Source organism: Taudactylus pleione, unplaced genomic scaffold, assembly GCF_031769625.1.
Source record: "Taudactylus pleione unplaced genomic scaffold, aTauple2 ptg000212l, whole genome shotgun sequence".
NCBI classification, from domain to species: domain Eukaryota; kingdom Metazoa; phylum Chordata; class Amphibia; order Anura; family Myobatrachidae; genus Taudactylus; species Taudactylus pleione.
Window position 1 is genome coordinate 1,949,349 of NW_028284614.1, and position 288,358 is coordinate 2,237,706.

A 288,358-nucleotide genomic window follows, 5' to 3' on the forward strand; every position below is an offset into this window, starting at 1 on the left:
CCTACTCGGCCACTAGTTAAGCCATGCCCCTAAAACTTTTTTTTTTTAAATGTCATTCCCAGGGGTGCAGGCTATTTTTTTTAAGCCTGCATCCCTAAACCCCAATTCTGCACTTTTTTTCGACACCTATTCAATGGTGAAAAGTTATCCCTGTTTTTTATCAAAGACTTATCGCAGTTTTGAAAAGTCTTTGAAATTGAATACGGTGTAAAAGTCAAACCTGCGATAATGACGTCAAAAGTGCGATATTAACGCAAAACGATGTTTTCGCTCCCATATTGAATACCCCTGTATGTCTGTGAACAATGCCATTCACAGACATATCTGTTCATTGGCAAGTGTGTACTGGCGATCAGCCGATTGCCTGTAAACAGGGGCGCTGGTTGTGTGTGTGTGTGTGTATATATATATATATATTTATATATATATATATATGTGACAGTGTGTTACAGTCACATAAATTTACACACCCATACACTTATACATGCATAGTCACACACTAATTCAGACATATATATATTATATTAGTCACATATACACACACTCGCACATAAATACAGTCATACACATACAGTCACTATACAGGCACACATACATAAATACATGGTTGGACCCCCCCCTTCCTCTCTATCACCTTACAGAAGAGGGTACAGTACACTCACGGTCTGTTCTCTGTAATCTATAGCACAGTACTGCCTCCGTTCACTCCTCTCTTTCATGGTTGCTGGCCTGGCTGTAGGGATAGCCATCAATGATTCATAATCATTGATGGTTTATGGCCGATGTTGAATGTTTTTCCCAATGATGGGGTAGAACCAGATGGTTTCCCTCCATTGATGGGAAAGCATAACCAAATAGGTTTTCTTCTTCGCCCCCGGTTCTGATTGGAACATGGGCCAGTCAGCCATAGAAAAGGGATAACAATCGCTTGGTGAAGCCTTCAATGGTCATCCTTGCATAGTTGGTTACCATCTATGGCAACTTGCTATTTTGCCATTGATGGTTACCATACCGATGGCCATCCCTACCCGCCACTGACTGAGGTGGTGTGTAAACTTGTCCCAACTCTGCCTCCCTTGAACTGCTGCAGTGCACTAAGTAACTGCAGCAGCTGTAATCATCAATGGCTGGTGGCATCTGGGGTGATATACCCCCTTTACCCCCCTCCCTCCTTCCTTCTTAATCCGGCTCTGTAAAAGGACATCCTTCATGGGTTTTTTTTCTAGACCCAGCGCCGTCCTCTAGTGGCTGGCTCTCTAGGCAGCTGCCTAATGGTAGCGCGAGCCATGAATGTAAAAAGATACAGTTAAAACCTCAGAAAATGTCCATGTTCTGAGGTTTACGGCAATACATATGGCTTGCTATAACTATTAAAAAGGGTCTTTAATAGTTATCAGAAATATCTGCTGCAGACCTCCGGCACAGCGGTCCTCATAGAATTGTATGGGGCTGTCATATGCCGGTATGCAGTAAGCTCTGTAGATGACGTTGCCTGTAAAAGCCTATGAGTTTCAAAAAGTCCCAGGAAAATACTTCCCCAAACTCTCTAGTTAACTTCACTGAGATCTAATGATCGTTCCATGTTCTTCTGCACCAATATGTATCCCCTGGGCGCACACACAAAACATCTTTTGTTGTATATCACCTTTCCTGTATTTTGGTGGTGGCTTTTCTTCTTAACTGTGTACCCCATATTTTTCTCAGCCAATCCAACATATTTTCCTACTCACTGGACTTCCTTTGTCTTCTTTTGCTGCCTTTGTACACACAAATGTATCTTATGTCATGTTGCACTGCATTATGCTTCAATAAAAATATTTATGGAAAAAACACAACAGGAGAGGGATCCCAGGCATCCCTCTCCCCCACCCCCACCCCCCTTGCGGATTGTGTATGAGTAGTCTGATGGCCACACATGCAAATAGGACTCTGGGGGGGTCATAATGCTGGCAGTGTTATCTTCGCTAAATATAAAAGTATACCAGTGATCACAGATGCCGGATTACAGACAATGAATGGGACATATCGCAAATATTTATGTGAAAATTGATCCATCCTGCACTAAATCCTTTCACTAGTTCTACAACAATATTATTGTCCAGTACACAGAATGCCGGAGACACTGGTTTAGCCTGCTCCCTTTTAGCTGTGTCACACAGGAGACGCTGGTTTAGCCTGCTCCCTTTTAGCTGTGTCACACAGGAGACGCTGGTTTACTTGGCTCCCTTTTAGCTGTGTCACACAGGAGACGCTGGTTTACTTGGCTTCCTTTTAGCTGTGTCACACAGGAGACGCTGGTTTACTTGGCTCCCTTTTAGCTGTGTCACACAGGAGACGCTGGTTTAGCCTGCTCCCTTTTAGCTGTGTCACACAGGAGACGCTGGTTTAGCCTGCTCCCTTTTAGCTGTGTCACACAGGAGGCACTGGTTTAGCCTGCTCCCTTTTAGCTGTGTCACACAGGAGACACTGGTTTAGCCTGCTCCCTTTTAGCTGTGTCACACAGGAGACGCTGGTTTAGCCTGCTCCCTTTTAGCTGTGTCACACAGGAGACGCTGGTTTAGTCTGCTCCCTTTTAGCTGTGTCACACAGGAGACGCTGGTTTACTTGGCTTCCTTTTAGCTGTGTCACACAGGAGACGCTGGTTTACTTGGCTTCCTTTTAGCTGAAAAAGTTGTTGACTTTAATATGTGTCACACCGAATATTTTAGTAATCGGTAAAACTGACATTCTGCTCACCCTACATAACCAGGGCCAGTATATCTACAAGAACAGTTAGGACTTGGTGGGACCTAAGATGCCCGTCTGTTACTGTTGCATGCCATTCCCATTACTAAACTCTTCCTGTACTCGGGTGCCACAGCAATGGGGGTGCTGCAAGGGCTAATGCTGGCACGGATGTCTCTCTCCCTCTCTCTCTCCCCAGACACTTTGCCAGAGTCTCCTGAGCATGTGCCATATCTCCGGCATTATCTCCTGAGATATGGGGCTCTCCATTATGTTAATTATTGGGAGTCCGATCTCGGCCAGTCACCCCGATAATTAACATTTCAACTCGCAGCGAGCGACGGAGCCATTCATCATAGCTCCAGCCTAGAGACGGGATGCAGTCAGGAAGCTGACAGTCGAAATGCCGACCGCCGCCTTCCCGGCCGTCAAATCCCGGCAGGGGACTAATGACAGGCGTCAAAATCTCGACACCTGTCATTATACCTACATAGGGAGCTCGACGCCCAGCATACCGAATGAAGGTAAGCCGGGCAGCGGGCGTGGACAGCTGGAGGGGTTGAGGTTTAGGTTAATGGCTCCTGGGAGGGACTTAGGGTTAGGCACCCCCCCTCCTGGGAAGCGGGGGTTTAGGTCTAGGCTGCGGGAATGGGTGGGTTAAGTTTAGGCACTTATGGGGGGTTTCGGCACTAGGGGGGTAGGTTAGGGTTAGGCACCCCTAAGGGAGGGTTAGGGGGGGGATAGGGTTAATGTTACTTACCTTAATCTCCGGTCGGGATCTTCACTGCTGCCAGTCTTCCGGCGTCGGGATATTTCATACCGATCCAAATATCAGCTGGCCCCCTCTCGGAGCAGTGAAACTAGTGCACCTTCATGAACTGGAGTTCACACAGGCACACAAAAGCCCCGGTGGCCAGTGGAAGGAGCCGAACAGGGGAGGGGTTTGGCCGCTTACCGAATATGCACCAAGCTCCGGAATGCGATATACTCTGTAGCTTGGATGCGGTGAGAAGCGCCAGCTTTAGATGGCATTGCCCAATGGGCTTCTATTCACAATTCCCCCTGAGCGGGATCCACAACATGAGGCTTATGGACATATACGGTTTTCACTAGGGGTGTGCACCGGCCACTTTTCGTGTTTTGGATCTGGATCTTTCTCCGTGTTTTGGATCTGGATTGGTTTTGCCAAAACCACCCTTCCGTGTTTTGGGTTCTGGGTTTTGTGTTTTGGATCTGTATTTTTTTTTTAAAAAGCATAAAAACAGCTAAAATCACAGAATTTGTGGGTTTTTCTGCTCCTATGCTATTATTAACCTCAATAACCTTAATTTCCACTCATTTCCAGTCTATTCTGAACACCTAACACCTCACAATTGTGTTTTTATGTCCAAAAGGTTGCACCGAGGTAGCTGGATGACTATGCTAAGCGATACGAGTGGGCGGCACAAACACGTGGCACTGCAGTGGCAGACAGGATGGCAGTTTGAAAAACTAGGCCCCAAACTGTACATAATGCAAAGAAAAAAAAGAGGTGCAAGATGGAATTGTCCTTGGGCCCTCCCACCCACCCTTATGTTGTATAAACAGGACACACTTTAACAAACCAATCATTTCAGCGCCAGGGTCTGCCACATGACTGTGGCTGAAATGATTGGTTCGTTTGGGCCCCCACAAAACGAGCTGGCAATTAATCTGTCCCTCCACAAACTGGCTCTACGGAGGCAAGATGTCGTCCTCATCCTCCTCATCCACCGATTCCTCACCCTCTTCAGTGTTGTGTACATCCTCATCCTCACAGAGTATTAACTCATCCCCGCTGGAATCCACCACCACAGGTCTCTCTGTACGTTCTGGAGGCTGGTCTCCCTGGAAGAGTTGATAATTCATTTTTATGAACATCACCTTCTCCACATTTTATGGAAGCAACCTCCTACGCCTTTCGCTGACAAGGTTCCCGGCTGCACTAAACACTCTTTCGGAGTACACACTGGAGGGGGGGCAACTCAGGTAAAATAGAGCCAGTTTGTACAGGGGCCTCCAAATTGCCTCTTTTTCCTGCCAGTACAGGTACGGACTGTCTGACATGCCTACTTGGATGCTGTCACCGATGTAATCCTCCACCATTCTGTCAATGGTGACAGTATCATATGCAGTGACAGTAGACATGTCAGAAATTGTTGCCAGGTCCTTCAGTCCGGACCAGATGTCCAAACTTGGTCCTGCCTGCCCTGCATCACCGCCAGCGGGTTGCTTAGGATACCTAAGTTTTTTCCTGGCAGCCCCAGTTGCGGGAGAAAATGAAGAAGGAGCTGTTGACGTGTCACGTTCCGCTTCAGCTGACAGTGTTTTCACCAGCAGGTCTTTGCACCTCTGCAGGCTTGTGTCGGCTGGAAAGAGAGACACCACATAGGCTTTAAACCTAGGATCGAGCACAGTGGCCAAAATGTAGTGGTCTGATTTCAACAGATTGACCACCCTGGAGTCCCACATGCCGAGCGGAATCGCTCCGTCTTAGCTCCTCCTTCACTTTCTCCAGCTGCTTCTGCAAAAGCCTGATGAGGGGAATGACCTGACTCAAGCTGGCAGTCTCTGAACTTACTTCACGTGTGGCAAGTTCGAAGGGCTGGAGAACCTTGCACAACACGAAAATCATTCTCCACTGCGCTTGAGTCAGGTGCATACCCCCTTCTTTGCCTATGTCATAGGTGGATGTATAGGCTTGAATGGCCTTTTGCTGCTCCTCCATCCTCTGAAGCATATAGAGGGTTGAGTTCCACCGCGTCACAACCTCTTGCTTCAGGTGATGGCGGGGCAGGTTCAAGATTTTTTGCTGGCGCTCCAGTCTTCGACACGCAGTCGCTGAATGGCGAAAGTGGCCAGAAATTTTTCGGGCCACCTAAAGCGTCTTCTGCACGCCCCTGTCGCTTTTTAGAAAATTCTGCACCACCAAGTTTATTGTGTGAGCAAAACATGGGACGTGCTGGAATTTGCCCAGATGTAATGCCCGCACAATAATGGTGGCGTTGTCAGATATCACAAATCCCCAGGAGAGTCTAAGTGGGGTAAGCAACTGGGCGATGATTTCCCTCAGTTTCTCTAAGAGGTTGTCAGCGGTGTGCCTCTTACTGAAACCGGTGATACACAGCATAGCCTGCCGTGGAATGAGCTGGCGTTTCTGAGATGCTGCTACTGGTGACGCTGCTGCTGTTGCTGCGTAAGGTGATATATCTACCCAGTGGGCTGTCACAGTCATATAGTCCTTATTCTGCCCTGTTCCACTTGTCCACATGGCCGTGGTTAAGTGGACATTGGGTACAATGGCATTTTTCAGGACACTGAGGACACTTTTTCTGACGTTTCTGTACAGTCTCGGTATCGCCTGCCTAGTGAAGTGGAATCTAGACGGGATTTGGAACTGGGGACACACTACCTCCACCAATTGTCTAAATCCCACTGCACTAATGGCGGATACCGGAAGCACGTCTAACACCAAGGCCTCAGTTATACGTTTTGCTTCAGGATGACTGCAGTCGTACTTCATCCTCCTCGCTAAGGACTGTAGGAGGGTCAATTGTTTAGTAAAAGTAGTGGTGTTCCTACTTCCTCTCTGGGATGATGAGCGACTCCCAGCAGCAGCAACAGCAGCAACAGGAGGCGTAGCAATGCAGGATCCTCCGGAGGAATCCCGGATAGGAGAGTCAGTCATGCCATTGACATGGCCTGCAGGACTACTTCCTATCCTGACTAAGGAGGAAATTGACGAGGAGGGAGTTGACGGTGTGGTTTGCAGGCACTTGGATACAACAGGACAACGGGATTTAGGTGTCCCTGGACTGCTTACGGTCTTAGCCAAAGTTTTGAACTTGACAGTAACTTTTTATGAACGCGCTGCAGGTGCCGTATAAGGGAGGATGTTCCTAGGTGGTAACGTCCCTACCCCTACTTATTTCACCTTTACATATGGTACATATGGCAAGACAGTTGTTGTCTGGATTTGGATAGAAATATTGCCAGATCAAAGAGGTGGAATGTTTGGTCTTCTGCCCAGGCATGACCGTGATGGGCTTTTTCATCCCACAGACAACAACTGTCTCCCCCGGAGCCTGATTTAAACAAACCACATCACCATCAGAATCCTCCTCGCCAACTTCCTCCTCAGCGCCAGCTACACCAGTATCCTCATCCTGTTGTACTTCAACAGTGACATCTTCAATTTGCATATCAGCAAGTGGACTGTGGGTGCTCCTTTCAGCACTTGCAGGGGGCGTGCAAATGGTGGAAAGAGCCACCTCTTCCCGTCCAGTGCTGGGAAGGTCGGGCATTGCAACCACCACCACACTTGGACTCTCCTTGGGGATTTGTGATATCTTCTTAGAACGCACTTTTGCCAGCTTAACTCGTTTGATTTTTTTAGTGGGAGGAGGGCTTCCATCGTCATGTGAAGCTGAACCACTAGTCATGAACATAGGGAAAGACCTTAGCCATTCCTTGCCACTCCGTGTCGTAAATGGCATATTGGCAAGTTTACGTTTCTCTTCAGATGATTTAAATGTTTTTTTCAAGGTCATTTTCCTGAACTTTGTCATTTGGGATTGTATGAGCCCTCTACTATGACATTGGGCATCGGCCTTGGCAGACGACGTTGATGGCATGTTATCGTCTATATCATGACTAGTGGCAGCAGCTTCAGCACTAGGAGGAAGTGGTTCTTGATCTTTCCCTATTTTATTTTTATCGGAGAAAGTTTGGTCCTCCATTTATGTTATATTGATATATACGTGCGGCTTAGGCGCACACAAACACAGAAAATAATTCTTTATTTTTGTTGGAGACTAGTGCACTTTGTGGGTTACACCACCCTTTAAGAAATGAGCCAGCCGGCCCTTTACTTATGGGACACAGGCGCATGCTTGGCGCTGCTCCTTTGTTGATGCACGTGCAGCTACAGCCCACACAATTCACAAACACAGAAAATATTTTTTTATTTTGTTTGGAGTGCCCTTTGGGGGTTACAGCACCCTTTAACAGACAAGCCAGTCGGCGTTTTACTTATGGGACACAGGCGCACGCTTGGTGCTGCTCCTTTGTTGATGCACGTGCAGCCACAGTGCCCACAATTCACAAACACAGAAAACATTTTTTTATTTTGTTTGGAGTGCCCTTTGGGGGTTACAGCACCCTTTAGCGGTCAGTCCAGCCGGCCCTTTATTTATGGGACACAGGCGCACGCTTGGCACTACTTTGTTGATGCACGTGCGGCTACTGCGCACACAATTCACAAACACAAAAAATATATTTTTTTATTTTGTTTGGAGTGCCCTTTGGGGGTTACAGCACCCTTTAGCGGTCAATCCAGCCGGCCCTTTATTTATGGGACACAGGCGCACGCTTGGCACTACTTTGTTGATGCACGTGCGGCTACTGCGCGCACAATTCACAAACACAAAAAAATATATATTTTTTTTGCACTTGGGGGGAGCACCCCTGATGGACAGAGCACCCCCTGGACAACACTACAGCACCCCTTTAGGACAGCCCCTATGGAGTTTGAAGGAGTGGACACAGCCCCTATGGACAACAGCAGCACAGTGCAGCACTGCACTACACTACACAGCCCAGCCAGCCCTAACTCCCACCCTCCCTCTTCACTGTCCACAGCCGAGTGAGAAAATGGCGCCGACGCGGGTACCTTATATAGGATCCAAAACCCGCGAGACCCGGAAGGCGGGATGATGACGTTTTGCCTCGATTTCAGATCCGAGTCAGGTGACAAAAGTCGAGCCTGACTCGGATCGGCCTCGGATCGGGGGGGCTCGGGGGGGTACGGATTTCAGAAATCCGAACCCGCTCACCCCTAGTTTTCACCAGTGTCATATACTGAGTCAGGATGCTACTCCAAAAGGTACAGTAAGAACACTTCAGCAGGACACTGAACGGTTCAGCTTGTATGTCGGCTAGGGACAAAATAAGACACACACCATGTCGTATAGTGCATGACCCAAGTCTGTTTTATAGTGTGAGATATGGGGACTCATATGGCAATAAGTATTTATTAGAATGCCATGGTGCCTCATGGGATACTGCGCAATATGACCCAGAATAATGGTCCCAAGTCTGCAGCTGCGGCTCCCTCCCCGTCCCCTCCCTGGGTCTGATACAGCTGGAGTATGACTAGTGACGTTTTTCATCTGTAGGAATTGTAAATGCTAAAATTCTCAGTACACAATAGAAAAACACATTACAGTCGATAATAAGTGACTTGGAGCATCTGAAATGTGAAGAGAAGCAGATAAGGATTTTTTTAATAAATATTTTTAATGACAACACTTATATATACGCAATCTTCCCCTTCCTCAAGTGAGTATGAAGCATTCTTTATTAGCATAATATGAGTGTTCACTGCAGTGTAAAATTCTGTTGCAGAAGTTCTAGTGATTTTGTATAAATCTGTCTTTTCAATGAGACACATTCATCATCATTAGATCAGTGATTCTCAAACTCGGACCTCAGGACCCCATGCAGTTCACATTTTCCAGGTCACCCAGCAGGTGCACAGGTGTATTCATTACTTATGCTGGGCACATACTATACAATTATCTACAAGATATCTGTCCAATCTAGCTGGTTGGAATGAAAATCTGGTAATGTATGGGAGCAAATGAGAATCGAACATTTGTTCACAAACATTGGAAAACAGACAAAAATGGACGTTCAGCCAAATTGATTAAATAAAACAAATTTAACCAAAAAGGGGGCGTGGTCCATGAAAAGGGGCGTGTCTTTATGACATCCCCATTTCATCACTTTTTGGGGCGTGTCCGGCACTTACGGACCCAAGCGCCACGGTCACTGTGAATGGATGCCAAGCGCATGCGCCCGGCGTCCATTCACCGGCGGCGAACGATGTTCTGCCGTTTTCCCCACCTGAGGGACACTGCGGCCCGCGGTTGGAGGACAGAACCCGCAGGCTGTTTCAGCGGGGCGCCTTCAGAAATAGGGCAGGGCGCGGTGCCCCGCTGAAACAGCCTAGTGGGAATGCTATGTTAGTGCTCCCTGAGGAATGAGTTTGGGAAACACTGCCCTAGTGTAATGATGGTGAATGTGTCTTATTGATCACACTCATTGATAAGGGCATAATTGTCTTTCATTTGGCTTACCGTTCTGGGAGAGGGTAGCTAGGTCAGCACTGCGATTGGTGCGGCGGAGGTGGGCGGGTCTGGAGGAGTGATGATGCAATATCATTATTGTAGCTCCATCCCCTCTATACAATGCCACGATTACAGGCATTGTGAAGTGGGGGCAAAGCCATGATGATGCAATTTAATGCATATTGCGTCAATGTCCGTTTACACCTCCCACTTCACTTGATAAGTGGGCGCTGCGGCCAGGTGGCTCCTGCCTCCGGGAGACTTGCTCAATCAATGGGGCGTATGGAAGTGCCACCTCTGGGGACCCTCCTGATCGTTCCGGTAGAGTAGGTACCAGGGTTTAAGCACCTCTCCAGGCAACTGTTTGTGATTTTTCAATGGGCATTTTAGCCTAAATTCATGACTACACACCCACACCAGACTTTCACTGTACTTTGTCTGTGTCTGCAGTTGCACACCCACTTCAAGCTTTTACTGTACTTTGACCATGTCTGCACACCCACTCCCTGCGACTGCATGCTTATTCCAGCCCGGCTTCCTAGTCGTACATAGTCGCACATCTGATGTACAACTGAAAAAAGATACACATTGCAAAACGACATGCCTGCGCTGTAAAGAGATGTGATTTACATATTATTTTTCATCAAGTTGGACGTTTACCTCTCATTCTGAATAAGGCCCTTTGTTTCACTGTGTCATTTGACACCAAAAATCATGGCCTGTATCTCATAGTGACACAATAGCCATAACTTACTTTGTGTACAGCCTTGCTGTGTAATAACCGAGCGCACTATATAAAAATGTATGAATAAAATAATTCTGCTTTGTGACTCCCCTGTGTGCAAAACATAAAATGTAAAACTTTTTTTTTGGTTGCACCAACTTTGTACACAGTAATAATACAAAACATGGGTTTATATTATAATAGTTGGAAAGATAATGAATGGTAAGTTATGGTGAATACTATAGTGGGGTAATGTGCTTATTCCCCACCTGAGTGCCCTTATGACACACACCTGGGGTCACATTAGCACCTGTCTGATCACACAGCAGCCGCCACCCCCTCATCATGGTATAAATGACTGGCCTGTGATCACCTGCAGTATTGGGAGCTGCAGGCAGGATGGGGATCACCTGGGGCTGGTTGGGATGTGTAGTGTTGCTGTGGATCTGTAGCTCAGTGTCTGGTACTGAGGGGCTGTTAGAAGATGTCTCTGATCTGCATTGTGGCCCCAGTAAGATGCGTCTGTCTCTTCCCTCTGTGCCCCTAGATTTTGCTTCTGCCTTCACAGTATTAGGTGAGTATCTCTGACTTCTATTTGCTAACTGAGGGGACATGGCTTCTATAATGGGAGCTCTGCATTTTGAATTAACCTTTATTAATTGATGAGGTCTATAAGTAGTTATCCCAATACAAACCTAGTGTTTTAATGCTGTTTCTAAACTACTTGTAAGCTGATGGTTTTTGTTTTAAAATGTATGAAAAGTGAGTTATTTGGGTATTACAATCCCTTCACAAAATTTCTCTTAACCATAAGACAAGTCTATAATTTTATTTTTTTTAATAATAAATATACAAGAACCTTGATACAACCCTGTAGCTGTGGGGGATGCTGTGTGGGGTAGGGGACGTTAATAAGCTGTAGGTTACAGCAGTCTATAGTAACTCAGTTGTATGTACAGAACTTAATTACTGGAAGATTATCATACATTGTTTAGTTTATCTGCATGGGTATATTTGGGGGTATATAAGCTAGCTCTCTCAAACATCATGTAATGGAGGGTAAGTGGTGGTGTTGCCCTTAGCAACTAGATATTAACTATTGCTTAACTAAGCTATATTATAAAGTAGTAACAAGAGTAGTTGCCCATAGCAACCAGATACTAGCTCTCAAGTCTGAAATTTTCTCCCTAGCACTGTGGGTGGGGCACAGATATTGCTATCATGTCTTTGTCTTCCTGGAACGAGGCAAAATTTGGAGGATAAAATAGGGAAAGATCAAGAACCACTTCCTCCTAGTGCTGAAGCTAGTCATGACATAGATGATGAAATGCCATCAATGTTGCCTGCCAAGGCTGATGCCCAATGTCATAGTAGAGGTCAAAGCCAAAGTTCAGTAAAATGACCCAAAAAAAAAAAATGACATTGTCTGAGGAGAAACGTAAACTTGCCAATATGCCATTTACAATACTGAGTGGCAAGGATCGGCTAAGGTTCTGGCCTATGTTCATGACTAGTGGTTCAGCTTCACATGATGATGGAAGCATTCCTCCTCCCGCTAGAAAAATTAAGAGATCTAGTGGCAAAAGCACAGCGAAGAACTGTGCATTCTAAGAAGATCTCACAAATTCCCAAGGAGAGTCCAAGTGTGGCGGCAGTTGCGATGCCTGACCTATCCAACACTGGACGGGAAGAGGTGGCTCCTTCCACCATTTGCACGCCCTCTGCAAGTGCTGGATGGAGCAACCACAGTCCAGTTGCTGATATTCAAATTGAAGTTGTTGAAGTACAACAGGATGAGGATATTGGTGTAGCTGGCCCTGAGGAGGAAGTTAACTCAGAGGATTCTGATGGTGAGGTGGTTTGTTTGAATTGGGCACCGGGGGAGGCAGTTGTTGTCCATGGGATGAAAAAACCCATCACGGTCATGACTGGGCAGAATACCAAAAAATCCACCTTTGGTCTGGAAACATTTCTATCCAAATCAAGACAACTGTCTTGCCATATGTAGCTTATGTAAAGGTGTAATAAGTAGGGGTAAGGACCTTAACCACCTAGGAACATCCTCCCTTATGTCACCTGCAGCACATTCAGAAAAAGTTACTGTCAAGTTCAGAAACTGTGGCTAAGACTGTAAGCAGGCCAGGGACACCTAACTCCCTTTGTCCTGTTGTATCCATGCACCTGCAAACAACACCATCAATTTCCTCAATCAGGATCGGAAGTAGTCCTGCAGGCCATGTCACTGGCATGACTTACTCTTCTCCTATCCAGGATTCCTCCAAAGGATCCTGCATTGCTACGCCTACTGCTGTCGTTGCTGCTGGGAGTCGTTCATCATCCCAGAGAGTAATGGGGCCCATCCATCAGCGATAGATTGCTGCGATGCGGCAACCCGGCATCATGTGATCGCAGAAATCCAACATATTGGATTTTGACAATCGCGATCAAAAAATGATCGCGATTGTCAAATCGCCGACATTTAACATGGAAAATGTCTGCAATCCAGCGATGGATTGCAGAACATTGGTGGTGGGAGGTCGGCATTACCTCCCGGAATCGCCGACACTTCCCATCGCATCGTCGGATCGCAAAATCCGTTCTGATGTATGGCCACCTTATGTTGGAACACCACTACTTCTTTTACTAAGCAATTGACCGTCCAACAGTCCTTTGCGAGGAGGATTAAGTACGACAGCAGTCACCCTGTTGCAAAGTGGATAACTGAGGCCTTGACAGCTATGTTGGTGTTAGACGTGCATCCGGTATCCGCCATTAGTGCAGTGGGATTTAGACAATTCATGGAGGTAGTGTGTTCCTGGTACCAAATCCTGTCTAGATTCCACTTCACTAGGCAGGCGATACCGAGAATGTACAGAGATGGGGGGGAGAAAGTGTCCTAAAATATGCAGTTGTAACCATTGTCCACTTAACTGTGGACATGTGGAACAGGGCGGACCAAGGACTGACAGCCCACTGGATAGATGTATCGCCTTATGCACCAGTAGCAGCATCTCAGAAACTCCAGCTCGTTCCAAGGCAGGCTACGCTGTGTATCACCGATTTCAGTAAAAGGCACACAAACGACGATCTCAAAGAAACTGAGAGAAATTGTCCAATGGCTTACGCTACTTAAACTCTATTGGGGATTTGTAATATGTGACGATGCCACCAATTTTGTGCGAGCATTACATCTTGGCAAATTCCAGCACGTCCCATGTTTTGCTCACAATAAATCTGGTGGTGCAGAATTTTTTGAGCGTGCAGGAGACGCTTTGGGTGGCCTGAAATTTTGGGCCACTTTCACCATTAAGTGACTGCGTGCCAAAGACTGGAGTGCCAGCAAACACTCTTGAACCTGCCCTGCCATCACCTGAAGCAAGAGATTGTAACTCTGTGAAACTACACCCTCAATTTGCTTCAGAGGATGGAGGAGCAGCAAAAGGCTGTGCAAGCCTATACATTCACCTATGACATAGGCACCTGACTAAAGCGCAGTGGAGGATGATTTCCGTATTGTGCAAGGTTCTCCAGCCCTTCGAACTTGCCACATGTGAAGTCAGTTCAGAGACTGCCAGCTTGTCAGGTCATTCCCCTCATCAGGCTTTTGCAGAAGCAGCTCCTCTCTCTTTCTCCAGCTAAGACCGAGCGATTCCGCTCGGTATGTGGGACTTGTGGATGAAGCCCTTCATTCGCTTTGCCAGGACTTGAGGGTGGTCAATCTGTTGAAATCAGGCCACTACATTTTGGCGCCCGTGCTCTATCCTAGGTTTAAAGCCTACGTGGTGTCTCTTTCCAGTGGACACAAGCTTGTAGAGGTGCATAGACCTACTGGTGAAAACAGTCAGCTGAAGCAGATCGTGACACTGCAACAGGTCTTCCATCACTTTCTCCCACAACTGGGGCTGCCAGGAAACAAGTTGAATATCCTAACCAAGCCACTGGTGGTGGTGCAGGTCAGACAGGACCAAGTTTGGACATCTGGTCCAGACTGAAGGACCAGCCAACAATTTCTGACATGTCTACTGTCACTACATATGATGATGTCACCACTGAAAGAATGGTGGAGGATTACATTGGTGACAGCATCCAAGTAGGCATGTCAGACAGTCCATACCTTTATTGGCAGGAAAGAGGCAATTTGGAGGCCCGTGTACAAACTGGCTCTATTTTACCTAAGTTGCCCCCCCTCCAGTGTGTACTCTGAAAGAGTTTTTAGTGCAGCCGAGAACCTTGTCAGCAAAAGGCGTAGGAGGTTGCATCCACAAAATATGAAGATTGTTAATCAAAATGAATGATCAATTCTTCTGGGAAGACCAGCCTCCAGAACATAGAGGGACCTGTGGTGGTGGTGGATTCAGCAGGGTGAATTAGTACTCAATGAGGATGTACACAACACTGAAGAGGGTGAGGAATCGGTGGATGAAGACAACATCTTGCTGCTGTAGAGCCAGTTTGTGCAGGGACAGATTAATTGCCAGCTTATTTTGTGGGGGTCCAAACAAACCAATAATTTCAGCCTCAGTTGTGGGGTAGACCCTGGCACTGAAATGATTGGTTTGTTAAAGTGTGCATGTCCTGTTTATACAACATGTGGCTGGGAGGGCCTGTGGACAATTCCATCTTGCACCTCCTTTTTTTTTTTTCTTTGCAGTATGTACTCTTTGGGGCCTAGTCTTACAAATTGCCATCCTGTCTGCCACTGCAGTGCCACATCTAGATGGGCCATGTTTGTGCCACCCACTTGTGTAGCTTTGCATAGTCATCCAGCTACATTGGTACAACCTTTTGGCCTAAAAACAATATTGTGAGGTGTTCAGAATAGCCTGGAAATGAATGTTATTGAGGTTAATAGCATAGGAGCAGAAAAACCCACATTCTGTGATTTTTTTTTTTTTTTTTTTTTTTAGCTGTTTTTATAGAGGTTAATAGCATAGGAACAAAAAAAAATCTATATTTTTTTAAGATGGTTATTATGCTTTTTTTCCAAAAAATCCAGATCCAAAAACCCGCAAGAGTGGTCTTTGCAAAACCAATCCAGATCCAAAAACACAGTGGCTGGTGCACACCCCTAAAAAAAATATATATTTTTTTTTCTGAATTGGGCCCTATAATGTCTGTATAGCTGCTGGAGGATTGGCTGTGTTGGCTATTAGGAATGCACATGTAACTTCTGTTTGGTGTCTCTCCCTTCCAGATAATGCCAGGAAGCCTCACAGGCTCCATAATGACTCTACTTGTGGACTCTGGATAGGACAGAAACCAGATGGCACAATGATCATTGGTGCTGCCTATGATGGATGCTATGTAGGGGAGGAGGTAAGGCAAACTACTAACACTATAAATCATACCATTGAATGACTGTAATACGATTCCTATATGTGGGAGGGGCATATTGAGGCACCAATAAGGTCCAGGCCCTCTGCGATCTGATGCATTCCAACTAGAGATCTTCGGTTCTCCATAAATCCGAATCCATATGAAGTTTGTAAACCTGGATAAATCAGAGTTGCAGTTCTGATCTTTTCGGGGTTTGGATTTTTAAATCTGATTTTTGGGGTTTTGAATTGCATAAAGGACATTATTTTAGTGTTTGGGGTCTTTTTTTTTTTTTTTTTTTTTTTTTTTTTATATAGAGCTTTAATTTTTTATTTTCTCTTAAAATTCCAAAACCTGTGGCTCAGTGCACCTCCAAATCCAACTCAATACTGTAATCTACTTTTTATTAGATGTGCAGACACCTATGTTTTGGTTCTAAATCAGTGTTTTGGCAATGCCTCCATTAAATGCATTGGTTTGGATTTCTGTAAAAATCTATAAACTGCAAAAATCACTTGAACGTGTTTATTCATTTTAGTATTGGCAGTGATTTCTGGTCAATTTTGACCACCTCACAGCACCTGAAATCATGAGGGTGGGATGTAACAAAAAAAACTGATCTCTTCTGGATTTGTTAAACCAAGCTCTTAAAAAGACCTGAATCAAGACATTCACTTGAAACCCCAAAGTGATTCCAAAATAAAACTCTGGTCCTGATTCAGAGCTGGACGCTCTTTCAGAGCGCTCGCTCTGAATCAGGGATTTTTTTTATTTTTTTTAAATGGAGCCGGCCTTCTGCTAAGCTGTGGGTGACCACACACAGCTTTTGCGAGCGGCCAGGTGATGGTTGTGACCATCAGGGCTTGTGACGAGACCCTTGTGGTAGGGTCTCGTTCCTGCAAGCCCCAGTTAGCTTCCTGCTCTAAATAGAGCAGAAAGCTCACTGCTGATGTCAGTGGTGCCTCCGTTTATGTAGCAACCACCCCTGCCCGCCTTTAACAGGACAAGCTGTCAATCACCAACAGCTGCACAGTTTTGGTGCAAGACCCGTAGTGCTGGCCAGGTCTTGCACACACCGGAGGCGGCGCAGGGCGCAAACATCAACCCGCTTGCTAGCAGGTGTTTGTATTTCATTAAACAGAATTGTATTGAGCATGCCTAATATTGCTCTCATGTCACAGAATGGAGACCACGTGATGACTCTGATTGCGGAGCAAATTGCTGCTGGTCAAGTGGAATATCATAAAAGAGACATCCGGTGCCCGTTCCTGCCAGGTAACTCTCTGTTCTCTACATGTGATGTCCTGTGTGTGTGAGAGTAACTGGGGAGCTGGAAACTGAAGTACAAGAAAAATAACTGTAATCCACAGAATTGCTAATCTGTTACCTACTTGTGTCTTCAGTAATTTGGGACACTAAAGCAAATGTGTTTGCTACACATTTCTATGGAAAGTTATGTTATACCTGCTGCTGTTAGAGGGGATTTTAAATGATTAGTCGGGGTGTTTTTTTTTTTTTTTTTTTTTTTCTGTCGAACGTTACTAAAACCTTGTGCTCATGTAGGTGTGAGGTATACCTTACCTCACTGATATACTGTTGGATGCTTCTGGAGATGCTGATGACTTGGCACAAAAGTTCTCTTTTTAGCGCTAAATTCTTGGCTATATTGGTCAGTAAATATCTCCCCTGGGCAGCCCATTAGTCAGTAATTCTTTGTAAGGGATGTTTCTTATTGATGAACACAACTTGACCAGTAAATGTAGGAAAGAATCTGAGCCTGCAGAAAACTTGCTACACTAGCCCACTGTATCTCTAGTCGGGACTACACTAAAGACTGTCTCTCCCTCAGCTATGGATGCTCCGAGCCCCAGTGACTGTGCTGCTGTGCAGAGTGGTGACCGCTTGCCTTGTGCCAATGCCTCTGTGACCAGGGCTGTCTGTGAAGGACTAGACTGCTGCTTCTCTCCCAGTGACTCCTCCCATCCCTGTTACTATGGAAACAAAGGTAAGACTATCCAATGTTTTGGATATTCCTAACCTGGACCAGTGAGCTAAAAGATGCTCTAAAGTGGAGAACTTGCCCATAGCAACCAATTGGCTTCTATCCCTCTAGCACATTCTACAATATACAGTAGGTAGAAGTCAACTGGTTACTATGGCAACTTGTCCTCTAGAGATGAGCTGCCCTGGTATCTTATACCTCAGAACCAGACATTGTGCCTGTTCTGTCTTTCCCATGTCTCCAAGGAATCTGCCCTCCCTTGTTCCATCTTGTCTTGTTGTGACTGCTGGTGTACTGGAGCAGCTCAGTTAGTAGATGTGAGATGCCAGCAGTTACATGAGGGTTTAGTTTTCATTCCAAACAGGACAGTTGTGCCAATGAGGGAGAGGGTGGGAACAGCCATAAACCTGCATTACATACGGGCATCTGTTGCGCTATGAATAAATAATGCCATGTTACTGACCGGAGCAAAACAATTACTGCTGCACCTCCTGGTTACCTGGGCTGGGCATCCTGTGTCAAGGTTGTAGAACGTTGACTTTGAGCTGGAAACTTTTTTAAAGGCATTTAAGATGATGCACTAAAGATTCTCATATGTACTAACTGCTCTGAAAAAAATCCTAGAGATACTTGTAGTTTACCGAGCGTGAGATTAAGGATTTAATTTGGAAAACTGCTTCCATTGTGTTATTGCTCCCACCAGTGACTGCCCAGTGTACAGATGACAGCCAGGTCCTGATCGCTATCTCTAAGGATGTGACTACACCATCCCTGCTCTTGGGCTCAGTCGGTGTCCTCAATGTGGATGCTACCTCGTGCCCCATGCTGACTGTTTTGAAGACTTCAGCTTTCATACTGTTCCAGTTTCCACTCTCTTGTGGTGGAGCCAGTCAGGTAAGTCTGCTGTGGAAGTGAGCAGTAAAACTGGTGCTTGCCCTGTGGTCCACCTCGAACTGTCTTTTTAATTACTAGTTTGCAACTCTTGTGTCTTTGTCCGGTAAGAGCCCTTGGCTATACATGATATGGTGGGAACGATGCATTTGCATTTGAGGATTCCACATTATACAGCCACTGAAGTAATGGAGCATTCATGGAACTCTGGTACTAAAGGAAGACACGGGGCCCTAGTTCTGAAAAATGGGGCAATGTTTAATCTTTAATTTACTAACTGAATTTATCTGCACCTGCTGCAACAGTTTAATCCAGGCTCCAATCCCAAACATGGCTTTTGACATAGGGTTTTTATTGTGTTTAATATCTGGCCTGCTAAAGGATAGAAGGGCCAGCGACCAGCCCTAAAGGTACCTCTTGGTATTATTGGGTGTTGTGTATTGGCATTTAACCAATTGGCTTCTAACAATTTTATAAAATTTACTTTAAATGCCTCCTCCAAAGCTTGATTGGATGCTTTGGGTAGCTCCTCCACTCTTCAATGCGATGCATTAACCCCAGTCACTTGACCATCTAGCAAGTGAAGTGCATGTGTTATGTATTGTATTCCTCCCATCTTCCATAACTCTGATCTTCCTTTGCCAGGCATCTGATAATACTATAGTGTATGAGAATACAGTTTATGCCACCAAAGACATAAGGACATGGCAAGGGTCATCTATCACAAGAGACAGCACATTTAGGTAAGCTATACACTGGTGTATGTGTCTGGGGGAGCTGTACACTGAGCAAAACGAATACTGTATTATTGCCCTAGGCTGACTGTCCGCTGCATCTACTCTCGGACTGGTGTTCTCCCGCTGCACGTTGAGGTGCTCACCCTGCCCCCACCCCTTCCTGTGTCCACCTCAGGCCCTCTGCTCCTGGAGATGAGGATATCACTAGGTAATGACTGGTGTATTTAGTTCCTAAGCAGCAGTACACTGGGGAAACTGGGATTGACTATATAAACTGTATAATTCAGGTAAGGGAGGTGGGCTTGTCTACAACATAGTGGCTACCTTGACATTGGCCCCTAATAAGAATGGGTACTTCTAATCTACACTGCAGTTGTGTGCATCTAATGCTGTCTGCATTGGAGCCCAGGGGGCTGTTGGTAATGCAGAGGTTAAGTGTATGAGCTGATGCAGAGGCCCACAGAAAAGATGTAATGAAACAGAAGCAAGAACCCATAACAGTATCTCTGATGCAGGACAGTGTTCTAGAACTGGGCAGTGGTGGTAGCAGACATCTGGCAATCTAAAGGATAAAGTGATCTGGCAGGCAGTTCCCTATGATGACTATGCCAGTGGGTGACTGGGTAGGTTTTGGTGGCAAGTGTGGTAGCAATGTAGACCTGTGTATCTCTGCAGAAACAGATGGTGAATCAATGACTGCAGGTGTACCTTTATGTAATGAGAAGACTACTTGCTGGATAGGTGATTGGCTCAGGTGTGAATGCTGAAATGGTAATAAGGCTTCTCCTCTGGCAGACATGCAGTATGCTTCATACTACTTGGATAGAGATTACCCTGTGGTCAAAGTGCTCAGGGACCCAGTCTTTTTGGAGGTCCGAATACTACAAAGAACAGATCCAAACCTGGTCCTGATCTTAAATGACTGCTGGGCCACTCTCTCTCCTGACCCCACCCAACAAGTCCAATGGCCCATCCTTGTGGATCGGTAAGGCTGGCATTCCATCTCACCCCCTTTCTCTGTATGAGACAACTGGGTGTACTACTACTTTACACACAACTAATCCTTCTCATTCCAGGTGCCCTTTTGTTGGGGACAACTACTTGACTCAGCTGGTCCCAGTTGGCACACCCACACAGAGCATGCCATTCCCCACCCACTACCAGCGCTTCATTGTCAGCACCTTCACCTTTGTGGATCAGAGTTCCCAGCTTGCTCTTGAAGGACTGGTAAACCTACTTCTATATGCATCCTGTTCTAGTCATTGCATGAAGTGTTGAGTCTAGAAGTTCATTGCACAATGGTGTCATGTTTAGTGGTCATTGAGCTGTGACAGAATTTAACATTTAATCAGCCTTTCTTGCATATATTTATAATTAACATTCACTTTGATTTGCCTTCAACATCTTGACTTCTGATGCATGTAATATGACCCTGAAGACATGATTGGTACAAATATACAGCATGTATCTCAAGCCGCTACTTGTCTTTTAATGTTCCCCTCCCCAGGTCTACTTCCACTGCAGCGCTTCTGTGTGCGTCCCATCTGCTGCTGATTCCTGCACCAGGTCATGTGGCCAGAGGACAAGTAAGGGCCCTGTGTGTACAAGCGCGCTCTGCTTACTGGGAGAACAACCTCTAGTATTTGGTATCCTATATTTGCAGGACGAGCTGCTGAGGAACTGGCGCAGGAGATCACAGTAAGCAAAGGCCCGGTTGACTTCATTGATGGTGAGATCCCATCAGATAGGAGGCTTGCCACTTCTGTTCAAGGTAACTTAATATCTACAGTAGGTGGCTTATTACCACTGTTGGCAATATTGAGCTAATTTGTTATAACTCTAATTCAAGCAAATGGATCCAGCCAGAGTGGAGTATGCAATGTATTGAATGTCTGTTCATATAGGCCTTGGTAAACTTGTAGCTGTGCGAATATGGGCTTTATAGAAACTGTTCCTCCGTAAGGAGAAATTTAGAACAAAGTGGCTTATGTAGTATTGCAGCACTGCCATGATTAACAATCCATTTTAAGGTGGATATCTGTATCCCAGCTGTGTACTAAATCTGCATGAACAGCAGTAGTGATGACCACAGTCCCTGCAAGTTACTTTCCTGGTATTTTGGACAAGTCTTTAACATCTGTAAAATACTCCTATGGGGGAATCTAACACCAAGTGGAGGCTGTGGGAGAGACCAGAAGTTTTCTCCTGCAAGGAAAGCTGCCTTAGGCTTAAAGTGGTTTACACCACAGGTTCTCAAACTCTGTCCTCAGGACCCCAAACAGTGCATGTTTTCCAGGTCTCCTCACAGAATCACAAATGAAATAATTAGCTCTACCTGTGAATCTTTTAAAATGTGTCAGTGAGTAATGAACACATTTTCCAGGAGACCTGGAAAATGTGAACTGTGTGGGGTCCTGAGGACCGAGATTGAGAACCACTGGTTTACACCATATTAAGATGGTGTTACAACTAAACTGTCTAAAATCAGACTATTTGCTTTTTGAGGTTTGGTACATAGGGCTCAGACTGTAGTCCCCACTACTAATAAATGGAACTGGGGTCTGCAGCACAAATTGGCTTTCTGCAAAAGATTTTTGTGAAACTCCTGCATTAGGCTAACGGTACATAGCAACAATTCATAAAAATTGAGAAAATGCTTAATGGGCCTCTAAGTATTCTACAGATAATGTCTGGGCTCCTACAGGATGAACCATCTGAATTGGGTTTCATTGGTGCTGGGAAGGAAGGTAACTTGATACTACGTGCCATCATGTTGCTGACTTGCTAGAATTTGTATTGTCCTAAATAGACATAGACTTGATACCCGATCCACTATTTATGTGGTAGAGTAGGATGTTGGTGGAACCTTGGTCTCCTGTAGCTTGCAGAATATCCCTATTTAGAAGCCTAGCGGAGACTTGTCAAGCTGCCCAAAGCAACCAATCTGCAGCATGCTAGCATTTCTAAAACTATTAAATGGGCAACTTTTCCACTTTCATATCAGCAGGGCCAAAACCTAGGATATTTGGCACCCCCAGGGGCACGGGGGGGGGGGGGGGTGGAATGGGTACAGAGGGGCCTGGGTTCGGCGCTGCCACCCCCTCACACCCTACCCAGCAGCTGTGTGCTGGGCTGCAGTGGGAGATTGCTTGCGGCAGCCGCAAGCAATCTCCTATGCCTGAAGGGAGCGATCACACTGATTGGCTGAGGGGCTCAAATTTCTTATTTATTTTTTTTTTCTTCAAGCGGGTGTGGCCGCACCTCCCGCAATTGAGCCCGGCGTGGCTCTCTACATCCCTGGGCACCCCCCAAAAAATACAGGCTAGAGGACAAAGGGGGTGTGGTTCTCATGACCCCTTATTCGGCCACTTTTACATTAAGCCACAGTAGGGGCCCCATCTCCCTTACCTGCAATGGGTGAGCTCTGGGTGGTGCAAGATGGAGCTGGGAAGCTCTGTACTGCCATTGTAATGTGGCGCCGCTCGCAGAACAATTGGAGATCACAGACCGGCAGTCTCTACTGATTGGCTGCCAGTCCGTGCACTGATTGGCACCACATTAGATTAACTCTCTGCCTCTCACAGCTGGGATTCAGCTCCAAACCCACAAGAGCAGCAACCTAGCCTCCCGGTAGCCTCTTCCTGATACCCCCTCAGGTCCGGCACCCGGGTCACATACCCCCTTAGTTGCAGCCCTGATCTCAGTCATTCTAAATAGTGGGTGTCTCCCCTAACATCCCAATTTTTTGGTTTCTGTTCGCTGTAGCCTGTTCCTCCAAGCAAGCTAAAATCATGTAATACCCTGATTTGGCAGACAACCTAGAAGGTGTTTATTGCCTGCTTATCTAGTGACAAGCCTGGAGCCTTGCCCTCCATCCAGTCTCTGCCATCATACTAATGTGTGATAAAACCTGCTGTGGTGGCAGAGAAGCTACGTAACGGCAATAGTTTTGTTAGGTCTTGACTTTATTTTCCCGTTCTCAGGTACCTCTGACCTTAACTCCTCTACTATGCCGTGGCTGAGGGGAGCAGCTGCTGTTGGAGGAATCTTGGTGTTGACTGTCACAGTACTAGGTGTCTGGTGGCATCGCAGGAGTCAGAGCCTCACCATGCCCACCATAAAAATATGAATAAAGTGCCATTTCCCAACTGACTTGTTCCTGTGTCATTTATCAGTCTTGGCTAATGTCCAGTATACATGCCTGTGCTCTCAATATAGTGAGTCTGTAGTGTTGTCCAGGGGGTGATCTGTCCATCAGGGGTGCTCCCCCAAAGTGCACTCCAAAAAAAAAATTTTAATTTTTTTTTTCTGTTTGTTGATGCACGTGCAGCTACTGCGCACACAATTCAAAGTAGCGCCAAGCGTGCGTCTGTCATAAATCAAGGGCCAGCTGGCTTGTCTGGGGGGTTGCAGCACCCTTTAACAAAGTGCACTTGAAGAAGAAAGAAAAAAAAAAAAATTTCTGTGTATGTAAATTGTGTGCACTGTGGCTGCACGTGCATCAACAAAGGAGCAGCGCCAAGCGTGCGTCTGTGTCCCATAAGTCAAGGCCAGGCTGGCTCATCTCTTAAAGGGTGGTGTAACCCCCAAAGTACACTCCACAAAAAATACTTTTTTTTTCTGTTTGTGTGCGAAATGTATGCGCAGTAGCCGCATGTGCATCAACAAAGGAGCAGCACCAAGCATGTGCCTGTGTCCCATAAGTCTGTTAAAGGGTGGTATAACCCCAAAGTGCTCCAAAAAATAAACTATTTTTTTCTGTATTTGTCACATGTGTACGCTGTAGCCGCACGTGCATCAACACAGTAGCAGCGCTAAGTGTGTGCCTGTGTCATAAGTCAAGGGCCGGTTTGGACATCTGGTCTGAAGGACGTTCCAACAATTTCTGATATGTCTACTGTCACTGCATATGATACTGTCACCACTGACAGAATGGTGGAGGATTACATTGGTGACAGCATCCAAGTAGGGATGTCAGACAGTCCGTACCTGTACTGGCAGGAAAAAGAGGCAATTTGGAGGCCCCTGTACAAACTGGCTCTATTTTACCTGAGTTGCCCCCCTCCAGTGTGCACTCCGAAAGAGTGTTTAGTGCAGCTGGGAACCTTGTCAGCAAAAGGCGTAGGAGGTTGCTTCCACAAAATGTGGAGAAGATGATGTTCATAAAAATGAATTATCAACTCTTCCAGGGAGACCAGCCTCCAAAATGTATAGAGGTACCTGTGGTTGAGTCCAGCGAATAGAACATGGAGGTCATCTTGTATGACTGGAGTGTCATAAACCTCTGGTCAGTCACGTGACACACTCTGTTACACAGAAAAACGAGCAGTGGGGCTTGGGTCTGTTCTTATTGGTCAGTAACATATCAGTTGGGTTAGGGGTGGAGCCTGTTGAAGGGGTATTGTGGGAAATTATAGTTGTTCCCTCTCTTCTGGAGATTGACGGTGCAGTACTGTTTCCATATTGCTTCTAATTTTCAGTATAATGTTATTTGTATTCATTGTGTGATTTATCTTATAAAACCTATCTGTCCTTTGCTAGCCTTCTACCTCTTTATTTCTGAATCTGATCTAAACAATTCTCTTTCATTTTCATTTCCTATCCTTCCTTTCCCCTTATTTTCTTAACTGTCTATCCATGGATCGCCCTCGCCGTTCTGTCGGCATCCCCGCCCGTTACCTGGCTAACGCTGTGGCTGCGGGAGCGGGGTCACCGAGACAGCTACGCGGCAGGTCAGCAGCCCGCAACCTAGCGGCTGGACGCCACATGGCTGGCCCTGGAGCGGGGAGGGGGCAAGACTTCGCGCTGGGGCTCGCGGCCGGGTGGCTATTAGAGGGCTTTCTAGCTCTCTCATCCCGGTCGCTATGCCTGCGCGGCAGGCTCGTCGTGCTCCCGGACCAAGTCCGGGGACACTAGATCCTGCAGCAGGGGGGAGAGGTAGCCTCCTCTCCTGTGCATAAGACGCGGAGAACCGTTGCTCAGCGGGAAAAGGCCATGGCGCCTGCTTCCCCATCTGCGGGCGTAAACTGACATGAGGGGGTTGTTCCCGACTTCCCTCTGCCGCAACATGGGGTTATTATTCCCCCGAGGGCACGCGCGTCCACACGTTCAGCGGGTGCAAGGGAGCATAGGAACGCTCGGCCCCTCGGGGCAGGGGGGATAGCAGCCCCCTCCCTGCATTCGTTGCAGTGGCCCACACCCCATCAAGGATTGCGCGAAAGGGCCAGGGGGTGCGACCGGGGGAAAAAGCGCTAATCTTGTCCGTGGTCCCATGGATCCATCCCACAAGTAGTACTCAGATACTGGATAGGGCCCCCACACCTGTCAAGGTTGAAGCCATGGCTTCATGGTTGGCTGAGTATCCTTTGCAGGGCATCGCACGGTTTTTGCAGGAGGGTTTCGCAACGGGTTTTCAAATTCCCGTAGTCGGCGTAGTGCATGGGGGTTCAGGCCGAAACCTTCGCTCGGCCAGAGAGATGCCGACGGTGTTAAGAGCGAACGTTAAGAAGGAAGTGGAGCTGGGTCGGATTGCGGGCCCCTTTACCGAACCACCCATCCCAGGCCTGGTGCTCTCACCGGTTGGGGTGGTTCCCAAAAAGGTACCAGGGAAGTTTTGTTTTATTCAGCACCTTTCGTACCCGGAGGGTCGCTCAGTGAACGATGCTATACCAGACTAGTTATGTCGAGTGCTATATCAGTCTTTTGACAGTGCACTTGACTTGATTCGTTCCTTCGGGTATGGGGCCATGATGTGCAAGGTCGATATAGAATCGGCCTTCAGGTTGCTTCCCCTCCACCCTCGCTTCTTTCAATTCATGGGGTTTCGGATCTGCGACGAATTCTACTTTGATAAATGTTTGCCTATGGGTTGCGCGATCTCGTGTGCATATTTTGAACGGTTTAGCTCCTTCTTACATTGGTGTCTAGCCAAGGGATCCCAGGAGGCGAGAATAGCTCATTATCTCGACGACTTTTTGTTAGTCGGCCCACGCAATTCACTCAGGTGTGAGTCTTTGTTGCATTTCGCTAGTAAGCTTTTTGCAACCTTTGGGGTTCCCATAGCAGCAGAAAAGACGGAGGGCCCTACCACTAGACTTTTGTTTTTAGGCATTGAAATTGACACGGTCGGGGGGTTGTGTCGCCTGCCGGATGACAAAGTGCGTCGGCTGCAGGATGAAATTGTGCTGGCCCTTTCCGTTGGTAAATTAACTTTGAGGCAGGCGCAGTCGCTGCTGGGCTTGTTCAATTTTGCCTGCAGGGTGATCCCCGTCGGGAGGGTTTTTTGCAGAAAGTTAGAAAGATTGACGGCTAAAGCACACAGACCCAATCATTTTCTGCGACTCTCGGGGGAGATTCGGTGGGACCTGGGTATTTGGAATTCCTTTTTGATTAATTTCAATGGGGTTCGCATTTGGCCAGCGCAACCAGTATCGAACATCATGTTACAGCTTTTTACGGACGCGGCGGGATCAGTAGGGTTCGGTGCTTTGCTAGGAAGGCGTTGGTGTGCTCCATCCTGGCCACTTAGCTGGGGGAGTGAGGGCCTCATCAGGAACATGCTGTTATTAGAACTTTTCCCAATCATGGTTGCGCTGGAGCTGTGGGGGGGCTTGTTGCAAGATAGAGCGATCATATTTTGGTGTGATAATTTGGGGGTAGTGCAGGGGCTGAATCGTCAGAAAGCAGCCGGGTTGCACGCCATTCGAGTGATTGCACAAATTATATAGCGCTGCTTGCAATTTAATATTGAGTTTAGCGCTAGGCACGTTCCAGGAACCAGTAATGAGGTTGCTGATGTGCTCTCGCGCGGCGAGTGGGCAAGGTTTCACAGACTTGCCCCCTGGGCGAATGTGGTCGGTGACTTGTGTCCCAATTATGTGTGGCAGGTGGTTCGTCCAGCATGGAGGTTTGTAGCACACTGGCCCCTGGGACCTACAGGGTGTATCTGGCATTGTGGGAGCCCTGGAGTGGATTCCTCCTCAGGGAAGGATTGAGAGGTAAGATCTCTGTGATTCTTACTCTGGAACAAGGCCGGGGCCGCTAGGCTTGGCCGGCGTTCTTTTGTTATAAAGGGAAGGGTAGAGTGGGAGCCTGGTTTCCGTCGGAGGCCAGGCACATCCCGCCTTGCCCCCCCCCCCCCCTTTTTTCCGTTAGGACGCGGTGGGCAGGTGCAATGCAGCAATGCCCCCCCACCCCCCTTTTTCTCATTATTTTGCCCGGGGCAGGGTTGCTTGGGTTCTGCCCGAGGGAGGTCGAAGGCAAGCTTTGACGACCTCTCAAAGGTGGTCCTTTGCATTCTCTCTTTGGCCCTGGGTGGGGGGGCTTTGAGGGGTTGCACCTGCTTGGTGGGTCGTCGCCTGTTATGGTCGGCCCGTCTGGTCAGGCATGGGTTCACACAAACCAGTGTTATGACAAAGGGACATGGTCGACGGCAGGCGCTGCGGGGGTTCGGAGTCGGGTGTTACCTTAGGTGACGCCCGGCTTCGGGCCTTTGCTTATCCCAACTTGGGGACTAGCTACTCGCCCTAGGTGGGGGTCTTGAGGAATTTTTGTTTAACCACTAGTTTTAACCTTGGCTTCTGCCAGCTGGTGGATTGTTTGTGTTTTTGCCTCAAGTCAAGTTGGGATCCTCCCTTGCCCAAAACATCCCTCATGTCAGGTGTTAGAGATAGGTGCAAATAGGCCTAGCTTTACTGTAATACATGTCCCCTATTAGACACCAAAATTTAAAATAAACTAACAATTGTCATATCACCCTAACATTTTATTATGTGGTTTCAGAACCTATGGTTTATAAATCATATTAATCTATTTTCCAACAATTTTTCCCTGCCAGGATGTCGTCTGGATAGTGCCTTCATATGGATTGTGGGGCATTCATTTGTATACTGGCTGTCTAGGTCAGAAGTAGTCATGTCAGCTAGATAGATCCTGGAGTTGGTGCATGTCCGGTGGATTGGTCACCGTGGCATGCGTTGGGCTCAATTAGATGCAGTCCTTCGGGATGCCGTGGCCAGGTTTGGGTTCCCCCGTTTCCTGGTCATTCACTTAGGGGGCAATGACCTGACAGAGGACATGCCTGGATCTGCGCATGTCAATGAGGAGGGAGTCATTGGCGCTGGTCCGGAGTTGGCCTTTCTGCCGGGTCTTGTGGTCTGAGATTGTGGCAAGGTTATGCTGGAGAGGGGCGGTGCGCCCAGGAGCTATCGAGCTCTCCAGAAGGCGAATTAATTCGGTAGTGGGTAGAGCCATGGTGAGTGAGGGTGCTGCAGTTGTGCGCCATGGTAACATTTCTGTGGTGGATAGGCAGAATTACAGGCCCGATGGGGTACACTTATCTAGGGGCGGCATGGAGATCTTTGCCAGAAATTTGTTTGGTGCCCTCAGGAGTTTGGATGTAGTGAGGTAGTGGATGTTGTGTTTGGAGTTATGGTGGCGGCGGTGGACTTGGTCCTTGTTGGCAGGTCTTGAATGACCCTTGTTGTTAAGTGTAGCAGGGTGGATCTTTTTCTTTGATTTCTGTGAAGTTGCCCATGCGGATGGGGTGGACTTGAGGGCGCAGTCAGCACCACCGGTCCAGGTGGCTGCGGTCCCCCTAGGGTGCGCGGGGGCTCCACATGTTGTGATTCCCGCATGGTAGGGCAGGAGGCCTAGGCACCATGCGAGTTGTAAGGGGCAGTTGGTCCCGAAGTCCCCCTTTTCCTGCTGGGCTGTTCAGGCCCACAGTGGTTTGTTATTTTTCTTACTTTGTATGATAAATTATGTTATTTTGTTTAGGCCATTTAAGCCCCCGCCACCATTTTTGCCTTAGTATTTAGTGAGGAAATGCATGATAATTAGTTAGGTGCTTCATGATTTAGATATCACTAAATAGGTTTTAGTTTCTTGAAGTTTAATGAAAAGCTGACCCAAGTTTCAACCAATGCTATGTCTCTGCTTCGTTATTTTAGATAAGTTGGGGTGCGAGTGGTGTGGCATGAGTGTGTTGAGTGATCTGACCATAGAGCGTTTATAATACTCTGAGAGGATGAGGATGTACATAACACTGAAGAGGGTGAGGAATCGGTGGATGAGGAGGATGAGGACGACATCTTTCCTCCGTATAGCCAGTTTGTGAAGAGACAGATTAATTGCCAGCTTGTTTTGTGGGGGCCCAAACGAACCAATCATTTCTGCCACAGTCATGGGGCAGACCCTGGCATTGAAATGATTGGTTTGTTAAAGTGTGCATGTCCTGTTTATACAACATAAGGGTGGGTGGATGGGCCCAAGGACAATTCCATCATGCACCTCTTTTTTTTTTCTTTGCATTATGTACTGTTTGGGGCCTAGTTGTTCAAACTGCCATCCTGTCTGCCACTGCAGTGTCACTCCTAGATGGGCCACGTGTTTGTGCCACCAACTCGTGTCGCTTAGCATAGTTATCCAGCTACCTCGGTGCTACCTTTTGGACTAAAAACAATATTGTGAGGTGTTCAGAATAGACTGGAAATGAGTGGAAATTAATGTTATTGAGGTTAATAATAGCATAGGAGCAGAAAAATCCACAACTCCTGTGATTTTTTTTTTGCTGTTTTTATGCTTTTAAAAATAAAATAAAAAATACAGATCCAAAACCCAAAACAGGGAAGGGTGGTTTTGCCAAAACCAATCCAGATCCAAAACACGAAGAAAGATCCAAAACACGAAAAGTGGCTGGTGCACACCCCTAATCTATTCGTCCCTCGTCGGGATTAAATTGTCTGGAGGACGGCATTCCTCTCCGCCGGCTTCCTAAACGTATACCCTTTCTAGTCCTGCATTCACATGGGAACACGGAGGCAATGTCCTCCACAACTTCACAAGCACTACTTGTTTTAGAATTTACCCTATAACAGTCACAAAGATTAAAACAAGTTGCCCTGAAGCCACACCAATATTTTGGGTCACTGTGGTCCATCCAGGCCTATTGTTGTCAACAGATGCACAAGCCCAACAGTACTCGTGCTATATATATATATATATATATATATATATATAACCCCAAAGCTATTCTATTGCTATATATATACATATATATATATATATATGTATATATAGCAATTGAATTTTGCAAATAATAAAATAGAGGTTTTGGTTTAATTATGGTTATGGGCCTACCCACTGCGCCCAGGTAACCACTGAGGATCAGTCCCTAACATAATGAGGTTGAAATCCAGAGCGCAGGACCCCCCCAAGACAGGCCTAGCTGAGCTGCCCCTGGGCATCACTCTAACAAGGAAAGGTGAAGTGTAAGATAGATAAGAGCAGCTACTTCTGCATATTGCAAGGTGAAAAATCCCAGGTTCCCGGAGGCAGATAGATGTAGGCGCGCCTCCCCCCCCCTTGTCCTATGATGACTCTTAATGGCACACCCTTGATTGCCCTTTAAAAATGAGTTGTATTATTTGACGTAATACTCCCAATTCAGTTACAGCCCATTTCCCGCTAACCTGTTACAGCTCACTTCAGCCATTGATGCAGATCCATGCGATTTTGGACTGCTAATATGACACATGCGCAGAGCGTTAGCTCAGAAAATGACACAGTAATGTAAAAAACGCTCATTCCTTTTGCAAGACTATACGGAGAGCAATTTAGTGTTTCTAGGCAATACTCAGAGCATTTTTAAGGCATACAATACAATACTGATAGCAATTTAGTGACTGCAATAGACCATTGAAAGCATTTTTGTGACTGCCAGACAATATGGAGAGCATTATAGCGACCACCATGTAATGCAGAGAACATCACAGCAACCACCATATAATGCAGAGGACGTTACAGTGGCTACCATATATTGCAGAAAGCATCAGTGACTGCCATGTAATGTAGAGAGCGTCAGTGCCCACCATATACAGAGAGCATTGCAGCGCCCACCATATGCAGAGAGCGTTGCAGTGCCCACCATATAATTTAGAAAGCGTTGCAGTGCCATATAATGCAGAGTGTTGTAGTGTCCGGCGGATCATGGAGTGATTTGCGGTGCCTTCCATGTTAAGAAGGGAGTGTCGCAGTGACCCTGTATAATGCAGAGTATGTCACAGTGACACCAATATAATGCAGTGTTGCAGTGCCTGCCATGTAATGTAGAGTGTGTCTCAGTGCCCGCCATATAATGCAGTGTCACAGTGCCTGCCATGTAATGCAAAGGGTCGCAGTGCTCACCATATAATGCAGAGTGTTGTGCCATATAATGCAGAGTGGCGCAGTGCCTGCCATGTAATGTAGAAAGCGTTACAGTGCCCACCATATAATGCAGTGTTGCAGTGCCCGCCATGTAATATAGAGAGTGTCGCTAAATTCAAACAAATTCAAACAAAACAAAAGTATGCTACACCTCTCGGAGCTTCTCAGTTGGACCGGGTGATATATAGACACTAGGTGCAAGATATATATATATATAGATTAGATTAAATGAAATATTACATTTTCCCACCATCCAAATGTAAAACTCTGCAAAACTACTTTGGAGAATTGTAAATGTGAATGCACTTTCCATAAGTTATATAAACCTAATTCCAGCAAATGGCATAGAATAGACAGACATAAACTTGTAAAATACAGTATATAAAATAAACATAACTATTAGTGAGCTGCAAAATAAGCCTTTATTGAGCTAAACATTTGTTGTTTTTTATACAAAGACAAATTGTCATTAAAAAAATAAGTTGCCTTTTGTTCACAGTTATTATCTTTCTGGGTATTGATACTTTGGTGGACATAGATGAGCCGCAGATGAAGCTCTAAGGAACAGAAACATGTGTGACCAAACCTGGTACCATGAAGTAAGTAGTTGGTCCACTGGAACGTATCATCACCTTAAACCTAATGTTTCCGTGTGATCCCATCAGCATTACGATTATTCTATGTGAATTTCTGGCGGTTTTCGCATCTTTTCTTTAGGTGCCAAAATTCTGCGGCTTCTTCATTATAGGATTATTTTGTTCAATATACCCAATAATAGATAGCAAATACTGCCAGATCTACAACCCCAGTGGTAACAATTCATCTGCCATGAGGATTTATGTCTCAATCTGCAGAGATGTCCTCACAATGGCAATGCATTGTTCTGATTACTGTAACTATGTATAAAACAGGAGCTGTAAACAAAATAATTCATCATTGCTGTAGCGTACAATGGAGTTACTAACATGGCATAATATAAAATGATTACAAGGTAGCGAAACGCGTAGGTCAATGTTTTCTCAGGTATATGGCAGCATGCAGGGGAGAAAATGGATGATTTCCTAAATGGCAATAAAAGGTGAGACAGTGCAGCCCACTAGATTACCAAAAATATATTCTAGCTTCAGCCCCCTATTAGCAAATCCAAATATTTTTGACTTGTATTATGACTATAGATAGCATTAGACCAGGGCTCTTCAACCTTGGCCCTCCAGCTGCTGTGTAACTACACATCCCAGCATTCACTACCACTTTTTTGATATAACAGCATGCTAAAACTATGGCAGTGCATGCTGGGATGTGTAGTTCCACAGCAGCTGGAGGGCCAAGGTTGAAGACTCCTGCATTAGACTAACAAAGCAACGCAAAGCAATGAGGCGTAAGCCTGTTCTCCTAGTTCGGGAACTCCTTACGTGGATGTTATAAGATATGCCATATTTATACCACAAAGCAGCCTACAAGTCTACCGATTCTGGCACATATCTCATTGCCCATCCCCGTGGTGCCCTGTTGAAGCTTGGTCTTTGGCACATGAGTTCCAGTCCACTGGTGGATTCCTCGATTTGAGCTTGTATTTCCTCAAACATTGTGGGAGCTGTGCCATTATCAACCATAGAAAAACTTCCAAAGGGGATAGGAGTTCTTAATAAGAAAATAAAATAGGTTGTATTAATAATCAAATTTTTCGGGAAATATTTAGTAAAACATGGAAATGAGCGGCAGAGATCATTTATTTTCATATTTGTATTAAATATAGTTGTCTACTTTTAAGTACTGTCCTCCAGTATGGCCCCTTTACTGGGGAAGTGGGAGAGATCCGTGAGGCTGTTCCACTCTCCCGGGAATGTGGGATTACTCCCTGGAATTAGGGAGAGAGTAGACAAGTATGCTGTTGCATGCACAGGTGTTTATAATGTGAGCTTGCATATAGTTTAGCATTATAAGATTATACAATTGTGCGTATTGCACCAGTCACCTACACACAGAGAAGGTCATTTGCGAAGTGCAAAATATCACTCTGCAGTCTTGGACCTGTGGATTGCGGAGGTGTAGCAGTTTGCGCAGGAAGTGAATCTGGGTGGAGTTGAAAGTCGTATATATGTCTTCCAAATGAAGTATAGACCAGAGGTTCCCAACCACGGTCCTCAAGGGGCCCCAACAGTACTGGTTTTAGAGATATCCATGGTTGCGAACAGGTGGATAAATCAAATTGACTGAGGTACTAAGTCACCTGTGGTCAAGCATGGATATCTCTAAAACCTGAACTGTGCCTTGAGGACCAAGTTTGGGAACCTCTAGTATCTGTTGAGCTTATTAGCTTAGGGCTGGAGCTCCCAGAGGAAGTCAGTGAAGACCATGGCCCTGATTCAGACCCACTCGCAAGCGGCTGTCTACTCGCAAGTGGGTCGAAAGTCTGCACTGAGCATGCGCACGACGGAGGGAGCTCCGTCGTGCACATGCGCCAGACGTGACGAGCGAAGGAAAGTCCTTCACTCGTTGTGTCTGATCAAAGGGTGCGTGCTGTCGATGTTGATTGACAGCACGCCCCCTTTGGTGGGCGTGCCGGGGGCGTGCCTCCCTGACGGGGGCGTTCCCAAGGGAACGCCTACCGCCAGAAGCCGGCCCACTGACATCACTAGTGATGTCAGTGGGAGTGATTTTGGCTCTGATAGAGCCAAAATCACTCCGGGCCTTGCTGTTGAAAACCTCAACCGCAGGCTCCGGCTCGCAGTTTCGATGGTCACGACCATCGCGGCCATCAAACTGCACGCTCGTATAGGCTGTGGGTGGTGACCCACAGCTATACGAGCGTCCAGGAGGACGCTCCATTTTTATGGAGGGCGGCCCTCATTCAGAGCGTGCACTCTGCTCAGAGCGTACCGCTCTGAATGAGGGCCCATGTTCCCTCATTCTAGAGTCTGTCAGGTCTGAGTATTCCGTGGGGCTTTTATTCAATTGGGGTGTTCCTTTTTTTTCTCTGTACCCTTATGGGCCAACAGACAGCGCTCTTGCCTACTTTATATATCTCCCATCCGGTAGCCAGTGCCAGTGGGTTAGCCCATGCAAATCACGCCATAATTGCCCTGCTTCCCACTGTGCAATGTAGCCAATCAAGGCATGAGTCCTAGATAGCAGGACCATGACGATTCAATTGGCGGCTCAGGCCATCACCCCCCCTCCGCCTCCTCCTATGGCTTGCCTATTTCACTAGGAAGTGAGCGGGATGTGAGAGGGTGACCTGCTATTCCACAAGAAGCACATTTCTTGGTGGACTCCAGGCAGTATAATAAAAAGCTACACACACAATAGCCAAGCATGTCATAAAAACAGTTCTGGTCTCTCCTGATTCATTTAAGTCATATAGGGGAATTCAATATGGAGTGAAAACTCCGTTTTTGCGTTAATATCGCACTTATGACGTCATTATCGCAGGTTTTAGTTTTACACCGTATTCAATTTCAAAGACTTTTCGCAGGTTCGAAAAGTCTTTGAAAAAAAACGGGGATAACTTTTCACCACTGAATAGGTGGCGAAAAAAAGTGCAGAATTGGGGTTTAGGGGTGCAGGCTTAAAAAAAATAGCCTGCACCCCTGGGAATGACATTTTAAAAAGAACTGTGTCAAAAAAAAAATAGGGACACCCCAAAAAATTAATTAAAAAATTGGGGTGAAAAAAAAAAATGGAATAAAGTGTTTAAAAATAAGGAAATAGGTTCAGGGCTATTCTGCAAGTATGCGGCAGGTGTATTCTAGAATAGGCTATTGGCGGCAGGTGCATAGTTGCAGAATTTTTAAAAACTTATTTTAGGGACATAAAAATATGCTAGTACCCATTTTCATGTACCCCAAATTTGATGGGACCACTTAAAAAAATGAAAAAAATAACCTAAGTGCTCTTCTGCATCACTTCTTCAATGTCGGGAAAAAAACACCTGCGGCTATTTAAATCCCCAACTTTAATTTGCAGGCTAAAACGGGGGTACCCATAGTGATCCCCCATGTTTTTACAACTTTAGTGGGGGTCCTACAATTTTTTCCAGGAAAATTTCGTAGTTTATCGCAAATCCCACTTCGCCAGGTCTCGTTTTCGTAGATTTTATATTGAATACGGGGAAAAAGCGGGCGCCCGCCCGATACTTTATCCCTGAAAAAACTCAGATGTGGAGTGAAAAGTCCAGCACGGACTTTTCGCTCCCATATTGAATACCCCTCATCGATGAGGTTAAAGCGCACAGTATTTTAGGAGACCAATGAGAGCCTTTAATGTGTCGCTTCTAAAGCAGTATGAATGACAGCTGGACTGTAGCCCGGCAGTTCAAATCCCGACAGCTGCAACCCGATGACTGGAAATCCGACACCTCAGGTACAGTAAGTCTACTATCCCTACCCCTCTCCCCCCCTAACCCTAACCCTCCCTTAGGGGTGCCTAACCCTAACCCCCTAGTGCCTAACCCTAACATACCAATACTAATGATAATGCCGCCTATCCAAGAAAGTAACTAGACAGGTGGACCTTAAGGGTGTGATTCAGAGATGGAGGCCAAAGCGCACATAGCAGCATCTATCAGTGGTTGGCCAATTTATGCAAATGCCCCTAAAAACTTCTTCCCTGGTGCACATCCGTGAAACCGCATGCACAAGGACTGAGACGCCCACTGTCAGCGTCTGTACACGCAGTAATACCGATTGGTATATGGCACACTAGCGCACGCAGGAGGGTTTCTGAGTAACCAGAAACCCCCGTGACCAACAACATTTTTTCTTCAGAGCTGGAGACAGCCTTGTCTCCATCTCTCCACCATCCGTGGGCCACCTATGATCGGAGCTGCCCGGCCGCTGCCTGTTCAACTGTCAGCGCTTCTGCGTCAGGTGCTTTCATTTCACCTGATGCGGAAGCGCTGACAGCTGAACCAGCAGTGGCCGGGCAGCGCACTACGATCATAGCCCTGACGCAGGCTACAGATATATGATGTATGCACGCAGGCAGCTCTGCAATTGCGATCCTAGAGTGTCAATGGTTAGAGGGCTCCTAAAACAGTGGATGTATGGCGTAATGTTGTTTTATTGCCCCTGGTGCTCCCCAACACGGAGCGCTGACAGCTGACATGTAGGAGAAGAAGCCATTTTTGAAGTTGCCCCCTGTTGGTTCTCCATAAGAATGTAACACTGGGAGTGCAGACCCCCCAACAAGACCCCTTCCAACAGGTACTTCCCACTTCATTTAGGATTGCAGTCACCTGTGTTGATCTAATTACAGACGAGAATTGCGTTTCAACACAGGTGACTGCAATCATAAATTAAGTGAGAAGTCCAGGAGCAGAAAATGTTGTACCTGGTGGAAGGTGTCATGTCGGAGGGTTTGGGAAGGTGGCACTTGGCTATGATGTCACCGCAATCCCAGTATGAGGAGTTGGGGATGCTGCCGCCACTTCCTGTCTGTTAGTGATGTGCAAACACCTAAGGGCAGGCCGAACAACTCCATCTTGAGTGCCCCCCCCAGGGTTAGCATCAATCCCGGTTATCGTTCAAATACAAACCTGTTGTAGCTGCCATATTGGACATTGAGGGGTGTTTCAGGGGGCGGTGGCAGTGGTTCATTCACATGTATGACTTGCTCATCTGTGTGTCTCATGGTCCAGGGCGATTGGTAAGATTTAGGGATGGCTGTAACGTTGAACCTCTCATAAGGGATCTCCTTTAGGGGCCCAGAATAACCTTAATTCAGAAAGATAGAAGGTTAGTGCACAGGACTTTACTCACAGTGCACACAGATATACAGTAATGGTTCACTCTGCTGCAGTCCAAGAAAAAAGAAAAAAAATAGAGGTGCCAATCATTCTGTTTCCTAGTAACTGTCTACAATCATTTTCTGTTTCCTAGTAACTGTCTACAATCATTCTATGTTTCCTAGTAACTGTCGCCAATCATTCTGTTTCCTAGTAACTGTTTCCGATCATTCACTGTTTCCTAATAACTGTCTCCAATCATTATGTTTCCTAATAACTGTCTCCAATCATTTTCTGTTTCCTAGTAACTGTCTACAGTCATTCTCTGTATCCTAGTAACTGTCTCCAATCATTCTCTGTTTCCTAGTAACTGTCTACAATCATTATGTTTCCTAATAACTGTCTCCAATCATTTTCTGTTTCCTAGTAACTGTCTACAGTCATTCTCTGTTTCCTAGTAACTGTCTCCAATCATTCTCTGTTTCCTAGTAACTGTCTACAATTATTTTCTGTTTCCTAGTAATTATCTCCAATCATTCTCTGTTTCCTAGTAACTGTATCCTATCATTCTGTTTCCTAGTAATTATCTCCAATCATTCTCTGTTTCCTAATAACTGTCTCCAATCATTATCTGCTTCCTAATAACTGTCTCCAATCATTTTCTGTTTCCTAGTAACTGTCTCCAGTCATTTTCTGTTTCCTAGTAACTGTCTCCAGTCATTCTCTGTTTCCTAGTAACTGTCTCCAGTCATTCTCTGTTTCCTAGTAACTGTCTCCAATCATTCTCTGTTTCCTAATAACTGTCTCTGATCATTCTCTCTTTCTTAGTAACTGTCTCCAAACATGCTCTGTTTCCTAGTTACTGTCTCCAACATTCTCTGTTTCCTAGTAACTGTCTCCAATAATTATGTTTCCCCGTAACTGCATTCAATCATTCTCTATTTCTTAGTAACTATTTACGATCATTCTGGTTCCTAGTAACTGTCTCCAGTCATTATCTGGTTCCTAGTAACTATCTCCAGTCATTCTGTTTCCTAGTTACTGTCTCCGATCATTCTCTGTTTCCTAGTAACTATCTCCAGTCATTCTGTTTCCTAGTTACTGTCTCCGATCATTCTCTGTTTCCTAGTTACTGTCTCCGATCATTCTCTGTTTCCTAGTAACTATCTCCAGTCATTCTGTTTCCTAGTTACTGTCTCCGATCATTCTCTGTTTCCTAGTAACTGTCTCCGTTCATTCTCTGTTTCCTAGTAACTGTCTCTGATCACTCTTTGTTTCCTAGTAACTGTTTCCAGTCATTCTCTGTTTCCTAGTAACTGTCTCTGATCACTCTTTGTTTCCTAGTAACTGTTTCCAGTCATTCTCTGTTTCCTAGTAACTGTCTCTGATCACTCTTTGTTTCCTAGTAACTGTTTCCAGTCATTCTCTGTTTCCTAGTAACTGTCTCTGATCACTCTTTGTTTCCTAGTAACTGTTTCCAGTCATTCTCTGTTTCCTAGTAACTGTCTCTGATCATTCTCTACTTCCTAGTAACTTTCTCCTGTCATTCTCTGTTTCCTAGTAACTGTTTCCAATCATTCTCTGGGCCTGATTCAGAGCCGGACGCTCTGACCAGAGCACTCGCTCTGAATCAGGGCCGTCCTAGTTAAATTTGGAGCGGCCTTTTGGATGCTCGCATAGCTGTGGGTCACCACCCACAGCTTATGCGAGCGTCCATGATGATGGTCGCGATGGTCAAGACCATCGTGACCATCGGGCTTGCGACGAGACCCTGCCAGAGGGTCTCGCTGCCGCAAGCCCTGGAGTGATTTTGGCTCTATCAGAGCCAAAATCACTCCCACTGACATCACTAGTGATGTCAGTGGGGCCGGACCCAGACGGTAGGCGTTCCCATGGGAACGCCTCCGTCTGGGCAGCCACGCCCCGGCACGCCCACCGAAGGGGGCGTGCTGTCACTCATCGACAGCACGCCCCCTTTGTAGCGAGACCCCGCAGCCTCCGTCGTGCGCATGCGCATTTGGGTAACATCGACCCGCTTGCGAGCGTCCTGCGCTCGCGAGAGGGGCTGAATGAGACCCTCTGTTTCCTAGTAACTGTCTCCGATCATTCTCTTTCCTATAACTGTCTCCGATCATTCTTTGTTTCCTAGCAACTGTTTCCAGTCATTATCTGTTTCCTAGTAACTGTGGCCCTGATTCAGAGCCAGACGCTCTGACAGAGCGCTCGCTCTGAATCAGCGCCGTCCTTCTGAATTTTTAGAGTGGCCTCCTGGCCACCCACAGCTATAGCGAGCGGCCAGGAAGATGGTCGCGATGGTCAAGACCATCACGACCATCGGGCTTGCGACGAGACCCTTGTGGTAGCTGAAAGCCCTGGAGTGCTTTCGCCTCTATCAGCCGAAAGCACTCGATCAGACCATAGCGACGGCTTGCTCGTCGCTATCTGGGTCTCGCGCATGCGCGCGACGGAGCCGCCTCCGTCGTTCGCATGCACACTGGGCCAACATTCACCCGCTTGCGAGCGCTCTTGAGCGGGTCTGAATTAGGCCCTGTCTCCGATCATTCTCTGTTTCCTAGTAACTGTCGCCGATCATTCTCTGTTTCCTAGTAACTGTCTCCAATCGTTCTGTTTTCTAATAACTATCAAATCATTCATTGTTTCTTGGTAACTGTCTCTGATCATTCTCTGTTTCCTAGTAACTGTTTCCAATCATTCACTATTTCCTGGTAACTGTCTCTGATCATTCTGTGTTTCCTAGTAACTGTTTCTGATAATTTACTGTTTTCTAGTAACTGTCACATACTCCCTCATGCAAAGTATATTCTCTCAGGCTGGTAATTGGTGGAACCCAATGCACAAGTTGTACAACATGGATTCTGAATGAATGTTAAGGGACAAAGCTGAAGCTATATTCAATTAATTTATTTAAAGCAATTAGAGCTCTGGCTCTATAGGCGGGATGGTGAAGCGTGAAGGGGCAGGGCAGCGCCCCATTGTGAGCATCGGATGACCACCAGCAAAGCTGAAGGGAACATTGTGAACTATGGGGAGTGGCTGCAGCTCTGACAGGCTGCAGCCCCCTCAGTACCCCTGGATATAACATACTTGCTGACAATCTGGCTGTCGTCTCCCCCCCCCCCCCCCCACCAGGAAAAGGCAGCAGGGGTCCTGGTGTGGGGTGTGACGTGATTGGGGCGGTGCCTGAAGCCTGACTGTGCGGTCTTTTGAATAAATACAATTACCTGGAGCTATATCTCCTGGGTGCAGAGACATCTGCATCTGTAGGACCTTGGCAGATTTCTTGGGGACGTGAGGCGGGGTCCTGCTGTCTCCCGGGACTATGTTTATTTCAGAGCGAAAGTTCTCCTTCCCATTCACCCTTGAAGTGCCAGTTGAGTCATTGGCAGCTGTCCACTCTGTGTTAGAGGCATTCACATTGCCACCCACCTGTTACATGGACAGAAAGGTAGAATACAAGTATTAATGTGTAGTCACTTGGGGGCAGCCAGTTTGTGTGTTGCACCAAAATTTGTGAAGAGGCAGCTTTCTATGGGTTATGTATCAAGCCGTGGCGTGCTGGTCCATAGCAGCCAATCAGCTACCAACTGTCATTCAACGAGTACAGACTGGGAAATGACAGTTAGAATCTGATTGGTTGCTTTGGGTAATTACTTTACTTTATCTCTATTGAAGGCTTGGCCCCAATTCATTAAGAACCAGTGATACCAATGAGATGCTTTTATGTATTTAGTGTATCTCACGAAAATGACATCATATGTATTATTCCTAATTTATTAAATATGTGCACATTGTTCATGGGCTCAGGTAGTTAGTGGGCCAGAAATAACTAGGGATGTGCGCCGGACCAGTTTTGCTGGATTTGGATTTGGCCCTGATTCGTCGTCCGGCTTTGGATTTGAATTTGGCTCTGATTCGTCGTCTGGCTTTGGATTTGAATTTGGCTCCGATTCATCAACTGGCTTTGGATTTGGATTTGCCAAACCTGCGGTGACTGGATTTGGATTAGATTTTTTACAAAAATTGCCAAAAAAGCTAAAATCACATAATTTGGGCTTTTGTTTTTTGTTCCTAGAGTCATATTAACCTCAATAACATTAATTCTAGGCTTGTACAGTCAATTTAGTCCACCTCACAGCTCACAATATTGTTTTCACCATTATTGGGCAAAGGCTGTAGTGAGCTGGCTGGTTACTAAGCGACAGAGCAGCGGCACAGACACCGCAGTATAAAGCACATCTATGAAACATTGCCACACACTACTGAGTCACAGTAGTGTGTTATGGACACACAGAGGGCTAAGACCCAAGGATTCACAGTGCTTGTATACAAAGAGGGCTATGGCCCAACTAGCCACAGTGCTTGTATACACAGAGGGCTACGGCCCAAGGAGTCACAGTGCTTGTATACAAAGAGGGCTATGGCCCAAGGAGTCACAGTGCTTGTATACACAGAGGGCTACGGCCTAAGGAGTCACAGTGCTTGTATACACATAAGGTACAGCCCAAGGAGTCTGAAATGGAGATGTATTACGCTTTGGAAAGAGATAAAGTGGACGGAGATAACATACCAACCAATCAGCTCCTATCTGCCAAGTCACAGGCTGTTTGAAAAATGGCAGTTAGTCGCTGATTGGTTGGTACTTTATCTCTCTTCACTTTATCTTTCTCCAAGGCTTAGCACATAGACCCATTAGCATGAAATGCATTAATCCCTATATTTCTGCATGAGTCTTCCTTCTAGCAGTAACATTGAGAAATCACATGATTACCAAATATATAACTTTATAATGTTCCTTAGTAGGTACTCACATTTATACGATTTGATGGATACTCGAATGTGTACCTTTGTACACGCTTCTGCCGTTCCAAATACATACAAGAGCCACGGTTGTGCTGCAAGGAGAGTTCTTCCATCATTAAATCCTGCGGGATGCTGACTTTCTTACCCAGGTCCAATAGAGGGGCTGGCCGAGAAATCAATATATATGTTGTGTTATACAGAGCAACACACTCAGGGCCTGATTCAACAAGAATCACAGTTGCTAATGCGCACAGTCCAGGTTTCAAGCATGGACATCCTTAAAAACTGGACTGTTGAGATGCCTCAAGGACCAAGTTTGGGAAACGCGGAATTACCACAATCCCTCCACTAGATGTCACTGTGTAGCTTTCTAAGAAACGTGAACCCAGAGCAGTCCACACTGAACAGTCTGTGACCTTTCTAACTATGGTACCAGACACAGCTATAAATCCCCAACTGCACTGACTTTAGCAGCAGTTTCTTTAATTTGTAAGGAACATCTTAAATTTAGTGGCTTCCTAATGAAGACAAGTATACTTGAATGTCAATAGTTACGCATGGTTTGCCTTGCCGGCTGTGTTACTGAATTGGACATGGTACAGTATCTTATAAAACGGTGTTTTTGGCAACAATGCTGAGATTACCAGCATTGTGCAGCCAGGGGCGGGGCCATGATGATGCGATTCAGGATTAATCGCGTTAACGTCTCCCCTGGACCGCCCACTTACAAGGGGGGGAGGAAGCAGAAAACGGTGGAGGGTTGTGGGTGGGTGGCGCTGGCTGGGAGACTGGGGGGGATGCGAAGGGGGTACTGGGAGGGATCCAATTAGATCCCTCTCAGTGCAGAATGCAAAAAGAGGCCGAAGACTTCTATTGGGCAATGCCATCTTAAGAGGGCCTTGCCCACCAGCTCCAAGCTACAGAAAGCTTTGCTAACCGAAGCTTGGTGCATACAAGAAATGCAGAAATTTTTCGGGGTTTTGACCACATAATAGAGAACAGTGCATTTTGCTCAGGGACAGTATGTAGGAAAACCTTCTTGCTGGGACAGTTCTCCCATTATAGAGCTGTTATGGGGTGCATAGATTTCCGGGTTAACATGCACATGCGCTGCAAGCAGTGGAGGCTCCAGAGGTGGGGCTGCAGTACAGTCCAAAATTCAAATAGGGGAGTCACACCAACTGCCAGTGAGTCCTGACCAGCAATGTTTGGCAGCGTTTGTATGTAAGGACAGTTGGTGTGACTCCCCTATTTGAATTTTGGAATGTGCTGCAGCCCCGCCTCTGGAACTGCCACTGGCTGTAAGCCACAAGTAACAGATCCTTCAAATCCCTCCCTGGGGAATGTTCCACAAAGAAGCCCATAAGCTTCTATAGCTGATTCCACCTAATGATGGCACTAGCTAGCGGGCACAAGCTCTGGGTAGTTACACTTAACGAAGCTTGCTAGAGCTAGGCTGCGGGTTGGGAGGGTTAAGGTTAGGCTGCAGGGTTTAGGGTGAGGCTGCAGGAGGGGAGGGTTAGGGTGAGGCTGCAGGGTGGGAAGGTTAGGGTGAGGCTGAAGGGTGGGAAGGTTAGGGTGAGGCTGCTGGATGGGAAGGTTAGGGTGAGGCTGCAGGAGAGGAGGGTTAGGGTGAGGCTGCAGGAGGGGAGGGTTAGAGTTAGGTTGCGGGGCTTAGGGTGAGGCTGCAGGAGGGGAGGGTTAGGCTGCGGGGGGAGGGAGGTTAGGGTGAGGCTGCAGGAGGGGATGGTTAGGGTGAGGCTGCAGGAGGGGAGGGTTAGGTTGCGGGGTTTAGGGTGAGGCTGCAGGAGGGGAGGGTTAGGCTGCGGGGGGAGGGAGGTTAGGGTGAGGCTGCAGGAGGGGAGGGTTAGAGTTAGGTTGCGGGGCTTAGGGTGAGGCTGCAGGAGGGGAGGGTTAGGCTGCGGGGGGAGGGAGGTTAGGGTGAGGCTGCAGGAGGGGAGGGTTAGGCTGCGGGGGGAGGGAGGTTAGGGTGAGGCTGCAGGTGGGGAGGGTTAGGTTGCGGGGTTTAGGGTGAGGCTGCTGGAGGGGAGGGTTAGGCTGCGGGGGAGGGAGGTTAGGGTGAGGCTGCAGGAAGGGAGGGTTAGAGTTAGGTTGCGGGTCTTAGGGTGAGGCTGCAGGAGGGGAGGGTTAGGCTGCGGGGGGAGGGAGGTTAGGGTGAGGCTGCAGGAGGGGAGGGTTAGGCTGCGGGGGGAGGGAGGTTAGGGTGAGGCTGCAGGGGAGGGTTAGGGTTAGGCTGTGGGGCTTAGGGTGAGGCTGCAGGAGGGGAGGGTTAGGGTTAGGCTGCGGGAAGGGTGGGGTAGGTGAAGGGTTAGGATACTTACCTGCATGCATCAGGATTACGCTGCCAGGATTCTGACCGCCAGCATTGTATTTGTATGAGCCGGGATCGCGAACCCAACCCATCACCGTTTCCTCCTCACAAGCGTGCCCTGGTCACCGTGTGCCTGGTCATTTGGAACGATTGCCCGGTATATTACAATGGATAAGGGTCTGTAATTTCTATTTGCGTGCGCTCGCTCTGAGTCAGGGCGTCCCTATTTTTTTTTTAAATTCCAGCCTCCAGGCCACTCGCACAGCTGTGGGTGACCACCCACAGCTTGTGCGAGCGGCCTGACGATGGGCGCGACTATCGCTACCATCGGCATTGTGATGAGACCTTGTGGTAGGGTCTCTGCACTCGCAATGCCAAGTGGACTTCCAGCTCTAATAGAGCCGGAAGTCCACTACTGACATCACGAGTGATGTCAGTAGGGCTGCCCACAAACGGCAGGCGTTCCTTCGGGTACTCCTCCGTTCGTTCAGCCACCCCCCCTACCCGCCTACAAAACAGGGCGAGCTGTCGATCAACATCTTGCTGCGAGCTACGGAGCAAGTGAAGGTCTCACTTGCTCCGGGGCTCGCGCACGCACTGGGCCACCATCGACCCGCTTGCAAGTACTATGCGCTTGCGAGCAGATCTGAATCAGGCCCTTGGTCTTATTTTTTGTTTTTATCTTATTGTTTTACATTTTGGTGTAGGTGCGTTGCTAGTTCTGTGACACCTCACTTACCTTCCCCTCTTATTTCTCTGACTATGGCTGACGCCAGGCCTTTCCTCTCCTTCACCAGATCTGCGTGCGTGGGAAACATTATTCTGGCTGGGAAGAAAGAATAAGAACAATTATAGCACAAGATGACTTCATTTAATCCTTTTATTGCTACAAGATTTAATATCTCTTCTTGCGCACATATAAAAGAGTTATGAAACGGGAAAGTGAAGATTACTAGATGAACAGAGATTGTTTTTGGCTAAACAGTCGGTCAGGGGATTAAACGGCTTTTCCGCTTGTAGTCTGGGAATAAATGGAGACGAGCATATTACAGATGAAAGTTGGAGTAGCAGACAGTTAATTATGAGGTGCGATTATTTTGTTATGATCGTAGATGATGCGGTACTGTTTCTTTGCATGTGCTTTGCCCTCTATTAGCAAAATGGCAGCGGCTGTATAGACTTGTCCACGCGTTCGTAGAATTATGTGGCTGCTTTCACTGTCTGAAATCTACTGCACAAACATGAACAGCGACTGATTCCATACTTGCCTACTAATACCCCTTTTCCACTGGCCAAAATACCCAGGTTATTGCCATGTCAACCCAGTTTGAGGCTCAGTGGAAAAGGCACCTAGGAGAAAATCCCGGGTCGATTTACCCGGCATTTCTTCCCAGGTCTCAAGCAGGGTTTTACGCGGGTAAAACCATGGTCAGGCTCAGTGGAAATGGGTAACCGGGATCTTTGGACCCAAGATGTCTTTTACCGCAAGGTGATTGGCTGGTATGAGGAGGCTGTCTGTGACAGCTGTCACCGGGGGGGGGAGAGATTACAGCCTCCCCGTATGGTCCAGACTGTTCCGGTTTTTTACCCCATCCCCAGGGGAGATCTGGAGTTTCCGGCGCTTGGTGATGACATCATCTCCAAGTGCCGGCACTGCTCCGGTTCGGCGCCACAGTGGAAAAGGGGTAAATCCCGGGTTTGACCTGGTTTAGAACTGTGTTCCAAATCCCAGGTCAGACCACGTATTTTGATGGGAAAGGCGTATTAGTCTAACTCCTGTCTAGGAGGAGTCTTAGGGGGTGGGGCCTCGCACTTTATATCATAAAGCCCCACCCCCATTGCAGTATAATCCTGCAAATACGTGTCTAAAATAAGGAGGTGGAGCTTAAATGCCTTGATTCTGTCATATTGGCCCCGCACCCTGCCTACGGACTGTGGTTCAAGGTATTGCTCTCCCCATTCTTCTCACTTTGCCCACTTCACTATGAAGTGGGATATATGCGGGAGATCTACTCGCTCTTCCTGGTGTGCGTGGAACTACCAGAAAATCAAGAGTCAGTGTCTACGACGTATTTCACTGTTTACAATGAAGATACAGGAAAACATATAATAATTGAAGTATTATTAATATTATCATCTTTTTTCCTTAGGTGCCACAAGGTGCACATAGCACCATACAAGGTTTCACTTAAAAAGACAAAAAAATGACATAGCAGAAAAAAAAATGCACAACAGTGAACAGTAAAAAGCATATAGGGGAGATGTACTAAGCATCGCTTCCGCGATGCAGTACATCCCCCTGACTTTGCGTACATACCGTGGTTCATTACCGCGGTATGTACTAAGGATTTCGAAAAGGACAGCTCTCCTAATAAGAGCTGTCCTTTGCGATGCTGCCGGTCAGAGGGACTTCCGGGTTGAACACCCAGAAGTCCTTCTGTGCATGAGCAGAAGGCAGAGGGCCGCGGGGGCTCATGGGAGGGATCCGATCGGATCCCTCCCAGCCAGGAGCATCGCGATAAGAAGCCCATAGGCTTCTATTGGGTAACGCCACTTGAAAGTGGCGTTACCTAGCGACGCAAAGCAGCAGAATACATAGTACATATGGGGAATACGGTAAAACCCCCAAAAACTGCATTTTCGGGGGTTTTAGCGCATTTTCCCCGTTAGTACATCTCCCCCAGTATCTCTAAATATATCAAATAAAAGTCCAGTTTCAGAGTCTGCCTATTCGTTTGGTCTAATCTTTTGAACCACTAGATGGATTTCAATGGGGTGTGAACTATTCTATACAGCATTGATCGAGGAAGGTTTTGGTGTATGACCCATTCATTATGTGACAAAAGGGAGCCGAGCAGTGACCATTTTAGTGAAGCAAAATCACAGAAAAAGATCTTGCACCAAGCTATTGTATAGGAGCTGGCCAGGGTGCTGAAACAGCAAGACAGCATCTGAAACTGAGACTGGGGGGTATATTTACTAAAGTGAGAGTTTTTAGAAGTGGAGCTGTTGCCCATAGCAACCAAACAGATTCTACTTATATTTAACTAGCACCTTCTAGAAGATAATAGCATAATAGCTAGAATCTGATTGCTTGCTCCACTTCTACAAACTCTCAATGTAGTAAATTTACCCCTTGGAATGAAAAAACTTGTGCTGTGTGAGTGACTGACTGCTGCAGCTGCAGGACTAAGGGCTGCGCTCTGATTGGCACTCTGAGACAGGGAGAGCCAATCAGCGATAACAATGGCCCTGATTCAGAGCTGGACGCTCTGACCAGAGCGCTCGCTCTGAATCAGGGCCCACCTCCATTAATATGGAGCGTCCTCCTGGACGCTCGTATAGCTGTGGGTCACCACCCACAGCATATACGAGCGTGCAGAATGATGGTCGCGATGGTCTTGACCATCGCGACCATCGGAACTGCGAGTAAAAGCCTGCGGTTGGGTTTTTCAACCGCAAGGCCAGGAGTGATTTTGGCTCTATCACAGCCAAAATCACTCCCACTGACATCACTAGTGATGTCAGTGGGGCAGGCTTCAGACGGTAGGGGTTCCCTTGGGAACGCCTCTGTCTGCCAGGCACGCCCCCGGCACGCCCACCAAAGGGGGCATGCTGCCAGTCACCATCGACAGCACGCCCCCTTTGATGAGACACTCCGAGCGAAGGAAAGTCCTTCGCTCATCGGGTCTCGCTCATGCGCACGACGGAGCTCCCTCCGTCGTGCGCATGCGCAGTGGGGACCATCGACCCACTTGCGAGCGGACAGCCACTCGCGAGTGGGTCTGAATGACCCCCAATATTCCCTGTCGCTTAGCAGCAGTCTAGAAAGGAGAGGGAGTCAGGGACAGAGCAGGGTCACATCTGAGGCAGACAGAGAGTGAGAGAAAGCCTCCAACGAACCCATGAAGATGCCCTGATGGAGACACAGGAGCCAGGGGAGGCATAGTTATCAGGAATTAAAAAACAAAACAACCATCGGACACCATCAAATAATTTCTATTCAATTGTGGCAAACATCGGACCACCACCATCAAATGGTAAAAACACTACCACTGGAACAAAAACATCGATGTTTAGTAATCATGGGATTCCATCCCTACGCTGAACCTGCAGGCACACTCTGGTCACCATTCCTCCACCGTGAAGTGCTCCTTCTCCAGCATGATGTTCCCGCTCAGCTACACAACCTCGGTAAACAGGAGGCACCTCCCATGGAAGTCAGCGCTGTTTTCAGACAGGGGCACTATGGCGTTGAAGCTCAACAGGAAGCCCTGGAAATACAGGGTACATTGTGCAAAGAGGACATTGCTCATCGCTATGTTCGGCAGCCGGAGAGTGGTACGCATGGAGGTTGCGGAAATATGCACAGGTGCCCCAGCCCTGGGGACATGCTGCTGAAAATGCTTATGGTAGCTACACTACCAATCTCTCATCCTTGATACTCCTGTCCTTCTCAACACATTCAAGCAGCAGGGCCCCAGCCAGCTGCAGGGGCAGCAGGAGGGGAGTTGTGGTGACACTGGTAAGATGCAGTGGGGGCAGGGGTGAGAAGCAGAGGGTTGTGGTGTGATGCAGGAGGCTGTGATAAGAAGCAGGAGTGAAAAGCAAGGGCCTGTGGTGAGATATAGGATGCTGTGGTGAGATGCAGGGGGCAGTAGTGAGAAGCAGGAGGCTGTTGTGAGATGCAGGGGGCAGTAGAGGGAAGCAGGAGGTTGTTGTGAGATGATGGGGCAGTAGTGGGAAACAGGAGGCTGTGGTGAGATGCAGGGAGTAGTAGTGGGAAGCAGGAGGCTGTTGTGAGATGCAGGGGGCAGGAGTAAGAAGCAGGAGGCTGTGGTGAGATGCAGGGGGCAATAGTGGGAAGCAGGAGGCTTTGGTGAGATGCAGGGGGCAGTATTGGGAAGTAGGAGGCTGTGGTGAGATGCAGGGGCCGTAGTGGGAAGCAGGAGGCTGTTGTACGATGCAGGTGGCAGTAGTGGGAAGCAGGAGGCTGTTGTGCGATGCTGGTGGCAGTAGTGGGAAGTAGGAGGCTGTTGTGCAATGCAGGGGGCAGTAGTGGGAAGCAGGAGGCTTTGGTGAGATGCAGGGGGCAGTAGTGAGAAGCAGGAGGTTGTTATGAGATGCAGGGGGCTGTGGCGAAATTAAATTGCTACCGTGTGAAGCCGAGTTGTATCGCTAGCAGGGCCGGATTATAGGCGGGGCAGGTGGGGCGGTCGTCCAGGGGCCCCCCATATTGGGGGCCCCCACACTGTCGCAAGCATTCCGGGCCACTCTGGAGTCTGGACTCTCTCTGGCCGGCTCCACCCGGCAGATGAGCACACTGACTCTGTCACTGTTGGATCGTGGCTGATGTTGGAAGCTCCGCCCCCTCATTGTCGCGATTTGTGGGTGAATGGATAGGAGGCGGAGCTTAATTTATGTGACCCACATCATTCAGAAGTGCTGCCTGCCTGTCTGATCGTGCAGCATGTACAGTGTGTGTGCACTCTGGCCCTCATTCAGACCCGCTCGCAAAAAGCGAGCGCTCGCTCTGAATGAGGGCGGCCGCTTTTGTTTTGAAAGCCGGCCTCCTGGCCGCTCGCTCAGCTGTGGGTTACCACCCACAGCTTTAGCGAGTGACCAGGTGATGGTCGCGATGGTCTCGACCATCGTGACTATCGGGGCTTGCGACAAGACCCTTGCGGTAGGGTCTCGTCTACCACAAGCCACAGGTAGCTTCCTGCTCTAACAGAGCAGGAAGCTCCCTACTGACATCACTGGTGATGTCAGTAGGGCCGACTACAAACGGCAGGTGTTCCTTCATGAACGCCTCCGTTTGTCCGGCCACCCCCCTCACCCCGCCTACAAAACAGAGCAAGCTGTCGATCAACATCGACAGCCGCCCCGTTTGTAGCGAGCCCCGGAGCGAGTGAATTTGTCACTCGCTCCAGGGCTTACACACGCGCACTGCGACTGCTGCGCGTGCGCAGGCCCTCGCCATTGACCCGCTTTCGAGCGCATAGTGCATGCGAGTGGGTCTGAATGAGGGCCTCTGTCCTTTCCTCACTCCCTCCCTCTGTGTCTCTCTATGTCCCATTCTCTCTTCTCTCCCACCCTCTCCCTCTCTCTGTCACTCATAACTTCTCTGTCTCTGGGGGGTATTCATTTAGCCATGATGTCTCTCTCTCTCTCTCTCTCACTCTCTCTCTTCCTCTATCTTGCTCTCCCCTCCACCCCCATAATGAACGCCCCGGCAGCACTCCGGGCATAAAGCAGGGATGGAGCCCCTGTCCCTGCGTGTGCCGTTTGATGCATTCTCCCGGTATGATCGCATCTTGCAGTGTGATGATGGGCGGTAATGTCATGCCGAGATCACATTGCAAATGCGCTCATTAATAAATTAGCCCCTACTGCACATGCGCGGCCACCATTGCCGGGGAGGGTTCGGGAGAACCCTTTCCCAGGTAATAATGCAATGTGTAGCGGCGGCTAATACCATCTTGAGGTGTCAGTAGCTGCGGGGGCCAATATCCGGAGTGCATCACATTCCGGAAGTTGGTGAATTTGGCGGCATCGCATCCCCCATAGACACCTATGGGAGATGCGGCTGCCAGCGGGAATGGAGGGATGGCAGCAGGTATCGGAGATATCTGCTGTGGTCCCTATGTTATACTTCTGGGGGGAACTTAATATTTGCGGTAACCCACCAAAATGGGTGTTTTCGGGGATTAAGCCGCAAATACATAATGATAAATGGGCCCCAATGTCCACTATGCTGCCCGGAGTCTGTTCCCAGCAGTGTTATGGACAGTAGTGTGATGCGACCTTGCCGGTTAGTGGAGAGTCTGGAGCCAAGGTGAAGGGCCATAGTAGTTGCTGCGTGGGGCCGTGGAAATTTTATCAATGGGGCCCCCACAATTGAGTTGCCCCGGGGCCCCCACAAGCCTTAGTCGCCAGTACTGTATAAATAAGAGAATAACACGACACAAGGAGTGACAAGTACAGGGGAAGGGTAGGGGAACTGGGAAGCAGACCAGGGGGGTAATTCTGAGTTGGGAGCAAAACATAAAAAGTTACTTTGCACCTGGACAAACGATGTTACGATGATAGGGGGAGAGTCACATTGTTTTTGCATGCAGGGTAAATACTGGCCGCTTTTGCATGTAGCCCACAAATGCTGGACAGCTTTATTCTTACACTGCAATTTAGATTTGAATTCAGACTCTCAAATCTGACTCTCTCTACTACACATTGATCTATCCACCCCCACCCCCACAGTGCAACATAGTCTCCTCCAGATGCAATGTTACTTTTTGCCCTTAACTTGGAATCAGGAGAAGGTAGTTGTATAAGAGAGCCGGAAGGATTAGTGATAAGATGTGTCTTCAGGCACATTTAAAGCTAGGGAGAGTGTAGAAAGTGGGACTGGTTAAGGGTGAGCACTCCAGTGGAGGGGGCACACCAGGAGAAATCTGGGTGGCAGACATGCTCACCACTATAAATGTCTAGACCTGCCTAGAAGACAGCTTTATGAAGACTTAGAGGCTTAAAGAAGCCTCAGATAGTAAAATGACCAGAGTAAGCTGTGAAAACTCAGAACTGAATAAATAGATATACTGGGCAACAAGTTCAATGCCCAGAGAGTTGTTGGCTCCCCCTTATTCCCAATGTAGAACTCATTTATTTAAGCTGACAGATTCATAATTTGGCTCAGTTACATTAAAGGGCTTCTAAGGATTTTTGCCTGATTACCATTACCTAGGTCAGAAGTTCCCAAACTCGGTCCTCAAGGTACCCTAACAGTCCAGGTCTTAAGGATATCCATGGCTGAGAACAGATGGTTAAATCAAATTGACTGAGGAACTAATTAGGTCACCTGTGCCCATGCATGGTTATCCTTAAAACCTGGACCGTTAGGGTGCCTTGACGGCCGAGTTTGGGAACCTCTGTCCTAGGTCATGACATAACGCAGAAACATTTGTACTAAGCTCTGGAAAGTGATAAAGTGGAGAGAGATAAGGTACTAACCAATCAGCTCCTAGCTGTCATGTCACAGGCTGTGTTTGAAAAAAATGACAGTTAGGAACTGATTAGTTGGTACTTTATCTCTCTCCGCTTTATCACTTTCCAGAGCTTAGTACATCTGCTCTATTCCTTTCTCTGGACAAGACTCAGGTCATGCTGGGAATTCTAAGGCCAACTGCAAAATCTCCTCTTCGTTTTCGTTTTCTTCTGGGTCAGACCAGCCATTGCCACTGTATTTCATGACACACCTGAAAGTGCCTGAACCTCTACTTTTCACCCTATAGGTTATTAGGTTATTACATAACATTATGTAGTAGCTCAGACTTCCAGTACATGCTATAGTAGCTGACTCCATGCTAGTTTATCCTTCTACTAATATTGTGTTAGGCTGCCCAGTTACAAAGTGGTATCACCTTCAATGTCTGCAATGTTCCTTAAAATGCCAAATAAACAAGGTTCACTAACTATGATGTCGTACTGCAATCTTCACCTCATATTGTTCATATCAAATGGTCTGTACAGTACTATGACATAGCGCCCCACCCCGGCCCGTTATGTCACAGCCACACCTCTGTGTCCCGATGCCGGTGGACTTTTCCATGCAGTCTCAGGGCCTGCAGGGAAAGGTCAGTGAAAAAAGACACCTGAGTGGGGTTCATGCGTGGGGAAAACCCATTCATTCTGCGTAAAGTGCGCGTGTTAACCCTTGGTTTACCACTTGGGGAAAATTGCTGTTTAATAGCATTTCCCCGTGTGGCGCTTGTAATTAGCCACGGGGTAAACCCCATAGCTACAGTAATTGAATCTCCTTCATAATGTGGAGTGGCCTGTCCTGATTTGCTCTCTGCCCACTCCTGGGCCCTGAGTATTTGTGAGACAGGGAAGCTGAAGAGGAAGAAGCATCTAGGAGAGAGTAATACTGTACAATGGAGTAATACTGTACAGTGGAGTAATACTGTGCAATGGGGTAATACTGTACAATGGAGTAATACTGTGCAATGGAGTAATACTGTACAATGGGGTAATACTGTACAATGGAGTAATACTGTGCAATGGAACAGAGGGTCTGATTCTAAATCGCATGCAACTCTGCCGAATAAGGAAGTCTGGTGCTATTATGTGCCCATATTCATATGGATCTCTGCAACTGCACCACCCCTTAGCCCTCAATACGCCAGAGCCGCCATCATCACTGTAATAAGCGCTTACACTTACTGTACCCCATAATAGGTGCAAAAGATACAACTGAAATCGGTGTCTTCTCGGCAGACGCATGCCCAAGAGATGTTTCTCTCACGTGCATACACCCATTTATCACCCGGTTATGCCCGTCTCACAATATGGTGTAACTCTGGCTACACACTCACAGCATGCCCAAGAGACGGTTCTCTCACGTACATACACCCATTTATCACCCGGTTATGCCTGTCTGATGGACGGAGAGAAGCAACTGAGATGTGTGCAAATCACAATTGACCGTATCTACTAGAGATGTGCGGTTCGGTTCTCCAGAAAAATCTGAATCCACCCGAATTTCCTAATTCCGGACAAATCAAATTCGCGGTTCTAATCTCCTGAGGAGATCGGGATAGATCCGAGTCGCGGTTCTGACATTCCCACGGTTCGGAATTCTGATTTTTAAATCCGAATTTCGGGTTTTGGATTGCAAGAATTACATGATTTCAGCTGTTTTTTTAAAAAACTTTTTTATCAATTTAAATAAATAAAAAATACAGATCCAAAACCAAAAACACAAAGATGTATCCAGATCCAAAACCAAAAAGGGGGGTCACCGCACATCTCTAATATATATACTTGAAGTGACGTGTGTTCGCTGTGATGTAAAAACTAACTAGATACTATACGGCCGCGTTCGGTCTCGCCTGTCACTCAGACCCAGGCACCAATATGTGCTGTGTTTCTATGTTCCCTCCCGGGCAATAGGCTGGTATTGAAACACTCATTTTTTTTACAATGACATTGTTAATACGACACTATATAAAACATTCCATATTTGTCCTCCATGTCCCACAAATTGAAGGTGCAGATGCCCAGGGCTAATGGGGAAAGCTCTGCGAGAGATGTGTAGAATGTGCTTAGCACTGCAGAGTGACGTCTGGTGATCTTCTACATTACAGCGGGACATGGGGGTCAGACAGATTATGACACGGCCTACATAACACGCGATGTACTCATCCCTATAAATAGCACGCAATCACGGTTGCCAAGATTTTATGTCTTTTTTGCTTGATTTAATGAAAGGAAATAATTTGTGTTGTTTTACATTAAGGACCTCATTCAGACCCGCTCGCTAGATGCAATCGCTCGCATCCAGCGTATGCAAATTTGTCAACGTGACGGCATGGGAAGCGATCGCTCGCCAAGGCATAAGCACACCCACTTTGGCTGTGCGAGCGATCACTCTGTGTATGCAGACACCCATTAGCGTATGTTGAGACGCCCACTAGCGCACGTCATCTCTAGGAAGTGTATTAAAACATTGGTACATCGAGCACCATCGGTAGCGATTGCAGCGCTTGTGGTTGCCTTACCCTTCCGCAAGCACTGCGAGGACTTCAGTGTAAAAAACAGGCAGGTGACGTGTACTATGACACTGCCTGTTAATTATGCACGCCTTGAAAACGGCGTTGAAACACCAAGGCACGTCTGCGTTCGCACCTCCACTCCCCCGTGTCCTGCCGCTGTTACCACCCACAAACGGCCTCTACTGTCACTCAATTCACTGGGCTGTCTTTGTTGGGTGAGCGAGCGGGCTGCGATCACACAGAGTAGTTCACGCACGCGCAGAATGAAGCGTGTGCATGCGCGTTCACAAACCATTGGGCCGCTTGCGAGCGCACAGCGCTAGCAAGTGGGTCTGAAAGAGGTCCTAAGTTCGATGACATTTGTCCAGCTTATAACATTGCACATAGAAGCCAGACTTATTATGGCTAGGGACAGAAAGACGGATAACATCAGTAAGAACGTTTCCTGATTTGACAGTGACCTTCCCAATGAGATCTTCATCAGCCGGGAGGGTGACGTTTAGGGATGAGAGGGAACATAATTATTTCAAATATCACTATAATGCATAAACTCTGCTTCAACCCAAACAATTGTCCTTGTTACGGTTACCATGACATGGCCTTTGCACTGGGTGATGATATCAGACTTGGGGTCTAGTTACTAAGCAGTGTTAGGAGACAGAGTGAAAAGTGATAAGGTGCCAGCCAATCAGCTCCCAACTGTCATTTCACAGGCTGTGTTTTAAAAATGACAGTTGGGAGCTGATTGGCTGGCACCTTATCACTTTTCACTCTGTCTCCTAACACTGCTTAGTAAATAGACCCCTTGGTTGACACCTAAACTATATTGTCGTGAAAAGGTTATCACTGGGCCTGATTCAGTACGCATCGCAATTGCGATCGCAGCTGCGAATTCGCACAGAATGCTGCTGCGAAAATATGCATTGCTCACACGGCATAACGACGCCCACTGCTGCATTCTCATATACGTCCAATGTCGCTCCTCTGCGTAAACATCGGTACCATCGACGCACATAGGCCACTCATGCAGCATTTACAGCAGGACCGACCAGCCGCAGACACCGCAAGTCTCCTTGCTCGCAGTGAGCTCTCATGCTGTGTATGCAATGGCAGTGGCTAATTTATGCACGCCCAGGAGACGGCATTCAAATGCACAGACACGTCTGCGTTCTTCCGACCACTCCCCCGTCACCACCCCAAACGTTGACTGCCTGTCGCTCACTCTGTAATGGATTCCGCTGGGCATCCGTAGTCGCGGTGTGATCGCTGCGCACGCACATTGCGGCTTATATGCATGCGCGATGATAAACAATCGGACGATATGCGTCCATAATCGCACTTGCGTACACTTCTAAATCACTACCTATTGTCTCCATAAATGGACAACTATTGATCACATTTATATGTATGTTGAGCTATCTATGGGGGATATTCGTTAGCGGCAATGGCCGCGAAATGCTGGTGTTCAGACTGTCCAACTGTTTCTACCACCAACATTGCAGAGTTTCCTCGCTGCCTGTAGAAGTGCAGAAAGAAATCTGTGATGTTGCTGTACCGTAATTATCACCTGATTTAGTACTGATCGCTATTCTGCTTATACGCACGCGACACAGTTGCTAATATCAGCGGTGATATGTAAATGTCTGCATTCGCATTGCGATCGCAGCCTAACAAAAGGACGCCCACTTCCCCTTACTCACATCCGTATACTTTGGCAACGTAGCAAAATAATCGGTAACATCAAGTAACATCGGACCCATACGCACAGTTAGGGGCAGGTCAGAGCTCACTCAGGAATAGCTAACTTCAGCGCACACTATGAGGCCTCAGGCTGCGTCTGGTATAGCAGCGGCTAATTTATGCTCGCCCATGCAATGCCGTTGAGATGCACTGGCACGACTGCGTTCGCCCGACCTCCCCCCGTCACACCCACAAACGGCACTTCCTGTCAATCACTCTCTGATGTGTCTGCACGGTCACTGCGATCGCAGTCCCGATCGCAGCGTCTGGTTTGGTTCACGCGCATTGAGATGCGTACGCATGCACAGTGCAAAATAATTGCACAATTGCCTGCGTATAAGCAACTGCGTTCCTAGCAGAATGAGCCCCTTAGTGACAGGCAGATGTACACATGTCACATTGAATCGGTCAGGGTAATCTAGCAATGTGGTTTTGTCGCTCCCAGTTATATTATTTATGTAAAAAAAAATGTATGCAATTCAGACGCACACATTGAGCGACAAAGACCCTCAGCATGGCGGCAATGCCCACAAAGTGCGCCGAGGGGTCTATTTGGCGCAACTGAAGCAGCGGTGTAAAAGGACACAACTGTAAGGTGCACATATATGTCAACTATGGATGACTACATGTAATTAGTAAAATGTATAATGTGGATAAGAGCCCACCTGTACTGTGCTGGTCAGCGTCCCGGGGTCACCTGCGCAATGAGCGTTTCTCTTTGGATCTTTTGATGTGTTTCGTTCAGTCTCCTTGTTGTTTATTGCTCGCTGTCACTCCCAATCCTTTCTCTCCTTTGGGAACGGAGCTCTGCCTGGTCTTCTTGTATTGCTCCTTGCACCTCTCTCTTTCACTTTACTATATGTTGCATCTGTTTCTGCCTATCTCTGTCCTTGCTGCCTCCTCCCTCAGTGATATTTCATTACTTTCCTCTTCTGTAGAACTCGCTGGCCCTTTGCCTCTCTCTCTCTGACTTTTTGCTTTCTGACAGCTAATTTCCTCCTTCTCCCTCTCCCTTCCTTCGCACCCCTACCTATGCCTCAGAATAACCTTGGTGGCTCTTCCACTGATGACATAATGACACTATTACAGTCCCAGGGTGGTAAAGTTAGCACAGACGACACTCCAGATGTGAAAACCATTCACTGCTCTCTTCAACCTCGTGTGACTTACAAGTTGTGTTTACAGTGTGTCATGCAGCGTTGCTAGGGATGAGTGCCTTGTGTAGACCGAACATCAGTCCAAAACCAGGCGACAATAAGCCAAATGCATATTTTAGTTGATTAATTTTTTTAGAATAACAAATGTCACACAATAGATTTTTATTTGTGCAAAACACTTTGTTTAATTTTAATCATCCCCCAAAAAATGAGAATATCCCAGTACAGGTTTCCCCTCTTTACAGAGTTTGTTTTGAAAATATAACATCGAGCTCATTCGCTCCGACACGGGTCACTTGCTGTATCTAGTGCAGTAGGGGCGCCCTACAATTCATGTTATGTGTGTTCACAGTCAGTGACCAGAGCGGAGCTTTGCATGATCAAACTATTATTTCTGGCTTGCTCAGAGCACCTACCAGTGTGTGCATGCTCTGACCCAGCGATAGGCAACATTTTTCTCTTTGGGAGCCGGGTGTACAACATTATAACATTGCCCAGAGAGCCAGTTTACTCAGGTTAGCTTGATAATTTGTAACCATATAGTGGAGCGGGACCCTGGCGGCTGCTGGGCACCAGATGGTGGACTTGGTTCCAAGGGGATCCAGCCTCCATCTGGCCTGGCAGCAGAGAACGGCGGCGGGACCCAGGACCGCCAGCAGGCGTGAAAGGGGGACTGGATCTGGGGGGAAAGTAGCGTTGGACACAGGGACAGCAGCGGTGGCCCCCTTCCACCACTGCCCCACTTGAAAAATGGAGGCGGGCCTGCATCCACAGGGATTCAGGCCCCGCCAAACCCGATACAGTGTGCCCAGTCTGGCGCTGGCCGCGAGCCTGTCCTGGCTGGTGTCCTGGCAGGCCATCCAAGAAGGAGGAGCTGATGCCCACCAGGTGTGGGGTCAGCAAAGAGGCCTGAAGTCCACCAGGAGTCGGGCACAAGGCCTGTAGGCATCAGCAGGCACTTGGCCAGGGGCCACGCAGTCGGGCACTAGGCCCGGGGAGACATAAGGGGACATTAGGCCCCAAAGTGCTGCTGAAACATTTGGTTGGACTGACAAAAGCCAGATGGTAACCAAGGCCGATAGGCCCCATGACATGTGGAGGCCCTTGCCAGTGGCATCTATGCTCGGGCACTAGGCACAAGGTTCTGAAGGTCCCTTGGCCCAAAGTAGGTGGGCCCTAGGCCTGTAATAGAAGGGCATTCGGCCCACATAGAAGGGCACTAGGCCTGAGACTCAAGAGGCGTTAGGCCCTAGGTAGGGGGGCACGAGGCCCAGCCAAAGAAAGGCGTTAGGCCCAGGAAACTAAGAGGGGCATTTTGCCCAGTCAAATAAAGGGGTGGTAGTCCCCTGCACAGGTGTACATAGTGATATACTGTTTGCTGTGCTACATATATATTAGGGGTGAGCGGGTTCGGATTTCTGAAATCCGAACCTCCCCGAGCCCCCCCGATCCGAGTCCGATCCGAGTCAGGCTCGACTTTTCCCGCCTGACTCGGATCTGAAATCGAGGCAAAACGTCATCATCCCGCCTTCCGAGTCTCGCGGGTTTTGGATCCTATATAAGGTACCCGCGTCGGCACCATTTTCTCACTCGGCTGTGGACAGTGAAGAGGGAGGGTGGGAGTTAGGGCTGTGTAGTGTAGTGTAGTGTAGTGCTGCTGTTGTCTACTACTTCAAAGTCCATAGGGGCTGGCTGTGTTGTGCTGTGCTGCTGTTGTTAATAGGGGCTGTGTCCACTACTTCAAAGTCCATTGGGGCTGGCTGGACTGTGTTGTGCAGTCAGTTCTCCATAGGGGCCACTCCAAAGTCCTGTGCAGTGTCCCAGTCCTAAAGGGGTGCTGTAGTGTTGTCCAGGGGGTGCTCTGTCCATCAGGGGTGCTCCCCCCAAGTGCTAAAAAAATAATATATTTTCTGTGTTTGTGAATTGTGTGCGCAGTAGCCGCACGTGCATCAACAAAGTAGTGCCAAGCATGCGCCTATGTCATAAGTAAAGGGCCGGCTGGCTTGACCGTTAAAGGGTGCTGTAACCCCCAAAGTACACTCCAGTCCAAACCAAAAAAAAAATTATTTTCTGTGTTTGTGAATTGTGTGCGCAGTAGCCGCACGTGCATCAACAAAGTAGTGCCAAGCGTGCGCCTGTGTCATAAGTAAAGGGCCGGCTGGCTTGACCGTTAAAGGGTGCTGTAACCCCCGAAAGTACACTCCAGTCCAAACCAAAAAAAAATTATTTTCTGTGTTTGTGAATTGTGTGCGCAGTAGCCGCACGTGCATCAACAAAGTAGTGCCAAGCGTGCGCCTGTGTCATAAGTAAAGGGCCGGCTGGCTTGACCGTTAAGGGTGCTGTAACCCCCTAAAGTACACTCCAGTCCAAACCAAAAAAAAAAATATTTTCTGTGTTTGTGAATTGTGTGCGCAGTAGCCGCACGTGCATCAACAAAGTAGTGCCAAGCGTGCGCCTGTGTCATAAGTAAAGGGCTGGCTGGCTTGACCATTAAAGGGTGCTGTAACCCCCAAAGTACACTCCAGTCCAAACCAAAAAAAAAATTATTTTCTGTGTTTGTGAATTGTGTGCGCAGTAGCCGCACGTGCATCAACAAAGTAGTGCCAAGCGTGCGCCTGTGTCATAAGTAAAGGGCCGGCTGGCTTGACCGTTAAGGGTGCTGTAACCCCCGAAAGTACACTCCAGTCCAAACCAAAAAAAAAATTATTTTCTGTGTTTGTGAATTGTGTGCGCAGTAGCCGCACGTGCATCAACAAAGTAGTGCCAAGCGTGCGCCTATGTCATAAGTAAAGGGCCGGCTGGCTTGACCGTTAAAGGGTGCTGTAACCCCCAAAGTACACTCCAGTCCAAACCAAAAAAAAAATTATTTTCTGTGTTTGTGAATTGTGTGCGCAGTAGCCGCACGTGCATCAACAAAGTAGTGCCAAGCGTGCGCCTGTGTCATAAGTAAAGGGCCGGCTGGCTTGACCGTTAAAGGGTGCTGTAACCCCCGAAAGTACACTCCAGTCCAAACCAAAAAAAAATTATTTTCTGTGTTTGTGAATTGTGTGCGCAGTAGCCGCACGTGCATCAACAAAGTAGTGCCAAGCGTGCGCCTGTGTCATAAGTAAAGGGCCGGCTGGCTTGACCGTTAAGGGTGCTGTAACCCCCTAAAGTACACTCCAGTCCAAACCAAAAAAAAAAATATTTTCTGTGTTTGTGAATTGTGTGCGCAGTAGCCGCACGTGCATCAACAAAGTAGTGCCAAGCGTGCGCCTGTGTCATAAGTAAAGGGCCGGCTGGCTTGACCATTAAAGGGTGCTGTAACCCCCAAAGTACACTCCAGTCCAAACCAAAAAAAAAATTATTTTCTGTGTTTGTGAATTGTGTGCGCAGTAGCCGCACGTGCATCAACAAAGTAGTGCCAAGCGTGCGCCTGTGTCATAAGTAAAGGGCCGGCTGGCTTGACCGTTAAGGGTGCTGTAACCCCCGAAAGTACACTCCAGTCCAAACCAAAAAAAAAAATATTTTCTGTGTTTGTGAATTGTGTGCGCAGTAGCCGCACGTGCATCAACAAAGTAGTGCCAAGCGTGCGCCTATGTCATAAGTAAAGGGCCGGCTGGCTTGACCGGTAAAGGGTGCTGTAACCCCCAAAGTACACTCCAGTCCAAACCAAAAAAAAAATTATTTTCTGTGTTTGTGATTTGTGTGCGCAGTAGCCGCACGTGCATCAACAAAGTAGTGCCAAGCATGCGCCTGTGTCATAAGTAAAGGGCCGGCTGGCTTGACCGTTAAAGGGTGCTGTAACCCCCAAAGTACACTCCAGTCCAAACCAAAAAAAAAATTATTTTCTGTGTTTGTGAATTGTGTGCGCAGTAGCCGCACGTGCATCAACAAAGTAGTGCCAAGCGTGCGCCTGTGTCATAAGTAAAGGGCCGGATGGCTTGACCGTTAAGGGTGCTGTAACCCCCTAAAGTACACTCCAGTCCAAACCCCCCAAAAAATTATTTTCTGTGTTTGTGAATTGTGTGCGCAGTAGCCGCACGTGCATCAACAAAGTAGTGCCAAGCGTGCGCCTGTGTCATAAGTAAAGGGCCAGCTGGCTTGACCGTTAAAGGGTTCTGTAACCCCCAAAGTACACTCCAAAACAAAAAAATATATATTTTCTGTGTTTGTGACTTGTGTGCACTGTGGCTGCACGTGCATCAACAAAGGAGCAGCGCCAAGCGTGCGCCTGTGTCCCATAAGTAAAGAGCCGGCTGGCTCATTTCTTATAGGGTGGTGTAACCCACAAAGTGCACTACTCTCCAGCAAAAATAAAAAAATATTTTCTGTGTTTGTGTGCGCTTTAGCCGCACGTATATATCAATATAACATAAATGGAGGACCAAACTTTCTCCGATAAAAATAAAATAGGGAAAGATCAAGAACCACTTCCTCCTAGTGCTGTTGCTGCTGGGAGTTGTTCATCATCCCAGAGAGGAAGTAGGAACATCACTACTTTTACTAAACAATTGACCCTCCAACAGTCCCTAGCGATGAGGATGAAGTACGACAGCAGTCATCCTGAAGCAAAACGTATAACTGAGGCCTTGACTGCTATGTTGGTGTTAGACGTGCGTCCGGTATCCGCCATTAGTGCAGTGGGATTTAGACAATTGATGGAGGTAGTGTGTCCTCGGTTCCAAATCCCGTCTAGATTCCACCTGCATCCTCAAAGCAGCAGCGACAAGCGTGCGTCTGTCTGTTAAAGGGTGGTGACACCCTCAAAGTGTGCTACACAAACAATTAAAATATTGTTCTTTTTTTTCTGTCTTTGTGAATTGTGTGGGCTGTAGCCGCACTTGCATCCTCAAAGCAGCAGCGACAAGCGTGCGTCTGTCTGTTAAAGGGTGTTGTAACTCTCAAAGTGCTCCAAAAAATAAAAAAATTTTTTTAATGTGTTTGTGACTTGTGTGCGATGTAGCCGCACTTGCATCCTCAAAGCAGCAGCGACAAGCGTGCGTCTGTCTGTTAAAGGGTGGTGACACCCTCAAAGGGTGCTACACAAACAATAAAAATATTCTTCTTTTTTCTGTCTTTGTGAATTGTGTGGGCTGTAGCCGCACCTGCATCCTTAAAGCAGCAGCGACAAGCGTGCGTCTGTCTGTTAAAGGGTGGTGACACTCTCAAAGTGTGCTACACAAACAATTAAAATATTGTTCTTTTTTTTTCGGTCTTTGTGAAATGTGTGGGCTGTAGCCGCACCTGCATCCTTAAAGCAGCAGCAACAAGCATGCGTCTGTCTGTTAAAGGGTGGTGTAACTCTCAAAGTGCTCCAAAAAATAAAAAACTATTTTTTTAATGTGTTTGTGACTTGTGTGCGATGTAGCCGCACCTGCATCCTTAAAGCAGCAGCGACAAGCGTGCGTCTGTCTGTTAAAGGGTGGTGACACCCTCAAAGTGTGCTACACAAACAATAAAAATATTCTTCTTCTTTTTTCTGTCTTTGTGAATTGTGTGGGCTGTAGCCGCACTTGCATCCTCAAAGCAGCAGCGACAAGCGTGCGTCTGTCTGTTAAAGGGTGGTGTAACCCTCAAAGTGCGCTACACAAACAATAAAAATATTCTTTTTTTTTTTCTGTCTTTGTGAATTGTGTGGGCTGCGTGCGTCTGTCTGTTAAAGGATTACATCGGTGACAGCATCCAAGTAGGCATGTCAGACAGTCCGTACCTGTACTGGCAGGAAAAAGAAGCAATTTGGAGGTCCCTGTACAAACTGGCTCTATTTTACCTGAGTTGCCCCCCCTCCAGTGTGTACTCCGAAAGAGTGTTTAGTGCAGCCGGGAACCTTGTCAGCGAAAGGCGTAGGAGGTTGCTTCCACAAAATGTGGAGAAGATGATGTTCATAAAATGAATTATCAACTCTTCCAGGGAGACCAGCCTCCAGAACGTACAGAGGGACCTGTGGTTCCAGCAGGGACGAATTAATACTCTGTGAGGATGAGGATGTACACACTGAAGAGGGTGAGGAATCGGTGGATGAGGAGGATGAGGATGACATCTTGCCTCCGTAGAGCCAGTTTGTGCAGGGACAGATTAATTGCCAGCTTGTTTTGTGGGGGCCCAAACGAACCAATCATTTCAGCCACAGTTGTGTGGCAGACCCTGGCGCTGAAATGATTGGTTTGTTAAAGTGTGCATGTCCTGTTTATACAACATAAGGGTGGGTGGGAGGGCCCAAGGACAATTCCATCTTGCACCTCTTTTTTTTCTTTGCATTATGTACAGTTTGGGGCCTAGTTTTTCAAACTGCCATCCTGTCTGCCACTGCAGTTTCACGCCTAGATGGGTCACGTGTTTGTGCCGCCCACTCGTGTCGCTTAGCATAGTCATCCAGCTACCTCGGTGCAACCTTTTGGACATAAAAACACTATTGTGAGGTGTGAGGTGTTCAGAATAGACTGGAAATGAGTGGAAATTAAGGTTATTGAGGTTAATAATAGCATAGGAGCAGAAAAACGTACAAATTCTGTGATTTTAGCTGTTTTTATGCTTTTTTAAAAAAAAATACAGATTCAAAACACAAAACCCAGAACCCAAAACACGGAAGGGTGGTTTTGGCAAAACCAATCCAGATCCAAAACACGAAGAAAGATCCAGATCCAAAACCAAAACACAAAACACGAAAAGTGGCCGGTGCACACCCCTAATATATATATATATATTTATATACTGTACTGTTTATATACTGTACTGTATTCTTGATTTGTTGTGATATACATATATATATATATATACTCATTCGCTGTGTGCTGTGCCTTGTATATACATATTCCTGGTTTGCATTGCCACATACTGTACGTTGTGGGATATAGCGGACCAGGACCAGCCGCCCATCAAGGCTACAAGGGTGTCTCGGTGAGTGTAATTTGTGTTGTCTGTAGTCTGTGTTGTATGTTCTCCCTATCCCTCTCCCTTCAGGCGTTTCCATCCAAGTTGCATCCTTGTGCTTGGCACGTAGGTATAACTAGTCTGAGCCCAAAAGTGCCAATGATGACCAACCACTGATCTCAGTGGAGGTGATCCTGTTTTAGCTGTATATCCTACCGTAGGTCCGTCTTCACCGTTCTCACTCGACCCGGATCCCAGGACCGTCCACCAGGAGAGCGACGACGGCCTGAAGGAGCGAGCTAGCGGCAGAGGTGCCACCTGCACGGCAGCAGGCTTTCTGAACTACCCCCCTAGCCAACCCTCCACAACCTGGAGATGAGGGCATAATTCTGGACCTTGCATTGTTATTTAGCTGTGAGGAGGACTAGCTTAGGCAGAGCTCACTCACCAGAGGCACAGGCTTCGCTGGGTATGCAGGCCACACTTGGTTCATCAGTTTGGACAAGGTCTAGAGTGGCAAAAAGATCTGCTCTGTGAGGGAGGGAGTTGGAGTCTTTTTCCGTAGCGCGACTGCGTCTTTATGCTAATGCCGTAGGTGATGGGGTTTTGAACCGAGACACCGCCGTCCGCACATTGGTCGCACCATCGAACATTGCACCGGCCCTATGGAGGCTCAGAATGTCCATCTGAACATGACGCTGACCGCGACACGCCCACGCCTGGCTAGCCACCCCCCAGATTGCCATTCAGGAACACCCACTGAAATTTCCCCTCTCTTTCTTCCAAATTTGTTCTGCAGCTTTCGGCAGTTACCATCAGAAAGCATACACAGTGCGAATCGGACGCATGCGCAGACTAAAACATCGGACTTTGCATCCGACATGGATACTGTGTCCACCTTTGCATACAGCCCTGTGTGAACATGACAACATGACCATGTGATATGTGTTTTTGTAACACTATGGGACTGATTCTGATCAGACGCTTTTTTTTCAAAAAACTAAGATGCCCACTTGCAGCGTCTTTCTTGAGAGGGGACGGGCCCTGGTACTAGAGGGGGCGTGGCCAAGTACAGGAGGAGTGGCCAAGCCTACAGGGGGCATCACGAGCGATGCAGGGGGCGCCGTGCGGCATAGACATGGGTATTAGTGGGAGGGGCCATCCCCGGCGCTTCTTCTCTCTCCAGGGTCCCTGCTGGACCTGCCACTCACATGTCACATGGTCATCCCCGGCTCCCAATTGTGTATATAGGATTCCCAAATTTGTTATAAGAGTTTTAATATTGTATATAACTTTGGATGTCCTCAGCTCAAGTTGTTGCGATCTTTAAAGAATAATGTCCCCTTAGAAAGAGTTTAGCCTCTAATGCAGGGATGGCCATTGACCATCGATGGTTAGCAACGCTCCAGCGTCCGTGTGTGCTTTATTTGCTCTTATTGCTACTGCAACTTTATGAAAATCCTGCTACAAGCCCTTCCCTGGTGTTCACCCCTGTGCCTGCATGTGCCAGGACCGAGACGCCCACTTTGAGCTTATTTAGATTCTCAAATACACACCTACGACACGCCCATAACACGCCCATAAAACAATACCTCTCCGTGCATCGTCATCGCCACCTCCCAGTCACCACCCAGGAACGCAAAGTACATTTTCAAGACATTTCTGAGACCATGCATCTGAATTGCAACTGCGACTCCGTGCGCACAGGCCATGGACGCATGCTCGACAGAATAATACTGCCTCTGACATCGTCATTACATCTGACCCAGGATCAGGCCCTGTGGCACAAACCATCAATGTTTCACTGTCAATGGGTTCCACTTCCTACCATCATTGCTAAACACTGATGGCACCATCAATGGTGGGAATGCAGTCAGGAACCCGACGGTCGCAATGCCGACCGCCGGCTTTCCGACTGTCAAATCCTGGCAAGGTACTAATGACAGGCGTCAAAATCCCGACGCCTGACATTAGACCTAGGCCGGGAGCTCGATGCCTGGCAAACCGAACGAAGGTAAGCCGGGCGCAGACAGCCGCAGAGGGGGAGGGTTAGGTTTTTGGGCCCCCTAGGGCTCCCGGGAAGGATAGGTTTAGGCTAGGGGAAGGGGGGCTAGGGTTAGGCAACCCCGTGGGGAGGTAAGGGTTAGGCACCCCCCACTCCGGGAGACTTAGGTTTAGGCTGCGGGGACGGGGGGGTTAGGTTTAGGCACTTAGAGGGGGTTAAGGCACTAGGGGGAGGTTAGGGTTAGGCACCCCTAAGGGAGGGTTACTGTTTTAGCTGTCGGGATCTTCACCCCTGCTGGGCTTCCGCTGTCGGGATTTGAACCATGTGGCCGGCGCTTTTGCATACTGATTCCCAATGGTGGACCCTTCAATGATCATCCCTTCTCTAATGGACTTTAAAGTACTGTATATTAAATCCCAAAGTGCCCCTGTTGGAGGGGATGTCATCACCCCCCCCAGACACACCCACTTCCATCCTGTCATGCCCACTCCATCACACTGCATCCTGTGCTTAACACCCGAGTATTAGGGGGCCCACTTGTACCTACTGTATGCCACATCTGCCACCAGCCGCAGCAGTGAGAGAGTGAGAGTTGTGCCCTATACACCATGGCGGGCCAGAGTTTCCACTACCAGGGGTTTCACATTATACTGAGCCGAATTAATACTGAATTCATGTATTTGAAATAACGTAAAGATTACCAGCTGCGTTAGTGAGTAAACATAATATTACATTTATTGCAGCCATATATTTATTTTTAGAATTTAGTTACTATTTAATATCGGAAGAGGAAAGGCGATCTACAGCAGACGTCTCTGTAAATGTGTATGGTGGGGAAGGCAGACCGCATAGCTGTCTTACGGGGCAGCTGCTGCTGTCAGATTCTCCCTAGTTTTAAAATCCGACTCCAGCACTTCCTCGGAATTCTGCGGACAGGTAAAGCTACCTGCTGGGGGCAAAGTCTCATTTATATCTTTACTCCTGTTATTGACGTTAACTAATGACTAAATAAAAAAAATAACATTGTTGTAATAAATTATTTTGTTTCATGATTCCCTTTAGGACTTTATACAATTACGATCTGTTGCCCGCGTCTTCCGACATTTTATTTACTTGAGGTGTTGTAGTTGTATTGCTTTGCGTAGGGGTCCTGTCGCGGGAGTGGCCCACGTGTGACCAGCAGCGCTATACAGACAGGTGGCAGCAGCGCCGTCACCCACCACTCACACCAATGTCACTGTGTGCCCTGTGCACAGACTGCTATGTAACCTATCCTATTCACCCACCACTCACACCAATGTCGCTGTGTGTCCTGTGCACACACTGCTATGTAACCTCTCCTATTCACCCACCACTCACACCTATGTCACTGTGTGCCTTGTGCACAGACTGCTATGTAGCCTCTCCTATTCACCCACCACTCACACCAATGTCGCTGTGTGCCCTGTGCACACACTGCTATGTAACCTCTCCTATTCACCCACCACTCACACCAATGTCGCTGTGTGCCCTGTGCACACACTGCTATGTAACCTCTCCTATTCACCCACCTCTCACACCAATGTCACTGCTATGTAGCCTATCCTATTCAAGTGAACTTGGGAAACAAGCACGTCTCCCCCCACCCCTTACTGGCCGCACATATGGTGCCACACCTATCTCTTGCATTGGTGATGTCAATAAAATTTGTTTTTTGTTATTGCTCAACTTTAACTTGATGGATGGAGATGAAACAAAGTGCTGGTTATTTCTCGGAGTTTCCACTACAAAATGATGTAGTTTTTATGAATATCGGTTCAGTCGTTTTTACGCCTACTTGGAACAAACAGACAGACACAACGTTTTTATTATATTAGCATAAAGTAAAATAATTTAATCTCAAGAAAAAAGTCAGGAGCCTTCACTTGCACAAAGTGCACAAAAATAACTTTATGTAAACAACCAAGACAAACAATGAACATCTTTTAAAAGTGCGCTTTTTATATGCTACTAGCGACCCACCCCGGCTTCGCACGGGAGCTATTTCATCTTGCCAAAGCCCGCTGGATCTTATAACAACCTACGCCATGTCACCACAGTCTTGTGCATCTCGATACAACCCCCTGCTTCTCACTACTGCACCTCACCAGTGTCACCACAACCCCCACTACTGCTGCCCTGCAGCTGCCTGAATCCTGGCATCTGGGATGTTCTGGGAAGGGCAGGAATATCATGGATTAGAGATTTGTATTGTAGCTACCATAAGAATTATCAGCAGCATGTCCCCAGGGCTGGGGCACCTGTGCATATTTCCGCAAGCCTTCAAGTGCACCGCTCCCCAGCTGCCGAACATGGCGATGAGCATATCCTCTTTGATTAATGTACACAAGTTGCACAATGTTCCCCCCTCCCCCCACAGCCTAACCTAAACCCTCCCCCTATTCCCTAGCCCTAAACCTAACCTCCCCTTAACCCTAATACTTATCGTCAGGATGTCACCGGTTGGGTTGCCGGTACCGGGATGCCAACTACATCCCCTGTAGCCTATATTTCCTGGGCTGCCTATTGAGCTTCCTCACTGTGGTGCCCCTATCTGAGAACAGTGCTGACTTCCCTGGGAGGTTCACCGAGGGAGTTTGGCTGGCCCGGAATATTATACTGGAGAGGGAACACTTCACGGTGGAGGAGTGGTGGCCGGAGTCCGCCTACAGGTTCAGCGTAGGGATGGACATCAGAATTCGATGGTGACTAATTATCAATGTTTTTGTTTTTACCATTTGATGGTGGTGATCCGATGTTTGCAACCATCAAATGGAGATCATTCAGTGATATTCCGATGGTTGTTTTTTTTTTAATTCCTGATAGCTATGCCTCCCCTGGCTCCTTCCTGGCTACTGTGTCTGAATCAGGGCATCTTCATGAGTTTGTTGGAGGCTGTCTCTCACTCTCTGGGGCATATTCAATTAGCCGCGGAGTTTACCCCGCGCCTAATTATCGTGCTTGATGTAATTCAATTAGCGGGGATTGCACGCGCGGGTGTCCCCGAGACCCCGCGCGCGCGTCCCCGATGTCAGCCTTTACCTCGCACCTCATGTAGGTGCGAGGTAAAATATGCTTGTAGCCGTCCTAATCGGGCTCGCACTAGATGCTATAACACACTGTTTCCGCGTTGCTCGCGGAAACAGTGTGTTCCCGCGTGCGACATACTAGTTAACGGCACAGGGAAAAAGCTATTTTATTGAATAGCTTAACCCCGCGCTGCGGGACTATCAAGCCCCAATTACTCGCGGGAGAGGTCCCGCGAGTAATTGGATATGCCCCTCTGTCTGCCTCAGACATGACCCTACTCAGTCCCTGACTCCCTCCCCTCTCTAGGCTGCTGCTAAGCAACAGAGCACATTGCAGTCTCAGAGAGCCTATCAGAGCGCAGCCCTCTGCCCTGCAGCAGCAGTCAGACAATCACACAGGAGGCATGAATGAGCCAGCATTTGGAGGGTATGCTGGCTCTTGTAGTGCTATTTTTAGTTCCCAGGGGTGACTCCCAGGTAAGCTGGCTCTCAATTTGGATGTATTTCTGTATGTGCCTTTATCATGAGGCCTTACAACAGATTATTACATGACCCAAAGTGGGCACTATTATCATATAGTGTAGGAACTGCCAGTATCAGAGAAGCTGTGAAGTGGCCTGGCAGCTTACCATGTACTTATAAATGCAATATACCAATATATGTGGACTGGAAATAGTAAGCAACCAGTATTTATATAATTATATACAAGGTTTTATGCCTCTGTGATGTTTTCACACCATAATAATTAATATGAAGTTCTTAATTAGTCATTGGGTAAGTATTTCAATGCTATGATTCCGCTGTATAATACAAGTCATCCGTGAGTCATTGATAGGTCTTTTGATATTGTAATTGTACAGTTTCCAAGGTGCCAAACCTGGTATGATTGTAATAGATTTTGCTAGCAACAAGTTCTAGCCAAAGATATACACACTATCAAATCAATTATACAGCTGCCAGAGAGTTACTTTGGGCTCTATTTATTAACATTATTTTTACTGAAATAAAGTGAAAAAGGCTGTTTTCACACCCTTTTCACATTATTTTAGTATCACCTACAGTTACTGAAGGGCAATTGGAGTAGAATTCATAAAATTCTACTCCAAGCCCTAATTATCACTTATTTTTAGTAATCAGATCGCATTTCCCATAATTGTAATAGGAAATGTGATCTGGCCAAAGTTACTAAAAATAAATTGTGAAAAAAATACCGGGGAAAATCCTGTGATAATAACGCCACCAGGAGGTGCCGTTATCCAGGGTCTCCCCCGGTTACCGGACTCCTGCTCTACTCTGACGGGGAGAGCAGAGCCCGGAGCCGGCCCCAGTGATCAGCTGTGTGGTCTAAACAGACCACACACTGATACACTGAAAAAAAAGTAAAAAAAAAAAAATTAAAAAACCCCCAAACTAACATAACTCCAGGGACCGGAGTTCGGGGCTCCGGTGATGTCCTCTCTCCGGTCAGCTGGTCTCCCATGCTGCACTGCAGCCCGGTCATCACCTGACAGGGTCCAGTGCAGTATGGGATGTCAGCTGACCGGAGGACATGGAGGACATCACCAGAGCCCGGATCATGCAGGTAAGTGTAATTAAGGGAGAGGGAGGGTCGCGGGGCTGGTCGCGGGGGGCGGGGCTTAATGATGGGGCGCGGCTTAGCACCGGGGGGTAGCAGCGGTGGTTGGTGCATGCACGGGGCACTTGTCACGGTATTTTTTGTGAAAATACCGTGACTAGTGTGCGGAGGGATTCGCAGGGACAGAGCTTTCTCGCAAGCTCTGTCCCTGCAAGGGATTTGTAGTAAATCCCTGTGATATTGCACGGTAACACTACAAACTGCATTACCAATGCGGATTGTAGTAAAAATAGCCCTTTTTAACATAAAAAGCAATCTGGGCCTGATTCAGACCCGGTCGCAAGTGCTGATCGCTCGCAACCGGGTCGATGATGGCCCAGAGGGCAACCCTCGCTCCAGGTCTCGCACCAAAGGGGCGTGCTGTATATATATATATATTTTTTTTTTTTTAAACACCCAGTATATTACATTTAAAAGCAAATGTAATAAACTGTAATTTTAAGTGCAAATATAATATATATATACACACAAATATATATACACACACTTGCCTACATGCATATATATATATATATATATATATATATATACACACACACACACAATTACTTTCATGCACACACACACACTTACCTATATACACACACACACAACTACCTACATACATAAAATTACCTTCATACACACACACACTTACCTATATACACACACACAACTACCTACATACATAAAATTACCTTCATACACACACACACTTACCTATATACACACACACACACAATTATCTACATACATACACACACAATTACCTATATATACACACACACACAATTACCTATATACACACACACACACACACACACACAATTACCTATATACACACACACACACACACACACACACACACACACACACACACAATTACCTATATACACACACACACACAATTACCTATACACACACACACACACACACACAATTACCTATATACACACACACACACACAATTACCTATGTACACACACACACACACACACACGCACACACACACAATTACCTACATACATACACACATAATTACCTTTATATACACACACACACACACACAATTCCCTATATACACACACACACACACACACAGTTACCTACATACATACATACACAATTACCTACATACATACATACACACACACACACACACACAATTACCTATATACACACACACACACAATTACCTACATACATACACACACAATTACCTTTATATACACACACACACAATTCCCTATATACACACACACACACACAAACACAATTACCTACATACATACACAATTACCTACATACATACACAATTACCTACATACTACATACACACACACACAATTACCTACATACATACACACACACAATTACCTACATACATACACACACACACAATTACCTTTATATACACACACAATTACTTACTTGCACCCAGGCTCTCTCCTCTTCTGCTCCACGGCCGGGTGACAGGCAGAAGCAGAGTGTAATGGTGCGTACACACTGGGCGATAAAGTGGACGGCTGAACGATAACGATATCGTTATCGTTCAGTCGTCCACTTTATCGTCCATTCTTAAGCCCAAAAAGATGAACGATGACGACGACGCGCGTTCCCGCGGGTCGTTCGTCATCATCGTTCATCGGGCTGACATGCAGGCCAACCTGACGATCTCATCAGGTTGCTGCATGTCAGTGAATGGGGGAGAGAGCCCGGCGCTGAACGATATCGTTAATGATATCGTTCAGCGGCTGTGCTCAATGTCATAAGCGACATTGAGCACAGCCTGCCGGGGACACACTAGACGATATCGCTCAGGGAGCATATCGTCTAGTGTGTATGCACCTTAACACGACACCTTGGAGTCTGCTCTGCCTCACGCTGTCACGCTGCCTGGCTGCCGGGTTGCTGCTTGGGCAGCCACAGTCTCCTAATCTCAGGAGTGTGACTGTAATGAAGCTCCTCGGCGGCTGCTTAGAGAAAACAGCTGAGCTGCCGAGGAGTACTGCAGCGGAGACAGCAAAACGCTGTACTCCGGTTATCAGTAGATGTAGTGCCCGGAGGCAGGGGACAGTGTGTGGGGGCCCCCTATGTGTGGGGGCCCCAGGACGACCGCCCCTGTCGCCCTGCCTATAATCCGGCCCTGCAGCTCGCTATAGCTGTGGGTGGTCACCCACAGCTATGCGAGCAGCCAGGAGGCCGTTCTAAAAAAAAAAAAGATCGGCCCTGATTCAGAGCGAGCGCTCTGTCAGAGCATCCGGCTCTGAATCAGGGCCTCTGTTGCATATAGTTGTATAGGTAGAGAACTGGGCTTATATGAAAGCTCCGGCCGAATCGGTAGAGTAGGCAAGTATGTTTTTGGGTTACAAACCCGGAAGTCCTTCTATTGCAAAGGACACCTCTAGCTGGGAGAGCTGACCTTTGTTATTTTATTTATGCATACCGGCGCTACAGCAGTGACACTCTGCTAGCCAGATCCACCGTGGGGCAGCACCGGTGCCTCCTACAGAGCCCACGCTCTGTGCAATGGCACCGCTCACACACACTGAGCTATGGCCTGTCCTAAGGGTCTCCTGCAGAGCGCAGCCATAGAACATTTTAGAAAGAAGATATTTTAACAACAATATCTGATTTATATTCCCTAGTCTTTTACAAAGGCCCGGCGTCAGGGCGGGGACTACGGGTACACCTGTACCGGGACCCGAGGCCCAGGCGGGCACAAAGCGGGGCCGCGGACAGCAGACTTAGTGCTCCAGCTGCGGCCGTCGGTACCCATATATCCGCCGCCCAGCTCTTTTGTAGTCTGGCCTGGGCAGCGCTGGGCTTGACTTGCGTGTAGCTCAGACTTGTCCCGGGCCGGACATGACCTTTTTCAGTATGCAACGCAGCAGTGTGACCTATGACATCATGCCACTACGTTGCATACTGAAAAGGTCATGTTCGTCCTGAGACATCATCCCAGGGTTAGGTCTAGACTATACAAGGCTGATGGACCTGTGACGTCACACCCACGTGACCCGGCCTGAAAGGGGGAGGGGTGGGGATGCTAACGGGGGACCAAAACTGTCCCCTCGTGGACTCGCTACGCTCGCCACGCTTCGGGCACGGTGACTCGCTACGCTCGCCACAAATATTTATTCCCCCTCTGTGCCCTAGTGGATGGTAACGCAGGTGCGGTCCAGCCTCCTGCAGCGGTCCCGTGGTGGCAACATCACAGAGGTCCTTTAGCCACATAGGAAATAGCAGCAACCATCATCCCAGCTGTCAGGCACGGAAGTGGAGATCCCCTTCAGAGTGGACTGAGGCTGGATGTGGAGGAAGGGGCTAGGGGCAGCGGCTATGGAAGGTGCAGGGGTTTGGGGCTGGGTGCGGAGGAAGGGGCTGGGGGCAGTGGCTATGGAAGGTGCGGGGGTTTGGGGCTGGGTGCGGAGGAAGAGGCTGGGGGCAGCGGCTATGGAAGGTGCGGGGGTTTGGGGCTGGGTGCGGAGGAAGGGGCTGGGGGCAGCGGCTATGGAAGGTGCAGGGGTTTGGGGCTGGATGCGGAGGAAGGGGCTGGGCCCTGGGGGCAGTGGCTCTGGAAGGTGAGGGGGTTTGGGGCTGGGTGTGGAGAAAGGGGCTGGTGGAAGTAGCTATTGAAGGTGAGGGGGTTCGGGACTGAGGGCTGGGATGTGGGCTATGAGCTGAGAAAGTTGAAGGATACTGAGGGCTGGGGAAGGTGAAGGGGGCTGAGGGCTGGGGAAGGTGAAGGTGGTCTGAGGATGGTGATGAGGGTCTGAGGGTGAGGAAGTTGATAAGGGACTTTTGGGCTGAGCATGGTGATGAGGGTTTGAGGCTAAGGAAGGTGATGAGGGGCTGAGAACTAAGGATGGCTGGCTACAGACACATCTCTCCTACCCCGAGGCACCTACAGCACTGTGATGAAGACCTGCCTGCATCATCAGTGACAGTGTGGTAAGTGTATTTTTACTTTATTTAAAGGCTTGCATATCATTATCATTCTTCACATATCACACATGCAGGGGAGTTATGTGTGGGTGCGAGGTCGGGGCTGGTGGTGAGAAGGTGGGGCCCTCAGAGACATCAATGCAACGGGCCCCTGAGATTTCTGTTGCCGACCCTGCTTTTACGGTATAGGTTACAGGTAGGGGCCAGCACTGGGCTGCTGCTGCCAGGGAGAGGAAATGTACGGATGGCGATAGCACCTGCCTGACAGGACTTCCCCTTTAATTCACTACCAAAGTATTCATAAGGCTATGCGACAGAGGGAGTCACAGGCTGAAAACAAGCAGCGGACCTCAATACTGAGCTCAGCTCCATTCAGATGTAACATAAATACAGTATGTCTGCAATAAATAATAAATGCCGTGTTTAGACTTCTCTACCTCCTGCTTCTGCTCAGTAGACTAATGCTGCTGGTAACGCTGTGGCCTGTGATATAATCAGACCTGACAGCTCAGCCCAGCGGGTTAGTATTGTGTCACCCAGTCACTGCTGAAGTCATTGCTCTGAGAGGAATGAAAATTGCAGTGACAGATGCCGGAATAACTAGCAAACAACCTGTAATGGGTCCCTTATCTCTGTGACCTATCACAGGTTTCATTTGGCTTCCTAGCAGAGCGAACTTTGTGTTGTGGCTTTATACTGTAGTACTCTGTGCATTGGAGCTGTATTATTATTGTGGGGTTTTATGCTGTCATTATGGGGTTTTGTGGTGACATGATGAAGTAGCATAACGGGGACGAACAGTAGGGATGGCCATCGGCCATTGATGATTCGAAATGATTGATGGTTTATGGCCAATATTAATTATTTTAACCATCGATGGCTGAGAGCCAATGGTTCTTAGCCATCGATGAAAGAGTGGGAGCCGGTGTTTTTTTTTTTATTCTGACGGGACAGAGATTATCCCTGCCCCCGGCACCGCTAAGCTTCTCCCCTGTTTTATGATTGGCCCGCCATTCTCCCCCACAGTGGTGGCCATCGAAGAGTGCAAACCATCAATGGTTCACCATTAACAGGGCAGCATGGTCCAGATTTATAAACGAGTAATATTCTTGTTATCACTCGTTACTAATCTTAAATGGTGCTTCATCCAATCAGCTCCTGTCACTTTTCACACATGACAGTTAAGAGCTGATTGGTTGGAGCACTATTAAAGATTAGTAACGAGTCATAACAAGAATATCACTTGATGATAAATCTTGGCCCATGTCGGGCTATAAAGTGTAATATGAGGCCGTTATGCATGTATAATACACACTAAGAGGTAAATTTACTGTATTGAGAGTTTTTAGAAGTAGAGTTGTTGCCCATAGCAACCAATCAGATTCTAGGGGGTAAATGTACTTAGTTTTGAGTCTGATCGAGTTTTGTTCTTTTTTAAACTCAATTAGCATCACTGAAACTCGGGTGATTTGAGGCTCCTGAAACTCACAAATTTACTAAGAATTGAGTTTAGCTGAGAGTGAGTTGGCCGATGGTGAAGCAGATCGAGATTTCTCCCTCAAGTAGCAAGTTTGGATGAGATAACTCACCCGAGATTGCATTGGTTCCTAAAATTACAGGGGAAAAAATGAGTAGGGTTCCCCCGTAATTTAGGAACCAGCACCTGGCTGCAGGGCCAGTGCTGGTTTTAAATATATGGGGAAAAAATGCATAGGGATCCCACTATATTTAAAACCAGCAAGGGACCCAAACTGACCGGGGAGTAATGCCACAGCCAGGAGACCCTATCACCAGGTGTCCACGGCCAAATCCACACCCCAAGCCAGTCAGCCCAAGCCGGGGATCTCAGGGGAGGTGGGGACCCCCCCAAGAAGGGGTCTTCCCTCTCACAAAACCCCAGGCTTAGGATGAAGCCTGAGGCTCTTCCCCCACCCCTTACCACTACAAGTACCAGCAGGTGGCCGGCACCCGAACCCCCACTGTAAAATAAATAAATAACCACAGAATGCGTTGGCTGGGGAGACCCGGTGATAGGGTCTCCTGGCTGTGCCATTACATCCCGGTCGGTTTGGGTCCGCTGCTGGTTTTAAATATAGGGGGACCCATATGCATTTTTCCCCCTATATTTAAAACCAGGACTGGCCTTGCAGCCAGGTGCTGGTTCTTAAATTAAGGGGGAACCTTACTCATTTTTTTCACTGTAATTTTAGGAACCAGGACTGGCTGAGCAGCCCGGGGCTGGTTATGCTTTTGCGGGGGGGTCCCTACGTCATTTAAAAAAAATAATAATAATAACTAGATTAGGTATACAGGCAGAAACATACACAAATCACACTGATCTGTGTATGTTTCTGGCAAACTCGCAGCTCAGGAGGTGGAGTGTTTTAAACTTCAATTTAACAGCGAATTTGCTACAATCTCACCCGAGATTGTAATCTCGATTCTTGGTAAATTCCCGAGTTGCATCTTTTTCATGAAAAGTACTTCCGAGTCTGCCTGATGGTGAGTTGTTTCGAGTTTGCAGTGAGAAGAGAGAAATCTCTCCCAAACTCACTCGAGTTTATCTTTAGTAAATTTGCGAGTTGAAAAAAATGGCTAAATTCTCATCTCGCCATCTCGACCAAACTCGTATCTTAGTAAATTTACCCCTAGGCATTATTTTCTAGAAGGTGCTAGTTAAATGCTAAGTACATTCAGATTGGTTGCTATGGGCAACATCTCCACTTCTAAAATCTCTCACTTTAGTAATTATACCCCTAAGGCAGGGGTGGGGAACCTTTTTTCTGCTGAGGGCCATTTTGATATATATAATATTATTTGCGGGCCCGATGCAGGCCACGCCCCTGGGTGATGTCACACAGGGGCGGGGCCACAGTCACCGGTGATTACAGCAATGCCCGGAGCATCCTGAGGACTCTCCAGGTGGCACTGCTGCATAGATTCTGGCTGCAGGTCCCATTCTAGACACCCTGATAGCCAGATGAGGCTAGCAGAAAAAAAGCTCAGAGGGCCAGACCAAATTATTCCAGGGGCCTTATACGGCCCCCGGGCCTGAGGTTCCCCATCCCTGCCCTAAGGGAAAACATGCATTACTACTACACTTACATGTCTACGCTGTATTTTCTTGACTCGTGGTTCCATGCTCCTACTGTACTGGACTGAGCATCTCTTTTCGATGGCTCTCCAGGCTGCCATTCCAGGGTTCCCACAAGCCAAATACTTGTCCCTCGGCCTTGCCAGCTGGGCACTGCTCACACACCCCTAATTAGGACCCTGTCTGTTACTTATCTCTCCAAGAGCAAGTGCACTTATAGTTAACTCATAATATGGGCGTACGTTCTGCACATGCATAAAGTAACAAAGCTAATGCATAGTTGCCTACTTTCCTAGAACATATGGAAGACTCACAAATATTTGGGGAGTCCCACAGACCCCCAGAAGAGATGGTCAATGTCTTGTGTCATGCCTATTTCCTAGTGAAATTGACATAATTGGCAGTAAATTGTGTTTTCATAGCTGCAGCCCGGCCCCTCAGGAGCGTATCTATAATCGGTGCAGGGTGTGCAGGGCACACGGGCCCCTGGGTGCAGGGGGGCCCACACCGCACACCCTGCAGCAATAGGGGGCGGGCTCTTTATGATGCCTATTGCCTAGGTACCCCACAGTGGCCACCTGTAGGGTATTTCCCCTCTGGGAACTTTCCCAGAGGGGAAAGAAATGAAATCGGGTATGAGTTTATGCACAGATGTGTCCTCATTCCCCTAGTGTTTTTACAACATACTGGATGGTGCGAGAATCTTGGCGCGGCATAGATGTTCCGCTATGGGTAGCGATTCATACATTTTTTAGAATTTTGCATCCCCTTTACATCATAGCTGCATACAGATGTGATCAATGTGTACAGGCACACTACATTACTACTTTTATTGCTAAGGAATTGGTCTAAAGTCCCAGATTAGGCATTTTGATGCATGGTACGAGGCATAGCATGGTCGCTCGTATTGGAGCATATATACTAAGGGACTGATTTAGCTGTACGCAGATTCCCGATTATCAGGAATCTGTACATGTGCAGGACCCTACAATGCCTCTACCTCACAGGTTCTCAAACTCGGTCCTCAGGACTCCAAACAGTGCATGTTTTCCAGGTCTCCACACAGAATCACATGTGAAGTAATTAGCTCCACCTGTAGTTCTTTTAAAATGTGTCAGTGAGTAATGAATACACCTGTGCAACTGCTGGGTTACCTGGATAAAGTGAACTGTGTGGGGTCCTGAGGACTGAGGGCCTGATTCAGACCCGCTCGTGAGAGCTATGCGCTCACAAGTGGGTCAATGGTGGCCCAGTGCGAATGCGCACGACAGAGCCGGCTCCGTCGTGCGCATGTGCGAGACCCGGATAGCGATGGGCAAACCGTCGCTCCGGGTCTCGTACCAAAGGGGGCATGCTGTCGATGTTGAGTGACAGCACGCCCCCTTTGGTGGGTGGGCCGGGGGCGTGGCTGCCCAGAGGCGTTCCCATGGGAACACCTACCGTCTGGGGCAGGCCCCACTGACATCACAAGTGATGTCAGTGGGAGTGCTTTCGGCTCTGATAGAGCCGAAAGCACTCTAGGGCTTGCGGCCACAAGACCCTACCACAAGGGTCTCGTCGCAAGCCCGATGGTCGCGATGGTCTTGACCATCGCGACCATCATCATGGCCGCTCGCTATAGCTGTGGGTGACCCACAGCTATGCGAGCGGACAGGAGGCCGGTCTGCAAAACCAGATTGACTGGCAGAAGCATTTACGGGGAGGGGATGGTGATGGCTTGCCTTCCCAGAAATGGGGGCACTGCCTCCGTTTTCCGGGAGCGGCAAGGCCAGGATCTGTGTCCACGGACAGTTTCCTGGCCTCACAAGCCAGTCAGCTGAGGCTTACTCAGCTGGCCGGCGCAGTCCAACATCGAGACCGATGGTCGTGATGGTGATCCCAGCCTGCGACCTCGGTCACGGTGCTGGGATTGCATATACAGCAGGGGGTGTCATACAGGGGGTGTCATACAGGGGGTGTCATACTCCTCCTGCTGCATTTGCATATTAGCAAGGACGGAATTGCGAATCACCCCCAAAGCCTTGGAGAGAGATAAAGTAGATGGAGATTTAGGGGTCTATTTACTAAGCCTTGGAAGGATATAAAGTAAACGGGGATAAGGTACCACCCAATCAGCTCCTGTCATTTTTCAAACACAGCCTGTGACATGGCAGTTAGGAGCTGATTGGCTGGTACCTTATCACCGTTCACTATATCTCCATCCAAGGCTTAGTAAATAGACCACCAAAGTACAGGCTGTGGGGCAGACGTAAAGACGAAAGGTGAAATCAGATAAAGTACCAGCCAATCAGCTCCTAACTGCCATGTTACAGGCTGTTGGAAAAATGACAGGAGCTGATTGCTTGGTACTTTTATACCCCTCTGTCTTTTGCCTTTTTTTACCTAGATTGGCAACTGAGTCGCACACAGAGGCTACCTGAAATGCCAGTGACAGTGCCATGGTGCCCCCGCAGTTTACTTTTGTCTCATTAGTGATGCGAATAAGAAGCCTATTTTGAGAAAAAGTTTCTGGCAGGACAATTGGCGCAGCCTAATCCTAAAGGCTTTGGTGCAGCAAACGGGGTTATTTGGTTATTACGTCCAGACTGGGAGTCAGGCCAGAGCATCTATATCAGGGGGGTTCCCAACCACGGTCCTCGAGGCACACTAACAGTCCAGGTTTTAAGGATAGCCATACTTGAGCACAGGTGTCTTAATTAGAACTTCAGGTATTTTGATTTCACCATCTGTGCACAAGCATGGACATCACTTAAACCTGGACTGTTCGTGTGCCTTGAGGACTGAGGCAGGGAGATATTGGGCCTAATTCAGACCCGCTCGCAAGCACTATACGCTCGCAAGCGGGTCGATGGTGGGGCAAATTCTCTCGCTCTGGGGCTCACTACAAACGGGGCGGCTTTCGATGTTGATCGACAGCTCGCCCCATTTTGTAGGCGGGGTGGCTGGACAAATGGAGGCATTCCTGAAGGAACGCCTGCCGTTTGTGGGCGGCCCTACTGACATCATGAGTGATGTCAGTAGTGAGCTTCTGGCTCTATCATAGCCGGAAGCTCACTGGGGCTTGCGGCAGACGAGACCCTACCACAAGGGTCTCGTCGCAAGCCAGATGGTCGCGATGGTCGGGACCATCACCTGGCCGCTCGCTAAAGCTGTGGGTGGTCACCCACAGCTTAGCGAGCGGCCAGGAGGCCGGGTTTTTTAAAACAAAGCGGCCGCCCTGATTCAGAGCGAGCGCTCGCATTTTGCGAGCGGCTCTGAATCAGGTCCATTGTGTGTGCGCTGGACACTGTTCTGCATGTTAGACAGTTAGGCCGGATGTGCACATTACTGCCATATTGACCAAAGAATTATACTGAAAATGAGCGAAGTTGGCAGGTCTGCAAAGTGATTGTGTTCCTTTCATTCTGATTGATGGGCAGATATATTACCAGGATCTGTCTGCAGCCAATCCCTGGGCGAGCCGCATTCCCCGGCTTTAGTGGCGGATGCTGAATTAGAGAAATTGTGACCTCAACACAAATAGCAGGTGAAGCATGAAATAATGTAGTTTATTTTGCAGCTGGCTATACAAGGTAAAAACACAACAATGCAAGCACATACATCACATCTAGCTGCTAAATATACCAAGCAATTTCTATGGACATGTGGACAGGAAGCGGACGAGAGGCTGGGCCCAGAATGCACTGCAGGGCCATTCAGCACATTAATACATGGTTTAGTTTCCCCTTTCGCATACAGTTCTAAAAACAATGAACGGGTGTGCTCTCATGCGGCAGTTTATTGAACTTTGGCAGATTCTGCTTTTTCTAGTATCAACATGTTTAAATGATGCTCAACCTCACCGAAAAAAATAAAAACAAAACTCCTTCGCTTCCGGCAAGTTATTTAAAAATCACCTGAAAAAAAAAGAAACGACTGTATATTGTTTTATGTCTTGATGCTGGTGTTACAGCCACAGCTCTATATATTTTAGCCAGGACCCAAGTGTCAGTGTGCTGTTGTAGGATTGTGCCATTGTTCTATAATGCCAGAGAAAATGGTTCCCAATAGGATGTACAGTATACAGTATATGACAGGTAAGCCCCAAATACCAATTTAGGACCCCAGTTGAGGTCCAGCCCTACAGGTTGGACACTTTTATTAAATATAGTTCAGAGCTGTCTTATCGCCACAAGACTCACTTTGCTTAAAAAAGATAAAAATATAATTTATAATTTAACAACCAAAAGCTCCTACTTGTAAAAAAAAATAAAGCAATACTATCTTTCCCCAGCAGAGGGTGCTGTGCTTTCTTTTTTATCACAGACTATTTTCTCATCATCGTAACGTGCAGTGTTCTGTACTTACAAGTCCTGTACTGCAATGAGCTTAAAGGAAAGCAACTAGCAGTGAGCCCGTCGACTATTTTAATACTTTCCTTACAGCTCCAGGTTGCCATTCTTGCAGATTGAGCGCTTGAAACAGGGAACTCCCTGCTCTGTCTCACCAGACTCCCCCCAACCTCCAATATTTCAAGCACTCTTTCATAACCCATCCTAGATTACTCCCTATATACGGTCTAAAGTCCTTTCATGCCACATTGCTAAACTGTCTCTGCTTTCCTCCTCCCTAATAAGTGGCCCTCCAGCTGCTGTGGGACTACATATTCCAGCATGCCCTGCCGGCTGGATCTGTAGTTCAACAACAGCTGGAGGGCCACTTATTGCCCATCCATGCTATAGATTGTAAGCTCCTATGACAAGGCCCTCTTTAACCTGTGTCTTGTGTCTGTGCCTTCCTTGTCTACCTTGAATGTACATGTTATTACACCCCTCGAAATTTAGACACAAAATTAGGACAAAATAAACTGCACATACTGTAAACTCCATCCTTACCAGCCCAAACCCCATCATGATCCACCCTGAAAAGCCCAATTTTATCCGAAACACCCCGCCCCCAAAATTGGGAACGTTGGGAGGTTTGTGCTATGTTTTTATTTACCCTGTATCTGGGCAATTAATTTTTATGTCTAATTTGTACCTTGACTTGTACATTTGCCAGCTGCAATTGTACATGTGTGACTTGTACTAGTGATTAATACCCAAATGACCTGTTATTATGTTTAATTGTCATGTGTGTTATGTGTATGCCGGCTTTGTTAAGGCTGCAGAATTTCATCATCATCAATAATGAATGATGAAGGAACATACAAAGATAGGGGTAATCTTATATCACTTCACTTTGAAATAATCTCTTGCCAAAATGATCTGCCAACAACAACAATAAACAATATGCATACAGGATCACACACTGAGAGCCAGAGGTTAGAGCAAATAGTGGGCTGTCATTAATTCTGCACCTGTCCTTGAAATAAGACCCATTGGCGGCGGCAATTTTGTGGAGTAAACAAATATTCATGAGAATGCAGCCATCGGGCTCACCTAATCGTGGCATTGTGCGCAGGGTCATGTGACACAGGTCAGGGCGTGGCTGAATCATGTTGGGGTGCGATAATCTTTGGCTGGCCAGCTGTTGTCTCATTACAATCCCCATCATTACCATGCAGACAGGCGAGAGTCACAGCCAAGAACACAGACCCTCCAACATGATCCGTTCCATTAGGTACAAAATGCTCTGCTCCTGGACTTCCCTCTTAATTGATGTTTGCAGACACCTGTGATGAAACACCTGTCTCATCAATTACCTAGTTCAACACAGGTGACTGCAATCATACATTAGGTGGAAAGTCCAGGAACAGAGTGTTTTGTACCTAATGGAACGGGTCATGTTGGAGGGTAGGGAAATGGAGTGTCACCTCTTCCTACATCACAGCCATAACAAATGTACAACCGCAGAGTGTGTCTGCTCTAGCTAAGTGCTGACCTACATTGGGCGTCATTTATTCCAAGTGACCCCATTTCCTTTGTTTGAAAGTTGCAGCCTCAAGACCCAAATAGATGTTTTTCCAGATGCACGTTGTCCTAACATCTACAGCACGGGACGCTTTGCCTGTTCAGCTGTCACCCTTTAATGGTTACAGCGCTAAGAATAGAAGCAGAAATGTCATCAGCACTAAACTTCTGCACCTGTAAGAGTCCAGCAGCCAATGACCAGTCACAGCGCAGCTAGAGCCGTGTGTACATGCTGGGGAAGTACGGCACCTGCCAGAAAACATGGATAAACAAACCCTTTCCTGCCTGGCCTGTTAACTCTGCGCACACTTCCTCTCCTCATACGCTCCATGCTGTGACAACTGACTGTAATAACATTAACGTTACAAGAGACATCATAGCGACCAACGGCATTCTTACTGGCCGAATGTACTTCACTGGGCTGATGAAGGCCGCCTATCTCTGCATTACTCTACAGACTGCACAAGTCCATCATACCCAGTGCCAGGCTGATATGTGGCCATAAGCAATTTTGGGACTGCAGCACGATTTATATGAAATAGGGGCCTAAATCACATATATGGACAATACTACGTGTTTATGTTGTTAAATGAATGTGGGAGAGATGTATCAAACGAGAGGACAAGTGGAGACGTTGCTCATAGCAACCAATCAGATAATGGCTATTATTTATCTAGTGCATTCTAGAAAATTATAGCTTGAAGTTGAGGGGTGACTACGGGCAATTTCTTCCTTGTCCTTTTTAGAAGGTTTGATAAACCTCCACTTGTGTACTGTTTGTAAGGGCAGCTGAACACCCGTTTGTCCTGTGCTATGTGCGATTTCCAGTATATATCCATGCTATGTGCATATTCCATATCTCCCAAAATGTATAAAGCCAAAACCCTTGGGAAATAAGCCCCGCCCATGCCATCTCAAAACATAAGCACACCCACTTTTTGGTGAAACCCCGCCTGCTCCAGTGCAAGCTCCGCCTCTTTCGAGGACTGTTGGACTGCACATGATCTCTCGTCTTGATTTGAATCAAATCCTCAATATTTGTTTTGATTGTGGGATCTCCTGAAATGTGCTGAAGATTATTATTTAAAATACAATAGAGACCATCAAAGGTGCTCAGTAGGTCTTATGTACTTGTCCTGGCGTTCATTTAGACTAAAAGCCCCACAACTCTCATCAATCATTTGGACCTCCTGTAACCAGCCTAATCAGTGTATTGTATTTTATATAGCATTATATTATTTAAAAAAATTGATGTTGAGCATCATTTAATCTTGCTTTACGCACATTGGTTAGTCTGTGGCAGTATTACATACACATATACTGTACTTCACAATCTGCTCAAAACCCTTATTAACAAGCATGTGGCTTGTGATACAGCGTGGCGGAAACCGTGCGCAGTGCATTCAACTGCTTCTCATTACATCCATATAAGCATACAAGACGTCCATCTCACAGCCATTCTGCCTTCCTCTGTCGACATACCCAATCTCCATTTTGAAGACGGTTAAAGGACCGCAGAAACTAAAGTGCAAGTTGGCTGATGTGTACACAGCTGCTAGTAACATACTCAAATATATATATAGCAAAAATTTCACGAACGAGGGAACCTTTAACTGTGAAACCAGCCTTGCCATTGGTAAACCAACGAAATGCAATGCTAAAAAAAAACAACACAACTTTTTGGAGCCTAAAATGGCTGATAACAGAGAGCAACAGATTGTACGGCATAAATAGTTGGGAAAAATGTGCCCTAAGCTGGCCTGTACCCCTAGCTTGAGCCTAGGGATAAAAATGGAGCACCTCCCATAAACTGGGGGAGGTGTAATAGAAAGAGATTCTGATTGGTCCTCTGCTAACTCTCCACCCTCCTGCAACCTTTAACAGATAGACATTTTTACATATACAGAACATTTGCGGATATTGCAAGAGGCCTATTTATAATGGATCAATATATTTTTTAGATTTTGTGGTCCTTTAAACAGTGCTCTTCACTTCAGCTGTTTCTAAACTATATCCTTCACAAGCCTTACACAGCCAGGCAAAGAGATGGTCGGAGATAGTTGCCCAGTCCTAGAGTCAGTACCTTCACTTTCACAACACTCACTATTTTTCTTTGGCTTTTTGCTACTTACGTCACTCACTCTTTATTGACGTAGCATTACAACAAAACTTTTTCCCATCTGTATCCTGAGGACCTGTGCACTTTCCCTGCAGCTGAAAGTCAAAAGCATTTATAGTGCATTGATAAATGTGCAGTGTCGAAAGCATATGCGTAAAATACTGTGAGGTTCTTTTTTTTTTTTTTGTCAGTGCAAAGGCAGGATCCAGGACGAGCCCCCAATTTCTGGTCTATTACACCGTGCCCAGATAGTCCTGTTATCAGATTTCTTATGGAAGGTGCAAGAGGCCAGCAGTTATCATCCCTCATAGGCAAGTCTTCTGAACAGTTTCATAGGCATCACAGACAACTAAAGGCATCTGGTGTTGGTATTCGCACAGAATTGTGCATAGATGGTCTCGGGACGTATCCGGTTTATAAAAAAAATCAGCATTTGCTACTTTTCCTATAGCAATCATTTTCCTGTCGTTATTTTATTTTAATGTTCCAAACCTCACAGTGACAGCAATATTATACCATTTTTTATATACCATATTTTTTTTGCTTTCATTCATATATGTATGTAAAAATGCTACTGCTGGATTGAAGAAAATAATAAAAGAAAAACGAAATGGAGACTGATTTTGGATAAATTTCATAAAATTTACAACTTTTTTTTTTTTGTTTTACCAAAATTGTTTAAAATAGTCCACATTCTTTACAAGAAAATGATTTTACATATTGGGTAATTATTTCATTTTCAGTGGATTCCCAGACTTCCACAGAGCTTGGCTCTGCGAAGTGAGAAATGATCTGCTTTAATTTAGCATAACATTTTTACATTTACTTTTAAATATTTTGGCAGTATTGGGCATAGTGAGCTCGTTGGACCCAACATGGCAGACAGACATATTCATGGACTGTAAATGAAAGGTGAGCTGGAAGGTAGACTCTCTCTCTTCAGCCTCATGCTCCCATACCAGCCCCTGGGCGAGAACGGATAACTCCGGAATCCTGGAGATTTTGCCCCAGAATCTTCAGACTCTAGAGAAATGTCGGAACCTGTTGGAGACCTTCTGCCTCGTGGTGTTGCTGGCAAAGAGGATCCATTGCGAACAGTGGGACTCCATGGTGCGCTGATATGAATAGGGGACTGAGGACTTGTAACTCCCCACGGCGAGGTGCTCTTGCGCATTGCCGCATTGATGATGTTACGGGCAATTAGAGCTTTCATCTGGTTCCCGGCCTTCGATTCACTCTCCATTCTGAAAGATGATGGGGATTGGGACCTCTCACTCCATGCAGGAGACATGGCGCGTAGTGGTGGAGGGCTTTGTATAACTGAGCCTTCGTCATAACCCGGGGAGGATACTGAGGAGCCTCCCCACCCATCCACTGATCCTTGATGTTGAAGGGCTCTGTAGTTTGAGGTTCCCGGTACAAATTCCCTAGATTTCTGTTGACAAAAATATATATATATATATTGGTCAAATTACAGAAACACTGTGGTTACTTTAAAACAACCATAATATTAGATATATAATAAATAAATAAATGAGATTCTGCATTACCCTCATATAATACATTACCTACAGGTGATGGTGATTTAAAGGTTTTTTTTAATGATTCCCAGTGAATATTAAATATAAGTTTCCACAAATGTTTAATTATAATACTTTGTAACTATATATTATTATTATTATTATTACTATTATTCATTAGAATGACAGTCATTGTCTGGGACAAGTGATGTCATAATTTTTAACCAGTTTTCAATAATATTATTACAATGAGACACTCGCTCCTGCAGATGCCAAAATAATTAATGTATTTCCCACTGTGGTGATGTAAGCTCTGTGTTGTATCTGTTGGGTTATTACATAAATATATGAGCAAATAGAAGATATTATAGTCCATACAATACATATCTCTTTCCTTACAAGTTTGTATAGAAAACTTAAACTGTAACAAACTTTTTAAAATACATAAAGCCACTGTTATCCACACTCGGAATACATTACACTGATCAACACTGGTGTTATTGTCAGTTACAGCGATTTGCGGTTACAGTGATGCTGATTATGACATCGGTTTTGCTAGATTGACTCTAATTTTTTAGATACTCGGAGGAGATACAAGGAAAATACAATAGGCAACTGTCACCTGACTGCTGGTTGGGTGGCTGATCACTAACAGTATATACGGAGAGGGGATATTCTAGAATGTTTGTGGAGTGAAAACCTAGAATATTCGAATGTCTCGCCTTCTAGAATGTGCTGATAGATTCCCAAATGCATGCCTTAGGGCTAAAGGCCTAATTCATGTTTGTACGTAAACCCGATGCTTTATGTACAAATACGATGGGGGGTCTGCACAGACGCAAGACCTGAGCTGCGGCATGTCAATGATTGAAATGCTGCAGCGTTTGGTGGGCGGCACCCAACAAACACTCGGATCTCGCAATTGCTAACCGGAAGCATCTATCAACCTACAGACGTCTCCTGTTGCATTTGAAGTTTAATGACACAGAATTGCGCAGCTACATGTTTGTAACTGGCTATCGGTGAGTGACCAACTAGAACCTGGCACCACATATCTGGTGCCCAGTCTAATCTGAAGACCCTTATCTGGTGCCCAGTCTAATCTGAAGGGGAAGCAGTTGGGAAGCCGACGGACGGAATCCCGACCGCCAGCTTCCTGACTGTCTAATCCCGGCAAGGGTTAAATGATAGGCGTCGAAATCCCGTCTGGCTCTGAATCAGGCCAACAGAACGGTACCTTAGCTGCAGAGGGCCTCACAGGACAGAATGGAAACCAAGCAAATGATATTCAAGCCCAAGCTTGGGACGCTTTCTGCAGTCACGTATACGCCGCAGCTGCCGGAAAACCCTGGCCAGTCTCAATGACTATTGTTATAACTTATAAGGCCAGAGATTACCATAACTTTATCAAAAATATGGCAGAATGCAGTGAGCAACTTCTGAGACAGCAAGAAAAAAAAACACAGATATGCCACATCAATGACATGTTAAAACGTATTACAGGTTTCATATATATATATATATATATATATATATATATATATACATATATATATGTATATTTTATATCTTGTTGGCAGTGGGAAAGAGATGATGGTATAAGTGAGGGAAGGGAATCCATATGAGGGAAGAGGACCCTGGAGCGTGAGAGCTTGCAATCTAGAGTGCGTATCGTGCGCAGAGGAAGTATAATAGGCTTTTGGTCCATTTTGTAAATATCCGCCAAATCTAAATACGAAGGAACAAGTTTGCCATTATATAAAGCATAACTGCCTACTTGTCATACTTCCCCTTTGTTATCTTGGAGTTCAAGGGACAAGTGTGTATGGTGTAATAAAGTGACTCATGCATGACACACAGAGCCTTGCCCAGCTCTCCATGATTCCGCAAACTGCATCCTGACGCAGCAAAGGCAAGTCCTTATACTGTGTATCAGCTCATCAAGGTCATGCCCACTGTGCAAGAAACAGAAACAAGTGGTAGGGGTCTTGGACATTCTAGGACAGTAGGGAGTTATATAGGACAGAAGGGCAGTATAAGCATGATCCATTTGCTTAGTAACTATAGAACCAACATTACTTTATTACAGTTTTCAGTCCCTTTAATCTTCCCCGATCTGATGTGTATATATAGGTTAATCACCAGTGGTTTGATGTTGGATTACACATCACATTACACTGAATAAAATGCATGTTTTGCCCTGTGATGACAAGTTAGCGATGGTGACAGAAACACCTCCTGCAGGGGCATTGAAGTGGCAGAAAAGAAATTAACATCTAATATAGAAGCACTGTCTTTTTTTAAAGGGCTCCTGTAATTCTGTAATTAAGATCCAGGACACATGGGAGCAGTGGCAATTATAATAGGGGTCCAGAGCAATAAGGGGGTTCACAGCGATGGCACTGCTATGCCTGGTCAGCCCGGGTGCTGAAATATACAGGGGTCAATTCAATTACCCGTGAATTACTAGCAGCTGCAAATTATGGTGCCTCCTCCAGACTCGCAGACTGCCGCATTAAGCTGCTAGCAAAAAAATGTGCGAGTCCAGGTCGCAAGGGGCGCGAGTTGCGGTGCCGGCAACGGTGCAAAAATGCTGTTGCAATGATGACTTGCACCCTTTCGCAGGTAATTGAATCAACCTAACAGAGTGGGGTGGGGGGCTATCCAAGCGTGAGTTCCCCTTACCCCACTAGACTCCACTTCAGGTCATACCCTGCTGTTTCATGAGACAGTGACATCAGAGAGAGGGGGAGACATATCAAACCTTCTAAATGAGACCAGTTGCCCATGGCAACCAATCAGCTGCGGCCTATCATTTGATAGAATGTACATGATAAATGCTATTTACAAGCTGTTTCGTTGCTATGAGCAACCCCCACTTGTTTCCCAGAAGGTTTGATACATGTCCCCCAGAGTCACCAGCGCTGTTCTTTCAGACATGGACGGGGGGGGGGAGGGGGCAGTACTGTGAGTCTCTATAAGGAAAGCTGCCGCAGTGGTGGTGACATATGGCGCCATGGTGATGGTGAGAGATGGAGTAAGGGAAGGACCGCGTGTGGCATGGGGTAAGGTGGGCATATGTGTCAATGAGGAGATGGTTGGGTAGAATATGTGACATTAGGGTCATATCTTACAAAGGGAAAATATCGGAGGGTTCCCTTGGTGTAATTACAGCCCAGGGCTCCAGGTCATCTTACTGCAATCATTATGTACTGTAGAAGCCCTTCTCCCACTGCTTGTACAATGATGGGGTTCCCCTTCTGAAACTTGAGCTTTCTTTCTGGGGGGGGGGATATTTATTACTGCTTTGGAGAGAGATAAATTGGAGAAAGATAAAGGGGGAGATGTTAAAACCTTGGAGTGAGACATAACGTAGAGAGAGATAAAGTGCCAACCAATCAGCTCCTAACTGTCATTTTAAAGGCTCTGTTTGAAAAATGGCAGTTTGAAGCTGATTGGTTGGAGCACAAAGTACCAACCAATCAGCTCCTAACTTATTTTTCAAATACATGACAGAAGCCGATTGGTTGGAGCGCCATTTAAGGTTATTAACAAGTGATAACAAGAATATCACTCGTTGATAAAGTTGGGCCTTTGTATCCACTTTATCTTATTGATACATCTCTCCCTCTATCTCTCTCCACTTTATCTCTCTCCAACCTTTGATAAATGTCCCCATAGGACTGGTAACAGGTGATAGATCATTATTGCATGTACCATGTCTTCAGGTTTAGGGGGTCACCAGAATATGAGTTTGGTCAGTGAGAGGACCATGCATGGTGCATAACATTACATAGAAGATATTCTGGCAGCAATGCCCCCATGACTCTTAAAGGTGGGTGATCATTCCAAATACAGTGGGGGATATATCACAAAGGCTTTACTTATCAATTAATGTATATTATATCAATGCACTTTGGATGTAAATCTTATTGTGGCTACAACTGTTTATTTATGTGCTATGACTATTTTATCTTTGTGTTTATTCTGTATTTGCTACAGTTGCCAACTTCTCCTGGTTTAACATTTGTTTTTGCAAATGTACCTACATTAGTTTCCTTTCATCAACTGCTCACACCCACTTCTTATATTATACATACAGAGGCAGTTATTTTAGGCAACACTAAATTATATATTGATTTGCTTGGAAAGCATATTCCGAAGGCTGATGAAATAAAGAACCTTTATTTACAGAGCAGCCGCTGTTTCCTGGCGGGTTTCTCCTCAAAATTTAAGGCAAAACAAATATTAAGTGCACGGCCTGGCCTGTTTTGCACTTAATGTTAGTCCCGCTTTATAAGTGTTGAGGCTAAACCCGCCAAGTAACTGCGGCTTGCAAGTAATTCTGCTTTGTAAATATACCCATAACTCCCCAAACTGTGCGCCTAGGCACCCTGGGGTGCCTCGGGACACTTGCAGGGGTGCCTCAGGTTGTTGGTCCAGCACCAAGTCAAATTATTTATGGTCAATGTAATGTAATATGTGGACAAGCAGAAGCGCAAACCTGTCTACCACCACATAACTGAGCCTAAGTATGACAGGGGAGCACAAATTATTTCACTTTACTACTTCACTACACTTTTTTCTGAATTTCTCAATAACAAACTTTTGGGTTAGGGGTGCCGTGAAAACATTGCTGATACTCTAGGGTTCCGTGATTTAAGAAAGTTTGGGAGCCACTGCAATGGCATATAAAAGCTAATATCTATTCTGTAACCATTTTTTGATGACATGCAGTACCTTTTTATCATCTGCAGATGGCAGCAAGATAGCATTAGCTACAAGTATATTGTACATAATGGAATGAATATATAAATAGTCACTGTACATATAGTTTTTGTGCATCGGTTATACTTTAAAACTATGCCTACCCAGTATTTTTACTTACTGTTAATATAAAACTCAATGAAAGTGTTCACATTTACATATATAGATAGATAGTTAGATATACGAGGTCTGTCTAAAAAGTTAGGTGAATGGTCTGATATATCTGTATGCAACGCTTGCAACAAGGTCGCTCATGCACGCTGACATGCATGGACATGTCTGGACCTGCTCCCAGTCGGGATTTGCCCGAGGCCGCCACCACACTGCCAAATGCATTCATTTCCACAGAGTGTCCCGAGCAGTCTGTGTTTTAGACAGACCTCGCATATGTACATATATATATAACACAGACAATGACTATATTAATTAAACCTTATTTTGTATAGATGGACATCCCCTTCCCCTTGGATTCCATGTAAAGTGAACTAGTCACCCAGATCACGTCCACTTCCCCAGTAAGGTGAGTAGTCTGGAAATGAATGAAGCATTTCACAATGAATCATGTGATTGTGGCCCGCCACCCACTGGCCAATAACACAAACTGCAACATTGGGCACAATGATGTACATTTACCATACTCCCCACCCCCTCGCCTCACAAAGGACTCTTCCCTGATCTACCACAAGAAATAAATGACGTATCAGCATGTATGTTTATACTGCAGAGTTCCTCAGCAGCCACAGGGTCGGTCATGACTATAGTTAACCACACATGCCAAAATAAAAAACTGAGACAAACTAGTAAACGTCCAGCCGTACCCACATTGACTGTGGTCCAAAACCCTTTGCCCCATTTGACCGTGGTGCAAAACTTGGACTGTTGGAGGCTGCTGTCCGTTCCTGTAGCCGAGTGCACTTGCCTCTTGTGCCACAGTATAAGAACAAGGTCAGTGAAGGAGAGACAGCTATGAGCAGGGAATCAGTATGAATTACCGCCGGAGCCATGCCCGGTGGTTGGAATCCCGACAGCGGCATCCTGGCAGAGGAGGAAATCCCGATCAGCAAAGGTAAGAATATACTAACCTATTTCTACCCCCTAACCCTCCCTTATGGGTGCCTAACCCTAACCTTCCCCCCCAGTGCCTAGTCCTAATCCCCCCTCTAAGTGCCTAAACCTAACCCCCCCATTCCCCTAGCCTAAACCTAACCTCCCGGGGGGTGCCTAACCCTAAGTCCACCTCGGGAACCCTAAACCTAACCCTCCCCCCCCCTCCCCGTGCGGCTATCCGTGCTCGGCGCCCCGGCGTCCCTTCAATCGGGATGCCGGGCATCGGGCTCCCGGCGTATGTCTAATGACAGGCGTCAACATATCGACGCCTGTCTTTAGACCCTTGCCGGGATATGACAGTCGGGAAGCCGGCTGTCGGGATTAGGTCCAGCGGCTTCCCCACTGCATACCATGAGCAGGAGTTTGCAGATAATGCTGAAACATACAGCTGATACATTTAGACATAGCAAAATACCTTGACATCCCCAGGTTAGTCCGTCCCCAGACCTGAGCATCACTATAAACATAAATTCTGGTAAAGCAGTCATAATATTTGTTCAGCAATGTCATAGCCAGACTAAAAATACCTCTCACATTATTTCGGCCCTGGTATTCTGTTTCATGTCTGAGCTAAGGTGTGGGAACTGAAGCGATTGAACTGTTGACAAATGTATAATACTCTTATACCTCTAATTGCCTTTTGTGTTTTTCACATACAAGAGCAAGAATGTCGTTAGTCATGACTTCATCACAGAGGAATTGCGGTTTTTAAAACGCATTAAGGCCACAACAAAGGCAGATGCTATGCGATGCTATAGGATATCAACAGAAAAAAAAGTTTTCTGTGTCTGGGGTCTATGTACAGTACTAAGCCCTGGAGAGAGGTAAAGTGGAGAGAGATAATGTACCAACCAATCAGCTCCTAAATTTCATTTTTCAAACACAGCCTGTAAAGTGACAGTTAAGAGCTGATTGGTTGGTACTTTATCTCTGTCCACTTTATCTCTCTCCAAGGCTTAGTACATAGACCACTATCTCTGATTAATGGACCTGTATATATACATGCAAAATATAGTACAGTATACGGTATGCAATAGGTTATCATTATTTTGCTCTGTCGTATATAAAGTATAATGATCAGTAGTTTTACTACAAATAATAAAATATTCCATAATTCACCCATCAAAACAAATAAGGTTGTGGTAGTAAAATAAATGAGCCTAATAGTGTAGTAATTTCTGGCAACAAATAAATAAAACAGGCTTATCTGTTTATATGATGACAAGATCCGTGAATCGGGTCAGTGGCCCTGATTCAGAGCTGAACGCTCTGAGCAGAACGCTCGCTCTGAATCAGGGCCGTCCTATTTAAATGTGGAGCGGCCTTATGGACGCTCGCATAGCTGTGGGTTACCACCCAGAGCTATAGCGAGCGTCCATGATGATGGTCGCGATGGTCAAGACCACAAGACCATCGCGACCATCGGGCTTGCGACGAGACCCTGTGGTAGGGTCTCGCTGCCGCAAGCCCAGGAGTGATTTTGGCTCTATCAGAGCCAAAGTCACTCCCACTGACATCATTACTGATGTCAGTGGGGCCGGACTCAGATGGTAGGCGTTCCCATGGGAACGCCTCGGTCTGGCCGCCACGCCCCCGGCACGCCCACCAGTCACCATCGACAGCACGCCCCCTTTGGTGCGAGACCCCGAGCGACGTATTTCTCGTCGCTCGCCGGGTCTCTCGCATGCGCACAACGGAGCTCCCTCCGTTGTGCGCATGCGCATTCTCACAACATCGACCCGCTTGCGAGCGAACTTTGCTCGCGAGCGGGTCTGAATGACCCCCAGAGTACGGTCCTTTCTGTTTCCGGGCACTTTATATAACACTCACTTGAGCAGAGAGAGGTAGAGACAGTATAGTGTAGTACCGTTGAGGAATATGGAACTCAGTAGTAAGCAATTATATACTGCGTACCAAAATATGTATTGTCAATCGCATATCAACATAGTTATCCTGATGTATCCTCTGATAAACAGCAATGGAAATAACCTTAGTCACGTTTCACTTCATGTGGGAGAAAAAAAAAATTCCCCATCAGTTGTGTTTTTCCAACACAAGTTTTTAATCCATACAATACAGGATGAACATAAACAAAATAGATTAAAAAAGCTAACTGTATCTTGGTAAAGTTTGTAGGCCATAGGTGCAGGTGTCCACTTTCAAAAGAATTAGGAACATGGTGACAAACGTGTTTCATCCTTAAAACTTTCTTAAGGGCGAAATGCGTTGGTTATTGTATTGCATGGATTAAAAATTCGTTTTGGAAAAACTCCACAGTACTACACTACACTGTCTCTATCTCTCTGCTCAACTGAGCGTTATATAAGGTGCCCAGAAACAGAAAGGACCATAGACTGACCCGATTCCCGGATCTTCTCACCATATAAACAGATAAGCCTGTTTTATTAAATTTTTTGGTACGCACATATTTTACCTAAATATCCCAATATTTGTTACCAGAAATTACTACACTATTAGGTGCAAGTTTTTTTACTGCCCCTACCGAATTTCTCTATCTGATTGCCAGTCGAACTGCTTAAAGACTGCAACCACCTTATTCATTTAAGGGAGTGTATTTGGAACTTATACAACATCTGGATGGAGTTGTCTATGATGTTTATATGCTGACTTGAAGTGACACTAACATAATTGAAACTTGCTGCTAGATACTGTACAGTAACATCATTGGGATCTGAATGAGGGATCCCCTAATATTATTACTACTTCAAAACAATAAGTGCGAGATTCTGAGGCGCACACAGGGCCTGATTCAGACCCGCTCGCTAAGGCACGTTCGCTCGCTCTGAGCGATTTTCCCCCATCTGCGCATGCATATAATTCACAGTGCGCGTGCGCACGTCATTCGTTGCGATCTGCTTTTGGTAGCTCGTAAGCCACTATCAGGTCGCTGCTTGGAGTGACAGATAGCGCCATTTGTGGGTGGTAACAGGGGAAGGTGCATGTGAACGAGGGAGTGGTGTTGCGAACGCAGGCGTGTCTGCCCGCCAAAACGGCATTTAAAGGGCGTGTATAATTAGCAAAGTAGCGTCATTGGTCACGTCACTTGCATGTATTTCAGGCCGCAATGATCGCTGTGCTTGCGGCGGGTTAAGGCAACCTCAAGGGCTGCGAGCAGCTCCGATGGCTCTCGATGGTCCTGATTAATACTACATTTCCCGGAGATGACGTGTGTTGAGAGTGGCAAGGGGACGTCTTTATACACTTGCGAGCGCACTTTGCCGTAGCTCACTAACACACAGTGGGCGTCCTTACGCGAAGCAGTGCGAGCGCTTAATTTAAATATCCGGCCCCTTTCTGCAAGCGAGAGATCGCATCTTGCAAGCGGGTCTGAATCAGGCCCACAGCTCCATGGAATGGATTTTTAGAAAATTGCTCACATGCCACAGTAAACATACACTGTGCCCTCTGATATGGACAGATGGCGTCTATTTACCTCCATACCATACATACCTACTCACCCAGACCCATGGAAGAGTGGTGGGATCTCCCAAATACCCCACCACTTCCTAGTGAAGTGGGCAGGATTGGGAGATAATACTGAGAATTGCGGGTGCGTAGGGAGTGGGTGTGGCCAATATGACATATTTTGCTATGGCTTATCTTAGTAAAGTTTGTTGTCCATAGATTCAAAAGTCCATTTTCAAGAGAATTAGGAGCAGGGACCCAACGCATTTCGCCAGCAGACATTGCGTGTGACTCAGAATATGGCCCTTAACCTGTATGAATTTCTTGTAGATTGGCAGCTGGCGAGCAGGGCCCTCACTTTGTGCTACAAAGAATGCTATAAGCCCAAACGTCACTTCACTGTGCCACCACCACACATGCACAGAAGGGCATGCCTGGCCTGAAACACCTCTCTACTTGCCTACAGACCTTTCTTTGGCTCTGCTCAATTAGGGTTGAGCTACCATAGCTGAAGGAGATGCAGCTGCAACACCACAACCCAGCGGTTGGCCAGCAGATGCTTCATCTCCTGTGTCCAAGGTATTTTTTATACCCTTTCTTGCCTTATTAATGTGTTAATCCTAAATTTAAATTTGTGTACAGTTTGGTGGCTCCACAGTATATAGTAATAATATCTCTGGGATGGATAACCCCTTTAATAACACCACAGGAAGCACAGTTGCTGAGCTTGTGTGACTCTGGGAGGGGGAAGTCCCAGGGGCAACTGCAAGGAGTTTGTGGAAAAATAAATTAACTAATTGCCCACTTCACTGCAGCAGTGGATAGGGGTGGCTATCAAATGGTTAACCATCAATGGTCTCCGCCAATGGTGCCATCGGTTCTTATCATCATGAAACCATTGATGGACATCCCTGCTCTGTGACACTGTGGGCCAATCAGGGGTAGGGGCTGGGCTGAGTGGTGTGTTGCTTTATGATGGAACTAAACGCCGGGGAGAAAAAATTATTCTCTCTGTGCCAATGATGGCAGAGAACCATCTGATCAACGTCATAGATGGCTAAACCAACAGCCATCAGTGGCCAACCATCGATGGCTGGTAACCGTCGATAGTCAATGACCATCCCTAGAAGTGTACTAGGTGCAAAAGGGTTGTCTACAGGATTGTAGCAAGTACGCAGACAAGTGATTCGAAGCTTGCTTCAAGCTGGTGCCGAATTAATGACTGTGTTATTGCATTCAACGTCTACAGGAAAGTAAATTGCAATTAAAAGTCATATTTTCCTACCTAGAAATATGTAGGAAAGATTAGTAATGGACAAATGACAAAGATATTACAGTACTTCCCGAGTGACTAAAGTTGCACATTTTCCACTTCTGTTTTTGTTTATATTATTATTCTATTATTCACTAGAAATAATAGAATATTTCTAGCCTCAGAGAGGTAGCAGATCACGGGAGCATCAAGGCTAAGGGGTATATTTACTAAACAGTGTTTAGAAGTGGAGATGTTGCCCATAGCAACCAATAAGATTATTGCTATTATCTTCTAGAAGGAGCTAGATAAATGTTAAGTAGTATCTGATTGGTTGCTATGGGCAACATCTCCACTTCTATATACCCGCACTTTAGTAAATATAACGCTAAGATACAGGACTCCTGTTCCCCTAAGCCTTGGAGAGTGATAAAGTACCTACCAATCAGCTGCTGTCATTTTTCAAACACAGCCTGTAATATGACAGTTAGGAGCTGATTGGTCAGTACTTTATCTCTCCCCACGTATGTGCTACGGTCATTGCCTAGAGGGTTCCTTTTTGCGAGTTAGTAGTATCTGGAGAGGGCGTTATCCTGTCAGGGCCAATATCCAGAATGCTTTCTGGAGCTTGGTAAATCTGAGCTTATGGGGTCTGGGGAAATGGAGTCACCGCAAGGGATATCTGAGGAGTTCTTAATATATTTCTGAATAAATAGGACCCTAACAGAGATATATATGTAAAATGTATGTCTTCGGCAATGTCAGATACAGTGTATATTTTCACAGAGTGACTGTCTGCTGCGCTATTTTATCTCTATCTGTGACAATCCTTTATAAACGTGCCATAAGGCTTATTTGACCTCTGTTTTATTAGTAATTGATGCACACTCTCTAATTAGTGGAAAATAATTATATATTTTTTTTCAATAGAAATGTGTTTGGGCTTACATCCCTGGGATCCTGATTATTGCCTAGTTCCAGAAGACCAGGCATTCTGACTAGCTGGTAAATTAGCTGTACCCGACAATTTTATAGGATCAACAATGGCTACAAAAATCATCCATGCCCTCTGCGGCTTCCACTCTTCATCAGCCCAGACCACTCAGATATATACTGACTATCCGACCTCGCTAAATGCAGCATACCACTGTGTAGAGGGCGGGACTGTGATGTCTCGCGCTCCCCTGGTGAGTCCGCAGCCATTTGGATGAGGACTGCACAGTGCCAAGTGCCAACAAAGACAGGCTAGGCAGGGATGTGAGTGATGGGAAGATGCTGGAGGATCACAGTGGAATGGGCATGGAGGGTGAACATCTTCACCCCCCCCATCTCACCAGCAACGCACACGGCCTGTCAGCCAAATTTCATATGCTGCAAGTTTATCCCGTCTGTCATTGGTGGCAATGGGAACTGTGATGGGGCTTCGGTCCGCACTGCGCACTATAGAAAGCAGCAGGCAATTGAGTTTTGCATGAAAAGACCTAAAGATTGGCCATACATATACTGATCCATCCGCACACCCCAGGCACTAAGCAACACATGTGGGTAGCCAAATTGGGCACGATCCACCCATTCAGTGCTCAGGTCAAGGGGTTTCACTGGGGCCTTTGCAGTCAGTGGATGACCGTGCATACTTGCCGATAAAGGTCTCCTTCCGCAGGGTCGGCTGTAGGGGTGTTAGAGCAGTGCGGTCGACTCGAGGGCCGAAGTGTCCCGTGTGCGGTGGGGACACGCACCACCATAGCTCTGCTTTGCTTAGCGGAGAGCAGCGGTGCCGGTGCGTGCGGTATCCATTCGGTGCAGGGAGACGGCTGGGGGCCCTACTCCACCTGGAGCCGGCCCTGACCATCCGACTGCATTTTGCAACATGCACTAGAATAGTCTAGTTGAGGGGTCTTCAACCTTGGCCCTCCAGCTGCTGTGGGACTACACATCCCAGCATGCACTGCCACCTTTTTGATTTAACAGCATGCTAAAACTATGGCAGTGCATGCTGGGATGTGTAGTTACACAGCAGCTGGAGGGCCAAGGTTGAAGACCCCTGGTCTAGTTTTTGATAGTGTGATATACTGGGATAGGGGACCATGTGCCAGCTACTGTATCACCGGGGGGAGGGAAAGGGCATACAAACGCAGTCCTAGTAAAGTAAAGGCATGGGGTATACATGTAATGCAGGCATCGGTGATTTCCCGGTGAGTCTGCTAAATGATTGCCCCTTTAAAACATTGGGCAAGCTCGCCAGAATCTCACCGATGCCTTGCTGCTACACTGACCCTGTGATCTTATAGTTGTGAACTGACGCGTTTATACCTCTGTAGCAATATTACATATCGGTGCCTGAGGGCTGCTGCAGATACACAGTGATAATGAGCAGGGTCGTAACTAGCTGTGGGCGAGAGGAGCGGCTGCACAGAGCACAGCGCTCTGTGGGCGGCACCGCCGACCAATGACGGTCCAAGTATCTGGCAAGAAGGGGTGTCTGGAACGATAGCCCGCAGCCAGAATCGCAGAAGCAGTGTCGATGACTTCACCCATAACAGCCCCCTGGGCAGCGCTGTTGTTCCTGTCGTTGGCAGTTCTGGCCACCGTGGCATGACGCCATGTGCTGAGGGGGTGCTTGAAGTTACGGTGCTGATAATGAGGACTATGGCCCTCATTCAGAGGCGTTCGAAAGACGCGATCGCTCTCTCTGAATGAGGGCGGCCACTTCTTTTTTTTAGTGCGGCCTTCTGGTCGCTAGCTAAGCTGTGGGTTACCACCCACAGCTTAGCGACCGACCAGGGTGATGGTCGCAATGGTCAAGACCATCGCGACCATCGGGGCTTGCGACGAGACCCTAAGGTTGAGTTTCGGCAACCGCAAGCCCCAGGGAGCTTCCTGCTCTGATCGAGCAGGAAGCTCCCCACTGACATCACTGCTGATATCAATGCGGCCACCCACAAAACGGCAGACGTTCCGTCAGGAACGCCTCCATTTGTGTAGCCACCCCCCCGCCCCGCCTACAAAACGGGGCGAGCTGTCGATCAACATCGACAGCCGCCCCTTTTGTAGTGAGCTCCGGAGCGAGAGAGATTCGCGCGTGCACAGGACCAAAACATTAGAAATCATTTTTGCTACTTTCATTATACCTGATGTATTATAGAGGTTTTACAACATTTTCTTGTGCTTATGACCTAGTTCTAGTCTTAAGGTGCGTACACACTGGGCGATTAAAGTGGACGACTGAACGATAACGATATCGTTATCGTTCAGTCGTCCACTTTATCGTCCATTTTTAACAACAAAACGATGAACGATAACGACAATGCGCATTCCCGTGGGTCGTTCGTCATTATCGTTCATTGGGTAAACATGCAGGCCAACCTGACGATAGTCAGGTTGCTGCATGTCAGGGAATGGGGGAGAGAGCCCGGCGCTGAACGATATCGTTAATTACGTTCAGCGGGTGTGCTCAATGTCATGAACGACATTGAGCACAGCCTGCCGGGTACACGCTAGACGATATCGCTCAGGGAGCATATCGTCTAGTGTGTACGCTCCTTTAGACGCCGCGCCACGGATATCTACTGTGGTTACTGATTTGTGCACTTAAGCATCTATTTCGCACCGCATAGCGGCTGTTTGTATGTGGCACTGCATCTGCACAAAAATAGCATTGTATTGTATTGTACTGTACTGTTGGGCATAGAATTTGTATTTTTATCATAATTGTGGCAGTGATCATATTGACCCCCGCTTTCTTTCCCTTTTCCCTTTTCCCTGTCGCACTGCTATAGCACACAAATCCAATAGTGGTGCACAGTGGGTGGGTCTCCTGCATCCCGCTCACTTCCTGGTGATGTTGGCAGGATGGAGGGATAATGCCGGGAATCGCCAGTCTGTAGTGAAGGGGCAAAATTACGCAATATCTCACGATGAGGACGGGGCCTAATGACGTAATGAACCTGCCCCCAGAGTGATCAGCTGCATCTGCTCTCCGGGCTTTTCTCGGAGAGCAGATTTTATAAGTAGGCAAGTATGGTGTAAATGCGCTATTTTTACTCGCAGCTGTTTACAGTTTATTGCTTATAATACATGTGCGTCCAACTTGGCATAAGACCCCGAGGCTGATTCTGAGCACTCTGTGCACGGTCACAAACAGCGAGCTCTTGCATACAGCGCACGCCCGGGTGCCTTATTACGCATTTTTCCGCATGAGACATACGGAACTCGGATGGATCTGTCTTTCCATGAAATAGAGCGTTTCAGGGCATCAACAATGCGAGCGCAGGTACATTGCCTTGTGGGAGTATCATGATCATGTGACCAAAAACCTCATGTGATTCTGAGTAGAGCTTATGGACAAGTGGAGCCTGTTTCTCATTGGTCTCTTGCACCTAGCATGGGGCTGGCGTAAGTGCCAATACTAATGACGGCAGCGGGCGGCATGGGCTTCCACTTACAAACACACAAAACCCTACATTAGCCCGATGGATTCCCACATTAACATAAGGTACTAAGGGGTAGATGTACTAATCCTTGGAGAGAGATAAAGTACCAACCATCCAGCTCTTAACTGTCATTTTTCAAGCACAGCCTGTAAAGTGACAGTTAGGAGCTGACTGGTTGGTACTTTATTTCTCTCCACTTTATCCCTCTCCAAGGCTTAGTACATCTCCTCCTTGAATCAGGCTTCTGAGGCTGCCCGCAACTACACCCATTTTGCTTGCAAACTGAGGGCATGATTCAGAGATGGACGGATTAGCAGAGCCGCACACAAGCGGCTGTGCAAATTCGTTCATCTCCGATGCAAATGCATTTCCGATCCCAGCACTGCGACTGACGACGCAGGCTGGGATCACCATAGCAACCTTCGCTGGTCTCGATGGTTGCTCCATTGGTCAGGCTGCGGGAGCTGAAACCTCACCGGGTGCTGGTCACGTAAGAGGACAGGAATCTGCGTCTGCTGACGCAGACCCTGACCTCATCCCTCCTGGAAAACGGGGGCATCACGCACCCCATTTTCCCAGGAAGTGGCCAGCGACACCGCCCCCAAACGCTTGGGGGGGGTGTCTGTGAGCATAATCGTAGGACCCTGCGCAGGCGCGGACCCAGAAACATCGGAGATGTACATTCATCATCGGATGGACGTACAGTACAACTCTGAATCAGACCCTCACTATCATTCCCCTTATGTGTTACTTTTAAGCTTTGTGGAAGAGAATAAGATGGCACAAAGGAAGTAGTAGACAGAAACACATGCAGAAAAGACACAACAATACAGGAAGATTCTTTTTAACATACTCATAGCACATAGTAACACTGATCAATGAAGACATAGTAAAATTGATCAATAAAGGCAAAGCAAGACGACAGAGAGTTACAGCCAAATGAACTTCACCAGAAAATTGCATAGAAGATGTGAAAGATGAAGAAGGCAGGATGTAGCAGGAGAACTTTAGAAGTCCAAGCAGGTGCCAGAAGGTCGATAGTCTTTAGAGAAGTGTCTGTATCAGCAATCGGATCTGTCCTGCTTTTCCTGGTGAAAGTTACCTGGTTCTAGTGATTCACTTATCATTATTCTTTACAGAAAAACTAAGTCTTACTAGATAAATTATACAATTAGATTCTGTATGGATAAAGCATAATCTAACCTGGATTCATCACAGGTACCAAAGCCAAATTCCACCATTTTTCAGTAATCATAAAATTCACATAGTGGAAAAGAAAAACCAATATCGACATTATTATTTGTAATACGGAGAAGGTTTCCACACCTGTGACTCCAAGCCTGAATTCCTGGCAGAAAATGTTGGCCGAGGAGCTTGCACTACAGTTTTATTTCGTGGAGATGACTCCTTGGTATTTGAAAAGGGAACCGGAGACAGCGGTGAGAACTGGCTGGTCGGCGTCCTTCTTCCAAAGGTAGGAGGGGTGTTGGCGACTTGAGGTGGTGACATAGCAGACGAAGGTGATCGGACAGACGGTGAATAAGATGGAGAATATATTGTAGGTGAAGGAACTAAAGGAGAAGTTGGGCATGATGACTGTCTGGTAAGCCGGTATGATTCAAGCACCATGGGTTTGGGTGGAGGGGCAGCTTTTGGAAGTGTGCTTACAGGATCTCTGGCCGGGGAGAGGATGAACAGAGAAGACTGAAGTTGATATGGCTGCCGTCTAGATATCTCCAGCTCTTTTTGTTGCTGCATGTGCTCCGAGGCAACGTTATTCACGGGGGCAGTGTAAGGAGATTTAGGTGATCTCTGGTTTTTGTTGGGTTGGTGAATGAATGAAGATGGAGGTGTTTTAGCATTTGCAACAAACTTCCAAGAGGGTGGCAGAGACATTGTAGGAGAAGGAGACCGGCCAGAGTCGGATGGTGTAGGAGACTCAACCACATATCGTTCCATTCTCGACTGCCTCCTTGCAAACAACTGTGCACCTTTCCCTGTATCCTCTGACAGAGTTTGTATTGGCATAGAAGGTGGCTTTGCTGTTACCCCAGGGGACTTCAGGCTAGACGACCAGTCAAGAATCTTATGAGCTTGGACAGCATTGTTTGATGCATTGGGAGGCTTATTATTTTGGAAATTGGAAGCTTCTGCTCCAAGAGCAAATGGCTCATCTTCAGTTGATGTATCTCCATGTTCCTTCTGCTTCCTCTTCTCGTCTGCATTTTGCACCATGGACAAGAGTTCGGGATTAGGTGCCAACTTTGGCTTTTCAATAAAGGTGAACATTGATTTCTTAGGCCCCCGGCGTATTCCGGTTGAGTCTAAGATGCCAGTCTTTGGCTGCGGTGCAAGTCTTGCTTCTCCGTGGTTTATCACTGGGTGTAGAGGTGTAGTTGGTGTAGCAGGTGCTGACTCTGTGGGATACAGAGCAGAATATGTCGGAGGAGACTGAATACGTGTAATGGGTGGAGGACTCGATAATGTCTCTGCATAAGTAGGTGGAGGAGGTAGCTCAACGGCAGGACTATTTTCTGAATAAGAAACATTTCTTTTAGCAGGTAACTGACCTCCAAAGGGTTTTGCGGTTCTGTTGGACACGGATATTGGTTTGGATAGAGTAAGTTGTACTTCACAGTATTGTGTATTTTGTGTGCCGTTTTGTTCTTTCTTAACAGGTGGTTCTGTTTTTTGACTAGTTTGAATAACCAAACCGTTGGTGTTTGAATTTGTAACCATCAAAGTTTCCTTCAGATAGGCACTTAGAGGACCTTGGTGGTCTTCCTCCGAAGCACTTGGTGAAGGTGCTCGTTTATCTATTGGAGGGAAATCAGTGTCCTTGGCATCATCTGCCCACAAATCATCTCCTTCGCCAGCATTTCCAGGTCCAAGCGCCGTCTCGTCCATGCTGCGGAAACGTGAAGGTCTCCCAGGGCCAAACTGAAACTCTGTACTCGTAGACTTAGGAGGAGTCACACCATGTTGGACCTGCTTGTTCTGTGTCTCTTTTGTGTGCTGAGCCGCAGATAGTCTTGCGAGTTTCTGTTCTTCGAAGGCTTTGAGTTTTTGACGACGGCGGTGAAAGAGCTGAGCTCCCCGCGAACACCTTCCCGAAGGGCTTAGCTGGGCAGCATTGTCATCACTGAGTGCCTGTGCTTCCCTAAGCTCCTTCTCTGTGAGGCTGAGGCTTCTGGGGAAATCTATGGGGAAAAAAATAAGAGAAGATAGTTCATTCATTGAAAAATAATACTGGTCGTACATTTTATGGAGCAAAAAATATGGATTGTAAGTGGCGCAAAATGTTAATCAAGGCCAATCTGGAACAAAATTAATTCCTACTATTGCAGAGAAGATCCAAAGTAATTGCTGGCAAAATATATGACGAATGACATTGGAAACGCCTTTTGAAATTTCCCAGCTTATGTTTTTTTGTTTTTGTATATTTATTGAAATTACAAACTGAACCATGTTGGATGAACTTGAGATCCAGATAAAATAAGGTTAGGAACTCAGCACCGCAAATGGTGAATAATATTTTCATGTGTAGGATTTGTTATTATATTATATTATGAGGCCATTAAGCTGTGTGAAGACGTAATTGGCATCATCATTCCTTTGACCTAGTATAATTGCGCGGCATCGCGAGGCCATGAGGATGTGACTGAGAGCGAATCATGTCATTAAGCTCCCGCCAGCTTTACTAGGGAACTGGCCAAGATAGTGGAGGGCTCCCTGCTCTACTGGGAGACGCCTACAAATCCCTGAAATTCAGGAGTCTTGTGGACAATATGCTAGTAGGTAAGTATGAGTGATCTTATAAGCCTCTATGGGGTAATATACTGTATATTTGTAGTCTATGTAGCATGGGCCTGATTCAGCATGGATCGCAATTGCAACTGCGCACGCAGACCAGCCGATTGTTGCGTAAAGTGCATGCGTATGCACTGCATTGTGCGTGTGGTGGTGATCGCACTGCAATTACGCACGCAGACAGGAATCTATCGCAGAGTGAGTGACAGGCCGTGAGCGTTTGGGGGTGGTGACGGGGGAGTGGTCAGTTTGAACGCCATTGCACAGGCGTGCATAAATTAGCCACTGCGATTGCCTACGCAGCTTGAGTACTCAGGCCTGGTGTAATTGTGCGTGACGGGCCGATGTTCTCCGATGTTACCGATATATACGCAGGACTGCAAGGTATTACGGAAGTGAGAAAGCAGTAATTGGCGTCTCTATGCGTGCGATTACGCAATTGCGATCCATGCTGAATTAGGCCCCATGTGTCCACACATTTGTACTGTCAAAGTGACATATAACTAAGCCATAAATTGATGTCTTGTGTGCGTAGATTGGGTTATAATGTGCCGGGTGCGTGGAGTAATATAGGTGGTGGTTGGTGGACTTAGAAGGTCCCAGCTCTGATTCTAGAGAGACATCTTTAGCTACAGTACGTCACTGATTAAAAGTCAGTAAGAGAATGTTTAATATTTAACAATCTGGTCTGAACTTATATGTGACAGCAAAAATAACACAATCCACAACCGTGTTATAAAATATAATGCCTTTTACTGCTGATAAGGAATTAGCAACGGGGAAAAACATTTCCAAAACACTGTCTTCATCACTGGTCAAAGCAGGAGATGTAGACCAGGATGAGAGGAGCGACAGGTCAGGCTAAACATATATTATGTTACATATTCTATTTGTTTGCCTTTGAAACGCCCTAGCAGCTGATGTCAGCCTCTGCTCCAAATACATAATGAATAACTATCAGACCTAAACTCTATCTATCTATCTATCTATCTATCTATCTATCTATCTATCTATCTATCTATCTATCTATCTATCTATCTATCTATCTATCTCATATCTATCTATCTCATATCTATCTATCTCATATCTATCTATCTATCTATCTATCTATCTATCTCATATCTATCTATCTATGTATCTATCTATCTCATATCTATATATCTATCTTATCTATCTATCTATCTATCTATCTATCTATCTCATATCTATCTATCTATCTATCTATCTATCTATCTATCTATCTATCTATCTCATATCTATCTATATATCTATCTCATATCTATCTCATATCTATCTATCTATCTATCTCATATCTATCTATCTCATATCTATCTATCGATCTCATATCTATCTATCGATCTCATATCTATGTATCTCATATCTATCTATCTATCTATCTCATATCTATCTATCTATCTATCTCATATCTATCTATCGATCTCATATCTATCTATCTATCTATCTATCTATCTATCTATCTATCTATCTATCTATCTATCTATCTATATCTATCTCATATCTATCTATCTATCTCATATCTATCTATCTATCTCATATCTATCTATCTATCTATCTATCTCATATCTATCTATCTATCTATCTCATATCTATCTATCTATCTCATATCTATCTATCTCATATCTATCTATCGATCTCATATCTATCTATCTCATATCTATCTATCTATCTATCTATCTCATATCTATCTATCTATCTATCTATCTATCTCATATCTATCTATCTATCTATCTCATATCTATCTATCTATCTCATATCTATTTATATGTCTGTCTGTCTGTCTACCTACCTATCTGTCTGTCGTCTGTCTACCTACCTCTCTGTCTGTCTGTCTCCCTATCTATCTACAGGTATCTATCTATCTCATATCTATCTATCTATATATCTATCTATCTATCTTTTTGGATCCGGATTCATCTTTGTGTTTTGGTTTTGGATCTGTATTTAAAAAATACAAATAAATGAATAAAAAAAACATTTAGAATTACGTAATTTTGACCTGTTAGCATCCAATCCAAGTAAAGTTTTTAAAACTGAGTTCCGAATCGAGGGAAGATCTGAACTGGGACTGGGTTTGACTCAGTACCCCAAAGTAATTCCGAACTCGGACAGCAACCCCTAAATTCGGTTGTTGCTGAGAACCGGACCAGCACATCTCTTATCACAAATCACAGCAGCAAATAGTAGGACTTCCGGGTTTAGGGCCCAGGAGTTCTTCTGTGCATGCGTATATGGACGCATGTGCCTGAGGGGGGGGGGTGCGAATAGAAGCCCATAGGCTTTTATTGGGTAACAGTGGCGTTGCCCACCGCATACAAGCCCTGGAATTTACCGCATTCTGGAGCTTGGTGCATATGCAGCGAGCGACCAAACCACCAAAAGCTTCATTTTTGGAGGTTTGACTGCAAAAATTTTTTTATTTTATTGCATCCTGCATACAGTATAATGGTAGACTTAGTAAAAAAAAATTAAAAAGGAGAAGTGGAGGAGTTGCCCATAGCAACCAATCAGATTGTAGCTATCATTTATTTAGTACAGTCCAGAATATGAAAGCTAAAATTTTATTGGATTCTATGCCATTCTAAGAAGGTTTAGTCAATCTACCCTATGAACTTAATTATTCAGTAGGATTTTTTTTTTTATCTTTTGCACCACACAACACATCCTGCCAGTAAGGTCTTTACAGAATAATGCAGTGAGCCAGTGAGAGCCTTGCATGGCTGATATCAGGTAGCAACAGAGAGCTCTACTAGAAGGTTAATGTAAACTACTTCTGAGTGTTTAAGATGCAGAGCCGTAACTAGACTTTTTGGTGCCCTGTGCCAGAAAGAGCATTGGCGCCCCCCACATTTTTCAAAGGGACATAATGCACCCAAATAAGGGCCATGGCTTCATGGGGAAGGGCCAGGGAACAGAAAGGAGAGGCCAGGAGATGCTGGGGATGAAATAAGAGGAAGCTACAAGCAAGAATGATAATAAACAGAAATTTGACAGGCCCAAACAGCGCCCCCTGACCTGTGGTGCCCTGTGCGATGGCACCGGCAGCACTACCCTAGCTACGGCCATGTTAAGATGTCATCATAGATTTTAGTTTCGGCTTAGTGGCTCTTTTAAGAAGTCTTTTTGCGACCTTTGATCTCTGCTAGAGTGCAAATTCATAACAATGTCAAATACAATAAAACCGCCCACAGTTCCACTGGCGTTTATGGCACAATCAGGGTAATTATTGTTACGGATCCAGTGATCTCCTTCGTACAGCTATATCTGTCTCTTCCCTAATTACTTTCGCTTAGTAAAAACTTTGGGCTTTCAAACTATTTATTTTTATAGATGTTATAAAGTCAGCACACAGGTAAGTATCACTCGCTCAATTGCCGCTCAATAATAAAAGATAACAGAACGCGGCATAATGCATGACTAATATACGATCCTGTACAGTACAAAGAACATTATTTCATGGTTTTTATTCAAATGATCACTTAGTCATGTTTCAGAGAGCACACGTGGGCTGTGAGAAACTAACCAGAAACTGCTTTGAGTCTATACGAGTTCATGGAAGCTCAATTCTGACTTGTCACTGTAGATTAGAGCACACTGGTAACATTACACCATGTTATGAATATAGATCCTGATTCGGCTTCAGACGGAATAGCTAAGCTGCTCGCAAGCAGCAAGGCTATTCCGTCTGTGCTGATATGGTAATGAATCACACCCCCTGCTGCATTGCGTATCTGAGCTGAGTTGTCCAACGCAGCATCGGATACTCTGCGGACCATCGGCCGGCTAAGGTGCTGATTGCTCTGTGGTCGTCAAGGGAGAACCATCGAATCTATGCCTTCGATGGCAAAGACCATCGGCGGTTAAACAATGATGGCTGTTAAACATCAGTGGCCATCGCTACTTCAATCCATATAATCATAGGTGTTTTTAACAAGATTGTGTAGTTAGTTTCAATCAAAAATTAAAGTTGAAATATAATTAGAAATAAGAGTTATTATGTGTTATATTTCTGGACATGAGGCCTGATTTAAAGTTGTACGCAGCGCCGATGGTTTACGTACCACTCGGATTGTTGGAGATCTGCGCATGTGTAGGTCTCATTCCGCGATGCCCCTAAGCCACAGCTTGGCCGACATACTGCGGCGGTTTGGGGGCGGGGAATGGGCGGCGACGGCCAGCGTTCCCAAATATGGGGGCGATTTGTCCCCATTTTCTGGGAGTGCCGAGCCAGCGCCTGCATCTTCCAAAACAGATTTACTGGCCTCGGCCAATCTGAGTAACCTAAGGCTCACTCAGATGGCGAATGCCGCTACCAGTGATCGCAATGGTGATCCAAACTGCGTCTTCGGATGCAGTGCACTCAGATCTGCGATGCCATGAGGGGCCGTCTTTTGTCCTCAGGCGCCTCCTGGCCCATGTTCCATAAAATATATGGGCATCGGTTATTCTGTACAGTGAACCTTACTTCCACTTATCAGTATGACCTAAAGCCGCTTGCTTTATTAAAGCACAGTTACTGTAAATAATAGAACAGCGCCTCCTAGTGGCTTCACTGTCTACTAATAATATTTGCTTTCATAGGCCCTCATTCAGAGCCGTACGCTCTGAGCAGAGCGCACGCTCTGAATGAGGGCCGGCCTCCATGAAAATGGAGCGTCCTTCTGGACGCTCGTATAGCTGTGGGTCACCACCCACAGGCTATACGAGCGTGCATTTTGATGGCCGCGATGGTCGAGACCATCGCGACCTTCGAAATTGCGAGCCGGAGCCTGCGGTTGAGGTTTTCAACCGCAAGCTCCGGAGTGATTTTGGCTCTATCAGAGCCAAAATCACTCCCACTGACATCACTAGTGATGTCAGTGGGCCGGCTTTTGACGGGAGGCGTTCCCGTGGGAACGCCCCCGTCAGGGAGGCACGCCCCCGGCACGCCTACCAAAGGGGGCGTGCTGTCAATCAACATTGACAGCACGCCCCCTTTGATCGGACACAACGAGCGAAGGACTTTCCTTCGCTCGTCGCGTCTGGCGCATGCGCACGACGGAGCTCCCTCCGTTGTGCGCATGCTCAGTCCAGAACATCGACCCACTTGCGAGCGGACAGCCGCTCGCGAGTGGGTCTGAATCAGGCCCATAGTTACTAAGGCCTCCATTTATCACTCAAGCTTCTCCATGTCCGTACGAAGCACAAGTCTCTATGGCTCTGCAGCACTTATGCTTCCAATTATAATGCAGAGGACTGGATTTTTATTTGGTTTGGCTGGCAAGGGCCGGCGCACAATCTGTCTGGTGTTTATTCACTGGCAGCTTTTATCTGCTCTATATACATATACATGGGCTGGAGATAAGAAAATATAAACTTTATTCCCACTGGGTTTATTTTAGCCTTAAAATTCCGCACCAAAAAAAAGGAAGTTTTACTAATGTTAATTATATTTACTTTATGTTGTTTATACTGTATACAGCCTGTATGTGCGTAAGAGGTGTGTTATGCCTGGATTTATTCTAGCAGCCCTGTTTCGGCCTTTATAAACCCAAAAGATAAATGGCAGAATAATTCCTAACATAAAACAAGAAGCCATTCAGTTACTAATTCCACAATTCATCTATTTATACAGCGCACACAATATTCCACAGCGCTTTATGGAGAATATTTGGCCATTCACATGAGTACGTGCCCCAGTGGAGCTTACACAGGATGCAGTCAGGAAGCCGACGGTCGAAAGGGCGATCGCCGGCTTCGGCGACTGTTAAATCCCGGCAGGGTACTAATGACAGGCATCGAAATTCCGACGCCTGACATTATACCTACGCCAGGAGCCCAAGCTTGCCTACCCTCCCGATTTGGCCGGGAGCCTCCCGATTTTCGAGTGCCGCTCCCGCCCCCCCGGAAAAGCAGGCAAGCCTCCTTACCTCCCCCCTGAAAAAACTAAAAAAACCCGCAGCGGGGGGGGCGGTGACGCGATTCACGCTGAATCGCGTCATCGTGGCCCCACCCTCTGCTTCACAACGCCGAAAATAATGGCATTGTGAAGAGGGGGCGGAGCCATGATGACGCGATCATGTGGCCCCGCCCCCGGCTCCGCCCCGATGTGAACCAATATGACAGGCCCCGCCCCCAATGGTCGGCCCAGCCCCCCGCTGTTAGCCGACAATCAGCTCCCTCCCTGAAGGCTGGAGCTGATTGTTGGCAAGTATGCAGGAGCCCGATGCCCAGCATACCGAACGATGGTAAGCAGGGCGGCGGGCGCGGACAGCCACGGGGGGGAGGGGGAGGGTTAGGGGCTACCGGGGGGGACTTAGGGTTAGGCACCCCCACCGGGAGACTTAGAGTTAGGGTTAGGCTAGGGGTGGGTTAAGGTTAGGCACCCCCCTGGCAGACTTAGGTTTAGGGGACGGGGGGTTGTTAGGTTTAGGCACTTAGGGGGGATCAGGCTTAGGCACTAGGGGGGGAGGTTAGGGTTAGGCACTTAGGGGGGGTTAGGTTTAGGCACTTAGGGGGGATCAGGGTTAGGCACTAGGGGGAGAGGTTAGGGTTAGGCACCCCTAAGGGAGTGTTGGGGGGGGAGTAGGGTTAGTGATACTTACCTTAATCCCCTGTCGGGATCTTCACTCTTCCGGCGTCGGGATTTGAACCGCCTCCCCTATGGCTTACACTCTATGGGCCTGATACAAAGATGTACACATTTCCGATGGTGAGGGGCTGCGCATGCACATGACCCGTTCTGCAGATGTACCAAGCTCTCACCATTCCGGAGCTTGGACCCAGTGGGTAACGCCATCTTTAGGTGGCGTTACCTAATAGAAGCCTATGAGCTTCTCTTCACAACTCCCCCTAAGAGGGATCCAATTGGATCCGCACCCCCAGCGAATATGCATTTAAAGTGCGATTTAGCCGCATTCGAATTCATTCGATCTTAGTAAATTTACCCCTAAATGTTTAGCATAGTTCCAACATTTAGACATGCGACATTGGGACAAAATAAACTCTGCTCCAATTCACCCAAGCCCCACCGCTGATCCACACAAGCGACAGACCTGATCCAAATAGAAATGAACACTTTCAGTCAAAACTCCTCCCACTGCAATGTAAACCCCACCCCCTTTTAAGGCCCGCAAATTGGGAAAATTGTGAGTTATGGTTTACAGCAGGAACTACACCCAAATCTTCGAGTGCTCCAAATTCATAGCATACAATAATCTTTCAGAGTCTAAGGTAAATTTACTAAAGTGAGAGTTTTTAGAAGCGAGTTTTAGAAGAGATGTTGCCCAGAGCAACCAATCAGATTCTAGCTATTATCTTCTAGAAGGTGCTAGTTAAATGTTAAGTAGAATCTGAATGGTTGCTATGGGCAACATCTCTTTTAAAACTCACTTCTAAAAACTCTAACTATAGTAAACTTACCCTTAGGGGGTCAATTTATAGAGCACTGAAAAAGCCCTATTTAGCTGAAAACAGGGTTTTTCACTGTTTTCGGGAATTCATAGTGGGGGTTATTCCTTGTACATGTGAACCGAACAGAGCAGGGAAGCGGAATGCCTGCTCTCTGCCCGTCAACCGGTGCGGCCCCCTTTTGCCCAGCATCCTTTGCAGCATCTCTGACCTGACCTGCTGCTATCAGACGCCGGCACATGCTCAGTGAGAAACAGACATATCGGGCACCCGATATGTCTGTATCCTCACTGCGTCCAGGGATCGTGGTGGGGCCAGATACCGCACGAAGGTAAGCCTACACGAATGTCTACTAGACATCACTGTATATCGCATCGATGTAGACCCCTAAGAGAATGCAAAATATGGTCCCATGAACATAATGATGTATACGTGGCAATTAAAATATGGTGATAGGTTTAGTTCAACTTCAAATTCAACCTGGTATGTGAAAGTGCAGATGTCATGAAGGCAGCCATTTTGTAAGCTGAAAAAGTATTTATGAGAATGGGGCTTATCAGTGCGTTAGGAGCCAGTGGTGCCTCATGGATAACAATCTGAAAGTCCTCAGTGATCTCGCCGGTCCCCAGTGTATTTATAGACTGCTTCCACAGTGTTAGGTTACAGACAGCCCTGCGAAGAGGAACCTTGGACCCACTTACAGTACAAGTACCAGATAGCAATGTCTTTTTTATTGAGTGGGACATGGGACGTCACCCTTCGTATGCATGCCAGCGTTAGCAATGCCGGTATGAATGACGAACACCGCAAAGGACCGCTCTCTCAGTAAGAGCGGCCCTTTGCAATGGAGGAACTTCCAGGTCTATGACCCAGAAGCCCCTCTGGTGTCCTTCTGCCCATGCGCAGAAAGAAGCACGCGCTGCGGGGGGGGGGTGCTAGGAGGGATCCCTCTCACAGCACTCTCCCGATAGAAACCCATAGGATTCTATAGGGTAACGCCATCAGGAAGAGGGTGTTACCCAACGCAACTCTTGGTGCATATGAGAAATGCGCTCAAACCCGCATTTTCGGGGTTTCACCACATTCTCACTTTGCCACATCCTCGCCCATGGACTTACTGGGCCTGATTCAGGTGGGGGCAGATGCGGGTGAGTCTCTATGCTAACGCCACACCGATGATCTTCCCACTGAGATGCCCACTGGCAGTGGAGCGAATCCATCTCAGCGAGTCTGAGACGCACCATCGGTCGCACCATAGAAGCTTGCACCAGCGCAATTTCTCCACCTGAACATGACATGCTGTGTCTGCGCTAAAGCGCCCGACCACCACCCCTCCCCCGTTGCATCACCGGAACGCTCACTGAAATCAACGGCTCTTGCGTACAAGTTCGTTCTGCGTCTTCCGGCGGTAACTATTAGGACACAGACACACACGCTGTACTTCCAACATCGGCCATCTGCCTGGATGGCGGCATTGCCTGCACTTAGCGTGCACCTCTGTGCCAGGCCCAAAGTGACTTACCAATGGTAACCAAAGTTTTAATGATAGGTGTTATTGTTATTCTGCCACTTGTGCTGTAAGGATGCTTTTCATACCCATTTATTCCACTAACCACTTGTAGTGCCTGATATACCCCACTAATTCGCTCGCTGACAGACAGCAAGCATTGTCCTGACACACCAGATGAGACAGACACAACATGCAGCTAATGGCCTCGGTGTAAGACCCGCACGACATGGCATACCCCGGTCATTTTCACATAAGCTAATTCACTTTTGTTGACATAGCACTACCCGCATTCCATCCTAAATTGTTATCCATCAGGAAACATCAGCCCTACTGTGTCTAGGTACAAATAAGAGCTCTGCATAAGACCATTATCTACGCTCCGCTAGGCGTCTATACGTTTTGAATAGAAACAGAACCTTCATAATTATACAGGAAGCCGCAAACAGATTGTAAAAGTATGATAAAAAAAAAGTAACGATTTAAAGTGATGCTGAAAAAAACAAATCATTTAAAGTGATGCATGTAAAAACGTTCCTAATACATTACTTAACTGGTAGTAAATCATATATACTGTATAATTGAGGTTACCCTATTTTTGTTGCCAGGGGTACAAGTACTGCATACATTTTTATTAAAGATGTATACATTTTTAGCATATATAAATACAGAAGTTATTTATGAAACACGCTGCTTATCATTTTGCGCACATTGACCTACCGTGCGCATACATAGCTAAACGCCAACATTCCAGTTGTGACAATTTATTTTAATTTATCCTTGAATACAGCTTGGCTAAGCCTCGCTTATGTCTTAAATAATTATTAGGCACATTAGGGGGAGAATTCAATTAGCCCTGATAATATTTTGGGCAAAAAAAATTTAACTTTATTGTGTTTTTTTTTTTTTTTCGGTCAATCCAGTTAGATTTTTAGCCTGAAAAAATGATCTGTTTTTGGGAGAAAACACATGGAATCCATGATAAGTTTACGGACCTATGTGTTTTCGGTGCCGCAGTCGCAAAGACGCGCTAGTTATCGTGGATTTTTTTTCAGACCCTGCTGAGGTTCCAAAAAAAAAAAATCCACGATAATAGCTGCGGCTGCACTGGCTTCGGGGCTAGTTGGATAGCCCCGGGGGATCAATTAGCGCGCGGTAAATTACCCATAGACTGTCTTTATGACGTGTCACTGTTGTACATTTGAATTCTTTATTGCATCATAGAACCGCGTCTGCTTTTTGGGAGAAGACCTGGATGGGCCATATAGTATTACATTTAGGGGTAAATGTAATAAAGTGAGAGTTTTTAGCTGTGAGTTTTAGAAGAGATGTTGCCCATAGCAACCAATCAGATTCTACTTAACATTTAACTAGCACCTTCTAGAAGATAATAGCTAGAATCTGATTGGTTGCTATGGGCAACATCTCTTCTAAAACTCACGTCTAAAAACTCTCACTTTAGTAAATTTACCTCTGATAGTGTAAGCTGAGGCCCATTCTATGGTTCTCCGATATGTAAGAATCAAATCCATTTGCAGTGAAAAAAAAAGTATTTCTGAGCCCAATCGCTAAGCAAATAAGTCATCCGTAAAATACAGTACAGTTTTAAGAATTTGCTGTTAGGTAGGCTTTAAGACAGCTCCGTCCAAGGCCAGACTAACAATGGGGTGGACCGTGGATGGGACTACAGCTCCAGGCCTCCACATAAAACAGGCCCAACAGCAGGATGATTGATGACAAGTCACCCGGCTGTCCACACGGACATCCATCAAGTATTTTAAAATAGTATTTCTATTTTTAGCAGAACATTAGACAATTTTACTTCTTTTACATATTTAGGGGCCTATTTATCAAATAATGATTGCGGGATATCCCCCAACACACCTATTGTCAGGAGGTACCCGCAAATATTAAGGCATACATGGCTACTCTCCCGGGAAGGCCGGGAGTCTCCCGAAAATCGTGTGGCGCTCCCGGCCCCCCCGTAAAAGTAGGCAAATCTCCTGGCCGCCGTCACCCCCCCTGCAACCCCCCGCAGCACCCCGGACCCTCCCCCCCCCGCATTCCAATACATACACCCCCGCAGCGGGGGGAATGCCGTCATTTGCGCTGACTCGTGTCAATATGGCCCCACCCCCTGCTTCACAATGCAAATAAATCTCAGCATTGTGCCGCGCAACGCCCCCTTCTGCCACTCCACGACCCCCACACACAGTAGGAGTCTAGAAACAGACATTCTGCTCCCTACTGGTAAGTATGTATTAAGGATCTCCTGGATGTACCATGAAAGAGCATGTAGTCGGCATTCCGGCGCACACAATGCCAGCCAGGGGCGTATCTATAATGGGTGTAGGGTGTGCGGGGTCCTTGAGTCCAGGGGGGCCCTGCACCGCACACCCTGCACCCATAATATTACTTACCTCTCCAGAGTCAGAACCCCGGCTCCGGAATCCTAGCGGCTGCAATCCCTATGCTAAGTATTATGGTTATGGCTTAATGTTATGCACTAGTGGGAGGGTTAGGCTACGGGGGGAAGGGGTAAGCTGCCGGAAAGGTGGGTTAGGGGTAGTAGTAGAGTTAGGGGAAGGGCTACATTACTGACCTGCATTTGTCAGGATTTCCACCGTCGGGAATCTGGTTGCCAGGATTCTGACCGCCAGCATTGTGTGCGCCAGGATCGCGTACTCAGCCCTATAGAGAAACCACAGCAGATATCTCGGATATCTTCTGCTGCTCCTCCATTTAGGTTTCTATTGGGGCTGCCAAGATGTCGGATTTACCAGGCTTGGACCCGGCAGCTAACACCATCTTTAGTTGGTCTAAATTCGCAAACTTTTTCCCGCACGGCCATCGGTGAATGTACGGCAGCGCAGCAGGTGGCTCAAGTAGAAAGTAAAGTGATTGCTGATGCGTTCACTTTAATTCTGCTGCTCACCGGGACGGTCTCCAACGCTTTTCCAAAATTAACCAAAGCTAAATGTATACAGTAACACTTTTACGGCACTTTTTTTTTTTTTTATCCTTTGCTGACGTTTCTTCCAGCTGTCCATAAAGTTGTGTTTCTTAGAATATGCTGCTATTTTCAGGCCAGTTTATGTTGCTTATTTTTAATTGGCACCATGTGTGATCGCAGGGAATGCTGGGTAACGAGGACCACTGTACAAACCTGCAGCATTCATACTGTGCAGTGGAGTCTTATAGTGTAATGTTACCACTAAATAGAAATCCTGCATATCGATGCTATTAATGCTGTGTTATGGCTATATTTGCTGCTAGCGCATACCAATGGAGTCAATGATCCTGTTTACGGTCTCTCACGTGGTTTTTTTTGTTTTTTTTTACAGTTTTGTATTAGCTAGGATGGATCTATTTAAAGACTATGGGGTCTATTTACTAGTAAGCAGTGTTAGGAGACAGAGTGAAAAGTGATAAGGTGCCAGCCAATCAGCTCCCAACTGTCATTTTTCAAACACAGCCTGTGAGATGGCAGCTAGGAGCTGATTGGCTGGCACCTTATCTCATTTCACTCTGTCTCCTACACTGCTTAGTAAATAGACCTCATAGTTGCTGACATTTTAAAAGATACCAGGGGTGTGGGGGACATGGTGGGGTGAATCACCATGCTCCACTCGAATCCCAATATCAAGGGCGACCACTACTCTAGGGAAGTGAGCGGATCTGAAGGCTGGGTTACTCCCGGGAGAACTAACCGAAATTTTGGAGTCTTACGGACATTTTTGAAACATTACTAAAGGTTTTACTGGGCTTCACAGTTTTGCCTCTATAAATGGCTATTAATATAACCCTGAGAAATATATATGATCTCTCATGCCTTTCAGTAGTGCACGCAAGTGGGGTTTCCGAGTACCCAGAAATCCCCCTTGGCAGACCGGACAGCAGGCTTCAAGTTATTAAGCCCCGCCCCTCTGTTGGCGAAATGCAGCAATTCCAGGGTCAGTTGGTTGGAGGCGGAGCCAACATGAAGCATAGACAAGTGCTGTGTGGGTGTGACCAGTGTATTGTGGGCGTGTACACTCCCTACACTATGAGACCCAAATTGCCTTATTTTGTAAGATTTATGGCCGACCGTGTGGCCAGCTGGATGTCTGATCATCACCCTGCTGTCATGATGATGGGCCTATTTTTATGTGGATGCCTAGAGCTGTAGTCCCATCCGAGCCCTGAGAGAGACCATTGCTTTTTCTCTATATATATGCCACAGGCAGCGAATTGGCTGCAATGAAAAGTTTCTTGTATCCGTTGTATAAATAGGGTGAACTTTTATGTTCCTACATGTGTTATGCAAAACATATGGGCATAAATCAATTCTGTAGAGGGAGCCTCATCATTCTGCAATGAAAGCTGCCAGACTGCTTGCCTGGCCAAGGTTAGTATGAAATATTATACACAGACTGCAACGGAACAGCGCTCTCTAGTGGCCAAATGTGTTTTGGAGACTTGTACAATACATTCTTACAGCCCCTCCGACACTCGTTCCTTGATTGTACTAAGACAGTGAATGGAGAAATTGATACACTTCAATGGCCACAAATGTGGCTCGTGATTCATGACACACTGAGCTTCACCTGTGTGCCCCTAACTCTTATTCAGTAAGTGCACTGGTGCGTGTGCTGCTTCTGTATTTTTGTCACACATTTATCAACCTTGCAAATAGAATTTGGGGGGTTTCATGAATCTCTACTTCATATGAGATAATCAGAATTTGGGTTAACAAGGTACAAGGCTGTGTAGTATCACATAGCAGCCAATCACATTTCATGCTTTACTATTGTACTGTAGTCTGATTGACTATGCGTTACAGTATGCGTAAAGACAATTAAAGCAATCGCACATAGAAGGTTTTCTTTAAACAGCAATTTAAGTACCTTTTAAGCATGCACCTAACAGTCATTTTATCTGTTCTCCTACAACTCATTATCAAATTATCTCTGGAGTGCAGACAAGTATGGCTGTCAGCTACGTGGGCTCATACTTTAAGCATATAATGTGATGGCAGAGGGGGGTGAAGGAGAGCTGAGAGGGGCAATCCAAAGCTTCTCCTCTTCACTACATCATAGGAATGATTCCGAGGTGCATGCAGTGTCAATGCCGAACATGCCGTTGGCCGATGTTTTAAGTCTGCACATTCATCTGAGCAACACAACGCATGCGTCACGATTGCTAACGCACCGAGATGCAGAACATATTTTGACGCTAGAGCTGTCAATTTCACTGGGCGTATCTGGGAAGTTACATGGGGGGGTGGCTAAGCAGACGCGGGCATGTTGCGGGCGTCTTGCTGAAAGATGTTGCTTCCAAAGACGCACAGCCGCTCACATTTAAGGCCATGGTCAGACGGAGATAACGCACACACCATAGGGCTGGTGCATGTTCTGGTGGTGCACTGATGGTGCACGTAAAGACGCACTGAGACGGCAATGTAACGTCTTAGAGATGCTGCAAGTGGGCGTCTCCGTTTAGAAGAAATCAGCCGCGGCATTAGCATAAGAAGCCACTGTGGCAAAAGAAGTGGCCGTCTCTGCGCCCGAATCAGGCCTCATGCTCCCTGTGACTGTGGATGCCATAGTAGTCATAGCATTACGGAAACTACATGACAACAAGAAAATAAGTTATTAATAATAGCCTGAAAAAAAAACAGTCCAAGAAAAATCATAATCAAGATTCTTTGTATAGCCTGTCACGGTGGTTTAATTAATTAATTACATTGAAAAAAATATATATGTGTGCATTTGTATATACAATATGTGGGATAAGGACCAGACAAGCTAGTCTGTGCTTCCTGCGTGCATCAATGACCCTTGGGTGCCCATGACCCTGTTGCCAGTACACCGGTTGTTCTTCCTTTAACCAGTTTGGATTGGTATTAACCACTGCACACCGGGAACACCTGCCCAGACCTCACAGCTCACAGCGAGAATTTAATTGCAAAGTGATTGACATTCAAGGATCGTTTGGGGGCGGTGACGGGAGGTGGAGGTGAAAACGCAGGCGCGTCATGACCATTTTCAGGGGCGTTTCTGACTACATCTGCGTTTTCAACACGCACAAAACAAGTGGTGCCAGCATCTCAGTTCTCTCGGCCATTCTCCGTGACCATATCGTTACTCAGATAGTCTATAATTATCAAAGGATCTGCGCCCGCCGATACGTGTGTGTTCGCAGTTCCAAAGCCGTCGGTGGACCCTCCGCACATATACAGGCGGCTGCAGCATTAGCGTCCATCTGAATCAGTCCCCCAGTCGTCTGGCCATCACAATTTGACCCATGTCAAAGTCACTATCAGTACTAATTGAATTATAACTTTTACTTCCCAGATTTAAGCAGCAGAAACCATGTTGTGTAATGGTTACAATGAGCCTCCTCATATATCGCTGGGCAGAACGTCAGTTTAGTCTTTTTTTTGTATCTTTCCCTGCAGCCAAAACCTAAACTAAAGGGAATAACCTAAACTTCCCTTTTAACTTGACAACCCTGTGATTTAGCAAAACCAGGAGCTATGGGATATCAGGCGGCTTCGTGCTTCGCTAAATACATGCTGAAAATAAAACAATACCACAAACAATGTAAAATACTGTCGTTTTAGGTTTCTTTCAGAGACAAACAATTTTGACTTGAATTTTTTTTCCCCTTCCTTTCCGTCATGGCCAAAACCTCTGTTATTGCATTGGCTCCAGGTATACGTACTGAGAGCCAGTGCTACACAGTTGCAAAGCTCGGTTATTATAAGTACTGCCAGCCTCTTATAGACCAGATCCTGCAATTCTCTGGATCATAAAAGTCTGTTTGGAGACATTGATAATTACACTAACTTAAAATAATACATTGGATATTAGGGGCTTTGCAGCTGTCGTTTGTAATTACCGTATAGTGCATAAAGCATTAGTGTGTATAATGTATGTTACCTTTACTTGCTTATTTTGGGGACCTCCCCTTATGGAAGTTCAAGGACCGCCCCCTTCGCAGTTGTTATTCACATGACCTCGCAGTGGGTATGGCCCATGGTGATATGATATTCAGAATCTGGGCCAGATGTACTAAGCCTTGGAGAGTGATAAAGTGGACGCAGAAAAAGTACCAGCCAATCAGCTCCTAGCTTCCATTTTTCAAACAGCCTGTAAAGTGACAGTTAGGAGCTGATTGGCTGGTGCTTTGTCTCCATCCATTTTATCTCTCTCCAGGGCTCAGTACATCTCCCCCTCTGTGAGGGTCCCCCTCTCTCTTGGGACTACCCCCTGAATCTTTCGGACATTCAGGGACTATAGGTCAGTACCGTGTTACCTACGCTACAGCGGTGGCTGCCATTTTGTGGGCTGAACCAATACTAAGGAGTAATCATGATGTTCATTACTGGAGCACTAAGTGTCCCATACCTCAGTGATGTCACTAGATCCTAGTGATTTGATTGGCTGCATATTGGTTCTGACCACACACAATATGGCTGCCTCTGCTTATTGCAGGTAGCAGGTACAGTTTAAGGAAGTGAAGTTATGTAGCTAAAGCTACTGCGCCCTGTGCGGTGTTTGTTTTCTGACATGCAAACAGTCTTGCTTTTAAAGGAGAATCTAAGTTTGTTTTTCTCAACATAAAAAATCAGTCCTGGTATTCACCGAGTTACATTCCACACCCTGCTGCACGTTCCACACATTTATTGGTTTTCAGCATTTGTTTAAATTGCTATTACTGCAGGAAATGGGCTAAATACAGGTTTATTCAGGGGGTGACTAGTCAATTGCTCAGAGTCTTGGTCAAACAAGATTTATTTTTCTGTGGGAGGAAATGTGTAGAGTAGTGATGGCCAACCGGATTACACTTCAGGAGCTGCAATGGGTGGTAACCAGCGACCGTAACTAGGGTAGTGCGACCTGCCATGGCACAGGGCACCACAGGGCAGGTGTCGCTGTTCGGGACTAACAATTTTCTGTTTCTAAACATTCTCACTTGTAGCTTCCTATTCTTTTATCCCCGGCATCTCCTGGCCGCCCCTGTCTCCTCCCTGGCATCATCAATGCAGCCATTGGATTCACACTGTAATTGGCAGTGATACTTGGGTAACCGTGGTACAACAGGATCGGCAGCCCTTCACCGTAGTGCGAGGCAAATCAGATTTGTCATGGCCCTTACCCATGAGGCCACATCCCTTTTTTTGGGCCCGTATGTTATGTCCCTATTTGAAAAATAGCGAGGGGGGGGTGCAAGGGCTCTTTCCAGCACAGGGCACCAAAAAGTCTAGTTACGGCTAAACCTGGAAAAGTGATGCACTCTGCCCTTAATCTTAGTAATGAGTTAAAAGAATACATTTAAGCAATGAGACACCTAAAAACATACCAACTGGCATTTTAAACCAGCAATAAAAAAATCATAATTGCCTACTCTCAAGGAACTGATTAGTTGCTATGGGCAACGTCTCCATTTTATCTCTATTGAAGGTTTAATAAATCTGTCCTTTGGTCACTTAAGTCATACTTGCCTACTTTTAGTGAAGAGTGAAAAGTGATAAGGTACCAGCCAATCGGCTCCCGACTGTCATTTTTCAAACGCAGCCTGTGAGATGGCAGTTAGGAGCTGATTGGCTGGCACCTTATCACTTTTTTCACTCTTCACTTTTCACTTCTCCTAACACTGCTTAGTAAATAGACCACTTAAGGCTGTATTTATTGAACAGTGAAAAGACCCTATCGATCAAGGATTTAACGGCGGCAATAGCACTGAGAATGCATAGCATCACAACCATTTGGATCTCCTTCTGGAAAAAAGTAGACAAATGCGCTTTTACTAAGCGTGTGTGTAATATTAATACTCAATTTTCGAGAACTGCAAGAGGTATACATTTTAAAGCAAGAATTAAATCCAGCAAATCTAAAAATATAACAAAGAGGGGAAACGCTATGAGTCAATGCACCACAATATTTTACTTTGTATTTGTGTCAACATCAGCTGCAGGAATGGACTATTTCTTGTGCAATGATACGGTTGCACATTTCTGAAACTCCCAGAAGGGCTTGGCATTAGTTTCCCAGAACACCTGGGTAATCTATTCCCAAATCTTATATGATTGCCAGAAAATATGGCTGGTTTAATTTGTTCCTGGTGGAAAGGGGTTAACTGAACTTAAAAAACAGGAGTCTGCATCTTGACTCTCTCCCAAAGACGCGGCTTTCCGAAAATATGCGCCAAGTCTGGCTGTTCCTCTGCAAGCTGGCAGTCAAGCGGGGAAGAGACAGGCAAAGGCAGCGGCTCCCCAATTCAACTGCAATTCTATCTAAGGCAGTCATTTTCCATGTTGCAAAGACCTGTCAATAAATAATGCATCCATTCCTGCTACACCGTCTAAACCGCAGCCATGTCCATCATAGACGAGCCCAAGAGGGACGCATAAAAGTGGATACAAAAAACAACAACTTTTTCAAGCATTCAGAGACATGCACACACCTCAATAGCATTTCAGAGGCAATGTACCAAAAAGCAATCTCATGGGTCTATTTACTAAGATCCCTTCCAAAGAGAAGATTTTCTATCACTGCTCATCTCTGTGAATGGAAAGCTAATTTAACGCAATTTATCAAAAGCAAAGTCACAGGTGCAGCTGAGTGATGCTCAGCTCCCCGGCTACACTGGGTGGCACCGGTAAGAGCAATCTTACCGCTGGCAACAGAGCAGTGACTAGACTTATTGGTGCCCTGTGCCAGAAAGAGTATTGGCGCCCCCCTCATATTTCAAAGGGACATAATGCACCCAAAAAAGGGCCATGGCTTCATGGGGAAGGGCCAGGGAAGAGATAGGAGAGGCCAGGAGATGCTGGGGATGAAATAAGAGGAAGCTACAAGCAAGAATGATAATAAACAGAAATTTGACAGGCCCAAACGCGCCCCCTGCCCTGTGGTGCCCTGTGTGATGGCACCGGCCGCACTACCCTAGCTACGGCCCTGGCTGGCAAGGCCAGTTACATGTCAGAGTGCATGGCTCAATTCTAAAGTACAACAGAATATGGTGGAGCTATATGAGTAAATGTTGATAATAGTAATAAATGACCTGGCTTATTAGTCTCCTGCGCACTGTGACTAGAAGCCTGAACTTTGCATTGTTTACTAAAAAATTGTAAAAATAAAAAAACAAATAAAAAGCTTTATTTTAATAAGAAATGATTGTGCACTCACTACTAATTGCATCCTGAGATGGTAATAGCAATCAGGAACAGCGGCGATACTGTTGCCAATGATAAATAAGCTCCCTATGAATTTCATGGAGAAGCATCGTAGAATGCACCCGGAGAAGGCTATTGTTTGCGTTTCCGTTTTTGCAGGATTTAGGACTTTGAGCCTTTGATAAATAGACCCCTGAGTATACTATGAAATGAACATTAAAATTCACAGTATATAAAAGGCCATATGTTACTGAGCTGAATAAGATTCATGACATTTCTTAGCTATCATTTATTGCTGTAATTCATTAATAAAATCTCGCCGTGGCAGTTGAACAATACTCAGCTGCCTCAGGGACACTGGCTAGGAACAGCTTAACTGATTGATTTGCTAGGCCAGGCTCAGGATATACACTTGTCAGTTCACGCATGAGCAATGGAACTGGCAACAACATCATAAAATATTATAATAATATATACAAAAAAAAAGAAGCAAATGTGAAGTTATCTCTCTATTGCTCCTTTTCTGATGGAGATGTATCAAGCCTTGGGGGTCTATTTCATCGGGAAGCAGTCGGGAAGCCGACGGATGGAATCCCGACCGTCGGCTTCCCGACTGTCTAATCCCGGCAAGGGGTAAATGACAGGCGTCGAAAATCCTGACGCCTGTCATTTTACCTACGCCGGGAGCGGGGACTTAGGGCTAGGCACCCCCCCGGGAGTTTATGGTTAGGCTAGGGGAAGGGAGGGTTATGGTTAGGCTAGGGGAAGGGAGGGTTATGGTTAGGCACCCCCCCGGGGGACTTAGATTTAGGCGGTGGGGAAGGGGGGGTAGGTTTAGGCACTTAGAGAGGGGATTAGGGTTAGGCACTTGGGGGAGAGGTTAGGGTTAGGCACCACTAAGGGAGGGTTAGGGTTAGGGCTGAGAATAGGTTAGTCAATACTTACCTCTAGACAATCTGGATTTTCACTGCAAGCGGCCGGCGGTAAATCATACTGAATCCATTTCATCATCACTTAATTTCTATAAAAACAGGTGAGAATTAACATTATCACCTGCTTTTGTAGAAATTAAGTTTTCAGGCCATTCATCAAAATGGTAACGCAGGAGATATCACAGATATCTCCTACTTACCTTCCTCTCCCGGAATGGCCCGCTGCCCCCATACACTAGTATCACAGATATCTCCTACTTACCTTCTCCCGGAATGGCCCGCTGTCCCCATACACTAGTATCACAGATATCTCCTGCTTACCTTCCTCTCCCGGAATGGCCCGCTGTCCCCATACACTAGTATCACAGATATCTCCTACTTACCTTCCTCTCCCCGAATGGCCCGCTGCCCCCATACACTAGTATCACAGATATCTCCTACTTACCTTCCTCTGCCGGAATGGCCCGCTGCCCCCATACACTAGTATCACAGATATCTCCTACTTACCTTCCTCTCCCGGAATGGCCCGCTGCCCCCATATCCTAGTATCACAGATATCTCCTACTTACCTTCCTCTCCCGGAATGGCCCGCTGCCCCCATACCCTAGTATCACAGATATCTCCAACTTACCTTCCTCTCCCGGAATGGCCCGCTGTCCCCATACACTAATATCACAGATATCTCCTACTTACCTTCCTCTCCCGGAATGGCCGCTGTCCCCATACACTAGGATCACAGATATCTCCTGCTTACCTTCTTCTCCCGGAATGGCCCAGGACAGAAATCATCAAGCTCCGAAAATACAATATTTTCGGAGCTTGAATGCGGGAGCATTCGCTATCTTCAGATGGCAATTTCTCCCGCAACCCGCTATGGGAAGGAGTCCCGGGTTGCGAAGAGGGATCCTTTTGGATTCCTCCACCGCTGTCCGGCTCCTTCCGCCAGATGCCGGGGCTTTTGTACAGGTCACACATGCCTGCACACTCATGTCACTGCTCCAAAAGGAGCAGTGAAAAGATTCACTGCTCTGAAAGGAGCAGTGAAAGCGTTTCGGGGAGACAGCTGATTTTCTGATCAGCTGTCTCCGCGCTGGACCAATGATGAATTGCTTCGGCAGTCGCGTCAAAATGGAATGCTAATTATTAGGGGTCTGTTCGGAAGCCGATTGGTTGCTATGGGCAACTTCACTTGATCTCTCTCAAAGCTTTCATACATCTCCCCTTTGAATATGTCAAGCAATCCACTCTGTCAGCCGTGTACAGCACAACCACCTGAAAGGTCATTGTCAGTTTTGCAGAATCTGTTGCTGTACTGTCATGTGACCTGAGAGTTGTCACTACAAGTGTCATTTAAATGCTCGACAGTCCTAGTTCTAGAACTATTCCATGTGTATTGAACCTATTGGGAAATACAGCCATGTAACTGTCAGTATGGGGACATGGGCAGGGGCTTGCAGACTCACTGACGCTAAGCTGTCTGACCATAGACCTTTTATAAATGTGCCCATGCTGCATTGTGAGTGCCAGGTGGTGTCAGGAAGATCAGAGGGTGCCAACTCAGCAGAAAGCTAGCTGTCCCTCTCAGGCTCGCCCCCTCCATCCAAACTATACTCTCAGAGGTCAGCTGTGAGATGATGGGACAGTGACTGTAGGTAATATTACATTGCAATAGTCTTCGCAGCTTCTGTGTCTTACACTTATGTAACTGCATATAAGAGAAACACAGCTGACTTCAGGCCAAACACAGTGCTAAATGATCTGCACACTTAGGGGTATAGGGGCCTATTCATCATCAAAGGCCATATGGCCTCCAATGGAGTTTAGAACTCGCTGCGAGGGATACTTTAATATCCAACTTGCAGCGGGGGAAGCCTGACACTGGAGCGATTCATCATTGCTCCGGTGAGGGGAAAACTGCTCCGAAAAGAAGTTGTCCCCGTGGAAAGTACCGCAGCTACTTCTGTAGCTGCATTACTTACCTGCTCCCCGTCGGGAGGGAGTGTGGAGGCGGCGGAGGGATCTGCTCGGATCCCTCTTCGCATCCCCGGAACTCCTTCCCATAGGAAGCAACGTGGATCCGAGAACTAGCACTGTCTGAAGATGACGTTTGTTCTCGGCAGCAAACTCCGAAAACTTTCAGTTTGCGGAGTTTGCTGAATGACGGGGAGGGTCCTATTGGAACCCTAATGATGAATGGCCCGGTAACTTAAAAATGCGGAAACTAGTGTTTCCGCCTGGTTACCGGGCCATTTATCGGTTGATAAATAGGACCCATAGTTACTAAAGTATGGGTTTACAAAAAGTGGATATGTTGCCCATAGCAACCAATTAGATTCTACATTCTAGCTATCATTTTCTAGAAGGTGCTAGATAAATGATAAATAGAATCTGATCGGTTGCTATGGGCAACAACCCGCACTTTAGTACTAAATATACTCCTTAAGAGTGATTTACTAACAAAGTATATAAGTGCAGTTGACTGCTCCGCCTGCCAGAAACCCCGGGAGACAACCAAATTTCAGTAGTCCTCACGGGAAAGTAGAATTGCCTCCTGGATCCACAAATTGCACAGCAGGAGGCGGGGACATGGTCATGCAGTTTGTGTCCAGCCCCTCCCACTTCTACATCACCACTCCAGGAGGGGAGTACTGAAAGGTAAGCACGGATGAGTAACTCTAACTAACCAATAAGGTGTCAACTTTCATGAGCCACGTGTCTGAACTTTATCCGTCAACCTTGTATGTCCTTGTGCTGTTTCTATGGGGCATATTTATTAATGATTGCGACCTTCCCCCACAAAAATTGAAGATTCTTAATCACCGCAAGTCACGGGCAATAATGAATCTTTGTTCGGCTGAATGAATTATATCTGCCTTGGCGATCAGTAAGAAGCAAATAGATCACATTGGCGATTAATTTACTTCCAGGTTCCACCCCCTGTCGCACTACTGGGCATTTGCTGACGTCCGTCGGTGTATGTGTAAGCAGACAGCGCTGGGGAGAGCCCTCTCCTGGAAAAATCTGCATTATGTATCAGCTAGGCTACAATGGCGAACGCCAAGAGGACGTTAGCTGCAGGGGTCAAGCTCCGGAAGTCTTTGCATTCTGGAGCTTGCTACACATTTTAGCAGCCCCCAAAGAAAACTACGCGGGCTGCTATTCCAGAATGAAGATGAGGGAGATATTTGCTGCGTTCCCCCCCTGGATGAGGATCAGGGCCGGACTGGCCATCGGGCACTTCTGGCATTTGCCAGAAGGGCCGATGGCCTAAGGACCGGCTCGAGGAGGGGTGAAGGAAAAGACCTCCGCCCTCCACCCAACGGCTCCGAAATCATTAAGATTTCACGGAGCCGGAAGGGGTGGAGGCGTGTATGGGCCGGAAAGAGACAGGGGCGTTCCGCGAGGCCAGCCCCCGTGACTCGCAGCACGCCCCCTTACATTTGCCACGCCCTCCTCTACACGGAAGTGCAGGGCGGACTGCCAGGGCTGATATACAGCCCCAGTCCGTCCCTGATGAGGATGCTCAATTTATGCGGGTATCCCACAAAAGTGGCTGAATTCAGGGGCCCATATGCACTGCACACCCTGCACCCAATATAGATACGCCATTGGGTTATTGTCTCTTTGCACTGTATTAATAAATAACCCACTTGTACATCTGAACAAGGGGATCTCGGGTGCTTGGAGAGCCACATCCTGCTCCCATAAGGGGGGCATTATCTCATGATGCGCTGGGTATCAGCATGACGGATTAGTGATAATCTCAGGAGTCAGAGGTGCGGATGATATAGGTTGATCCCTAGTAAGGTAAATAACACATCACTTACCAGGGACCTCTCCCCTTCCCCAGCTGTCTTACACAGCATATATAATGTATGCAATCTCATGAGTCGCAGACATCCTTCTCCCAGCTCTTTACAATGTCCATATGGGGAACTGATAAGCAGAACAAAGACGGCACCACTGGAACCGCTTAGATGGAAAAGTATAAATGTATCTTCTCTCTTTTTTTTTTATTGACATTTCTTAAACATGAAAGCGATAGCAGCTTACATATCAGGCAGCACCTGCCTTACTCAGTGCCGTCATGGCAATAAAATAGACAACATAAGTTTCTCCAGCTACGCGGTTCCTGGGGTGCTGGCTTCCCCCTTGGTGTGAGCTGGTGAATGCAGTCACAAATGCACAAGAAAGTCCTGCTTGTGTTCCTGATTCTTCATCTAGGGCCTGATACAGAGCTGAACACAACTCAGATGTTCCCGTCTGGAGCAGATGGGAAACATGATGTGTCCATGGCTTTGTGCATCTCTGCGGCCAGACTCGATGCTATGAGTGCGCCGCGTTACATAGTCATCATTGTCACCATCATCAGGGTGCTCTTGCACACTCGTTGCAAAAGGGATGTAGTTAAGTTACCGGTGACGCCTATCTTTAGCCCGACAACGAAATCCCGACAGCCGGCATCCCGAATAAAGGTAAGCGGAGCTCTGTAAGCAGTTAGCCGCAAGGGGGGGAGGGTTAGTTGCCCCAGGGGAAGATTAGGGTTAGGCACCCCCCCCCCGGGGAGGGTTAGGGTTAGGCTACGGGGAGGGGGGTTAGGCTTAGGCACCCCCGGGGGGAGATTAGGGTTAGGCAGCCCCCCCAGGGGAGGGTTAGGGTTAGGCTACGGGGAGGGGGAGTTAGGCTTAGGCACCCCCGGGGGGAGATTAGGGTTAGGCACCCCCCTGGATGGGTTAGGTTTAGGGTGCGGGAAGGGGGGTTTAGGGTTAGGCACCCCCGGAGGGAGGTTAATGTTAGGCACCACCGGGGGGAGGTTAGGCACCACTAAGGGAGGGTTAGGGTTAGAGGGGGGAGTGGGGGAGGGTTAGCGTACTTAACACCCATGTCGACATCTTCATCCTTCGGGATTCCGCCGCCGGGACTTCATACCCATTCCGTTGCAAAAGACGTACCTGGAAACAGGTATATTTACTCTTGCACCCAACTCAGCGCAGTATGCAGTGCCATTGATGTGTCCTCACTGAGCACTTCCTACCCTGAGAGTGCCATGTTCCTGCCCAGTTATGTATGCCTACCCTATAGCAAGTGTGACTGTAATTCATAGTTGTATAAGTTTTGTTCCGGAGCATACAGGGTGCAAGCAAAAAAACGCAACAGGCGAACGTAAATGAAATCTGCCATGATGCTGGCAAATATTTACCATAGGGGTATGGTGAGAAAAATATCCGCAAAAAAGTAATTATCCCCTGGATTTGAAAGGGGAGGGGGGGGGGGTGTTGCAGATATCTCCCTTTAATAAATAGACCCATTACCAGCATCACAGTCCCAGATTTCCACTCTCACTCTGTCATACTGCAGGAAGCCATTCTGCCCTTTATTTGTAAGTTTGGATTTTGCAGGATTTATATGTAAATGATCATTTATGCCAAGCCTGGAAAGGACGGCTACACCTGGAGAGCCATATGTTGTCCCGGACTTAAATGCAACCATACTATAAATTGTGATTTTGCTGCTGCTGATTCTGGAAGTTCTGACAGTTGATATCTACATATGGTAAAGCATTGCAGGATGGGATTGTTTCAAAAGATCCAAGACACCATTTCTTTATCTCATTCGCACTCGTCTTGTTGCTGCAGTGTGCTAGGAACGCCTTCTGACTGCCCAACTCCTCCCCAGTGAATTTTAAAAGTGATGTTGCCCATAGTAACCAATCAGATTCTACCTCACATTTAACTAGCACCTTCTAGAAGATAATAGCTAGAATCTGATTGGTTGCTATGGGCAACATCACTTTTAAAACTCACTTCTAAAAACTCTCACTTTAGTAAATGTACCCCTAAGTAGGCCAAGCGGTCAGTGTAGCTTGTCCACACTTACGGGTGATGAAATATGATCAAAATGGCTCTGGCTGGGTGGTATGCAGTTGGGAAGCCGGCGGATGTAATCCCGATGGCGGGCTTCCCGACTGCTCCATCCCGGCGAGGGTTAAATGACAGGCGTCTAAATCTAGATGCCTGTAATTATACCGACGCCTGGCAGACCGGCGCCCAGAATCCCGGACAGCCGCGGGGACATAGGGTTAGGCACCCCCCGGGGAACTTAGGTTTAGGCACTTAGAGGGGGATTAGGGTTAGGTACTTGGGGGGAAGGATAGGGTTAGGCACCCCGAAGGAGGGTTAGGGGGGGGGGGTTAGGTTAGTAAATACTTACCTGGGGACGATCGGGATTTTCACCCATGTCGGGCAGCCGCTGTCGGGATTTGAACCTCTGGCGGTAATTCATACCGATTCCGGCTGGGCACATGGGCCCAGTTATAGCATCGCCGGCCAAGGAGGGCACTTACCGGCAGGTCACAGTCACTGGCAGACTGGATTTTCAGGCAGTTCTAATTGGTATTTGGTAGATTTCATTCAGACGTTGTTATCTGGGTGACTGTTTCAGGGTTTATTGTCTATTGTATTATAAAATAATGATATTGGCCTCTGAGTATATGGGTGACATAATTATACAGAATAAAATGGGACAGCAATATGAAAAAAAGAAATAGCCTTAAACGGGATCTATAGTATTGATAAATAGGCTTCACTGTTATTACATAAAGCAGGAAGGTAATGTAATCCAGGAAGGTGTACGGAACGTCCATGAGATTGCAGAAATTTGGGGAGTTCTTTTGCACTCCCAGGACAGTATTATTGTATTCACTTTTCTATATATAGTTCTAGCAAATTCCGTTACACTTTAAAGAACACTTTCCCGGATGCTTGACGGCAGCATGAATTGCCGCATTGCCCATCGCCATGCCCCTAGCAATTCCACGCTCTTTGTATGCAACTTGTGTGTGTGTACGCCACCTCCAAGAAGCCATAAAAGTCCCAGAACGGACACTGGGCTTAATTCAGCATGTAACACACAGGAGAGACCGCACGCACTTGGCCGATGTTTTCACATTGTGCATGCGTATGCATCGCAATACGCGTGCGTGAACTAGCCAGCGCGATGGGGTTAGGGTACGCAGACTACACACAGTGTGTACGCAGACCTTTCCTAAATTGATTGATTGACAGGAAGTGCCGTTTGTGGGTGGTGATGGGGGCTGATCAGGCGAACGCAGGCGTGCCTGTGCGTTGGGACGCCGTTATAGGGGCGTGCATAATTAAGGCCGTGCGGTGGCATACGCAGCCATACCGTAAGCTGTACACAGGAAGCGGCTAAAATACTACGGCAGCTCAGGTCAACCACTAATGTGCTAATGGTGTCTGATGGTTCTCGATGTTACCGATGTTTAGGCTCTTGCGTACTGATCAGGCTTTGAGTAAAGGGAAATGGGCGGCTGAATATGCCCCTGGGCGCCCACATCTTGTGCTGCAGTCTCCGTGCGTATACATTGATTAGCATATTAGTGTTCCCTCTAGCTCCGGCGGCAGGCAGGGCGCCAGAGCTAGAGAGGGCAATCTTGTGCGCGCGCCTAAGGCGCGCGCCTGAAAAGGGGGCGTGGTTATGAAAAGAGGGCGTGTCTATAAGACGCGTCCCCTTTTCGTCATACTTGGGGGCGTGCCCGGCGCTTACGGACATGCCGGGCAGCCCCCAAACGCTGCAGAAAGGGAGAATAGATGCCGGGCGCATGCGCCCGGCGTCTATTCTCCGGCGGTGCCCGGGTCACCGCATGTTTGTCCACCCGTGGGACACTGCGTCCCGCGGGTGAGAACGGCTCCCGCAGGCTGTTAGGGCAGGGCGCTTTTTGCCTACCTCCTGGAGGGCAGGGTGCTTTTTGCCCTCCAGAAGGAGGGCAGGGCGCCGTGCCCCGCTAAAACAGCCTAGCGGGAACGCTACATATTCTCGCAGCAGACTGGTGCGTGCGTTCTCTCCTGTGCGTTCCTTGCTGATTCAGGCCCACAGCTCTCTGTGCTCACAGTCATATGCACATACATGGTTGAAGCCCCCAATGTGCACAAAACTGCCACTGAGCATGCGTCACCCCAAATTTACAGATGAAGCACCTTTTATTGATATAAGAGGCACGTTCGGGAACCTGTCGTACGCTGCACCGGTTACGCTGCCTGTCTTAAGCAACTCCATAAACACCCTTATCTGAATGAGAAGAGTGACTTCGGCGCCGTCCAGTACATTTACTTATCCGCGATGCGTGCCAGGTCACGTCTACTCGTCTACAAGATAGGCCACTCAATCCGTAGTGTCCGTTCATATGCTTTATTCTAGCCTGTCCAGAACGACACATGTGCTACATTTGGAATTTAGCGAAGGGAAAATACACTGAAAGTACATTTTATCCTTGCAATAAAATCCAGCCTGTGAAAACAGATGTTTAGTCTGTCTAACGAGCTGAAGCATCGGCAAAAGGAAGATCGGGTAACACACAGAGTACTAATTACTAATAGTACTAAGACTGCCCTCCCACCTCTATAAATACATAGCATCATTAAAGGGTAAATTCTCTAAAGAGTTTGTTCTGAGACTCTAATCTACAGCAAACAGCTGAGAGCAATGAGTAAGAGGAACGAATTGGTTTGCATCATAGAAAGCCCTGGGACTGGCACCCTTGCCACATTTGCCCACGCCTCCTGGAGATTCTGGGGCTCCCAACAGTACAATCACAGCAGCTGCTATTTCTTCTAAGCCGTGCCCGATTTCCAGTGCCTGGGACACATACAAGTCCATGCAAATGCTGGTATCATCTTACCAAAGGCACAAACAGGCACAAAAAAATCATTCTTGTCAACATTAGCAAAGTAAGAACACATGGAAAAACAGATGCACACATCCCAAAACTTGAATAAAGCCCAACACTGAGATAAGCTCTCCCGAGGAGCACCCCAAAGACTTGGGAAGATATAAAGGGCCTGATTCAGAGCCACTCGTAAGTGGCAGCTCGTTCGCTCCGAGCGATGTTTGCCCAACTGTGCATGCGTACGGATCGTTATACGCATGCGCGAACCAGTCAGTGCGGCCGAAATTCATGTGCTCGCAAAATAGCGAATGCCTGCTAATTTGAGTGACAGGATGAGGCGTATGTGGGTGGTAACAGGGGAAGGTGCTTGAAAACGGGGAGTGGAGATCCGATCGCAGGCGTGCTTAAAGGTCAAAACGGGCGTTTTATGGGTGTGCATATTTAAAACAGCAGCGTCATTGACCACGTCACTGGGTTATTTTATAGCCAGAACTGCTCGCAAAATTGTGGTAGCAAAAACCAACCACAAGAATAGCGAGCAGCTCATACCCTGTTCGATGTACTCGATTAATCTAATAAATAGCGGACATGACGTAGGATGCGAGCGGACAGGGGGCGTAGTTTCCCAAAAAACGACCGCAAGTTTTGTTCGCTCGTTCAGACCTAGAGGCGTGAACAGACCGCAAACAGCGAACGGTTCATTTGAATAGCCACCCCTATTTTCTGGACGAGCGAGCGCAAATAGCGACCGGCTCTGAATCAGGCCCAAAGACCTTTCACACGTTCATCAAAAATGCTGATTTAGCCCAAATCCACGTTTAACATCACATGATTGAGTTGTCAAATGCACAGTCACCATTGCATTGGAATATTTACCTGTTGTAGCAAATGTGCCTGGTCAACAATACATATATTTAATAAATACAGATTTAAGCTGGTATGAAAAGGCTCACGGTTAGACACAATAATATAGAGACACAAGAGATAATAACGATCAGCCACGACATGACGTACTAAGTACAAAAAGCACAAACAGAAGGACACTTGTTAGCAAGTTCATGGAAAATACAGATAACACTAAATTGTTGACTATTTATCCCCACACATTGCTCTTCCTTATCTGTAATCAAGGTAAAGAGCTTTAAGATAGATTAAAATATTAGCAAGGGACAATATTAGACAGTGAAGAGGCGGAAGACAGATGCATCTCTCGGACATCATGCAAACGTTATTTATAATCAGATTAATATTACTAAAAGCCTATTATTAATAGAGATGTGAGGTTCAGTTCTCCAGAAATCCGAATCCACCCGAAGTTTGTGAATCCGAATAAATCCGAGTCGCGGTTCTGATCTTTTCGTGGTTCGGAAGTCAAATTTTAAATCTGAATTTTGGGGTTTTTAAAAACTTTTTCTTTTTTTTAAAAAAAAACCTAGACCCAAAACCAAAACACGAAGATAAATCCAGATCCAAAATCAAAACACGGGGGTCAGCGCACATCTCTAAATTTATTACGCACCAGTGTGTACTGAATGAAATGATACCGCCACCTTATATTGTTGTCTAGAGTGTGTCACTGTTACAATCAGACAAATGCAGTGTACAGATGCGCCCAGTTACATTGTGGCTGAATGCGCCACAAACGTGCGCACACATCGTGCCATATGATTTCCCGCGCCTGCATACGCTACGGTACGCTAAGGCGCGCACTGCGATCGCACCATGCATTCCTATGGAAGCGCGGTCACGTACGCAGTGCGCGTATACGCTCGCCGGCGTGCATCTCGTGCTGTGCGTGGTGCGATTTGTTGCGCCAGCGGCAAGGATATAACTGGGCATATCTGTAATAAGCACTCAAGATAGAGGAAATGTCAAAACTTCAAAACAGAAACTTCTATCACGCAAACTGGAAACATCTGTTGTGCATGTATGAGACGTATTCAACTGATAAACAATATTATAACAAATCAGCTGCACAAAAACTGCTATCTCTGATCACTTACACCATTAACTTAGACATACGTGTAAAAAAGACGTAGAACAATAACAGTATTTTCAGCACACAAAGCAAAAAGCATCTGGTACATTTTTGGAGGATGCTGGCAGGACCCCTGGCACTACTGCAGTTCCTGATGGCACAAATCCTGACTTTTCTGAGTTTTTATTTCTTTTTTATAAATAGTGACGAAGGGGAATAAAGTCAAATAAATGAAATAAAAAATGCAATACTTTCCCTTTACCCGTATATAGACAAGCGTTATATTTAGTTGTCATATGGTTTTTGTTATTAAAAGCCAAGCTTCCAGGATTATTTGTAACTTGTAATTGCGCATTTTGTGCTGACAAGTGATGTCGTTTTAGGTGGTAGGTTAAGAGGTTTAAACGAACATGTTAGACTTTGTCGGTGCCTGCTGGGAGTTGTTGTGCGTCCACGGAAGGAGGGTGGCAGACTGTCTAACCCCCAGCCACGAATGAATCTTTGGAGGCAAAAGTGGTTAAGTATTAACAGGTATCTCTCATTCCAGTCCCTACTCACCTCACCTGTTGCATCTGCACACAGTACCGCTCTCTCCTCCTGGAGCTGTCTCTGTGGTCTGACACTGTGTCTCCCTGTCAGCCTGTGCTAGCCAGCACTCCCCTCCTCTGCTAAGTGCAGACGGATTGGATGTCTCATAGCTGCTCTGCAACTGGCTGTGTCTGTCAAAATACCTCTTCTCACCACACTGACCAGAGGCTGCTGACACAGTCTTCCTGCTCTCTCTCTCTCTCTCTCTCTCTCTCTCTCTCTCTCTCTCTCTTTCTCTTTCTCGTTCTTTAAGAGTCTTCTACAAAACTGTTCTTAAAATTATATTTATATGAGTTTCTAATTTTTTTTTAAATCTTTCATTGTTGCATTTTCCTATCCACCTACCTAGGTAGCTTCCTTTGTGGTATAGTGGCTTGAAGTCTATAGAGGATGTACAGCTGTGTTAGTTCCTGATGTGCGTGTAATGGGTATTGTCTGTGTACTTTGCTGGCCGCCTGTCTCGTCCCATCTTCCCACCTGTGTTCTGCGGCTATGACACACCTAAGAACACCTCTGCTTCCTCTCCCTCATACACACACAAAAAGCCTCTCACATTCCAGGTAGAATGTTGCAAACATGAGATGGTTACATGTCACTGGCTGCCAAACTCAGCTTATTTGAGGTATAAGGGATTAAGTGATAAGGTGAATTTAAGGGCATTGTGTATGTACAGATTGGGAACTCCCTCAATGCCAATTTGCCACACAGTGAACCTCAGTGAGCTTATACAGTAGTGCCAGGTGGTAATACGGCGGTGCAGAACAAGTCTCTGGGCCTAATTCAGAGCCGAACGCTCTGACCAGAGCGCTCGCTCTGAATCAGGGCCCTCCTCCATGAAAATGGAGCGGCCTCCTGGCCGCTCGTATAGCTGTGGGTGACCACCCACAGCATATGCGAGCGGCCAAAAAGATGGTCGCGATGGTCTTGACCATCGCGACCATCGGACTTGCGACGGAGACCCTGCGGTAGGGTCTCCCTGCCGCAAGCCATGGAGTGATTTTGGCTCTATCAGAGCCAAAATCACTCCCACTGACATCACTAGTGATGTCAGTGGGGCCGGCTTCAGATGGTAGGCGTTCCTATGGGAACGTCTCTGTCTGGCAGGCATGCCCCCGGCATACCCACTAAAGGGGGCGTGCTGTCAATCAACATCGACAGCACGCCCCCTTTGGTGCGAGACCCGGAGCGATGGAAAGCCCGTCGCTCCCCGGGTCTCGCGCATGCGCACGACGGATCTCCCTCCGTCGTGCGCATGCGCAGTGGGGAACTTCGACCCACTTGCGAGCGTACTGCCGCTCGCGAGTGGGTCTGAATGACCCACTCTGTATGTTGCCTTTACTACAAAAAAAAAAAAAGATTGCAAGCTCTTCGGGATACTCGTTGTTTTCATAGTTGTGTAGGTGAAAAGTCAGTTGCAACATTTGTTTTTTGTCCAACTGGGGACCCCCCTTGGCTGTGCACACATCACCGACTTGTGCCAAGGCCGAGATATTGCCTTGCAGTGATAGGAAGCATAGTTTACATAATGTGATCCTTTATAATTAGCCGTGTTTTATCTCATCTGATTCACACTTTCATGTAGAGATGTGCGGGTCTGGATTTCTGAAATCCGAACACACCCGAATTTTGGGGTTCCGAGCAGACCCGGGTAAAGGTTCGGATTACTTTTGTGTCGAACAGAGGCCCTGATTCAGAGCCGGACGCTATTGCGAGCGGCCAGGATAATGGTCGCGATGGTCTAGACCATATCGACCATCGGGGCTTGCGACGAGATCCTAGTGGTTGGGTCTCGTGGCCGCAAGCCCTAGAGAGCTTCTGGCTCTAATAGAGCCGGAAGTTCTCCCACTGACATCACTGGTGGGAACGCCTCCGTTTGTGAAGCCACCCCCCCCCGGCCACGCTTACCAAACGGGGCGAGCTGTCGATCAACATCGACAGCCGCCCCTTTTGTAGTGAGCCACGCAGCAAGAGAATTTCTCTCTCACTCCAGGGCTTGCGCACGCATTTGCGAGCGGGTCTGAATCAGGCCCAGAGTCCCGATTTCGGATTTGTTGCCGGTTCAGAACACAGTTTAAATAAAACTCGTGTTTTGAATTCTGACATTTTAGCTGTCTTTATCGGTTTTTTATTTATTGATTTTTTTTATAGATTTTTATCCCAATCCAAAACCAAAACATAAAGATGAATCCAGATCCAAAACCAAAACATGGGGGTCTGCCTACATATCTATTATCAAGTTGACTGATGTTAATGAACAGAACAAACAGATGGATGGATAGATGAGAAGAGACCAATACCTATTGTTTGCTTTTGGCAAAACACCAATAAGGTTTCTCATCCTGGGGTACATGTACCCCATGACGGCATGTTGAATCGGGACAGGGGTCGTGGCCACATTACAATGAGAGCATGGCCTAAACACCAGGCACATCACTAGGCTGCTCATTACCCCTGTACCCTGCAACCACCCATTCACTGCTGTGTGCACCACTAGAAGGGGCACATGGTATGGATGAGACTATCGATGGTACCGATGATTTTTATGGATTGTTCAAAATACATTGATTGGGCTCAAACATTGATTAAAAACTAATCTTCCAGAGCAGCGGCAGAGCCAAGTTGGTAGAGCCCCTTGAAGTTTGGTATGGGCTTGGTGTTTGGGTGGTATGGGGGCAGCGGTGACCATGCTGAGGTCTGTGCCTGGACAGTGCAGGGCAGCTCAGAGAGGGGGGACTGTATTGTACCTTCTCAAGAGGACAAGTGGAACAGTTACCCAGAGCAACCAATCAGCTTCTAGCTAGCATTTATCAAGTGCATTCTATAAAATGATAGGGAGAAGCTGATTGGTTGCTATGGGTAACTTCTTCACTTGTCCTATTCTCCACTCATTAGAACGTTTGAAACATCTCCCCCATGGCGGGATGTACTAAAGGGAAAATGCGGCTAAAATTTGCAAAATCGCCATCGATGGTAAAAACATCGAGCATCAGAACCAACCCATCGATGGTTCCAATGTTTCATCATTCGGTCCCCATCCCTAGCACACAGCGCCCGGTCACCACTACTTTGATATGCAGCGCAGTACTGAATGGGACGGGAGGCAATCGGGAAGCCGACTGCCTATATACCGGCAGCCGGCTTTCCGACTGTCTTATCCCGGCAAGGGTGAAATGCGGGGCGTCTAGATGTAGACGCCCGCATTTCCCCGACGCCGTGAGACCGGCGCCCGGCATCACGATCGTAGTGATGCCGGGCGCCGCGAGCGGACAGCCGCGGGGGGGGAGGGTTAGGTTTAGGGCTCCCGGGGGGACTTAGGGTTAGGCACCCCCCCGGGAGGGTTAGGGTTAGGCTAGGGGGAGGGAGGGTTAGGGTTAGGCACCCCCGGGGGGGACTTAGGGTTAGGCACCCCCCCGGGAGACTTAGGTTTAGGCAGCGGGGAAGGGGGTGGTTAGGGTTAGGCACTTAGAGGGGGGATTAGGGTTAGGCACTTGGGGGGGAATTTAGGGTTAGGCACCCCTAAGGAGGGTTAGGGTTAGGGGGGTTAGGTTAGTAAATACTCACCTCTCCACGATCGGGATTTCCAGCGCTGTCGGGCTTCCGCTGCGTCGCACTCTGCTCCTGTCAGGCTGCCGCTGATGGGAATCGAACCGCCGGCCGCCTTCATACCAATCCCAATGGGACATAACTCCCAATTTTCCATTCGAGTTTGTGATGTTATTAGAAAGACTTTTAAAAAAATCATCACTGTCCTGTTAAATGTAAGTTGCTGTGTAAGTACAGAGTGTTACTTAGAGTGCCCACGTGTTTTAGCCACAGGAATCTGGCTTTCCACCCACCGTTTACCTGCACATATCATTCTGTGCAAGCACTGAGTCCGTGGCTCAGCTTTCCTGGGAAACTAATACAGATAGAGTAAGAGTCTACATACTGATACTGACACGTGTTATCTACCATCATCGGTCTGTTCACAGGCTCTCTCATCTTACACTTGGTCCATTCATGTCTTGTTCAGTTATTCTTCTGTTCATTTAAACCTGAGCATCTATTTAAATGATTCATGTTCCTGCAGTACAGCGCACTGCTGGGCCACCTGAGATCCGTGAGGTCGTTGCACTTAGACCCATGTCTGGCCTCTTGTCCTCCGCACATTACCTCACTCAGCCGCTGGGCAAAGTGCTAACGGATGCACAGAAAACAAGGACACAGAGGGAGACTTTGCTGTATCTTACTTACGTTGGTAAAATAAGGAACCAATGAGAGGTATCTTTATTTAGCACCTATGGGGGTAAGTTTACTGTGTCGGTTTGGGGTTATGCGGCGGACTCTCGTTGGTTTCGAGATCCGCTGATTTACTAAAGGCAAGACTGGCGGGTTTAGAACCCAATGCATGCCCGGGCATCAAGGGCCTCCTGGCACCTGTACGCTACCTGTAAAAATTTAAATATTGAAGGTACACACACAAAAAAGTATTTTATTCAATAATTACACCCTCGTTTTCCCATTTATTAATAACTCAATCCATAGCTAGAATTACTCATTAGTCAATGTACATCCTGGATACATGGCAAAAATTAAAAACTTATGGACGATTTAACTAGTCTCTTATGGATTGAGTGAGTAATAAATAGACAAACGAGTGGGGCGGGGGGAGTGATTATTTAATAAAATATTTTTTTTCTACTGTGTATGTGTGTACTATCATTATTATTTTTTTACAGATGTAATACAGGTGCCAGTGGGTCCTAGATGCCCAAGCATGCTGACACTTGTGGTTCTCCAAGTGCTATTATGCCCTGACAAGCTTGCTGGGAACTGTAGTCCACCTGTAAAGAACAATATTAATGAAAAATATTAATTACTATTATCTTTTTGCCCAGGGCTGGTTGTCTTTAGGGAGGGGGGACCTCATTTTTTTGTGGGGTCCCCACTTCTCTAGGGTTTTCCAGCCTTGGGCTGACCAATCTGGGCTGGTTGCCACTACGGCAGGGGGACCCCACACCATTCAATCATCCGCTTATGTGGGTTAAAGCAGGTAAGTTAGAAAACACGGCCAGGCAGAAATGTTTTGCCATTCAGTTAGCTGCACAAGTTAACTCACATTAACTCTACATAGGATTTAACGTAGAATTTTGTGCACAGCCACTGAGCAGGTTAAAATTTTGGGAAAAACCCTATTTTAAGGTAAAAATGTCGGGATGTGGGCCTGATTCAGACCCGCTCGCAAGCGGGACGATGTTGGCCCAGTGCGCTTGCGCACGAGGGAGCCGGCTCCGTCGTGCGCATGCGATGGGTCTCGCTACAAAGGGGGCGTGCTGTCGATGGTCAGTGATGGGAACGCCTACCGTCTGGGTAAGTGATGTCAGTGGGAGTCCTCTTGGCTCTGATAGAGCCGAAAGCACTCCAGGACTTGCGGCAACGAGACCCTACCACAAGGGTCTCATCGCAAGCCCAATGGTCGCGATGGTTTTGACCATTGCGACCATCTTTTTGGCCGCTCGCTATAGCTGTGGGTGGTCACCCACAGCTATGCGAGCGGCCAGGAGGCCGCTCCAAAAAAAAGAGGTACGGCCCTGATTCAGAGCGAGCGCTCTGTCAGAGCGTCCGGCTCTGAATCAGGGCCTTGGTTCAGATGCGCTGGGACACCCCCTATTGATTAATTAGGCATTTAGAAGTTTTTAATTGGCTTCATTTGGCTAATAATGACATGCCATTTTTTTGGAGTGATATTCTGTAAAATACAAAATTATGGGTTTAAAGATGTGAAGAAGGTATATAGGGTGCAGGGGCGTATCTATAATGCGCGCAGGGTGTGCGGGGAACACAGGCCCCTGGTGCCAGGGGGGCCCCGCACTCCCTGCACTCATAATATTACTTACCTCTCTGGAGTCCCACGTCGGCAAGGGGATCTGGCGCTGTAACACGACTGGTAAATGGTCGTGGCGGCCATTTTCCCATCGTTTGCGCATGCACAGTCCAGGGAAAATGGCCGCCGCGGCCATTTTCCCGGTGACCTGTGCATACACTATAGACTCTGGGCACACTCTAGTGCCCAGAGTCTATAACTCCGGCGCTGACCGTGCACAGCTCAGTGCGCTGCCGGCCCCCGGGCGCAGAGGAGGGGGCCCGCGTCGGAGACTGCACACGGGCCCCCTCCTCTCTAGAAACGCCCCTGATAGGGTGGCTGAATTGATGGGACAAGTGTTTTTAAGCTTGCAGGTGGGAGTTACAGGTGTTTTTTAACACATTTTTAAAAGTGTGCTTAAATGACACAAAATCATCTTACAGGCATTTTTTTGCACGGCCAAATATATCTTGAGCATGTAATTGACTGAAAAACGCATATAACATCCATATCACACCTTTTAAGAACCCCAAATACTTTGCTTTTGGCTGCTAACAGACTTCTGTACTGTCTGCACAGTATATTCAATATTAATTCGCACTTTTCTGAGGTACAGGCTGATTTCTCCATTTTCACCCACACTTAACGCAGGTACAGTATTACCAGCAAGAACTACCGCGCAAATGCGGGAATAAGCATTTTCCAATTGAATACAACGTTAAGCGGGAACGCGCTTAGGCGCAGTACCCAAAATGACTGCACATTATGGCCCACATTCAGTTAGTTTTGCACTTGCGATACTGTTCCGCCTGCCGCACTTTTCGCCTACATCGCGTGTTTTAGCTGCGGAAACGTATGGGGCGCACCCCAGCTATTCGCCTTATTCAATTCCAAAGGACGCGAAAACGCGTCCCGGCGATACTCAAAAAGGCGAAAAGTGCTGTCAAAAATGGTGAAATCAGCCTGACACCCCCCAAAAGATGCACTAACATTGGAGATTAATATAGATGTTCCCGAATAGCCCTACTGAAGCTATTTGGGGTACATAAGTACTGTCAATTGCCTCTAATTAGAGTCTTTGCACTAGTGGTGAAGAATAGCATTTAGCTGTATTTTTTCGAGAAAATAAGTAGTCCTGTCAAATTTGGGGTACATGAAAATGGGTGCAAGCATGGTTTAAAATCGTTACAGTGAAGTTTTAAGTGACTCCAAAAACGCACCTTCAGCAAGCACTTGCAATAAAAGAAAAACTCCCCCCTACTTGCAGACCCCCCCAAAAGTCTATTTCGCTACTTTTTATGTGTGTACCCCCACTTTGTAATTTTTCACCCCATTTTTAAAGTCATATTTTGGGATGTTCCTTATTTATTTTTAGGTATTTTTTGGCACAGTTATCCTTTGGGGGGCTGTTCCAAATGTGCAGAGTGGTTTCCGCACATTTATACCTCAAAACCCCAATTCTGCACTTTTTTCCGCCTGCTATTCATAGGCAAAACTTTTTCGCCTATTACATTGCATTGACTTTCCGCATACGCGAAAAGTCTTTGCAATTGAATACGGCGAAAAGTTTCCGCCTGGCGAAATGATGTCATCAGCGATACTATTTAGCGGATTCTGACTTTTCGCTCTAATTGAATACGGGCCTCTGTGCGTCAAGTCAAGCCAAGGTACACATAGATATTACGCAGGCTAATTGAATTCGGCCCTCTGTAGCTCCCTACCATAGTGTCATCAGCTCTGACTTCAGACTAGTGCTGGTTATTGAAAAATAGGGGGGGGGGGGCCATTACTTTTTTTTTTAATACTGACATTTTAACCTGTTAGCACAGCAAAGCCTGCACGGATCCTAATAAGGCAGGTCTGTTATTTGTGGCGCATAGTAAATACGGTCTGATATTCAATTGTGTTCTAAGATGAGATGTGTAGTTCATCTTCGTGAAATACGAACACACCCAAACTTGGGGTTCCGAATTGAATCGTGTCCCAGTTTGGAATCACTTTGGGCTTCCAGGTCGAACCGAGGACCTCATTCAGAGCCACTCGCAAGATGCGATCGCTCGCTTGCAAAAAGGGGCCAGGTATGCAAATCAAGCGATCGCTCTTTGCGCTGTAAGGACGCCCTCTATGTCTTAGTGAACGACGCATTTAGCGTACGCTGGACTATAAAACCTCCCACCTGTCACTCGCAGCACACGTCATCTCCGGGAAGAGTCTGATTAATCGTGAACATCGAGGGCCATCGGAGCTGCTTGCAGCGCTTGGGGTTGACCTAACCTACCCCAAGCACTGCGAGCAGTTCAGGCTAAAAAACAACCAAGTCACGTGTGCTATGACACTACTTTGCTAATTATGCGCACCCATTAAACGCCGTTCTGACGGGCAGACACGCCTACGTTCGCACAACCACTCCCCCGTTCACAAGCACCTTGCCCTGTTAACACCGACAAACGGCACTATCTGTCACTCAAAGCAGCGACCTGAAAAAGGCTTGCGAGCTACCATAATCAGATCGCAACGAATGACTTGCGCACGCGCACTGCGAATTATATGCATGCGCAGATGTGCGAATATCGCTCCCAGCGAGCGAGCGTGCCCTAGCGAGATACTCTGAATGAGATCCCGAGTTCTGGTTCGGTTCTGTAGTCAGGATCTGTTTCAGCGAAGTACGTTCATCTGAGGAAGAACGTCTATCTCTGATGTTTAGGGACATGCTGTGGTATTTGGGGGCGGGGGGGGAGCGGGGGGCGTACCTGGTTGCCGTCCCGGAAACCGAGGCGTGTCGTCTCTAGTTTTCTTTTTCCTTTGCGTGATCAGGCACCGGCCAGGCTGTAGGAAGCTTCAGCTCCCGCAGCCTGATCCCAGCCTGCTACGTCGGTCACAGTGCTGGGCTCGCAAATGCAGCAAGTTGGTGTCTGACGACTCCTTCCGCATTAGCATCAGAGATAGACGGATTTGCACAGCCTCTTGTGTGCCGCTCTGCAAATCCGTCCATCTCTGATCAGGCCCTCAGTACGGAACTCGGATTTAAAGATCAAGCTCAGGTTTTGGATTGCATGTAATCAGGTCCAAATGACCCTATTGGGGGTGATTTTGCCAAAACCAAAATACAATGATGAATTAGAACCAAAACCCCATGTGGATGATGATGCCGTATCAGCTTATCACTGCTAAACAGTATCGCAGTGATTATTTTATTTCTTGTTAAGTAGCCCCGAAAAAATAAAAAAGGTTTAAAAAAAATACAAATTAATTAAAACAAATACTACAAATAATATATACCTTTAGACATTTGAAAAGGAAATTATTCAAATAGCAAAGCATTTTTTTACGTGATCTGAGGGCCTGATTCAGACGCTATTTGCGGACGCTCGTTCAGAAAAAGGGGCTGGCTATTTAAATTGAGCGCTCACTCTTTGCGGTCTGTTGACGCCTCTATGTCTGAGCGAGCATCCGAAACATGCGCTCGCTATTTTGTACAGACGCTCCTTGGCCGCTCGCATCATACGTCATGTCTGCTATTTATTAGATTAATCGAGTACATCGAACGGCGTCTGAACTGCTCGCTATTCTTGTGGTTGGTTTTTCCTACCGCAATCATGCGAGCAGTTCAGGCTACAAGACAACCAAGTGACGTGGTCGATGACGCTGCTTTGTTAATTATGCACACCCTTAAAATGCCCGTTTTGACCATTTGGCACGCTTGCGTTTCGGATTTCCACTCCCCGTTTTCAAGCACTTTCCCCTGTTACCACCCACAAACGCCTCATCCTGTCACTCAAATTAGCAGGCACTCGCTATTTTGCGAGCAAACGATTTCCGACCGCACTGACTGGTTGGTGCATGCGCATTACAACCCATACGCATGCGCAGATGTGCGAACATCGCTCGGAGCGAACGAGCGGCCGCTTACGAGCGGCTCTGAATCAGGCCCTGAATCTGCTGTTACCATTTACAGCATTGCCAGGGGTTATTGCCGGCGATGGTTATATTTAACCCTTCGATGTACAGAGAAAAACGAATGAAAAAAAAAAAATTTTCTCCTCGGCAATAGGGCTGTTTGCCCCTTAAAGTAAAGTAACGGTATCAGAGAACCTTTGTCCTAAAATATATTATGAATAATAAAAAAAAAAATTATTTACATTTCAGTTTGTCCAGCAGAGGCGCTGTTGTGTTGAAGTCTATGATCGTCACTATAATAAATGCATTGTCCCAGAGGAAAAAAGGGGACACAAAGATTGTATCACCTCAGGCCTGTCTCACTGGGTGTTCATAGAAAGATCTACAGTATTGACATAGACATTCAATAGGTTGACACCAAATGATCGACATGCAATAGGTCAACTGGGTGAAGTGGTCAACAGGGTCAAAAAGTCGACCGTTAAATGGTTCGATATGGAATAAGTTCGAAATGGTGAAATGGTTGACATGGTCTAAATGTCTACATACAAATGGTCGACACAGAAAGCTTGACACCATTTTTTATTTTTTTTATTTTAACCCTAATTATCACCTTAACCCTAACCCTCCCCCTAGTGCCTAACCCTAACCCTCCCACTGGTGCCTAACTCTCCCCCTAGTGCCTAACCCTGGTGCCTTCCAACTGGTGCCTAATTAAGTGGTTAACCGTAACCCTCCCTCTGGTGCCTAACCCTAATCCTCCTCCTAGTGCCTAAGCCTAACCCTCCCACTGGTGCCTAACTCTCCCTCTAGTGGTTAACCCTAATCCTCCCTCTGGTGCCTAACCCTAATCCTCCTCCTAGTGTCTAAACCTAACCCTCCCCCTAGTGCTTAACCCTAACTGTGCACCGCACACACTGCACCCATTTTTTTTTTAAACTTACCTGTCTGTGGTCCCGTGTCTGGTATCACCGCTGCGCAGAACACCGGAAAATGGCCGCCGCGGCCATTGTCCCGGTGTTCTGCGCATGCGCAGTAGACTCCGGACACACTCTAGTGCCCGGAGTCTACTAAGGCTCCGGTGGCTGGCCAGCCGCGTCAGTCGGCTGCCAGCCACCAGAGAGAGAGGAGGGCCCCCTCGTCTCTTAAGACGCCCCTGCTCCCTCTGGTGCCTAACCCTCCCTCTGGTGCCTAACCCTAATCCTTCCTCTAGTGCTTAACCCTAACTGTCCTTTTCCGCAGCCTAGCCCTAACCTTCCACCAATTCTTAACCCTCAGCCTAATCCTCCATCTAGTGCCTAACCCTAACTCTCCTTCTGGTACCTAACCCTAACCCTTCCCTAAATGCTTAACCCTAACTGTCCTCTTCCGCAGCCTAGCCCTATCCTTCCGCCAAGTGCTTAACCCTAACCCTAAATATCATGACATGTCATGATCTTGACGACCATTTGCATGTCGACCATCTGGTGTCAACCTATTGACTGTCTATCTAAGCACTGTAGATCTTCCATCCCTGTACCTGTTTCACTGCAAAACTTAAATTGCATGAAATATCGCTCCTCTCTGATGAAACCATTTATTTACTGCAATAACCGGGACCCATGATAGATCCTTTGCTGTAATTCAAAAGACAAATTTTGGCCCTTGCACAGGATACACCAGACAAGTTGACCAATGGGCCTGTGGGCCCCGACCTCATTCAAAAACGTCTACTGTCTGAAGCTGGGACCTCAAAAGCAGTGAATAATCTTCACACCCGGAGGGGGCTGACATCTAGCTGCAAGTCTACGCTGGAGAGCAAATGTCTCCTTGAACTATTCCAGTGCTGGGGGCATGTGGAGCGCCTACACACCCCTTAGGCTATAAAATGGAAGAAAACTTCACCAAGGACCCTCGTGCCAAAACACTATAACCCTGCAGTCATGTATAAAAGACAATTCACTGTAACTGTGTAGAGTAATTACATAGATAATTACCAAGGAAATCCCCTTGATGTCTAGTTATGTGTATAACTGAAATAGTGTCAGACAATCAGAACAGAACAAAACACAGAGAAACAAGTAATAAACAGCAGGGCGGAGGAGTGTCCGCGCCTGGGACAGAGCGCAGGCCCAGCTGGGTCAGGGGTCACTTACTCTAAACAAATGTTCAGTTCTATAAACTTTGATTCATTGTATGGAAACGTTTATGCTTGAGCTGTAGCAATTTGCTCATGGTACATGTGACTCCCTGACAGGCCTGATAGTGCATACTGTACGCGAGGAGGGTAATTGTGCAGCACTAAAGATTCCCAATTCAAATAAAAATAAATAAATAAAAAAGAAAGTTAATATACTTGAAATATATTTAGTGAAATACAGCTGAATGCAGACATATTACATACAGTATTTACTTTACTATCAGATACAATCATTATATATTTACTTACTATCGGGGGGGGGGCAATCATTATATATTTACTTACTATCGGGTGCAATCATTATATATTTATTTACTATTGGGGGCATTCATTATATATTTACTTACTTTCAGGTGCAATAATTATATATTTACTTACTATCGGGTGCAATCATTATATATTTACTTACTATCGGGTGCAATCATTATATATTTATTTACTATCGGGGGCATTCATTATATATTTACTTACTATCAGGTGCAATCATTATATATTTACTTACTATCAGGGGCATTCATTATATATTTACTTACTATTGGAGGCATTCATTATATATTTGCTTACTATCGGGTGCAATTATTATATATTTACTTACTATCGGGTGCAATCATTATTTATTTATTTGTTATCGGGGACATTCATTATATATTTACTTACTATCAGGGACATTCATTATATATTTACTTACTATCGGGGGAATTCATTATATATTTACTTACTACCGAGGGCATTCATTATACATTGACTTACTATCAGGGGCATTCATTATATATTTACTTACTATCAGGTGCAATCATTATATATTTACTTACTATCGGGGGTATTCATTATATAAGAGCAATCATTATATATTTACTTACTATCGGGGGTATTCATTATATATTTACTTACTATCGGGTGCAATCATTATATATTTACTTACTATCCCCCCGATACTGTCGGGTCATTCATTATATAGTTACTTACTATCGGGGGAATTCATTATATGGTTACTTACTATCGGGGGCATTCATTATATATTTACTTCCTACTGGGGGCATTCATTATATATTTACTTACTACCGGGGGCATTCAATATATATTTACTTAATATCGGGGGCATTCATTATATATTGACTTACTATCAGGGGCATTCATTATATATTTACTTACTATCAGGTGCAATCATTATATATTTACTTACTATCGGGGCATTCATTATATATGTACTTACTATCGGGGGAATTCATTATATATTTACTTACTAACGGGGGAATTCATTATATATTTACTTACTATCGGGGGAATTCATTATATATTTACTTACTATCCGGGGCATTCATTATATATTTGCTGACTACCGGGGGCATTCATTATATATTTACTTACTACCGGGGGCATTCATTATATATTTACTTACTACCGGGGGCATTCATTATATATTTACTTACTACCAGGGGCATTCATTATATAGTTACTTACTATAGAGGGAATTCATTATATATTTACTTACTATGGGAGCCTTCATTATATATTTACTTACTATCGGTAGCATTTTTTATATATCTACTTACTATCGGGGGCATTCATTATATATATAATATAAGTAATGGACTAATATCTCATGAAAGTGATGCCAGGACGGATCTGATAGCAGACTGTCCTAAGATGACTGTTGCTCATTCAGAGTTCTTTCGCGTCCTACTTATGGCAGCAGTAAAAGGATGACGTAACAGGTTCTGGCCTGCTGTATTTAGTGCGCTAGACTATCGTACAGCATGAGCACAGTCCAGCCTGCCGGAAAGGGATTGAATAATGCTGTCCCCATATGTTAAGTCTGGCACAAGCTCGAACAGATAAGATTTTCAGAGCTTGATAAATTACGCCAGGTAACAGTCTGCATTCATTCAGTGATATCACAGGTTCACAGACTGTATACTCTTGACTATTTGCCATCAAAATAGCTTCAACTCCTATGTGGATTGTACATGGGGGACTTTAAACATTTTACTTAAAAATGACTTGTTACAAGGCCGTTATTTTTTTTATTTTTTTTGCTTTACTGCGTAATACCAGAGCTATTGTGCAGATATTGTCCATTTTGTGCAGCTTGCTAAGCCCTATGCTAAGCATGCTCCTCCATTACTACGGGCAGGATAGTTGTGAGGTAAACGGGAAGCGACAACAGTAGGAGCAACCATAGTACCCTATGAAAGTTCAACCCAGAAACTAATATTGTACAAACCCTCAACACCCCATTTGACATCATTTGTGAAAAATCTCAGATGGCTTGCACATATTAGTGTGACAATGACAGAACTTACAGGTCTTCCTTGGCTGTTGAATAGTAGGCGCCACCTTGGTGCTTCGCTCAATTTTCCATTCAAGGTTGTTTTTTTCTGTCTTGGTAGGAACAGGGTCCAGCTTCAATGTCTCCTCAGTTGGTCTGGGCCCCTCTTCAGTTGTGGCATCCCCATTGTTGGTGAAGCCATTGGTAGGCTCATCCGGTTCTTCCTCAACTATAGCCCAATGGGCTGTTCTTATCTCAATGATTTCATCATCGTCCTTCTCATTTGGGTTCTCATCGATGCTATTTTCCACCCTCATGTACTCATCTGAATTAGTATTCCAAGATGCATGTCCAACACCTGCATTCTGATCCATGAATCCATGGGGAAGCCCATGTGCCATCATGGTCCCACCTAGTGTACTCTGTGATAATGGACTGGACTTCAGCATCATGTCAAGAAAGTATTTCCTCACTTAAAACATTTACAAAACAGGAATCTTAAATTATCTCCTCCACGGGTCCGTAAAGTTGAGTTGGTGATGAGTTGAGTTGGTGATGATATAGACCAGCAAAATATGCAGTGAGGCCAATCCACTCTATATTTATGCATCCAAGAAAATGCTGCTCTCAAGAAAACCACTCAAGAAAACACTTTTCATGTCTTCCTTAGTAAAATAAAATTGCTGTGTATTATAACAAGGTTTCATAACGGATGAACTCTGGGAATTTTTGTGTCTCTGTATTTGTCACCTGATTTGGTTACTTAATTATTATTTTTTTCGTTGAAAATGAACAAGTTCTGTGGTTTTGTAATATCACAAATGTATTGTTCTAGAGAGTGGGCGGTTAGAATTAAATTTAATAGGCAGTCCTCCAAAGGAAACATTGGGCTAAAAAACTACAAGCACAAATACATGCAGGGTCTGTCACTAATGGACCATTGTTTCGTTATTTTCAATGCTGATTGGTCTCCTCGCTCCTTCCTCTTGGGCATTCACAGTTTTTCCTCTTCTGTCTCCTAAAATGAAACAAAAATTAATGGTTTGCAAAAAAAAAAAAAACACAAAAATAACAACCTAAATCCTGTTTTGAGAAATTTAGATTGTTTACATTTCACGAACAGAAATTTGTTAAATTCCAGGACAAAAGGGGGAAAACTAGGAGTAGTTCAGAAGTTATTTGAGGAAATATTATTTTACTGATACAGTAATAGATGTTTGGAAACCAAGCTCAATAGCAGTGGGAGGAAAGACCACAGTAATACATTTATCCTGAGATTACAGTTAAAGGGGATTTACAGATTGTTGTCGATCATTGTCGAAAGATCTTGACCAAAAGTTTTTGAATGCAGCCAGGCTCGAACTGGTTAGAAGGATTCATCATTAACTAAATGGTAAAATGTGTGATTGTAATAATCACTCAGTACCATTTCAATGAAGTGTCTCCATGGGGTATATTTACTAAAGTGTGTTTGTTTTTTTTTAGAAGTGCAACCATAGCAACCAATCAGATACTACTTATCATTTATCTAGCACCTCTTGGAAGATAATAGCTCAAATCTGATTGGTTGCTATGGGCAACATCTCCACTTCTATAAACCCGCACCATACCTCTATATCTTCAAATTTCTGTATCATACTGTATGTTTTATAAACAGTAATTTTTCCATATCATTTTCCTTTAAGATACTTCCACACCTCAACCTCTAGACTCGCTCTCTGGCGCCTATTAAATTACTGCGGTGAGAGTTACCACAGGGCAGCTTTGATGCTCAATAAATCCACCACCTACTGATTAAGTGTGTTTGAAAATCAGAATGTCCTTATGATGTTTAGAAGAGCAAGGATTTAATTTCAGAGAAGGAGTCTCCACGGAAAGGCATTCTCTGCATTCCCCTTAATGGTTGAAATGGAGGCAAGACAATATATACACAGTATTTCATTTGTTTGTTTGCTTTTTACCTTGTTAGGTGTCTAAGAGGGGGAAACAAAGGAGGAATTGAAAACTCCACACACAAAAACAGGTAAAAAAATATGCACTTAAGATCACACGGATAAGGACATTTTGTTAGGGTAGATTTTCAGTTGTGCTCAGTTATTTTTAAGCGTGCTTCATCATTTCAATATATGGTCCCAGGTACTTACAAGCCCCCTATGCTTCCAGAGGCCATTGCCCACCCCCACTCACAGCTGACAATCACTGCCAGGGCCATCAGGAGATTTTTCACCCTGGTAGTGGGTAAGTAAGCAAGTGTGTGTGGAGAGGCCAGGCCTCATTGTGAAAACCGAGTCCCTCCTTACATGATGCATTACTGCTTCAAAGGCGTGGCTGCCAGGCCTGTGCCCACAGACAGTCCTGGGTCCAGGAACCTGCCCGAGAACCCCTGGTCCTTGCAATCTCTGAACACGCCATGAGGCTCTACCCAACACCCAATATTAGTTATTACACTGCTCACTTATGGGGCTATTTATTATAGAGGGATACTGTTCCACCGGCAAAAACAGGCAATTTTCCATATACACCAAGTCGTCAGCATCGCCGACTGCCGATTCTTGCCGGCCAAAGTTCACCTCAACTACTGGAAGAAACATACCTCAGCAGATCTGGCCACTGTCTTTAGCTTTATCTATTTACACCCTTAAATCCAACTATTCATTAGCCCCTATATGACCCACATGGAGCTGTGGACCTGATTCAGACCCGCTCGCTAGATGCGTTTGCACGCAGCCAAAGTATGAAAATTCCGCGATCGCACAGCAAGGCATTAGCACGCCCACTATGTCTTGGCGTGCGATCGCGGTGTGTATGCAGACGCCCACTAGCCTGTCACAAGATGCCCACTAATGCACGTTTTATCCAGTAACATTGAGTACCATCGGATGCAAACGCAGCACTTGTGGTTGACTATACCCTACCGCAAGCACTGCGAGTAATTCAGTGTGAAATTCACCCAAGTGACGTATACTATGACGCTTCGTAATAATTATGCACGGCGTTAAGACCCTCTGACACGCCTGCATTCGCACCACCACTACCCCGTTTTAATCGACCAACCCCTGTTACCAACCACAAACGGCTTGTCCTGTCACTCAGTCTAGCGAGCCGTCTATGTTTAACGAGCGATCGCCTGGACTGGTTCGCGCACGCGCACTGCGATGTGTACACATGCGCACATTGCAAATATCGGCTGCCTGCGTGCGAACGCATCCTAGCGAGTGGGTCTGAATTGGGCCCTCTGTTCCCTACAATCTACGCAGTCAGTGATCTATGACATAGCGTGTGTCTAATAAGTTATTAGGCCACCAAAGTCAAATAAAGGTGTATTTTTGAGGATGGGGTCTTCCTGCCTCCCACACGCAGCTGTGTTAGCTAAAAAAAAATCAGTCAGAACTTCAATAACCTTTATGAACGACGATATCAAAAATCTGTCCCACATTATCCATATTTACTGACATTCTGGCTGCCTCCTCAAGGGGGCGGCCAAGTTGCCACAACGGGGGGGGGGGGTGACACGGCATATGGGGGCATGGCCCCACTAGCCGCTGTACAATGCTGAGATTACTGGCCTTGTGGTGCAGGGGACCGGGGCTATGATGACGCATTTCAGCGCAAATCGTGATATCCCTGCCCCCCAACCCATTGCGGCGGTGTGCGTGGGGAGGTCCAGGGGTATACAGGTGGGTGGTGGCCAGCCGGGAGACTTGCCCACTTTTCCGGGCAGCCAGGAGCGACACACGATTTCTCGGGAGACTCCCGGCCGTTCCAGGCGAGTATAACCTTATGTGATCATTGAAAGTTCTTTGTTCATACTACTGTCCACTTTCACATCATGGCAGCTTATCAGAGCCCTTGTCCCGGCGATTCAAATTGCTACATTTGAACAAGAGAAATAATCCTTATCGCCGCGATTTGCGCAGTGGCAGACGGCATATTTGTAATAAATATGCCCCTAAATGATACCAGATTAGAAATGCAGACAGTAAGGTAATTCCCCCCCTGTGAGGCTGACCTCCCATACACAATGCCCATGTGTTACTTATTCAGTGCTTGGGGCACCAGTGTGAATTCAGCAAAAAAAAAACCAATATATATATATTATAGACTTGAATGTTGTTTACAAAGTTTGCCATCTGGCTTCGGTTTATCGGAACACATGGAGCCAGGGGCAGGGTTTGGGAATGAGGTTGGCAGAAATGGTCCCTGTACAGGATAAAAGTTTATTTCAGCAAGGAATGGCTTCATGGCTTCTGTTCAACAAACCATGAAGTCATCTCTTCACATACATGGAAAAACGGTCTGCAGGCGATTTGTACAGTTCATTTACCCAGATTACAGAGAAAAATGTGCCCTGTTTATAAATAGGCTTTATTTTCATATAATTGTGCAGTAAAATCAGTGCAGTAACAACCGCAGGTCTGTAGCAAACGGGTGATGTCAGATGTCTGCTTTGAAACGCTGCATTTCCTATTGTTCCCCTGTCACAGAATGGGGGGAGTTGGAAGGCAATCGGGCATATGTAACTCAAAAAGAATCATGTATGGTAAAACAGTTTACTTTCCCCCATATGCAGGCTGTATGCACCTCGAGAAACACGTCTACTAACGGGCGTATAGCTCTTCATAGTCCGTATTTGTAGAGTGTGGCATAAGGTGGCGTGGTGGGGACATGACTGCACATTCACGTCATTGTGACCCCAAGATTACCGGCATCGTGAACCAGTGGGGTAGGACCACAAATGCGCAATTAAGCACAAAATGCATCACAGCCCTCTGCTGCGGGGGGGAGGCGGTGTGCAGGGGGATGCAGGGATATGCAGGTGGGTGGCGGGTGAGCCTCCCGACCGTTCTGGGAGAGTAGGAAAGTATGTTTTAAGACAATGGGAATCTCATAATGAAAAATCCTTATAACTGCACTGGCAGGGCCAGCTCCGGGGGTCGGAGCACCTTGTGCCGGCTCTCTGTAGTGCGCCTCTACATCGCGCGTGACTGACAATGGGGGCATGGCCTTATTACCATAGGTCACGCCTCCTACGTGACGTAAATTGGAGGCGTGCCCGCATGGCACGCCTCCAAACAACGTCAGGCTGGGGGGGGGGGAGTCTCACTAGCTGGGCTTCCCCCAGCCCTCTCCCGTCACTGAATGGATGCTGCGTGCATGTGCGCAGCATCATTTCAGACTCCGGGGTCCGACACCGCCGTGGTGGGGGTCCCCAACCTCCCGATTTGACCACCTACGGGCCACTTCGGCCCACGTGTGGAACAGCAGGACAGTACTGTCCTGCTGAAATCGGCATCTTGGGGAGGGGTGCGCCCTCTATGGGTGGCGCCCCTGTTCGACCACACTAGTCGAACACCCCTAGAGGCGGCCCTCTGCACTGGAGTGGTCTCTCTGTGCTCAATTAATTAGAACAACATAGGGGGAGATTAATCAAACCTTTTAAAGGGGACAGCTAAAGTGGTGATGTCATTTGTGTCATAGCATCCCATGCCCCTACTGCTTCATGTCACGATTCATGCCCTTGCGCGGAAGGGGTTGGGGCTGCTGTGAAATGTGTGGAATCCAGGAAGGTGGCCATTCCGGGAGAATAGGCATATTTGTGTTACCACACCTTATAAAGTAAGGTTAGTTAGAATATAAGGCAGTTGAGCACAGCATACTTGACGAGCTTTTGCCCAGGTAAATACTAAAAAGGAATGCCCAAGTGGGAAGTGCGATTGGGGGCATTGTTTAGTTGTGTGCCAGCCCACGAAGACGCAATTCACATAGATTAGCACCATCGAACCTTTGAACCACACACTTTTTTGGTGTTGTGGATGGATCCGGGAGTTTAATCTACTCTCACCTAGCACCCTCAATTCGGGATTCTCCCAGGCATCGCGGGAGAGTGAGCAAGTATGGCGTCTGTCAAATTGGTACAGGAACCTCCTGGTGCTAAAAGCAATGCCAAGAATGACGATATATTGTAGTTTTATTTCTCATACACACAATATGGTCTTTGTATTCTTATAGTTTATCTGTGTTAAAAAGTAATAAACGTTAATTTAAGAAAAATGAATAATTTCATTTTCTATTATTTCCTGGGCACATATTCACCCAGAGGCGATCACAATCTTACGCAGAACCAAATTACCCTTTTCCTTTGATTTCTTGGATCACATGGGTGAGGAAAATAATATTTATCACATGACTGCAAACTTGGATTGGTTATTGGTAAAACCTTACAGAAACTTGTGTTGAATTTCTGGTTGGTTTAGATGTGAAATCAGTGTTAATATTGGAAAGTAAATGAATCTATTGAGTAAATGAATCTATTGAGTGGCCAAACTGATGTGAGTGGCCAAAGTATTCTCTATAAAGCACTGCGGAATATGTGTGCACTATATAAATAACTGGTAATAAATATATAATCTATTGAAAGCGTATGGTATGATTTGTCATCAGTGATCATCATGTCGACAGTCACCAGGTTGACATTAAAATGTCTTTATGGTCGAACTGTCAACATGCAGCATGTTGCGGCCGTGTCGACATTTATCATGTGTACCCAGATGATATATCAAGTTATCAACATCATCAATTGTCGACAAACTGCCCTGGTGGTCTAGTCGTGTCTTACCTTCTCCCAGCAGCTACAGTACGGCTCCCGGGTCCCAGCGGTCATGTTACCGTCGCTTCCGGGTCAGACCTCTGAGGGACCGGCATTTTTGTAAGTACGTATTTCCCCACTATCTCTAATTTCTACACCTAACCCTCCCCCTACTGCCTCACCCTAACCTCCCCCACCCACAGCCTAAACCTAACCCTCCCAGCGATGCCTAACCCTCACCGTCGGCATCCCCAGAATGTCGACATTTCACATAGAGTCATGGTAACTGTCGACCATATGACCATGTTGCCATTCTGATGATGTCAACATGGTGCTGTGGACAGATTAACCATGGCAACATTCTAATGTCGATACTGCGGTGTTGACATTCTGGATGTCGACATGGTTACTGTCAACCATGTGACCGGAAACCCTATTAAAATATATCCTCCACCTTTTCTACTCATGCCCTTAAAACCTGAATTAACTTTTGCATCTGTGTGAACTGGCTTTGTGGTGTTTTGTTAGCAGTCAATGTCCCCTTCAGTATGCATGCACTCTAGAAGTAAAGTGTAATAATAACATTATAAATAATAACAGTAATAATAATGTGCCAACCCCAAGCACAAACATCTCTAATGCATGAGAATTCTCTTTTAAAAAAAAAAAAAATATATATATATATATATATATATATGTGTGTGTTTTCTTTTCAATATTAGCCGTATAGTAATATAATGGAGGTTTGGGCTAGAGGGCACATAAACTTCTAGTCAGGGATAGAGGGGGTTAATAAAGTTAAAGATGTTTGTTTTTTTGTTTACAGTAAGTAGGCAGATGTGATAGGGCGATAGGTCAAGGGGCGTGTTAAGTGAGAGGGTGTGGTGATAGGATGAGAGGTTAGGGGGCGTGTTAAGTGAGAGGGTGTGGTGATAGGGCGATAGGTTAGGGGGCGAGTCATGTGAGAGGGTGTGGTGATAGGGCGATAGGTTAGGGGGCGTGTAATGTGAGAGGGTGTGGGGAATCTTATATGGTAAATCTGCCTCTTTGAATTTGATCTCCCCCCCTCCCTCCCCTATTGTGTCGGCTTTATTTCATAGCAGGGAAAGACCGGCAATATTGAAGCGTCCATCTTGCGGCAGTAATAGCGGTGCGCACCCCTTCAATGCACTGATTAGGCTGATTTCACCCTATTGGGGTCAGCGGCACCTCTCGACCAAGCAGGATGAATGGTGCATTGGCATGGGTGTTGGGGCCGCATCACTTGCTCTGAAAGGGATAGAGTTGGCCCTTGCAACTTTTAAGATCACCCTACCCTTGTCTGGGATAGTTGGCCCTCACAAGTTGTGATATACTTTTGGCCTAAGACAAGGGGACACTGGTTATTTGCCGTTCTTTCTCCTGCCACCATACCTACCATTGTAACTAAATAAAGCTGACCACTTAATTTAAACGGCATAACTTGGTCTCTTGTGTTTATTTTAGTTAAGTTTAGTTTAAGTTTATGGGTCACATCTATCATCTGACGATAGAAAGTTTATTACTCTAAGGAAAATGGGGCTATTGTCACAATTCCACTTTAATAATATAAATGTATACTATTAAACTGATACATGTGCATCGGACCATCTGTCTACTTGCTGTTGATTACATCCCCCCATTGTAGTCATTCACTTTTTTTTCTTGTCAAAGCATGTGCTGGTCCTGGCCTTAGGAAATGATAATTGGTGCAGGTCAGGATACTTGCACTGAATCACGAATACTCAACTTTATTTGCCTAACTTGAAAGAAAGCATTTCTGAATGCGTATATTTAAACAGATGGCAAACTGCGCTGATTAGACACATGGGATACCTCGGTCAGATTACATTTTTCTCTTCTAATTGTCCCCAAGGAATGTAAAATATGTCAGGTTTGTTTGCTCCTATTTTCTACTCAGAATATTTAGATTTCATTTCAGCCTCACCTCCCGGGTCACCAGATAGGACAAACTACGCAGTTAAGAGAATTTCCCACCTAGGTGATATTGGATCTTACATCATGCTACAGGAAAGTGATGTCAGGTCATAATATTGCCTCTTCCCTTGAGATCTTCTCTCCAACTATTCAAGTCAGTTCTAAACTCAATTACGAGCTCGGTTTCGCGCAACTGAATTTTTGGTCCAACAAATGTAACTTAAAATTTTTTTGTTAGAAAATCAGACCTTAATCTAAAGTAAAACAGACGCGACAACCTAATTGCGGCTCTGGTGCACATGCACGTGAAACCTAAAATGCGCGGCGCGAGTCCCAGCTCCCACTGCGTGAGCCGTGCCGGTTGGGTGTGTCGTGTAGGCACGCCACACCGACCGGAGAGAAGAGGACCGGGAATAGGGGTGGTAAGTATAATGAGCCAGGAGGGGGTGGGGATGGGAGGGAGGGGAGTGGGCGGAGAAGAGAGGGGACTGGTCAGGGGGAGCTGCTGAGGGGAAGGGGCGGCTAAGGTGACCCAGCAGATGCTTGATCCATTTATTTACTAATATATTATATATATATGTTAATGACAATTAGGAGCTGATTGGTTGGTACTTTATCTCTCCCACACTTTGGGGTCTATTTAATAAGCCTCGGATTGAGATAAAGTGGACGGAGATATCCAACCAGCTCCTGTCATTATTCAAACAGCCTGTGACATGAGAGCTGATTGGCTGGTAATTACCTCTGTCCACTTTAACTCCATCCAAGGCTTAGTAAATAGACCTCAAACGTTTAAATTGGGCAATTCAGGTAGCAGCGAAGGCCACAAGCCATCGGCTTTCCGACACCCAACAGCTACCAACATCAGTACGCAGGAAATTCTGTGATGATGATTACTGTAATTAGCATTGATGTATGCATGGACATCGCGACCCCTCATTGTCGCTAATTAAATTATCATAATGATAAAGCATTTCCCCATCTTCGAAGACAGAGGGGTACATTTACTAAAGTGAGAGTTTTTAGAAGTAGAGATGTTGCCCATAGCAACCAATCAGATTCTCGATATTATCTTCTAGAAGGTGCTAGTTAAAGGTTAAGTAGAATCCGATTGGTTGCTATGGGCAACATCTCCACTTCTAAAAACTCTCACTTTAGTAAATATAACCCAGAAGGTCTTGCAGGGCCTGATGATAAAATGTGCAACGTGAGTGATTAACAGTGTGTGAAAACAAGTAAAACTGAAAATGATATGTATAACTTCATTGCAAGTAAGATTAAGATGGCGGTAATGACAGGCGGGGCAAAATTTGTTTTTGGAGCTGGGCGATCAGTGAGTTTCTTGGTGTATGGGGACTACCTGCCACACTGTGAGTTAATTGCGTTCATATACAATACTGAGACTCTGGGATCTATTTACTAAGCAGTGTTAGGAGACAGAGAGAAAAGTGATAAGGTAACAGCCAATCAGCTCCCAACTGTCATTTTTCAAACACAGCCTGTGAGATGACAGTTGGGAGCTGCTTGGCTGGCACCTTATCACTTTCTTATCACTTTGCTAGGAGGGATCTGATTGGATCCCTCCCAGGGGGGAAGCCGTGTATAGAAGCCCATAGGCTTCTATTGGGCAATGCCCACCGCATCCAAGCCCCGGAATGTATTATTCCAGGGCTTGGTGCATAAGAGAAATGCAGTCAAAACCCCCGAAAAGCAATTTTCGGGGGTTTGGCCGCATTTCTGACTTTGCAGCATCTCTCCCCAGGCAGTACTTTGCATTGGATTGTATTCGCAACTTTCAAATGCTCTTTCCACCAGAAAGTGCGGTAAAAGGTGTAGAGTTTTGACAAATGCAATAAAAAAGCCCTTATGTATCCTGCCATCACAAATTTAGAACATACTGTGAGTGGGTCTAATGAGAAGAGTTTGGAGAAAAACTGAAAAGTTTAAGGGGGAGATTTATCAACCCTTCCAAAAAGGAAAAGTGGAGAAGTTAACCATAAGCAACCAATCAGATTTTAGCTATCATTTTATAGAATGTACTAGATAAATAATAACTAGAATCTGATTGGCTCATAAATCTCTCCCTCTAAATGATGCTTTTTTTTCTTTACTTTGCCACCAAATGAACTTTTCACCTCAGCTCCTGAGAAACCCGCCCCCCCAACACCGACAATGGCCACACAAATGACCCGCACGGGGCACGCTTCCCATTCACCATTGTACTGTTTGCCCACTGCAGCTACGAAAGGGTTAAACATCACTAACTAACGCTGCTGTTTTAAACAAGTCTTGCTGTCTTCCCCGTGATCCCTTTCCTGTTTCCCAATACTGGTGACTTAGCCTGAGGCAGGAATAAAATGGCTGAGTAAGAGTTCACAGATTCAAAGCATGCGTCAACTTGCATTTGGTGGATGCCCACTGGAAAGGAATGACACAGGCGATGTGCAGTGTCATCACACCCGTAGCTGTGTTTGTGTTTGGTAATCTATAGGGGGACATGAGCTTATAATCAGCGCGCTCCTTCTCTTTCCAAGTCACACGAACAGAGAGCTAGAGACCCTGTTACAGCAATTTATACAGCTGCATTCGTCTTTATTCGGTCTTATATAGCTCACCTTTGTGTCAAATTAATTATCAGTATCAATTTTTTTCTGCTGGGGACAGGGGCGTATCTATAATGGGTTCAGGGTGTGCGGTGCACATGGGCCCCTGGGTCCAGGGGGAGCCCGCACCGCACACCCTGCACCCATATTGTCTAATACTTACCTTCGAGGTACCGCGCTGGGTATCTAAGCCCTGCACAAAACGCCGGCTGGGGGGAAACCTTTTTTTTCTTTTTCCCTGTAGTTCAGAGTAAACCTCTCCCCTTACAAGCACCTATAAAATACCATTCAGTTGATATGAGCAACCACTATTTTTGTATTGCTGCTCTAAGAAGCATGGATGGGACCCGCATTGGGAGGGTGTGCTGGTTCCCGTATTGCTATTTGGAGGTTTCTGGGGTACCTCCTAGGTGAGTTGGCTCTCAGCCTATATATATTTATGTATGTGCCGTTATCATGTAGCACAACAGTATGCAATTATATGACCCAGAGTGGGTGCTATTATCATGTACCGATAGGGACGCCAGTATAGAGGAGCCTTGACGCTGGCCTGGCGCTTAACCATATATTTGCAAATGTATGCAACAAATACCTCTGAATTTCTATTATCATGTAGTATTCAAGATTTTTTCTGCTGTTTTTTGTACAGTGTGCTGTGGGGAAACCTTGTTTTCTTTTTCCCTGTAGTTCAGAATAAACCCTCTCCCCTTACCTGTAAATACCATTAAGTTGATATGAGCAACCACCATTTTGTATTGAGGTTTTGTATTGTGCTTCAATTTTGTGCTGTGATATTTTCCCTGCCACGCTGCATAAACCTCTTACCGGCTCCGTTTATGAAGCAGTGAAGAGCAGGAAAATAGAATTGCTTTGTGCTAATTATCAAAGGGTTAATGAAGGACCAATAGGAGATTTCTCTGGGCTGAACCCATTTACCGGCACTGCTGTCACCGTACACCTCAATGGCGACGGCGGAATCAGGCCCTTTATCTAGCGCTGAAAAGCTCATGATGGATCAACGAAGCCGAAGGGTTATATTTACTAAAGTGCGGGTTTTTAGAAGTGGAGATGTTGCCCATAACAACCAATCAGATTCTACTTAACATGTATCTAGCACCTTCCAGAAGATAATAGCTAAAATCTGATTGGTTGTCATGGCCAACATCTCCACTTCTAAAAACCCGCACTTTGGTAAATATATAGCCCGAAGAGTCTTTGCGGGATCACCAAACACTGAGTTATTCCTGTTCTTCCTATACTCACACTGGACTTGATTCACTACCGTACGCAACTACGTATACAATAGCGATTACGCACGCAGTTCATCTGCGATAGTATGCTAATACATTGCGATCGCAATGCCCTCGCAGTACTGCACAAGGACGCCCACTTTACTCAGCACACATCCGTAATGTTTAGCAGGACTTCGATACCATCGGTACAATCGAGTACCATCGCAGCCTCACGCACACTTGCACAAGCCCTGACCTTACTCAGGAATTGCTAACTTCCACGCACGCTATCAGGCCTCAGGCTGCGTAGGGCATCGCAGTGGATAATTTATGCACGCCCCTGCAACTGCGTTGAAACGCATTGGCACGTCTGCGTTCGCCCGCCCACCCCTCCCCCCATCACCTCCCACAAACGGCACTTCCTGTCAATCGCTCTGCGATGGGTCTGCGTAGCCACTGCGATCGCAGTCCCGATCGCAATAGCTAGTTCGCGCACTGCTATGCATACGGATGCGCAGAAAGCAACAATAGCTGTTGCGCACGGTAGTGAATGAGGCCCACTGTACGCAGCCTAGTATCCAGAGTCACATGTGACATCAGGGATGTGTTTTCCCAATAAACAGAAGGCAGACGAAAACACATCCCTTTGAACGCAATGTAATCTCAGTCAGGAAGTCATTCAGCTCTGGAGAACATCACATTTCCACTTACTTTAAAATGTCTGCTAGCCTTGACCTCGTTTCTCCTTTTCCAAATTGTGTCAGGATAGAGACTGAACTCCAGTGGCTAAACATCTAACACAGTGAAGGAAAACAAGCCGGCCCTTGGGCCTTGTGCAGCCCTGCAAGCCTTCACTATATTACTGATAGGTGTCTCTTCAATTGAGTAAGGACCTGATTCAGACCAGCTTGCTAGCAAGCCATCGCTCGTTGCTGGCGATGTTTGTAAATGTGCGCATGCGTATAGTTTGCAGTGCGCGTGCGCAAACTAATACGAGCGATCGGGATACGCTCGCTCGCCCTGCAAAGACAGCCCAGAGGAATGAGTGACAAGAGAGGCAGTTTGTACCGATGGATACAGGGGCAGGGCAGTAGTAACGGGGGAGTGGAGTTGCGGACGCAGGCGTGCCTGAGTGTTTAAACGCCGTTCCTGAGGCGTGCATAATTAACCAACAGCGTCATAGTACACGTCACCTGGTTGAATTATACACTGAAGTGCTCGCAGTGCTTGCGGTAGGGTACAGTCAACCGCAAGCGATGCGGTCAGATCCAATGGAACCCGATGTACCGATGGTTGTATATACTTCCTGGAGATGACGTACGCTAGTGGGCGGCTAAAGACAGGCTGGTGGGCGTCTGAAAACGCAAAGTGATCGTTCGCCAAGACATAGTGGGCGTGCTTATGCCTTGCTGTGTGAGCGCCTGCCTTGACGTCACTTAGCTGAATTTCCATACGCTGGGAGCGAGCGGCCGCATCTAGCAAGCGGGTCTGAATCAGGCCCTAAGTGTATTCATTTAACATGCTACTGATCTCACACCTCCATATCTTTTAAGAACGGGATGTATCAAGCATTACATTTTGAGTGCGATACATCTTGCCACTTGCCGCATGCATAGTAGCTTTTATTAATACCGCATGCACGTAGATTCGCAATTAAAACCGCAAAGTTCTTCCAATAACATACCTGTCTACGTTTCCTAACCCGCTTCCAGCAGATGTTACGAGGAGGTTTGTTGACGCGAGTGGCGTAATCCAGTGGGCGTGGTGGTCACATCATTAAGTCCCACCCACCGGTATAAACACTGAGTGGCCAGGATGTTCTGCCTCTCTGTGTGTAATGAGGTGGGCGGGGCTTGCTGATGAGATTTGCATCAAGTCCCCGTTCACGGAATGCGCTCTCCGGGACCGGCTCTCTCGCTCGTCCGGCCTAGTTACGGAGTTTTCTGCACACCCTGTTGGAGTGGGCAACCCCGTACTATTATTTTATCATTGTACTGTGTACAGGCCTGTGTCTAGGAAGCAACAACATTTTAATTCACCATACAGTTGACTTCACAAGCTGAGTTTTTCTTTTTTTTTTTTTTCTAGGAGAAAAGAAACACGCCTCGCAAATGTTTCCACCTCCACAAATATTTCCAGGACTTCCGCTGCCAATTTGGAAACTGGATACTCCAAATACTCCAGGCTTCTCTTAACCCCTGTCATGCCTGGGGAATTAAATGTATCTTTTCTTTTTTTTGTAATCAGAAGTAAATCTTTTCCGTATTCACAGCGGCCGCTAAATAAAAGTTATACATTTTGACATTATGGTCTGAAGCCCATGAGTAATATAAAAAAAGGAGTTTTTAACGTCGTAGAGTGGAAACAGTACCAGGAATTAACATTTCTAAGTGATATATAAAAAAGCTGCCTGTATGTATCAGTGTCAGCCATCTGATCCAGAAGCGTTTATAGCAATTATCCTACAGGATATTGGCCACCACATTAAGCTCCGCCTTCCTATGATAGGCCTCACCCAGGCTAATTTACTACCTTAGCAGGGGCACTTGTCCTGTTATGTATTGGTGGTACCAACTGGCCTATTTGGGGCTACTCTTGGCACTCCCATTCCGGCCAAATAAATGAACAATGCCATGAGTACACAGGGATGTAGCCAGCATCCCAAAGGTAAGTATCGGTTAGGGTTGGGTTAGGCACTAGGGGGAGGGTTAGGTTTAGGGTGTGAGGAGGGAGAGGTTAGGTTTAGGAACTAGGGGGGGAAGTTAGGTTCAGGCACTGGGGAGGAAGGGGTAGGGGTAAGGGTTAGTGTTAGGGAACTTACCTCTTAGTGTCGGTATAGTGATTGACGGGATCCCGCTGCCGGAATCCCATACCCAACCCGAGTAGACATGTTAGTATCACCAGCAACACAAATATTGGGAATATTCAAGCACCCACAGCATTCACAGAGCTGGCTCGTATGTCAGTTTGGGCGCCCAAATGGATGAGTCGCACATTTCTGCTTGCCAAATCAGGAGGTGCGAGCAGAAATATTGGGCATCCGCGGCACTCGCGCCCGATTGGAGCAACAATTGAATAGCTCCGTCGGCCGCCGGGCACGGAAAAATCAATTGAATGGGACCCTAATATTCTCTTTCGTATGCACATTTTTTGGAGCCATAAAAACACGCCTTGTGATGAAGGGCCTACAGATGCCCACCTACACCAAGATATATACAGAATAACACAGACATATGCCCAAAACAGTTGGTTTGCAAGCCTGGACCAGGGTAATTGAGGCATTGCTGGCCAGATTGGGCATTGTGTGGACAGGAGCTGTGTCCATTTTTGTATTGAGTTCTTCAGAAATATTGTGAAAGTGTTCAGATATATACTGGTTCCTATAACTGATATTCTATATATGACATGCAAAAGGATATAAAGGGTGGGTTTATGACTTCAGGAAACTTTTAATATGGTTGATGGTCAACCACTGACCTGTCGCAGACATACTTTGACAAAGACACCCAGACAAAATCTATCATAGGCACAAATACACACAGCCAATGTCTGACTGTCCCAGTGTGATAAGGAGGAAACACCTGGTGTGCCTTGTTGCCTAAGCAGAGCTCTGTTATTTAATGTATGTCCTGCTGACTGCTTGGAGGACACCCTCCACTGGCTGCCCATGCCTCTTCCTGGCTGCCCATGCCTCCTCTGGCTGCCCATGCCTCCACTGGCTGCCCATGCCTCTTCCTGGCTGCCCATGCCTCCTCTGGCTGCCCATGCCTCTTCCTGGCTGCCCATGCCTCCTCTGGCTGCCCATGCCTCCACAGGCTGTCCATGCCTCCTCTGGCTACATGCTATTATGTGGGCTCCTGCATTCCCTGGTGGAAAAGAACTTTGAGTATCAGATCACTGCTTAGTATGCCCGATATCAATTGTGGAACATGAGAAACAGACAGAGTGGAATGTGTACTCTCCAGTCAGGGGTTCCTTGCCCTTCCAAGAATCATAAAAGTGATGGCCTTTTAGAACATCTGCAGGTACCTTGGACTTCTGAACATCAGATCTATCTAAAAAAGATAAAGGGGTCTATTTACTAAGCCTTGGATGGAGATCAAGTGAAAGGAGATAAGGTAGCAGCCAGGGGCGTTTTAAGAGAGGAGGGGGCCCGTGTGCAGCCTCCGTTTCCTTCTGGCGCTGCGGAGCAGCACTTCGGGAATCGGCGGAGAGGTAAGTATAATTACCTATGGGAGCAGGGTGTGCGGAGTGGGCCCCCCTGGACCCGGGGGCTCGTGTACCCCGCACACCCTGCACCCATTATAGATACGCCCCTGGTACCAGACAATCAGCTCCTAACTGTCATGTTACAGACTGTGTTTAAAATGACAGTTAGGTGCTGGTTGGCTGGTACTTTATCTCCGTCCACTTTATCTCCATCCAAGGCTTAGTAAATAGACCCCAAAATGTTAAAAGGTAACGTGTACACGGAGGACTCCTTTATCCTAACAATGAGTACCGGAAGTCACTGGTATTGGTCAAAATCAATGAATTATATTGGAATAATATAGTGATTAATACAACCACAGTTTTAGCTGTTTTAGCTTTCTGATAAAGCACAAGGTACTGTATATGTAGCAGTAAGCCGTTCTCTGGTGAATATCCAGTCATCCAACAAAGCGGAAATTCTCAAAAATTCACAAATCAACACAACACACTGACGCATTTCGCCCCAGAATCAGGGCATTTTTACATATGCTAAAATGTTCTATCTCCGGGTATTTTAGGGCTGCGCTCTATACATTAAGGTACACCATGAGTGATAGCAGTACAGGTACGGGAACTAATAGGCAACAAACACATTGGTGCGATGTCCCTCTTCTAATTAGTCTATTAATAAAACATTATTTTCAATGGTCAATATTTTACAAAAATATTTTACATTTATTTTAAATATTTGTATCTCTTTTCTTTTATTTATTACAATTAATATTTTTTTCCCTGTAACTACACCATGTGTAACTGGAAGCCTAAGTTTGGGTGTTCAGTTTCGAGGTGAGTTCATATATACCTTCCAATGTTTGCACCCAGCGTTGCGACGTCTGATCGCACGATATATAGGGCGCTCGGCACACACTGCGCAATGCGGTGACCGCCCGCCCGATATGTCAGGCACTGGCTCCATCACTATGCCGGCGTCTGCATCTGGGTCGAGTCATCAGCTCTACATGCACACCAATGGAGTGACCCCGATGGACGAACCGCGGGAGTGCGCATGGAGCATTTTTTATAACTGGACCCCACAGTCTATTTAAAGTGTTGCAGGAAATAGGATTCTGTTAGCAGCCATAGATTTGACAGATATTTTTTAAAGTTTTGCTTTTTACCAACTGTGCAGCCCATATAGCACATGTTGTGGGGTATACTGCGATTGTGTCACTAGATGGCAGCAGTAAGAGCGTTTATAGTAATATGGTTTAGTAATCTGATACAAGAGATTATCCCAAGAGAAATTACATCACCTTCAGCCATTTTGAATCTTATCTAAACTTAAGCAGGCCACACCGGCACTGATATCAGCGGCGATTTCGGCAAACTTGCTGAATATCGGCAGATGTGTAGACAATAAATGGTCATGGCCAAATATGATTCAATCAAAACGAATCAGATTATTGTCGGATATGCCCCTAAATCTGGCCCACAGATGTGCACTGACGTGCTGCCATCCACATCTGTAGACAACTTGGTAAAATGAAATTTGACAATATTGGAAATAATACCGTACTGCACAAAACGGAATTATAGGCATCAGTGGTGCAGTAGCTGCGTTAACTACCTTCGTGTACTAAATGGGAGTTTTCTCCCTCTCATTACCAGCCTTATGCTGCCGGCAAAGGGTTACAGTGATATGTGCGTGTACAACATATGCATGCGTGTTGTTATTTGACTGTAGAACAAATCTTCTCCCACTTTGCCAGTCGCCATTGTCGATATAACTAACGGTATCCAGAGATGAAGTTAGAGAAGTTAGCTAGCGACGCGTGTTACATTGACTAAAGCTGTAGTCCCCATAAAGGTCTAATAAGGGGCACATAAATGGGTAACCTCTTCTTAATTGAAGGAAGCGGAGATAAGCCAAATCAGTCAAAAAATTCCTAAATAGGTCTTATCCCTGCTTCATAAATAGACCCCTTAGTCACTGACCACTTCTCTATAAAACTCCATCACCTGAACCACATTAACTTTCACTGAAGCAAATACACAAAGATTATGACTAATGTCAAATATCTACTGTTTAAACTAAATGATGTCCCATGGATAATATGACCGGAAATTTGGCCTATAACATAAGTACATCAAAAACTTTCCATGTTCAGTGCTAACCAGAAACCGTAGACTTGACATGTATTTATCTATCAGACAGATTTATGGTGGGACAGTCCTGATTTTTACTGGCATAAAAATTTAAATAATCCCGGCAAAATGGGTACAAAATAATCGTGGCATAGACCCCATAATTTGCTTCAGAATGGAAATAATGATGCATGTCCGACTCCTGCATTGGATATATCAGCAAATTAGTGAAGGTTATTTATGAACATTGTGCAAGGTGCAAACCTGCACTAAATGATAGCGGCCAATCAGATATTTGCTTACAGAATCAAACTTGCACTAGACAGATACAAGGTAACTTGTGGTAGTAATTGATGGTGTTGGTTCATTGCACATTTTGGCATTGTTGTACCGAGCACAGAGCAGCCATATTATATGATTTTGCCCAACTTCTTGAGCTTAAATAGCTCAGAAAATAAATGCTATTGTAAGTAAAGTCGGCTTCCAGCCACGGACAGAGTGGAAAGTCAGGACTTCAAAGGAAAAGCAATATGATCTGAGAGCATCAAGAATCAACACAGACATGGGCTTTAGATGGTGTAATGTGTAATTGTAACAATTAGTACTTTCATCTCACCTATTGCTTGCTTGATGTCACTCACGCAAAACCGGCATGATCTCATCTACAGACGTCTGCATGAAACACTTCATTCTTCTGATGTTACACTCTCACTATCCTTATTATTCCTCTCGTGGAAATGTTTATTTTCCTAGGTTACCTCTAAGAATGTAATCCTGCAGACAGGTTCAGATGAAAGCATCACTTGCACCATCCCAGACTCCAGACTGTGGGCCTTAATCAGCAAGTATCGCAAGTGCTAAGACGAACACAGTCAGACGATTTTCGCGATCTGCGCAAGCATCGCAGTGGGCATGCGCAAACTAGCCACTGGGATCGGGAATGAGAGCGCAGTGTGTACACAGACCCATGGCAGAGTGATTGACAGGAAGTGCCATTTGTGGGTGGTGATGGGGGGGGGTGTTTGGGCGAATCAGGCGTGCTAGTGCGTTGGAATAGCGTTGCAGAGGAGTGCATAAATTAGCCACTGCGATACCAGACGCAGCCTGAGGCCTCATAGCGTGCGCTGAAGTTAGCAATTCCTGAGTGAGGTCTGACCTGCATTAACTGTGGGTATAGGTCTGATGTTACTCAATGTTACCGATTGTTTCGCTATGTTGCCAAAGTGTACGGATGTGAGTAAGGGGAAGTGGGCGTCCTTATGTTAGGCTGAGATCGCATTGCGAATGCTATTATTTACATATCCCCGCTGATATTACCAACTGTGTTGCGTGCGTATAAGCAGAATAGCGATCCTGGCTGAATCAGGCCCTGTGGCAGTAGGGAAATTAATGAGATCTTTTAAAGTCCAGGCTTCTAGTGCAGCTAGCAAGCCGGATCACATTCATCATCTATTCATCATTACTTCATTTCTACAAAAGCAGGTGAAAATAAACATTTTCACCTGCTTTTGTAGAAATTAAGGGCGGGATGTACTAAGCATCGCTTCCGCAAAGCGGTACATCCCCCCTGACTTCGGGTACATAACGCGGTTCATTACCGCCGTATGTACCAAGAATTTTGCAAAGGACAGCTCTCTCGATGAGAGCTGTCCTTTGCGATGCTGCCGGGCAGTGGGACTTCCGGGGTTTAACACCCAGAAGTCCTTCTACGCATGAGCAGAAGGCTGCGGGCCGCGGGGGCTCATGGGAGGGATCCGACCGGATCCCTCCCTGCCAGGAGCGTCTACGATAAAAAAGCTCATAGGCTTCTATTGGGTAACGCCTCCTGAAGGTGGCGTTACCTAACTGGGCGAAGCGGTAAAACCCCACGAAAATAGCAATTTCGGGGGTATTACTGCATTTTTACCTTCAGTACATCCCGCCCTAAGTTTTGAGCCATTAATCAAAAAGGTAAAGCAGAAGATATCACAGATATCCCTGAGGAAAATCTTGATTATAAAGATTGAAACGTTGGATTTAGTGTCGTCGTTATGTGGATCTGCATACAAGGAGTGAGTTTCTTACCCGGGGAGGGAACCAAGACAAGTTTCTTGATATACTGTACTTAGAATGAGTGCCGGTCTGTCTCTCTCTCTCTCTCTCTCTCTCTCTCTCAACAATATAGTTTTCAAGTATTGTTGCAGGTACAATTTAGTGTGCTGGGGGATATATTTATATATATCTGCTGGGTCAGCCAAGATGGCACCAGCACAACTATCCAGAGGCGTCTTGCAGAGCCTACTGCGCATGACAGCCTCCGGCTGAGTGCACATGTGCAGTGGGCTAAAATAAACACTGCGAAAGGATCACCACAAGCACCGTATTTATTTTTATACATTCCACGTTCGGAAGACGGAGGTGCGGGAACATCGCGACGTAAGTGATACGATGTGACCGCGATCTGCGCCGCATTATTAATACATCCCGGCCTCAGAGTGATACAACTCTTTGCGTACGATGCATGGTGCTCCAGCCAATCAGCTCCCAACTGTCATCTGTTTGAAAAATGACAGTTGGGAGCTGATTGGCTGGAGCACCATTTATCATACGCAACAAGTTTTATCACTCATTGTGAATGATAAAACTCGTTGATAGATTAAGTGATGATGAATAGACCCCATAGGATTCCTCTACTGGCCTAGTGAGTGCTAAAAGTACTTTTTCCACTCTCAGCTAGGATTGTTGGGTAGCTGAGCATCATGTAGCTGCCCCAGTGATTTTCTATTGATAAGATGGCCCCAAAAATATTTTCTATAGGAAATCTGATATTTTTTTTTATTTTTTTTTGGGGGGGGGGGGGGGCACATGATGATAAATAGACCCTTCACTGCTATACAGTCTGTTATGTTTGTTTTTTTTAAATAAATTTAACAATCTGCGTCCTGTCCAGGAATCTTTTGTCTGTTTGCATTTATTAATATAAGTGGTGTATGCCATATAGGTGGCTTGGATAAAGTAAACTGAGATAAACTGAATAGAATTAAACAGAACAGTACCACCAAGTGGAGAAGTTATGAGCTATTACAGAATTAGTAAATTTTTATCAACTTGGTATGTAGAGCACAATACTGTATTGTCCTTTTTGAGGCTCATCAGCGTAGGATAAGGGTTTTCTGCCCTACAAACCACATACTGAAAATATCCTCTATCACCTCTGCTCCACTTAGGAGCAGCACTGAGATATAAGTGTAATTCCCAAAAAAACGGAGAACTAATTTAGTACATAGAACCCTATGTTTCTGTGAATATGTGTCAAATGAATTAATTGGAATTGAAGCTGCCATATAGCTTGTTCTAAAATAAAATACTCCAGTGAAACAGCGCCTCTGGTGGTCAGAATTATTGTACAAATTGGTCAAATCTGTAAAAACTCATGATTAAAACCATGATGGGATTAGATGGCTCCACCGCAATATGTATTAAAATAACTCATACAACATTTAGAATAAAAGGAATTAAGGGCCTGATTCAGAGCCACTCGTAAGCGGAAGCTCGTTCGCTCCGAGCGATGTTTGCCCAACTGCGCATGCGTACGGATCGTTATACGCATGCGCGAACCAGACAGTGCGGTCGAAATTCATGTGCTCGCAAAATAGCGAATGCCTGCTAATCTGAGTGACAGAATGAGGCGTATGTGGGTGGTAACAGGGGAAGGTGCTTGAAAACGGGGAGTGGAAATCCGATCGCAGGCGTGCTTAAAGGGCGTTTTAAGGGAGTGCATAATTAATCCAGCAGCGTCATTGACCACGTCACTTGTTTTTTTTTAACTCAGAACTGCTCGCAAAATAGTGGTTGAAAAAACCAACCACAAGAATAGCGAGCAGTTCATACGCTGGTCGATGTACTCGATTAATCTAATAAATAGCGGACATGACGTATGGTGCGAGCGGCCAGGGGGCGTATTTTTCAAATTTACGTTCGCATGTTTTGCTCACTCGTTCAGACTTAGAGGCGTGAACAGACCGCAAAGTGCGAACGGTTCATTTGAATAGCCACCCCTTTTTAGAAAACGAACGACCGCAAATAGCGAGCGGCTCTGAATGAGGGCCAAAATCCCTATAGTGCAAGATGGCGCTATATTAATATACGGTAATGTATTATTTCATGCATCTGTTAATGTACTGTAGATACCCTTTAAAAGGGTTATCCAGCTTCGGAAGACTTTTATATATTTGACTTATGTCTGCCCTTGTACGACTTTTACGAAATTAATTTATTTTCCTCTCTATCTTCCATGCACTTGTGTCAGGTCTTTATAGGAGCAGGGAAAGTTATTTTTGAGATCAGCTTTGTGCTGTACCACAGAGAGACAAAAATAACCAGATAGGCCTAATAATATCTGGAAAACCCCTGTAACTGTCTTGCACACGTTCGTGACAGGAAATTGGATGGAGAATACTGACGCATGGTTGCTTGGGTTCTCCCAGTAGCTAAACTTCCAGCCAGGGAAAGTGCTTAAGGAGAGGTCTCATTCCTGCAGGTCAGGTACTGGTTGCATTGTCAGACTACACCCAGCACTCTTCCTGCACCGTAGACAGATTCCCAGACGAGGGTGGCAGAGCTGACCTAGTAATAGGGGTATTGCACACAAATAAAACACACACAACCCTTTCACCTGTAAATGTACTAATGAGGCCATATAGCTGTGGCAGCTCCAGCAGCAATGCTCCTCGTACTGTGAGGATCTGGCCCAACCCAGTGTAATTCTATAACCAGACACTTCAGCCGAACACGGTTACACAACACATGGTTCTTTATACACAATGACGTAATTCTAATAACCAAGTTAAGATGAAATGCCGACCTGTTCTGCAGCAATAAATCACATGTTTAAACGAATTAAAATAGAAAGTTAATTAGTTTACTACATAATTATGTAGAGAGAATATTGTCAGCCCATAAATCATATTTTGGGTAACCACCAACGCTATATATGATTTGTTGTGTATAGAACTGTATTGGAATATAGTGTGGATAATAAAAAGTTACGTAGAACGGCTGTAGCACTAAATAACTAGTGGTCGGGCAGCACAGTGGTGCAATGATTAGCTTGCTGTCTCACAGCACTGAGGTCCTTAGTTCAATTACCAATAAGGACCTATTTGTCTGGAGTTTGTGTGTTCTCCCCATGTTTGTGTACGTTTCCTCCGGGTGCTCCAATTTCCTCCCACAATCCAAAAACGTACTGGTAGGTTACTTGGCTTCTGACAAAAAAATAAATACCCCTAGTATAGGGTATAGTATAGGAATCGGTATGTATGACCGCAGGACGTAAGGCCGGTGGTTGAAATCCCGAAGCCGGCAGCCCGATGGGTGAAGATCTCGACAGCGGAGGTAAGTAGGATATCTCTACCCCTTTGTCCCCCCTAACCCTCCATTAGGGGTGCCTAACCCTAACTTCCCCCCAGGGGTGCCTAAACCTAACCCCCCCCTCCCCGCACCCTAAACTATCCCTCCCGGGGGGGAGTGCCTAACCCTAACCTCCTCCCGGGGGTGCCTAACCCTAATCCCCCCTTCTCCCAGCCTAACTCTAACCCTCCCAGGAAAGTGCCTAACACTAACACCCCCCCTACCGTGGCTAAGAGGTTCCGACGCCCAGAGAAGTGGAGAAATTGCCCATAGCAACCAATCAATCTTCTACCTATCATTTTTTAGAATGTACTTGATAAATGCTACTTGATTGGTTGCTATGGGCAATTTCTTCATTGGTCCATTTTCTCCACACTTTTCACCGCTTGATAAGCTTGAGCTCGTTGGCTCCACTGGGGCAGTGGCCGATGTAAATGACTAAATATTCTCCATAAAGCGCTGTGAAATATATGCGCATTATATAAATATCTAGTAATAATACAGGTTGAGTCTCCCATATCCAAATATTCCGAAATACGGAATAATTTTGGCCTGACTGAGATGAAACCTTTGATTTTTGATAATTCAATGTACACAAACTTTGTCTAAGGCACAAATTATTCAAAATATTGTATAAAATTACCTTCAGGCTGTGTGTATAAGGTGTATATGAAACATAAATGAATTCTGTGTGTATATTGGGGCCCCATTCCCAAGATATCTCATTATGATATGCAAATATTCCAAAATACGGAATATTCCATTATCCAAAATGCCCCTGGTCCCAAGCATTTTGGATATGGGAGACTCAACCTGTAATAATAATTAGAATTTAGCAAGTCGACCTCTTCTTATTCCTTACAATATTTAGGGATGAGGTAGGTATGCAATTTGTGGCTCCCTGGCCAATAAAGGACTAATGTCTCAATATGCCTGTGGGTTTTTAGAAATGGAGATGTTGCCCATAGCAACCAATCAGATTCTACTTAACATTTATCTAGCACCTTCTAGAAGATAATAGCTAGAATTCTAAAACCCCTGCACTTTAGTAAATATACCCCCAAGTGTCTGTGAATATTCTGTGATGCCCTAAATGATCTTATAGAATCCTGTGATATTCTTCCCCGTAGGACATTTCCCTGTGATATTATGTTCCAGCCTAAAATCATATGCTGCACTCTGGTGTCTTGTGCCATTATATTGCTCCATTATACCTACACTGTGCTGTAATATGTACCAGTATATAGTTTTTTGTGATGCCTTTTATCGTACCCCCCAACTTTTCATCCTATCAAGGAGCGGCTGATATAAGGGGGCGTGGCTTATGCAAAATGAGGGGATACTACTGAAAACAGGGCGGAGCCTCGTGGCTTCCCCCGTTTTCGTCACTATGCGGGCGTGCCAGCATTGTCCGAGATGCTGGGCAGCCCCCAGGCAGTCCTAACACATGAAAACAGATGTTCTTCTCCTTCTTGGGGAGAGCAGTATGTGCTCTCCCCAACTCCCCCTCCACCGCGGGACACTGCCCGCTGGATTCGGAACAGTTGGGAGGTATGCCTTTTATTATTAAAATTATTATTATTATTATTAACATTTATTGATATAGCACCTGAATATTCCACTGTGCTTTATAACTGGGAACAAAACAGTAATAAAATTAGACAAAAGCAATTTAATAAATGAAATGCCACATACAGTATTGCATATTAGTCCAGGAAGACGGCAACGGTATAATAAAGTGCACTGGTCACTAAGTATCGCAACCTAGGCTCCTACCTAGGTCCCAGTGGGCACAATCGCATTTTTAAGTTTTGTTTGTTTTTTCCCTCCCAAACATACAGCCTAGGGCCCAATGTACAGGGTGTGAATTCGGCCCTGCTATTGCTATTGCCTGTAACCCCATTTTCTGATAGGTCACCATATCATCCTGGCAAGTTAGGAGCATACTTGCCAACTCTCCCTGATTGTCAGGGATACTCCCTGAAATAGTAGCAATCCGAGTCCTTAGCCATACTTACCTACTCCCGGCACCCCGCAAGAGTAGGCAAGTCCCCCAGAAAGGTCCCCCGGCCCCCTGCGACAGCACGTGCAACGTGAAAGTGGGCGGTTCGGGGGGACGATTTATAATTCCGGTAATATCGGTATAATAAAGCAGGGGGCGGGGCCGTGATGACGCAATTGCGCTGGCACGTCCCCCGCTTTGTCCACTGAAGCCGCCACCACCCTCCCTTCAGCACCGACCTGGAAGCCCCTTCCCAGAGGGGGGCTGCCAGAATGACGGTAAGTATGACCTTACCCCCATTATGACGCAGTTATATATATAAAAAAAACAGATATACATTCAAGTCATACTTGCCAACACTCCCTGATTGTCAGGGAGACTCCCTGAAATTGTAGTAATCTCCCTGTCTCCCTGAAGAGTCCAGCAATCTCCCTGATTACACCTTACCCCCAATCATGAAGCTGTTATATGTAAATAAAAACGGAGAAATGTACAATCAAACGGGATCATTAGTATAATTTCCCTGCGTTGGTTATAATAAGGCACAATGATCCCTATGGCTACATGTATTTTCTACAAAAGTATCAGTGTGTTTTCATCAACAAGTAGATCTTACTAACTGCTTTGGGGCTCATTTATATTTGGATGTAAATCAATTTATGATACTCCCCTCAGATGTAGAAGTACACGCCCACTTTAACGCCACGCTCATAGGTGCTGCTTTCACACTCTCCCTGAAATGCTTTTTCAAAAGTAGGCAAGTATGGCTAGGATCCACCCTGAGCCATGCCCTTATATAGCCGTGTCTATGCCCCCAACCAAGCAAACCATGCTCCCATTGCCCACCAAAAGACATGACTGTTCCAGGGTGCCATCTTTTGTGATATTCTATGTTGCCCTACCTTACCTAGTAACATTCCAGGGCAAACATGTGGTACACACAAGGCCACTACTCAAATCCACCACCCCATGCCCTCATTCGGCAAAACCACGCCCATAAACATGCAGATCCTGAAAACTGGGCAATACTGCTAAATTCGACAGGTATTCCCTGAGGGAAAAGGATAGACGGCACCAGGGCCGTAGCTAGGGTAGTGCGGACGGTGCCATCGCACAGGGCACCACAGGTCAGGGGGCGCTGTTTGGGCCTGTCAAATTTCTATTTATTATCATTCTCACTTGTAGCTTCCTCTTATTTCATCCCCAGCATCTCCTGGCAATTCCCCTTTTTTTGGTGCATTATGTCCCTTTGAAAAATGAGTGGGGCGCCAACGCATTTTCTGGCACAGGGCACCAAAAAGTCTAGTTACGGCTCTGGACGGCACAATTACATAATATACACTAGTAGTGCACCAAGCTACTGAACAAGCATGAGTTGGTCCAGAAGAAGGCAAAACAACCCCAGTTTACTAGCCGGCAATCTGCCCTCATGGTTTATACAAAAAAAATGTCCTTACTGACCCGATCAATTGTGTTTATAGTTAAGGATTAACTGACCTGCCCGGAAAAATTCCCAAAATTTACTTATGTATTTTACTGCTATAACATAGACGCATATTTACATTGTGTTGTATAGTGGTGTTTGTGTTGTTGCTAGGTTACCTTGGTTTCCGATTAAGTGCATAGGGGAGTAGTTGGGGAATTTTGCTTTTCTGCCTCCATTTATCTACAATATGGATGTACATTATGGCCCTGATTCAGAGCCGGACTCTCTGACCACAGCGGTCGCTCTGAATCAGGGCCCACCTCCATTAAAATGGAGCGTCCTCCTGGACGCTCGTATAGCTGTGGGTCACCACCCACAGCATATACGAGCGTGCAGGATGATGGTCGCGATGGTCTTGACCATCGCGACCATCGCCACTGCGAGCAACAGCCTGCGGTTGAGTTTTTCAACCGCAAGGCCAGGAGTGATTTTGGCTCTATCAGAGCCAAAATCACTCCCACTGACATCACTAGTGATGTCAGTGGGGCCGGCTTCTGACGGTAGGCGTTCCCTTGGGAACGCCTCCGTCTGGCAGGCACGCCCCCGGCATGCCCACCAAAGGGGGCGTGCTGTCAGTCAACATCGACAGCACGCCCCCTTTGATGAGACACTCCGAGCGAAGGAAAGTCCTTCGCTCGGCGCGTCTCGTGCATGAGCACGACGGAGCTCCCTCCGTCGTGCGCATGCGCAGTGCAGACCATCGACCCACTTGCGAGCGGACAGCTGCTCGCGAGTGGGTCTGAATGAGGGCCTATGTCAGCATTCACCTACTGTATACCACTGATAAAGGAACACGGAACACATGCAGCAGTAATATATATGTAAGGGCCTCATTTACTAACGAGTTTAATTACCAAAACGAGTGATAAATGTCACTGTGTATGATAAATGGTGCTCCAGCCAATCAGCCCCCAACTGTCAACTGTTAGAAAAATGAGAGTTACACATTGACATTTATCACTCGTTTTGGTGATAAAACTCGTTAATAAATGGGGGCCTTAGTCTTTTCTGCAAGAGAGGGGGCTTATTCATCGGAAGGATATGCGCAGCAGGTTAGCAGAGTATTTGGCTGCACAGTAGCTATCACAGCTTCTGAACCAATAGAGACAAAATGGATATAATGAGCCCAAGAATAGTGTACAAATGGGATAACACATACACATGCAGACAAAGGGGCTGGTCGGTAACTGGACCGTAGGTTTGGAGCAGTAACCCCCTATATCATGTTAGTATTAATATCGCCCCAGCATCAACACAAGCAATGATAGGATGTCTACAATGAGTGTAATCTATCTTTGTTGCCATGGTAATGTCCCACCATCTGGTCAACATGGCAGTGACTGTGCCACCTGTCTGAAATGTGAGATAAACACCATCCTTTCAACTCCACAAATAAATGGAGATCTCGAATTTCATTGGTCATTATCTCTAAAGCAACAGAAATCCCAGGGATGCGCGGTCTTTAGGTTAGAAAAACCAAGACAAGTGTTGTGGCATCAGAATTTGTACACAATGCAAATTCACGCTAGATATGCCTCCCAGCAGCGAGCCTGCATTGAATCCTGTATTAGGCCCTAAATACTCGGTCCATCCAATGTGTTCCCAAAAATAGCATGAAAAGCCATGGTGAGGTAATTCTGGCCTCCAACCAATAGACTTAGGCCCGTATTCAATTTGAGCCGAGCCGCGATACTTTTTCACGGCCCGGACTTTCCGCCTACTTCGCCTGTTCTGCAGGCGGAAAAGTATCGCGGCCGTCCCTGCTTTACCCCGTATTCAATATGGAAGTACACGAAAGCGGGTCCCGGCGAAAATTAAACAGGCGGAAAGTACTGTAATTTTTGGGGAAATCAGCCTGACACCCCCCAAAAGATGCTCTGACATGGGGGTTCCCTATGGTACCCCCCGATTTGGCTTGCTGAAGGTATTTGGTGTTTTTAAACGGGCTCAAAAGCTGTTAAATAGTGTTTTTCAATACGTGATGCAGAATAGTATTTAGGGGTATTTTTTCCAGAAAATAAGTTATGCCAGCAAATTTGGGGTACTTGAAAATGGGGGTCAGCATATTTAAAAGTTGCTAAAGTGAAGTTGAAATATTGTGAAAAATCCACCTGCCGAAAGCACCTGCAATCAAAAACACACATGGGGCATATTTGGGGCCCCCCCCAAAGTCAAGTTCGCTAGTTTTTAAGTTTGTACCCCAACTTTTTTTTTTTGCCCCCTTTTTCAAAGTCATTTTTTGGGGTTTCCTTAAGTATTTTTTTTTTTTTTTGTTGACACAGTTTACCTTTGGGGGACTGTCTGAAGGCTGCACGGGGGTTCCCACAACGTTGCACCCCAAAACCCCAATTCTGCACTTTTTTCCGCCTCCCATTCATAGGTGATACTTTTTCGCCTATTACATTGCATTTACTTTCCGCCTAAGACGGCGATTCTGTCCTCGGCGACGTGCGGTAGCGTAACATCACTCATTTCCTGTGCGCCCATGTGGATGTTCAAAGCAAGATGAGCAATGTGCCGCCATTATGGACATTCTGACGCCGTTCGATATATATATATATATATATATATATATATATATGACATGCATTGTTGTACATTCCCTGTATAATGCTCACACTCTCAAGGCGACTGATCTAATATGAAAATGTTTTTGTTTTTGTTGTTGCCTAGTTACCAGGTAAAATAATTATATTTCTGTGTCATACATGTAGAAATTACACATACGCCCTAAGTATGATTGGACTGACATTAAAAGCTAAAAATAAACCGTAAATAAAAAAACCCACAAATATATTTGTAACATGAAAGAAATGTGAAGTAGTTTGCTCCCAGGCTCTTACGCATAGGTCACATTCTCATATAAATTGAGCCCATACAATGTCTACTTTCAAACATAAACTATACAACTCAGTAGCTCCATAAAAGGCTGGGATATTACAGAATGAGATAAATATATATTTTTTTTATATTTATGCCCATCCTCCAACTTCAACTTACTTTCCACAGTAATAATGTAGGTGGGCATGTAGAAGCAATGGGCATGTGCCACATACAGGTCACAATTTGTCATTTGTAATGTAAGGTAAGGGATATTCTTTCACAATGTCTTCTACTGAAACGGTGACACAACTACTGTATATGGAGTGGACACTTGGGGATCTTTTACTAAGCCTTGGATGGAGATAAAGTGAATGGGATAAAGTCCCAACCAATTAGCTCCTAACTGTTATTGTTCAAACACAGCCTGTGACATGGCAGGTTCACGCTCTCTCCATCCAAAGCTTAGTAAATAGACCCCTGAGCCTATGTAAGAATGAAGGATATGAAAGTGTAATCCATCACAAAACCATTTCATACACCTTCATGTAATTGTTTGAGGTTTATTCTATCACTCCACTTCCAGAGCAGGGAGATAAGGAGAGTGGATAAGGACACAAATAGCATAGCACCTATACACACAAAGGTACCTATGTATATCAGTGATTGGATGCTGCATGAGAAAGTTTCATCAGAAGCTGTCATAGCGTGCCTTCGCTGTATATTACATGCCTTCGCTGTATATTACATGCCTTCACTGTATATTACATTACGTTTTCTTAAGATAACTCACTAGAGATAAACTCCTCATGAACCAGAACAGAACTGTATTTGCTGTATATCCATGTACAGGTATCTATCCCCATCAGCTGTTTTTACTGCATCATTTGCATGCATACATACATACATACATACATACTGTACATACGTTTACCTTTCTGTGCATTAACAATAGGTAGGTGACATTAAATTATAGCACACACATATACATATATATATAAATATATATACACACAAATATATATATATATATATATATATATATATATACACACACAGACATACATGTCAAATTTAACAATGGAAGAGTTGTCATATATATATTTATTATTATTACCAGTTATTTATATAGCGCACACACATATTCCGCAGCGCTTTACAGAGAATATTCAGCCATTCACATCCGTCCCTGCCCCAGTGGAGCTTACAATCTATATTCCCTACCACATGCGCACACACTAGGGGTAATTTTGTTGGGAGCCAATTAACCTACCAGTATATTTTTGGAGTGTGGGAGGAAACCGGAGCACTCGGGGAAACCCACGCAAGCACAGGGAGAATATACAAACTCCACACAGTTAGAGTATCGAACCAACTACCTCAGTGCTGTGAGGCAGTAATGCTACCATTACACCATCTGTGCTGCAAATATACTGGTAGGTTAATTGGCTCCCCTCAAAAATTTACCCTAGTGTGCTTGTTTGTGAGCATGTGGTAGGGAATATAGATTGGAAGCTCCACTGGGGCAGGGACAGATATGAATGGTAAGAAATTCTCTGTACAGCGCTGCAGAATATGTGTGCGCTATATAAGTAACTGGTAATAATAATAATAATATATATATATCCAATTTACAGTGCATTGAAGAATGAGAGTATATATATATATATATATATATATATATATATATATATATCTTAGTAATATCCCCATTGGATACATACATGTAATATCCCCATTGGATACATACATACTGTACAGTTACACAGCTCTGCACATTTGCAGTCACCCCGTATCCCTACTAAGCAATAAGGTCCCCCCAATACAAGCTACACCTGTACACCCCTCAGCCCATTCTGACTGCAGGATCACCGCACACAGACCAGCTGTGGTTGAATCTGGGAGATCATTGTAGAATCTGCATTGTCTCTAAATCATGAAGTTACTTCCCAACTCTTTCCCACAAAAACAATAAACAACAGTACTATCAGTGCAGATGAGGATTCAGAGAAATCCAGGATTCTTTTTTTAAAATATTTCTTTCCTAATTGAAATGTGTTACCATGTGAAAAAGCAGCATTTCATTATAATGGCTACACAAAATGACAGTGTTGCTCTATCCTGCACATCCCATGTATTCCACCAGTCTGTCATGTACTCCCCCAATCTACGCTGCCCCTCAGCAGTCAGCACCACCAGTCCCTGCATCACTGTGATGCATCACTCTCCCTCCCAGGATCTTACCTTCTGTGCTGAATCCTGCACAAGGCATCTACTGTCCCTGAACCTATCCACAGTGAGCTGGGTCCTGCTGCTGCTGCTGCTGCCTCCCAGCCCAGAGCACTCTCTCCCTCTGTCACTCAGCAGACCAGGCTCAGGAAGAAGGCAGGAAGAGGGTGCACTGAGGAGGAGAGAAGGAGGTGTGGAGAGGGGAGTTTATTAAACAGAGCACCTATTGTCTGCAAACCCCAGCATATGGTATATTTCATACATATTGAAGGAATTAGACTGCTATAGGTTTCCAGAAGTCAGTGGACTTGGATGCAGGAGTAGAATTTGGGGATCAGTGGGAAGAAAGTTCAGACTTTCTTATACTTAGAAGAATCCCCAATTCTCAGTATCAGTGTGCTCTTACTGTAATGTCTAATAATGGTGTAATATAGGGATATCATGATTCAATAGAGGGGATAGCGATTATTACAAATAAAAAGAAAGAAAACACTTTTACTTACAGATTGCAGCCCAAAAAGTGAAAGGATTTGCTCAGTGTAGAGCTTTACACACCCAATGTGCTAGCACTGACACTGCCAGGAGAACAACTGCAGCTGCTGCAGGGCAGGACTCTGATCTCATTGCTATGGGTTAGAGGCCAGCAGAGGCAGACACCACACAGATCCCCAAGATAATAAGGAGATAAGAGGGAAGGAGATGTACAGTTATACACCTATATCTATATCGCAGTTGGGTAAATTGCAAGTTCCAGGGAGCAAAATAAAAAAACCATGACCTTTGTGCTCACTGGGGATAGTAATACAAAGTGCGTATAACATGCAAATAACATGGGAGAAGGAGGAATAACATACAGTACAGGGGAAAGTACTGTGTAGCTTCCCACAGTGATGGGCTGGGGAGGGGGAGTGCAAAGCCCTTGGTAGAATGTACGAGTGTAGAATAGAAAATAGATATGTAAAGCAGAACACACAGCCAGGCACCCATGTACAAACACTCCTACGGTACGGATAATGTTCGCTGTCCGGGTTCAGGTACAAACAAAGGTGTAGCCTAATAAGTAGGTAGCAGTCACAGTCTGAGCTTGTGAAATCTGAGACTATTTATTGGATTGTCACTGATTTAGTTTACACGATATGAATAGTTCCTTCTAGAAGGAGGAAAGTGCTTTCTTTCTGATAGTACTCAGTGGCAGGGTTGGACTGGTCCAGAGGGGTACAGGAGATATTCCCGGTGGGCCACACTACCGGAGGACCCCACCCCCACCTCTAGGGGGGGGAGCAGGATCATGGATGAACTTGGGTGCTTGTTTTGCTTCTTTGGCAATTAGCCCTCCTGACAATTAACGTGGGTGGTCCTGACATACCCCGTCCCCCCCTTTTATAAAAAGGCCCCGTTCTTTGCTTGATTGGCAAAAGTTCCTCTGTTGTGGCTAGCCACACCCTCTTTGGTGGCTGGCCACACCCCTTAAGATTGGGCCCCTACCACTGCATTCCCTGGTGGTGCCCTTTATGCCCCAGTCCAACACTACTCAGCGGTACCTGCACCTTTTGCATATATAATCTATAATTCTTATAACTAGTTCGGGAGACAGGATGGAATCCGGAAATTCAGAAACAATATGTGTCGAGAGTATGAACGTTACTATAGCTCTCTTGTATCAACTTGCAATAGTACCATTTTCATAGAAAAATGTTCTCTTCCTCCCTATGTATGTATATAAATAATCCACAGCATTAAACACAGACATCAGCAACAGTGAAAGTAAGCATAGAAAAGTACCAGCACACTTTGTTTTGTTATAATCTATAACTGCTATTACAGTGTCTGTATATGGGGGATGTAATCAGGATCCCGACCGTCAGAATGTCGATGGTCACTATCCCGACAGATCTTGTTGGTAAGTATTAGGGTTAGGGATAGGCACTCGGGGGGGGAGGGATAGGGTTAGGCTGCGGGACGGAATGGTTAAGGTTAGGCTGCAGAAGGGGTGGGTTAAGGTTAGGCTGCTGGAGGGGTGGGTTAGGGGAAGGATTAGGGATAAAATACCTAACAAAATCTGTTGGGATTTTGACCATCAGGGTGCCACTGTCGGGATCCTGCATCCAACCCGTATATTGTGCTCTACAGCCATTGGGACCCTACCTCATTGCTGGAAAACGATAGGTTAAACCATCTAGGCGTCAGCCTCACAGATGGTCTCACATCCTCTGCATTACCCTATCTCCACTTAGGCCATGTCCAATGCGTTTCATCACGAGAATGATTTCATAAGGTCATTCGCATGACAAATGCCTTGATCTTGACCTAAACGGAGGCAGAGTAATGCACAGTACATGGGGCCACATGCTTTTGCCTACTGTATCTCATCACAACTAAACAATAATAATACACACCTGGTACTTGTAGTAACATAGATAAGTTGAGGTATAATAGTGTTCTTTCAATGGGAATCCTCAATGAAGACCACCAGAGCACGAGGCATGGAACAGAGGTGGTGGCTGAGAGTATCAAGGTGGGTAAAGGGAAAAAAAATCGAACACGTTTCATTGATCAAGTCAACTTCTTCCGAAGCAGAGTCAAGGCAGAAGCCACACTCTTACTTTGGTACAGCAGGCCATAGGCCTGTCATCTATTTCAGTTTGAAAACAGCTAGGCCCTTTTTCTGCTCTGTTTTATCATTGACTTTTGACATCAGTCTTGTTGCAGAGAATATGACTGAAACCCTGACTCACTGATGCAATGCCCCAGACTGCTCCATAATTTCTTTGACATGCTTGAGGTAATCTGGATTTTTATCATATCCTAACTCTACTCACAACATATGCCCAGTTATGCATTAATTATAGATGTTGGTTCCTTTTAACTTATTGCCTCACCACTTGTATATCTACCCTGGGTGCATGGTGTTCTAGGCACATTGGGCCTAAAACATCAAAGGGCCGGTGTTCTGTGGGCTTCCCGCATCCAGAGTGAGATGGGCAGTGGCAGATTTTAATATGAGCAGATGAGCCGACTGTATGGGACAGTAATGGAACAGTAATGGAGGCCCACTGCTCCGAGCTCCAGCCTTATTAGCCCCTACATGGTGAGGGCCTTCAGTGACTCCCAGCTGGAGATATGGGGTGGCCACCAGTATATAATACGAATGTTCCCACTTCAGGGCTCCCCTTCACCACTAGCTGAAGTGTGAGGAAACACTTGTGATTGGTTGCCGTGGAATGGGAGTAACGGGAGACAGCCTGATTTGATCACTCAGCAGCCTCCAGTGCAAAAATTCAGTTTTATCTTTTTTTTATGAGGATATTTATTTTTTGGATTATGACTAGTCAAGAAACAGGACAGATTTTAATTTTATATATAATACTGTAGGTCAGGGATGGGGAACCTCAGGCCCAGGGGCCGTATAAGACCCGTGGAATCATTTGGTCTGGCCCTTGGAGCTTTTTTCTGCAAGCCTTCATCTGGCTAGCAGGGTGCCTAGAATGGTACCCTGCAGCCAGAATCTATGCAGCAGTGCAGCCTGGAGCATTCTTAGGACACTTCAGACGGTCACGCCGCTGCCTTTACAGCTCCCCGGAGCATCCTCAGGATGCTCCGGCTATTCCTGTAATCACTGGCGATTGAGGCCCCACCCCTGTGTGATGTCACATGGAGGGGGCATGTCCTGAACTGGGCCCGCAAATAATGTTATATATATCAAAATGGCCCTCGGCAGAAAAATGGTTCCCCACCCTTGCTGTAGGTAAATAAGAATTTTTGGGGAAACTTTTATTCAATTACATTTATTTAAAACATATGTGTGTTTATTAATTTGTTACTTGTTTGGTTAAATTGGAGCAAGGATCTTAGGCTGGGTACACACTGGAGCAACGGCATTCATTCTGACATCAGAACGAATGCCCGCGAACAGTAATTGTGTGTCCACACCAGACGACTTTAATGAACGACTGAACGATCACCGTTACATAATTCATTTACAATAATATCGCTAGGTTTGATGTACAGCACATCAAACCTGGCGACCATCGCTAGCGACCGCTAGAGCGCACAATCATGTGTACACACTGAGCGATATAGGTGATATGTCGTTACGAAATGGCATATCGGCCTGACATCGCTCCAGCCTTAGGACCCTGTGTCCATTATAAAAGGGCCACTTGGGTGGAAATCCCAATGATTCCAAGTGTCCTAGTCCTGTTCATTATCCCAGCGTCTACAACCCATTTTGAACGGTAAAACCCCAGCTTTTTTTAACAAAAGGTTGGTAGACACACAGAGGTGACTTGTTTTGAACACCCCCTAAGCGGCACCAGTCCCGTTCTGATAAGCCTTGATCTAGCTTTCACTATGATGGGGTGACCCCACACTTTCTCTTGGGTTGGTTGGGGATTTTGCGGTAGGGTGAGCAGCAAAGTGTAATGAGAATGCAACAGATCATGAATCTGCCTCTTATTTCAGATGCAAAAATTGTATTCTAACTACTTTTGCAATCAATATGGCATCATGATATCACCATTGCGTGGCCTGCACTGCAAACTGAGAAGATGTGGGCATGTGGGACACTGACTGTAGAGGATGTGGCATATGGATGACAGACTGCTGAGAAAGGGACATGTGGGTTGCAGAATGGTGAGGAGGGACATGTGGGTTACAGATTGGTGAGTAGGGAGCATGTGGATGACAGACTGGTGAGGAGGGGGCATGTGGATGACAGACTGGTGAGGAGGGGGCATGTGGATGACAGACTGGTAAAGAGAGGGGGCATGTGGGTGACAGACTGGTGAGGAGGGAGCATGTGGATGACAGACTGGTGAGGAGGGGGCATGTGGATGACAGACTGGTGAGGAGGGGGCATGTGGATGACAGACTGGTGAGGAGGGAGCATGTGGGTGACAGATTGTTGATGAGGGAGCATGTGGGTGACAGACTGGTGAGGAGGGAGCATGTGGGTGACAGATTGGTGAGGAGGGAGCATGTGGATGACAGACTGGTGAGGAGGGAGCATGTGGATGACAGACTGGTGAGGAGGGGGCATGTGGATGACAGACTGGTGAGGAGGGGGCATGTGGATGACAGACTGGTGAGGAGGGAGCATGTGGATGACAGATTGTTGAGGACGGAGCATGTGGGTGACAGACTGGTGAGGAGGGAGCATGTGGGTGACAGATTGGTGAGGAGGGAGCATGTGGATGACAGACTGGTGAGGAGGGAGAATGTGGATGACATACTGGTGAGGAGGGAGAATGTGGATGACAGAATGGTGAGGAGGGAGAATGTGGATGACATACTGGTGAGGAGGGAGAATGTGGATGACAGAATGGTGAGGAGGGGGCATGTGGGTGACAGACTGGTGAGGAGGGGGCATGTGGGTGACAGACTGGTGAGGAGGGGGCATGTGGATGACAGATTGGTGAGGAGGGGGCATGTGGATGACAGACTGGTAAAGAGAGAGGGCATGTGGATCACAGACTGGTGAGGAGGGGGCATGTGGATGACAGATTGGTGAGGAGGGAGCATGTGGATGACATACTGGTGAGGAGGGGGCATGTGGATGACAGAATGGTAAGGAGGGGGCATGTGGATGACAGAATGGTGAGGAGGGGGCATGTGGATGACAGACTGGTGAGGAGGGGGCATGTGGATGACAGATTGGTGAGGAGGGGGCATGTGGATGACAGACTGGTAAAGAGATGGGGCATGTGGATCACAGACTGGTGAGGAGGGGGCATGTGGATGACAGATTGGTGAGGAGGGAGCATGTGGATGACATACTGGTGAGGAGGGAGCATGTGGATGACAAAATGGTAAGGAGGGGGCATGTGGATGACAGAATGGTGAGGAGGGGGCATGTGGATGACAGAATGGTGAGGAGAGAGTATGTGGATGACAGACTGGTACAGAGAGGGGGCATGTGGATGACAGAATAGTGAGGAGGAGACATGTGGATGACAGACTGGTGTGGAGGGAGCATGTGGATGACATATTGGTACAGAGAGGGGGCATGTGGATGACAGAATGGTGAGGAGGGAGCATGTGGATGGCAGACTGGTGAGGAGGGGGCATGTGGATGACAGAATGGTGAGGAGGGGGCATGTGGATGACAGACTGGTGAGGAGGGGGCATGTGGATGACAGACTGGTAAAGAGAGGGGGCATGTGGATGACAGAAAGGTGAGGAGGGAGCATGTAGATGACAGACTGGTGAGGAGGGGGCATGTCGATGACAGACTGGTGAGGAGGGAGCATGTGGATGATAGACTGGTACAGGGAGGGGGCATGTGGATGACAGAATGGTGAGGAAGGAGCATGTGGATGACAGACTGGTGAGGAGGGGGCATGTGGATGAGAGAATGGTGAGGAGGGGGCATGTGGATGACAGATGGGTGAGGAGGGGGCATGTGGATGACAGATTGGTGAGGAGGGGGCATGTGGATTACAGACTGGTGAAGATGGGGCAAGTGAATGACAGAATGGTGAGGAGGGGGCATGTGGATGACACACGGGTGAGGAGGAGGCATGTAGGTGACAGAATGGTGAGTGGGGGCATGTGGATGACAGAATGGTGAGGAGGGGTGGTATGTGGATGACACACTGGTGAGGAAGGAGCATGTGGATGACAGACTGGTGAGGAGGGGGCATGTGTATGACAGAATGGTGAGGAGGGGGCATGTGGATGACAGACTGGTGAGGAGGGGGCATGTGGATGACAGAATGGTGAGGAGGGGGCATTTGGATGACAGAATGGTGAGGAGGGGGCATGTGGGTGACAGAATGTAAGGAGGGGCATATAGATGGCAGACTGGTGTAGAGGGGGTATGTGAATGACAGACTAGTGAGAAGGGGGCATGTAGATGACAGACTAGTGAAGAGGGGAAACATGGATTACAGATTGGTAAGGAAGGGACATGTGCATGACAGACTGGTGAGGAGTAACATGTGCTTGAGGAGAGGGCATATGGGGCACACACTGATGAACTCCATTACTGTGTGCAGTCCCATTTTTGGGCTTTCATGACTACATCAGATGCAGAATCAGCGAGGTGTGAAAAGCTGACAATCAGAAAACGCAGCACACTATCAGAGGTATCCGCTCCCAGCAGGTCAAAGATGAAGCTACAAGGAAGTAAACACATAAATAGCAATAATAATATTATAATGTGATTTACAGTATAGCGGAATCAAAGGTTACTTTACAAAACCACACGATATAGTAAAACATCAGTATGGTAACAATTTAGCTGATTAGCTCAGTATGTAATGTAACAGTAATACGGTAACACGAGATGATGTCTATAGGAGAGATTATTTGTAGCAAGTTCCTCATACAGCGCTAGACAAATCAGTACATGAGCACTGTACCCGATAATACAGCAGCTTCTAACACCTTAGGTGCTGCTGTCTGGAGGTTATGGGCAGAGCCGTAACTAGACTTTTTGGTGACCTGTGCCAGAGAGAGCATTGGCGCCCCCCCCCCCTATTATTTAAATAGGGACATAAGATAGTGCACCTGAAAAAGGGCCAAGGCTTCATGGGGAAGGGCCAGGGAAGAGATAGGGCAGCCAGGAGATGCTGGGGATAAAAGCAGAGGAAGCTACAAGTGAACTGTAGAGGATGTGGCATATGGATGACAGACTGCTGAGAAAGGGACATGTGGGTTGCAGAATGGTGAGGAGGGACATGTGGATGACAGACTGGTGAGGAGGGACATGTGGGTTACAGATTGGTGAGTAGGGAGCATGTGGATGACAGACTGGTGAGGAGGGGGCATGTGAATGACAGACTGGTGAGGAGGGAGCATGTGGATGACAGACTGGTAAAGAGAGGGGGCATGTGGGTGACAGACTGGTGAGGAGGGAGCATGTGGATGACAGACTGGTGAGGAGGGGGCATGTAGATGACAGACTGGTGAGGAGGGGGCATGTGGATGACAGACTGGTGAGGAGGGAGCATGTGGATGACAGATTGTTGAGGACGGAGCATGTGGGTGACAGACTGGTGAGGAGGGAGCATGTGGATGACAGATTGGTGAGGAGGGAGCATGTGGATGACAGACTGGTGAGGAGGGAGAATGTGGATGACATACTGGTGAGGAGGGAGAATGTGGATGACAGAATGGTGAGGAGGGGGCATGTGGGTGACAGACTGGTGAGGAGGGGGCATGTGGGTGACAGACTGGTGAGGAGGGGGCATGTGGATGACAGATTGGTGAGGAGGGGGCATGTGGATGACAGACTGGTAAAGAGAGGGGGCATGTGGATCACAGACTGGTGAGGAGGGGGCATGTGGATGACAGATTGGTGAGGAGGGAGCATGTGGATGACATACTGGTGAGGAGGGGGCATGTGGATGACAGAATGGTGAGGAGGGGGCATGTGGATGACAGAATGGTAAGGAGGGGGCATGTGAATGACAGAATGGTGAGGAGGGGGCATGTGGATGACAGAATGGTGAGGAGGGAGTATGTGGATGACAGACTGGTACAGAGAGGGGACATGTGGATGACGGAATGGTGAGGAGGCATGTGGATGACAGACTGGTGTGGAGGGAGCATGTGGATGACAGACTGGTACAGAGAGGGGGCATGTGGATGACAGAATGGTGAGGAGGGAGCATGTGGATGGCAGACTGGTGAGGAGGGGGCATGTGGATGACAGACTGGTGAGGAGGGAGCATGTGGATGACAGACTGGTACAGAGAGGGGGCATGTGGATGACAGAATGGTGAGGAAGGAGCATGTGGATGACAGACTGGTGAGGAGGGGGCATGTGGATGAGAGAATGGTGAGGAGGGGGCATGTGGATGACAGACTGGTGAGGAGGGGGCATGTGGATGGCAGATTGGTGAGGAGGGGGCATGTGGATTTCAGACTGGTGAAGATGGGGCAAGTGGATGACAGAATGGTGAGGAGGGGGCATGTGGATGACACACGGGTGAGGAGGAGGCATGTAGGTGACAGAATGGTGAGTGGGGGCATGTGGATGACAGAATGGTGAGGAGGGGTGGCATGTGGATGACAGACTGGTTGAGGAAGGAGCATGTGGATGACAGACTGGTGCGGAGGGGGCATGTGTATGACAGAATGGTGATGAGGGGGCATGTGGATGACAGACTGGTGAGGAGGGGGCATGTGGATGACAGATTGGTGAGGAGGGGGCATTTGGATGACAGACTGGTGAGGAGGGGGCATTTTGATGACAGACTGGTGAGGAGGGGGCAAGTGGATGACAGAATGGTGAGGAGGGGGCATGTGGATGACAGACTGGTGAGGAGGAGGCATGTGGGTGACAGAATGGTGAGTAGAGGGCATGTGGATGACAGACTGATGAGGAGGGAGCATGTGGGTGACAGAATGGTGAGGAGGGGGCATGTGGGTGACAGAATGGTAAGGAGGGGCATATAGATGGCAGACTGGTGTAGAGGGGGTATGTAGATGACAGACTAGTGAAGAGGGGAAACATGGATTACAGATTGGTAAGGAAGGGACATGTGCATGACAGACTGGTGAGGAGTAACATGTGCATGAGGAGAGGGCATATGGGGCACACACTGATGAACTCCATTTTTGGGCTTTCATGACTACATCAGATGCAGAATCAGCGAGGTGTGAAAAGCTGACAATCAGAAAACGCAGCACACTATCAGAGGTATCCGCTCCCAGCAGGTCAAAGATGAAGCTACAAGGAAGTAAACACATAAATAGCAATAATAATATTATAATGTGATTTACAGTATAGCGGAATCAAAGGTTACTTTACAAAACCACATGATATAGTAAAACATCAGTATGGTAACAATTTAGCTGATTAGCTCAGTATGTAATGTAACAGTAATATGGTAACACGAGATGATGTCTATAGGAGAGATTATTTGTAGCAAGTTCCTCATACAGCGCTAGACAAATCAGTACATGAGCACTGTACCCGATACTACAGCGGCTTCTAACACCTTAAGTGCTGCTGTCTGGAAGTTATGGGCAGAGCCGTAACCAGACTTTTTGGTGACCTGTGCCAGAGAGAGCATTGGCGCCCCCCCCCCCCTATTATTTAAATAGGGACATAAGATAGTGCACCTGAAAAAGGGCTAAGGCTTCATGGGGAAGGGCCAGGGAAGAGATAGGGAAGGCCAGGAGATGCTGGGGATAAAAGCAGAGGAAGCTACAAGTGAGAATGATAATAAACAGGAAAACTGACAGGCTCAAACAGCGCCCCCTACCCTGCGGTGCCCTGTACCATGGCACCGGTCGCACTACCCTAGTTACGGCCCTGGTTATAGGTATATATCGGAGCAGATGTGTCAAACCTTCTAAAGAGGACAAGAGGAGAGGTTGCCCATAGCATTAGCTTATAGTTATTATTTTTAAGGTACATTCTATAAAATGATAGCAAGAGCCTGATTGGTTGCTATGGGTAAGTTCTGCACTTGTTCACATTGTGAATGTCAATATTCAGAACATGTCAACATTCTGTTGTCAGAATTCTGAATGTAAACACTATGAATATGGACAGTTTGCAAAACACCCAATAATAACGCAAACGTAATTGCCCTTCACATACAAAAACATCAACAGCGGACTCCATTTACAAAACATACTCAGGCCCCGTGTCAGTGATGCAGGCCAGTCAGCCACATCAGCCATAAATGGATGCGGATCTCCCCCTGTATTCTACCGCACCTCCCTGTTTGTGAAAGCGGCTGTCACCATTATCAGTGCACATTTGCACCAGCCTACACATCTAAACCACATCCTCAAAACACTAACAGCTTAGATGCTAAAGCCCAGCTGCCACCCATTAACACCCGTTTAGCCAGAAGTGGAGAGGTGGCTCAGACAAGTACAACACAAAATTGTAAGCAGTTGCGCAAAGTTGCGAATGCTCAGCTCGGACGTGAGCGCAGTGTGAAAAATTGCATGTTTCATCCACAAAAATGGGCTTGCCTGCAACTCTATGTCCTCGATTCCAGGTTTGTTCAAAATCAGCTCAGCAGTGAAAAGGTTAACAATAGGGGGCGGGTATTCTTTCTTTAAAAACCAACAGCAATTAAAATGCACAGCCCAAGTAAAGGTGCGTTTCCACTAAACGATTAAAATTAACAATTGAACGATAACGAAATCGTTCATTAATCGTGCAGTAATTATGCCGGCAACGACCAGCGATGCGCGTTCCGCTGGTCGTGGTCGGCATTTGTCATCTGAACACGCAGGCCAACCTGCCGATATCGACAGTTTGTGCATGTTCGGGGATGAGGGAGGGTGCCGGCACTGGGCAACATATCGTTCAGTGTGGGCACAATATCCACTGCACAGGATGAAGGACGATTGAATGATTACGATGTTGTAATCGTACAGTCGTTCTACACTTGTGTAGTGGATATGCAGCCTGGCTATCTTACTCAGGTTTTCTGTTCCTGCTTTAGCTGTCCTATTGTCCCAGGTGTCCATCTCAGTCACATTGGATCCATCCCAGTGTGGGAATCTGTGGGACGGTCCCTGGTTGCCTGCCCATTCCAGACTACCTTCAGGTGTCTTACTGTTATGGGTTTTTTATATAGCACCAATCATATTATGCAGCACAGTAAAGAGAGTATTTGTCAGTCACATCTGTCCCTGCCCCAGTCTAAATTGCCTACAACACGCACACTGTGGACTGTGGAAAGAACATGAATCACCAGATGGAAATCCAAACTTCACATATAGCGCTGTGAAACACCGATACTTACCACTGTCCCACCATGCTTAACCCATGGCAAGCCAGCACACATGGGGGGAGATGTATCAAACCTTCTTAAGAGAAAAAGTGGAGAAGTTGCCCATAGCAACCAATCAGCTTCTAGCTTTCAGGAGCTTTACGGAGAGCTCAGCAGTTACATTAAACCAATTCTGGCAGCAGTGCAGATGGCAGTGGTTGCCCTAGGCTGCAGCCTGATCAGGCTACTGGCTGGTCGGGCACTGCACTTACAAATGCCCAGTTATACCCCCTCAGCCACACATGGAGATGCTGCCGAGATGTGTATGACTGTACATAGTCATCTATACATATTGTTATCTACAGCACAGTGAGAAAAGTCGCAGGATTCCTCCGCAAAATGGAGTTGTGTGTACTCTGAATCAGGCCCAGGGTCTTGTACCTCAGAAAAACACTTTCATTTCTATCCTTCCTCAGAGGTGCTGGAGATTCATTGGTAAATGGGGTCCATTTTGTGTGAGGAGCAAAATAGACCAAGTGCTGATAGTAGACTGGACTTTTAGGTGACGTTTGTCCTTATGTCGGCGTGTGCACATCTCATACCACACCCCTGCCAATGGTCATGTAAAATATCTGTACAAAGGCACTTCCCGAATTTAGGTGTGCCCCTCAGTGATGGTGCCGCTGTCAAAATGATACATTGGTGATACAATTGCGTTGCGTGCCTGTGTTTTCCCAGTTCCTTAATGAAGGCTAATGCTTACTTCACTCCCCATATCTAATCACGCTGGAAACAAACATTAATCTTTCAAATCGTAAACCTAAACAACGCCAACTAGTACTTAATGTGCTTTGTCATTATGGTTCTGTTTTGTTAACGAGCTGTCTGTCTATTATTTCAGTCATCAACATGTCGCACAACAGTTTATTGATGCTAAACCGCTGAAGTGGAAAGTGCCTAGCAAAGTATTAGCAGCTTCATAGTCTGTTGAATAGAAGCACAGACAATGGAAAAAGAATAAAAGTATATAACAAACTAACACTTGTTCCCATTGCCCTGGCTAAGAAGGAACGCGGGGCTCAGAGAAATGGGCAGCTTAGTGTTATAAAATGGTTCCCACATCTAGGAAGGTGCGGCGGACTCAGATGCAATGGTTGCAATAAGGCTTCAGGGTGTACATACAACCCTGAACACAGTTTTTCATCTGATTCAATGAATCAACAGGTGGTTAAAGTTTCAAGTGCAATGTTGTGGAGACATTGGATGGGCCCAGTGTGACCACTGGTGGGGGGCGTAGCAGCACGTCTTGTTGGAGTGGACATTCCTGTGGTGCGTCATGGTAGGGATGGCCATGATTTGAAATCATCGATGGTTTATGACTGATGTTGACCTTTTTTTTTACCATCGATGGCTAAGAGCCAATGGTTTTTAGCCATCGATGAATGAATGTGAGCCAATGTTTTTTTTTCTTTCTGACGGAACGGAGCTTAGCACCGCCCCCCTGGTGCCATTAAGCCCCGCCCCTGTTTTTTTATTGGCCTGCAGCCCGCCATTCTTTCCTGCAGCGTTGGCCATCGAGGGGTGCAAACCATTGATGGTTCACCATAGATGGTTTGCGTGCCATCGATAGTAACCACCAATGGACCCATCGATGGACAACCCACCGATGGCCATTCCTACGTCATGGTGGCATCACGTGGTGGAGGGGGTTAAGCCTGGGGTGTGTGTGTTGGGTCTAGGGGGAGCGGCTATGCCTCCACTGCACTCCCAGGACCCCTCCTGGCGCTTCCTGGGCAAGTGCAGTGATCATACAGCTTGTTAACTTTGCACGTCACTTTTGAATACATTTTACTACATTGGTTGGATTACGGGTAAAGGGCAAAAATCATTGTCCCCGCGAGCGGCTTCACTGTTCCTTTTGGAGCAGTGAGACAAGTGCGCATGCGCGACCTACTGGGCCAAGGGCAGCACCCAACTTCATCAGAGGCATTTGTTGTTCTGCCTCAGATATGTGCTTCACCACCACGGACCTTCATTCACACTTCACACACCGGTTCTGGATTCATCATCTTCACTATTTCCCACCTCTATCACCAAGGATTTAATTTACATCTGTCACACAGAGCTGCGCTAACACAGGTACAGCACTATCATTTAGATACCTAGAGTACACCCGTATCCGGAGGCGTATCTATGATGGGTGCAGGGTGTGTGGTGCGCAAAGGCCTCTGGGTTGAGAGGGGCCCACAATGCATACCTTGTACCCATTATAGTCTCTATACTTACCTGTCCATTTTCTCCATAATGCTGCTCTGCAGCGCCGGGCCAGCACTGCAGAGCAGCAAAAATCACTGGGAAAATGGCGGCACACATACACAGTACTGCTGTCCCCGGGAAAATGGTGTGGGCGCCATTTTCCTGGAGACCTGTGCATGTGCAGTAGATTCAGGCACTTAACCTAGAATCTACTGCACCTGCGGCCGCCGTGGCACCGCTGGAGAGAGGAAGGGGCCCGCACTGAGTCTGCACATGGGACCCCTCCTCTCTTAAAACGCCCCTGCTCATATCCATCGCATTAAGATGCACTAAACAAGCCTTGTATTGCTATAGGAAGCTGGTAATATCCTTTCATTAATAAATTGGGACCTGGTTTTCTACATTTGAGACTCTCTGTAACGAAATATCTATAATGAGTAGCTTTAATGGAGATCTGATGTGGTTTTTTACATTACCCTATTACAAGAGGTTTTAACAAGATATTTGAAGGCCCCATAGCAAAAGTTTGTAAGGGCCCCTATGTACCACCCAATGGTGAAAAATGTATATATCACATGTAACTTTGACAAGGATGATGGCCCCCCTCATCTCTGGGTCCCATAGCAGCTGCACCCCTTGCACCTATGGTAGTTACGCCCATTCATACATGCCTACCCTCCCGGAATTCGCGAGAGGCTCATGATTTTTAGGGTAACCCCCCGGAAGGGTAGGCACTTCTCCTGCATTCTGCCCACTTCCTAGTGAAGTGGGCATAATGGGGAGAATTTCCTCGGCGATCGCGGGTCTCTGTGCAGGGGGCGGGGCTTAATGTTGTTGTGATTCTGCATGATTCGCGTCATTTGGCCCCGCCCCCTATTTAAATTTGATCCAATTGTGGGAATTTGCCATGAAGGGGCGGGACTTAATTATGTAAATCGTCAGGCCCCCCCCCCGTCTCCACCCTCCTGCTTGTCTTACCAGGGCATCTCCTGGGAACACAAATATAAAGGTAGGCAAGTATGCCATGTGCACACATGTACAATTGACTTATAATTTACACTTTTTAAACTATTATTCTGTCTAGGTTTTAATAAATATTCTTATATATGTCACACAGTGCTTACTGTGTTTCTCTGTATTATTGAAGTAATACATGTTGACACAGATTTTGGCCGATGGTTGCAGGGAGCGGCATGAATTTGCCAATGTAGCCTCAAATTTTAAAGCGCCAATTTTATTAAAAGACAAAACCAGGTTCTTGCAAAAAAAAAAGTAGCTTCAAATCTTGATGCTACGTTGCCGAAATCTCGCCGCTGGCCAGGCTATTTCGCAGACTATTACATTTGGGCCTTTAAATCAAGCTCAGACCCATAATTCTATAATTCCCAAAAATGATGGGTTTCTCGTAAGAGCCTTTAGGAAATCCTGGAAACAAAGACCAGATCGCAGCACTGTAAATATGTTATTGTAATCTGGCTACACAAAATTACGGTGCACAAAAAAAAACAAATTCTAATATACTAACATAGAGCCGAACCCATAAACGAGGCTATACTATTCCCTTGGCTAATTAGACCTATAAACAGAAGTCTCTCCCAGCTCTTAATCAAAACATTAAGTTACGTTTTAAGACTGTACAGAGCTCATCAAATTTATTCTTTTTCCAGTGGAAACAGAAATAACCAAGGTCTGCTGAAGAATATTTACTGCAAGTAAAACAAACACCGCACTGGATAAGGAAGTGATTGTGAAAGTATGGGGGTGTCATATTATATCCCTGCCATGTAAGAATAACTCAATCTTAAGGATTAAAATGGAAACTATGTTAAACTCCCACAAACTGGAGAGGGCCTATATCTGTTACACTACTTACAGCTGAGACATTGACATTGTTGTCTAATAAAATGGAATAGTTTGAACTTTTGACCAGTGCATTTATACTCTATAAGATCTACACAAATTCTTCGGACATGTACAGATCATACAGACCATTAAGACTTAGGCCCCCATTTATCAATGAAGCATAACCCCTTTAGCGCTTGAAGACAGGCAAACGACTGCACGATTACGACATTGTAATCGTGCAGTCGTTTGCCTGTCTTCAAGCGTTGTGATGTGCCTACACTGAACGAGCAGTCATTCAGTGTAGGGACAATCAATCATCTGCAAACATGCTGAACCTGACGTTATCGTCAGGTTGTCCAGCATGTTTGCCCGATGATAGATATCTAAACGACCAGCGGAAGCGCGCATCGCTGCTCGTTTTAGATATTTTTGCAAATGATTTATGAACGATTGAACGTTAACGATATTGTTATCGTTCATTCGCTCAACTTAATCGTCTAGTAGAGTGGTTCTCAAACTCAGTCCTCAAGACCCCACACAGTTCATGTTTTCCAGGTCACCCAGCAGGTGCACAGGTGTGTTCATTACTCACTGACACATTTTAAAAGATCCACAGGAGGAGCTCATTATTTCACTTCTGGTTCTGAGAGGAGACCTGGAAAACATGCACTGTTTGGGGTCCTGAGGACCGAGTTTGAGAACCTGTGGTCTAGTGGATGGGCTCCTTTACAGTACGTTTTATTTTAAAAAGAAATAAGGAAACAACAAAGTTAAACTTTTTTAAGAAATTAGTTTTCATTTATTTCCTCTGAAGAGAGCGGATTAGGGGCCTCATTCTGAGTCGGACGGATCTCTTAGCACAGACGCAAATGGTGAGTATTTGCATGCAGCGTATGTCCGTCCTATTCTTTGGCAGGTTTCCGCTTGCACTCGCACGAACACAGCATTATTTTAACGCACTCCTGCATTAGCGTAATGTAAGAAATCAGGCTTCCGTGGCCGCCCACAGCTACAGCCACTTGGGTGCAATTCAATTGTTTTCGCTGACAGCTGTCCCCCCCTCGCGTCTGATGGGGCTATTCTATTGTTGCTCCTGTCAGGCACAAACAGCTGCCTGCGCCGGCATTTCAGCTCACACCCCCCCAGGGGGTAGCGAGCTGAAATGCACAAAAAGTGACCTGCTTAGATGCCCAAACAACACTTTTCCTGGATCGCATCCAGCACTTTGGTCAGGTTTAGCCATTTTACGCGGCTATACCTGACCACTTTGGGCGCAATAATCTGTATCAATTGAATATCGCCCTGCGATCTCCCGTCACTTTAGACTAGAGTGTGCCCAGAGTCTACAATGTATGCACAGGTCCCCGGGAAAATGGCCGCAGTGGCCATTTTCCTGTACTGCGCATGCGCAAACGACGGGAAAATGGCAGCAGCGGCCATTTTCCAGTCGTTTTACAGCGCCGAACCCCCGTGCTGACGTGGGACTCCGGAGAGGTAAGTAATATTATGGGCGCAGGGTGTGCGGTGCGGGGCCCCCCTGGACCCAGGGGCCCGTGTTCCCCGCACACCCTGCTCCCATTATAGATACACCCCTGACTGAATCTGACCTCCATGGTCTACCACGAAAACATTTTACTAACATCCCAGACGGCTCCCGCCAGAGGCCATCATAGTTACATTATTATGCAATAATCTGTCTCCTACCTGCCTGTGTATGTATTACAGTAGGCTATGCAAATGGAGTTACACACGTCAGTGGGAACACCCACCTGCTATTCAGTCCTTATCATAGCCACCTGCCTCATTGCACTTTACATTGGACGCCAATGGATATCTTTTAAAGGTACAATGGGGGAATCAGTATGTGGCCGGCGGTTCAAATCGCAACGCCGGAAGACCGGCAGCAGTGAGGATCCCCCCTAACCCTCCATTAGTGGTGCCTAACCCTAACCCCTCCTAAGTGCCTAAACCAAACCCCTCGTCCTTGCAGCCTAAACCTGAGTCTCCCAGGGGGGTGTCTAACCCTAACCTCCCACCTGGGATGCCTAAACCTAACCCCACCTTCCCCTAGCCTAACCCTAACCCTCTCGGGGTGGTGCTTGACCCTAAGTCCCCCCGGGAGCCCCTAACCTAACCCTCCCCCCCACGGCTGTCCACGCCCGCCGTCCGGCTTACCTTCGTTCGGTATGCCGTGCGCCAGGCTCCCTGTGTAGAGATAATGATAGGCGTCGGAATTTTGACGCCTATCATTAGACCCCTACCGGGATTAGTCGGGAAGCCGGCGGTCGGCATTTCGACCGTCGGCTTCCTGACTGCATCCCACAATGGAGCATTAGTTTCCCACACTGGCTCATAGGATATTGGCTTATGAAATGTCTTATGGCCCATATGCTATTTATGTGTTTTTGCAAATTATGATCGTTTAACAAGGTGCATACATTTTTAAAATTTAGAGGGAGATAAAATGAAGAGAGAATTCCAACCAATCAGCTTCTAGCTGTCAGTTATCCAGCACAACCTGTAAAATCAAATGACAAAAGCTGATTGGTTGGTTCTTTATCTCTCTCCACTTTATCTGACGTTTTTCGGAATTTTGCTGCATTTTCCATATGTACCAAGCCCTGGAATGCAAAACACTGGACCCACTAGGCAACGCCCGCCGGGCACCATAGCAGCTTCTATGCTGGTACTTACGCCCCTATTTATTTACAAGATACATTCTTTTTTGGGCAATTAATGTATGTATCTCTTTTATATGTACAGTAACTACAACTGTGTTTTTGAGAAGTTCTGAACTAATTAGAACTTTTTCTGGGGCTCCCTCGCCTACATGACAGCCATGCCTCTGTTCCTAGACATGCCCAGCCTGGCATAGTGGCATTGGAGGGTAAGAAAGATCCAGCCATACTATGGGTACTAGAGTAGTTTAGCAGGGTGACGTGCTTATACAGGTCTGTGAGCCACAGACAACACTTTAAGTCAGCAGGATAAGGGCTGTGAGCCAACAAGGTCACACACCCATAATTTGCACAGCGCCAACTATTTTGAATTGTCCTAATAATCTGACAGCTTTGATTTATTTTAACTTTCTTATGGGTGGAGACAATCCCAGTGGCAGGATCTCTGCATTTTTTGGGAGGAATCAATCAAATAGTTATCTGTAATTGTCCGTGTAGTAGGTGTTCAAGCCAAACTGTATTATAGGGGTTAAGAAATGATTCTGTGTTTTGCTCATTCTTGTAACCCTGCATCAGGGCAGGAAAGCAGAATGTTTATATACAAGTCTCGGGCAGCCGAATGAAGGGAAATGGGTAATTGTTGATTAGCTGGACCCATCCGCTCGCTAAGTGTTTTGGCTGCGGTTTTAGTGCCTTATCTCCGTTCAGTCCAGCGTGAAAAGCAAAGAATGACCCGGCCCATGGCTTGAAAGGAGTGGGCAATGTGGTTTTCAGGGTACGGTATGTGAAAAGAGAAACAAAAATACATTTATATCTGTCATCTAATACCAGTCTCCGTGTCCCACACACTGTAGGGGAATACGTCTTTAGTCAGAAAGATTAAATGTTCATTACTCTAACAATGAATAACCAAGGCACTTTTTAACTTGTTAAATACCCTATACGAGTGGTTCCCAAACTTGGTGCGTTGGCATCCTGGGGTGATGCGGGGCATTTTCAGGGGTGCCAGTGGTTGGTGGGTCCAGGGCCAAGTCAAATTACACTGTACAACAAATTAATACTTTTAACTTGTTTCCTTTCTAAAAATAGTCATACATTACTAATTTGAGGTGAAGAAAAACTAAAATGATTTCAGAATGTTTTTACTAGCTCTATTTTTTGAGCTACACTACTTGCACTATACTGTATGTACATTAGTCATAGTGAAAAGCTATTTTAAAATAATTAATATTTTCTGGATAGAAAATAAATAACAGTTGTTTTAATTCAATCAATCACAATTAAGAACACAAAGCGAAACAAACATACAGCATCCGAAAGTGCTATCTAATATAGTGGCCTATTCATGGAGGTGCTTTCTCTTTGCTTGTCGCTTGTACTCCTCTTCTGGGGCATTTCTTGTCACTGTCCAGCAGTAGTGATCACCTGCCCTGATATCTTTGTTCCATTGCTGAAATGTCTTGGTGGAATCGCTCACTATGCTTGTCACTCAGTGCACCACAGTTATCTTGTGTGGGTAATCCCGTGAATCGCATATATTTGAATAGGGGAGGGGATAAATAACTGATTCATTTAATTGGGTCATTAGGCCCCGCCCCCTCTGCGCGGAACGCAGATTGCAGGTAAGATTCTCTCCATTCTGCCCACATCACTAGGAATACTCCTACATCATCAGAAATGGGCCATATCTCGGAACTCAGAGCTAACTGAGAGTTTTAAATGTCATATTCATTCTTTGCATGCTGACATCAATTAGAAGTAACTATTCTCACATCGGAAACAGTTTCATTGTTGTGCAGTGTTATTTATAGTTCATGGGATAGGCAAAACCAGAGCTGGCAGCTGCCAATCATAAAATATATGTGGATAAACAGCAGCACAACCCTGTCCTCCACCACAGAAAGGGGTCTATTTACTAAGCCTCGGATGGAGATAAAGTGAAAGGAGATAAAGTACCAGCCAATCAGCTCCTAACTGCCATGTCACAGGCTGTGTTTGAAAAATGACAGGTAGGAGCTGGTTGGCTGGTACTTTCTCTCCATCCACTTTACCTCCATCCGAGGCTTTGTATATAGACCCCAAAATAATTGAGCCTAAGGATGACATATAAGCACAATTTACCTACTTTAATAATGATTGCAGAAACTTTTGGCCTAGGGGGTGCCGTATAAAATATTGCTGATACACTGGGGTGCTGTGATTCAAGAAAGTTTGGGAACCACTGCCATGTACAGTATATACAGACAGCTCACGGCGACTGTTTCTATTATCCCTTATTCATAAACTATTATTATTATTATCCTTTATTTATATCGTACCATAAGTGTTCCGCAGCGCTTTACAAAGTACATAGACAAATAAGTGAACAAGAGACCAGTGACTTACATTACAGTACGATACAGGACAAGGACATGGTTTGTACATATTGCTGCATTAGCGATCATAACACTCAAAATAAGCAGCAGGGAGTCAGCAATCAAGTGTTAGATGCCCTTGTGGGGAGCAAGGAGTGGAAGAAAGTAGACAAACAAGCATGACACAGATGGGGTAGACAGGGAGGAAGAAGCAAGTAGCAGCGGGTTAGGATGAGAGCTGGAATACTTTGATAAAGTAGTGGGTTTTGAGAGCCCGTGTGAAGATTTGTGTTAAGGCAGGAGTGGGAGGAAGTAATCAGTTGGCATGAGAGGCGGCATGCATTTCTTGAGCGAAGTGGGCGGGCAGGAGTGTGAAGGGAGATGAGGTCAGAGATGTAAATGGGAGAGGATTGGGTGAGGGCTTTGTAAGTGAGTGTAAGAACCTTGAATTGGGTCCTAAAGGGGAAGGGGAGCCAGTGGAGGCTTGTAGCAGAGAACGATGTAGAACATTTGGAGAGGAAGATGAGCCGAGCAGCAGCGTTGAGGACAGAATGGAGAGGAGAGAGGTGGGAGTCTGGGAGGCCAGATAGGAGGAGGTTACAGTAGTCCAATCTGGAGATGACCAGTGACTGGATGAGGGTTTTAGTAACATCCAGGGAAAGAAAGGGTCTAATCCTGGAAATATTTTTGAGATGGAAATGGCAGGACTGTGAGAGGTGCTGAATGTGTCGTTGGAAGGAGAGGGAGGAGTCCAGGATCACTCCAAGCCATAGCTCTTTGAGGCTAGAGGAGCTCAATTGATAATGAAATTGTGGAAAGTGAGGTTATGCAGCAGGGTGGGAAGATGATCAGATCAGTTTTAGACGACATGGTAAGTGTAACTTATTTCTCAGCATTGTATAATCAGGGACCCCTCTTCAGACGCATCATTCCCTGGCACTACTAACCAGTATGTTTCTGTTCCTTGGGAGGAAACTGGACCACATGGGGCATACCTGCCAACTTTTGGTAAATGGAGATCAAGACCTCTGCGTGTACCCAAAAATGGGGCATGGTCTTGTGGAAAGAGGCATGGCCTTGTGGGAAAAGCTCGATCCACGAGCCACCCCCCACACTTTCATCACACTGGGGGCATGCCCAGCGCTCCAGGAGCTGCTGTGCATGCCGCTGGTCCCTCTCTGCACTAAATACACATTGCACGCATGCACAATGCATCTATCCACCACTGCAGGTTAGAGGGGGTCTCCCAACCACAACCTTTCCACCAACACTGTGGGACACTGCGGCCCGAGGGTTGAACAGCGGGGCTGTGAACGGTTGGCCTAGAGGAAACCTAAGTGAACATAGGAGGGAAATACAAATTAGACATAGAAACCAAAAGTACAGTGCTAAACACTGTAACACTGACCTTTTACACATGAACTAATCTGCCACGTTGTGGGTAACACAGTCTACTTAATGGTTAATTTCAGATGTGAATTTATGGAATGCGATTGATATACCGACGGCTGTTTAGCCGCCGTTTCAAATCCCAACTACGGCAGCCCGACAGGAGGACATCCCGACGCCGGCTGGTAAGTATCCTAACCCTCCCTTCTCCCCCTCTAACCCTCCCTTAGTGGTGCATAACCCTAAAATTCCAGGGGGGGTGCCTAACCCTAAATCCCCCCCGAGGGTGCCTAAACTTAACCCCCACTTCCCGCACCCTAAACCTAACCCTCCCAAGCGGAAGGTGCCTACCCTAGCCTCCCCCTAGAGGCGCCTAACCCTAGCCTCCCTCGAGTGGCGCCTAACCCTAACCTCCCTTCCCCTAGCCTGACCCTAACATTCCCCAGTGGGTGCCTAACGCTAAGTCCCCCGGGGGTCCCTAAACCTAACCCCCCCATCCCCGGGCTAATTAGAATACTTACCCGGCTCTTGATGATCGGGATGGCGGGGGTCGGTATTTCGACGCCTATGTTAAGTCCTGTGTCGGGCAGGTATAGTCGGGATTTAGACCGGCGGCATCGCGTACGCCGTTCTATTAACTACATCCCGAATTTGTTCTATTCATGTTATAATACACTGTATACTTTAAAAACGTATACAGCATGTGCATTGATTGATAATGTTGGTATTATAATGCCTTTAGGTTGGATAGGTTGTGTGTCTATCTTATGTCCCACAGCGCTCCCCATATGCCCATCAGATTTCCTCACAAATTGAAATCTTCAACATAACTCTTTCCTTACTGCTGTGTCCAGTGTCCAAATAGACTGACCATTCACGTTTGCTCATGCTGCTACCACATCCACAATCGCTGTGGTGGGTGCTGTTGAACTGGGGAAAAAAGTAATAAATTGGCCAAGATACACTTCAGGCCTCCCATGTGTTGAAAATGCCATCAGACCTCCCCCCATGTCCCTTCATTGCAAATTCCATCTACCCACATGCATTCAGATACCTCTGACATGCCCATGAGATCCTCCCATGTCTCCCATGAGACCGTCCCATGCCCAATAGACCTCTCACAAGCCCATTAGGCCCTGCCACATGCCCCTTAATGCCATCAGGTATTGTGCAATGGAGATTATTTTCTAAACATACTCGAAGGGCATGGATTGGAAATACACTTTGGTTTTGCACCTTTGCGGCTCCATGGTCTCTCCAGCGCCCTTCAAGATGCATGTTCTTCAGTCTCAGGGGCTGCTACAGCAGACAAGATGTGTGCCTCATACCTCTTCAGTACCACCCCTGTCATACAAATACTTTTTCAGTTATCCTGCTTAAATGGAGCTCAGTTTATCTCCAGTTATGAATTATACTAATCAGGAGAGTGAAGGGATTTGGAAATTGTCTTTATTACTTGTGTGTGTGTCCGTGAAACTATCACTACATTTCCGGAAGATCGCTTCTCCTTCAAAATGCGCTAAATGGGTTCCATAAAAAGTACAGGATAATTCATGATCTCTGCCATCTCAGAACTAGTGCAAAGTTCTTTGCAGTGGAAATGGGATGGCACCAGATTGCACAGTAGAGAAGGACCTGCAGACAAAATGAATTAAGTGGGTGGATTATGCCATTGTCACCACTGAACTTGCCAGATGAGGAGGGTTGGATCCAATGCATTAAGTGGCACAGTCGATGGAGGTACTTGCAGTAGGTGGCGCTGTGTCAGAGCATCGGGTACTGAAAACTACAATGCCATGGCATGACATCACAAATTAGGATCATAGGAGATATGCTCTAGAGAAGGGATGGGAGCATTGGGCCTGAATGAGAGATGTATGCTAATACCATCACTGCTGCATCTATGGACACATCAGCAATGTTAATATACAGATGTGCTCAGCTAGTTTGTTGCTCCATACGCCATGTAGCGCGCCATGCACCTCGCGCCACTCACTACACCTTGAGTCGCGCCACACAGAATGTTTCGTAACGGAATGTAGCGTAGCACTGTAAAAAAAGTCAAAGTGTAATACAACTTTTTGTCCACCAGGTGTCACTTTTCCTAAACTACACAACGCATGCGTAAGATTTCCAAGGCATTTTCTGTATCACCGCCCGATGATTGACTGACAGAAGCTGTGATTCATTACACTATAGTACAGCGTTTTCCTCATGGAATCAGAGCTCTAGAAGAATGTGTAATGTGAAAGCTTTAAAACGTTACATTAAGTGTGTGAGTCCTGTACTTTTTTATAAAAATATTTCACACGCACGCACAGCTCTGTATTCCACACTGACTGTGCGTTTGAAGCTGCACACTTGCATCAATGTCGTCAATGTCGGTGCTGTCCCAGACTATAGTGATTTCAAGACTTTAAGAACTAGTAGCGTCTCTGTTTGAAAGAGGAGTCTCTCTATTACAAACTGACTGTGCGTTTTAATCCACACACTTGCGTCAATGTCGGCGCTGTCCCAGACAAACACTATAGTGATTTCATGATTTTAGAAACTACTGTCGCAGTGAGTTGTTTAAAAGTGGGGATTTAATCCACACACTTACGGCACTGTCGGCATGTCGGCGCTGTGGTGGCTGACAGCAGTACCCCACCATTAGAGAATAATTCATCCCATCTCATTGAAAGCTGTACGTGCATCTCATTAATGTATAGTATCGGTTATACCATCATAACAATATGGCAACTACACTAATGTACAGTTATGTACAGTATGTGTACTGATTTGCGTCCCGTTCTAAGAGCTTATGTGATATTAAAAAGATTGGTTGTGTGAACATGCAATATGCAAACACACTGCGTGAATGTGATATCCATCCAATTTAACAGTATGGTATTCAGTACAAATTACATAAGTGGAGCACTCACCACCCAGCAGTTCAGCGCTGTACTACATGCTGTAGCGTATCTTTCGTTGAAGAATACCACGATACACCAAAGTCCAGCCATCACATAACGTTCCATGGCGCGACAGAGGCCTGAATGGCGCACTATGAGCAACAAACTAGCTGAGCCCATCTGTATGCTAATGGCGCAGGAGGTGTTTGAAGATAAAAGACGCCTCCTTGCCGGCATCGCAGAGACACAGCATCGCGACCAATGGCTGTCTGGGTAAAGTCTAAGATTACTCAGAATGGGCAGAAGAACTCCTCTGGCGGGGCCGGGAAATCCTCAGTAACACGCCGCCATTTTGGGGAACGGTCTATGACCATCACCCTAACGACCGAAACAGAGGCGGCCTGTCAGGATGCAAGCGGCTGCCCAGTTTCTGAGCGACCGCTTGCATCCTCCGACCGCCTCTGAATGAGGGCCTAAGGGGGTCATTCAGACCCGCTTGCGAGCAAAGTTCGCTCGCTAGCGGGTCGATGTTGTGAGAATGCGCATGCGCACGACGGAGGGAGCGACGAGAAATACGTTGCTCGGGGTCTCAAAGGAGGCGTGCTGTCGATGGTGACTGACAGCACGCCCCCATGGGAATGCCTACCATCTGAGTCCGGCCCCACTGACATCAGTAATGATGTCAGTGGGAGTGACTTTGGCTCTGATAGAGCCAAAATCACTCCTGGGCTTGCGGCAGCGAGACCCTACCGCAGGGTCTCGTCGCAAGCCCGATGGTCGCGATGGTCTTTGACCATCGCGACCATCATCATGGATGCTCCAAAAAAAGGTAGGAGGGCCCTGATTCAGAGCGAGCACTCTGGTCAGAGCGTTCAGCTCTGAATCAGGCCCTAAGTGTCTGACAAATTTGGAGCAGACAACATAACCAATACTCTATCTTCCAATAATCCAATCTGATGTGGTCTGAAGAACGGAATTTATTATTCAATAGAGGAACTTGTATGAATGTACACAGGTATGTGCGTATGAGCGAGTGTGCGGTAAAACTGTAAATGTAAACAATAAAAGTCAATTACAATATGCACATGGAAATGCAAGGCAAACAGATACATAACATGGAATATGCAAACAGCATGAAGTTATACAGAGCCGTAACTAGACTTTTTGGTGTGCCAGAAAGAGCATTGGCGCCCCCCTCATTTTTCAAAGGGACATAATGCACCCAAAAAAGGGCCATGGCTTCATGGGGAAGGGTCAGGGAAGAGATAGGAGAGGCCAGGAGATGCTGGGGATGAAATAAGAGGAAGCTACAAGCAAGATTGATAATAAACAGAAATTTGACAGGCCCAAACAGCACCCCCTGACCTGTGGTACCATGTGAGATGGCACCGGACGCACTAGCCTAGCTACGGCCCTGAAGTTATACAGTATGCAAAGTATAGGCTGCAGTGTGACATAGTACAGCTAACATACATAACTGGCTAAGCAGATCTATGATGGCACAGATGAAGCTTAGAAACTCACCATCGGATGCTATACTATGTTGAGCACATGAGGTGATATCTGCCTGGGACCATGTGAGACTAAGAAATGGCTGCTTACAGCTCCTTTAGCCCAGAATGCATTGCTAGACTGCTAAGGCATCTTAGGAAGGACAAAATAGATCAGATTTAAGATGCTACTGTCCTGACCACTAGGTGGGGCTGCTAATATGAATTAGTGTAACAGAAGTGAGATGGATTAACAAACCCTATGCTGAAGGCATGACATGCATAGTCTGCAAAAGATTTGTTCAAGAAAGATTATGTCTTTTGCTCAGGTCTCTCTTTAGGGTTTTCATGTAATCCTCAGTCTTTGTAGTAGATAAATGGTATTTTCATATCCAATAGTTATTTTAGAAATGGATCTGTAGCCAATTTCTTGTATATACCTATAGATAAATACCACCCTGTTTGTATACTCACATATATGTGAGAACAGGGGGAGGCTAAAAAGAGACCAGTATTGCAGAGACTGCCAGGTACACAATACAATTTTATAGTTTAAAACTGCACTCACATTTTAAAAGTAAATATAAGCATATAAATTAAAAGCAGTATATCTGCTACAGTGGCAATGCCATTCCTCCATGATTGCTGAGATGGTAACAAGACAGTCGGGATAAGCACAGTTTCCGGACACTTAGCTCACCACTGGGAGGCCCACAGATGGAAATTTACCACACGATCTGGTTTGCAGAAGTCCGGAGCCTCCGTATAATCTGTCTTGAACAAATCTATTATATGGAAGCAAGATGAAACTTCCTATTTGTTTTTATTGCTGGCTGATCTTTGGGACTGAGGGCCTGATTCAGAGCCGGACGCTCTGAACGAGCGCCCACTCTGAATCAGGGCGTGTTTTTTTTTATTTGCGAAGCGGCCTTTTGGACGCTCACATAGCTGTTACCACCCACAGATTATGCGAGCGTCCATGATGATGGTCGCGATGGTCAAGACCATTGCGACCATCGGGCTTGCGACGAGACCCTTGCGGTAGGGTCTCGTGGCCGCAAGCCCTGGAGTGATTTTGGCTCTATCAGTGATGTCAGTGGGGCCGGACCCAGACGGTAGGTGTTCCCATGGGAACGCCTCCGTCTGGGCAGCCACGCCCCCGGCGCGCCCACCAAAGGGGGCGTGCTGTCAATCACCATCGACAGCATGCCCCCTTTGGTGCGAGACCCATAACGACGGCTACCCCGTCGTTATTCGGGTCTCGCACATGCGCATGACGGAGGCGCCTCCGTCGTGCGCATGCGCATTTGGGAAACATCGAGCCGCTTGCGAGCGTACAGCGCTCGCGAGTGGGTCTGAATGAGACCCTGATTGTGCACTGTTTCTACCCTATTTGTTATAATACTGTAGTCTGCAAAAGGAAAATAAGTGCATCACCAGTCTGGCATACTAATAGACAGAGGGGTAGTGCTATCCTACTGTGTATAACATCTCACTAGAACAGGGGTCAGGGAACTTTTTTACCTTTTTTTGAAAGGAAGGAAATCATATAGTAGTGCCCCCATATAATGCCCCTGTAGTAGTGCCCCATATAATGCCCCTGTAGTGCCACTTGTACAAAAAAGAAACCCACTTACCTTAATCCCTGTTCCTGCATCCGCCACCATCCTGTCTGCCTGGCTGCTCCTCGGAACTATGGGAGAGACGTCATGATGTCTCTCTCATAGTGCGCATGGAGAGAGGCGGAAGCTGGAGTTCAGAAGAGAACTCCAGCCTCCAGGTTAACGCGGCGCCGCAGGGAAGGAGCCGGGCGCCCGTTGATAATAACATCTCAGCGGGCATCCGGCTTAGAGCCTCCCTGCGGGACATTCTGATTCATATGCATGCCCGGCTGTCTGTCCATTACCCCCAGGAATTAAATTTTTACCCCATGTGGCCACTGTACTAGACGAATGATTACACACAATTGATTGCAATGGTTTATCTGTGCGCACACCAAATCCATTGGATAAAAGATACCCTGTAGCTGATGAATGTTCAGAAAAAAATCCTCAACAAAGACTGCAGTCACAGGTTTTCTGTATTCTGTGTCAAGTAACGCGTTTCTCCATATCAAAATGCTGTCCTCAGGGTATTCATGATTCCCTTCATGTCAGTTTACCAGCAGCCTCACATCACTTCTCTTAAATAATTCCCAAATATACCCATCTTTTGAGGAATCACATGCACCATGGTATTGTGTATGTGTATGTTTGTGTGATGATGACATTATGTTGAGGAAAAAAAAACAGTAATAGATAAATGGTGATAAAACAATGATCGTTTCAAATGAATGAAGGAGAATGCAACATAGAAACGTGCTCAATGCTTTAACATGGTTTTTTAACCTTTGCCCCATGTACAAAGGGAAAACACACCATACATGTCTGATTTCATTTTATGTTGGTACATGTATCTAGTTGTCTCATGCATGCAAAGAGCTTCACTGTCACTCTCAACTTTCTTTTGGAAATTTTTGGAAATGTATGTAGAAAACACGAGTCGGTATCTGTTGTTTTTTAAACTTTCTGCCAAGTGGTCAGTCTGTGAAGCCATTCCCAGGTATTTGCGTTGCAGATCTACATTTGGAAAAACAATATACAAACCCTAAATAGGAAACATGTTTTTCAAGTTGGCAAAGCAATGTTGTATTGGTTTAATGTTTTAATTCTGCAGAAATTCCAGCAGTACTTAAAATAGTTTTTGTTTTTTTTGTCTTGCTTGATCCCCGAAGACTTATGGTTTCTTCGCCGGAAGGATCTGTGATTGAAACAAGTTGAACACTTTCTAAGTGCAAGGTCATTAAAGAAAGAAACGGCATCTTCCTCTCTAATTAGCCTGGTAGTTTTCCTAGGCGTGACCTTGCTGACACTTTTTATTATATATAAAAATTGTCAGTACACTATTCACATTATGGTCTGGCTTTAGGACAAGCAGTGCAATGTGAATCAGATGTGTCACCAACAGGTCCAGAATTAAAATTAGACACACTAGACAAACAGTTAGCGGCATCTAGAGGTCAGGAATGATCATTTACTAACCGCAAAATACAGTATAAGGGGACAATGAATTCCTATTTGCACAGATGTAGCTAAGTGTCTGCCTTTGGCTTAACAGGGAACACATCCGCAAGCTCTAGACAGACACAGGGGAGCCTTGAGAAAAGTTGAACCTTTGAACAATGGGGGAAGGGAGGGGTAAATGTAACACCCTGTTGGGATAATTGTCCACCCTCTGCTCATTCTGTGCCAGGCATGGCAAACACCTTTAGGGGGCATTCTGTAAGGTCTGGGTCCCAAGAGAGGTTCTGGCCCGTCCCTCTTGGTGCCCCTGGACACAGGTCAACTTGTCTAATCCTAAATATGGCCCTGGTTATACTATCTCAGATTCAAAAGCCTTTGTTCAGTGGTCACATAAACTGGCTCATCAGTCCCACCCAGCCGGTTACATGACCTGGCTTAACCCCTCCAAATTGTCCAATTAGATGACCCATCTCGCTGCTCCCACCTCATCCGCTTACATGATACGGGTCAGGCCTTCCAGCTCAAGCAGGCGGCAAATGACCTGGATCACCTGTCACTCACAATGATTTCAATTGCTGGGAACGTAGATTTTACATACCCAGCAGTGAATGGGACTGAGAACAATGCACGCTGGTGATAGGTTGGTAGTCACCCTCCTTCCAACTCTTACAGGATCTGGGAACTGGCAAGTGTAGACTCCTCAGAGTTTTATTTTGGTAACATTTCAAGGTTTCAAGCGAATCCCTTTATAACTGTTGAGCAAGTAGCTACTCCAGTAATACACTCTTACATCCAGGCCACCTCTGTCATACTATATGTAACCCCCCTTTACCCTCTAAAGGGACACCAGGTTACTAACTCCTATGTAATCTTGTCCCCCTTAGGTTAAGTGTTCACCAATAACTCTCATCACTCCTCTAGGTAAGTAAAACACTTAGATTATAATATACTGTAGTTTTGTTCTTTATATTTGAATAAATACTTTACTAATAACAGTAAGCATTTTACTACCTACAAAACATTTCAGTATACAGTGGTGTACATACAATTGCATACATTAACTGAACATATGAATGTTATAAAACCTGTGATAGTAATTTTGATGGTTCCAGACTAATGCTACAAACAATTACATATATAATCCATTAAGAAGCATCACTGAATTTTCTATACATATATTTCCACTTCTGCGACTATTCAGTATCACTTCTCAGTAGACACAAGAGTCACGTAAGCAATCTTCTTCTGCTTGTAAATTGTTGTTTTTAGTCTCTAGTATAAGTATAATCTCCCCCAGCTGTGTTCTCTAATAGATATATATATGTATATATAAATATACACAGAAAAGTTACTGAAAGCCATCTTTGGACCTATACTCTTTCAAACAATAAGTCCTCCCAAGTTACTATGGACCTCATTCAGAGGCGGTCGCACGGAGCGATTGGACGTAGCGAGCGATGTTTTTTTCAACTGCGCATGCGTGTACCTGGCAGTGCGTGTGCGCAAGCCTGTCTTCCCGACCGCAATCCTCTTGCTCGCTAGTCACTACGAGGTCGTAGCTGCGATTGACATTTAGTGCCGTTTGTGGGTGGTTACAGGGGAAGGTGCTTGTGAATGGGGGTGTAGTGGTGCGCACGCAGGGGTGGTTGACCTTAAAAAGGGCGTTTTAAGGGCGTGCATATATTACTGAGCGAGTCATCACACACGTCATCTCGTTGCAAAAACGACGCTACTGCTCGCAGAGCTAAGGGTAGCCCAGGGTCTACCTTAAGCATTGCGAGTGCTGGCGATGGGTTCTGCCTGAACCGATGTTTGTAGGCAATTAACAATGTAACAGGTGTTAATCGTGCTGACGTAGGTTGCCGCCTGCGACCAACTCTGAATTAGGCAGTAGAGATAGGAGGTGTACTTTCATTGTTGTGGGTGTTTCCGCGCTTACGATGTGCTTTGCGACTGAGCACTCGTTTTGCATATTCTCTGTCACTTTGGGTGCGACCGATCGCTCCCGAGCGACCACCTCTGAATGAGGTCCTATATCTCTTGCATTTCGTTCCTCTGCCTGATGAGGGTGTCCCTTGAACTCCAGGGATCACCTGCTGCTAGTTTCCTGACATAGAATCCCTGTACTCCAATTATTGGTTGTCTATTGCCTAACTATCAATGTGGACTGCAGGTCAAATACTACCCCATTACTGTTGAAATGAGATAAAGGCCCTGATACAGAGCCGGACGCTCTGGCCAGAGCGCTCGCTCTGAATCAGGGCCCACCTCCATTAATATGGAGCGTCCTCCTGGACGCTCGTATAGCTGTGGGTCACCACCCACAGCATATACGAGCATGCAGGATGATGGTCGCGATGGTCTTGACCATCGTGACCATCGAAACTGCGAGCAAAAGCCTGCGGTTGAGTTTTTCAACCGCAAGGCCAGGAGTGATTTTGGCTCTATCAGAGCCAAAATCACTCCCACTGACATCACTAGTGATGTCAGTGGGGCCGGCTTCAGACGGTAGGCGTTCCCTTGGGAACGCCTCCGTCTGGCAGGCACGCCCCCGGCACGCCCACCAAAGTGGGCGTGCTGTCAGTCAACATCGACAGCACGCCCCCTTTGATGAGACACTACGAGCGAAGGAAAGTCCTTCGCTCGTTACCTCTCGCGCATGCGCATGACGGAGCTCCCTCCGTCATGCGCATGCGCAGTGCAGACCATCGACCCACTTGCGAGCGGACAGCCGCTCGCGAGTGGGTCTGAATGAGGGCCAATGTTCCAAATATGTGCAAATGATGACTGCAGCCAGGTAGAAATATTTAAGAGGTTCCTCACTTGCCTCTCTAAATACATGTAACTAGCTAAAATTCAAGTTTCACCCTTTGGCGCTACAATCAGATAGTAATGTCTCTTACACTTTCATAAAGACCACACTCCACAATGAAGTCCTCCACATGAAAATCTTCTTTTACTTTTTCTCCAACTTCAATATATTAAATCAAGTTCCAATTCCAGTTCCTTTGTATCGATATCTCAAAAAAAGAAACCAAACATAGGGCCTGATTCAGAGACGCTCGTAAGCGGCCGCTCGTTCGCTCCGAGCAATGTTCTCACATCTGCGCATGCATATGGGTTGTAATGCGTATGCGCCAACCAGTCGGAAATCGTGTGCTCGCAAAATAGCGAATGCTTGCTAATTTGAGTGACAGGATGAGGCGTTTGTGGGTGGTAACAGGGGAAGGTGCTTGAAAACGGGGAGTGGAGATCCAAACGCAGGCGTGCCAAACGGTCAAAACGGGCGTTTTAAGGGTGTGCATAATTAACAAAGCAGCGTCATCGACCACGTCACTTGGTTGTCTTTTAGTCTGAACTGCTCGCATGATTGCGGTAGGAAAATGCTACCACAAGAATAGCGAGCAGTTCATACGCCTTTCGATGTACTCGATTAATCTAATAAATAGCGGAGATGACGTAGGATGCGAGCTGCCAAGGGGCGTCTTTCCAAAATAGCGAGCGCATGTTTCTTTCGCTCGCTCAGACATAGAGGCGTCAAAAGACCGCAAAGAGCGAGCGCTCAATTTAAATAGCCATCCCCTTTTTCTGAACGAGAGTCCGCAAATAGCGTCCGGCTCTGAATCAGGCCCATAGTGCAATACTGCTTGTATAAACACATGTATTGGCGATGACAAAGAAACACTCACATATTTCAAGTGAACAAACAGCATGTAGTATTCCCAATCTGTTACATCGTAGGGATCTCCACCTTCAAGTGTGGGTAAACTCAAAGAAAAAGAGATAACCACAAATAGTGCAATACTGTATAAAAATTCACAGTTAGTTTTATTAAGACAACAGAACACTCACATTATAGAAATAAAAATCAGCATGTATTCATGTGATATGACACATAGGAGAAGCTGGATAGGGGTACCGATAGTGGATGTAAGGCGGAGAGATACCAATGGTTCCGGATTCCAAAAAAGGTTTCGGACCATTCAATCCTTCCTCAGGAGCATCTCCGAAACGCGTTGAGCAAGTGACCGCACAGGGGACGCTGAGACTGGGGACACCGTGAACTGAGTGAGGGACCCTTTTTAGTTAACCCTTAGCCAGAGGGATGTCTCCTGTCTGCTTAGCCCGGACCTCAGCTGATAGCCCACTCCACACTGAGACTTACTGCCCCTTCCGGGCACTTCCACCATTACCACCACTGAACACTGCTGATACTGATGCCGCAGGTAACCAACTCTCTGGCAGAGTGAGTGCTACTGTTCAGGATCTCCAGCTTCACAGCTCCTGCTGTGACAGCTTCCCTGTTTCTTCTCCAACTCCACCCCCCTGTGCCTGGCCGCCTGGCTGCTGGTCAGGACACCAGGGTGGGTTGAAGGAAGGAAGGAAGGTAATCTCCACACTAAGGGCCTGATTCAGACCCACTCGCGAGCGGCTGTCCGCTCGCAAGTGGGTCGATGGTCTGCACTGAGCATGCGCACGACGGAGGGAGCTCCGTCGTGCGCATGCGCCAGACGCGACTAGCGAAGGAAAGTCCTTCGCTCGTTGTGTCTGATCGAAGGGGGCGTGCTGTCGATGTTGATTGACAGCACGCCCCCTTTGGTGGGCGTGCCTCCCTGACGGGGGCGTTCCCAAGGGAACGCCTACCGTAAGAAGCCGGCCCACTGACATCACTAGTGATGCCAGTGGGAGTGATTTTGGCTCTGATAGAGCCAAAATCACTCCGGGCCTTGCGGTTGAAAACCTAAACCGCAGGCTCCGGCTCGCAGTTTCGATGGTCGCGATGGTCACGACCATCGCGGCCATCAAACTGCACGCTCGTATAGGCTGTGGGTGGTGACCCACAGCTATACGAGCGTCCAGGAGGACGCTCCATTTTTATGAAGGGCGGCCCTCATTCAGAGCGTGCGCTCTGCTCAGAGCGTACGGCTCTGAATGAGGGCCTAAGAGGGGTATTCAATATGAACCGTTAACTTCACTGTCGAAGTTAACGTTTCATATTGGAGTTTTTTTCTGCGTTAAGTCTGGTGCGCGCTCCCACTTATGCCCGTATTCAATATAAAATTAACGAAAACGGGAAACTCCAAAGTTGGATTTGCGTAAAGTTACGAATTTTTCCTTAAAATAATTGTAAGACCCCCCTAAAGTTGTAAAAACATGGGGGAACACTATGGGTACCCCCGTTTTAGCCTTTAATTGAAAGTCGGGGATTTAAATAGCCGCAGCAGGTGTTTTTTTCCCGACATTGAAGAAGTGTTGCAGAAGAGCACTTAGGTTATTTTTTTCGTTTTTTTAAGTGGTCCCATCAAATTTGGGGTACATGAAAATGGGTACTAGCATATTTTGATGTCCCTAAAGTAAGTTTTTAAAAATTCTGCATTTGTGCACCTGCCGCTATAATTCTATTCTTCAAAATACCTGTCGCATACTTGCAGAATAGCCCTGAACCTATTTCCCTATTGTTATACAATTTTTTCCCATTTTTTTTTTTTGTACCCCAATTTTTAAATACATTTTTTGGGGTGTCCCTAATTTTTTTTAAACTTTTTTTGACACAGTTCCTTTTTAAATGTCAATCTCAGGGGTACAGGCTATTTTTTTTAAGCCTGCACCCCTAAACCCCAATTCTGCACTTTTTTTCGACACCTATTCAATGGTGAAAAGTTATCACCGTTTTTTATCAAAGACTTGTCAAAATTGCGATAAGTCTTTGAAATTGAATAGGGTGTAAAAGTAAAACCTGCGATAATGACGTCATAATTGCGATATTAACGCAAAAACGATGTTATCGCTCCCATATTGAATACCCCTGTAACTGTCACTCTGCTGGCAGCACCTTTTTATACCTGTCTCTGTGCCTGCCCTTCTTTCCCTGACAGAAACCCAACCACTCCCAGTCATATCACTCCCCCCCTACCACAGAGAAAAAAGTACCACATAAACTGTCATATGAATACATGAAACATATATGCTTTTTTCTGTCTCATAAATTGTACATACATATCATTTACTAAAACCTATCTCTCAAAGAATGAACAAATTAAGCATGTTTTACCTCAGAATATGTATGTCTATTAATACTGTATTTCATTTAACTCTTAACCAGGGTTACATATAGGAAGTGTTACATAGATAATATATCTTAGTAATGGTTACAGGATGCCTGGTATTTTAGTTTTCATGGTCTTTTTAAAGCCTTTGAGATGTAATGAGAAGCTGACTCCGTACTCTCACACCTCCCACACATGTCAGATTCCTCACTTAGAGGTCTCTGTAGGAATGGACATCGGAAGCCAAAAGGTTAGCAACCATCGATGTTTCTGATTGTTTCTGATTCGATGGAAGTACTTTTTCGACATTTTTACAGTTAGAGCTCTAACCTAATCCTAATGGCATCCTAACACTAAACTTAGCCCTAAACCTAACCCTAAACCATACTGTTATCATTGTGACTGCCGACATAACCCTGTCGACATTGTGTCCGTCACCATGCACGATGTCGACCTTTCAACCATGTCGACATTCTGAATGTCAACATAATAACTACGCGTACATACTGCTCTACGTGTCCGCATTCTGCAAGTCTTTACATTTCAAATTTTTCTCAGCTGACTTCAAAACTTAATGAAGCGATAAGTTCAGCAGCAGAGCATTTTGTATGAGGTGTAAAGGGTTCATATCGGAGCACTTGCTGTTTTGTAAAATACCCATAATGTGTGCAGAGCATAATTGTGCATCAGCTTTGTCCTGTTCTTATAATTCATCTGTAAAGGTTACGGTATGTACTGTATGCTCTGATGACGTTGATGCACAGACATTATGTAGTATAACTTTTGGTGCACACTGACTTTTTTTCTTTTAAGACCTAAGCGGATTCCATATGAGCCCCACCCAGGCACATATTGGTTTTGTGTTCCTGGACCTTCTGTGAGGTGCTGAGTCGGCATGGAGGGCGCCAGCAGGTATACAGTAGTTTGCTTAGACTTCAAGATCTACACCTCCGGTGATGACAGGGAGCATGCTTAATCATTCGAACCCTGCAAACAGTGGGATTAGTAGTATTTGCTGACTCATATAGTAAAGTATAGACTTAAAGGTCTTTTTTTCTGCAGCAATGTGTAATGTCACTGCAAACTGATTTTCACGTCATTTTCTCACTGCATTTAGTGTAGAGGTATAGAACAAATGTAAAGCAACACACTATAATACTGGACCACCATGTACACCCTCTAAGGCACTGAGGGCCTGATTCAGCTAGGATCGCTATTCTGCTTATACGCACGCAGCGCAGTTGCTAATATCAGCGGTGATATGTAAATGTTTGCATTCGCATTGCGATCGCAGCCTGACATAAAGACACCCACTTCCCCTTACTCACATCCGTATACTTTGGCAGCATTGCGAAATCGGTAACATCGGACCCATACGCACAGTTAAAGCAGGGTCAGACCTCACTCAGGAATTGCTAACTTCAGCGCACGCTAGGAGACCTCAGACTGCGTATGGCATCACAGTGGCTAATTTATGCACGCCCTGCAAACGCACTGGCACGCCTGTGTTTCCCCGACCACCCCCCGTCATCACCCACAAACAGCACTTCCTGACAATCACTCTGCGATAGATCTGCATAGCCACTGCGATCGCAGTCCCCATCACAGCACGGGGTCACACACGTGCACTACAATGCGTATGCTTGAGCAATGCAAAATAATCGGCTGATTGCATGGGTATAAGCAACAGTGGTACTCGCTGAATCAGGTCGAGTCCACCGACATCTAAAATTGTCAGCGCTGTCTCAGTTGTTCCATATCCCATTTTGGCTGGGTTCCCTCTTACACAGACCCATATGATGGGACCAGTGCATTATGGTGTCGTGTACAAGAAAATGTATAGGCACATCACGTGTGTTAACAATGATTACATGACGGCGTAGTGGATGCCAGGAAGGCCCAGCAGTTTTAGACTGGTGCTAATCCAGTATTGAGTCAATAAAAGCTGCAGTGGCAAAGGCCCTTCCAGGCAACTTTCAGTGGAACCATAAGAAGCATTGCCTTCTGGGAGTCCTGGCTGAATTCAGTTTAGAGGAGACAAAGCCCTTTTACTAATCCTGGCTGACGCCTTTATCTGTATACAAGAGTCAGCCTGGATCAATTATAGGGGCTAGTTTACCAACTCCTCAAACCAGTGTGTTAAATGGCATAAAGAAGCAGATCTAAATTCACCACATTCTTGTTATATGTGTATCTACTTAAAGAAACAGCTCGTATGAGGGAAAATTAAGACGAGCACCATTGCTTTTAGAGATGAGCGGTTCGGTTTTGGCTTGGTTCCTCTCGCCAAATTAGGGCAAGTTCGGATTAGTTTGGATTTATCTTATTAGCTATCCAAAACACGTGAGAGCCGGATAGTCAATAAGATGCCGTTTTTGAGTTCCGAACATAACTGAGTAAACCCGAACCGCTCACCTCTAATTACTAAAGAACCTGCTTGTGGCTGTGCCGACACTTGTCCCCATGCTGCCGTGTTCCTGTGCCCACAGTGCATTCTAAACGCTGGTTGTTCAGCATCGACCCCACCATTCCTGAATCAGCGCTGTGCCAGCCACCCGGATGTCCTGATCTACGGCAAGAAGTCGTGAAGGATTCAGACAGGGCAACTAGCAAAACAATTCTGCCGCCGCTACACATTGCCCAAAATTTGGGAGTGGTTCCAGGTGCTAATGAAGCAGCCTGGTGGAGGCAGCAATTACCTCCCTACAGTAAAACACTTTGGTACGTAGTTGATTTTTGCAATTAATAAGTGGCTGGCTTGACCAAGCGCTGACAACAGTGATGACTACAATGGTTGCTGAATATCAGTTAAATTCCCCAGTATGCTCAGTTGTTTCACACCCATAAAAGCTGTTGGGTTCAGATCTTGTGCCGGAGAAGGCCATGTCATATGGATAACCTCAATGCCATGGTCATCAAACTATTGGATGCGGGCATTGCCCTTCTGGAATACACCCCTCCATCCTCCTGTTAGCAATGAAGTACTGCCAGGGGTGTTTTAAGAGAAGAGGGGGCCCATGTGCAGCCTCCTGATGGCGGCTCAGCGGCACTGAGCACTGTAGATTCTGGCTTCAGCCTACTTTCCTGGGGACATCTTTTCACATGTGCAGATCACTGGGAAAATGGCGGCCGCTCTGTTTGCTGCTCTACAACGCCAGTATGGCGCTGCAGAGCAGCACTTCGGGAATCGGCGGAGAGGTAAGTATAATTACCTATGGGTGCAGGGTGTGCGGCGTGGGGCCCCCTAGACCCGGAGCCCCGTGTGCCCTGCACACCCTGCACCCATTATAGATACGCCCCTGAGTTCTGCAACATATGATGGAGATGATCACCATTAACTATGTCATCTATGTAGGCCCAAATAGTCATTGAAATAAATCAATTCACATATTTTACTTTACCAAACCCTGACCAGTGCATACAGCAGCTGCCTAGACCATAATTTCCAGTGACATCAACCCATATGACAAAAATAGTAACACTATTTACACTTATAACCACCCACATCCCGGTAACGTAAATGCAGCAAGCATCAGAAGTTCTCTCTCCTTTATGTGTTATCCTGGCATTGAGATATTCACTCCAGGACATAACGGGGTCACTATCAGTAATCATTAGTCCATGGTCTCCCATCCCGCTCAGAGTGAACCATTCATCCTTCTAGACTGTAAATAGAGAGGTAATCCTTTACTTTCCTGTGCGCTGTTTTACATGTATTTCTTACAAAGAGACATTTTATAGATACTCCTAGAGTCACATGAGAAGCTAGTGTATGGATTTCCTGCGTGCTGCTACTCTCATGTTATCATAAACACCAATTATTTATTTTATTCACTGAAATGGTAAAGGGATGCCTTAAAGAGCAAGCAAAGGGCCTGATTCAGAGCCACTCGTAAGCGGCAGCTCGTTCGCTCCGAGCGATGTTTGCCCAACTGCGCATGCATACGGATCGTTATACGCATGCGCGAACCAGTCAGTGCGGCCGAAATTCATGTGCTCGCAAAATAGCGAATGCTTGCTAATTTGAGTGACAGAATGAGGCGTATGTGGGTGGTAACAGGGGAAGGTGCTTGAAAACGGGGAGTGGAGATCCGATCGCAGGCGTGCTTAAAGGTCAAAATGGGCGTTTTAAGGGAGGCATAATTAATCCAGCAGCGTCATTGACCACGTCACTGGGTTATTTTAACTCAGAACTGCTCGCAAAATAGTGGTTGAAAAAACCATCCACAAGAATAGCGAGCAGTTCATACGCTGGTCGATGTACTCGATTAATCTAATAAATAGCGGACATGACGTATGGTGCGAGCGGCCAGGGGGCGTATTTTTCAAATTTACGCTCGCTGTTTTGCTAGCCACCCCTTTTTAGAAAACGAACGACCGCAAATAGCGAGTGGCTCTGAATGAGGGCCAAAGTCACTACTCGAAATTAATATATAGGTAGTGGGCAAAATATGGAAGCACCATAAAATCACTTAAAAAAAAAGTATTCCACTACATGCAGCCTAAACCAGTGGCCTATCTATAATGTGTGCAAGGGTCGTGTGGTATGATTTGTCGTCAGTGATCATGTTGACAGTCATTATACCGACATGAGAATGTGGGTAATGATTGAACTATCGACATGAAACATGTGTCGACATGATCAACTATCGACAAACTGTCCCTAGCGGTCTAGTTGCCTCCTACCCTCTCCCAGCTGCTCCATTACGGCCTCTGGGTCCCGGCGGTCATGTGCCCATCACTTCTGTGATAGACCTCGGAGGGACCGGTGGTTTTTGTAAGTATTTTTCCCCCAACCCTACTACTTAGCCCTAGTGCCTAACCCTAACTACCCTTACACGAATGCTAAACTACCTTCCCCTCGCAGGCTAACCCTAACCGTCCCGTCGGCGCCTATTCCTAACCATCGGCATCCTCGAAATGTCGACATTTCACATGGCGACATAGTCACTGTCGACCGTGTGACCATGTCCGCATTCTGAGGATGTCGACATGGTGCTGAAGACAGTTTGATCATGTCGACATTCTTATGTCAACATTGTGGTGTTACTGTCGACCATGTGACCGGATACTGTGCAGAGTGTTCGGTACACATGACCTTATGCCCCCCTCCTCCCTATTCTTGCTCCAAGATGGAACCGGCACAACAGATAGCAAAGACTCTCTTCTTTGATACCAACTTTTTGAATACATCGCCAGAAAAGATGGCACCGGACGGACTCAACCACACTGCTGGCACAGGTATGGGGTGGCACGGTGAGGGGGCACACTGCACATGGACCCCTTCATCTCTTAAAATACCACTGACCAGTAAGGTCTGTATGTGTGGAGGCTTTCCATCTACCAATGTCTCTCACTGCAGAGCGAAGATGGAGCAGCAATCTTTCAGAATAAACCTCACAGATGACCACTAGTCCATAGCATTAAAAAACAGTCTCAGGTGCCGTTCTGGATGAGTAACTTTGAAGCATACATACTGTATATCATTTGGAGACATGAGCTTTTTGGAAGGGAAGCAGTCGGGAAGCCAACAGACGGAATCCCGACTGCGACTTCCCGACTGTCTAATCCCGGCAAGGGTTAAATGACAGGCAACCAGATCCCGACGCCTGTCATTTTAACTATGCCGGGAGCCTGACACCCGGCTTACCGATCGAAGGTAAGCAGGGTGCCGGCAGCCGCATGGAGGGGAGGATTAGGTTAGGGGCTCCCGGGGGGGACTTAGGGTTAGGCATCCCCCCGGGAGACTTAGGTTTATGGAACGGGGAAGGGGGGTTAGGTTTAGGCACTTAGAGGGCAATTAGGGTTAGGCACTTGGAGGGGAGGTTAGGGTAAGGCACCCCTAAGGGAGGGTTAGGGGGGGGATTAGGTTAGTTTATACTTACCTTCAGCGCAGTCGGCATCTTTTGATTGGTGACACAAATGCATGTGGCCTTTTATTGAGAGCATGGTGACCACATGGTACCTCCTCCACTCCTCAGTAGTCCATCGTACCTGGTACCATGCATCACCAGGTGTGATGAGCAGTTGATGCTCCACAATCTGACTATCAGGGATTCTCATTGGGCTGTTTATGGTGAAATTGAAAGTTATCCCTGACTGTCTGAGAGGGTCCCAAAGCAATCTGATGTCTCCCTATATTCTCTTATGTCTGAGGTTTTTTTTCCTTCAGGTATTTATTTTAATCAACTTATTTTAAAGTTTAAGGATACATTTAACAAGATACATACAGTACATGTTGAGAGATTAAATTCTAATCCAATCCTTTGGACATCTGTATTTTAGACTGGCTATACTGCAGGGCCGCAAGTAGGGCTGTGTAAGAGGGGCAGTAGTACCAGGTGTAAAGACGAAGGGCGGGGGGCGGCAGGGAAAGTAAACATTTCGATAGTTTGTTTACATTTGAGGAATAGGGAGATATAAAAAAAATGTATTTCCCAAGGCGGTAAAATATAGTTAAGGCTCTGCTATCTATTATTTAATGGCAGAAGGTAAAGCCCGCACCTCTCCTCTAAACGGAGGTAATCTAGTCCATGTTGTTGCCACTGTGAGTTCTAAGGGGAAACCAGCATCCCCTTGGGGGAAACAATTTAAAAAAGGAATTGACTCTTGGGGGCAGGTTGGCTAGATGGGGATGCGGTCAAAATGCCGACAGCCGGGAAGCCGTCTGACTAAATCCCGGCGTCTAAATCCCAACGCTGGACTAAAGACAGGTGTCGAAATCCCGACACCCATCTAGATCCCGATGCCAGAATCTAGACAGATGGCTTCCCGGTAAGCCAGGCAGTGTTAGCCATGGGAAGGGGGGATAGAGTTAGGTTAGGGAACCCCCAGGGGGATTTAGGGTTATGCATCACCCCGGGAGGGTTAGGATTAGGGTTCGGGGAGGGTAGTTAGGGTTAGGCACCACCGGGGGGGAGGTTAGGGTTAGGCACCACCCTGGGAGGGTTAGGTTTAGGGTGCAGGGAGGGGGGTTAGGTTTAAGTAACATCGGGGGGAGGTAAGGGTTAGGCACTACCGGGGGAGGTTAGGCACCACTAAGGGAGGGTTAGGGGGGGGGAGAGGGGAGGCTTAGGGTACTTACCAGCCCCAGTCGGGATCCTGGCGGTTCGGGCTTCCGGCATCGGCATTACATTAAAATATAGGTATTATGAGCAGGTAACATCTCACAGGCTTATGTCTAATTAAATATCCAAAGTACTACGCGTTTCACAAGTTGCTGTCTGCTTCTTCAGATTCAGAAACGGGCTGATAATAACAGTGACAGAGCTTATTGTGAATCAGGATGAGGCAGACCCGGGTGAAGGGAGTGTGGCCTAATCACGGGAGGCGTGGCCACACCACCATAAGGAAAAAAAGCTGAATGTGCACTGCGGGGGGGAAGGGGTGTCGTGAGCTCCTTAGCCTGGTGCATAGCCAGTGGGGGGCGCGAGCAGTCTCCCAGTGCAGCCCAGCACACAGCAGCATGTTCTGGGCTGCTCTGAAGTAGGAGGGCTGGGCGGCGCCGGACCAGGGCCCCAGCCGGGCACCTCCAGCAACCACGGGTCCGGGTAATTAGTACCCCCCCCCTCTTGGCGCTCCTGGGTTTGAGGCTGCCAGCCATTTTCTATTTGTTGCAATGGAACTGCATGTGTCCTCTTTGCTTGCAAAAGTATTTATTCATCATTGGTTGGTGGAGGTGCCCAGTATATGTAATGCTCAGGCAGGGATGCTTCTTGCCACAATGGCCGCACTCTTCACCACCCACACCAGGCTCACATCCAGCTGATCTTAGCACCAGGGCACAGCAGCTGTAGTTATTATTGTTGGTGCTTATGAAGAGAGCTGGAGCGCAGCCCACATTCTGTAAAGCATTCTGTGTTCTGGAGTGCGAGCCTTACAGTTGTTTAGTCTGCTCAGCTTGGACTTGGTCATGGTCCAAAAATGCCTCCAAACAGGGGTCCCATTAAGTTCTTTGCTTCCAGAACGAAGCTGCTGTTTTAGTAACCTATTGGGCTAATGCGATAATATCACTGAAATACAATTTGTTTCACTTTAATGCCAGATTTAGCAGTTAGGACAAATATATGACAACATTAATTTGAAAGCCGATGATGGCGATTTACTAACTCACTGCCAAAGCGCAAAAGTGCAGTAACCTATTTGAAGCCAATCAACAATAACCTTTCATGAGCACAATATGAGTTAGTGAAAGGAACTTGATTGGTTGCTACGGGTTATGGCGAATATGCACATGCAGATATTCCTAGGTCATTCATAGTGACAAGAACATTCCCGGCCAGATGTTATGCAGTCTTCATTCCTCCCCTAACAGGAGAAAGAAATGGGCAGCGTGTGTGCTTTTCTTTGTTTTTTTAAATGGCATTTAATGGGGCAAACCATGGCTGTCCAGACGAGAGAACACATCTGCCTGGTTATAGTGACAGGAAGACTCCTGTATGTGCAGTTAGGGATGGCCATCAACCATTAATAGTTTTGAAAACATCAACGGTTTATGACAAATAGAAAGTATTTCTGTCATCAATGGTGGGGTCCCGATGGCGAGCATAGGTTGGGGAGGTTTGATGTTGAGGTGTGTGCATGCAGGGCTGCATTCTGCGCATGCTCAGCACTTATCCATCCATGGGTTGCCCATCAATGGTTTCTGTCCATGGTTTAAAAACCATCAACCATCAATGGTAGAGATGTCAACGTCCATCCCTAGATGCAGTGTGCTGGAGCTCCATGTGACACCTGATGCCACGTGCCACCACCCACTGGGAGCTCCTTACAAGCAGAGACAGAACAGTGGCCTGAGGTACTCCAAGAATCAAGTAAGTAAATAAATACTAGACACCTACCTAACATCTACTCTTTCTATGCTTGGTTGCTATAGAGGCCTGTGTTGCTAGAGGTGCATAAAGTTGCATGGGGTTCATAAAAGTAGTTTTTATGAAGAGAGAATCTTATTTGGGTGTTTGGGGTGTACCTTAGAATGATGCTTTGTACATCCCTGTCTCATAGCGTACATACCACGGTTGATTACTGCGGTATGTGCTTAGAAATGTGATGAAGGTTGCAAAAGACAACTCTCCCGTTAAGAGCTGGTTTTGCGATGCCCTAGGATAGGTTTAACACCCAGAAGTCCCTCTGACGTCTGCACAGAAGCCCGTGGGGGGAGATGGGAGGGATCTAATTTGATCTCTCTCAGGGGGAGCATCGTGATAAGAAGCCCATAGACTTCTATAGGGTAATGCCACCTGAAGATGGCCTTACCCACCGGTACGAAGCACCAGAATGCATCGCATTCCGGTGCTTAGTACACATGGGTATGCGGTAAAACCCCCGTAACCTGCATTTTCCTGGGGTATTCCACTCTAGCACATCCCGCCCATAGACAGTGCAGACCTGAGCTGCTATAAAGGACTGGGGTGGGGGGGGGGGAGAGATGTATGAAGCCAAGGAGAGAGATAAAGTACAAACCAATCAGCTCCTAACTGCCATATTTCAGGCTGTGTTTGAAAAATGACAGTTAAGAGCTGATTGGTTCATACTTTATCTCTCTACGAGGCTTAGTACATCTCCCCCTGGAGGAGCATGCGGACGTGAATCCACATCAGCCTAAAGCTACACATTCCCCCATTCTCTCGGCTGCTGTGGAACTACAAATTCTGAATGAGGGCTTAGCGAAAGTAACCTTAAGTTACCTTTGCGGGTCTCACCATTGAAGTCAGTACCGGGGTTTCCATAGTGAAATTCCGCCACTAAACTCTCATTCGGGAAGTACCATCTGTAGAGGATGGTACTGTGGGCCTAATTCAGACCCGCTCGTGAGCGCTCGCAAGCGGGTCGATGTTGGCCCAGTGCACATGCGCACGAGGGAGCCGGCTCCGTTGTGCACATGTGCGAGACCCGGATAGTGACGTGAAAGCCGTCACTATAGGTCTCGCTACAAAGGGGGCGTGCTGTCGATGGTGGGCATGCCGGGGGCGTGGCTGGCCAGACGGAGGCGTTCCCATGGGAACGCCTACCATATGGGGCCGGCCCCACTGACATCACAAGTGATGTCAGTGGGAGTGCTTCGGCTCTGATAGAGCCAAAAGCACTCCAGGGCTTGCGGCAATGAGACCCTACCACAAGGGTCTCGTCGCAAGCCCGATGGTCGCGATGGTCTTGAGCATCTTCCTGGCCGCTCGCTAAAAAAAGGAGGCCACTCTAAAAAAAGAGGACGGCCCTGATTCAGAGCGAGGGCTATGTCAGAGAGCGTCTGGCTCTGAATCAGGGCCTGTGTCCGGTGGCTAGTGTTTTTTTTGTTTTCCAAGACCCCATGGATTACCTACATGGAACGGAGAGGATCCGAAGTTCGCATAGAAGACAGAGAGAATGGATATTTTACAGGTACCCTATGGGTCCTGGACAAGGGGCTGATAGGCTTCAGGGATACATAGGTGAGTATGTGAGATAGTGAGTGTGCGCATGTGTGTGTGCATGTATGTTTAATAAACTTTTACTTTGTACGGTGTGTGTGTCCTGTGTTTATTTCAATATTCTTTTTGGTGTGGAACTACAGGTACCAGCGGGCCCGTAATGCCCCGCATGCTGGTGCTTGTGGTTCTCCAAGTACCAGCATGTGGGGGAGACTTGCTGTGACCTGCATTTCCACAGCAAAAGACAATATTTTCAACACTTTCAAATTCACTACACTACATAATCAACCTGGCACCCACCACCCCTGGCTATCAGCCTAGAGCTGGGGTGCCCTGGAGAGGGGGACCCCTTTGTTGGGGCGGTCCTCAGCTCCCCCGGGATCCCCGGCCTGGGCTGACTGGTGGTCAGGGTTAATGCTTTGGGGGACTCGGTGATCGGGTTCCCCTGGCTGTGGCATCAGCCCCCACTAGAAAAAGTCAGATGCTGGTTCTGGTAAATACAGGGGGGTGCTACTCCTTTTTTTTCCCCTGTATTTCTAGAACCAGGACCAGATCAGAGATCAGTGTTGGTTGTGCAAAATACGTGGGACCCCTATGTCGTTTATCCCCTGTATTTTGGCAACCAGGGCTGGTTCTGACTAGCCCGATGCTGGTTGTGCTTAAATACAGGGGACCCCTACGTCGTTTGTCCCCTGTATCTTGCACAACCAGCACTGGGCTCTGATCTGGTCCTGGTTCTGAAAATACAGGGGAAAAAATTAGTAGGGTCCCTTGTATTTACCAGAACCAGCACCGAACTTTTGCTAGCGGGGGGCTGATGCCACAGCCAGGGGAACCCTATCACCGGGTCCCCCAGCCGAAGCATTAACCCTGACCGCCAGTCAGCTCAGGCCGGGGATTCCTGGGGAACGCCCCAATAAAGGGCCCCCCTCTCCAGGGCACCCCAGGCCTAGGCTGATAGCCCTGGGTGGTGGGTTACCCTGGTGAGGGGGACCCATTTATTGGGGTGGCACGCTGTTTTTTTATTTATTTCACACAGGCTTTAATTTTTTTTTTCTAAACACAGCAGCACAGATGGATCTTACTGATTCATCTGTGCATTTCTGTTTATTTTTTTACAGACAGATGCATGCATCACAGATATCTCTGATCAGAGCAAGCTGTCTGCTATCCTGCACAATCTAAACATCAGCAAATCTTTAAATCATGCACGATAGATCTTGTGACGCATCATTCAGCATTTGCTGTACATCATGTCCTGGAGTGCCGGGGAGCTGCTGGGGAGAGTTCAAGGGAAATTGCTCACGATAACTCATCGTGAGCACATCGTCTAGTGCGTACGCACCTTTACACTGAACATTGGTTTGTATGAAAGCAGATAACGTAGAGAAAAATCACTTTTCTCTTCATTATTGGCAAACATCTAACGATTTTGCCCTCATCATACTATTGTATGGCAATGGAAAATCATTTAGATGTTATTAAATACCGATAAGCGCACTTTTGTGGCTTATCGTTTTTTCACAAATTGGCAGGATCACTTTCCAGTATGTGTGCTCACCTGTCTGTTTGTCAGACAGTGGGCTTGATTCAGAGCCGGACGCTCTGACCAGAGCGCTCGCTCTGAATCAGGGACGGCCTAGCTTAAAATGGAACAGCCTCCTGGCCGCTCGCATAGCTGTGGGTGACCACCCACAACTTATGCGAGCGGCCAAAAAGAAGGTCGCGATGGTCAAGACCATCGCGACCATCGGGCTTGCGACGAGACCCTTGTGGTAGGGTCTCGTCTGCCGCAAGCCTGGAGTGCTTTTGGCTCTATCAGAGCCAAAATCACTCCCACTGACATCACTAGTGATGTCAGTGGGGCCGGACCCAGACGGTAGGCATTCCCAAGGGAACGCCTCCGTCTGGCCAGCCACGCCCCCGGCACGCCCACCAAAGTGGGCATGCTGTCACTCACCATTGACGCCCCCTTTGGTGCGAGACCCCGAGCTTCCCCGTCGCTCGCCGGGTCTCGCGTATGCGCATGACGGAGGCGCCTCCGTCGTGCACATGCGCATTTGGGTAACATCGATCCGCTTGCGAGCGTACAGCGCTCGCCAGCGGATCTGAATGAGACCCAGAGCTGGTAGATAACGTAGTTGCTTGTTAGACATAATGATTTTTCATATATTTTAATATACATTTAGACCTCATCTCCATTAGATAAAACACGCCTGCAGTTTTTTCGTCACATCCATTTTGCTGCTGCCATGTGCTGGTAGAAACGCTGGGGCACTTGATTGCATTTGCTCCTAGACTAAAAGTTTCCTGCCAGCCCCTGATCGCAGGGGTGGGCTACTGTCCTGTATGTGATTCCTAATACATTTGGGTGATATAATTTGTTATTGCCACCATAACAAATTATAACTATCTGTCAAAACTTGATAATTAATAAATATGATCCATAATATTGTGATTTCACAGTTTACTTCCGAATAAGTAAAATTCTACTGAAGATCTCACAATTTAAAGCCCCTGAGACCGAAAGGCTCTAATCAACCAAACTTTTATTTGTTTCGGTTTGATTGATAGTGAAAATAAATGATCAGCTATATGCCAGCATATATAATATTTGTAGTGTAGCTAATTGCATATTTAATGGAAGTAGAAAATATGTTTGGTACTGTACATGGTTTACTATTTTCAGTAGCGTTATGGGGGTTTTGCTGTGACCTTTTTATATTTACTAAGGGCAGTCTTAAGGAAGACAGAGAAGAGATCATGGAAATATGTATGAATAGGTAGGCACGAGATATCCAGACAGAATAACAGGGAGCCAGACAATACAGGTACAGACAATAGCACCTGCTTTCTCTTGCAAGAATGATGTGATGAAAGCTTCATGCTGGTGACATCACCTACCAGTATCTAGAACACAGGCAATATCATGTTTTGTATTTTATTGCTGATATAATACAAGCACATAAACATGTAATGTTCTGTATAAATCCCATTCAATATTACAGTCCAAGAAGTTTTATATTCCATGTGCTTCTGATGGGTCTAGGAGTCCAGATTGCAATCTGATCCCGTAGTGATGTCGGGCGCCGCGAGCGGACAGCCGCGGGGGGGGAGGGTTAGGTTTAGGGTTCCCGGGGGGGACTTAGGGTTAGGCACCCCCCCGGGAGGGTTATTGTTAGGCTAGGGGGAGGGAGGGTTAGGGTTAGGCACCTCCCCGGGGGACTTAGGTTTAGGCAGCGGGGACGGGGGGGATTAGGGTTAGGCACTTGGGGGGAAGTTAGGGTTAGGCACCCCTAAGGAGGTTTAGTGGGGTTAGGTTAGGTTAGTAGATACTCACCTATCCACGATCAGGATTTCCAGCGCTGTCGGGCTTCCGCTGCTCGGAACTCTGCTCATGTCGGGCTGCCGCTGACGGGAATTTCATACCAATTGCCCAGGTAGAACCCTGTAGAAATGGAAATCTGGAGCAGAGCGGACCCTGCAGAATAGTATAGTTCCGGGACAGCGCAGTGCCCTGCGGTGCAGTGAGAACCTTGGGAAGTAGTGAAGTCGGAGCAGGGTTAAGCCTTGTAAGACGATGAGATTCCAGGACAGGGTTGAGCCCTGCAGTGTGGCTAGAGTTCGGAGAGCGGGATGAGCCCCGTGATGCAGAGAACATTGTAGCGGGGTTGAGCCCCGGGATGCAGAGAAGATTGCAGCAGGGTTGAGCTCAATATCCACAGGAACAAAAAGACAACAGGTAAAGTGCAGCAAAATGATGAAAGCACAATGATGGAGCATAAAGCAATACTTAGACAATAGGAATGCTGGGCTTTGTACTGCAGCGCATAACTGGCATCAGAAGTTCATCTGGAATATAACAAAGTCCACAGCAATCCACAGGCACAGCGGGGATCTGGCAGGAGTCCAAGAAAAGACCTGAAAGCAACGTTGCACAGACACTGAGACACAGTTAGTAACAGGCTTTATACTAGAGGTCTGTGATCCATAGGAAGTTTCAGAACATGTGACCCAAATGGAATCAGGTTTGAAATAATGAGCAATCTAGGAATCCCACAACCTGACGACACCTGGGAAACAGATGATCACTTTAACACTCTATCCCCTGAATGAGAAGCATGCCAGCAAGCAGGATAGCTCCTCCAACAACCACAATGGAACTTTGGCAAAAGTAGTCTATCTTTATGTACTGAAATAGTCGCAGTCCTGACACCAACATGACCCTCTCCAGGAGGGACACAATGCTCTGGTCCTGTACTTCCCTGGTAATTTATGATTGGTGGAGGCTCCAGAGGTGGGGCTGCAGTACAGTCCAAAATTCAAATAGGGGAGTCACACCAACTGCCAGTGAGTCCCAGCCAGTGATGTTTGGCAGTGTGTGAAATGACAGTTGGTGAGGCTCCCCTATTTGAATTTTGAACTGCGCTGCAGCCCCGCCTCTCGCCAGGGAAGACCAGGACCAGAGCATTGTGTCCCTCCTGGAGAGAGTCGTGTTGGGAGGTATGGCTATGCTGCCAAGTGCGGTCAGACCTCCGAAAATGCAGTTTTAGGAGGCAATTACCATATGCACCAAGGGCTTCCTGGAGATGGCATATCTTAATAGAAGCCTATCTTATTGGAGTTTTACCCAAGAGGGATGCACTGGCCAATGGCTGCACATGCGCAGATGTACTATGGGGAATTCTGGGTCATAAACCAGAAGTCTCCACACTGCAAAGGACAGCTCTTATCGGCAGCGCTGTCCTTGCTAAAATGTACATGCATATGGCGTAACTAAACGGTGGAATGCATGCAATCATTGGCGGAATGCGTAACATCCAAATGAGATGCTTGATGCATCCCTTCCCGTGTATTTGAAGCTTTGTTTTATACTGACTAAGCCTACAGATACAGACATGTGATTTAAAAAAACTGTAATCTGCTTTCCTAATCCATCAGATTGTTTCATGTAACATAAAGTAAGTACTGATCTTTTTCAGTGGTCATCTGTAGCCAGAATGTTTTGTTGCTGCTACATGATCAAGGGAAACACGGAGAGCGAAAGACGGAGAGCGAAACACAGACACAGAAACACGGAGAGCGAAACAGTTCAGGTTACTGACCAGGGAGACAGAGATTTGTTGTTGAATTCAATCGTGTATCTGTAATAGGTACAGGAAGTGCAGTGCACATGGGCCCATGGGTCACAGGGGACCCCGTGCCACACACCCTGCACCCATGAGAGATCCCCCAGAGACAGTGTCAGAGACTGTGTGGTGCCCCCCTAAAAGTCCCTTTGCTCTACATGTGTATGCACTTCTGGTTCCCTCCACTCTGTTCAGCAATAGAATAATTGGGATAAGACAAGGTTATTGTGTTTATGGATCCTGCACCCTCTGGATGGCCATTGCACGTAACATAGGGATTTATTTTTTTAAATTCCATTCAAGCTGTATTCTGTTCATGTCAAGCACAACTTATACAGAACATAGCTGAAGCATAGGGGCAATGCAGGCTAAACAGGTGTGGTCATGCAGCTATAGAAGCAGGGCTGAAACTACAACACCCATTATTATGGTGGTAATTAATCTCTGATAAATAAGTGCAGCTTTAGTTTAGTCACATCACACAATACTAACATAGAAAATACACCTTTGTAGTGAAATAAAAATGTCAGTGCTCCGTGGCAGATTATTTGTTATTGATTGGTGAAACAAGACAAGAATTCGGGATAAATACCTTTAGTTGGGATTCACTATGGCGATAAAGAATATGCTGGTAAAGATATTCTTTCAGTTGTTGGAATAGTAGATGACAATTTGATCTCAGAAGTTTTGGACAGAGTAGATTGAAGTATGGTCCCAGTTGTTGGAGTAGTATAGATATTAATTATATAGATTTAGTTGTAGAAATTATTGGCTCATTTGTGGATTTTCTAGGCTCTGCAGTTGTTGATGATGCTAATTGTAGATATTACTTTTTATGTTGTTTCAGATTTTTAACCCAGTTGGTTTTGTAGATTGAGATGTTGGTGAAGTTGTTGGTTCAGTCATTGTTGCAGATGTACATTAGACACGGTTTTTGCTATAGACTCAGTCATTGTTGCAGATGTAGAGTAGACACAGTTGTTGATATAGACTCAGTTATTGTTGATATTATTCGTTCAAATATTGTTGTTTTTGTTAGTTATTGCTGATATGTATTGTAGACCCAGTTGTTGCTGATGTTATAAATTGGGCTGTAAATACCATAGGCTCACCTATTGTTGTTTTTGGAAGTTCATTTGTTGATGTTTCTGACTCAGATGTCACAGACATGGTAGAGACCGGTATTGCTAATGTAAATGGGTTTATTGATGTCAACTTTATTGAAGTTGTTGAGTCAGATGTTGAAAATTTAGATTCAGTGGTTGTAGAAGTTATTGGTCCAGTTGTGGATTTTCTAGACTCTGCTGTTGTTGATGTTGTTACCTGTAATTTAGTTATTGATGTTGTCGACTCAGCAGTTGTTGTCCCAGTCATTATTGCTGTTATAAGCTCAGTTATTGATGTATTAGAATCACTGGTTGATGTTTGCTCAGTTGTTGATATTATAGGGTCAAATATTGTTGATGTTGTTTATTCAGGTGTTGCTGTTGTTGACTGTTTTATATATTGTAGACTCTGTTGTTGTTCATGTTATAAATTGAACTGTTGATGCCATTTGCTCACTTATTGGTAATTTATTATTGGTGATTGTGTAAGTTCAGTTGTTGTGGATTTTCTAGACTCTGCTGTTGTTAACTCAGTTATTGATGTAGACTCAGCAGTTGTCTTCTAGTCATTATTGTTGTTATAGACTCAGTTATTGTTGATGTTTTTTGTATAGATGTTGTTTATAGTCTTAGTTGTTTGTGTATGACTCACTACATTTTTCATGTTGTCTACTCACGGTTTGTGGATATTATTTTCCAATACAGCAAAGTGGGGGCCTAACCAGGAGCATAATCTGCACCGTGGTCACAAATATAAATAAATAACCCCCTGAAAATTTTGGGACTAACAAATAACGTGATTATCTAATCTCCAGCCTTGTACTTGGATTACGTGATATTAAGCATCCCCAAGTAACACATGTAGTCTCTTCCCAGTCTCCACCTTCCGCGTGTGTCCCATGACAAGTTGCATCGGTGCCATATATGAATGGTCTTACACAGAAGTTATGGCAGATATCTCCAGCACTGCATAGGGACTGACAGAACACCGCTATTCCTGTGACCTCTCAGGGAACTGAGATGTTTTCCAATTCATCAATTTTCCTATAAAACTTGTCTTTGACACTTGAAGTCTACAGCTTAGGCCATCTTCATATGGTGACAGCAGTCACTTTTGTGGGGACAGAACCGGATAGAAAGATCATTTTACATCCCTCCCTGTGTGTGAACAGCTTGTCTTCTCCTTCCTCCCATGCATGGGTAAATGCTCAGTATATGTAAATAATAAACAGTGAGATGAGGGCAGCCACTGTACCCATAACAAACTAGAGTAGGCATGGGGCTGTGTGACATGTCTGCATATTCAGGACTAAGAAAAAAGACAGTTCTAATATGAGACATTAAACATTAAAGAACCCAGCAAATACATTTATGTGAAGCTTAGATGGAGAACAATTATGCTAAACGTCATACCCACCTTCAGATTCCTTTGTAGAGCCCCCTTACCTCCTTCACCTAACATTCCCCTTCTTTAGGCTCTGGCAGCTGGCCTAATACTGATGCTAATAAACTTTCTGGAGCACAGGAACAAGGGGAAAATTACTTTACAGTAAGAGATGCGGGTAGTGATGGGAAACCCCAATTACCAATTTGTCCGGAAGCCTCCCGGATATTGGGTGTAGCTCCCAGCCCCCCGGAAAGGCAGGCAAGCCTGCTGGCAGCCGCCATCCCTCCCTACCCCCCGCAGAGTTAATATCAAAACCCCCGCAGCGGGGGTCCCGGTGACGCAATTTGCGCTGGACCGCGTCATTGAAGCCCCGCCCCCCACTTAACAATGCCGTTTTTTCCGGCATTGTGAAGAGGGGGCGGGGCTGCGATGACATGATCTCGCGGGTCCACCCCCGCAACGGCATTGTGCGGCCCCGCCCCCTGCTGTAAACTGACAGTCAGCTCCCTCCCGGAAGAAGGGAGCTGAATGTCGGCAAGTATGCCTTAATCTCCTGGACTAACCAGATTCAGGCTGATCCTCCACTGAATACTATATAATTAGCATTTTTTTGTGCTACCATATTAACCTAGCCTATAGCACATACAGCCCTCCCCTTCCCTAAGCTGCTTCTGTACTGTTGTACTTTTGTTGAAATATTCTCAATAAAAAGACTTTAACATATAAATAAATAAAGTAACTGTATAACCTGCTATTGACAGGGCTGGATTAAGGGCAGGGGCTTATCTTTAATGGGTGCAGGGTGTGCGGGGTACATGGGCCCCTGGGTCCAGGGGGGCCCCGCACCACACACCCTGCACCGATAATATTATTTACCTCTCTGGAGTCCCACGTCGGCGCGGGGTCTGGCGCTGTAAAACGACTGGAAAATGGCCGCTGCCATCGTTTGCGCATGCGCATGCGCAGTACAGGGAAAATGCCCGACGTGGCCATTTTCCCGGTGACCTGTGCATACATTATAGACTCTGGGCACACCGCCGGGCGGAGAGGAGGGGGCCCGTGTCGGAGACTGCACATGGGCCCCCTCCTTTCTAGATTATATGATTAAGGGCCATATGTCCCTGGGGCTCAAAATATTCAAGTACATACATTGAGAAGGGGAGGAACTGTAACCAGCACTATGCAGGTGTGACCACTGCCATGTAGGCATGACCAGTCCTGAGTGGGTGTGGCCAGAGCCATATGGGCGTGTACACCCCCTACACTTTCAGCCCAAATGTCTCCCTAAATACACATAAATAAAAAAATTGCATCATTTTTGGGACAAAACTGGAAAAAAAAAAAAACCTATGATTTATGTCCGTCTGTGATGTGAGTCAGGCGCTGTGACAACACCAAGCTCCAGCGATAACTTATAGAAAACCTGAACAATGGGCCTGATTCAGAGCTGAACGCTCGGACCAGAGCGCTCGCTCTGAATCAGGGCCCTCCTACCTTTTTTTGGAGCGTCCTCATGGACGCTCGCATAGCTGTGGGTTACCACCCACAGCTATAGCGATCGTCCATGATGATGGTCGCGATGGTCTTGACCATCGCGACCATCGGGCTTGCGACGGAGACCCTGCGGTAGGGTCTCGCTGCCGCAAGCCCTGGAGTGATTTTGGCTCTATCAAAGCCAAAATCACTCCCACTGACATCACTAGTGATGTCAGTGGGGCCGGCTTGAGACGGTAGGCGTTCCCATGGGAACGCCTCCGTCTGGCATGCACGCCCCCGGCACGCCAACCAAAGGGGGCGTGCTGTCAATCAACATTGATAGCACTCCCCCTTCGGTGCGAGACCCGGAGCGATGGAGAGCCCGTCGCTCGCCGGGTCTCACACATGTGCATGACGGAGCTCCCTCCGTTGTGCGCATGCGCAGTGGGGGAACATCGACCCGCTTGCGAGCGTACTGCCGCTCACGAGCGGGTCTGAATGACCCCCTATATACCTTGATGTAGGTCATTTTAACCTTTATTAGACTGCATCTAAAAAATCATTCTTCAACATTGTGCACCTCTAATGGCACACATCCACTTCACGATTAAAATAATTGAACGATAACGATATGGTTATCGTTCAATTGTTCATTAATCGTTCGCAAAACATTCACTAAAATGTCTAATGAACCAGCGATGCGTGCTCCCGCTGGCCGTTTTAGACATCTCTCATCGGCCAAACATGCCGAACAACCTGACAATAACATCAGGTTGGGCATGTTAGGGGATGATTGATGAGCCTGCACTGAACGACTGCTCATTCAGTGTAAACACAGCACAGACTGTAATCGTGCAGTCGTTTTGAAGTCTGCTAGTGGATGTGCGCCTTAACTCTTTATTTTGGACTGATTTGTGTGGCCTAGCGGTTGCTGCAGGAGTCGGCGGACAGTTAAAAGGCGATATACGTATAGCCAATATCTCCTGCTTTCCTCTGTGGTACATTTAAGGTATACTTAATTCTGCCATTAAATATGCGGAGGGTGGGGGCGCCGTGGGGGGTGGACAGTCACGTGGCAAAGATCGCAGGGGGGGGAGGGGAAATGCGGCGAGCCGGCGGATGTGAGACAGCATCAGTGGGCGTCTTTATGCTGGCTGAGCTATAGCATTGGCATATTTTAGCAGCTGCGTTCCGTGTCTTTTGACCATCGCGACCATCAACCTGGTCGATCGCTAAAGCTGTGGGTGGTAACCCACAGCTTAGCTAACGACAAGGAGGCCGCACTTCAAGACACAAGCGGCCGCCCACATTCAGAGCGACCGCTCGCATTTTGCGAGCGCCTCTGAATGAGGGCCATATTCCTTAATTACCGTTATTTTAGTGTTCATTAACACACTTAACACAGGAATATCACTGATATCTCCTGGTTAAGTCCATCTGCGTTAATTTCCACACTCCTCATACATTAATACATTAGTATGGGGATGTAGAAAGAAATTATGCTATTCATCAAATTCCGAAAATCATGTATTTTCAGAATTTGATGGTGTTACTATACGCCACTGAGGTGGTGAATAGCAGGTGACACTTAGCTGATGTCAGCTGGGCAGGTCCTCCTTGGCTCCCTCCAGCGCTCCATGGTCCCTACTCTGGCTGCTGCTCTGACACTGTGTTCTCCCGACAGAACACAGTAAAGTTTAGAAAAAAAAAATATTTTTTTTTCTCCTAAACTTTACTGTGTTCTGCCGGGAGAACACAGTGTCAGAGCAGCAGCCGCAGCCGGAGGTGGCCAGGTAGGTGGGGGACAGGGAGGTGAGCGGAGGGGAGGAGGGAGGGACACAGAATTACCGCAGCTGTAGGCAGTGCTGCGCATACTCCACTTTGGTGAACGTAACGGCGCATGCGCATCACTGATTACAGCTGCGGTAAGTTAGAGTAGAGAGGGAAAAGTATTTCCAAAAATGATGAATTCCTTCGGTAATTAGGTAGAACTCCATGCGAGTTCTAAACCTAAATACCTCCATCGATTTTTAGAAATGATGAATAGGCCCCATAAACTCTACACACCTATACACATGCAAACTAAACACATGCTAATCCCAAGAAAATACCTAAAATCTATGGCCCACGTACAATGCAACAGATGCCTACCTTCCAACATGACCCCTTCCACCCAGTACAAAATGCTCTGCTCCTGGACGTCTTGCATAATTAATGATTGCAGTAACCTGTGTTGAGCTAGTTAATAAGTGGCCACAGGTGGCTGCAATCATCAATTAAGAGAGAAGTGAGCAGAGCATTTTGTACCGGGTGGAAGGGGTCATGTTGGAGGGTCTGCAGATGGGCATAAATAAAAATAGTAATCTATAACACTATCCACATTTGTAATAAATACAAGAGTAAGCACACCTACAAAGAAAAAGTGTTGTCACCAGCAACTTAAGGCACAAAAATAGGCAACACCAACACATGTAAACTCTACACATATATACCTATATAATGTGCTAATCCCAAAATCACATAGAACTAAAGGCCCCCATACATCAGAGATTGATTGCAGCAATCGTGCAATTTGCAATCGATTGTGTATAAAAATCTTTTCCTTTTTCAAATCGATTGCAGATTGCAGAATTGCCACAATCGATTGAAAGTTGTATCGTCTGTACACACTGGCCGATGGGCACACGATATATTGGCCGATCAATTCATTTGCGAATAAATCTGGCAGTGTGTACCCAGCATAACAGGTGGGCATAGTTAACAATAAAAAATCAAGGACATAGGGAGTAACTCAGTCCACACATGTAATGATTAATCGGCAAAGAAAAATGGGGGTGATTCAGCCTCAGACGGCATTGTTATCGCAGCTGGTAACATTGTAGCAGCTACGATAGCACTATTATAACAATGCAGCAGGTGGCATCACGCCTCCTGCATGCAATACCGATCCAAACTGCGCCAATGGACACAGCATCGGATCATCTGCGTGATCCTCGGCTGGCTGAGTGACTATGGGAGTCACTGGAGTTGACCGCCGCAGATGCACAAAAGAGGCCAGCAAATGTCCATCAGCCGACGGAGATCGTGTCCTCTTTCCTCCCCCCCCCCCAACGACGGAGACAAGCCGCCCCCTCCCTGCCCAGAAATGCGCAGGATCACAGACCCGTACTGCACATACGCACTACGGGTCATGCGCCTGCGCACAGCACTGGCCATCGGTGATATGCGCTAACCATAGGGTTAGTGTATATCTATGAATCATCCCCAATGTTAATAGGCCTACTACAATCAGCACACATGGGGCGCTCGCAAGCTGGTCGATGTTGGCCCAGTGCGCATGACGGAGCCGGCTCCATCGTGCGTATGCGCGAGACCCGGATAGTGACGGGCAAGCCATCGCTCCGGGTCTCGTACCAAAGGGGGCGTGCTGTCGATGGTGAGTGACAGCACGCCCCCTTTGGTGGGCGTGCCGGGGGTGTGGCTGCCCAGACGGAGGCGTTCCCATGGGAACGCCTACCGTATGGGGCCGGCCCCACTGACATCACTAGTGATGTCAGTGGGAGTGCTTTGGCTCTGATAGAGCCAAAAGCACTCCAGGGCTTGCGGCAACGAGACCCTACCACAAGGGTCTCGTCGCAAGCCCGATGCTCGCCATCTTCCTGGCCGCTCGCTATTCCGGTCACCCACAGCTATGCGAGCGGGCAGGAGGCTGTTCTTAAAAAAAAAAAGACCGGCCCTGATTCAGAACGAGCGCTCTGAATCAGGGCCTCTGGCTGGAAGGTTCTGTGTGAAGGTGTGAATGGTGTCATATAGCCAAACCATCTTCCTAGCCGCTCGCTTTAGCTGTGGGTGGTCACCCACAGCTATACGACTGGCCAGGAGGCCGCTCTAAAAATTAAGAAGGACGGCCCTGATTCAGAGTGAGCGCTCTGTCAGAGCGTCCGGCTCTGAATCAGGGCCATGGTGCGAAGACCAGCAGAGCAGCCCAAAAGATGCCAGTACCAGTATAGTGTTCACTCTAGGACTGGCGCCAGTGACAGCTACACCGCAGAATTTCCCAACGCGTGGGACACTGCGACCCGCGGGTGGGGACGGGGCGCTGCGCTGGAGGGCAGAGTACTTTTGCCCTTTAGAAATAGGGCAGGGCACAGTGCCCCCCGCTCAAACAGCCTTGCGAGAACACTACCAGTAAGTGTATCTACACGTGACACATATGCAAACCATAATAAAAATCAAAGGATGAAATGTAAAAAATAGAAAATGAAGATTGAGAAATATATGGCCACATATATGGTAAAGGGCCAAAGAAGTCAACATACCACCTACATGTCCATAAGTAAATAAAAAAAATAAGACCCCATATATGGTAGAGGAATGAAGAATAACCATTCCCATAGGCACAAAAAATAATTATCCACACCAATATGCACTTATAAATTTGACACTGTAGATAGATAGATACCACCCAACTACCCGTTTTTCTGGGACTGTCCCGCTGTCCCACCCGTGGGCCACAGTGTCCCGCGGTGGGGGGAAGTTGGGGAGAGCACAAACCGCTGGTGTGCAGGAGAACAGATGCCGCATCTGTTCTCATGTGTGCGGACTGCCTGGGGGCTGCCCAGCATCTCGGAGAGTGCTGGGCACACCCCCAAAGTGACGAAAACGGGGGAAGACGCGAGGCTGGGCCCTGTTTTTCACAGGCTCCACCCCTTTGCATAAGCCACACCCCTTTTCGGACTTGCGGCCATTCGGCGCGCGACCTGTCCCTCCTTGAGATGTTCAAATGTTGGGAGGTATGTAGATAGATAGCTACATACATACATACATCCAGTTTTGCCTCACAATCATTCTTTTCACAATAACTTAGTTATGCTTTCATTATAGAAACAGCATATTGTCTAAAGGCTCTCCAGCTTTTTAGAACAACAAGTTCCAGCTTGTCCTGTGGCAGAGCAAGCAATGCCCAGTCATCCCCCAATGCTGGAGAGCCACAAAAACTGACAGGACTTTATATTACACACACTGACACATTATTACACACAGATGACCGTAGTTTGTGCTGCCTGCAGTCTCCACTCTCCAGCAGACTCCTGTACTGATTCCTCCATCTTGTTCCAAAATCCAAACGTACAATCCTTTCCCCTGCAGTGTACGTAGGGGGCGTGCCTGTGCTCCGATTGGCTGAGTGACTATGTGTGATGTGTCACTCAGCCAATCGGAGCACAGTACATACAGCTGAGGAGATCCTGTTCTGATCAGGAGACTCCTTACTACTTACTTACAAAACAATTGGGAAACCACATGACAGACCAGCAGGACGGAGCCTGAGGCTGCTGCGCGGACAGGTAAGTCGGGGGGGGGGTGAGCGGAGGGGGTTGGGGGGGGTCGTCGGGGGGGTACAGAAACTTAACGCATCTGTAGGCAGTGCTGCGCATGCGCTGGTTTTGCAGATGTAACAGCGCATGCGCAGCACTGTTTCCAGATGCGATAAGTTAGTGTAGAGAGGGAAAAGTATCTATTTCCCGAACAGCTGTCATCGCAAAAATGACAGCTTTTCGGAATAGATACTTATGGAGAGGTGGAATGATGAATTCCACCTATAATTAGCTAGAACTCCATGAGAGTTCTAAAGCTAATTATCTCCAGAGAATTTTTAGGTTTAATGAATAGGCCCCTAAGTGACAATCCATCTCCAATAGAAGCGATAATGTAGCACATACAGTAAGCATTGCTGAGCCTTGCTGCATCCAGAACCAAAGTGCTGCTGCTATGGGAGAGTCTATCTGCAAGATCAATTAGATGTATATTTGTGTACATACTACCAGAACACCTGGAAGGAGTTACTATAAATGCATTTGGTAATTTATCATCTCATTTAGATATGAGAATTTGGTGACAGCCCAAATTATTTGCATAATCATGTGCTCAGCAACTCGCAGGGCTAAAATCTGTACAGCTGGCTGAGTAATTAATTACCAACACCCCTGCGCCCGTGTGTGGCCGCCTCAGGACTTATCATAATAATTCAATACCTGTCACAATAAGCCTTTCCCTGAACTGGGCCCAGTTAATTATTATGATGCTAAATCTAGAGACCAAGCAGATTCCTAATTTCACCAGTTCAACATCGGCAAAATACATTTGTGGATTGCTCCTGATTTGCCAGATACTTTCAGAATGAATGTGGTCCACTAGACAATTGGCCAATCGCAGTGCACGGAATGTGAGGAAGTTGATCAGCAACCATTAATAATAGTTATAGATCTGTAGCTTTATAATAGTAGCTTCTAGTCATTCACTCTTCCTGCACTGTACTAGGGAAAAGATCTGTGGAAGCTCTCTGTGGCAGTGACCAGTAGCCGTCCAAACTACTGGATCCTTGTTGCGGAGCTAACAATCAGGCTAGGGCACCGATGTTTGATTACTGAATGAGTGATATAATGTCACTCCTCAAATGTTTTTAATGCCCCTTCGGCATGACAGAGAAGCATAGTAGACTTGCTGCTATATCAGGAACAACTAGTGTAATGGCTCCCAGACCTAGCTCGTCATTGAATTCTGGTGAGAAGGGACTACGTTATTATTTATTATTTATGATTATTATTTATCTATTTGACACACAACTTTTTTATACATTTCATTGGCTTATAATAGCACGTCCACGTTAGACGAACTGCATGTTTTTTTGGTCATGCCCATTTTCTCAGTGCCGTTCTCTGCTTTTCATTCTACCTGGTTCCATCATCCCAGGATGACATCTCTGTGTTGGTGATCCAGTGAGACTATAACTCATCACCTGTATGACTTTAGATGGGGAGCAGGTTTTCCAATTGCATAGGAGCTTTTGATTTATACGTCTCTCCCCTGGTACCAATACATCTATCCAATAGCAGTTTACATGTATTCTAAGCATTGGATTCAGATAACACCAGTGTCAGAGCCGGGAAATTTTCCACCCTGTGCTTAGCCCACCACCCGAACATGTCTAATCATAATGTCACCCTGAGGGGGCCGGGCCGAAGGCACCAGGAAAAAGAGCACTTGAGTTTCCCCAGGAAAGCTCTACAGGCTGCGGGATGTGTGGCAGGAACGTCCTTTGGTGCCGTAGGGGAGTGACAGTCCACCCCCAGCACCCTGGGCAACGGCACCACTTGTACACCCCTAGTTTCGGCCCTGGATAAGCACATGAAAAAGCAGACACTTCTCATTTATTTATTTTTTAAGAGTTAACTAAAATGTGTATGGTTTTCTAATGACCATATCAGACCATTTACTCAGGATAATTAGCCAGTTACATATAAAGTTAATATCTGGTACGCCACTAATATCCTTAAAGCAATTAGGCAAAGAAAATGTAATTTTTATTTCCTATTTTGCCAGTTTTTCCTTATTTAATGCTCAACAAAAAAACAACATGTTCTTTATCACAAAAACACAATATGAAATTGGAGGTCTGTTTAACAGACTGATTAAATCCCTAAATCCATAAAAAAAAAATGTAATTGTCACTGGATTTATGGGTTCTCTCCCTATTAATCAAGCAACACAGAATGCGATAACCATTGCTGGCAATCGCAGGTGGTGGCCATCACAGAAGCTCTCCTACGAGAGCTTCCCCGTGTAAAGGCATGGATAGGCAAATTTATCAAGGACATGCTGATATGGGTGCACTATTTGATGGTGGTAAGCAAAGTAAATAGTTTACTACTGATGCGCTAGGCAGCTTATTACGTACTGCCTCACAGCACTGAGGTCATGGGTTCAATTCCCACTATGGCCCTACCTGTGTGGAGTTTGTATATTTTCCCTGTGCTTGCGTGGGTTTCCTCCGGGTACTCCGGTTTCCTCCCACACTCCAAAAATATACAGGTAGGTTAATTGGCTCCCAACAAAATTAACCCTAGTGTGTATGTGTGTGAGCATATGATAGGGAATATAGGCCCTCATTCAGACCCACTTGCGAGCGGCTGTCCGCTCGCAAGTGGGTCGATGGTCTGCACTGCGCATGCGCACGACGGAGGGAGCTCCGTCGTGCGCATGCGCGAGACGCGCCGAGCGAAGGACTTTCCTTCGCTCGGAGTGTCTCATCAAAGGGGGCGTACTGTCGATGGTGACTGACAGCACGCCCCCTTTGGTGGGCGTGCTTGCCAGACGGAGGCGTTCCCAAGGGAACGCCTACCGTCTGAAGCCGGCCCCACTGACATCACTAGTGATGTCAGTGGGAGTGATTTTGGCTCTGATAGAGCCAAAATCACTCCTGGCCTTGCGGTTGAAAACCTCAACCGCAGGCTGTTGCTCGCAGTGGCGATGATCGCGATGGTCAAGACCATCGCGACCATCATCCTGCACTCTCGTATATGCTGTGGGTGGTGACCCACAGCTATACGAGCGTCCAGGAGGACGCTCCATATTAATGGAGGTGGGCCCTGATTCAGAGCGAGCGCTCTGGTCAGAGCGTCCGGCTCTGAATCAGGGCCATAGACTGTAAGCTCCACTGGGGCAGGGACTGATGTGAATGGACAATGTAAAGCGCTGCGGAATATGTGTGCACTATATAATAAATAACTGGTAATAATAATAAATATAAAGCTTAGTACTTAATCAATCCTAATAAAATTCAGGCGCATAAACAATTCCATATACAGTAGCAATATAGAATAAGAAACAATTCCTCCTTTTATATCAATATAAAATGATTGCTGCTTCTACTGAGTATTTCTGATATACTCCCAAGGATACTAAAAGTTGTTATTTATGAAACAACAAGGAGCACAATTAACATATTATTATATTTTAATAAAAAATTGTATATAAATAAATACACATAAACAATAATATTACATTACACCTAAATATAGCACTAGAAATAAACTCTACTTCAATCATAAGTTTCCAATGTTTACTTGTATGATTGTAATCCTTTAGAATTGCAAATAAAAGTCCACCTTGCATAGACCATAACTTAGTACTTAACCAGTAGAATGGTTTATTGTGCAGCAATTGCGCACAGTTTACATACACGTGGTATTTGTATGTAGCGGAAATTAAGCAGGACATACAAATCACCATGGTGATGTATGAGGGTAGTGATGTGCATATATAGAAGGTAGCGGTATGCTCGGTATGCCGTCGGAAGCCGGCGGACCTAATCCCGACAGCCGGTTTCCCGACTGCTTAATCCCGGTAAGGGTTAAATGTCATTTTACCGACGCTGGGAGACCGGCGCCCGGCATCCCGATCGAAGTGATGCCAGGCGCCGAGTGCGGACAGCCGCTTTAGGTTTAGGGCTCCCAGGGAGGACTTAAGGTTAGGCACCCCCCCCGGGAGGTTAGGGTTAGGCTAAGGGGAGGGAGGGTTAGGGTTAGGCACCCCCCGGGGGACTTAGGTTTAGGCGTCGGGGAAGAGGGGGTTAGGTTTAGGCACTTAGAGGGGGATTAGGGTTAGGCACTGGGGGGAACGGTTAGGGTTAGGCACCCCTAAGGGAGGGTTAGGGGGTAGAATAGATTAGTGAACACTTACCTTAGGGACGATCGGGATTTTCATCCTTGTCGGGCTGCCGCTGCCGGGATTTGGACCGCCGGCCAGGGGTCCGGCGGTAAATCATACCGATTCCGTATGATTAGTACCAGGTTTCTCTACCAGGTTTCACTGGGGCTCTTAGGAGCAAGGTGGAACACGTCTGTGGCGTTCTTACATAGTGACAAGATGGCACAGAGAATGCTCAAAAGACCAAACTCCGGCCATCTTGGTAAAGGTCAGATGCTTCCCTAAGGGAAAATCATGGTGGTAGCCCAGTAGTGCACTCCATAAACAGCACAGCCGACTGTTCTCTCTGATATGTACATGTCATGAAGTGGTTAACGTCGCCCAGATTTCCTGTGTTTATTGTCATTTTATTTCCTAATCTAAATCCAACCCTCAAAAAAAGGCAATATATATTGTTATATTATTACTAACAATGTGGCCCAATAATCAGCTGATGAAGCTGATGATCATACATAATTGGCTACAAAAGAGCACCAATTATCAGGGCCGTAGCTAGGGTAGTGCGGCCGGTGCCATCGCACAGGGCACCACAGGTCAGGGGGCGCTGTTTGGGCCTGTCAAATTTCTGTTTATTATCATTCTTGCTTGTAGCGCCCTCTTATTTCATCCCCAGCATCTCCTGGCCTCTCCTATCTCTTCTCTGGCCCTTCCCCATGAGGCCATTACCCTTTTTTGGGTGTATTATGTCCCTTTGAAAAATGAGGGGGGAGCCAATGCACAGGCCAATGCCACAGGGCACCAAAAAGTCTAGTTATGGCAATGCCAATTATCGCTCGTTCGTGGATGCCAGATCTTTCAGCGTGCCCGACAGATGTGTCCGGATCTGACAGTGTACACATACTCACCATCGGACAGATAGACCAAGTATCTGACGGAGTATGGCTACATCTGATAATTGGCCTGTCTGCAGGGGCATATTAAGAGAGGGGGGGGCGTGGCCACCGTGCACTGACAGCCTCAGAAGACTCCGGTCACTAGTCTGTGCCTGGAGTCTACTGCGCATGCGCAAGTCATCGTGGAAATGTTGTAGCAGCCATTTTTCCCGGCAATTTCCCTACTGCGCATGCACAGAACGCTGGGAAAATGCCTGCGGTGGCCATTTTCTAAGCGTTTTGTGTAGCGCCTCTCCAGCCAACGCAGGACTTAGGAGAGGTAAGTATTAAAAAATATAGGTGCATGGTGTGTGGTGTGGGCCCACCCTGGACCATAGTTGCCGACATTCAGCTCTCTCCTTCCGGGAGGGAGCTGAATGCCTGCACACAGCGGGGGCCGTGGCCGGGCACTGACTCTGCATGGGGGCGGGGTGTGGCAGCGTGATCGCGTCATCATGGCCCCGCCCCCTCTTCACATTGCCGAAAATAAAGGCATTGTGAAGCGGGGGGTGGAGCCACGATGACGCGATTTTAACGCGAATCGCGTCATCGGGCCCCCCACTGCGGGGGGTTTCTAGTTTTTCTAGTTGTAGTCGGAAAGGCAGGTGGCAGCCAGGAGGCTTGCCTGCCTTTCCGGGAGGTCGGGAGCGGCACCCAATATTCGGGAGGCTCCCGACCAAATCGGAAGGGTAGGCAAGCCTGCCCTGGACCCAGGGGCCCCTGGACCCAGGGGCCCATGTGCATTATAGATACGCCCCTGTCTGTCTGCCAGCTGGTGGGATTTATCTCACCGGGGGGGGGAGATGTACTAAGCCTTGAAAAGTGATAAAGTGGAGAGTGATAAAGTACCAACCAATCAGCTCCTAACTGTAATTTTTCAAACACAGCCTGTAACATGGTAAAAGCTGGGTAAGGCGCGCTCTCTATATGGTGGGGCAGTGTGTAAAGTGCTTGGGTAAGAGTGATCTGTATGACAGAGAGACGTAGACGGTGGTGTTGGGTCAAGGTAATTTTATTGGTTTAAGGTAGGTAGGCACAATGCTACTAGAGGGTAATTGACCCAGGAGCAGTGGGGGGAAGAGCAGGATGGGTGCACGGGGGGGAAGGTGGGTAGACCCTTTTAGGGGGCTCCTTTTCCGTGCAGTTCTGGACCAGCACGTTGTCCCTGCTGGACCTTTGGTCGACAGTCTTAACGCCCGGCACAGTGTAGGTGGAAGTCTGGTAAGGATAGATGATGTGGCGGCGTCCCGCAATTTGTACAACTTACCTACCGGTAGGTGCCTGTGTAGGCTTTGCGATTTGGGGGTGGTGGTCGGCAGTCTCTGATACAGCGGCAGGTTAGATGGCCGTTCTTGTTGTGCTGCAGCTACTGGTGCGGCTGTGCCCCGTGATGGTGGCACAGTTGGTCTTGTTTGCGCTGGCAGGGTGGGTCAGCGTGGTGGATGGAGCCTGGCTGGATGCGCAGGCTGCGGCAGGTCGGCGTCTCCGTGTTTGGGATGCGGGCCGGTACCTGCGTGTGTGCCACGTTGTGCAGCGGGACGGCCGGGTGAGGCTGTTCGGATGAGGGATGCCGTGTGTGTGCAGTGAACGCCGGCTCCTCGTGGTTCCTGCGGCTGTTGGCGCCCAATGTGGGGCGGGGGCGGGGAGGCTGAGAGCCGGGCGTGTCACGGTCACAAGGCGGGGGTGCCGCTCGCCGGAGGTGTTGGCAGCTCCTTGTGATCAGCGGTCGCTGGGACAGCAGGGGGGTTCTTCAGCAGGAAAGAAGGTTTCCAGGACGTGATGGTAGGTGTGTGTCTCCAATGCGTTTCGGCTGTGCCTTAATCATGGAGGCACAGCGGCAGCCTGTAACATGATAGTTAGGAGCTGAGTGGCTGGTACTTCATCACTCTCCACTTTATCACTTTTGAAGGCTTAGTACATCCCAGGTATAACATGCCAAAATTAAGAGTGTGTGCTGGAGTCCACAGTACTGGCCTTAAGAAATGAGGGAATTATGTTATATAACCACTCAGAATTTGCTTTTTGGATTAGCAATTTGGACTTTACATGTTGTGGCTATATGAAGGCAGCTTGCCACGGAGGCGTCTATGACTGTGCGTGTTCCAAATTCTCCGCAGCACAGACTGAAATGAAAACAGAGCACAGCTGGATGAATTCCTCATACGCCCCTTCATTCTGCCCTCTTGAAGCAAATAGGGAGTTTTTATTTCGCTCTCTGTGGACAAGTAAGAGAACAGTGGGAGAAGGTCAGGGGTTCCCAATCTATAGACATATGTACCAATATAGAGAAAGCTCAGCAACTCTCCCATGATATTTCCCTTTGCCTGAAAAGGATGTTCACATCGGATAAGTATCACGTCAACACTGTTTTAAACTAGCAGATTGACAAGAGGAATGCGACATTAGGCGAACAGCCGTGGGGAACCAACGTAGGTATACCTATAGGTCCAACATAGGTGATCCTATAGCAAGTGCAATTTTTTTTTTTATAGATTAAGTCAGCAATAAATGATCATGCAATAAATACTTAACAAAAAAATTAATAATGCACACATTTTGGACATTAATGTAAGTAGCAGGGATGGATGCAAAGGCCGTAATGATAATGGTGATAGCGGACAGGGGGCAGCACTGTGCACACCACACACATAGGCATCGTCAGCCTCTGGCAAGACATTACAAAGCACATCTGGGCACTTCTGCTGGTAACAGCAAGCGGAGATGAGTTGCAACACCCGATTGCAAAGTACATCTTCTATACATTATATATATATAATTTACTTCCCTTGTATACGCTGGTTGTTGACCTTTGCATTTGCACAGCTGCTGTGCTCCAGTTCCAGCTGTTGTCTCCAGACCTGGCTGCAGTAATTGTTGGATTCAAGCTCAAATTGCTTTTAAACCAAAATAGCAGAGAAAACAAACACACACAAATACAGTTTAATTGACTAAAACACTGCTCAAATCCTCATTTACAATAACATTTTCTTTTCTTCTTTCTTCCTCCTTGATCTGTCATAGTACAATAGGGAAAAGGAACAGACATCACATTCACAGACAAACGCTGCCCATCGCTATTTGAGGACAATGCTGATTGGCACGTTATACTTTTTAATAACATCGTTAGAATATCACTTTCACAATTTTATTGGAAGAGGCCACCACTAGCTTTAGTCCAGCCCCTGCTCCTGGTGACTCACTGAATCTGGATGTTTGTGGCCAGTAGAGCAGTAATTCTACTGCACAGGTATTACATAGGGGTCTATTTACTAAGCAGTGTTAGGAGACAGAGGGCCTGATTCAGACCCGCTCGCAAGCGGGTTGATGTTGGCCCAGTCGCTCCGGGAACGCCTACCGTCTAGGGCCGGCCCCACTGACATCACAAGTGATGTCAGTGGGTGAACTTCTTGCTCTGTAAGAGCAAGAAGTCCACTGGGACTTGCGGCAACGAGACCCTACCACAAGGGTCTCGTCGCAAGTCCGATGGTCGCGATGGTCTTGACCATCGCGACCATCATCCTGGCCGCTCACACTAGCTGTGTTTGGTCACCCACAGCTATGCGAGCGGCCAGGAGGCCGCTCTAAAAATACAATAGGCGGACACTGATTCAGAGTGAGCGCTCTGAAAGAGCTTCCGGCTCTGAATCTGGCCCAGAGTGAAAAGTGATAAGGTGCCAGCCAATCAGCTCCCAACTGCCATCTCACAGGCTGTGTTTGAAAAATGACAGTTGGGAGCTGATTGGCTGACACCTTATCACTTTTCACTCTGTCTCCTAACACTGCTTAGGAACAGTGGTGGTTCTAGGGGTGGGCTAACAGGGCAGTCGCCCGGGGCGCCGGCCCCTTGAGGGCGCCACTGAGTCCCCAGAAGGTAAAACAAAAAAAATCCCATAATTAAAAAAAATAAACAGCGTCGTTCTCCCCCAGGCACCCGGCTCCCTCCCTGCAAAGGCAGCCGAAGCTCACTCCAGAGCTCCGGTTCCCGCATAGAGCACTATGGGAGGGATGTCATGACGTCTCTTCCATAGATCCGTGGTGGAGCCGTGGTCGGACCGGACGGCAGTAGACGCAGGAGCGGGGCCTAAGGTAAGTATTGTGTTTGTATTTTTTATTTTTCAGAAGGGAGGAATGGGGGCATTACTACTAGGGGCATGTCTATAAGAGGGCATTACTACTGGGGGCATATCTATAAGGGGGCATTACTACTGGGGGCATGTCTATAAGGGGCATTACTACTAGGGGCATGTCTATAAGGGGGCATTACTACTGGGGGCATGTCTATAAGGGGGCATTACTACTGGGGGCATGTCTATAAGGGGAATTACTACTGGGAACATGTCAATAGGGGGGCATTACTACTGGGAGCATGTCTATAAGGGGCATTACTACTGGGGCATGTCTATAAGGGGGCATTACTACTGGGGGTATGTCTATAAGGGGCATTACTACTGGGAGCATGTCTATAAGGGGGCATTTCTACTGGGGGCATGTCTGTAAGGGGGCATTACTACTGGGGGCATGTCTATAAGGGGACATTACTACTGGGGCATGTCTATAAGGGGGCATTACTACTGGGGCATGTCTATAAGGGGGCATTACTACTGGGGACATGTCTATAAGGGGGCATTCCTACTGGGGGCACTACTATGGGGGCACTAATGGGGGCATTCCAACTTTGGGCACTACTATAGGGGGCATTCCTACTGTGGGCACTACTATAGGGGGCATTATTACTGGGGCACTACTAATGTGGACACTACTATAGGGGGCACTACTACTGTGGGCATTGTATTAGGGGCACTACTACTCAGTACTGTGTATAAGGGGCACTAATTTGAGCATTGTGTAAAAGGAGCACCACTGTGTGTCATAACATGAATAAGGGACTAATGTGTGGCGTAATTTGAATTGGGGATACTGTATTATAAAGGGAATTACTGCATGTGGCATAATGTGTTATAAAGGCCATTACTGCATGTGGCATAATGTGTTATACAGGGCATTACTGCATGTGGCATAATGTATTATACAGGGCATTACTGCATGTGGCATAATGTGTTATACAGGGCATTACTGCATGTGGCATAATGTGTTATAAAAGCCATTACTGCCTGTGGCATAATGTGTTATACAGGGCATTACTGCGTGTGGCATAATGTGTTATACAGGGCATTACTGCATGTGGCATAATGTGTTATACAGGGCATTACTGCATGTGGCATAAAGTGTTATACAGGGCATTACTGCGTGTGGCATAATGTGTTATACAGGGCATTACTGCGTGTGGCATAATGTGTTGTAAAGGCCATTACTGCGTGTGGCATAATGTGTTATACAGGGCATTACTGCGTGTGGCATAATGTGTTTATAAAGGACATTACTGCATGTGGCATAATGTATTTATAAAGGGCATTACTGTGCAAGGTGCATTACTGCACATGGCAATTATTCGCCACGGGGGAGGGAGAGCTTGGGGGAAGCCCAGCACCTTCATAAGTGCTGGGCACGCCCCACAGTGTAATGAATTGGGGGTGTTCCGCAAAGACACGCCCCCTTTCCGGAAGCGCGTGTGCTTTCAGCGCGTGCAGAGGAACTTCATCTACAAAAAGTTGTTGTTTTTTTTTTTTTTTGGGGGGGGGGGGGGCAACTGTGAACTTTCGCCCTGAGCTCCACAATGTCTAGAACCGGCCCTGCTTAGAAAATAGACCCCATAATCTCTCATAAGGTTACCGTTGGTTGGTGCTTATTAGTATCCTCATAAACATCTGTAGTGTGTGTGGTGGTTTTGGCAAGAGTCCTCTTTAAGGGCCCTAGAACTGCCTCTCTGTGAACCTGGTCTTATGTCTATGAATACCAGTGTTACACCACAGCATAGAGCCAGGCAACCATTTGGTCTCCTAAATAGTAAATAAATACCCATCCGGTTTAAAAGCAAGAAGTTTTCCTTTTGCGTCCTCGCTATCGACTCAATCAGAACTCATCAAATACTGAACTTGGGGCCTGATTCAGAGCCGCTCGTAAGCGGCCGCTCGTTCGCTCCGAGCGATGTTTGCCCAACTGCGCATGCGTACGGATCGTAATACGCATGCGCGAACCAGTCAGTGCGGACGAAAATCGTTTGTACGCTAAATAGCGAATGCCTGCTAATATGAGTGACAGGAGGAGGCGTATGTGGGTGGTAACAGGGGAAGGTGCTTGAAAACGGGGAGTGGAGATCAGAACGCAGGCGTGCTTAAAGGTCAAAACGGGCGTTTTAAGGGTGTGCATAATTAATACTGGAGCGTCATTGACCACGTCACTGGGTTATTTTATAGCCAGAACTGCTCGCAAATTTGTGGTAGCAAACACCAGCCACAAGAATAGCGAGCAGTTCATACGCTGTTCGATGTACTCGATTAATCTAATAAATAGCGGACATGACGTATGGTGCGAGCGTCTTTTTCAAAATTACAACTGCAAGTTTTGTTCGCTCGTTCAGACATTGAGGCGTCAACAGACCGCAAAGAGCGAACGGTTCATTTGAATAGCCACCCCCTTTTTGTTGAACGAACGACCGCAAATAGCTACCGGCTCTGAATCAGGCCTTTGGTCTTTTTAATCTTACTATGTGACTAAGGAATCTATTTACTAAGCAGTGTTAAGAGCCAGAGTGAAAAGTGATAAGGTGCCAGAAAATCAGCTCCCAACTGTCATTTTTCAAACCCAGCCTGTGAGATGACAGTTGGGAGCTGATTGGCTGGCACCTTATCACTTTTCACTCTGTCTTCTAACACTGCAGTGATTAGTAAATAGACCCCCTAAGGGTTCTATTTACTAAAGGGATGCAGATTATATGCCGGGAGGCGAAATACCGCCGCCGTAAACCCGCCGCCTTGAATAATGCAGACGCCGATACTCCGAAGGATATTAGGCACCCCCCGTTGAGGGTTATGGTTAGGCTACGGAAAGGTGGGGTTAGGGTTAGACACCACTGGGGGGAAGTTAGGGTAAGGCACCCCCCTGGGAGGGTTAGGTTTAGGTTGCGGAAAGGGGAGGGGTTAGGATTATGCACCACCGGGGGTAGGTTAGGCACCCCCCCGGGGAGGTTAGGGTTAGGCACCACCAAGAGAGGGTTAGGGGGAGAGAGGGGATGGTTGGGGTCCTTACCTGTGCCTGTCGGGATTCTCACCATTCGGCCTTCCAGCGTCGGCATTTGAACCGGCATCTCATACCGACTCCTTACTAAGCCTTGGATGGAGATAAAGTACCAACTAACCAACTCCTAACTGTGATTTTACAAACACAGCCTATGACATGACAGTTAGGAGCTGATTGACTGGTTCTTTATGTCTGTTCACTTTATCTGCAACCAAGACTTTAGTAAATAGACCCCTAAGCTGTGGTTAGTAGTCCTTGATTTAGTCGGACGCTGTGATTCCTTTTTATGAACAGTTCCTGTTCTTTAGTTAGACATGTTCTGCAAAGGACAAGTCACAAGCAACTGTCCTGATTATAAACAGCCTGGTACTTTTCATACCCGCCAGCGCAGGTTGTTTCATGCCCAAGCAGATGTTATTCCCATCATGGCTTCATGGAGCTTCAGGAATTGACATAATGTGATATTTGTCCTTCTTAGCAACAGGATTTCTAAATAATACTCTACAGTAGTTATTGAACTTCATGCAAAATACTGCCATTGCTCAATGAGCATTGTTACAGGGGAGTGTTATCAGGGGAGGGGGTCCGTGTGCAATCTCTGACGGGGCCCCATCCCCTAGAAGGAATACTCCTGGAGAATGTCGCCGGTCAGAAATATGGCTCTAGTGGCTGAAAGGTAAATAAATTCAGTGGGGGTAGGGTGTGGGCCCCCTTTGACTGAGGCGCCCGTGTGTACCGCACGCCGTGCACCAATTATAGATATGCTGGTGCACTGTTATTTATAGTATATAGCTGCAGAAGCTCACCACAGCAATCCAATCAGGTTCCGCCTTCACTGCACACTTCCCCCTACTAGAAGATATAGGGGAAAATAAAAAAAGAGGGATTTAAACAAATGCGATCCAAATTAAATGGTGCAGCACTGGAACTATGGTGATTATCACAGATCACCCCAGCAATGGCAAAACAACAAGAAATGTTCCTATGCGCTCCAAATGGGAGTAACTTTTATAGAATATTGACAATGTCCATGACAATGAAGTCCATAAATATGAAACACTGGTAATGTCACTGTTCGAAAGATTCACTGATAAATATAGGTGGCTACAATATCCAACTGTAAAAATATGTAGATCCAAAATCCTCAAAAAATATAAGTCACCGTAGGTCTTTTACTCCAGTAATTTTCATATATATTCTCTTTAACGTGGTTGCATGTAAGATAAGAAAGAGAATTGCCACCATAGCATAAAATCTTTTACATTTTATTAGAATATATCAAATAGACAAATGGAAGAGTACCTTTTATGACCTTTTGAGAAAGGTACACGTTTAACACATATAGGGGTATTATTGTGCTCCCCCTATAGAGCGTTACCTTCCTGGTCAGCGTGCCTCTGTGAAGTGAATACACGTGGAACGCATCACGTGACACAGCGGAATTAGGGCGCTTCCGCATAACAGTGCAAGTCACGTGGAACGCTCCACGTAGCGGGGATTACCGCTGATCAGCACCAACAGGATGATAGACAGCTCCATGCTGCTAAGGTAAAGTGAGTAATAACAATTAACACATAAGGCGGGCTTTCTTATCTTATAAATACCTAGTCACTCCAGTTTTATGTACACCTTGATAAAGACCCATGCTGCGGTTGAAACGCGTTGGTGATCATATATTGGGAGCGCACGCTGACCAGGAAGGTAACGCTCTATAGGGGGAGCACAATAATACCCCTATATGTGTTAAACGTGTACCTTTCTCAAAAGGTCATAAAAGGTACGCTTCCATTTGTCTATTTTATATATTCTAGTAAAATGTAAAAGATTTTATGCTATGGTGGCAATTCTCTTTCTTATCTTACATGCAACCACGTTAAAGAGAAGCCACCTCTAAGGAATATATATGAAAATGACTGGAGTAAAAGACCTATGGTGACTTATATTTTTTGAGGATTTTGGATCTACATATTTTTACAGTTGGATATTGTAGCCACCTATATTTATCAGTGAATCTTTCGAACAGTGACATTACCAGTGTTTCATCTTTATGGACTTCATTGTCATGGACATTGTCAATATTCTATAAAAGTTACTCCCATTTGGAGCGCATAGGAACATTTCTTGTTGTTTAGAAGATGTAGGGGTCTATGGGCCTGATTCAGACCAGCTCGCGAGCGCACAGCGCTCGCAAGCGGGTCGATGGTGGGCCATTGCGCACGTGCGGCGTGCGCGATCCCCAGAGCGAGTGAGAAATCATTCGCTCCGGGGCTCGCTACAAGATGGGGCGGCTGATGTTGATCGACAGCTCGCCCCGTTTTGTAGGCAGGGAGGGGGGGTGGAAGGAACGCCTGCCGTTTGTGGACGGTCCTACTGACATCACTAGTCAGTAGTGGACTTCCTGCTTTATTAGAGCAGGAAGTCCACTCGGGCTTGCGAGACCTGAGACCGTACCACAGGGTCTCCTCGCAAGCCCGATGGTCGCGATAATCGTGACCATCGCCAGGCCGTATGCACACGCTGTGGTTGGTCACCCACAGCTGTGTGAGCGGCCTGGAGGCCGGTCAAAAAAAAAAATAGGGACGCCCTGATTAAGAGCAAGCGCACGCAAATAGCGTGCGCCTCTGAATCAGGCCCTTTGTATTAAGCCTTGGAGAGAGATAAAGTGGACAGAGATAAAGTACCAACCAATCAGCTCCTAACTGTCACTTTGCAGGCTGTGTTTGACAAATGACAGTTAGGAGCTGAATGGTTGGTACTTTAGCGGTCTCCACAGCTTAGTACATAGACTCCATAAATTCATAGCTGACAGATCCGCCAGCAGTGGTCTCAGGTTCTCCTGGGTTCCTTAGATGGAGGAAGCCTGCAGTGATCTTACGATTATAGCAGTGATTCCAGGGCAGTGACAACCACCTAAATACTTCAAAGGGACATATTGTTAAAGACTATGGGACGAATTTATAAACAAGTTTAATTATTCACAACGAGTGATAAAACCCATTGCGCATGATAAAGGTGCTCCAGCCAATCAGCTCCCAACTGTCATCTGTTTGAAAATTGACAGTTGGGAGCTGATTGGCTGGAGCACCATCATTGATAAATGAGGCTCTATAATAGTTGTGTGGAGGGAAGATAATGGAACAAAGCAGCCAGTCTTCACTGTAACGTGCGGCTTTCTGAGTTCCAATTTAGATGTGGTATTGTCAGAGGATGTATAATAGGTAGCAGCCTCCAACGGTAATTAATTGCTTCTGGATTTTATTTACACATAGTCTATGAAGCCAGACACGCATGTTGTGACACCCGGGTCCATTATGCACTGTCTGGTGCTCATTTCCATGAAGGTAGGCTAGTTCATAGCTGACTTTAAGCTGTAAATGGAACAGATTCCTGGAAGTCATTAAACTGATTCCCCTGGCTCCCGGCCCTGTCTCTAATTTTATTTTTTCCTCTTATAACAAATATTTATATCCTTAGATCCGAGCTCTCTGTATAAACACAACTATAGGGTCTGTTTCAGGTCAGAGTGCTCTTGCTTTAATCTCCTGCTAATAGCCTGCACAAACATTGTTTTAATCAGTTTACAGTTTAAAGCAGATTCTTTTGGAAAACACGAAACACATGCCACAGCGATGCCACGTCTATGTATAGCTGTGATGTCACAGTAATACCACAGTGATACCCAACTGTGATGCCACAGCAATGCCACGTCCATGTACAGCTGTGATGTCACAGTAATACCACAGTGATACCCAACTGTAATGCCACAGCGATGCCACGTCCATGTATAGCTATGATGTCACAGTGATACCACAGAGATACACATCTGTGATGACACAGCAATGCCACTTTCATGACAGCTGTGATGTCACAGTGATACAACAGAGATACACATCTGTGATGCCACAGCAATGCCACGTCCATGTACAGCTGTGACGTCACAGTAATACCACAGTGATACCCAACTCTGATGCCACAGCAATGCCACGTCCATGTACAGCTGTGATGTCACAGTAATGTCACAGTGATACCCAACTGTGATGCCACAGTGATGCCACGTCCATGTATAGCTGTGATGTCACAGTGATACCACAGCAATACACATGTGATGCCACAGCGATGCCACATCCATGTACAGCTGTGATGTCACAGTGATGCCACAGAGATAACATCTGTGAAGTCACGGTGATGTCACAGCCAGGTACAGTTGTGATGTCACAGTGATGTCCCAGAAATACCACAGCGATACCCAACAGCCATGCACAATTGTGATGCAACAGAAATGCCACAGCAATTGCACAGTATATACCACTGTGATTTGACAGCGATACCACAGTGATGTACAACTGTGATGTCACATCGATGCCACAGCGATTTACAACTGTGATGTCACAGTAATGCCATGGCAATGTACAATAACTATGAAAATGATAGTCATACAAATTATAGATGAGCGGTTCGCTTATGCTGAAAACCGAACACACCTGTCCTTTGGGGTTCCGAGTCGAACCGAGTTCTGGCTCGGATCACTTTTGGGGGTCCCAAGTCATACCGAGTTCCGGCTCGGGCCTTCCCGTAAGTTCAGAATTTGGATCTAAAAACTGGATATAGGACTTTGGATTGCATGTAAACAGGTCCAAATTACCAAAATATCCAAAACCGAAACAAAACACTTGAGGGTGGTTTTGCCAAAACCAAAACACTGGGGCCCTTACACATCTCTGATACAAATACACATTTTTTTAATTTTCCATCATCTAACAGTTACAGTACAGAAGGACTTATACGGGCCTATTCATCATCACTTAACTTTTATAAAAGCAGGTGAAAATGAACATTTTCACCTGCAATTGTAAAAATTAAGGCCCGTATTCAATTAGAAACGAAAAGTCAGTTGCCGGACCTTTCTCATTCATCGCTGGTTTCAGGTGCGAAAAAGTATTGCGGGCGTGCCCGCGTATACCCGTATTCAATTCCAAATCGGCGAAAACGGGACCCGGTGCAACTCAAACAGCCAAAAAGTCCTGTCATTTTTGGGGAAAACAGCCGGACACCCCCCAAAAGATGCTCTGACATTGGGGATCACTATGGGTACCCCCGATTAGCCCTGCTTAAGGTATTTGGGGTCTTTGAATGGTCTCAATAGGTGTGATTTAGCTTCTTTGGGACAGGGGGAAATAATAACATTTAGCAATTTTTTTGGGGAAAAATAAGTATTCCCATCATATTTGGGGTACATGAAAATGGGTGCAAGCATATTTTAAAGTTGCTAAAGTCAAGCATTAAAAAGCGCCAAAAACGCACCTTCAGCAAACCTCCCCCATACTTCCAGACCCCCCAAACGCTATTTCGCTAGTTTTTGATTTTGCACCCCCACTTTGATTTTTTTTGCCCATTTTTCAAAGTGCTTTTTTATGGTGTCTTTTGTGGGTTTTTTGCGTTTTTTGACGCAATTAGCGTCATGGGGGTGTAAAAAGGGTTTAGGGGGTTGCTGCAATTCTGGACTCCAAAACCCCAATTCTGCACTTTTTTCCGCCGGGTATTCATAGACGAAACTTTTCCGCTGGTTACAAGGCGCAAACTTTTTGCACCTGCGAAAAGTCAGACAAATTGAATACAGGGATAAGTTGAAACCGGCGAAAATGACATCATTGGCGAAAAAGTATTGCGGAAACGGACTTTTCACTTCTAATTGAATTTGGCCCTAAGTGTTTGCACCATTCACTAGTATCACAGATATCTCCTACTTACCTTCCTTTTGCGGAATGGCCCCTGTCCCCATACACTAGTATCACTGATATCTCCTACTTACCTTCCTTTTGCGGAATAGCCCGCTGTCCCCATACACTAGTATCACAGCTATCTCCTACTTACCTTCCTTTTGTGGGATGACCCGCTGTCCCCATACACTAGTATCACAGATATCTCCTATTTACCTTCCTTTTGCGGAATAGCCTGCTGTCCACATACACTAGTATCACAGATATCTCCTACTTAACTTCCTTTTGCGGAATAGCCCGCTGTCCCCATACACTAGTATCACAGATATCTCCTACTTACCTTCCTTTTGTGGGATGACCCGCTATCCCCATACACTAGTATCACAGATAGGTCCTTCTTACCTTCCTTTTGCGGAATGGCCCTCTGTCCCCATACACTAGTATCACAGATATCTCCTACTTACCTTCCTTTTGCGGAATGGCCCCTGTCCCCATACACTAGTATCACTGATATCTCCTACTTACCTTCCTTTTGCGGAATAGCCCGCTGTCCCCATACACTAGTATCACACATATCTCCTACTTACCTTCCTTTTGCGGAATAGCCCGCTGTCCCCATACACTAGTATCACACATATCTCCTACTTATCTTCCTTTTGTGGGATGACCCGCTATCCCCATACACTAGTATCAAAGATAGGTCCTACTTACCTTCCTTTTGCGGAATGGCCCGCTGTCCCCATACACTAGTATCACAGATATCTCCTACTTACCTTCCTCTTGCGGAATGACGCACTGTCCCTATTCACTAGTATCACAGATATCTCCTACTTACCTTCCTTTGCAGAATGGCCCGCTGTCCCCATAGGCAAACGCAGGGGGGTTTCCGTCTGCCGGAAACTCCCATCCCCAGCCCACACCATTACCACAATAGAAATAGTAATATAATAGAATTTTACTAGTGCTTTATGTTCTTCTCAGTATCACAAATTAAATAATTAGTACCACCTGTGGATCTTTTACCACGTATCAGCTATTAATAAATAACCTGTGCACCAACTAGGAGATCTGGAAAACATTCACTGTTAAGGATGTGCTGCTATAGAGCCCAATATGTACATATATGTCCAGGGCAGTGCTAGGTTCCTCTGCTGCTCCCCCAGACTCCCGGACTTGCTCTAATACTCTGGAATGGTGCCCACATCTGTCATAAAAACATCCAGCTCAGGCAGGATGGTCCTATGGCCGCATCTAATGGGTTACTGTGGTTGCTGGTCCTCTATATGCTGGAATTATGACACACAATACACTTTGTATGATGCATATTAAAGCTGGTTAAGTGCTAATTCTACCCTCTTCATGGACTGGCCACACTCCCTCTAAAATCAAGCATTTAAAAACCCCCCTCTAGAAATCCTGCATTTGCCACTTGTCCCCATTCACTAGTATCACAGATATCTCCTGCTTACCTTCCTCTGGCGGAATGACCCGCTGTCCCCATACACTAGTATCACAGATATCTCGTGCTTACCTTCCTCTGGCGGAATGGCCTGCTGTCCCCATACACTAGTATCACAGATTTCTCCTACTTACTTTCCTCTGGTGGAATGGCCCACTGCCCCCATACACTAATATCACAGATATCTCCTACTTGGCTTCCTCTTGCGGAATGGCCGCTGTCCCCATACACTAGTATCACAGATATCTCCTACTTACCATCATTTGGCGGAATGGCCCGCTGTCCCCATACACTAGTATCACAGATATCTCCTACTTACCATCATTTGGCGGAATGGCCCGCTGTCCCCATACACTAGTATCACAGATATCTCCTGCTTACCTTCCTCTGGCGGAATGGTCTTCTGTCCCCATACACTAATATCACAGATATCTTCTGCTTTCCTTCCTCTCCCGGAATGGCCCGCTGTCCCCATACACTAGTATCACAGATATCTCCTTCTTGCCTTCCTCTCCCGGAATGGCCCAGTGTCCCCATACACTAGTATCACAGATATCTCCTACTTACCTTCCTCTCCTGGAATGGACCGCTGTCCCCATACACTAGTATCACAGATATCTCATACTTACCTTCCTTTCCTGGAATGGCCCGCTGTCCACATACACTAGTATCACAGATATCTCCTACTTACCTTCCTCTCCTGGAATGGCCCTCTGCCCCCATACAGTAGTATGGGGACAGAATTCATCAAGATCCGAAAATGTAATATTTTCGGAGCTTGAGTGCGGGAGCATTCGCCATCTTCAGATGGCGAGTGTTCCCGCTCCAGGCTCGCAACATGCTCCTTCCCTATGGGAAGGAGTCCTGACTTGTGGAGAGGGATCCTTTCAGATCCCTCTGCCCCTGTCCCGCTCCTTCCGCCAGACGTTGGGGCTCTTGTGCGCATGTGTGACCTGTAGGTCACGCATGCACAGTGAAAAGATTCCCTGGAAACACTTCGGGGAGGCAGCTGAATTTTCGTTTCAGCTGTCTCCGTGCCGGAGCATTGGTGAATAGCTCCGGCGCTTGCATCGAATTAGAATGTTAATTAACATCATGAACAGACCCAGAGCCGTAACTAGACTTTTTGGTGCCCTGTGCCAGAAGGAGCATTGGCGCCCCCCTCCTTTTTCAAAAGGGACATAATGCACCCAAAAAGGGCCATGGCTTAATGGGGAAGGGCCAGGGAAGATATAGGGGGGGCCAGGAGATGCTGGGGATAAAATAAGAGGAAGCTACAAGTGAGAATGATAATAAACTGAAATTTGACAGGCCCAAACAGCACCCCCTGACCTGTGGTGCCCTGTGCGATGGCACCAGCCACACTACCCTAGCTACGGCCCTGAACAGACCCCATAAGGAGAGATGTATCCTTTGATAAATATAAAGTGAAGTTGCCCATAGCAACCAATCAGCTTCTAGCTGTCATTTATCTAGCACAGTCTTTGAAATGAGTTAGACTCTGATTGGTTGCTCTGAGCAACTTCTCCACCTTATCTCTCTCCTAGGCTTGATACATCTCCCCTAAAGTGTTATATGTTATATGATTTACGCAGCCTGAGTACTCATAGCGTGCATGGAAGTTAGCAGTTTCTGAGTAAGGTCAGGGCTTGTGCAAGTATGCGTGAGGCTGCGATGGTACTCGATTGTACCAATGTTTTCACAGTCTTGCTAAACATTACGGATGTATGTAAGGTAAAGGGGGGCGTCCTTATGTAGTGGTGCGGCACCATAGCGATCGCAACGGATTAGCATACTATGACAGTTGTACTGTGTGCGTAATCGCAACTGCAGTCGCAATAGTGATCCTTGCTGAATCAGGGCCCTAAGTTCACATTACATCCACAGTGCCCAAAATTCATATTATGGTACATTGTAGTGGCGCTATTTCACAATATACTGCATTGTAGTGCTGCCAGTACACATTATGCCTAATAGTGCCCCCAGTTCATATTATGCCACATTGCTCACTACATCCTCAGCCCACTTTACAAAGGCTGTAATCAAGGAGAAGTGGTTCCAGGGCCCCTTAAGCCTCTGGGCCCCAGAACAATGGCACCCCCTGCACCCACTATAGCTATGCCCATGCTGAAGATCATAGCGTTCTATACAAGTAAGATTTGCCTGCTGTAAGTGGGCTACATCTAAATTTCATATGAGTAAAAGGTTGGCATTATAATGGGATTAGCTTTGCTACCTGTATAGGTATATCACTACCACCTACTCTGAGAGGGGTCATCATGGCAGCTTCTAATCAGCAAAGTTAGAGCTAATGGCTATGGGGCAGCTGTTGAATGTATGTGTCTCATATAAATTAGCCCAGTCCACTTCATCACTAGTCCCATGTCAGTCTAATCAATTCTGCCCATGTACCCTTGCTTCGACAAGCGACCTGCTTATAGGTCAAATTTAAGGTCCGGCCATTTAGTTCTGGACCTAGTGCAGAAGAACTGTAGGGACAGAATACTTCCGCTAAATACAATTTCTTATGCATAACAAAAAATTATTATTTTAAAATGCAGGTAAAATAATATACATATGATACATGGAATAGCAGTGGCGTAAGTTCATCCCAGACGCCCGGAGGCAAGTTATAATTTAGTGCCCCCCGTCACAGCCGCTAACACTTTAATGTAGCAATTGGCATGCAGACAGGCTATAGATAGACGAAGATGTAGTACCCCGCTATGTGAGTTATTATGTCTTACACAGTGCAGTGCAGTGCGCTACAGCACATGTAGAAGCCATTACACAAGCAGACCACAATTTCCAGCAGTCTCTGCAGCTACTTAAGAGGTCAGCAGCAGGTCACATGACCAGAGTCAGGTGGTCAGACATGTGATAGCTGGCAGTGAGCAGCAGTTACACAAGGAGACTGTGAGGTGATGGTCAGAGAGGAAGATGGATGCTCTGCGGCTCTCAGAAGGTGGAGAGCCCTGAGGCAGTCTGTAAGATGCCAGAGACAAATCTCAGAGGTGGAAATAGGGCAGACTGGTCTGAGACTGATGTGACTGGTACCCAGGGAGCTGGTTATAGTGCTGCAGCCCCTGTATTCGGCATATAGAGCATATGGATGGACTACCTGCACTGGCACATAGCAATATATGAAGCACACTGAAGCGATACAATATAAAATATATGTAACGTCCACATGGGAGGATCACACCGGGCCCGGAGAGATAATACCTACCTGGAAACTGACATTAAATAAATTGACTACAATAGAGATATATTTGAATATGTATAGTGACAAATGTGCAAAGTACAAGGGGTTGCCTTCTGCCACTGGCAATCACAGTGACATCATATAGATGTAAACAATCCGGAGTATTATCTACTCTACAGCTTATACAACCTCCTGCAGGCTCTGGGACTAATGTACAGTATGTGCACCTTCCAGCTCATAATTTGGATTTGAACCCTAGAGAGATTTTATTGTACTGAAATAGTTTATACTGTAGTGTAAAAACATTATCAAAGTTATTTGGTTCCACTGGCGAGTGATAGAAGTTGTGCTATATAGTATATTGAAGAGTAGTGTCATGTATGTTGTGTTGTAAGGTGTTGGATACATTGGTGGACATGCAATGCAATGAAATAGTAAAGATAATTTACTTCTGTTGAATTCTAAATTTGCATTTAATACCTGTGACGATTTTTATGCTCCGTGATAATGGTGACTGGAAATTTAGCTACCTGCAAGAGATGTTGCCATTCCTCAAGGGCCAAGCGCATCGCCAGTAACTCTTGATCTCCAATCGCATAATTTTTTTCATCAGGAGAGAATTTACGCAAAAAGAACCAGCATGGATGGGTCTTTCCATCATCGGCGGTCTGAGACAGTACTGCCCCTACTCCGACTGAGGAGGCATCAACCTCCACTGTAAACGTTCTATCAAGCTATGGTTGGCGGAGGATTGGTGCTGTAGAGAATGCTATCTTTAATTTTTGGAATGCTTGTACAGCTGGATCAGACCAACGGGAAGGATTAGCTCCTTTCTTTGTGAGGACCGTGATGGGTGAGACTAGTGTGGAGAAATTTGGTATGAACCTCCTGTAGTAATTTGAAAACCCCAGAAAACGCCTGGTGGCTTTTAGTGAACAGGGCCGATGCCATTCAGAAATGGCTTTTAATTTGTCAGGGTCCACCTGCAGAGATTTTCCAGAGATTATATGACCCAAGAATGGCACTGAGGTTTGTTCAAAGAGGCATTTAGAAAGTTTTCCGAAAAGACAGTGGTACTGGAGACGTGACAACACTTCCCGTACATGGAGTCAATGGGTTTGTAGGTTGTCAGAAAAAATTAGAATGTCATCTAAGTAGACTACTACGAATCGGTAAAGAATATCCCAGAAAATCTCATTCACATAACCGTGGAATACTGCTGGTGCCCGAAAGGCATCACAAGATATTCAAAATGACCATCTCTTGTATTAAAGGTGGTTTTTCACTCATCCCCTGCTTTGATACGAATTAGATTGTAGGCTCCGCGAAGGTCCAGTTTAGTGAAGAAATGAGCACCACGGACTTTATCAAAAAGTTTGGAGATTAGTGGCAGGGGATACCGGTTTTTGATGGTAATGTGATTGAGTCCCCGGTAGTCAATGCAGGGTCTGAGGCCTCCATCCTTCTTGGCCACAAAGAAAAAGCCCACACCGGCAGGTGATGTAGATGGCCGGATGAACCCTTTGGCCAAATTTTCTTTAATGTATTCAGCCATGGCGGCTGTTTCAGGAACTGAGACAGGGTAAATGCGACCCTGAGGAGGTGTTTTTCCAGGAAGAAGGTTAATACATCAGTCCCAAGCCCGAAGCGGGAGTAGCTTATCTGCAGCTTGCTCACAAAACACATCCGCAAAATCCCAGTAGGCCGTGGGTAGACGGGGATCAGATGAAATTTCCAGATCTCCTGGGATAGAAGATTTATCCACTGAGCTGGCAATGACTGGATGGTTACGAACTGGAATTACTTGAGTTAGACACCGATGGAAACAATTTGGTCCCCAGGACAAAATTTGCATATTATACCAATCAAAGGTAGAACTATGTCTTCTTAACCAAGGCCGCCCCAGGACTAAGTCATATGAGGTTTTAGGAAGAACAAAAAATTCCAGCATTTCCTGATGCAGACATTCTATTCTGAGTGACACGGGAATGGACATAAATTAAATAGATTCCCTAAAATGGTATTGCCATCTACTACGGAGAGCGCCTATTTATTGGGTAACTGGGATACCCAGGGTTTGGACGAGGGATTCGTAAATACAATTTCCGGCGGCTCCGAAATCCACCAAGACCTTGACCTTCTTTGCCCTGGACTTGTGAGAAAAAGACACAAGTAAGAGACTATCCTTTAATTGGGATGGCTTAAACACAACCCCCAACTGAATGCTCCCGATTTCAGTTAGGGTCTCACGTTTCCCGTCAGAAGAGGACAAATTTTTAGGATATGCTCCGGCGTGGCACAATACAGGCAGAGATTATTCTGAAAGTGCCAGTTACGTTCAGCTGTGGTCAATCTAGACTTATTGACCTGCATTGGTTCTGCTCTGCTGGTGGATGGAGAGGAGGAACGGCCTCCCAGGGATGATCGGTCTTGGAGGCATTCTCCTCACTCTCTACTAGCCCAACGCTCCCTATGATTTTAATGCACAAAGAAATAACATCAGCGGAGGATGTGGACATATCCCTAGAAGCCAATTCATCTTTCATTCTCTAAGACCATGAAGGAAAGCTGCTTTGAGAGCCTCCTCATTCCATTTTAGTTCAGATGAGAGGGTCTGAAACTGGACCAGATACTGTCCTACGATGTGAGTCCCCTGTCGTACACGAAGTAGATCTAAAGAGGCTGAGGCCGAACGACCTGGTTAGTCAAAAATCCTCTTAAACGACAAAATAAATTATTTGTAAGTTGACACTAAGGGATCAGCTTTCTCCCATAGGGGGGAGACCCAGTAAAATGCAGCTCCGGTCAACAGAGAAATCATGTATGCCACTTTAGACCTGGAGGTGGGGAAATTCTGAGGTAAACTCTCAAATTGTATCTCACATTGGTTAATGAACCCTCGGCACCGTCGAGGATTACCAGCAAAGTGTTGAGGAGTTGCCAACTGGAGACAAGATTTCTGACACGTAGCCCTCTGGGGCAAAACTGGAGGAACTAACAGAGCCGACACTGCCGGAGCAGGAAGAATAGATGCCAGAGTGGACTGGATGGATAGCAACTGTCCCGAGGGCTCCTGTAAGTACTGAGCCACTTGGTGCTGTGCTGCCTCCTGATTGTCCATACGAGAGGCGAGATCTTGGAGTGCCCCCGTGCCCTGGGATCCTGCAACTTCCATTTGGCCTGAACAAACTGTCACGCTAGGCACTGGAGTACTGAAAGCAGAGGTCTGAGATTGGACGTTGACGAGACCTGATCAATGGTGCGGAGTCTAACCTGCTAGAAGTTGTTCACCAGTGACCCCTACCAATCGGGATATGGGAGACTCACACAGACGGTAGACCGAGGAATGTGTCTCTGAAGAAACACTATGTCAGGAGATGGTACTTGAGGTACTGACAGTTTGTGCTAAAGAGCACACTGTATTGCACTATTGAACAGAGAAGTGGCACAGAGTGTTACACAGGCAGAGGTGGATTGTCGCACTGTTGTACTGAGGCGTAGCACGGAGTAGTACACAGGCAGAGGTGGAATGCCGCACTATTGCACCGAGGGGTGACATGGAGTTGCACACTGGCAGAGGTGGAATGACGCACTGTTGCACTGAGAAGTGGCACGGAGTTGCACACAGGCAGAGGTGGAATGACGTACTGTTGCACTGAGAAGTGGCGCGGAGTTGCACACAGACTCGAGGTAGTCACAAGGGAACCTGGAACGAGGACACCACTAGTATACACTAGGAATCACAAACGTTGTTCAGGCAACTTCCTGGAGTTCTGGAAGCCGGATATATACCCATGGGTAGCAGCTAATAGGAGGACAGCGTCAGCTGACCGAGACCATGCTACCATTGGTAGAGATACTGTCACATGAGAAAGGACTGTCATGGCGGGGCCCATGACGAAAACTCCCATCTCCGAACCACAGGGCCTCCCATGGAATTCTATAGCACCTAAGGCAGAATTCTTAGCGCATCCCCCGCCGCCGTACCAGACGTCTGACTGCATGAGAAGTCAGGGGAAGCCAGCGCGGAGCTAAGAGACGGCCAATCCTAGGCTGAACCCTGACAGTCTCCTATAGTTCTGCCCCTGTGGAATAGGCTAGATGCATGAAACGGTTTTCCAATAAAGAGGAAGAGGAAGGGGGGCAGCAAAATTGAGTAGACCCAGTGAATTCTTGAACCCCTGATAGATGAGCCAATGCCTGGGTAATAGGAGAAAAGATGGAACATCAGTGAGGTAAATTTACAGATCCTTAATTTGCCTCCCAGGAGACGTACAGTAAAGCAAAATGGACGCTTACTGTAATTTATCTTGCATTGTTAATCTGATGCCTGCAATAAAGCCGTTGTGCTAAAACTATACCATGTCTCATTCATTAGGTTTTTATGAGTTTAGTTACCTATTAAAGTGATTATGTTGGTTGCACTCTGCACCTACAGCATAAATCTATCAGTATTTATAGCTTCATATTATCTGATGCAGATACGTTATCTCATTATGTAGCATTAAGTGTCACTGAGATTGTTTTTTTTTTGTAGGTTTGTTTCCTTAAGCAGAAAATACAGTTTAATGTTTTATTTATATATTCTGTTTTTATTGAAAGACTGTAAAAAAAAAAAAATACAGCGATCAAGTGACATTTTGATAAGTTCACATAAAACAGCAAGTCTCGACGCAGTGAGAAAAAATAACATCACTTCAAATTTTATAAACAAAATACAAAAAAAAAAAGGGGGGGCAAAGGGGGAATTGAAAAAAAGAAACAAAAAAAAATATAGAAATTGATCATATGGGGGTAGACATTATGAGGACAATCACAACATTTTATTCATGGTGAGTCAGGTCGTTCCACCAAAAGAGGAGATGTAATGTTTATAAGTGTTTGTAGATTTATAATCTAGCCAAGGATACCAGGTATTCATAAATTCAGATGTTTTATCAGCTGAGGCTAGGAGCAGATCCTCCATATTCATAAAGTAGTCTATTCTAGAGAACCAAACTTCACGAGTAGGTGGGGTGGATGATCTCCAGAGAGTAGTTATCAATGCACGGGCAGCATTACTCAAGTGGCGTAGTAATGACTGTTTATACTGTGACAATGGGGTGGAAGAGTGGTTCAACAACCAAAAAGCTGGATCAGTGGGGACAGGAGCACCCACAGTATGTCTCGGGAGATTGAAATGTCATCCCAAAAGGGTTTAAGGCAGGGACAGGTCCACCAAATATGCAATAGAGACCCTACTGTGTCAAGGCATCTCCAACATTTATCTGATATATTGCATGTAAAAGATAAGGAGGCCTATACCAACGCATCAAAATTTTATACTGTGTTTCTCTAATTTGGATGCAAACAGAGCTACTATGGGCCTTAAGGAATATATTTTCACAATCTTTGTCTGTGAGAGATAAGTCTAAGTCTCTTTCCCAGGCTGAGGTGAAATGAAGAAGGGACTGGGAGCCTTGGTGTTGTAGTCATTTATATATGGTGGAGACTGAGTGTGTGGGATTAGAGGGGGCTACACAAATTCTCTTAAAGGATGTTAGTTCCCTGGCTGCCTGTGGAAGTCTGGAGCTGGAGTGTAGAAAATGTCGGACTGATAAAATTTCCAGAAATCTCTTTGAGGGATATCCCATTTAATCTGAATATCTGAAAACTGCTTCACCCCCCTAGTAGTAACCGGCTGGCCGACCCTGAAGAGACCCTGATTCGCCCAATCAGCGAATTGTGAAAGAGTCAGGCCAGGAGAAAATACAGAACTGGCTAAAAAAAGAGGTTAAAGGACCAAATACTGAAGATATGTAAGGTAGCTGGCGCAAAATTTGAAGAAATTAGAAAGTTTAGGCAGAGAAGGGAGCCAGGGGAAAATCTCAGGGTATTGTTGGGCGCACACACCCTCCAGCTCCACCCATTGCTTCACCTCTCGACTCCTGGTCCAGTCCAGGACCCTGCTTAAAAGGGCCATATAATAATAATTTTTAATGTCAGGAATTTGGAACCCACCTCTACAAGTGGGGCGTGTCAAAGTAGAGCGTTTAATCCGGGGTCTCTTGCGAAACCATATAAATTGTTGAATCAGGCTCTGTATGGAATGGAAGCAGGAGTCAGGGATGTGGATCAGCAATGCTTGGAGAACGTAAAGTAATTTGGGGAACGTGTTCATTTTAACAACGTTAATCCTCCCTAACCACGAGAGTTGTTTAAAATGCCATCTGCTATAATCTGCTCGAATAACCTGGAGAAGCGGCAGACAGCTTAAAGAGACTAGTTGGGACAGATCCCGAGGTAATTTGACACCAAGATACAAGTAATATACAAGTTCTCCCACAGGAAGGACAAAGAGCGTTTCAACCTAGTTACCCTCGAAGAAGGGGTTGAGATATTAAGTGCACACGATTTGGACCTGTTAATCTTAAAATTGGAAAGTTTACTATATGAGTCCAATTCACGCATAAGGTGGGGGAGGGAACCATCAGGGTATGAGATCATGACCAAAATGTCATCAGCAAACATGGCTAACTTGTATTCAACGTCTCCCACCAATAGACCGGAAATATTTTTTGTTAGCTCTAATTGATTGGGCTAGGGCTTCAATGCATATGACGAAGATTAGCGGGGATAATGGGCATCCCTGTCTCGTCCCATTTCCTATCAAAAAGGGTTCGGAGAGAGATCCATTCACTCGAACTCTAGCAGAGGGTTGAGTGTAGAGGGCCATAATCCTGTGGAGTGCCTGGGGACCCAACCCGATGTGCTCCAACACCAACCTCATAAAATGCCAGTTAACCCTATCAAACGCTTTCTCAGCATCATTGGAAAGCACAACAGTAGGAATCTGGCCTCTAGAAGCTAGGTGGATTAGGTTTAAAACCTTAGTTGTATTATCCTTCGCCTCTCGGCCAAGGACAAATCCCACCTGGTCACTATATATTAAAGAAGGAAGTAGACCATTCATCCTATTTGCCATTAATTTTGCAAACAATTTGAGATCAACATTTAAGAGGGAGATAGGTCTATAGCTAGAGCACACCGAGGGGTCCTTTCTCTGTTTGGGGATTACTGTTATGTGGGCCTCCAAGGACTGGGGGGAGAAAAGGTGATCAGCTGAAATACAATTAAAGGCCTGGAGGAGTCTAGGGGCCAACCTATCCTGAAAGGCCTTGTAGTAAGCTATAGTGTAGCCATGTGGACCTGGGCTCTTGCCTGAAGGCGCAGATGAGATGGCAAGTTCCAGCTCTTGAAGGGTAAAGGGCTTCTCTAGCGCTTCACGGTCAGTAAATGAGAGAGCGGGAGAGGCCAGAGCCATCAGGTATTCCTTAGCTTGTAAAAGACAAGAAGCGGGGTTCGCGTCTGAAGGGGCTTCATTCAGATTGTACAAAGCCGTATAATAGCTTATAAAGCAGGAAGCAATTTCCGGGGTTTTAAAATGAAGACAGCCTGTTTCATCCTTCATGGGGCTAACAAACAAGATCGCTCTCTAGACCCTAAGTGCTTGCGCAAGTAAACGACCCAGCTTATTTCCCCATTGATAATGTTTACGGTTACATCTACGTAATGAAAACTGAACACTATCAGAAAGTAATTTTTTCAACTGCGCTCTCGCTTCCGCCAGCTCTGCAAAAGTCGTGCCGGACAACGTGGCTTTGTGGGAAGACACCAAGGAGTGGATTAGCTGTAACAAATTTGTAATACATTGCAGCCTTTGTCTTTTCATATGGGAGCCCAGTTGTATAATCTTGCCTCGCAAGACGCACTTGTGGGCTTCCCAAAGAGTAATTTTAGAGATCTCCACAGTCAGGTTTTGGCAATTTCATCTTTGCAACAAGTATCCTGCAGCAGCGATTCGTTTGGATGCCATGTCCACTGACCAGGGGACTGGTGCGGAACCGACAGAGTTATTGACACAGGGGCATGATCCGACCAAGTGATCGAGCCAACCGAAGCGTCTAGGAGGAGAGGGAGGTGTTTAAGGCTTAAAAATAAGTAATCCATTCATGGGTATGTTTGGTGGGGATGAGAATAGAAAGAATAATCTCGTCCTGTCGGGTGCGAAACCCTCCAGGAGTCGGCCAGCCGGAGGTCATGGAAAATTTTTCTAACCTTACAATATTTTCGCTGAGAATACCTGGGGGCCTTAGTCAAAACATCAAGGGTTGGATCAAGAGAGTTTAATGTTTTACTCGCAATTAAATCAGATAACCGACTAAAGGAACTATTATTTTCATTTTCTTTTTTTAAAGACGCAGGCACGCAAAACGGCCACATCTGCTATTTTTCGCACTGCGTAGGTTCACAAACAGAATGTACGGTTTGCTAAAAATCACAAGATCACTCCTCACACGATTCTGCGTGCAATTCAGGATTAGGCTCTATTTGTCACGTTCGCATGTTAATCCGCTCTCAATTTAAAATTAAATTACAATTTCTCCTCATTCCCTTGCTAATTTGCAAAGAACATAAAGGAGGTTATGTACTAGGTTCCGAGATGAAGGAAACAGAGTTTTCCACTAAATTTAAAGCGACAATAAGGCTGGTTTTGCCTTATAGCACACTAGATTAGATCTGCCCTGGATGGACAGCATCTTGTAAAAGCAAAAAATAAATAATGGGTATTCAAAGATATAATCTTTAATAAATATATAATAATATGCACAAGTGTACTTATACGGCAATAATATATGACCTGTTAAAAAATAACAGCAGAATAATATACCTACAAATATCTCAATTGTAATATCTAAAGCAAGATCTAAACATGCCATAGGAAATGGCTACAAAGAGAACTAAATGTATCAATCTAGTTGCAACCGCTAATTCTATATAGAACTCCTTCTATTTTAAAAAGAAAAAGAATAAAAAAAGTTCACCTTAAAAATGAATCAATATTGTTGCAAAACTGTAAACATCAGTTTCCAAGTGAGTGTGACCTTTGGTATGGTTGGTATGATCCCATATAATATAAAGGATTTCTGTAGTAACTCGTAGTCAGCACGATGAAAAAATTAGTAGCCAAGTGAATCCTGAGAACATACAATGCGTTCACATAAAATGGGCTGCGTGAGAGAAACTTGCTGGACTGCTGTTGGCAGGGATAATCCAATTAATCAGTGGTATAGAACTTGTATATCCAGACTAAATTGCCAGCATGAATATAAATAGTCTCATCCACAATAATACCACTTATGGTGGGTACACACTGGGCGATTAAAGTGGACGACTGAACGGTAACGATATCGTTATCGCTCAGTCGTCCACTTTATCGTCCATTTTTATCACAAAAACGATGAACGATAACGACGACGCGCGTTCCCGCGGGTCGTTCGTCATCATCGTTCATCGGGTTAACATGCAGGCCAACCTGACGATGTCGTCAGGTTGCTGCATGTTGGGGAATGGGGGAAGAGAGCCCGGCGCTGGGCGATATCGTTAATGATATCGTTCAGCGGGTGTGCTCAATGTCATGAACCGACATTGAGCACACCCTGCCGGGGACACACTAGATGATATCGCTCAGGGAGCATATCGTCTAGTGTGTACGCACCATTAGTTATGTTGCCCACTTGAAGTGGGAAATCGCAATAGGTATAGGCTTGTGTGCATGATCAGGTGTTGTGCCAAATAGTGACTCACTTTTCTTTAGCCTTATGGAATTCAGACTCTCCATCCGAGCGTCCTCGGAGGTTACAGGGAGCAGTTCTACTGGTGATAGCTGTGTAGGTCCCGGCCGGGGGAATGTAAAAAGAGCAGTGTGTGATGCCGCTCTTTGCCGTGAAGCAGTGAGAGGGAAGTGGGATCCTTAACGCGTTTCGTCACAACCCACGTGACTTTTTCAAAAGGTATGATCCCACAGTATTCATAAAGCCTATGTATGCTCACATTGGTTTCCATCTCAGGTGTAATTGGTGTACTGATCGTATTCAGGTAAGACCTTTGCTGACTACATTCTCTCAACAAACTGCTTACAATAAAATATTTATCAGAGAATATATTTCTGAAGATCCAATCTGCTGAAGATATATGTTTGTATAAATACATAAGTTCTATTAAATATAAATAATCAATATCAGAGATAAAAATATAAATATGAAAATAAAAATAAATATAGACATCAAAAATAAATATAAATATGAAAAATAATAAAAAATAAATAATGTGTGCATATTATATAGACATATCATTCCACATGTATGTGAGATAATACATAATTAAACTGTGCCTTGGCACAATACCAATTGCTTATATAAAAATACATATAATAAAAATAAATATAAATTCATCCGTATTTTGAAGCAGCAATAATTATTCCATTAATAACATACTAAATTAAAAAAAAAAATAAAAAGCACAAAAAATTAAGAACAGACCGAAGATCTCTATTATATTAATAGATACAAGTTGTTTGGGAAGAGACAGACAGCTCATGATTCTTGCCTTGAATGATTCTATACTAAAGGGTATATTAGAAGGTTAATATAGATTCAAGTGGAGGAGGAATGCAGACATAATAAATGGAAAAGATATATTCTAGGGGTCAAATTCGATGCATTTATTGAGTCCATCGGGACCGAGGTTTACCAGTTTATGTATCCAATAATTCTCCCTAACACATAACCTCCTATGTCTGCAATTAACAGAAAATACTGGTACCGGTAAAAACCATGTAGAACCATCAAAGTGTGAAAGCGGGCGAAAGCTGATAATAGAAATGGTTCCACAATAGCAGATCATTTTATTGGTATTATATTTTCCCCGCAACATTACTTTGAACGTTATAAGGTGTATGTAATCCTTTTTCTAAGGGGTACTAGAAGTTTAGTCATAGAGGACTTTGAAATTGTGTTTTTACCATTTCCACTGGGCATATTTCCAGGCAGACATGAAATTGCGCAAAGGTTCGTGTAGAATGATTTTTACAGGGACAATTCAAAGTGGAAATCGGCAGGGGGTAGACATGATTCATGCTGAATCGAATCATTTTGGCCTGCCCCCTGCTTCACAATGCCGGCATTGTGAAGCGGGGGCATAATGACTTGACCACATGGCCACCCCCCCCGTCGCTCCATCTAGAAATACCTGCAATCTGTCTGACCCCACCCCCTTGTGCTGGCCACGCTCCCCAGCTATGCCAATCTGGCTGCTCCCTCCTGGAAGGGGCAGCCAGAATATCGGCAACCCTGGCACATGGGCACAAACAACAGTGGGTACAGGTGCACATACACTGGCTTCTAGAGACTGGCTCGGCTGCAGCCCCTAGAAGTTGGGTAGGGCTGTCGGAATGGAGCGACCTCCTATTGGAAGCTCTCTATTTAATCGCAGAGAAAAAAACTCCTGCTGGGACTGGCTATCCTGTGTGTGATTGGTAGGTAGTGCCTCCAATGGGAAGCAGGCCCGTCAAGAACCACGCGGGGCCCAGGTAAAAAAGGGGGCTTGGCCTAATCGTGGGAGGCGTGGAAATGCCCCCTCGGGTCCAAAATAAAAGCTTTGCAGCACTGTGTGCTGGCGAAGAGGGCGCAGTGAGCCCCCTCAGCCCAGTGCATAACCAGTGGGGGGCGCCATTAGGCATAGGAGACTGCTGTGGCTGCTTCTTAGCAACCGCGAGCAGTCTCCCAGTGCTGCTGTGATGTAAGAGGGGGGAGTGGTGCCGGACCCAGGCCCTCGCCGGGCTCCTCCAGCAAGCCCGGGCCCGGGTAATTTGTACCCGCACACCCCCTCTCGGCGCCCCTGATGGGAATCCACTACCAGTGAAGTCAGTGCATGGACTTATTGGCTCACTGGGGGGTGGCGGATTTTACTGGGGGGCCTGCAGCCCTGCATTCCCTAGGTAAAATCCACCACTGCATACATCTAGGAAATTATAGTACAAGCAAAACAAAGCTAAAACAAAATCACTTTTATTATGCTTTACTTCCTTTAAGCACACTAGTGGGACCTATACATTTTTGAGGTCTGTTAGAGGATCTTGTGGTAACTTCAATGTCCAGCCTGATTAAATTTCAACAAGTCTCTACTTGAACTCACACAGACCACATATGGCTATGCGGCTACGTACAATTAATAATGCAGTGACTGTCTCATTGGAGCACAAAGGGAATATACTGTTAAATGAAAGTGAAATGAAAGCTCTCCTACCTTTAACTGAAAAGCAAGAACTGCTGCAAGAAGTTTCTATACTCGTGAGAAACAGTTACCACTAAATTCGCCTAAACTTGAAAATAACTGGTATTTTATAATCTACCAAAGCAGCAAAATATCCTGTAACTTAAAAAAAACAAAAAACGTCGAAAGTGTTTTTTAACGGTATTTTTGCACAGAGGGCCTGATTCACTACGGAACGCAACTGCGAATGCAATAGCGATTATGCACGCAGTTCAACTGCAATAGTATGCTAATTCATTGCAATCGCAATGCCGCCACTGCACTACATAAGGACACCCACTTTACCTTACACACATCCGTAATGGTTAGTAAGACTGCGAAAACATCGGTACAATAGAGTACCATCGCAGCCTCGCGCACATTTATACAAGCCCCGACCTTACTCAGAAATTGCTAACTTCCACGCACGCTCTCAGGCTGCGTATGGCATTGCAGTGGTTAATTTATGCTCGCCCCTGCAACAGCATCCAAACGCACTGGTACGCCTGCGATCGGCCTCCCCCCGTTACCACCCACAAGCGGCACTTCCTATCAATCACTCTGCGATGGGTCTGCATAGTCACTGCGATTGCAGTCCTGATCTCAGTGGCTGGTTCAAACACGCGCACTGTGATGCATACGCATACGCAGCGCGCAACAATTGTCTGATTGCGTGCGTATAAGCAACCGTGTTCCTTGCTGAATTAGGCCCAGAGAGAAGTAAAGGGGGCAATCAAATCAGGGTAACATTGGATAATGATCAGAGAGGATTTTACTGCAGCCTTCCCAGTAAAAAACACCACCCACAGCGACTACCTAGCAGAGGCAGTGACTTCCCAATGGAAGCGCTCTCTGCTAATTACAGCTGGACATGCAGACCCAGGGGCAGGTGTATTCTACAGGGCTGGTGCAGCCTCTTCCTGCAGCCAGTGGCAGAACTTATAGCTTGCTGTTCAGAGACAGTGTATCCTCAATGCAAACCACCCATGACGGTGATAAGAAGATCCTACAGGCTCTTAGAGGCAGGAGGAGGGAGAGGATGGCTCACAGGGCAGAAGAGGGGTCAGGTAGGAGCAGTGGCGTAACTAGAGTATTTGGAGCCCAGGGCAAATTTGAAAAGCGAGCCCCCCCCCATGTGCGCGCGCCGAAGGCAAAAAAATGGCCGTGGTCACTTAGAAATGGGGCGTGTCAACATGACACACCCCTTTATTTTCAAACTGAACATTCCTATCCATATGCACCTTAACCCCAGTAGTACCCCTTATCCACTACCCCCAGTATGCAGTTGTGGTCCCTCTCATGCAGGCCAATAGTAGTGCCCCTTATACAGTATCCCCAGTAGTGGTCCCTCTTATACAGCCCCCAATTAGTTCCCCTTATTCAGTACCCCCAGTAGTGGCCCCCCCAAATGCAGTGCCCCACGTGGTGTTCCCCCTTATGCAGTGCCCCCAGTAGCAGTCCCCACAATGCAGTGCGCCCAGTAGCGGTATCCCCTTATGCAGTGCCCTTTTATATAGTGCCCCCAGCAGTAGTCCCCCCCTATGCAGTTTTCCCAGTAGTGGTCCTCTTATGCAGGCACCCTGTAGTGATCCCCCCTATCTAGTGCCCTCTGTAGTGGTCCCCGCAGTGCCCCTAGCATTAAGCCCCTTATATAGTGCCCCCAGCAGTAGTGTCCCCCCTTCCCATGCAGTGCCCCCAGTAGTGGTCCCCCTGATGCAGGCTCCCAGTAGTGACCCCCCCCCTATCCAGTAGTCCCTGTAGTGGCCCTTCCTATTATTGCCCCCAGTAGTGGTCCCCCGAGTGCAGTGCCTCTAGTAATACTAGGCCCCTTTTAGAATGCCCCCAGTGGTAGTCCCCCCCCAAGTAGTAGTTCCCAATAGAGGTCCTCCCAATGGCACCCCCAGTAATGTCCCCCCCAGTAGTAGCCAACCCCTCCCCCGTTGTGCAGATAGGTTTAAAAATAAATAAATATATCTAAAAATATACTTACCTGATTCCATGCTGCTCCTGTCCGCGATGCCGCTCCCGCCCTCCAGTCCGCCCGGGCTGGCGCGCTCAGCATTATGGGACTGACGTCATGACGTCAGTCCCATTACCCACTGCAGGAGCCGGACGGAAGTGGGTGCTGCAGCAGTCAATGAGAGTCTATCTGACTCTCATTGGCTGCTGTTTAACACACGCATCGTGTGCGTGTGTTATGCACAGCCTGAGCCCGCCTCCTGGCGCTATTGGGCAAGCGCTCAGGGGGAGGGAACGGGCTCAGGCGTGCAGCACAGGACCGGCGCTGGAAGCCTAGCGCCGGTCCTGTGCAAATGTGTAGCGCTGACCGCACTCATTGCGGTCGGCGCTACACTGGCTATCTAGGGCGGGCGGGCCAGTACCATGGCCGGCGGCGCCCCCCCGCGCCGCCGGTCCAACGGCACCCAGGGCACGAACCCCGCTCGCCCTGCCCTAGTTACGCCACTGGGTAGGAGGATATCTTGCCAGGCTCGGGACCAAGTATTCTGTACCTGGGCTTTCCTTCTCCTCAATGCCCCTACCTCTGCATATGACACACAGAGGTGAACTCTTCCATTGCCTTCAGGAGTTAAACCACTGCATGCCAGCCTGTAATGTGATTCTGATAAGGTCACGGATGGGTAGATGGAGCCATAGCCCTCAACCAGAGCCGAATTAAGGCCCACATGGACCTGGAGCTGAAAATGTTCAACGGCCCATTGTGAGAAGGGGAAGAGCTGTGATCGGTGCTGTGTGAGTGTGTTCAGAGTCACCTTGGTGTGGACACCCCCTGCACTATGAACACTAACTACATAGAAATAGAAAAATTGCATTTTTTTTAATTTTTTTTTTTTTGGGGGGGGGGGGTTGTGGACTACAAAAACTATTTAAATACTTAAAATGTATGGCCAGTTAGGCAGCTGGTAATCATGCTGTCATGTTGATGGGCCTATGTTTATGTGGAGGCCTGGAGCTCCATCCGCCCCATTGTTAATCTGGCCCTGCCCTCAACAGTCCCAACCAGTGGCAGATTTTATCCCCCAATAAAATCCTCCACTTCAGTGAGCCAGTGCAGTCAGCGACTGCCCTGGGTACACTGTGACTGGAGGTGGCTTCCCACCTGCCAGTCACGCACAGGACAGGCAGCCGCAGGGGGATGTGTCTCCTCCCCCTGGGACTGCCAGGCCGGGGTGCAGTTAGCAGAGAGCGGCTTCCGGATCTATTGTGCAGGTGCCGGGACCAGGCAGGCAATGGCCAGATCAACAGTAGCAGCAGCCCCCCTCAGGTAAGAGGGCAGAAGCCACTGCTGGTCCCAACCTTAATCTTGCACTGCCATGCCCACAAAGGAGGCCCAGATTAGGTGTTCTTTACATATAAAACACACAGAAAAAAAATACTATGTGCTTGACATAATTAACCATATAAATGTAAAGTCCATATATTCCTGGCTAAAATCTCTTCTACTGAGAGATCCTAGAATTCAGATAAAAAACCAGAAATGTTTTGCATCTAATATTATTGCCAAAACCGCTAACAAGACTTTCCCAATTCATTTGCAGCTTTACCTTAAAAGACCTGAATTCTCCCGGGTTTAATCGACAGATTTAGAAGAGAACAAAACAAAAGGGGGCACTCCATAGTGTATTAAAAAAATATATCAGACAATTTATAAGCAGAGTAAAAAAAATAAGTCACTTGGACCAAAACAAGCAGTATATAAATTAATCAAGATGGTTCCTGATTTAGGAAACTTGACAGACAGCAGGAGGCAGAGACATACAATGCCAGCATTCAGCAGGAAGACGTTTTAGTATGTGCCAGGCTACGCGTTTCGTCACTCCGGACTTGGCTTTGGGAACATTAGTCAAATAAAAGGCAAATATCCAATCAGATTCAGTGATGTCATAATTACACAGCATTTCAGGTATTGGCAATAAACACACTTTTGTAGCATGATTGTTACTTTATTTTCCGTTCGCTGCCGGTCTGCATAGTAACTGGTGCACGCGACAATGAAAGGGTGATAGGAAGGAGGTTGGAGGCACCTTTCTACGGTCATAGCAATGCCATCTTCATGCTGCAGTCATGACCCCTCCATAACCTGACCATGCTCCTGTTGAGATCTACTCATATCCAATGTTGGGAGGAATGCTCTAGTTTGTTTCCCCCTTTGCTCTCTATATTTATCTCCGTTATCTTCCATAAGCTTGCATGTCTTCCTTCACACTCTCTTAAGGATCCGAAGCTCACCCCAATTTTTTTATGCGCTTTCTAATATCTCCCTCATTAACGTCTTATCCACATCTCTTCCTCATAGCTGCTCTCACAGGCAGTTTTCCAGGCTCCACTCTACTTATATTTTCTTCTTCTCATTTTCTATTTCTTCTTCGTCGTCTTCTTCTCAGTATCTGCTGGTGGCTCCTGTTGGCTCCTCATCAATGTCAGCAATACAACAACATGAAATCACAGGCGCTACTGAGCACCAGGCGCATCTTGCGGATACCTGGCACAAGTTCAAGTATCATCGAAGCAACCTCTGAGCTAGGCAGCTGCCGAAAGATGTAGATGTAGGGAAAGTGATGGTTTATTTCATCAGAGAGATGATCTGGTGCCCATTCACTTGTCAGCTGTGATTGCACTGCGCTACTGTGCCTGCGACTGTTCCACGATTTACTTTATTGTTGCTAAACCTGCGTGTGCTGGGGCATCTATCCACGTAACAACTCACTGTGGGCCTTTTTCAGAGTGAGACGTAAACAGGATTTTCATCTTTGTTTGGCTACAAGTTGGATTTTTGTTAATGCGCATGTGCAAATTTGCAGAATGTGTGTTTCTTTCATGCGTACGAGAAGGGGGCTTAGACTGGGGCTGGAATGGTACAGTAAATAAAGTACAGTATGGGCGTGCTGTTAGCATGCAGATGCCAACTAAAATGGAATGACATGAACATAGGTGCCTGGAAAGGCCTGGACTGCCAGTGCTGTAAGCCTGGTATTGGAAACTGATAATGATGATTGCGTCTGATTGGTTGAAAAAGTTAAAAGCACACCCATTTATGCAAACGCACTGAAACTGGTGAAAGTGCATTTTTAAAGTCACTTTACACTACATTGAACACTCATTTTACCACAAATAAAGAAAGTGTCATAGTCAGTTGGGGAAAGGGACGCCTGAATATATATTTTAAGGGTTTTCATGAATAATAAAAATATTAATATATTTGCGACTGCTTTCAGATGCTCCAAGCCACATGAGTGCTTGTTATCTGCACTGTCCAGCCATAAACTATTCTACATTTGTATTGTGTTCTGCAATTTCTAGCAATCACCCTGACAGCCCACAGTTGAATTGGTCAAAGGTGTGACTCTTTATCGCAGATGCATTTTGCAATTCTGCTTGCTTGCATCTCTGAATGAAGCACAGAGAACTAGAAAATCTAGATCAGAGTGGCTAGCAAGTGAATGCCCAGAAGTAGGAACCATGCAGTATACATCTATGCCAACTCACAGACGGACAGGCAGGGCAGTTCCTGACCAATTTGGTGCCCTAGTCAACATCTTAGTTAGTGTGTCCTTCTCCAGATCCGCCTCCTCTGGACAGTCTACCCAGTCCTCTTCCCTACCTGCCTCCCTCCTCTTCCAGCTCACCTGTGTCCTCCTTCCCTTCCTCCGGCCTGCCTACCTCCTCTTACCGATCCACCTCCCTTCTCCTCCTGGCCTGCCTGTATCCTCCTCCCAGCTGCGCCCTCCCCTCCTCCGGCCTGCCTTCCTCTTACCTACCCACTTCCCTCTTCCTCCTGGCCTGCCTGTATCATCCACCCCAGTCCGCTTCCCTTCCTGCCTGCCTCCCTCCTCTTCCAGGCCCACCTGTGTCCTCCTCCCAACACCTCCTTCCCACTCCTCCAGCCTGCCTTCCTCCTCTTACTGATCCGCCCACCCTTTTCCTCCTGGCCTGCCTGTATTTTCCTCCCAGCTCCGCCTCTCCCTCCTCCGGCCTGCCTATCTCCTTTTTCAGACCTGCCCCCACCCTTTAATTGCACCCATGCGTCCTGGGGCACCCTCTGGAGCTAGGTTGCCATAAGCAAGTGCCTAGGTCGCCTATAACCAGTACCGGCCCTGCGGACAGAGGCTACATTTACAAATATTTCCTCTAATGATAAGTCTGTGTAAGTGGGAAGGGGCTCTCAGTAGTAAAATATCTATTTCATGTAGAGATTACTTTTAAAAAACCCTGAATTTTAATTTTTTTTACTGTGACTGATCCACTTCCAACCAGCCCAGTTGTACGAGTAGCAGCTTTGGAGAGTCTAGCAAAAAGGAAATGCACTGTCGTAAGCGCAGTTAATATTTAGACGACAAGCAAGGATGTCTCTGCCCTGATTTTTATCACATAATGCCAAAACTGTACACAAGATGTCATAGTTATTTAAAATCTGACCATTAATTATGAGCCCTTTTACATATATTATCTGTAACCTAAACAGAAATATGTAGGTCTGTGCCAAAATCTATTTTTGATAAAAGAAGAAAAAAAAATTTGAATTTACATTTTAAAATAAAAATGTGCAAATAAACTTTATTTTCTGTGACCACTAATACTGACCGCCGGTCTCTGGAATGGAGAGGCAACAGTTGGCCGGATATTGTTACAATTGTGTTTCAAATTACTATTTATATACAATTGTCAAGTATGGAAAAAATCCAAAATGCATTCTCCATATACAAGATTTAGACCCATGCCGGTAGAAATATATCAAAGGCTGGGACCTGTAACAAATTTTCTGTGCAGTCTGATAGGTCATCTGATGCCTCTGGTGAATGTCTAGATCTACGTCTAGATCTGAAACAGCTGATACCAACTTCAAGAATAAGGAATGCTAGTGATGTGGGAGAGAACCCTTTCGAAAATCTTGATAATTTTTTAGCACATACCGATCAAAAAAAGTATCAGTATTAAACAGCCTGCAGCTTTTTCCAGCAGCCAGCTTTAATTGCCTTCTATGGGTGGAATTAAATCGTTTTTTTCCCACTCTCTTGCACCTGATCTCCCGTCTAAAGTGACAGGGCGATATTCAATTGTTTGTGCTGGCAGGTAGGAGTTATTGGGTCCCCATTACTTATCGAGCATATCGCACCCGAATGCACCGAGTATAGACGCGTAAAGTAGCTAAACCCATCAAAAGTACTAGGCACTCTGCGTGTGGGTGCCCAAAAGCCTGATTTTTCGCAGATTTCAGCTCGCCACCTATGAGGCAGGTTCCAGAGTGTGCGCTCTAACTATACATTGATATTCTATTAGAGGGTCAGTTACCTGAGGGAGCAGGATCACTGATAAACATGATGTCTTGGTTCGCTTTTATAGAAACTACCTGGGCCGTAGAGAGCCTGGCCGGGCCCGGGTAAAGGAGGGGGAGTGGCCTAATTGCGGGAGGCATGGCTACGCCCCCTTGGAAAATAAAGTATATCACTTTTGCAGTGTTCGCTCTCCCCTACAGCCATAGGAGACTGCTTTGGCTGCTGCAGCAGCTGTGAGCAGTCTCACACTGCAGCCCAGCACAAGCTGTGTGCTGAGCTGCTGTGAGGGGGGGGGCGACACCGGACCTGAGCCCCACTGGGCCTCTCTAGCAATTCCGGGCCCGGGTAAACTGTAGCCGCCCCCCCACCCCCCCTTCTCGGTGACCATGGAAACTACACCGAGATTTACCTGGTTAGCCAAGCATCTGTGGTGGCTGGCCACACCCCCTCTGGTGGATGACCACACCCCTTTAAGCAGTGATGTGCGGTGAGGTGAGGCAGAGCCTTTCCTGTCATACTTAGTTATACGCCAGAGTTTTGACTGTAAAAATTATAAGAAAAATGTAAAGTAAATATTGTAAATATCTTCTTTGTATTATTCTAATAATTTTTATAGTCAAAACTCTGGAGTAAAAAGTGTATGGCAGGTGAGGCACTGCCTCCCCTGTCTACCTTTTCCGCACATCCCTGGTCATAACACGCCACACTTCCAGCACTATATACTGCTGCACCCTTGGGTTCATGTAT

The 288,358-nt window shown here is 46.4% G+C and overlaps 3 protein-coding genes across 4 annotated transcripts; 1 reads left to right on the forward strand and 2 right to left on the reverse strand.

The window, feature by feature from the left end:
* Positions 1-10,958: 10,958 nt before the first annotated feature.
* Positions 10,959-23,690, forward strand: LOC148517683 (zona pellucida sperm-binding protein 4-like). The gene is made up of 12 exons (XM_088478252.1): positions 10,959-11,170; positions 15,791-15,912; positions 17,094-17,187; positions 17,762-17,917; positions 18,618-18,808; positions 19,451-19,548; positions 19,623-19,750; positions 20,338-20,527; positions 20,619-20,769; positions 21,050-21,128; positions 21,206-21,313; positions 23,526-23,690. Exons 1-12 carry the CDS (start codon positions 10,996-10,998, stop codon positions 23,669-23,671), a joined length of 1,638 nt encoding a protein of 545 aa, XP_088334378.1. The 5' UTR covers positions 10,959-10,995; the 3' UTR covers positions 23,672-23,690.
* An 8,462-nt stretch (positions 23,691-32,152) lies between these two features.
* On the reverse strand, positions 32,153-57,935 carry MYOZ3 (myozenin 3). Of its 2 annotated transcripts, none has more exons than XM_088478352.1 (6): positions 57,586-57,935; positions 45,367-45,449; positions 42,304-42,458; positions 40,717-40,921; positions 37,286-37,463; positions 32,153-33,390 (listed from the first exon to the last, which is right to left on the reverse strand). In XM_088478352.1, exons 2-6 carry the CDS (start codon positions 45,443-45,445, stop codon positions 33,204-33,206), a joined length of 804 nt encoding a protein of 267 aa, XP_088334478.1. In that variant the 5' UTR covers positions 45,446-45,449; positions 57,586-57,935; the 3' UTR covers positions 32,153-33,203. The 2 variants fall into 2 exon arrangements, with proteins under 2 accessions (XP_088334478.1, XP_088334477.1); XM_088478351.1 differs by having other exon boundaries at positions 45,367-45,453.
* Positions 57,936-82,166: 24,231 nt separating this feature from the next.
* Positions 82,167-185,168, reverse strand: SYNPO (synaptopodin). Its single transcript, XM_088478253.1, has 4 exons — positions 185,061-185,168; positions 152,442-153,425; positions 104,477-106,350; positions 82,167-88,083 (listed from the first exon to the last, which is right to left on the reverse strand). The coding sequence occupies exons 2-4, from the start codon at positions 152,857-152,859 to the stop codon at positions 87,541-87,543; spliced, it is 2,835 nt and encodes a 944-aa protein (XP_088334379.1). The 5' UTR covers positions 152,860-153,425; positions 185,061-185,168; the 3' UTR covers positions 82,167-87,540.
* Positions 185,169-288,358: the final 103,190 nt, after the last annotated feature.

Bases quoted from the DNA above. Each gene is read 5' to 3' on its own strand.
- LOC148517683 (XM_088478252.1), top strand. From the start codon at position 10,996: ATGGGGATCACCTGGGGCTGGTTGGGATGTGTAGTGTTGCTGTGGATC. The intron at 18,809-19,450 runs GTAAGTCTGCTG...TTCCTTTGCCAG, and splicing joins CTTGTGGTGGAGCCAGTCAG to GCATCTGATAATACTATAGT. The intron at 21,129-21,205 runs GTAAGGGCCCTG...CTATATTTGCAG, and splicing joins GTCATGTGGCCAGAGGACAA to GACGAGCTGCTGAGGAACTG.
- MYOZ3 (XM_088478352.1), bottom strand. From the start codon at position 45,445: ATGTTTCCCACGCACGCAGATCTGGTGAAGGAGAGGAAAGGCCTGGCG. The intron at 42,459-45,366 runs GTAAGTGAGGTG...TTTCTCGGCCAG, and splicing joins CAGAGAAATAAGAGGGGAAG to CCCCTCTATTGGACCTGGGT. The intron at 33,391-37,285 runs GTTTGTATTTGA...TTTCTTATTAAG, and splicing joins CAATATGGCAGCTACAACAG to AACTCCTATCCCCTTTGGAA.
- SYNPO (XM_088478253.1), bottom strand. From the start codon at position 152,859: ATGATGCTGAAGTCCAGTCCATTATCACAGAGTACACTAGGTGGGACC. The intron at 106,351-152,441 runs GTAAGTTCTGTC...TTTTCCCCATAG, and splicing joins TCAACAGCCAAGGAAGACCT to ATTTCCCCAGAAGCCTCAGC. The intron at 88,084-104,476 runs GTGTGGAAACCT...TTTTGTCAACAG, and splicing joins ATTCAGGCTTGGAGTCACAG to AAATCTAGGGAATTTGTACC.